Raw genomic sequence first — 261,872 nt, forward strand, 5'->3', positions numbered from 1 at the left:
AAATGTAGAGATGTTTTTAAACTTTATGCCAGCTACAACCGTTAGTACTATCGGTAGGTGCTACCAACAGTAACTCTCTGTGCAGTTCAGCTAACAACTGGGATTGCAAAGGTTTTAGTTGTTCTGGTCATAAATCGTGGCAAATGATAATTTAGGGCAACAAATAAAGCAAGGCTAGTTCACATCTCTTAAAATTATGTGGCATCTTACATTCAACTTCAAACTATGGGGATCCTACATCGACAGCGAGTATGAGTCATTCAAATTATTGCCCCTCGTTTGGAAAATCTGCTTCGAATTGTGTTTCCTTAAGAATTTAAGGCAACGAAAATGTTTTGTTTATCAGGTTTATTGAGTATATCGATGATAGCATTAAGTGCTTATAGTCTCATGATAAGGGAAAAAAAGCTGAGGAAAACGTTCCATGAACAATCATTTGAGGTCGAATGTTAATTGCTTGGCTTATTGTGCGTCAGTGAAGTCTTTTACCAGTATATGTATAAATTTGAAAATCGCCGGAGAATAACTAAATGGAGAGATTTATGTGAATTTTCTTTGACTCAGTAGTGGTGGTTGATTAAAGAATTCGATCCTGTTTGCGTAGTATTTTACTTTCGATAGCTTTTGTGAAAGCGTAGTCATCTCAGTGCATACCTTTTTCTTGCTTTCAGAGTAGGTTTTACGCAAAGACGTAAATTACGGTCTTTGCTGAATGAAATTATCATATGATTTGGTTCTATTCGAACCAAATTTTAATGGCGGCTTTTTTCATATTATATTTGCAATATATTGCGCAGTACATTAAAAGCGATGGAAAAGTCTAGAAAATTGTAACTTTCAGGGGTGTAGTAAATTCCACTGAGAGCAGGGCGCTGGGTTATATTCATATGCACGAGTAAGAATGAATTCAAGAGGGAATTTCGTTAGAATTAAAACCTTTTTTTAATCGCAAAATTAACAAAGATATTTTATCTTATCGTAAGATGTAATCTGCTGAGGTGAGCAGCAAGTATCATAACCTCTATAAAGATGGTGAAATCTCTTATGTGTTGTTCAAAGGCGTATCAGGCTAAACCTCCATGGAAAGGCTTGTTAAAGTCAAACTTGTTTGTTATTTTAAGAAATACGCTCCTTGAAAACTAAAACCATGGAAAGGACTTAAATGATGTTCTTGGTCAAAATACAAAGCTTAAGTCACTTTGCTTTAACATCTCCACACCATAATACGGGGAATGGCGACATCAAAACAAACACAGTTTATGAGATTTTGATCAATTTTTTCGCTACTGATTACATATTTGAGTAGCCTCTTAATTTTCCTTTGAAGCCAAGTTATATATGCTTTAAAACCATTAGTGCAGTTTGATGTAAAATTTTAAAACGTCTTACGTTTTAACATTTTAACTCCTATGGGATAATACAATCCAGTTAAAGTTGAAATGTACTTTTGGAAAAATTGATATACGATTTGTCTTCTCTTTGACATTTTGCTAATTTGATAAAATAATAGCTTCAAAATTTCTTTTGGAGAAAGTAATTTTTTTAGACAACATTAAGCGACTATCGCGCTCGATTTTAGGAAATCCATGAGCCCGAGTGAGCACTTTCCATAATCTTTAAAACACCAAGTGTAATGTGCTATATCCAAAACCAAGGGGTTATAAATGTTTGTAGAAATGAAAACGATAATGACGATGGTAAAGGATGGAATCAAAATACTGATCCTCCTAGAAAACGAGTTGTTAGTTTCTTTTTTATCCAAAGTTTTGTTTCAAAAATATTATTTGGGCCGGTTTTCATCTTTAAAGAAACCATTCCAATCATAAAACCTCGCCTAGACGCAAAATTCGCCTATAGTAAAGTTTTTTTTTTCGATGTCAATTTAAGTTGAGAAAATTATCTTTGTAATAAGGACACGAAACACTTCTTGCAATTCTTATAAAGAAACCCTGAACGTTTCTGTTGTGCAGTTTTTCATCTTTGACCGACAGGCTTGCTTGCGTTTTTTGGTGTAATCAGTAACTTCTTCCAATTTTTCATCGATGTTTACGTGGTTTAGGCAACCATACGATTTCTTAGTATCGTAGTATCATACTAGGAGTATTTAATATTTGAATCGGCCTTGCAGGATATTTTTTTAGGAAAACGCAAAGGAAGCTTATCGTATTTTTTGTGTTTTGTTTTGTTTTGTTTTATTTTTTTTTATTTTGGGCTCATTAACCAAAGACACGTACGAGGGGAACTGATGAAATAAAAATGCTTTATATTTAATGCCGAAAGCACAGTGCCAGAAAGAGATTTTGCCAGGTCTACTTCAGAAAACTTACTAGAAACATCGCCGAAAAATTTTTTCTTTTTCACAAGGAATGCTGCGTATTTTCAATTTCACACTTAATGCCAGAAAAATCTTATCATTATTAAACTGCCTTCCTAAATTTAAAGCCTATGTTTTGGTCTGTACGAATTAAACTGATTTTAGAACTCAATAGACATCGCGTGTGTGTTTACTTAAAGACATAGAGCTGACCCCATCACTGATCAAATTGACTAAAATTTTTAGGCTTAAATTTAGTGAAGTTTTGTCGTACTTCTAAACCGCACGTTTCAAACAATTACTTATGACTGAACTTGAGTGAAATTTGTGGTTTAGTCTGTCAAAATTCAAAGCCATTTTCGACTTAAGACTGCCTATTTTGCTCATAGAAATGGGACGTATGAAAGACAATAATAACAGAAGGTAATAAACAGTACAATTAATCTGCTAATTGCTACTTAGCACCGGGTTTATTAAAAGCAACACGAATAAAGGAATTACGAACGTGCCTGAAAATTAGTATTGCCTTATTATTGATCGGTCAAATTTAAAGAAAAGCCGTTTTATATTTCCATTCTTTCAGAAGTACAAAATTGCCGGCTCAGATCAAAGTTCATTTCGGCGGATATTCCTAATTCGCAATGTGTAATGAAGTTGAGGCGGAAAAGTTCTAATGAACTTCACTTAATTTGCCTGATATTCAGTGATGAGATTGAAATTTAAGCCGGTAGAAATGATTATCGAAGAAATAACCACCAGGAAAAAAGTAATTTTTGTTTTCGATTCATTTGTGTCAAGTTTGTGTATGCCGGTTACTTCATGAACTTTGGGTGTGCGGCATCGAAGGTGGCTAAATCAGACTGAATTAGAAAGCCGAATGAGCTGGCGACAAAATATTCAACCTTAAAACCAGTAAGCGAAATTGTTTTCTACAAATATGTTTTTATTCTTTCCCGCCTACTTATCTATTATCGCTTGTAAAATGCATGACTTGAGCGCACTTTTACCCAATACGGCCTCAGCGGGACACTAGCAAAATAGCTGTACCAAAATGCGTCGTGGTGCGAAAACACAATGGCCACGTTGGGTTAAATGCCCTATTTTTGCTGCGTCCATCAGAAAAGTGGTATGAACACTCAACCTTTTTGTGTAACTTTTCAAAGGTGCTTATTCTGACACAGAGAAGAGGCGTGTTTCATGTGTTCTCCTTTCTTTAAATCGATGATCAAACGTCCACGAAATTACAAAAGATGAACTAAAAAGGTGTCTCAACGAGTGGGATGTTTGTCACAACTCTTTACAAAAAAGTGCGAACTCTTTCAACTGATGATTTATTAAAAACCTGGGGAATATCAAGAAATTTGCAAGTGTTTCCTTAAGCCACACAACTGTACTTGTACAGAATGTCAAAAATTTCAATTTAGATCAAGATTTATGATTTAAAGTTTATTGTTTCTCTTCCCTTCGCTGGGAATGTACAATTTTGTCAGAACTCAGGTGGCTGCGTCGGAGATCCTATGAAGCTTTTTCGACTTAGAATTCTACACTACGCGCTACCTTGCCACCGCTGTGGTATATATAAATATATCTATATATATATATATCTTTATTTTAAGCTACGGAAAACAAATAAACATGGTTATTTATTTTTGCGGTTTGATTCAGTCGATGGGCTTCATCTCTAACAATGGCGTCTTCCTTACTCTTAATAATTCACGCTCTCATGAGTACTAGAATTCATGATACAGCCAGTTTTGCGACCGAACTTTAAAGCTTTCAGTTTTCAGTGATGTATGTCTACGGTTCTTTGCCCAAATGAGCGAGTTAAGAGAATTTCCAAAGAGAATTCGATAAAGCAAGAGTTCTCTCTAGGATCAACGCCAGTTTCGCAAGAGAGACTGAAAGTAAAGCTGTTTCCTATTTTCGCCTTCCGTTTATGTTAAAAGAAAAAAAAATTCTGGATGTGGTATTGATTTACATTTCCTCACCCAAACCCTAGAAATTCGTCAAGTGAAGTTGCAACCCGATTTTGGGATGTGTTGAAAAGCACGTTACGTAAACAATAATCAGAAACTTTACAAGATTTCTTAAACTGAACTTGTCATGTATCATTTACAGGGTGGCTTTTTCGTGATTCCCATTTCTCCTTTGTAAAATATAGTCTTCAATTGACCCGTTTGGTTGCCTTCTTTACGCTATAATTCCCCTTACGCAACAACTTCTCCGCAAATCTACACACGCTTGTTGTTTTAATGCTGCTTTTAACAACAATAGCTTAGTGCACAGTTTGAATTTGTTTTTCTATTTTTTTCCCTAATTTAGTTTTCCTGCTGCGTGTTTTCTTAACACCGCTGCTCTGTGGCTTTCAATGTCTTTAACTCTTTAAAAGTGTTTAGTATGCCATTTGCTTTCTTGATTTTTAATTATATTATTTTCTTCTGTACTGATCAACTTGCCAATTTTCACGCTCGACAAGCACATGGAACAAAAACTTATAGAGGTGAGATTCGTATTTTTTAGTTCATTTCATGACGTAATTTTTATTGTTCAGGTTTGGAAGAAAACTAGTGAAAGGAATCAATTTGGCGCACAAGTACTGGCAGCAAAACTGAGCCAACGCCCGTGTGCATCCAAAATATTTATTCGTTTTCAGTCACTGAAGCTGATTGTATTGAAGCTGTAAGGATAACAGTAGCTCTAATTGAGTTTTTGCTGTTAGTTACCCGCTTATTCGCCCTCAACAAAGGCAATTATCGGTTTTCCTGAACAGGTGATGCAACTGTGAGGAAAGTTTGTGACACTTCCGAACTTTGAGTCTTACAACAAAGCTTACAGCCAATTTGTTGTTGGAAAGAACAATGCTGAAGGCTTCAGATTAACCCCCTCCTAGCAATGAAAACTTTTAAATTTAGTTTTTTTTAGTTAATTGCTGTTTAATGACAAATGACAAATGACAAATACTTTTTAAAACTTGCTGTTTATATTTTTTGTCGACATACACGATATTGCTTACACACTGCAAGCTTTTTTCCCGTTTTTTTCTGTTATGCTTTGATTTTTTGAGGAACCTTTTATCATCGAAGATTATCAGTGTTAACATAATTATTGAGGGACTAAAAGGAACAATAACATCAATTGACATCAAATGCTTTATGAAGAAGCATAAAAAGAATTCAGACTTTGGACAGCCAAATAGACAGCCATTTTGTTCAAGATTTCAGATTTGATTTCCCTTAATGAATTAATCTCGTATACCTGTCAACAACCTAGATGAAATTTACTCTTTTAGATTTTCCGTGCATTTAGTGAGTACACGTCTCACCCATTCCATTTTTTTCTTTCTTCTCAGGTGGTGTCGTTAATTGACTGTTAAATAATCTCTATCTATCACAAATTGGCGTATCCCGCTGATCGGAAATCTTTGAGCTCTAAGTATTGTTATCATTAGAAAAATTACCTCGGCTTAAGAGAAAATTTAGTGCATCGACATATGGAGTAACAAAACTTATTCCAAAGAGTTCCTGGGAAAAGAGAACGGAATTATTAAACCCTGCTAAAGTTGTCAAAGATGTACCGAGCAATACTCCTCGATAGAGAATCTGGAGACAGAAAATACTTTTAAGTCAATAATAATAACGATAGTGATAATGATAAAGATAAGGTTAAAAATGATGATAATAGAAATGATAATGAAAGTAAAAGTGGTGTACAGAAAATGGTGATGATGATGATTATATAATTTTATATATTACATAAGGGATTACACTATTTTCAAAATAATAATTTTAATAATAATGATGAGATGTTATTATCATTATTAAGCATAAACAGAGGAGACGAACATCCTTTAGCATTTTCCGATTATGTTGTAAAACGCTACCGAACACTTACGTCACAGCAGAACGAAGACGACTTTCAATTTTATTGAATTTTAATCGTAACTTTTTGCACGTTAAGAACAAGTTTAAAAGATTTCCACTGCTTCAGTAGACCTAACAGAAGGCAATAGTAAATGAAATGCATTTGCACCTCAAGCCCAACTTCCAATACACATTCATGGTTGAACTAGTAGTCTTCGGCTCAGCCTTGCGAAGTGGACTTCACTCTAACTTGAAAAATTAATTATTACTTATTCATCAATTTCATGTCTCATCAGTATCGGCAAGTGTTCTATGGCCAAAGAAAGACAACCTGACTAAAAAATTAACGAATAAAAACATTTAAATGGGTCATGCAAATGTTCCATACAGATGATCAAACAAAGTATTTATATCAAACGCTACTAAAAGTGAATAATAAAAGTTTCGTCGACATAGCTCTCATTAAAATAGCTGAGGAAACTGAAATGCCCACTCAATGTTAAACTATGCAGAAAATTTATAGCAGCTTCTAAATACGAAGCATTTGATTGAAAGACTGACTTACATCTTTGTTGCTGTAACATGCGGTAGTTCAATATTGATTTGAGACTGGAGTAGCTAAATCGCACCATCTCCTGACATACAAAATTTGCAAATGAGGACAATTACAGAAGGTAGTTTGTCCGCTAAAGCTAGATCCAATGATTTGAGATTTTCAATACGAGCTATTTATTTCAGGTGCTTTCTTACTATTTGGACTATTTTTCACTATGAAGAATCTTTAATTTTCGTCGTCACATTGAAAAAGCGATAATTGTAATAATAGCTACCACGCTATTTTTAATAAAATCATTTTTTTAAAAACTGATACAACTCTATATATTCATTCTCTACCTCAATGAGAATATTCCAGTGCAACTATTCATGGTGTTCATGATAAGGTCGCGGCTGAAATGGCTTCGCTGGTCGCTTAGAAGCGGCATCTTTGGTAGGAGTGTCTGCACTGGAAGGATTGGCTATGATGTATTCACAGCCACCGAGACCAGGTTTGACGACACAATCAGCGTACTTCGATAGGTGTCTTTCCAAGTAGCTTAGTGGCGAGGATCCTTGGGAAAGAACCTGGTAATGGAAATCCTTCTCGCTGAATTTCTTTTTACCTTTCTCGATGGTATCCTTAGTGTCATTTCGTACCTGCCAAATCCTTAACTGGCCAATCATGTAAGCAGTTGCCTGGCCGGGGTCGCTCTGATAACGCGTCACGTCTTTGACAGCCTTGTCAGTTTTGTCCCAAGCATAATCAGCGAAGAGTTTCAGTGCTTCCCACCTCTTCATTCCTGAAATTTATTTGATTAAAACAATGTGAGACAGAAACTATCGTGCAACATTAGTGTACTGTATTTGTCTCATAGGTCAGAAGCAAAGTGCTCAATTTCCTTCTGCATTTGATCACGTTTGCATGTTTCTGTAGTTCGTTAGCTCCATAAGTATTTGTTAGTCAAGTTCCAACTTCTCTAACCATTTATTCGCCATATAATGGTTACTTTTGGTTAATTGCGATACACATACACTCAAAATGCGAAATCCTCAATGAAGACCTTGTTACAAAGGGTACCTTTCTGAACGTATTTTAGATCACTTCCAATTTCTAAAAACTCAAGGGCCCGAAATTTAGTGTTGCAAATTTCGATTCCTCGGAAGCCCCATCCTTGTAACTTTATTCCCGTTTGGCCGGCTACCTTGTGTCTAGAAATAATTTACGCGAGCCTAAGGCTAAGGATGAGGAAGAAGTTTCCCGGCTAAATTGTTATTCGCCCAAGGCTGTCAATAATCAGTTACCAGCATACCTTTGTAGTGAAGGCCAGTGTCCATCATCAGGCGCAAAGCCCGCCAAATCTGCCACTTGAGCATACCATACAACTGCAGCGGGTTGTTTTTGTACGTGTCTGTTTCTTCGGCGATGAGCGGATTCTCAGCGTATAATGCCCAGCCCTCCGTAAACGCGGTGTAGTAAGATGCACCATTCAACCAGCTTATCACGCCCTCACAGCTGTCTCCGAACAATTCTGTGAAACCCTGGACCTAAACAGAGAAGAGACAACGCTTCAATAAAATCAACAAAGAAAAGACCAAAACAAAATCACTTTAGAATCAATTTGTGTAGCGTTTTATAAAATTGGCAGTTCGTCACAAATTTATCCCCACAGGTAGACCTCATTGAAGAGAGGAGCAGAATAAATTACCTGGGTATGGTGTCCAGGCCTCGCCTCGTGAGCGCCCACGGATATGGCGTTGTATCTTGGTCCCATGTCTTTCAAATAGAACGGTAATCGGTACTGTGCATTTTTGGTGCAGTCTCTATTGCTGGATCTATAACTCTGGGAACCGGTGCCTGGGTTGAAATTCGCTACCAGCTTGACCGGACAGTTGGGTGTGCTCTGGTATTTACCAGTGAAATGAAACATATGATTGGTTTTCGGGGCAAGGTCACTCAAAACAGCTAAACAACACACAAAAGGTGAACAAATGTGTCAGTGAGATCTGATAAATTAATGTTTTGAGATATGATAATTTCACGAGACTTTAAACCTCTTGATAATTATTATTCCAGAAGAATTTTGAGTTTGATTGAAATCCTTCAGTTTAACTAAAATTACTTTTGTTTGTTCTCCTCTGTTACTCATTTTATCTTGGGCACTGAATCGACCTTCATAAAAAGACAAATAAAGTGAAGAATTGAAAATGATCATATTCCTTTGCGTGTGCATGAGGACAATTAGAAACGTTGTCAAACCAGATCAACGTTGATAATTTTGCTGCTTTGCGGTATGGTAGGTGGTACATTTATACAATTCACCTCTCGTGGAATGAATCAGAGATTAAAGCACCTGAAGCTAAATAATCGCTTTCGATCGATTCTTTTTTCCCCTAATTGTAGCGCATATTCTACACTAATGACATTTTGGTTCTCTTTACTTACTGTTAACATAGTCAAACCAGGTCAGCATGGCTTTGTATCTCTTAGGACAGTATATTTTAGCTTGTTCCATACTGGTGCACTTCTCGAATGCGTCCTTGTTACTCTCATTTTCGGGAATTTTCTCTTCATTGAAAAACATGCTTTGTTGTTCTAAACGTTTTTTAAACGCCACCACAGCCTGATTTTCGTCCTGCTGCCCTGTTAATTCCTTTGCTATTTGCACGGCTCGCGGATAAAGCTTATTCAACATTGTCTTTCCCAGATTGTAAACTTTATTAGGTGTCATCTCCATACTTGTAGTGAAGTAAGGTAAGATCATTTCATAGGCTTTCTTTCCATCCAGCGGGTCACCGTTAGGAAGTTTTCCAGTGGCTGGTATCCCAGTGTTAGTACCGTTTTTGTAGATATATGACAGAGGGAGCGTGGCGAGACCGCTGGAGATGTTACTGGGGACGCAGTATTGAGAATGTTCGAACTCCAAGTATTTCAGCAAGCTGTCCAGTGGTTTCCCCACATACTCCACAAGAGCTTCATGTATGTATGTCTTTACAGATTCTTTGTGTTCCTTTTCCCAAGCATTAGATACATCTTCTGGTAGATCAGCCAGCCATTTTGGATTGAGCATATCTTGAGTATATGATTCGTTTAGAACTCCTGTCAGAAGAAATATGTATATAAAAAGTCCTGCTAAATACAAACAGCGTTAATCAAAACAAGCGAACTAAAAGAAAGCTTAAACGATTGAATTGCAAAAAATTGACCCGTGAATTTCAAACAAACATTAATGTAAACCCAGGAATTCAGGAAGAGATGAAACCTTTTCAACGGCTCGATTTTAACAGGGACTGGTAAGACTCTCGGGAAAGGCCTGTCAGTTTGTCTAGGTTATTTACTGAACGTTTCTCATGATTTTAGGTGATTTTGGCATAGCTTTCAGTGTAAGTGTTGGGATGCTTTCGTGAGAGGAATTTCAACAGATACTAAAACGAGTAGTTTTTATTTATCACTTCCCCCACACTTCGATTTTATAGAATTGACAAATAATTCATCTGATCCATTTCCTGTGTTTGTGCATTTTGTTTTGATTGACTTTTTTAAGTCGCACATCTTCAGTAATACTTTTGTTGTCTAACGATTTAAAGTGAGATTTGTTGTTTTTTGTTGTCTATTTTTTTTAGGATTTATCTTCAACATCCACTCCGACTAAAGCTACTTTTTTGTTTGTTTGTTTTTTTTTTTTAGAAATGGAGCGTGACTTGTCCTATTAAGAAATATATTAAAACCTCAACTTTGATTAGTCGGCATAGTTCCCAGGGTACGATGTCATGAAAACTTGTGAGGAGATGTCACAAGGTTACTCCTGAAATTGAATCCTCCAAAATATTTCATTAATTCGTAAAGAAGTTCATTTCCTCACAATCACTGCCCCATGCCATCAGTCATACACTTCAGTTTTGAATTTGAGACCCTTGACAACATATCTCCCTGTATTGTATGTTGCGTAAGAGATCTTAGATCCAAGAATTGAAATACGTAAATCAAACTGAACCCCATAGAGATAGATTCAGCATCCAGCAGTATCTTTCTAAGTTAGAAATAACCAAAAAATACAAAACCTTACCCCGAGGGCCCTGTTGTGACACTTTTAGATAGGCGCGCTTAATGGAATACAGGCCGTCTTGACAATCCTCCACTGAACGAACAAACCCTGCTTTCACTCCATACTTAACATTTTCGATGTATTGCATCAAGGAATCGTTAAGCTTTTTTAGATGTTCGACGACAAATGTCAAGTCCTTCTTCGTCTTGGGTCTTACACCCCATTCCTTGTATGTGAAATGAGCCATGAGGTCGCCTCCTACGCCGCAGATTGGCTGCCAACAGAATTTATTTGGACCAAGCATCCAATCTCCGGCGTAGTAGTTCTCGTCGTAGGGCGCGCCGAAGTTGCTTTGGAGATAATGCTTCACTTGCGCGATTGCTTTGATTTCACGCGGCTTCATCTTAGCGCTGTCTGCCTTTTCGTCGAGCGCCTGAGCTTCTTCATAAAGTGCTCTGGCCGCATCTGTCCGTTTTCGAATGGCCTCCGGGTGCGCGTCGTACGGGCTGAAATCCTCGCGAATGGTTGTCGGCGTCGAATCAGGATCGTAAACCGCGTTGTTGGGATTCATCTTGTAATAGGTAGTTTTCACTTTAAGAAGGAATTTGTCCAACCCCACGCGCTTAGCTTCGTCGGAGTATTCGCAAGTCGACGGTTTTACCATAGGCGCTTTAGAAGAAGGCGACGCTTGAGTTGGACATTCCTTCCTAGCTTTGGAGGTTAAAACTCCACCAACCACGATAAGAATTAATCCCACAAAGCATAACACGACAGCAACGGCTATAGCGATATAAAGAGGCTTCTTAGAAGGTGGCTCTGTCTCCTTAAGAACATAGTAATTCTTTGGTTTCTCCATGTCTGCAAGGTAAACAGCTCGTAACCACTTGTGCGTAACGTGATCTTGGGATCTAAATAAATATTTCACCATAGGATGCACAGATCAATGTTAGAGATAGGTTTCAAAGAGACTGGACGCTTTTGGGGGCTAATGGAAAATGAAAACTCTGTCAATACCGAAAGATTAAAGATGATGGTTTTGATTTGCTTTTGCATGCTTCCTTCTAAATTCATTGAAGTTATTCTCGAGATAACTTTGTCTCAGGTTATTGAAATATCAGTTATAAATTCAAGTGCAGCAATTCAAGTCAGAAACCACATACATTTGCCACTATGACTAAATTTACAAACTAATTGCATTACCAATATGTACTTCCGGTGTCTTATCATACGACGCAAAACTTGTGGAACAACAACCACGTGTTCTTTCCGTCGCTCGCTACGTGAGCAAGGCACGGGAAGACTTTCTGAGACCGCAGTCGATTGAGGTGTAATAAGACCATTGCGCGATTTAGCGAACACATGTTTACACAACCTAGGTATTCACTGCATGTTTGGTTAGATAATTGGATCGATTTAATTCATCTAGATTTCGCCAATAAGAATGGCGGTGCGAATGACGATATCAAATAGAGTTAAAACGCCACTGTCATCTTCCTGTCATCTTCGAACCGTAATAAACATGCATTTGTCGTGAAAACACTATTGAACGCTTTTGACAGGTATCAATCTACGGTTTAATCTTGATACGTCGCAGGCGAGATGATTCTCCGCGATGATCGATATGCAGTGTTTTAAATCCGAGGCAGGCGCGTAAGATGGCCTATCTAAACTTCTGTCCAACTGCACTTCTGCAACTTCTGCATCAGAACACAGTTTGGTTCATTATTCAGTTTGGTTCATTAGCTGAACAACTTAGGTATTTCCTTAATATTTTCCTCTAATGAGCTTGAACCAATAACAATGGAGATTTTAAATTAGTTATCAGTGGAGTTAAACAATGTCAACAGAAAAATAAATATGTTAACACCAACGAAGTTCAAGTAGCATATGTATCATATATCAATCACCATTTGAGACCTTGGACGTTGCTGGAAGGATGGTATTCAACAAGAACAGAAATACGCTGGTAATTGTTACCGGTGTTATAACCTTGATAGGGTTGATTCTACTCATAGTTGGAATCGTCCTCATTGCGAAAGCTAAGGAAAAATCTAGCGAAGACTGCAATGCTAGCGTCTCTGGTGCAAGCAGCGGGGAAGACGCAAATCGTTGTAGTTATTCCGAGGAGGCCAAGAGAGCAGGTGTCGACAAATTCCTCCAGAAAGTTCAAGATACTTACTATGATCTTCATCCTCAAGATTTAATTTTCAAACCTGGGGGCGTTAAGAATGAAGAGCTTATGACGAAGTTTAAACCGTACAATCCAGAACCCAAAAACTTGAAGAAAATCACCGACAAAGCCCGACAACTTCTAAATGAACTGGATGATTTAGGTGTCAATACGCTTCGCTTGAAACCGCGTGAGAAAAAAGCTGTGGCACAACTCAAGCACTACCTTCAAAACAACTTCGGAAAGCCCTACGACTCAGATTATTATGCCGGAGATTTTCTTATGGGACCAAATTTGTTCTGCTGGCAAGAGATATGCAGCGTCGGCTCCTCGGACATTAGATATGGCCTGGGAAATTTCCACCCCAAGAATCTGGACGATGTGCGATTGTTTCTCAGTAAAATGGAGTTGGTGGCAGCGACTTTTTCGACATACGTCAACAACTTGCGATTGGGGATCAAAGCTGGTATGGTTCGCTCAGTTGAAGAATGTAAAGCCGGAATAGACGCATTCAAACGAAATTATTTGCAGGTATCGCTTCAAGGAGAGCAAGGTATGTGAAATGAATTTACAAAGTGGGAGGTGGCATTAACTGACATGTTCGGCCAGGCCCCGCCTCGCAGATTTTTAAGGTTCAAAATTCTATCTCGTTTATAGCCGTCATTTGGTAAATTGTTTTAGGTCATATTCAAAATTGCTTTTTTTCCTGTAAAAGATGTTGCTCCAATACATCCTTACATGCTCCATACTTGTTTCCACTTTGATTTTTTTTTGTCACGCAATGCTCGTTGGATGTTGCGTGAGGACACGGTCACGATCATCAGCAGAAACAACTTGTTTGACTGATTAGCCATTGCTTGAATTTTTGGGTGAATTTTGGTACTGATCACTCAAATCAAAGAACAGTGGAACAACAGCAACAGCAAAACAGTAAAAGGGAAGAAAGAAAGAAACAGTTCTTTAAAAGAACAAAGACGATGAGGTTGCCTTCCACATCTCGTAAAAATTAGATCAAATCTTGTCTGTAAAACCTTGTTTTCGTTATTGTCAGGAATTTTTGATGAAGATTACATGAAGCCAATCTTTTCTGCCAAGTTTCTGGCCGGTTTGAAACCCAGCCATTTAGAAGAGTGGGAAAAAGAAAATCAGAAGACTGTCAACGTCTCCATCCGGGAACACGCCTTGAAATATATTAGTAAATCTATCCTAGATGTGATCAAGTAAGGCTCTCCTAATTCGTAAAAATGAAATAGTCATGTCCTCGAGTAAAGCTTTAATAATCACATACGATATAGCTATTGTGCTGTGAATTCTCCTTTGGTTAACCTCAAACTATAGTGTCAGCGGTGAGAAACAACAGCTGGTTCATACTGAAAGATGAAAAGCATTCGATTGAGTAAAGCTTCGTTACCATATGAAGTGAACAAAATCAGTACTTAATGTAATTATATTGTTAATGGACTTGCGAGTAGAATTTTAAGGACCATTTGAGTCAGCAATCTGCGTTAGACCTTATTTTGTATTACAATTATACGCACCAGATTTCTAGAAACAGAGAACCTTCAGCACTGTGTTCTAAGTTCTATTTCAAGTGGCCTTGCGAAGCTTCCGCTCTCACATGTGTACGAAAATGGAAGCCAAACAGCGGAGAACACAACGAAACAGCTGCCAACCGGAGAAAAACTGGACGGGAAAAAAGCTTACGAATCGATATTACCATATTTCACGACGATCTCCAAAACACCCGACCAGGTTCACGAGCTTGGACACGAGATGGTTAAGAAACTTTACCCTGAGGTAGGGTCACGTTTTGGTATTTCTTAAATCTTGTGATGCAGTATAAGCTTCATCACTATGAAGATAAGGTTTTTAGTATTTAGTTAGTATGTTTACTTCTTTTTCTCCCTACTATCGACTCGGTAACTCGCTGTTAGCTTTACCAAAATTGAAAAATTGCTAATAATTAATTTTTTGGCAACAAACGTAGAAATTCTGGCGCGCTGATTGGTCGAGAACCATCGTCAATAAAGTTTAAACTGAATCGACCATAAAAATGACGTGACATGTAACGCACCGCTCATCAACAACTACCGCTATGTAGGAGGAAATGATTTTTCTTTTCTCTCCTAAGAGCAACTGCAGATTTCTGAAATACGGCCAGTGGTTAATTCCCGAAATTTGGTATCGGTATACTTAAGAAAATGTGTTAAGAAGGACTTGTCGAGGTGGATGAAAAATCTTAAGAAAAAGGAAGCAGGTTCTTGGTTCATAGAGTAGAAATAGAGTTACCTCGTAAAAACACTTGCCGTGAAGCCGTCGGCTGCGTCTCGTGGTTTTACTTTAATTTGAAACATTGTTGACGTCATTTCTATGATCAATAAGGTTATAGAGAATAGAAAACTGTGGTCGATTTGATAAATAAAAGACACTAAAGGCCCCTGACAAAGTAAGGAATTTTTGTGTATACTACATTTTTTATAGGTTCTTGAAATCGCTCGCGATGTGACAAAAGAAGCCGACAACGACACGGCGAAGGGACGCTTTATAAAGCGACTGAATAATTCGGACATGTATTTTGCTGAAAAGCCGATCCCTGCCAATGAGTCTGATGAAAACGCGCACAAGCTCTGCAGCTCTGTAGAAGGAGCAAGGAAGTATTGTCCAGTACGCTGGGAGGCTATGCAAAACTGGTTTGCAGAGGCTAGGAGGGTAATTTTTAGTGTATATCATTCTAAAATTTGCATGAGCTAGATGATATTCAGTTGAATTGTTTAGGACTTCTTGCCAACGAAACTCAAACAAGCTAAGAAGTAATAGCTGACCAAGAAATTTTTGTAAGACGCCTACCGTTGAAAGAAACTTTTCATCAACTAAAAAGGGTGTTGGCTTAGGAGGTATGTACTTTACTTGACTAAAAGCGCTACCAGTCGACCTCGCGTGCCTTTAAAGCAGAAAATTTTGTGGTTTTTACCAGTAGTGATTGAGATTCAGCCATTACTATTGTTGCAACACATGTTCATTTATTTTTCGGTCTTTTCCCGTCATCCGTCAATGCCAATTTTCCCTCAATTTTACTGAGATTCTTTCTGCAGCTACTAAACTATTACACGCGGCATCCAAGGGACAAAGGGTTTATTTTGAGTATAAAATGCTAATATCATCATGACTTCATTTATTCCAGGTGATGAGTATGCTGGACCCCCAGACAACCGACATGTTTCATTTTTCCGGCCTAAAGCATACCACACCAAACTGTCCTGTAGATATGGCGCCAACCTTCAACCCGTCGAAAGGAGCTCAGAGTTACATGCGAAGCACCAAAGACTGTAGCAGAAACTCGCTATACAACATTCCGTTTTTCATGGAAAGGCCTGGGCCTAAGTATTCTGAGTGGAGCGTAAATGCACATGAAGCGAGACCTGGGCACCACACACAGGTGACGTACAAATAAAGAAGTTCTTTTCGTGTTAACGCGGTTGAGATAGACGGAAGATTTGCGATGAAAGGTATTCAGACTAACAAGTGTCCCTCCACTCTCTCTCTCTCTCCCATATTTTATGCAAGGATGACACTGATAGCGTTGGGTCTCATCAAGGATAAATAATAATTTAACACGCCTACAGTTTCTCACAGTGAGTCAGAGGCTGTTGCTGAGTTATCTAAACCTCCTTCATCGTCTTCCTCTCCATGTTAGGTTCAAGGACTTGTCGAGCATTTTCGTGACAGCTGTGGAGGTGTGATTGGCTGGCTGGACAGCTCCACCTACTACACGGCCTTCACTGAGGGCTGGGCACTTTACGCTGAGAATCCACTGATTGCTAAAGAAACAAATGTATATGCCAACGAACCCTTTCAGAAGTATGGTATGTTAAAGTGGCAAGTAAGTGATACGTAATCCTTCTTGAAACTTCTATAATCCAGTGTCCATCCAGTGTGTGGCGGTGTGTCACATAACAGTTAAAAGCTAATACACTACTGGCTATTGAGTCAGTCACTGAGTAAATCCACCAGTTAGTGAGTCTTAAGTTAATCGTTTAAACAATCAATCATTGGTGCAATTGGCCGGGTTCTTTAAGCCGATCTGTCATTACTCAGCCGTTTCGACTCTGAGCCACACGGTCTAGTGTCAGTCAGTCGATTGGATAGTTCCAAATTAGTTTGATTAGACATGAAAATTATCCAGCTGCATGGATACTTGCATTTTTGGAGTCCTTTTTTTTTTGGCCTCTCTCTATTAAAGAAATCACATGAATTTTAAATACTAGTTATAACCATGAGAATCTGAGAATCAAACACAACCTAGCAAGTTATCAAAAAGTTGTTAAAGTATGCCTTATCAATCCATTATTGTCGTCTCCTTCTGCTTCAGGTTTGGCGTGCTCTCCGCCTTGTTGTGGACACGGGTTTGCATTACAAAGGTTTCTCACGAGCTGAAGCCCTAGGCTACTTTGCCAAGTACGCCTGGGACACTAGTGATACAGCAGAGAAAGAGATTACTAGGTACCAGAGTGATCCAGGACAAGCAACTGCCTACATGATTGGTCAGCTTAAAATCATGGAGCTGCGAGATTACGCCACCAAAGAACTTGGAGACGATTTCAACTTGAAAGACTTCCACTTCTATCTCTTAGCACAAGGATCTGCTCCACTGAGCTATCTGGAGGAAGGCATTCACGAATATGTTCGATGTGCTAAAGATAAGGACCAAGAAGGATGTATGGATGTACTGAACCCCGTGGCCCCCGAAGGAGAGCAAGTCGATGAGTTCGTGGGAGTGGTCGGGGAAGAAAGCTTCGAGCCAATTGAGAGACCCTTCCTAGAAGACTACATATAACCCAGCAACAAGCAGTTACAGAAGTACAGCAGTCACCATGACCATTTGGATGATAAGGAGAGTGATGATCAAAACGAAATTTACAGCAACGAAAAAGAAAAGACTGAAGGCAATGTTAATGATATGCATAGGATAACACTAGGTTAAAAGAAGCGGCAACAATATTAACTGAACACAAGAATTGAAGCAGATACGGCTGGCGTTTTGTGACTAAGCCTACAACTATAGATTAAACTGCGATGTATGGTTTTCAGATTCGTTCAACAACTGCTTGGGCTACAGCACTAATTTGTATGATTTTACCGAAAATAAAGAGAGTTCACTGCCATTATCATGTTGAGCTATGCACGGGTTACTTCCCCAAGCCCCGTCATCTGGTTTTTTTTTCCTCAGGATGCTACAGTTTGGCTGAGAGAGAAACTCCTGGTGGAGCTCTTTTTTCACGTTATTTCCATATTTTGTTTACATCGCGCACTTGACAAAATTCACACGTGCAAGCTCTTTGCTTATGGAAAAATAAGGAAAAACCAAAGGCGTAAGAAAGTCCTTGTTAGAAAAAAAAAAAGAAGAAGAAAAAAATACCCAAAGAAGAAAGAAAAAGTACCATTCTGTCAAGAAAAAAAAATTCCTTTGTGAAAGCGACTAGTACTAGCAGCGCTCAACGCTGGCCATTTTGCCGGGTTTTTCCTTTTCCTTCGGCAACTTTCCTTGTTATTGTGTCGTCCTCAACGCTTCACTGAGCGATTGAGATAAAAAAAAGTGTGCGCAATGGGTTAAATCTTGATCCATCGTCATCGACGCCATGAGGTCAAGTTGTCCCATTGGTTTGCGGTTTCAGGAAGCGAAGTAATCCCCAGGCGTGTCGCGAGTTGTTTGCGAACCTATATTAGCTAAAATCTTGCATTTGATTTTAGGGGGAATACAACCACATTGAGCGAATTTATAGGGTCTACAGATTTGACGGATTTCGTCAAATTTCGCCAAAACATTAATAATGACAAACGAAAGTGTGTCGGGAAATTTTGATATTGGAAATATCCCGTGGCGTCCATTCAAGCAACACGAATCGCATATTTGTGGCTACTCCAGCTTTAGATGCCGATATCTAGACAACCAATCAGAAAATCGAAAGAGCTAGATTCAATTTTGTTGACTGATGCCTTGTGAATAAGACTGCGCAGCCATTTTGCTCGTGCTGCAGCATCTGATACCCGATAAATTCAATAGAAGAACCCGCGGTCGTTTCACGCCTTCCCGGCTCCTGACACTTCCTTTAAAGAAAAGTCGCTTAAATTATATTTTTATAGTAAACTGCAGTTATTAAGCTTTCTTCTGATGTATAATTTGCTAGGATTTTAGTGAAATAGCGCGCGTACTTTTTTTCCCGAAGGACACCTGCGAAGGTGGGAAGTAACTTAAATTGCCTCCATTCATTTGCCTAAGTACTATAATTTACGTAAGATAAAGCTGGGAATTCCCTCGATATCTGAATTAATTGGGTAAACAAAACATACAAATGAATATGAAAGCATTCTTAATCCACAAAATAAAAAAAACATACCAACTAAAGAGGTGTATTGACTGTTCCTTGCCTTTACATTTTCTCGATCAAAGAGAGCGGCTTAAAAACTTCATCAGTCAACGTCACTTTGAGAAGATAGATTACTTAGCTGTGTTTTTGCACACGTCAGAAGTCGGTTGATGAACCGTATCAAGTGTCTGTCACGCAAGAGGTGTCTTTCACTCGATGTAAACACAAATACAAGATTCCATGGTTGTTAACTGGCTGGAATATAATGGCAAAGCTGAAAAGTCGTAATAATTTAAAGCTTATCGCTGGAGTTGTCGCTTTAGCTGGAGTCGTTCTTCTTATCATTGGAATTGTTTTGATCGCAAAAGCCAATAATGAGGAATGTACACGTAGCGAAGAACCTGAGACGGGTCGATGTGGTTATTCCTCAGAAGCGAAGCGAGCGGGCTTAGATAAATTTCTCCAAAAAGTTCAAGACACGTACTTCGAACTTCACCCTCAAGACTTGATTTTCAAACCCGGTGGTGTAAAACCAGACGAGTATTTAGCTGAGTTCAAACCGTACAATCCAGAACCCGGTAACTTGAAGCGAATCACGGACACTGCGCGACAACTGGTAAAACAACTGAAAGATTTGGGTGTTAACACGCTTTTCTTGAAGCCGCGTGAGAAAAAAGCTCTGGCGCAAGTCAAGCACTACCTCCAAAACAATTTTGGACAACCCTACGATTCAAATTACTACGCTGGCGATTTTCTTATGGGGCCGAATCTTTTTTGTTGGCAACCAATTTGCAACGTTGGGCACTACGATATCCGAATGGGTCTTGGAAATTTACACCCGCGAGACCTAACTCAATTTCGTGTGTTTCTTGATAAGACAAAGTTAGTGGCACACACTTTCTCGACATACGTCGAAAACTTGCGGATCGGTGTCAAGGCTGGTATGGTGCGCTCAAAAGAGGAATGCAGTGCTGGACTTAAATCATTCAAACGAAGGTATTTGCAAGTATCGCTGCAAGGCGTAAAAGGTATGTCATGTTTTTTAACTAAAGAGCAAAGGGTAAACTTAAAAAAACTGTGATGTCTTTTTATGAACCTACGTTCAGATATCTTGCACTCACGCTATGTCGCTTGCACGCAATATGTTCTTCGTAACACATTTGTGCTCCTTCGCGTGGAGAGACTTGAGACGAGTCGCGGAGAGGTTTGCTGGGAGTCTGGCACTTGCACTAAAAATGAGGCTTGGTTTCATTCGATGCATGACGCTGTCTTTGAACAAAACTTCTCCCCGTTTGATATGGTGTCATGATTCTTAACACTTTTCTGATATTATATTGGCTAATATATTGACACATTTAACTATCAAGATGTGAAAATATTGGCATAGCACCCTCGAATGCCCTCACTCCTTTCAGACCTCTCGCAGGCTAGTCACAAGGCCTCAAACTTTCCCGCGAGCGAACAAACACGCGTGTCGAAGCGCTAGTAATTGGGGCCTGAGGTGGGAAAGTGAGAGGGTGTGCAGCGAGCGTATCGAAAAAACAAAAAGTAGAAGCGTTTTCTGGCTGTAAGGGTGAACATAAATTTGAGAGCCATTGAGATGTAGATTTTTTTCCGAGATTATTTGCAATACGTCTGTTTTCTCCAGGGATTCACCACGAATACTTCATGAAGCCAATATTTTCTGAACACTTCGTATCTGACTTAAAACCATCCCACTTGGACGAGTGGAAAAAGGACAATGGGAAGACTGTAAACGAGTCCATTCGGGAATACGCCGAAGAATATATTGGTAGACCCATCCATGATGTAATCAGGTTGGTTTATTTCGTTTTTGCCTTTTTGATTTTTTGCATCTGTTCACTTTATTGGTATACTGGTATTGCGGCCGACAATCCTTACTCCACCCCACCGACCCCACTAAGGGGAGATGTGATATAAGGTGTTGATTATGAAAGGGGAAGGACCTTACAGGCGTTACACCATCAAATGTGAGAAGAACTAGCTACGTATTGCACCATGCTAAGAGAAGGGCACTAAGACTCTCGAACTGTCTTTTTCTTCTTTATTAAATTACTCGGTTCTCAATCTCTTAGACTCTCACACTTTGATTCTCTCTGCCGAGAGAATCAGACTTGTGCTGCTAAACACTCTCTTCAACCACGGAGTTCCCCCTCTACACTTCTCTACACTTCTCCACGCACTTCATAACAAAAGGAACAGTTCCACCAACGAAGTTTGTTCCAGACAAATAACAGCTTCAAGAATTAAAAACAAGAACTAATTATTTGTCTAAACAATTATGTTTCGCGCTCCACTCAAACCACCATAACTTTTGAAAACGCCTTGGGAAGAGTGTGGCTCTTGTTTGAAGGCCATGTAATAATCAGACAATGAAGGCCTTTTCAGAGATAAAGTAATCATAGAGATTTAATACACTCTATCCGTTCAAACCAAGATTCCTAGAAACAGAGAATCTCATGCACTGTGTGCCGAGCTCCATCTCCAGCGGTCTGGCAGAGCTTCCACTCTCATCTGTGTACGTAAATGGGAGTCGAACAGCGGTGAGCACAACCAAACAGCTTCCAACCGGGGAAACGTTGGACGGCAAGAAAGCTTACGAATCGATCCTACCTTATTTCACGACAACAAGCTTGTCACCGGACGAAATTCACCAACTTGGGAACGAAATGTTAGCGAAACTGTATCCAGAGGTAGCCCATTCTCAATCATCTTTTCCTTTTCGAAATTAAGATAACCTTTGACCATCTGTCATCCATATTTACACAATTATACTGATATTGAAGAGGAATTGGTAGGAAATGCACAGTATTTATCGACTTATTCCGGCACTTACTTGAACATTAAAATTCTTGTTGATGGATTGTTCCTTGAGAAAATTGCCGCAGAAATTTGGAGTTGAAGCTGAATGAAATCATCAGTTAATAAAGCTTGTTGTATTGAGCATTGTGTGTCATTGAAGGTGAGGCGCGCTTTCTTCGAACTATGGTTTGCTTTTTCCCAACAATTTGACATGTATAAAGAAAAATCCTTTGAAAGTTGGACTAGATAGGCTGGTTAGCTAGGTTGTAAGATGTTGTCGCTTGTAGGTAATAAATACGCGAAAGTAAAATACTTCTCATAGGTTCTCGAAATCGCACGCAGTGTGACGAACCAGGCCAATAATGACACTGCAAAGGACCTCTTCATCAAGCGCCTGAATGAATCAGACATGTACTTCACAGACAAACCAATCCCTGCCAACGAATCAGACGAAAATGCGTTTAACCTCTGCAGCTCTGAGGAAGGAGCGAAGAAGTATTGTCCAAAACGCTGGGAAGCCATGCAGAAGTGGATTGCGGAAGCTAGGAAGGTATGTGGCGATAGTAATGCATCTGTGATGTGATATAAACTGGTTGGCTAAACCATTTTAAGCCACCTTATGGTCCTTCTTTTCACTTGAGTTCCATTTACATTGTCATGATCTTGGGGAAAGAATTATTCAGCCTACTTTGATTTGATGTACTCCTTTTCCCATTTTTTCCTGCTTCAAACTTTCTCGTGTTCCACCTCGTTTAAATTGTGTTCAGCGTCCCCTTTCTCCTCCTTTCCACCTCCCATCTCCCCCTCTTCCACTTCCTCAAACTCTTCCTCCTTTTTCTCCTCCTCCTCTTCGTTTTCTTCTTTTCTCACCCCCTCCTCTCTCCCCTCAATCTCCCTTTCCTTTTCCCCATCTCTCATCTTCTTTCATCTTCTTCATTTTCCAAACTTCTGCCCATTCCACGTGAAACTGATCAAACTGATCAATCGCTTTGTTTTCTTGTTTTCTTCCAGGTGATGGGTATGTTGGATCCTCAGACAATAGACATGTTTTATTTTTCCGGCTCTAAATACACCACACCAAACTGTCCAGTGGACATGGCGCCAAACTTCAACCCGTCAAGCGGTGCACAGAGTTACTCGCGAAGTACAAAAGACTGTATCAGGAATTCTCGTTACAGAATTCCGTTTTTTCTCGATAGGCCTGGACCCTTGTATGAGGAATGGACCGTCAACGCGCATGAAGCGAGACCTGGACATCACACTCAGGTAGCAGACGTAGAGTATTCCAATTTAGGTTCCACAAAGATACACATGACTCAGATGGGTTTGACTTGAGCTATGTGAAAGTTAAAATGTTGTGTTCCGTGTCTTGTTTAAAGGTACATGCTTAAGGCTTAAGGTTAAAAGTTTCAATACCACTCAGGTTTAGACATTTCCTCAGCCATCTCCGCAGTCACCTCCTTTACCTCCTTAGACGAAAATCAAGAGGGACAGATATCCCTCCGACCAAGGTGTGATACACCGATTCTTAAAGGGTCACAGGTATAAACTACACAGGTAAAAAACTGAAGCCAACTAGCCCCATAGCAGCTAACAGTAATATATGTTTCCTTCTTTACTTAGGTCCAAGGCTTAATCGAGCATTTCCGAGACAGCTGTGGAGGTGTGATTAGTTGGCTAGACACTAATACCGGGTACACTGCCTTTTCAGAGGGTTGGGCATTATATGCTGAGAACCCACTGATTGCTCGCGACACAAACGTCTATGAAAAGGAACCTCTTCAGAAATACGGAATGCTCAAATGGCAGGTATGTGCGGGAAAAAAATTTGAACTGTCGATATTTGTTATTGCTGTTGTTTTTGGTTTTGTTTTCGTTTCTGTTTTCTGGTTGTTTTCTTCACTTACCCTTTGATTTTTCTGTTCTTTCATTCACTCGCCTGTTAATTTTGCTTGGAGTCTGTTTGTTTGTTTTTATTATGATTATTAATTGGGAATGACGGGAGAGACGAATTTGTTAGTTCAATTACGAAAAGCTTGATCAGCAGGGATTTGCTAAAGCAAAGGCATAGAAAAAACCAGGAAAGATTTATTACTCGACGTTTCGGGGTCATCGTGACTCCATTATCAAGAGACTAGTTTAAAAACATGCAAATAAGGAAAGGTACAAGAATAGCATAAATTAGAATGAACGGCTTAAACAAACACCTTGGCGCGGATGGAATCCGTTTGCACGTTCAATGTTGGCTTACGCATGCGAATATACAACATTTCATTAACATTAACTGGCCAGCGGTCTGGCCAGTTTCTAGACACCCTTAACTCTACCCATCCCTCCCTCCAGTTTACCATGGAAGTCGAACGGGAAGGATCCCTTCCCTTTCTAGGAACTGAACTGCTTAACCGTGCACCAAAGATTGAGACCAAGGTCTACACCAAAAGAACCAACACGGGTCTCCTTCTGCATTTCCAGAGTCATGTTGACATTAAGTACAAGCGCAGCCTAGTCAACACCATGGTGGATCGCGCTTATCGATTATCTTCTAACTGGTCTTTCTTCTCCGAGGAATGTGACCGCCTTAGAAGGGTTTTTCATAACTTGAAATACCCAAAGCCACTGGTTGAAACTACAATCAAGCGGTTCGTTGAGAGAAGGATTTCATCTGCAGAGCCCTGTCCATCACCAGACGTACCATCGGAGATTGTGAGATTATTGTTACCCTTCAAGGACCAATCGTCAGCTAATCATGTTAAACAACAACTGAACAGTCTAAGCTCGAAGTTAAGCGTGACTGTCCAACCAGTGTTCGTTAGCCCTAAGCTCGATCAACAGCTTAAGCAACACGAAATTAAGCCCCCTATTGTTAACCAACAATGTATCGTTTATGAATTTAAATGTAACCTGTGTGATGCAGGGTATGTGGGCTATACTCGTGGTCATTTACACGATCGCGTAGAAGGGCACACAAGGAAATCATCTTCTATCTACAAACACTACCACCTCCAACACAATAGTGAAATGCCTGAACGCTTGATCGAGCAATTTAACGTCATCGCGAAATGTAACGGCAAATTTGATTGCCTTGTTAATGAAATGTTGTATATTCGCATGCGTAAGCCAACATTGAACGTGCAAACGGATTCCATCCGCGCCAAGGTGCTTGTTTAAGCCGTTCATTCTAATTTATGCTATTCTTGTACCTTTCCTTATTTGCATGTTTTTAAACTAGTCTCTTGATAATGGAGTCACGATGACCCCGAAACGTCGAGTAATAAATTACGAAAAGAGACATAATTTTTATTGTTGCTACATCGTCCTCATTGCCAGTACCGTATTAAGTGGTCACCCTGTATCAAGCGGTCCGCAAGAGAATATCATATTTTCTTAACGGTCCATTTATCACGATCCCAAATTTGCTTCCCCTTGATTTTTTACCTATATTGAGCGGTCACCTCTCTTAAGCGGTCGTGGTCACCTTTGACTGAGTCCTAACGGCCTGTTTGTATTGTCCTCCACCTGTATTGAACGGTCTGTTACGGCGGAACCACTCCAATAACTAAGAATATTCTTTCAAGTGAAATTTAATCGAAACGTTTCCCTCACGAAATCGATGTTAATAGTATTTTTGAGCGAGTGCTGGTTCATTTAGTGGTCAAATATGGCATAAAATGGCGTTTTTTATCGTTTTTAATATTGCCCCTCCTCTGTAGAACCTGTGTTGAGCGGTCAACCTGTATCAAGCGGTCACCCACCATTTCCCGTTGGTAATTGCTTAACCTTTTAACCCCTAGGGGTGATTAGCATGTAATTTCTTCATACAAAATTACCCCTGAATCACACATTAAGGTCATGAGGATAGAGAAATGACCACCAGTCAAAGAGGCTCTTGATTGTGAAACAAATTCTCCTTGTCAGAACCTTGTGAAATGTTTAGAGAACAGTATGGAGAATATGCAAACTGATAATAGGGTGGAAAGGGTTATTGCAGGTTTGACTGTATTACATTGTTTCAGGTTTGGCGCGCTCTTCGCCTCATTGTAGACACAGGATTGCATTACAAAGGTTTCTCAAGAGCTCAGGCGCTTCGTTACTTCGCCGACTACGCGTGGGATACGAGTGACATAGCTCAGAAAGAAGTCACAAGATATCAGAGCGATCCTGGACAAGCAACTGCGTACATGATTGGTCAGCTTAAAATTCTGGAGCTGCGAAAATACGCCACTAAGGAACTCGGTGACGATTTCGACCTTAAAGACTTTCACTTCTATCTCTTAGCGCAAGGATCTGCTCCAATCAGCTTTCTGGAGGACAGTATTCATGAGTATGTTCGATGTGCAAAGGAAAAGGAACAAGAAGGTTGCGATGCTGTTCTAAACCCTGTTGTTCCGGAGGAAGAGCAAGTCACTGAATTTCTCGGGGTGGTTGGGCAAGAAAGCTTCGAGCCCATAGAAAAACCCCCACGAGAGGATTACATATAAACTTCCTTTCTATTCATAGTCGATAATAACGATAATAATTCTGTTGTGAAAAAGATGACAATGACTATGGCGTGCGTTGGCGGTGACATCGTAACAGAGACTGTTAACTTCTAGATGCATTGTATAGGCCTCGACCGGAAGGAACGACAACTTAGTAATAGTTGTCCATTTGCGTGAACTAGGTTATTACCCGGAGCTCAAATTTTGAACCTGATCTGTTCATGTTAGTTTACCATGGTTACGACTTAGCCCCAATATAACGTGAATATTTGCATGTGTCATTCCCTCATATATTTTTTTCCTTTTTCACGTTATGTTTGATGCAATATTTATGCTATATTCGCTTTGCTCAGGATAAATATATTGTAACTCCCTCATTAGGTGAATTTTTTGCCACCATAATATCCTTGATAGCGATTTGAATCTCTGAAAAAAAAACAATTCTTGGCCATACATAAAAGATGCTATAATTTTTTGGTCATCGTTAACAGCTTGAAATTTATGAAATGATAAATGCAAACAATTGTTTTTCTCACAATATCTTACGGGACCGTTTATCGTTGATGGCAACTTTCTGACTCAGTCCTATTCTGCAAATTTCAATCACAGCCTAACGAAAGCAAACAGTTTCGCAGAGGAGAAACTCAAACTGGCTGCATGTCGCCAGAAGAACTGAAGAGAACCTCTCATTCAATTTTTCTTCATTCTCTTTTCCTCTCTCTTGTTCAGATAGTAAACAACACGTTAACACGCATGCGACTTTTCGATCGGTCTAATATTTTTGTCCACACCGAACAAACGTAGTTTATTTGTTTCGAGGAACGAGAAATGAAATTGGATTATTTCAACAAGATACATTTCGTGTTTCCCAAAACAAAAGTCGAGCGAAATGAGCCAAACATGTATCTTCCGACGTTGTTACCGAAGATTGACAGTGCGGCTTCCCTAGCGATCTTCTTGATTTAAGCATGACCATTTATATTAAAGAAAGTTTCTAAAGGCAGTGTTTCGTTCGTTAGCCCTTCAGATTTGCTCTGACGAAGGGCTAACGGTTGAAACGTCAGCTCTAGAGTCTCTTTCCGGTGGCCATCGATAAAACCATCATACCCCTGCTAATCGCCGCCGCAGTAACACAGTTTCAGAAGAAACGTTCCCTCTTTACTTACACTAAATATTCTAGATTACCTCAACGAGTTCCTTTGATAGGAATATCCGGGCTGAGCCTCAAATCGCTAATTCAGCTTGTTAAAAGTTTTATGATGACGGTTGATTGACACTCAGCACGGCTCTGTTTCTTTGACAAGCGATCCCCTGCTTGTTTCGGCCCCACAAACTGCAGCTGTAGCTAATATCATAATTGATTTCTAGTCCTTTGAGTATTTGCGGCCTCACGGCAAGATCAGAGGAATCGCCAAAAATAGTAGTAGGAAATAGAGCTTCTTCTCTTGGCGTCGGTTAAAAAACAGATGAAGGTTGACGATAACGGTCTCTCATCGACGAGCTGATGTAGGAAATCGAAGATTGGCACCTTGCAGGTAGCGTTATAGCTATGATCAGCCTAGAAAAGCTTGGTTTCGAAGACGCTAGAGATGAAACGAAGCCAAAACGATTTAATCGTCATGGCTGAATGCATAGCATGCATAGTTTTCACTTGTAAATACACTATTGTAATAGCTTTCACGCACACCTTAAGCTGAATTTGTCGCCTTCGCCGAGTTAGACCTTGAGTGTAGGCACAAATGGATAGCTTATGTGAAATATTCCCTTCAATTAGTGGAGAAGAAGCGCCTTCTTCGCCTTATTTCTTTTGACAGGAGAAATATCTTTAAAGCGGGTATTCTTGAAAGTCTCACTTGGCAAAGAATCCCTTTTTCCTAGTGAATCACCCCATTTGGAATACACCCCACCACAACCTAGCATCAGAGGTCGTTGAGAGAGGTACATGTAACTAGCAGTTTATGGTCGCCATTTTGTAGCAAAATTCAAGAATGAATATTTATGTCAAAATCAACAAATTGATACCAAATTCAACGATTGAGGACCGCAGCTTTTCGGCTGATGCATTAACTTGACGGGTCAAAAGTCCGATTACATATATTTTAAATATTCTGTTAACTTTAACTGGTTTTTATGATGATTTTCCTTTTTGCTACGGCAAAGACATTTTCTTAAATCTGTCAAGAAAATATTGATGTATCCAAAAAAAAAAACCTAAAAATGGAAAAAAAAAATGTTATTATAAACTATTATTATAATTATTATTGTTGAAAGTGAAATGTGATCATCGCAGTAAATTTTCCAATTTAAGCAATTGGAAAGAAGAAGCCTGAAAAAAAAAATCAGGGCTTCAACGGGATTCGAACCCGTGACCTCCGCGAAATACCGGTGCGATGCTCTACCAACTGAGCTATGAAGCCACACATTGGGAGCGAGGTCAATTTATTGAATTCATATCTTCCCGTGCAGTGAAATGATGTGAAGTTTATATGAAATAATTCATTTTTGTACTGCGGTTGTAGATGAAAGTGAAATGTGATCATCGCAGTAAATTTTCCAATTTAAGCAATTGGAAAGAAGAAGCCTGAAAAAAAAAATCAGGGCTTCAACGGGATTCGAACCCGTGACCTCCGCGAAATACCGGTGCGATGCTCTACCAACTGAGCTATGATCACATTTCACTTTCATCTACAACCGCAGTACAAAAATGAATTATTTCATATAAACTTCACATCATTTCACTGCACGGGAAGATATGAAGTCAATAAATTGACCTCGCTCCCAATGTGTGGCTTCATAGCTCAGTTGGTAGAGCATCGCACCGGTATTTCGCGGAGGTCACGGGTTCGAATCCCGTTGAAGCCCTGATTTTTTTTTTTCAGGCTTCTTCTTTCCAATTGCTTAAATTGGAAAATTTACTGCGATGATCACATTTCACTTTCATCTACAACCGCAGTACAAAAATGAATTATTTCATATAAACTTCACATCATTTCACTGCACGGGAAGATATGAAGTCAATAAATTGACCTCGCTCCCAATGTGTGGCTTCATAGCTTAGTTGGTAGAGCATCGCACCGGTATTTCGCGGAGGTCACGGGTTCGAATCCCGTTGAAGCCCTGATTTTTTTCAGGCTTCTTCTTTCCAATTGCTTAAATTGGAAAATTTACTGCGATGATCACATTTCACTTTCATCTACAACCGCAGTACAAAAATGAATTATTTCATATAAACTTCACAATTATTATTGTTATAAACATCCAAGGAACATTGATATTGAATTTCACCTGGAACTTCTTTCAGGGACTCTTGATATGCTTCCAGATACGTCAGATTTTTTTTCTTCTATTTTTTATGTTTGAGATTAAAGGACAATAATATATACAAATCCCGCTTGATTGGCAGAGGGCAATCCTCTAGGGAGAGCACACGTCAACTGCACGCGTCTAAAATAAATCTACACATAGCTGCAAATAGGGTCGCTTTTGGACTTTAAAAGCTTAAGGCTAACGGTTTCTGAGGTAAATTCACTTTTATTCATTCTCCATTTGATTTAATCTTATTTTTCAGTTTACCTTGCATCGAATGTGCTGACCCGTGTTGCCCCAAGCCACCTCGGCCGCGCCTGTCATTCATTACCAACTGTTGACCTTCGATTGTTTTTATTGCTTGAACAATTATCTTTAGGCGCACAAGCGTAAACTATGGCTGAGAAGGCAGAGGATAGCAACGGCATGCTCATGGACGAGGTGGACCTGAAAGTAAGGTACCAGCATGAAAGATCTTGGCTTTCTGGAGGAAAGCTGGTGATTTTTGGGCTCATTGCATTGGGAGTTTGTCTCATCATAATCGGAGTCATTCTACTCGCGCTGGCACATTTTGCGAACCGCGAATGCAGTGGAAAGGGACCTGAGGTGCCTACAACAGGGCAACCTACTCAGCAAATACCTAAGCGATGCGAATTTTCAGTGGAAGCCCAGAGAGTTGGCCTCGATGAATTTTTGAAGAAAGTGAAGTCAACATACTTTCAGTTGCATCCGTTTAGTATTCCGTTCCATCCAGACATGAATACAGATTTGTTAGCAGGTTCCGAGAGGATCAAAAGAGACTATGAGGCGTACGATCCGACTCCATCTGTGATCAAAAATCGCACCGATATGTCTTGGGCTTTGCTTGAAGAAATTACGCGCAAAACCGAGCATGTCAAAATGAACGCCTTGTTGCCAAGAGAAAGGAAATCCTTGGCGCAAGTGAAGCACTACCTTCAACACACGTTCGGTCAACCATATGATGTAAACTATTACGCCGGGGATTGGATGATGGGACCGAATTTATTCTGCTGGCAACCTATTTGCTATCACGGGTACGACTTTTACAACGCCATAATTCACCATAGACCCACCAACGAGGCAGACGTGAAACTTATCAGATCTAAGCTAGCGACGCACCAGAGAGGAATTTTGCAGTACATCGACAACATGAAAATGGGAGTTCGGAAAGGCATGATTCGAAGCAGGGAGGAATGCGTCGCCGGCACAGATTCACTGAAAAGAAAATATTTGAATGTTTCCCTCTACAATGAGACAGGTAAGGAATTTATTGACATGTAAGATTGCAATTTTACAAACATTTAATTTGCGCATCAGTATCAAATTTCATGTTGGCGTGTGAAAATGTTGTTTCATTAACTTCACGAAACGACTCACGTATTTCACGATATTGCCAAAATCGTCAATATAAGTAATAAGTATTGCATTGTTTCGCGTTAAGTTGAAATCGTAATACTCTCTCAGCCACTAATACAAACTTTCCTTTCATAGCTGTGTTCGCTTTATTGATCATCAAAAGAACAAATTTGCATTTGCACACAAAGAAATTATGCAGAGTATTGTAAACAAATGGTATAACTCAGCTATAATTAAATGGTCGATTACACAATTCGTTTGAGCTGAGAGGTTGCGACAAAGCTTGAATTATCGATGTTCCAAAGGTGGCTTGCTCAACACTTTGTCCATCTTGTTGCACGACTCGCAATTTTAAGAAATGTATACTCTTGTTGCTGGGTCACGATGGCACGTCTACCCTAAGAGGCAAAAGTCAACACTTGATTTTCACTCAAATGACTTGTCCTGAAAATTAGAAGTTACCAAATGAACGTTAATTCAAGTTTTTCCTAGTTAGATGAATATAGATTGATCGCAATGATCAGGAAATTAAAAGTTATAGACCACACGTCGATTTGTCACGCGAGTATGGAATGGATCGCAAATCAAAGGTCAAAATTTTGCCATTTGATTTTGATAGTCGCTTTCGTGCAATTAACTATCTTGACGAGCTTGATTTCTTGATCCATAACATCTGTTCTCCCAAGATTGTTTGAGTTTGGCTTCAGGTCAGATATGGCATGTAGAGTTAAGCTGTTCGGTATGCGTGGAGGTTGATTAAGCATCGCTTGCTATGATAATCCTTGCCTTAGAACAACCTCGGATCATCCGTACGCTTGAATGCCCCCTGAAAGCTCACACACCATTAACGACATTTAGATTGTTATGTGGAAATTAAATGGAGGTGATGAATGATAAGACCAAGTCTTAGTACTTCAGGCTAAACGAACTATTGCCTTACAACATTTCCTCTTTGTAACCTGATAATTGTTTTTATTGAAAGAATTCGTCTATGAAACACCCACAGCGTAAAAGAAAATTACAAAGGTGCGGTATGTAGGTCAGAAAATGAAAGCGATCCTAAAACAAAGCCTTAGTCCCCAAGGTAGTCTGTTATTTTACCAGCGTTTGCTTTTATGAAAGGACTGTATGCATAATGAAAGACATGTTTGGGGTTATACAGAAATCTTGCCCAGAATTCTTCAACCATTGACAAGTCTAAAATTTGTCAATACATGCCCCCTGTCATTGCATCTGGCAGTAATTATATGAGAAGCTCTCATTACAACTGGCAAATTTCCTTATCATTTGTAATTTAGTCATTAACTAGCCGATTTTTACTTTTGATTAAGGATGAGCAAATCTTGATGTTAAAAAAAAAAAGTCAGACAAATATTCCATATTTGTGTCTATATTTCCCACACCTGTTGAAGACCTGTGAGGGATCATCAGAGTGTAACATTTGGATTTTGTCCTTTATTAGCATTTTGTAAATACGAGGATTGAAGTAGAAATGAGGCCTCAACCCTCTAACTCCCAGAAGTAATTAACATGTAACTTCTCCTTGTAAAATTTATACATTATCCAACAAACAGGTAATGAGAATACTCAAACTTATCAGGTAGAAGATGTTATTTTGATCTAACACCAAATTCTCCTAACTTATTTACAAAGAAATGTGAAGCCCCTAGAGGGGAGAATTAACAGTGAGATCTTGGGAGTTGAGGGGTAAAACAATAATTCCAAGTAAAATTTGTAAATCCAATATCTCTTTTGTTTGTTCAGTATGGTATTTAGAGTGCTGAGGATGAGGAAAAGTTTATTGTGAACTTAAATCTCTGCAAGGCCCACCTATACTCACAGAAATGCTTGCCTTCTTAGGTATTTGGAAAGAGTGGTTTGTTGAACCTGCCATTCATCCTGAGTTCTACAGCTTAATACCTGTGAAAGTGGACCAGGCTTGGAAGAAAGAGCATGGCAAGAATATTAATGAAACAATTAAAGACTATCTATTGACTTATCTTGGAAAACCCCTGCATCAGCTTATCTGGTACTTTTATTGTATGATCTTTATGGAGTAGGCTTTGTGGGTTTGGTAAGGGGACCTCTGATATAAGGGAACTCAGGTACATAAAATTGTAGATGGATATCCATAAAGGCCTATCTACAGGGGCAGCTTTTTGTACACTGCTTCTGTTCCAAGTATGAATTTTGAAGTGATAATTTTTGTAGAGAGAGTTTTTATTGGCAAATCTTAGAGTAAGGGTGAGAAACAGTAACATGAAAACTTGGTCCACATTTCACACCAGGTTTTGGATTTAAGCAAGGGCCACATAAGTAGGAAGGAAAGCACACAGATTCCAATAGTGTGGGCTTCTTGACTCTAAACAATTTATCAAATTGGCATGATTGAATCTGCTGTGACAGGCAAACATTCAAGATCATCTTTTGGTTTTCAAAATATCTCTTATCTTATCTCTCAGGTATTTAGAAAATGAATACATTCACTATTGTGTACCAAGTAATGTTTCGAGTGGATTAGGAAGACTGCCGCTGAGTCATGTTTGGTATGATGGTGTAGAAGACAAGAACAGGCCAACAGATCCAACTTTGCCAACCGGTGAAAGTCTGAATGGTCCCAAGGCATACAGCCTAATCATGCCATACTTCACCACTAATAATATGAATGCATCTGATGTTCATGACCTGGGAAAAAAGCAATTAGAAAAACTGTATCCATTGGTGAGTACAACCCTTTTGATTTTTAAATTGAATCTTCATGTGTTATTTTTGTGCTTTAATGACAGTCATGGAAATGTAAGAATTGTTAGAAAAATTGAGAGAGGAAAGAGGGCATACAGAGCAATCTGCAACCATCAATTTTGGGTCACTTGTGATGTTTTGTCAAATTTAATTCATTTAGCGTGGCTTTTTTTGTCTGTACTATTTGATATGAACTTTTAAGCTTGAATGTGATCTTTGTCATTGTAGTGTGCTTTTACTAAGTGCATCTGTCTCAGAAAAAGCACAAACTTTCAAAACAAAAGGAGTCAAGATCTGTCTGAGACAGGTATTTGATGATATCCTGAAACTATTCATTTTCCATGCCTTGAATGCATTTTTGTTGTTTTCCAGGTGGTAGAAATAGCCAAAGAAATGACAGGTACAAATGATAGTGATTTGGCTGTGAAACTCTTCAGAGAGAGGCTTAACTCCACTGAAAGCTTTTTTAATGATGCACCAATTCCAGCAAATGAGTCAAACAAAGAGGCGCATAAAAGATGCAGCAATCTTATTGGTGCAGAAAAGTATTGCCCTAAACGGTGGGCTGCGATGCAGTTATGGTTCAAGGAAGCCAGAAGGGTTGGTAAATTTTGAAAATGTTTATGTGAAGAGGGGACTTGAATGACTCAACCTTTGAGTGCATCATTGTACCTGGGATCTGTAGACACCAATCACTCATAAGAGTTCATTTTTGGGGAGGGTTGAAGAGTTGAACATGAGTTGGTAACAAAGACGATGGCCATCTTGGACTATGCCTAAAAGGTTTGATGGTTCAATGTGTAGCACCCAATGGGATGGGAGGTTCCCATTCATCCACCCACTTACCAACCTCCTTCCCTGTGCTACAGTGGAGCTACAAGTATTAATGTCTTACATGACTGTCTAAGGGTCAACATTGTGAACAAAGGTTCCTCTGTGGAAAAGACAAAAAATCAATTATTTAACTTCCTATGTTAGGTAATGAGCATGCTGGATCCAAAAACTGTGGATATGTTCTACTTTACTGGTCCTAAACATACCACACCCAACTGCCCTGTGGACCTCTTACCCGACCTCAACCCATCTAGTGGAGCACAAAGTTATGAAAATAGTGACCCGCAGTGTTCAAGGAATGCCATCTACAATATTCCATTTTTCTTGGAAAATCTGGGCCCAAGGTTCTCTGAATGGAGTGTGAATGCTCATGAGGCAAGGCCTGGACATCATACACAGGTCAGGAATGCAGATCATTTTTTTCCAGTAACAAGGCAGGATATCAATTAAGTGAAGGAATTTTGAATTAGAAGTTCTGTTTAGTTCTGAAAAATAAGATCAGGCCATTGAGTTTTTTCAGGATTGTAGGAGCTTATTTCAAGAAGATTGTGTGGTCAGAAGGATAGCTTTTGCCTAAAATTATTGGATTAAAACCCCTTCCAGCCCCTTTTCCTTCCAAGTACTGATTACTCCACCTTTTTATTCAAATAAAGCAAACTTGTTCCAATTTGACTGTTCTTACAGTGACTTGTAATTACACAGGATGTCATGATTCACCGACAGCCACTTTACTTGTACATTTGCATGTAAAAAAGTTTTATTATTTAATTTTGGTACTCTTCCTACCCCTGTGAGATGTCAATCCGTGAATCTGAGGCACCTACTTTAGGAAGATGGTAATGTGAAACTTTTTTCCTCCATTTTTGTTGATTTTTTTTCATTATCTTTTAGGTTCAGGGAACTATTGAGCATTTTCAAGATGGCTGTAGTGATGCCCTCACTTGGCTAGACACAGAGACATATTACACAGCCTTTACAGAGGGCTGGGCACTGTATGCTGAGAATCCGCTTATAGCTGAGGACACAGACACATATGATAATGAGCCTATGCAGAAGTTTGGCATGTTAAAGTGGCAGGTATGCTTGTGCTGCTGATGGAAGTGTTAAGTCTTGTTTCACTTGTCTTTACCTCATACGAAAGAAAGCAATAGGGAAGTGAAATGGATGAGAAAAAGAATTGAGGTGTCTCTCCCTTCACCGACCTGGACTTCTCAGCATCACTGTTTTTATTATGACATTCTTTTTCAGGCTCTTAATTAAACCTTGCAAGAGAATCTCAGACTCATTTCATATCACTCAATTAACATAGACTACAGCCTGTATGTATGGTATGGAGCAGTTTTCTTTTAAGTGCTCCGTCCTGGGATATGATTGGTATTAAAAACTCAAGTCACCTTCCTAGCCAATCAAATACAAACCAAATCATCGTTTTCTGTCTACCTTTTTTTCTTGCACTTTGTTTTCCACATGTTGTCTTCAACCAGATTTGGCGGGCCTTACGATTAATCGTAGACACCGGACTCCACTACTACCCTAACTTTACCAGAGAAGACGCACTTTGGTATTTCGACAAATTTGCTTGGGATAACACAGACTTGGCGGAAAAGGAGGTGAGTTTTTTTCATCGCGCTAAGCAAGAAGTAAGCTCGATTTTCTCGAATCTGGTCTTCAATCCTCCTGAGGTACTGTTGTTATTTTTCACCAATATTTGTCTATTTATTCGAGTCCTCCGAAGGACGTTTTGTTGCTAAGCAAGTGTCTCTATAGGTTCTATAACCATTACGATTCATTGGTTTGGCAAATAACCTACGGACCCGGACCCTCTCCTTCCCTCCAAGGTGAAACGGAAGTTGCCCCGCTTCGGTTTCACCTTTTAGGGGGTGGTTACGGCTACACGTAAGCTATTTAGCAAAGGGAGGGAGGCTACTGAAGAGCGCTACAGTCTTAACTCTTCATTGCTTGCCCACATGTTTAAAAAAGCACGTGCGTGGTCTTTAGAAGAAGGGTTCGGAGAGGGTATGAAAACATGGAATTAAAGTACTGAGTCGTGGTTATCGCATTTCACGAGTAGCCACCTCGAGGAAATGTTATCGCTTCTTTTAGAAGGCTTTTTAAAGCCATTTAAAAACAAAATAGTCATTTGATTATGGTAACTTTATAAAAACAGCCGCACAGGGTAAAAAAGGAAACACTTTTTAACAGAGGCTGGGGAATATTCATTTTCTTTCAGAATAATTGCTTTTCTTTCTTTGTTTTTTCCCGCAGGTGACTCGGTACCAGAGCGACCCCGGACAAGCCACGGCTTACATGATCGGTCAGCTTGATATTAAAAGTTCCAGAGACTTTGCTAAAGAAAAGTTGCAGGAAAATTTCTCTTTACGCGATTTTCATTACCAGGTGAAGATTGAATTGAGTGTCTTACATGTATGTAGTTACTTTTTTCTCAATGCGTGAGCGGGCAGTATTCCACAAATCCTACCGCTTCGGGCGGTATCCGAGACCTTACGCACAGTTTTTCCCTATACGGACCTTCCGGCTCGTGAATAACATATACATATATCTTTTACTGAAAGATGTCATTCATTCGTGAACTTCGCTTTTTAACTATGTTAGTATGTTAAAATGTACAGGAAATGTTGCTTTCTCTCTTTGAAAATTGGTCCTCAGAGGTATAGTTACTCCTTTTCTCAGTGATAGTACATGATTCCAAAAACAGGTGATCGGAATCGAACAATTCATCATCTGGAAGTTCTTATCTTAATGTTATACCAGTTTCTTTTGACTCACTTACCCCGAGATGTATAACTGCCAGTTAAATCCTCATACGGAGAAGAAATGGAAAATGCGTCATTAATTATTTTCTCACCCACAAACGTTAAGCATATAACTCCCGTGAGCAACCAAGACTGAATTTCTCCTTACAACATCGATAGAATATCAAGGTGATAAGTGATGAGAATAAACAAAAATATCAATTAGGGGATTATTAGTTGATCCAATATCAAAATTTTCCAAATCGCACCCAGAGAATTGTATGGCATCCTCGCTTTTCCTATTTTTTAGGTTCTAGCACAAGGGTCCTCACCACTCGCTTACCTCAAGGACCACATCGAGAGGTACGTTGATTGTGTGCAAGACAATGCAAAGGAAGGGTGTGCCGTCATCCTTAATGCGCCAAAGAAGGCTTCTGTTGCAAAGCGACGAGTAAAGGGTAGCCGCTGGCCAGTCATACCACGACCACATCAACACTACTTATAAACAATTTAATATTCACAACAAAGATGCTTTAATATCAGCGAATTATGAAATTTTTCATTTACATAAGTTTACATCACCTCCGAATTTTATGTTTTGTGTATTTATCGAAGTAGATTGAAGTCATGACGTCCTGATATTTAAAGCATACGTTTTCTGTCAAAATCACGGTGTTTTACTCTGATTTTATAGAGATGTTGCAATTTCATAACATATTGGTTCCTTGTGTAAGATTCGACATTTATCCTTAGTTGTCTCGTATTGGGTCAACTGCAGCCGCTTACAGAATGTTTATAGGGATACTTGACATTTCTGAGGTGTCTGAGCCTTTTAAGAAAGTGTTTGAGATCCTACAACCGAAATATTGACTTTCCAAATGTGCCCGCATTTGGAGAACACTAGATCCGCGGTAAGGCACATTAGTATTAATTAATTTGTTGTAAAAATACATTTTGCCCTTGACCATACAATAGCGAGTCGTATGCAATAATGCATTTTATAAATCGTTTTATGGAAAAAAAATTAATCTTACAATATAATAAGATTCCTTTAATCAGATTTGAAAACCGAATCCCTCACATTATTACATGCTTCTCCGTCGGTAAATATATGGGCTCATATAAGTCTGACGCGAAAATGTGCTCATAATTTTGCAAGTCGTACCAGAGAGTAAGGTTCCCATCCCCACTTTGCGTCATTTTTTGTACAAAGACTAACATTGTGTTGGAAATAAAGTCGGAAAAGTTGAGGAACATCGCTTGTTACCCCCAAGGACTGGTTGGGTTATATTTTATAGGTGACGCGACGCGTGTTTAAGTACACACGAACACAATTATTTTGTGGATTTTTAATCCCTAAAAGGTGCGTCTCATTTTTCCACTCCATGTTCATCATTGTAGATTGAAGTTGGTGTACAATTTGTTTTTACATCCTTTGTAGCTTTGAAATGTTTTTTTCTTTTTTTTGACGAAGGTCAAACTTGTCATACTTGGTATCTTTTCATTTGAAGAGAGCCGCCTAACATTTCTCTGACTTAAAACGCAAACCTCCTTTGCGATAAGCGTATTCGGTGATCAGCGTCTGCGAAATTAAGCCACAGCATAATATTGCGCAGTCTCAGCTCGAGCAAAGTTGTTCATTAGAACCGGCTTTGAATCTTTGACGATCCCTGTTTGGAGTTTATCCAGTAACAATTCTCTTCATTATTAATATAACACGTAACACAAAGTGACGGTACTGACAGGAGCCAATCACATCAATCGTTATCGCCTCACACACAAATATTACTGCGTCAAAATGACAACTTGCGAGCTCATTCTTTGTTCACATTGTAAACAAAACATAATGACAATGACTAGTTCTACGGATTTGTGAATAACTAACAGACTACATTAGGAAAGAGAGCGCGTATGGTTGTAACTATTTCATATTTTTCCGTCCCCTTTTTTCTGCTTTCCTTGCCACACCTTGCGTCCAAACCTCTTTAGTCCTTGATTGAAAAAGAAAAAAAAATGTTCGCCTTGCTGTTCCTGAGTCATATGTAAAGTTTTAGGAAAGCCTATCACCTCGACTTAAAAGTACTTTGTTTTTTACAATCAGACGTAATTTGACCTGTGGGTGTGAGTCATGCCCAGATTAAGCTACTCCATTTGTTATTGTAGTATATGTTTCTCTAGCCCTATCAAGTCGCTATCGCTCTTAGGGGGTATATATCAGACTTGTGGGGAGGACCTGTGACAGGTCGTACAAGGCGCAGAAAGGTTTCGAAGCATCTTGTGGTCAGAGCTCGTAGTAGCGTCCTAGCTGATTAATCATGGAGTTTTCCAAAAGCTCCGAAAAGATGGTCATTCCAGATTCGGAAATAAAGGTTTCAGGAGGGCGATCGAAAGAGAGAATGATCACAATGGCAATTTTTGGTATAGGTGTCATCTTGTTCATCGTGGGAATCGTACTCATTGCAGTTGCAACAGCCGACAAGAATGAGACCGAGAAATCTGCAGGCAATTCATCCACTGATAAACAAGGACAGACCGAGGAAACCACTGCACCCCCAACAGAGGCAACCATTGCAACAACAACAACAACAACAAAGACACCCCTTACAACAACGACCCAAGCTCCTTCAGGTCAATGTGATTTCTCTGAAGAGGCACAGCGAGTGGAGCTTGGCGAGTTCCTAAGTCGAGTGAAAGCTACATACTACAAACTTCATCCCTACGACGTTTATTGGAACCCTGATGCAACCCCGAGCGAGATCCGACAAGAATTTGTTGCCTACGATCCTACTCCGTCTGTGATTAAAAATCGAACCGACACTGCCCTGGAATTGCTAAAGGAAATCAGCGATACGAAAATCATTGCTGATGCGTTACAACCCCGAGAAAGGAAAGCACTGGCTCAGGTGAAGCACTATCTGCAGCATATATTCGGCCAACCTTATGACGTAAATTACTATGCAGGAGACTGGATGTTGGGACCGAATTTGTTTTGCTGGCAGGAAATCTGCTACCATGGATATGCTGTTCATAATGGCATAGGGCTGCACCACAAACCTTACAATGCATCCGACGTGGAGCTCATAGAAAAGAAGCTCAAAACTCACAAAGCAGGCATTTTGCAATACATCGAGAACATGAAGATGGGAGTACGGAAAGGAATGGTCAGAAGTATAGAAGAGTGTGAAGCTGGTATTAACACAATCAAAAGACAGTATTTGAATGTTTCACGATACAACGCAACAGGTAAGGAGATAGGAAGTGATAGCTTTTCAACGAGTTTCGTTGCGCAATATTTTCATCCATAACTATGTGACACAACCTCAAGAAACTAGAAGAGACCACTAGTAATTTAATCTTGAATTCAGACATGTGGCAGGCGTTGATAAAGGGTTCGCATTTAACAGACGGCCGTTTGTGTTCTTCACCAAAACACCCTTCTTCGAGGGGAGCGTCGGGATTCTCGGTTTAGCGGTTTTGGCTATTTTTTAGATCGGTGTTTCGTTTTTTAGGATTTGGGTTTCGGATTTCAGTAGAAAAAAAAAAAAAAGAAAAAGAAAAAAAAACACACATAATGGGATTCTGAGATTTGGTATCCGATATGATTTACAGTTTTTCCCATTTCGGTTCTGGTTTTTCCTCAATGTGAGTGCCAATTATGCGCTTCCACTGATCTCGAATAGTCGCGAAACCTCTGTAAGTTGCACTTGTCACTGATTGTATCGGATCGTAAGGGGTTTTGATAACTGGGATGTCAAAATTTATCGGTATGGACGGTTTTGCATGCGGTTTTGGTTTTGATCGAATTTTTTGCGGTTTTGGATGATTTTTTTTTCCCACTTTTTGCGGTTTCTAATAGAACCCAATGCCCCCTCCTATTCATTTTTGAGGCTAAAGTCAGGAAATGATGACTGAAAGATGTCATTAATTAACAACTGAATGTTTTACTACGAGTGATCCGTTTATACTGATGTTCTTAACAGCTGTAAGCGACTGAGCGGCGCAAATTCTCTTTGGGGATGAAATCTCTATCGTTTTCCATGGTCACGCAAATAAAGTTAAGATCAGCCAGCGATTTTTAAAAATTAGGATACTCTTCTCCACTGCAGGTATGGTCGAGGCGATCATGGCATGAATAAATATCTCGTTTTGTGGACAAGTTATCTGATAGCGGCCAGTACTTTACTTGCCATGAGATAATAGAAAGCCTATTACTTACGCGCGTTCAAATTCGTGTGATCAAATTCTGTTGTGCAAGCTTGCCCCACTTTTCATTGCGCAATCTATTGATACGTGTGTAGGGATTAAAACATAGCAGTTTCGCTTGGTAAAACATTCAAATTACGGCGTTGAAAATGTTTCCAAAGGATTGGTTGATATGTCAGCCGTGCCATCATCGAGATATGAAACACTTGGAGAGCTTAGAGAGCACTCGAGATGCTTGAATTTCTGTAGCTTCGTCTCGAGCAACTTTCATCCATCTTTCGTGCTCTCAAAACCTTAGCAGCGCTTCATTTATCGATAAAAGAAAGCGAAAGCTTGAGCCAGTTGCTCATTATTGCCCCTTTGGAACAGTGATTTTTCAAAGTTAATTTAGAAGTGCGGCGTTCTGTTACAAGCAAACCTTAAACCTGATCGAAAAAATAAATGTTTCGAGACACTCTCGATAGATGGACGACTCAAATAAAACAGATGTTTGTAATTGAATGACCTTTGATGTCAAAACAGCAATCAAAAAAAAAAAAAAGAAGAAATGTCGCCACCGTTTTTTAAAACATTTTAATATCAATGAAATTTCACTTCAAATCGATTGAAAACGTTTACAATGAGGCGAGCGCTTGGGGAATAAATTGAATTGCATGTATTCAACTTCAAGTCTTGCGCAACTGTCATCAGAAACGGTTTACATATGAATCAAAGTGACCATGAAAATGAAAAGGTCTAAAATTCAATCAGCTGGTCAGCGGAAAGATAATTACTTTTCTACGGTCGTGATTTAGTTCTGTTTAACTTTGTTTATCAATCACTAATTGTTACTGTAAAATTAACAATTTTGATTTAGATTTATCACATATCAACTATGCGGGTTATTTCGATTGATAAGCAATTGGAAGTGGATTTATCTCAAATGGTTTTGATCCGATGACCATTTGATATGTTGACTTAATAATGATAGTATTAATATTAATTTTTACTTTATAAATAGTGATAATTTAAATATCACGAAACGAAAAAGTCGAGAGAACTCCAGATGGGTAGAGCTTCTGTACTAATCTCAAATGTGAGAATCGTTCGGCATTTTTGTTTTCTTGGCGTTAAACAGGAAATCGAAAGCCTGCTCGGAGATTGAGGCTGGAGAGGACATGCTTTATCAGAACTTGTGCACAGAAGTCTCATCCGTTGCTATTTCACCGGAAATCACCCCCAGTATCCTCCCTGGGAACCCTAGTTTTCTCACGATTCCATACAAACTTGTTTAACCATTGCAGGCGTGCTTAAAGCATGGTTTGTGAAACCAATACTGGATCCTGATTTCTACAGTAACATCACAGAAAAGACTGAAACAGACTGGAAGGCGGCACACGGCGGAAAGAATGTCAGCGATAGTATAAAGGAATATCTGGTGAAATATGTGGGAGAGCCACTTGAACAGATGTTAAGGTATGAGAGTAAAACTTTCTGTGTTTTGTGAAACTATGTTTCGATTTTTTGCGACTTGTAAGATTATCTGAGTGACAGGCGTTCGACTGGAACTCGCGTTACTCACTTGTCGGTTTGCAAAACTCGTGCCCGTTTAATCTACGTAGGTTACTTGCAAGACTACCGAATATCAATGTGGTTAGAAAGAAAAACACTAAGATGTGATTATTAAACCAAGAAGATACAAAGCTGGCTTAGGAGGGATATGATTACTAAGACTAAAAATAAGGAACTAAAAAAATGTATATGTTTATACAACGCGAGCGTTTGTTAATTCTATTCCCATTAGGGGTTATCATTTAGCAACAAGAATCGATCCTTTCTCCGGTTGTTTTGTCCCTTCAAATTAATCATATTGTAAAGAGCCTTCGGTATATGGTCTCTTTAGAAGGAATGAAGAGTTACTATTTGTTAGGGAATCTCTTGCTTGAAAAATTGAAAAAAATAGAGGTGTTTACAATTTTACTACACCTGAGAAAACCAAAGGGAGAACCACAACAAATAAGGGTGGCGGTTTGAAGTATCAGTTATATTTTCTGTTTGCTGCTGATTTTTTTTCCTAATAATTTTGCTGCACTTTTCTTCTGTCCTTCAAATTAGATGAGATGATGTTTAATTATGTCAACTTTCAGGTACATTGAATATGAACACTTTCGTCATTGCGTTCCAAGCAACGTATCTAGCGGTTTAGCTGGTCTTCCGCTGAAGTATGTTTGGCTTGATGGCAAAGAGAACACGTCCCAGCCCACAGACCCACTCTTGCCCACAGGTGAAAAGTTGAATGGATCGTTCGCCTATTCCAAAATCATGTCGTACTTCACAACAAATGACATGACTCCGATGGAAGTTCATGAGCTTGGAAAGCGGCAGCTCGCTATTCTCTATCCTATGGTAAGGAACATTTCGGTTTCAGAAGTCTTAGAACCCTTATGTTTAGTTCACTAAGCATAAGGGTTTGGCTTTGCGCATTTCCCTCAGATCACTTTAAAGTAATTGCCTTTAAGTTGACCGGAGTAGCCGATGATCCTGGCTTGCCTTATCGCATGTCACTTTTGGTGGTTGCCTTGGAATAGAAACCAAACTCAAAAGAAACACTTTACAATCCAGGGAAATTTAGCATTATCAACTGCGTTGGCAACGTAAATTGGCCTCCGTAAAGATTTTAAAAGCTGACGTTTCTAGCGTTAGCCCTTCATCCATCCCTATGACGAAGGGCTGACGCTCGAAATGTCAGCTTTTAAACTCTCTGCGATGGCCAATTTAGGTTGTCAACGCAGTTGGTAATACTACTGCCCTGTTATACTCTCCCACCGATGCACCACACTTTCCTTAGAAACTTACCCCCTTTACTCGCTTTTCGATCCCTTTATCGTCAATATTTTCGTAACTTTAAGACTTGTTTCAACTGATCTGTTAGTAAAAAGCTATTAAAAACGTTAGGTGGTTAACTCTACGCTTTCCTGCCCCTCTGCCCCACCCTACACTTTCAGTGACTGTTAACATGATGTGCCGCTTTCGAACTGAACATCCCCAGTCCAGGTTCTTTTGAGCTGCATTTCATCGAGTCGGAAAAGCAACAGTCTATAAATGTCTTTCAGTCTTTTATGTCCAACCGTTTTCTACTGCAAAGAGAAACTACCTGCATCAAAATCAACTTGATAATCTTACCTATAAAAAAAATTGCAGGTTGTGTTACCTTTTGCTGAATCATTTACAGGTTGTCGATGTTGCAAAACTTGTTACCGGAAAGAACGATAATGACACAGCAGTAGCGATGTTCAGAAAAAAACTAAACTCATCTGAGAGTTATTTCAATCCGGAACCAATCCCTAAAAATGAGTCTGATAAAGAGGCACACAAGAAATGTAGCGATATTGAAGGAGCCAAAAAGTATTGTCCCAAGCGATGGGCTGCTCTAGAGCTGTGGATGGCGGAATCTAGGAAGGTGGGTTCATCCAATTTGTTACGTAAAATTACTAAGTCCATCTGCTGGGTCTTGGAAGCCAGGTGACTTCCACATGAAAAGCATGCGATAATTATTTTACGCAATTTTATCCTTCCCTAATGCGAGGTTTGAACAAAAATAAGTGCCTATTTCAGTGAAAGTTTTCGAGTATTTTTACTGTTGTTTTTGTTTGCTTCATTTAATTTTTGGTGGTTTTTCTGAGGAAATTTCAGGTAGAGGTAAAAACGATTAGTTTTGTTTTACCCGGTGTAGGTGATGAGTTTGCTGTCACCAAAGACGATTCCCTTATTCCACTTTACTGGGGACTATGCGACTACACCCATCTGCCCGGTTGATATGCAGCCCAATCTGAATCCGTCCAGTGGAGCTCAAAGCTATCAAAGTGCGGGTTCAGCCTGCACAAGGAGCGCCAAGTACAACCTTCCATTTTTCTTGGAAAATTTGGGTCCCAGGTTTTCTGAATGGAGCGTGAACGCACACGAGGCGAGGCCAGGACATCATACACAGGTTAGCCCTTCGTCAGAGCGATTGAAGGCTGACACTTGAAAATTCGGCATAGAAACTCTTTACATTAGCCAATTTGCACTATCGACTCAGGTGATAATACCGAATTGATCTTTTTATGCTCCTCCACCGACGCAGCAACACTGTTCCTTTAGAAACTTACCCCTTCACTAATTTGATACATTATTATCGGTTTTGTACCTTTCACTGAGTCGATGAATTAATTCTTGGCTATACATAGCGGCTTCTACGAATTGTTTCTCAGGTTCAGGGTAACGTGGAACACTTCCGTGACATTTGCGGCGGTGTTATTGGTTGGCTTGATAGTGTCACGTACTACACAGCGTTTACAGAAGGGTGGGCTTTGTACGCTGAAAACCCACTAATAGCTGAGGATACAGACACTTATAAGACAGAACCTATGCAGAAGTTTGGAATGCTGAAGTGGCAGGTAGGATTGGACGCAATGTGGTCTGCTGTTTCACGAAGAAACTGGTAAATAGTATGCTTGATAAGGTTTGATCGCTGTCCAGCGTTCTTCACAGCTTGGTGGTGTCACCACTGTTTTACATATAGTTCATGCCAGAGGATACATAAGGCGAATGCAGAGGTTTAATTTTAACTTTTGCACTTTTAATTCTGCCTCAAGGTATGGCGAGCACTTCGTTTGATTGTTGACACTGGTTTGCATTACGTTGGATTCTCGCGGGATAAGGCCCTGGAATACTTCAGTAAATATGCTTGGGACGATACAGACCTTGCAAAGAAAGAGGTAAAAAATTGAAGGGGGTCATTGGTTCATTAGCGCTAAGGAAATCCAAAATCTTTCTTCCTCCAGACTCCTACGTATGTAGTACAAGGCAATAACATAAAGGAAGTTGAGAGATGGTAAACCGCTAAGGAAGTAAAGAAATATTTGACTGGTCGCCAATACCAAAAGCTTATGATTCTTACTACTTTATTTATGTTTGAAACCGTGTGACCCTCGGCTTTAACTTTAGTTTATGATTGGCTGCAAAACTTTGTTGATTTAAGTCTTAACAATCAAACACACATCATTCTGACTCGTTCTGCCATGACAACTTGTGTTCATTACCCATGTTGTCTCCTTTCTGTCAACTACTTTCAGGTGACTCGGTATCAGAGCGACCCAGGACAAGCAACCGCTTACATGATTGGTCAGTTGCAGATCAAGAACGCTAGAAATTATGCCAAAACTGAATTGGGAGACAATTTCAGTTTGCGAGACTTCCACTATCAGGTAAATCTAATTGTGTAAGTTGGTCTAACAATACGTTTGCTTTAAAGACGTTCATAATGAACTTAGTATCGCCCCTAAAAGAACTTTCCTTGGCAATTAGAGCGAAAAGAAGAAAGTACGAGTGCGAAATTTCGAGGGAACAGCACATGAATGAGTCTTTCACTCAGCGAATTTAGATTTCTGGCAATAACAGCTTCGATGTGATGGTTTCAATGGCCAAAAATCACCAAAAGTTTCCCACGCCAGTTTGTGGTGCTGCACTGATTTTGACGGTTTTTCTCTAGGTTCTTGCTCAGGGGTCCTCTCCTCTAGCGTACCTATCTGATCACGTGAAAAAATATGTGGCGTGCGTCAAGGACAAAAAGAAAACAGGCTGTGATGTCATCCTGAAACCACCAAAGAAAGAGGAGGAAAAGGAGAAAGCAAAAGTAGGCCGCTGGGAAAAGATACCGAAACCCATTGTGCACCATATATAATGCATAAGTGAACAACAAAGAATGACAGAAGGATGCTTTTGTTATTTAAATAAGCCACGCACCTTAATGTGAGCTCTGCATCGCTAAAACGTTTACATAATAGATTCTGTTGATTTAGTTTGAATGACCATGAACAACTGTGTGTTTATTGTAGTGGACGGTGATGGTGAAGAATGAACTCCAGCCTGAACACATTTAACATGGCTTAAGTCCTCAGTTGTAATTATCTTTAGCGTGAGACGTTTCTTGTCTGTAGCATTTATTATACTACCCATTATATCGAAATGATTCCTCGTTTTTGTAAATTTAACAAGCGAGTTTTAGGTGATGTAGCATCTTCACGATTGTTTAGATACATTTTGCGAACTTGCAAAACAAAAGTTTGTCTGTATAGGCTTGATTAGAATTTAATTTTATCGTATTCTCCAACCATTAGGGCGAAATGAATTAATCCTCTGCATTTCAAAATAGTTAAAGGAAAAGGAATATTATGTTTTAGATTTGTTGATTTGTCTTTGTTTTAATGAAGTACCAACCCCTGCACCAACCCTCGCAGCTTAATCCCCCTTGTTGTGACATTAAAAATAGGTTATGCGATTAAAGCGCAAACATACAGTAAATCCACTTGTGAGAAACTGTTCTCCCTCTCAAAACCTCAAGTTCCTCTAGGTGACACTTGCCCCTTACCCCTTACAAATGAATGAAAACAAGTTTTCTTATCAACTTGCATTCACTTAAGACGCAGAATTGACTTTCAATTGAAGATTTTACTGTGGTATGTGACTTTCCAAAGAAACAAACTTTCCCTTGTGGTTATGGCTGAACGTTGAAACAATCTTGCTAATGTTAGAAATCGTACATCATAAAGAAGTTTATGTATATTTGCACTTTGTTTGCACGGCACGAGGCTTTAGAGTGAGTATACTAGCTACAGGTTAGGTTGTCTCACGTGATATAGTAGTTTCATTTTCTTTAATTCAGCCGCGTCAAGTCTGATCAGAGAAGAAAGAGGGCAAGGGGCTGTTGAGTACATGCACTTACTTAGTCTGGACGATATTTACTCCTGAGGTTATCTTAAAGTTCCGAAAAAAAAGTATAGTAGATTCGAAAAAGTACAAAGTGACCACATTGTGAGACAAACGATAATATTTTTTTCTTTTGAAGAGTCATTTACCACAGTGACTAACCACAGCCTATTTTATAATTTTGGTATATAGTTAACCTGTTATACTTCTTGCATCAGATAACACCAAAGCCATGATTCGAAGTAATGGGGAATCCAAACATTTTCACCATTTATTTTCCAGGAAGTGTTTCAAGTTCAGTCTTTTGCATTAAATCAGGCATTACCCAATTTTTACAATATTAAGTGGCGATTTCTGTATAAGAGCGGTCCAAGGCGTTTCGCATCGTACAAAAAGTTTCGCCTCAAACCTCGTCCATTAAACTATCCTTGGTAGTAAGTAAAAAAAACTACCTTAGTTTCTGGAAATACGTTTAAAAAAATTGAGAGTTCTCAATAATCAAAGTTGTAAAAGGCCCTTTTTTAACCTCTTGCGCCATCGAAATTTTCAAAAGTGGACAACACGCTGCATGCAGCAAGAAATCGTCGGACAGCTTTCTGGTATTGGCCAAAAACACTCTTTCTTTCTTTATTGGGTGATATTTCTCAAGTCCAGACCAAACCATCGAAAACTCCGCCGGGTTGATTTCTTCTAATAACATATTCGAAAGCATGGAAATGTAAAAACATCTTACACTTAATAGTTTCTTTCGCCATAGTGACTTCAGAATTTTGGTGATTTTGATTATGGCGAACCTCTGAATAAACACGTCAAAATTGAACTGCTTTCCAAACCCCGTATATATGACACAATTTAGGAATACAAACCATTTCTTGCTGCATGCAATGTGTTACGAGGAGCGAGCTTGTCAACTTTTGAAATTTACGATGTCGCAACAGATCAAAAAGGAGCTCTAGCATCTTTGATTATTGATAGCTCTCAAAATCTTTTTTAAACGTATTTCCAGAAACCAATGTAGTTTTATTTACTCACTACTAAAGATAGTTTAATAGACAAAGTTTGAGGCAAAACTTTTTTTTTCCATTCGAAACGCCTTGGACCGCAATTACAGAGATCGCCACTTAATCAGAGACCAACAATGTTATAAAGGTATCAAAAGTCCTGGTAAAACGATACCCCATCACCTTCGTCATGGCATAGTGGCAAAAAATGGAATCTCAGACTCCGGCTGGATCCTACGTTTCACGGTTACATCCGAGACGACGTTACTTTGTTAAGGGGACCTCGACAACGATACCTGCACTAACATCTTCTTGCACAGCGGGCATTCAAGAGCGTAAGCTGTCAATAGAGGTTCAGCCCCCACAAGCTGCTAAAACAGAAAAAAAATCACAAAAAAAAAATCACACACAGTAGTCTCTATTTCGCTCGGAAATATTGTGCCGCGACACGGTGTCGGTTCCCTTCGCACGCTCGTGGATGGAGAAATATCTCAGCACGTTTACGTGCCGGATGTAGGCAGTTGATTATGGCATGTTGTAATATGGCGGTGTTTCATCAGTTAGGTTCTCAAATCAATATTTAAAATTTAACAGTTGTTGAAATTCATGCGTTGTTACAGGAGTAAACTTCGAATAAAGTCGATCTGAGTTCGAAGTGTTTTTGTGATTTTTGTTTTGTTTTTCCTTTGAGGGCGATTAGTTACTTTTGAGTCAGAATTCTCTGCTCCTGTTCTTGTTCTTATCATCATATTAAATCATCATCATATTATAAAGTGTGTCACTCTCATCATAAACTTTTTTCCCAGAATCAACATCAAAGACAGAAGGTTTACACTATCATTGCATCCAGCATTTGATGAACTGTAAATGCGATCGTATGTCTAATAAATGAAGAACGATACTTACTCGATATCCCAGGACTTTAACTCTTAGCCACATGATCTTAAGAGATTTGAAGTGTGTAACGTTTTGAAAGACAATTGAGGCTCATATTAATTCAAAAGTGAAATATTGATCTAATTACTGCATTTATGGTGTGATACTATTTACGAACCCTGCACTCATCCCCGGTCTCTAAGGTAGTGGCTAATTCAATCGAGGGGCAACAGCCAATTGCAACCGTTTTTATAAATGGTTAATGGTCATTAATAAATCTCATGTATGGTTCAGCGCAAACGCTTTTTATCAAATACTGCGAGGTAGGTTCAGTTGAGGGATTCTATACAAAGATAAGCATCATGGAGATGAATAAAAGCTCAGAAACGGTGTTTTCCGACGAAAAAGATGTCAAATCTGCCGCAAGTGGTTTTTCGGCCGGTAGAATTGTGTCAATCGTCATCTTGGCCGTTGGTTTAATCTTCCTTCTTGCAGGAATTGTGCTCATTGTACTCGCAGTGAACAACGATAAGAAAACCACAGGGCAGCGAGATCAAAACAACTGCGAGTTTTCGAGAGAAGCCAATCGAGTTGGTCTTGGTGAGTTTCTTAGTCGTGTGAAGGCGACGTATTATAAACTTCATCCTTACGACGTGCACCGAGACCCAGAAGTAAAAACAGAAACGATCAAAGCGGAGTACTCTGCTTATGATCCAACACCATATATGATTAAAAAGCGGACGGATACTGCTCTGGCTTTGCTGAAAGAAATCAATGATAAAAAGATCAACGAAGACACGTTGAAACCCCGCGAGAGGAAGGCACTTGCTCAGGTAAAGCATTTTCTGCAGCACATATTCGGTCAGCCGTATGATGTTAATTACTACAATGGAGACTGGATGATGGGACCGAATTCGTTTTGCTGGCAGGAAATTTGCTTTCACGGGTACGCCGTTAATATGTCACTAGGTAAACATCACAAGCCTCACAATTCTTTTGATGTGGAGCTAATCGAAAGAAAACTGAAAACTCACAAAGCTGGCATTTTGCAATTCATCGAGAACATGAAGATGGGAGTACGCAAAGGAATGGTCAGAAGTGTAGAGGAGTGTGAAGCTGGTATTAACACAATCAAAAGATACTATTTGAATGTTTCTCTATACAACGCAACAGGTAAGGAAAAAATGTGAATGTTGCGTAACAGTTGATTAACCATAAGTATATTACACCGTCCCAAGGACATGGATAGGATAGGACCATCAGTAATTTAATCCTGAATTCAAAATTGCTGAAGGTTTGTTGAAGGGTTAGAATTTAACGGACTACACTGCTACGGCCCTTTAAAAATAATTTGGCTGAGCAATTGACAAAAGAAATTCTTTAAGTTCCACGAATTGCTCATCGAAGTGAGAAATACACGAGTTGTTTTCAAGGTACATGTATATATTTGAAACTTTGCGTGCGCTCTTAATAAATCCACTCTAAAACTATTCACGACGTTGTCAAGGATGCATTGCTTTTGAGATACAGTATTGCAATTACGTATAGGCTTCAAGGTTTTAAGTCGTGTGGCAATCCGATCAACAAAGATACCGCCATGAGTAAATAGATAAATAGACAAATAAACAGGAAAACTTTTTTTGGCCCCTGTTATAGACCTTGATCGACCAATAAAGTTTTATGGTCCATGCGGAACATTTTAAGGCTTCGGTGAATATTCTAATATTAAGTTAGAAGTGGCTGAAATATTAGTTTAGATGTTTGGCTTCCATACATCGAGTGTACAAGTTTCTAACTCTTTCAGATGAATTGATTATCCAAAAAAAGAGTAACCTTGAAATTAGTAAACTTAGTTGCTGAGCTCTGAAGCCAGTCCATACTTCCAACCAAAAGAGACATGGACACAGTTTGATCAATACTGTTTTGTTGTCCTTTTGTGTTGTGGGATTTAAAATGAAACTGATCATCCGCAGTACTTTCATTGCAGGTGTACTAAGAGCGTGGTTCGTTCAACCCCTGATGAATCCTGATTATTACAGCAACATCACAGAAAATACGGATAACAAATGGAAGGCGGCGCACGATGGAAAGAATGTCAAAGAAACTATCAAAGAATATCTGGTGACTTATTTAGGAGAACCGCTTGAACAAATGTTAAGGTACAGTATAATTATACTTAAAGAGCACAGTATGAGGTGCATCTTAATAAGCTCAAACTTGGTTCGAACGATTTCCTTTTAGGAATTTTTTTTCTTTTTCTTAATGCTTTTTGAACTCGACTGTGACTTTTTGCTGAGATCAGAGTTCCACAGCTTGTGGAACTGGATGTTCATCACGTTCATTAGGCACCTATATTCGGAAAATTATCCGGCTAACTTTCGATGGCCTTAGCAACTGATTTGTTTATTTAGCACGCGAGGAACAGAAATTATCCGTTACTTTACTGTAGTACACCCCATGAAGGTTATTAATGTTCTTCGAACGCGCTAACTGACGAGTTCGGAAGTGATTAGCAAGTACTTTTACTATTTGGCCCCGAGCACACAAGAAGGCAAAATCTCACGTGAGATTTAGAGTTTGATTTCCGACCATTTTCCAATATATTTCCAAGAATAAATTTTTTTTCTTTATGGTACATGCTAAAACAATACCTCGGTGTCGGTGAAAGTCATGATATTTATCTCGCCGCTCGGTAAATATCGACTACTATAACCTCTTCTCCTGCTTTCGCATTTTTCAAAGAACCTTCTAACATCGACCTTGTCTCAATGTACCAAGTATTATCCAGAGATTATCTGGGGAAGTCATCTTAGGGCTGATATACAAACCCACATAGAATATTGTTTACTACTTGCGATCGCCACAGCTGGAGGGCTTTCATCTAAATATAGTTTTCGTGTGAGCGCTTTCCAGACGGGTCCTTAACAGTCACCAAAGACAACTTAAAATACCGTTCAGCACTAGAATAGCTGGATAAGGATGTGATTTAAGCCGGGAGAAACGATATTTTGTGCAGTTAGTGCAGTTGTGACTGTGGTTGGATCTTGGTTTTATTACTTAACACCCTCCATTATGGCAGAGAAAGGTAGGACACACGAAACAATATAGCGCTACAGCGATCTTAAGATCTTTTCTTCAATTCATGAACCTTTTCGGTCTCAGAAGCTGATTCTGTCATATTATATTTATATTCTGACATTTTTACGCTTATTCCTTCAAAAGTCAAGGGAATCTATTTCTAAAGTTATCGACTGATATAACTCCCTTAAGTAGCAAAACCTATGATAATAACAGCTATCTACAGCTATCCGCCTACTGATCAGGATCACATTAGGGACAAAAATGTAAAACATCATAATGATTGTAATTTAGATACGTCGAGGAGGAACACATTCGTCATTGTGTTCCAAGCAACGTGTCTAGCGGTTTAGCTGGTCTTCCACTCAAGTATGTTTGGTTCGACGGCAAAGAGAACACCTCCCAGCCCACAGACCCATTCCTGCCCACTGGTGAACCGCTGAATGGATCGTTGGCGTATTCTAAGATCATGTCGTATTTCACAACAAATAACATGACAGTAATGGAAGTTCATGAGCTTGGTAAAAAGCAGCTTGATCTTCTCTATCCCATGGTGAGGTTATTTCCAGTTTTTGTCTAAACAAAGAATCGTTCTGTTAGTGATGTCATTTCTTTAAGACAATACCTCGTACCACCTCCGAATTTCTTCCTAGTTATTTCCTCTTTTGACTCATTCATAGGTTGTCGATGTTGCAAAACTTGTCACTGAGATCAACGATACCAGCACGGCTATATCGGAGTTCAGAGACATACTAACTTCATCTGATAGTTATTTCAATGCGGATCCATTTCCCAAAAACGAGTCTGATAAAGATGCACACAAGAAATGTAGCGATATTGAAGGAGCTAAGAAACATTGTCCCACGAGGTGGGCTACTTTGGAGCTCTGGATGGCTGAATCAAGGAAGGTATTGCATTTTCTTGATACTGATAATATAAGTATGCTAAATTACTTTATCTTCTGTTGGCCCCGATAAGGAAAACCCCTTAACATCCGGTACGGGATTGTTCTTGGAAGTGTTAATTTAGACCCTAAATGAGCCGATACTCCTTGGGGCAAGGCTCCATTTAGTGTGGTTTAAGAGGATGTCCAGCAAGTATTATTGATCTGTCGTGATATTCCTGTCAATCCGACTTCCCACCAAATACAAATTGGCATCGTTTTTTTTCGAAGTTCTCACCTCCCCCCCCCCCCAACCCTAACCCCCACCCCCCAACCCTAACCCCCACCCTTATTAAAAGATTTTTGGTAGCCAAAAAAATTTGACTGTTTGAACTTGAACACCTTTATCGGAGTAGTTTGAATTTAAACTTTTCCTCAGTCAAACGTAGCGGTCATCTGGCAATCTAGAAGTCTGCGTGATCTGTTCCCTACGCGAGAAATGCATTTTCCAAGTCTCATCTATTTAAAACAAAGACATTTCAGCAAATTGTTTTGATACGTTTCCTCAAGTCAATTCAGGTAGAAGTAAGAGCAAACTGTTCCCGATTTTGCCGGAATAGGTGATGAGTTTGCTTGCTCCGAAGACGATTCCTCTCTTCCACTTCACTGGGGATTATGCGACCACACCCAGCTGCCCAGTTGATATGCAGCCCGATCTGAATCCGTCCAGCGGAGCTCAAAGCTATCGACGTGCGGGTCCAAACTGCGCAAGAAGCGCCAAATACAACCTTCCATTTTTCTTGGAAAATATGGGTCCCAGGTTTTCTGAATGGAGCGTGAACGCACACGAGGCGACGCCAGGACATCATACACAGGTTTACGTGTTAACAAGCTTTATTATAATAAAGATTCGTAAGCAAATTTGCAAATTGTTTCGAGAGTCGATATCAGTCCACTCAGCTCGACATACCGGCTTATACTCCATCCACAGGTTCAGGGTAATGCAGAACACTTCCGCGACATTTGCGGTGGTGCTATTGGTTGGCTTGATAGTGTCACGTACTACACAGCGTTTACAGAGGGATGGGCGTTGTACGCTGAAAACCCGCTTATAGCCCAGGATACAGACGCTTATAAGACCGAACCGATGCAGAGGTTTGGAATGCTGAAGTGGCAGGTAGAGATTGATTAAGTTTAATTCATGGCAGCATCGCCGTTTCACAGACGGGTACATAAAAGTATGCAATCATCAACGGAGTTCAGACCCTTTTTCTGAATGATTACACTTCCCTCTACCTGTAGGTTTGGCGAGCAATACGGCTGATCGTAGACACTGGTTTACATTACGTTGGATTCTCAAGGAACGAGGCATTGGAATACTTCAGAAAATATGCGTGGGACGATACAGACCTTGCACAAAAAGAGGTGAAATAATTAAAAAAAAAAAAGAATTATTGTTACAAGTATAGCGTTTAAAAAGTTTTAAAGCAACTTTCCAAGCTCGTTTTGAAAAGGAGGCAAACATAACTCGGAAATGTGCCATTGGACAGGTCGTCATAATCCAACACATTTATCAATTTAACTATAACTGTTGATAGTCTCTTACTTTCTGTTATTAAATTACTTGTACTGCTGGTGACCTCAACAGGTTACTCGGTATCAGAGCAACCCAGGACAAGCGACTGCGTACATGATTGGTCAATTGGAGATTGAAAAAGCCAGAAAGTATACTAAAGATAATTTGGGGGAAAAGTTTAATCTGCGAGATTTCCATTACCAGGTTAGTAAATACGTCTCATACATTCGTTTTAAGGGATTTCATCCCTAAATGCCACTGCGGACGTCAATAGGCTATGAACGCATTGTTTGTTTTGAGGTTATGTGGACATTATTTTCATTATCTAACCAAATGCAATGTTACTAAGGGTGCTAAGGGTGTTGAGGAGCCAAATTATGGCTATAGCAATAGCAATGGTAAGGATATTTTGCCAGAAGATTACAATAACTGGCTTCGAACTAAATAAATATGTTGTTGTTTGACGATAAAGTCCTGATTTAGCGAATTACTCATCCGATTATCACAGTTTGGTCTGCTTTATTGAAACAAGGTCGTAATTGTCCGAATAGCTGAGAAATCATAAGTTAGATAAACAGCTGCCGTAATCGCCAGATGAATGGAGATTTCCTGCGGAACTACTTAGCGATATCCTTGTCACTTCCCGACAATGTAATAGACAGTCGCAGTTGACTGCCTAAATGCCACCCAGAGAGGTGCCAGTCAATGGCTGAGCTCCAAAATTGGACTAGAAAAAACGAGGAAAGCGAGAAAAGCTATGTGTAAAAGGAATAGCAATACTAGGTTTAAAAAATGGGAGCTGGACATATGTAAACTTTTTTCAGGTTCTCGCTCAGGGGTCCTCTCCGCTGGCCTACTTATCAGATCACATTGAAAAATATGTAGCGTGTGTTATGGGCAAGACGAAAGAAGGCTGTGACGTTATTCTGAGACCACCGAAGAAACGCAATGGAAAGAAAACAGGAGACGCGCCCCGTTGGCAAAACATACCGAAACCTATTTTACACTATATATGATGTGCACTTTTTGTTAGTGATTGCTCATTTTAGTGGCTGGCTCTTTTTTTCCGACTCTAACGAAAGGCCAAGCCTAATTAGGATCTTGTTAATTGTTAAAAATAGGCAGTTTAAGAAATTTTTTGAAGCACTTAAGAGAACCAGTGCTTGAATTTTAATGCTAGAAGACAGTGTTGCAGAAGATTTGTCTCACATGCGAAATACAAAACCTGCCGCATCCCGCATATTTGTGAGTATTCAATAAGAAAAAGACGATTCAAGAATATAGTGACTTATTGACCCTCAACCTATAATTAAAAGGTCAAAATAATCATATCAATAATAATAATATTAATAATAATAATAGTGATAACAATAGTAATAAAATTCATAGGGGCTAGCTCAAGAACTTCACTGTTCCTCAATCGGTCTATCCTCTGGCAAGGCTCCAATGACGATTAAACCATGCTTCTTTTATTTTTGCCTGTTTATCAGAAATCATTATCTTACTTCAATGCAATTTAATTTTTGTGAGACTTTTGTGACATCATGAAAACGAGGCATTCCGCGTCGTAGGATCTTCCGCCACTCCGCTATTCCGCCCGGTCATTTTGCGCTGGAATTTTCGCTTCTCAGATCGAGCGTTCGGAAATGGAGTGTTCAGCCTTGGGCTTTTCCCATGTACGTTGAAAACCTCGAAATTGACAACTCGCTAAAATGCGTTCGTTTCACCAAAGGAAGCGGTCAGATACCAAGTGATACGCTGTGGAAGTAAGGTGAGATATTTTTATTAAGAATTTGACGTATTGTTTTATTCCTTAGAGCGGTCGTAAATATTCCCATACAAACTCTTATAATTCCGCCATGACTATTACTGCGCAAGATGATCATCTTACAGCTGGAGCTTGGGCCGCCTGTGACACGATGGGCAGTTCAAACCTATTCAGATATTTCCGCAAAAAATTTCTTGATTTTAATAACGTACCGAAGACGCCACTCTAAAATTATATTGAAACTTTATCATCTTTTGTATAGTGTCTCGCCAAGAGCTGAAAATATTATACTTTGGATCTAGTGAGCTTAATTCGCTGATTCAAACGGTGAATACTCTCTCTTCAAAGTAAAATTTTTTTCCATCTAAGTTTTCATCATGTGCCGATCACACCTTTTAAGATATTTCCGCAAGGAAAAGCTTTGTTTGTTTTGACGCGCCATCCTGAAACGATTGTGAGATGTTTATCGTGTTCGGTAGTACTCAGCCGGAAACAAACAGTTAGTTACCATCACTCAGTCACAAATTAAAGCAATGTGACGACATATATATCCATGTAAATCATATATTTAATGAGATGTGGAAGACCCAGCATTTTCTTCTTTATTCATCGTAATTTTTTTACCCTTTTTATATCTTGAAAATGACAATTTGCGATCCAAATTAGCTGAACTTAGATGGGGCATGTGAATAGCAATTCGCAAAGGACGACGGTCATGCGGAAACTTTTTCACTTACTTCCGCCAATCGTTACTTTCGTCAGCCAAGTTTTACTTTTCGTCAGCCAATTTATTTGCGGCGAGGTAAGCGAATCATACAACGGCAACAAGCCCTTTGAATTTGGAGAATTTGGCGATTCCAGTCATTTTGGAGAGCAACTTCACAATCATGCAGCAGACCAAGAGTACGGAAATGATGGTGTCTGACGAGAAGAGCGTTACTTTTGGACGTCAGGGACCCTCGAGGGAGAGAATCATCACAATTATGATATTAGCTGTCGCGACGATCATTTTCATCGTTGGAATCGCGTTGATTGCTATTGCAGCAAAAGAAAAAGGAAAAGATGACGGAACATCAGACAAATCAGCGAAATGTGATTATTCAGAGGAAGCAAAACGAGTGGGGCTTGGTGAATTCCTCGATAAAGTCAAGTCATCATATTATAAACTCCATCCTTATGTAGTTTATGATGACCCAGATGTCACCCCTGAGAGAATCAAAAAAGAATACGTCGCCTATGATCCGACGCCCTCTCTGATCAAAACTCGAACGGACGCTTCCTTTAACTTGCTAAAGGAAATCAACAAGAAGGACATAAACAAAGCTGCATTGAAACCAAGAGAAAAGAAAGTTGTGGCCCAAGTGAAGCACTATCTTCAACACGTATTCGGTCAACCTTTTGATGTCAATTACTACGCTGGAGATTGGATGATGGGACCGAACAAACGCTGCTGGCAGGAAATCTGCAACATCGGAAGGGCAGTGCAAAACGGACTGGGTCGTTATTTTAAACCTAATGATGAATCGGATGTTGAGCTAATAGAGACGAAACTTATGACTTTTAACGCTAGCATTGTGCAGTACATCGAAAACATGAAGATGGGAATACGTAAAGGAATGGTAAGAAGTAAGGAAGCGTGCGAGGTTGGATTTAAAGCTTTAAGTTCCAAGTACATGAAGGTTTACCAAAAGAACGAAACAGGTATGCGAAGCTATCCAGATGTATGGATCCGTCTTGCTTTAGAAGACGTTATGTGTTATGCGTTCATGCACTTCGATTATTACGTAATCTTGACCTTCCCCTAAAATTTTAATAAATTATGTGATTTAACAAGAATATTGCAAAGCAGGACCTCTTCGTAACTTCTTCTTAACGATGCTTTACAGCGGAACGCAAAATTATTGACGGATCACAGTCAAAATTGGCTTATTTCATGAATGCTTATGCCGGCATACGGATAAATACATTTTTCCGATCCTATTTCAAAATTATAGGCTTAATGCTAAGAAGATAACGCCTGTGAATTAGCTGTTATTTCCTCTCCTTTAAACTTGTGGCAATATTTTATTCTATCAAAAACATTTATTCAAAAAACAAACGAATTGAATGAGTAATCGGAAGATAAAATGGCAAAAATGATGCTTAGATGTTAGGGTTTCCGATTCCAGTTCTGCTATTGCGAGGGAATACTTTTCCCTCTTTGGCATCTTAATTCAACTTCCGCTGATTACAGTTACTTTGTGCGACTATAGAAGTTTTTATTGTGAGCTCTTCCACAAATGAGCGTTTCATTTTTTTTCATCGTTCGAATCATATTTCAAGCTCTGAACTTAGGAAATATTCCACGTATTTTGGTACTGTCTGGGATTAGTTGAAAATTATGAAGACTAAAGATGTCATCAAATATCATAACCATTTTGCAGATTATCCTCATGAATGTATCTTTGTGGCCGGAAAGAATACCTTTCGTTTTTATCCCTTATAAGGCCAAAATCACATTTTAAGACCCCTTGACTAGTTAAAAAGATGTGATTTCGTAAGTGGCTGATGAAAAATAATCTCCCTAACCCTCTACAACATGGCGGACACACAAGTGCTGAGTGTCCCTGCTTCAAAAATACACTTGCACTTGAGGCAAACGATTGCGTGACTTCTCTGATTGCGGCCCACAATAAGAAGATGCAGTGCTTCATTAGTGAAAGTTAATAAAATAAACAAACAAAACAAAATGTCTAAAGGAATTCATCTTGAAAAGAACGTCAAGTTAGTGCTTCCAACACAAAAACAGTTATTCATAAATCTTTTATTAATTAAACATTATAAAAAGTGTAAATTGAATGAGTTTAATGTTACGATAGGTAGAATAAAGTTTGTCTTCACAGAAAAAAAAAATTAAAATGCCGTTTTTGTCCATTCAAAAAATTAGTTAGTTGAACTTTCCTCGTTAGTGATTAATAGATTAATCTGTAAACCACACGCAGATTCTTACCCATTTTTTTTCTTCCAGGTGTGCTACAAGAATCATTCGTTCAACCCCTGTTAAATCCTAATTTTTATAGTGGTATAACAACAGAAACAGATAGCGAGTGGGAGAAAGGCCACAATGGGAAAAAAGTCAGCGACTCTGTAAAAGGATATTTGGTGGATTACCTAGGGAAACCGCTGGTTCATTTATTGAGGTGAGGCAGTACGTGTTGCACTCTCTTCACCTGCACCCGAGACGCAGTCGAGTGCGTCATTGGATTTTCATGTGATGAAGAAGAAAAACGTTGAGAACGGTGACGCCATCCATGCGTTTGTCCTCCATTAAGAGGAGAACCAATCAAAATGCGAGAAATTAGGCTCATTATATATACTGCTATCCACGACGTTTGAAATTTTGTCGTAATATAAAAGAGAGTACGCTAAACTGAGCTTGACCTTCGTGTTACATTGTTAAGTCTGGAGCCCTTTTCAGGGCTTTTGCGACCAGTCTGTTGTTCAGTGGCACGCTACCTCTCCTTAACCATTACGTTTGTATCAAAAGAGCAAGAAATGAAAATATAATAACGCTTTACTGACGATAATGTATTGTACATCTTTAGATACATCAAGGATGAACACATTCGTCACTGCGTTCCAGGTAATGTATCCAGCGGTTGGGCTACTCTACCACTCAAACATGTTTGGCTTGATGGCAAAGAAAACAAGTTCTGGTCAACAAACCCATACCTGTCCGATGGTAAACAACTGAATGGATCGCAGGCTTACACCACAATATTGTCGTATTTTACAACAAACGACATGACCCCGACGGAAGTTACAGAGCTCGGGGAAAAACTTCTCGACCTTTATTATCCAATGGTGAGCCGTGAATTCTAGTTTGCGACAGCGAGTGTAATGACTGTATAGTACGTTGACAAATGGCGTCGGGCGGTCATGTCGGTTACCAAAACAATAAAACTGATGAACTGATGAACCAACTCAGTCCTATGAAATTTGAATTGTTTTCTTAAATGAACATTTTCTTGTTCCATAAAATATAATACGCTTCTCATTGCACTATTAAAAACATGGTACACGCAAAAGCTGATCCCAACAGTTTTAGTGCAGTCAGCCAATGTTAATGATCCTATTGGGTTTCGAAACATCCTCGAAAAATTCTACTTGAGGTCAGTTAGTTGGCGCCTTGTCCACTTTACAAATGGCACTTTGGGATGTCATACAACATCCCCCTCCCACTGTCCCAATGAATCTTTCCTCTGGGCCAGACGCTCTGGCTCAGAGGAAAGCTTCTTCGAAAAGGGGCCAAAGAATGGCAGCAAGTGCGATTAGTTGATATCGTGAAATAGCCCAGTAAGAGAGGGCCGTCATCCTCACTTAAATGGTTGAATAAATTTAACTTTTGACGCAACTGTTAAATCAAAATAACCTTTTCATTTCCGACCGCAGGTTTTAGAAGTTGCAAGGGAGGTAACTGGAAAAGCCAATAACGATACCGCGAAACAGGAGTTTAAGAAATTGTTAAATGATACTTCTAAGTTTGCATTTAACACGAAACCAATCCCTGAAAACGAGTCAGACGAAGAAGCAGAGCGGAAATGCAGTGATATTAAAGGGGCTGAAGAACATTGCCCTACGCGATTGGCTGCCGTGCAGGCATGGATGGATGAAATAAGAAAGGTAGGTTTCGATGGTTCGAAAAAGTTAATTGCTAGGCGCGCATGGGGTTATGAGCCCAAGGAGAACCAGAAACACGTCCTTATCAACATAATCCGGAGGAAAAAGGGAAATATAAAAATGAAGCTTATTGAATTTCCTTAAAACTAACCTCTTAGTTCACTCCTTTCTTAGTCTTAACGTCTCCATTTTCAGGTCATGAGTTTACTTGCACCAAAGACTGTTCCAATGTTCCATTTTACTGGAGATAAGGCAACCACTCCCACCTGTCCAATTGACGTCCAGCCCAACTTTGATCCAGCTATGACATTCCAGAGCTACCACAGCAGCGACTCTAATTGCACAGAAAGTGCAACATTCAAGATTCCATTTTTCAGCTTGTTCCCAACGTATGAAGAATGGAGTGTTGATGCCCATGAGGCCATGCCTGGACACCATTTGCAGGTTTAAGTTTTCTTCAGTTTCTACGTAAATCATTTGTTTTTTTAAGTATCTTTAGTTCGAAAACTATTCGTCTAATGAGGGCAATTTAGCTTCGATAAAGAAAATGCGCAGAACTTGTCACGGAAATATATGAAGCGATCTAAAGAATTGTATTTTGCAATTGCTGCATTGTGAAATTCGTTGGTCTTCAGTTTTGAGGAATTTTCTTTTGCCTCAATTTGCGAGCACAAATAAAATACACATGTACATTAACTTACATCCTCGACAAAAGTGGTTTGTCCGCTTGAATGATATTTGAGCCGAGCTCAGCTAAATTGAGATAAGTTTTTTTTAAAATTCTTTTTACAGGTACAGGGACACCTGGAGCATTTCCTTGATAGCTGTGGTGGTGCGATTGCCTGGCTTGATGGTCGCACCTCTTATACAGGCTTCAAGGAGGGATGGGCCTTGTACGCTGAGTATCCTCTGATTGGGCGAGATACAGACATGTACGACGACGAACCCATGCAGAAATACGGAATGTTGAAGTGGCTGGTAAGGATACATAAACCACAGCAGAGTAGACACATATACTGTTTTTGCTTTATAAGAACTCAGTCCTTCTGATATGGTTACGTGAGATATTTGAGTCTTTCAGTCGCTGCAATTGATTGTCACTGTCACACCGTAATTGTGAAATTTTTAATGTCGTTCTTATTTAAGGTGTGGCGATCTATCCGATTGATCGTGGATCCTGGTTTGAACTACTTTGGTATGAAAAGAGATAAGGTCCTCGACTATTTTAAAAACTATACTTGGGCAGAGTCACCTTTTGTCCTGAGTGAGGTAAAAAGAAACATTGTAAAAAGCAATGTTTGTCTGATCATAATTCATTTGTAATCTTTTTAAACCGCTTTCCCCACAAACTCAAAGACTGAAAGTGTTGTTTTTAACAGTTAACATATTGTTAAATTGAAGATTTCAATTCTTAATGTACACAACAGGCAGTCCGGTACGAAAGCATTCCTGGACAAGCCACTTCTTACATGGTAGGACAGGGGATAATTCTTGAGGCCAGACAATATGCAGAGAAAGAACTGGGAGATAAATTCGATCTGCGGGACTTTCATTACCAGGTAAGGATAGAGATTCGTTTTGTCATGTGTTAACTGCAATCAGAGTCAAGCACATGTAAAATAAAATGTGAAGATAAGGGACTAGTGGAATTCAGTGCATGACTCTGTCATAAAACCTTAACCAGTCAGTAACGTTATTTCCTCAAACTCCGGACATCTCGACATTACACAATTCTAGTAACTGTAAGGTTTTCCCCTTCCTTTGTGATAGAGTTTACGGCTGTCGTTTGTAATTTAAACCTTTACACCTTTTGTATTTATTTATATCTTCTTTATTCAGATTCTGTCACAAGGATCGTCACCTCTTGGTTACTTGACGGACCACGTGAAAGAATATGTGGCTTGTGTCAAGAATCAGGCCAGGGAAGGTTGTGACGTAATCATGAACCCCCCAAAGAAAAGTTAAGCAAAGAAAACAGTCAAGGCACAAGGTCTCTGGCCAAAGATGATTAACTTAAGCGGGTCATATATTACAGATGAGCTATCGGTGCAATTTATTGTTGTTCGCTGAGTAAATTTTAAAGCTTTCTAAAAAATTTGTCTTAATTTGCAAGAATTTCTTTCCCCATTATTCGAGCTCAATGAATACTGGGTTTGATTGAAATGCTTAAAAAAAAACTTTCAATACAGTATGATATGTAGTTAAATTGCCCTTTGCATTCGAAATTGTGGGTTTAAATCAATAAACAAACCTAATTAACGTGAATTTTTTTTGGCATTTTAACTCAATATGCTCGTCTTCCATCCATATCACGATCACCAACGGCTACCTCAACGCCTATGGAAGGGTTTTTTCGCCCGCGAGAAAGTTTGGGGCGGTAGAGAGAGACGTTGAGAGGTCATTATTATCGCCAGACGCCTCGAAGACATTTCACCGGCTCGCTACGTTCAACATCTCAAACTATCTTGTGGGTAAAAAGAACATTCGGATGACCTTGACAAATAGCCCGCGAATAATTGGCGACAGGCAGTCTTAAAAAGCCAGACTATACAACTACGAATGACTTAAAGATCAAAATAATGAGGTCGGAGCCAATTTGACTTACGATTCAATTTTGACTGAGTCCTAAGATTTCAGCCATGGCGACAAGAACCTTGGGTGAATGTTAAGAAATCCATTCGGCTTGTCATTCACTGCGTCATAAAATACCTTCAGCCCTCTGTTTACACCTCCCGATAATATTTCTCGGACTTGGAGGGGTCATATGTTACATCGGCTTGCCAACTGTTAGGCAAAACCATCAGCTTGCTTAATGGATAGGTGTTAAGGCAAGGTTTCCTATTGTTGTGAAGAACTATAGTTTGAGATTATCACTCGTACCCTTAGCCCGCTCGTTTTGGCTTGTTATCATATTATTAGCTTTTCTGTGTGGGGTACTTTATCATGAGTTATTTTAAAGTTTTTTTCCTTTGACTGATTATTCTGTAATCCTTGCGTGGGTCTTGTGCCCGAGGGTGTGCAAGATCGAACACATAGCTTAACGTTTGAGTTGTTTGCCGCTCCAGTAACAGTTTCCGCGGGTGAAAATGTTTGGGTTTGTCTCCTGACCTCGGCTAGGACCAACAACAGAGTTAATTCCTGTTTTGATTTTTGTGTTCAGAGATTGGCCTTATATTTGGTAAAAAATCACGTACTTTATTCTTTAAGTTGTTCTTTAAGTCTCCTTAAAAGAATTTGGTTTATTGTTTAAGTATAGGGGTTAAACTTCCAAGGTCTAGGAACTTTTTTCCCCGGCTAGGTCTCTCAGCTCATAACCCAAATATGCTTACCATCAACTGATAGAATACTTAGGGGCATGCTTTAGAAAAACACTTCAATAGAAGCAGAAGAGGCATTTTTATTTTCTAGCCGCGGAAAGCACAAATATGGAAAAAAAACTAGAAAAGCATAAAAAAAGAGTCTTGGTGTCTCTCCATAGCGCGAGTTTCTTTGAAGCTTATTTCCCGGACGATACGTCGTAACACTATGTACAGTCATTACTATAGATAAATACTTCACGTTTAACGCCACAAAATAAGTGCATATTTAATCTATTTACCAGATAGACGAATATTTAGATGTAAAGATGTGTATATGTGATTCGACTGAAAATAAATTACAAACATCCATGTACAAATATAACAACAACCGGAATAACGACATAGGTACATGAAATAGAAACGAACCTACAATTTGTGGCGTTACCAGGTCCGACAGTAAAACTACTGATAGAAACACGGCGCCAGCAAAAACTAACGAAACGACTGACTCAGTTGAAATCAATTAGCCACAAGAATTATCTAACAAGAACAACGCCTATACTGGCAAGAAGTAAAATGCTACTGGCTTTCCGCAATTCTTATCCAACCTCACTCAAAAACGCGAAACTTGATTGAATTGAAACAGAACATGAAAACAGTAGTTTAATCGAAAGAAAACCAATATAAATTCATTTCGCAGTTAGTTGACCATAAATTAGAAATGCAAAATCCAGTTGCTTCAATTGCCTTTCATATTATGCAAATTATCGTTTAAATTGTTTTAACTTTGTTCTCGTGTGATCTTCGAGACCCACACAATTACTGGTTCAGTCCAGGGAGTGGCTTGTTAACGCCACAGGCGACAGTGAATTTAATCTTCTCCTTCCCTGGTTCAGTTCAGACCTTGTTCAGAACTTGGCATCATGGAGCTGAATAAAAGTTCAGAAATGATCTTTTCGGACCAAAGAAGCATCAAATTCGAAGGAAAAGATTCTAAATTTAGAATCGTCTCATTAGTCTTACTGGCTGTCGGAGTAATCTTTCTCGTGGTGGGAATTGTGCTAACCGTAATTGCATTAAAAGAGAAGGATGAGAAAACGCACGATTCAAACATCGCAAAACGGGAGACTTCTCTGTCAGGTGGATGCGACGGTTCAGAGGAAGCTAAACGAATTGGCCTCGATGAATTCCTTAGTCGAGTTCAGGCAACATATTACGAACTTCATCCTTACGATGTGTTTCAAGACCCAGACGTAAAAACAGAGACAGTCAAGGCAGAATACGTTGCTTACGATCCAACACCAGCCGTCATTAAAACCCGCACGGATAAGTCTTTGGCTTTGCTGAAAGAAATCACTGACAAAAAGATCAATGAAGACGCGTTAAAGTCCCGAGAAAGGAAGGCAATTGCTCAAGTGAAGCATTATCTGCAGCATATATTCGGTCAGCCTTATGATGTGAATTATTACGCAGGAGACTGGATGTTGGGACCGAATTTGTTTTGCTGGCAGGCAATCTGCTACCATGGATATGGTGTTTATCAAGGCCTGGGATCATATCACAAACCTTTCAATGCATCGGACGTGGAGCTCATAGAAAAGAAACTCAAAACTCACAAAGCTGGTATTTTACAATACATCGAGAACATGAAGATAGGAGTTCGCCGAGGAATGGTCAGAAGTGTAGAAGAGTGCAAAGCTGGTATTGACTCCATCGAATTGGTATATTCTGGCATTTCTTTACACAACGCGACAGGTATGAAGTTCAAATATTTAGACAGTTTTTAATGAGTTCTTTTTAGCCTTTTTTTCAATGGACCTTGGATGAGACGAGAAGAGGTCATTTAGTGCATTAATAATAATAAACTTTATTCAAGTGTCGTGCAACTTGAACATTCATTAAGGACCTTGCATGAGATGATAAGAGGTCAATAAGTGAATTGAAGCAAATAATATTAAGGAAAAAACGCAAATAACATTTAGAAAAAAAAAGCTCTTCTTGGAACGCAAATCAATTAGGCAAATGCTTATTCCTTTCATTTCCTTCCTAGTTGAAGTTTCGCCGCGCGTGACGTGGCAAACTGATTGGAGAAAAGTGAGAGAGACGTGCATTTAGAGCGAACGGGGATGGATCAACAAATTGCTAATAAATACTTTATAGGATGCTTTTAAAAAAAAGAGAATACCTCATCCTCTTTTGAGTTTAACAGGCAAAACTGCAAACAAATCAAGAACATTAATTCAAAAAGCTTTACCCAAGCGTGGCACCCACTTAACTAAGAGTGAATTCGTTCATGCTAATGAGTTTATCACTAAATGCTAATGTGAAAAACCCTAACACATGGAACATTTCTTAACATTTATTCGAAAACGTCTCGACCGCTGAATTTTTCCCCGTGAAAATTTCCAAACAACCGATTCTGCAAAGGGTAATGATTTTCGTCGTGTGATTGTGAGTGTAAAGTCAGAAAAAGCAGCAAAAGGGCAAGTGTATTCAAAAGCACCTTTGTATGCATTTCCACGGATTTTACAACTTAACTCTCAGCGAAACAAGAGTCTCTAGGTCTCTCTATTTGAATTTTTCGTTTAATTTGCGTGACTATGATTGCCAACGTTAGAATTAGCTGGCCTACCCTTGTCGTTATGCGACGATGCACAGGAAGCATAACTCTCCCGAGGTTTGGTCGACTTTCAGATGATCTGGTGGAGTTTTCTCCTCCCGAGAAAACAGGATCAAAAAACGCCTTTGGATGAGGATCGAATGAAAATAAAAGAAAATAAATTAAAAGAGGACAGCCTTATGTGTGCGGCGCGATCGTGCTTGTGTTCAAAAAGCTCAAGACGTGGTTACTCTGTTCAGGAAAATGGCTCTTCATATAATTCGAAAAGAAAAGAAATGGAAAATTTTACTTGTGTGTTTCCGTGTGTCTTCGTATGTCACCCGTCCGTGGCCTTATGTATTTATATGTATCCGATTTGACTCTTGGTACTGGTGTAGTGTTTCAGCCATGATCCACTGAATATTCTAGTTGTTTTGAACAGTCCAATACATTCCAACGTGAATCACTTGTGCGTGCCCGACAGGTCACCAAAATATTACGCGCCTCGTGAACACAAAGGAAATAAGTTATATAAAGCCACTCTTTGTGACTTTTTCCGCCCAGTTCATAAGCTAACCAAGACGGCGACCGCACATAGGACGTGGCAAAACAAATTATCTTATGACCAGAACAATAGCTCAGCACGTGTGTTTTGATCAAATTGGAACTCTGGGTCTAAAAACCTGATTCATACCGCCACTCAGGGCTTGTTTACATGGAGGTGGGAGACCCCAGGTAAGTGAGGTAACCCGCCTAGCCGTGGTCGAAAAATAAAACGCGTTTACATGCAATCTTACAACCCCGGGGCGCTGGGGTGAGGTTTCTAGAGGTTGTTGTTGCACTTGCAATCAAGGAGTTTGAGCAGAAGCGTCCCACGCTCACATCTCGAGAAAGACGAAAGAGCAATTCTCGGACACATATATATTTATTCATGAAAGCGTCACCCGTTGTGTTGCGCGGTGTCAGGTTACGCGAGGAACTGTTGACTTAATGTTATACGGAATAGTTTGGGAAAACAAATATGGTCGATTTATGATGCTAAATATTCCGAAATGTGAACATTTTACTCTCCTTGTGTGTCCGTTGCGGTTTCGGGTGATTTCTGCCATGAGACGGCTAGGAAATGTATAAAGTTTTAAAACACGCATGTTTCGCTTTTGAGCTTATTGCCATTAACGCGGCCCCGGCTAGGCGGGTTACCCCACCTTGACACGTTTAGCTGGCAAATTGTCACCCCGGCTGGCAGGGTTACCCTACCTGGCAGACCGGGCAACCCACCTAAGCGGGTCACCCCACCTATCACGTAAACGTGATCAAGATAAAATAAGAAATTATATGGACAGGCGGGTTACCCCACTTGGGCGGGTTACCTCACCTACCTGGGGTCCCCCACCTCCACGTAAACAGGCCCTCAGTAGCAACGTGTACTGGACCAGATGCGAGAACATCGATTCCTGCTTTTCCAAAGTGACTGCTGTTCATGTCTCCATCATGAGTAATATCTTAATTGAGCCTCATTGTAGAGAAATAAATTCTGGGTTCCAATTTGCTTTTTGCAGGCGTGCTGAACGAGTGGTTCGTTCAACCCCTGCTGGATCCACTATATTACAGTAATATCACAGAAGAGACCGACAAGAAATGGAAGGCAGAACACAAAGGAAAGAATGTCAGCGAAACCGTCAAAGAATATCTGGTGAAATATCTTGGAGAGCCGCTCGAACAGATGTTGAGGTACTAAGCTTATGGGTAGATCTTCTCGTATAGTGATGCGAGTATCATGCATAGGTAGAACTAACATCAAACAATTCACAATTTTATACCAAGGACCAAAATTGTGGAATTCTCTGCCTCATTCGATAATTGAATCTTACAATGTAAGATCTTTCAAACGGTTACTTAATCCCATTTAATTAATTTGCAAAATAATCAATGAACTATATAGCAAGGCGATTAATATTAAGTGATAAAATTTTCTTTTAACTTTAAACTTGTTAAATTACGTTCCACTTTCTAGTTTGACTTAAACTCTAGTTTTAGGAGGGAGCCTTACTTATAAGTATTCATGGTTTGCTGAGACTTTTTCGCCTTTTCTTTTCTCTATTTTATATTTCCCGTCAATTATTTCTGTAAATTAGCTTTGTTCCCCTTTTAATATTTAATAAAGACAAATGATAAATAAATAGATAAATAGAAATAGATATGCCTACCCCATAAAACTTAAGCCTTACCTTAAAACCTACAACATATTTCAATAAAGCTCTTACTATGCTAGAAGTTTCCTTTACACTTTTAACGTGTCTTTTTAGCCCAGCATGTTAAAGTATGACCAATGCCTTATCGGTGCGTTGTATTGCTTGGTGACAATTCCCTTGGGAATGACGGGAGGCCTTACTCGTTATGCACTTTGGTATAATGTAGTACAAGTATTGTGTACGATAGAGTGCTCAACTGATTTTCATAAAACCTAGCATCGGGTTATCACAAAGTGCCAACGAGTACTAAAAGTAAAACAGAGTAAATTTTTTGATTTGCATTTGATTGGATGAATGAGATCGATCAGGGAACGCGGCAAAGCAAAACATTACTCTCCCGCATTTCCTCAGATACTCAGCTGGAAACTGTCTATAATCACTACAATAGCTGTAGTAGTCATGTAATGATCAGTGCACTCAGAAAATTTGACACACCTAAAATACTTTTTTATGTCTCAGATACATTGAGAAGGAACACTTTCGTCATTGCGTTCCAAGCAATGTATCCAGCGGTTTAGCTTCCCTACCCCTGAAATATGTGTGGATCGATGGTAAAGAAAACAAGTCCTGGCCAACAGAACCAAACCTACCCACTGGTGAACCGCTGAATGGATCGCTGGCCTATTCTAAAATCATGTCGTATTTCACAACAAACAAAATAACGCCAATGGAAGTTCATGAGCTTGGTAAAAAGCAGCTCGATATTCTCTATCCCATGGTTAGTTGTTTGTACGCTTAGCTCATTCTCTCTTTCCACTATTATCACAAGATAACCCTAGTACAATTTGCCATTTTATACTAACACGTAGAGTGAATGGAGGGGCAAGCACTTAGTATTCCGAACGAGTGTTCAATTCTCTGTTTTTGGAAGACAATATTATTACAAAAAAGTCGATTTTAAAACGTAAAGGATGTGTTCGTCCGTTCATTTATTTATCAATTCGTTCGTTATTTCGTTCCTTAGTTTTCTAAGTCACTTACCATTCTGTTCAATTTTTTTCTTTCAACGATTATCAAAATCGAAATTTATAGGTCGTTGACGTTGCAAAGGAAGTCACTGGAGAGAAGGACAACCAAACCGCTGTGACGAAGTTCAGAGAAAGACTGAACTCTTCTGAGTTTTATTTTAACTCAGAACAATTCCCGAAAAACGAGTCTGATAAAGAAGCACACAGAAAATGCAGCGATATTGAAGGAGCGAAGAAATATTGCCCTAAACGTTGGGCTGCCCTTCAGCTGTGGTTTGCTGAAGCAAGAAAGGTAAGTTTCTTTCCGAAACTATCAGCATAAAAACAGGTAGAAATAAATCATTCGGCAACAGGCGATTGATAGAAAATTTGTCGAAGTTCCTTCTTCTTAACTAGTCTGTAGTTAGCGTGTCACGCAAAAACACGGCAGTGTATTTTAATAGCACGTCATCAGTCATGTAAGACGGCAGTAATTAAGTCAGTCAGTTTCTCAGGCGGTTAACGTGTGTATCAAGTAATCAGTGGGGTCTGTCGTTTAGCCAGTTTGATTATAAGTCAAACATTCAGTCGTTCCGTCAGTCAGTAAGCTAGTCAGTCGCTAAGTTAGTAAGTCTTCAAGTCATTACGTCAATCAGTCTATAAGTCAGTCCGTCCGTCAGCCAGTGAATCGATCACTAAGTCAATCGGTCAGGCAGTAACCCCGGAGGTCAGTCACTTAATGAGTCTGTGCAGGCAAGTCGGTAAGTTGTTTAATGAGTCTGTCAGCCACTCACTCAATCAGTGAGTCAGTGAGTCAGTCAGTCATTCGGGCAGTAACCTAGTAAGTCAGTCACTGAAGAAGTCAGTGCAGGTAGTCAGTTCAATCAGTCAATCAAAAAAAAAATGTGTTTATATTTCCTACCATATTAAGGTGATGAGCTTCATAGAGCCCAAGACCATTCCACTGTTCTACTTCAACGGTGACAGAGCGACCACACCCACTTGTCCAGTTGATTTAATTCCGGATTTGAACCCATCCAGTGGAACTCAAAGTTATTACTCTAGTACTCCAGATTGCGAAAGAAGCGCAAAGTATAGGATTCCGTTTTTCCTGGAAAACTTTGGTCCACGGTACCATGAATGGAGCGTCAATGCACACGAGGCGAGGCCTGGTCACCACACACAGGTCAATGCAAGCTCCGTAGAATTGCAACTTTAGTCTGACTGTGTTTGTGTTAATCTTTGACCCTCCCTTCGACACCTCCGTATACAGGATGGAACTGTTCTTATTCACATCGCATTCATCTCAACCAAAAGAAAATCATTGAACAAGATGATGTATTCATCTGTTTCTTTGACTAATTGAAAAACGGTTACCTTTGTATATTTGAAATCGAACAGTTTGTTCACTGACTGGGTACACATAGGGTTCTCAAGACAATATACGCAGGAATTTAACTGCAATTTTTTAAAGGTAGAACTTTACATTTCAGTAGACAAAGATTTAAAGCTCACAAAAAAAAACATACTGAAAAATCGAAGAGAAAGCAAAGTGGGCGGAACGTGAATTTCTGAAACGTCTCAAATAGTATGACGGGAATCCTATTGTTTCATGGCCAAATTTTCAATTCGAATGGTAAACACCTGGTATGATGTAATGGGAGTAACGTCCATAATCTCTCTCTCCAAAGGTTCAGGGTCACATAGAACATTTCCAAGACAGTTGTGGCGGTGTTATAAGCTGGCTGGATAGCATCACCTACTACACAGCGTTTTCAGAGGGATGGGCGTTGTACGCTGAGAATCCGTTAATCGCTCAAGATACGGACACGTACGAGAACGAACCCCTCCAGAAGTATGGAATGCTTAAGTGGCAGGTAAGAAAGTATAGCCTTCTGATCAAGTAGAAACGTCTAGAAGCGAAGGAGGAGTTCACACTTTATGCTTCGACTTCAGCCACTCTATATTTCTGTCCCACTCAACCTCACTAGGATTTCAGTTGCTGTGGTCCATCATGATATATCTTTTTTTATAACATCCATTTTGAAATCATTAGTGATCCTTGAAATATTATTGGCTCTCGACAGTGCGATTTATTCACGCATCGCACATTTTTTGCTCTAAACCGCATCCTATTCACGCGCATGATCTCAGACCAAATTGCACTCCAGTCGGTTCAATAACCATTATTTATGTGGCTTCTGTTCTGCCCAATTTCACTGCATTTCTCAATTCTTTAAGGTGTGGAGAGCTCTTCGGCTGATTGTGGACACTGGTTTACATTACGTTGGATTGTCTCGCGATGATGCCCTGGAATATTTCAATAAATATGCATGGGACGATACAGACCTTGCAAAGAAAGAGGTACATTAATTTTCTTCCTACTGTTGTGAAGTATTTAGTTAGCTAATTAGCTTCGTTTATATTTATTCATATTTTGAATTCATTTAATCAAACTTTGAGTTCAAATTCTAAAGAGGTCAGGGCTTTTAGCTACCGTTACGTGTTCCCTGATTGTGACTGTCTTGTCTAACAACATTATTGGACACGCCTAGTTTGTAAACTGACCCTGCCTTGGATTCACACTAAAATTCTTGTTTTGGCTTCGAAGTTGAATCCAAACCAGGACATTTAAGTCCGAAGTTAGCGCGCTTGCTCAAAGACCAAATAGCCTTCCAAAGGGTAAAAGCATAGAGCAAGAGCGGCTGGGGTGCATCAATTAAGATGAACATCACATGTAAAAAGGCCCTCCTCCTACTCGCCACTGGCTGCCAACACTCCTATCCTTCCAAATCTATCTCACTTGAAAACAGTTATTCTCTTTTTTATCTTATTGACCCTTATATGACCTGGCTTATTAGGTGACTCGTTACCAGAGCGACCCAGGACAGGCGACCGCTTACATGATCGGTCAGTTGGAGATTGCACGGCTTAGGAACTATTGCAAAGATGCGCTGGGAGATAACTTCAGGTTGCCTGAATTTCATTATCAGGTAATTTCTCTGCCTTCTTCCTCTCTCCCACAACTCAAATAACCCTAACCCTAAGAAAATAAAATATTCGGCTTGCATTAAAGAAGGGGAAAATGCTGCACACTGCAAAGTGTGGCATCTTACCCAAGACGTTTCACTGCAAGATCGAGTGGTACTTCACTTGCTAAAAAGCATTTTAGGCATGCAAGGCGGAGGGATACTTAAGGGACAAGAACGGGACGAGGAGATGGTGGCTTATCGGGTGGGTTGCTAACCGCGAAAGTAACCTGGGTGTGCTTTCAAAAGGACTTACATCCTTATCCTTATGGTATCTTTTTCAGGTGTTGTCCCAGGGGTCATCTCCGCTAGCTTATTTATCTGATCACGTGAAAAAGTATGTGGCGTGCGTCAAGGATAAAGGAAAGGAAGGCTGTGACTTCATCCTTAATCCACCAAAGAAAAGCATGGACGAGTCAAAAGATACTAAAAAATCAGGACTCCACCGGGAAAAAATACTGAGACCCTTTCCGCATTATTTGTAATGTGCAATTGTATCCAAAGATTTTTTGAAATGATTTTGAGCCATAAACTAATTGACTGATTTTTAACTTTTGATCCTCCTGAACAGTCAGTTGGCACAGTTTTTGGTTTTGCGTCTCTGCCAGATTATTGAAATAAGCTGGGCACAGCAATTGAAACAAAAACATTTTGATCACAGCTCAGTTACAAAGCGGAAAAAACCCTCACGCAACAGTTCTTCGTAAATGCCTCTCAAAAGCTGCCTACTCTTAAAATGATTTCTGTAACCGATGTTCTTTATTTCTACAGAAAAATAAATAAACCGTGATACGAAAGACAGCCTATCAGTTTATATAAAATACCTTGGTGTCACGTCAATCAAGATAAGCAAATATTCATAACTCTTGAAGAGAAGTTAATGGATTGACTTTGCCTTGAGGTCGAGCACCTCTCAAATTTTCTTGACTTCCTTCCGTAGAAATTTATAATTGGGAAGTTATCAAATTGTTGGAGCATGAAATATAATCGAAACATCTAGAACTGATAAATTAAGTTGAAGCGAGCCAAGTGGCACACTAAAGCGACAGCCAAAAATGTAAATTATGTAAATATTTTTTTTGCGGGTACACAGCTGAAGGGTAAACATTGCTCTGCCCTGGCCCGCAACTGAATAGATGTTGTACTCGTTTCAGCTACCAAGGAGGTCAAGGTAAATAGAAATCATGGTCGCCGATATTGTATTCGAAGGGGGTAAGTCAAAGGGTAGGATATTCCTAATCCTATTCGCTGCAATCGCTGCTATCGTATTGATCGTAGGAATCGTCTTAATAGTTCTTGCAACTGAAAAGAAAGGGGAGACTGACAGTAAGGCTTCGTCCACATCGACGTCGTCCGCAGCATCATCCTACTGTGACTACTCTGAAGAAGCCAAACGGATCCGTCTAGAGGAGATAATTATGCGCGCAAAGAAGAAATATTATGAGAAACATCCTTTCATGCTGCCGCAAGACCCCGATGCCTCTCGAGAAGAAATCAAGAAGAAGTACACAGCATACAATCCAACGCCGGATTACATAAAAAGTGTTACTGATGCAGCGCGGAGTCTCTACAATGAGGTCAAGGAAATAAAAGTGGACTCTAAAAAGCTCAAGCCACGCGAAAGGAAAGCACTATCACAGCTCAAACATTATTTAAAGACTGTATTCGGTCAGCCTTTTGACATGAATTTCTACGCCGGAGATTGGATGATGGGTCCAACATTCTACTGCCATCCGAGGCAACAAGTCATCTGTAACTTGGGTGCGCATTTGCAAGGATTGTTTAGAAGTCTAAAACCAGAAAACTTGCAGGATATAGAACTTATAGAAGAGAAGCTAAAAACTCACAAGGAAGGAATTTTGAGATACATAGAAAATCTGAAAATGGGAAAGTTGCACGGCATGGTTTATAGTCAAGATGCTTGTGAAGCGGGAAGGAATGCACTCAGAAATAAATTCCTGAAGATCGCCTTGAAAAACGAAACAGGTTTGTTTTTATATTTTGATTTGTGATGGGGTATGGGAATTTTCTTTCTTACAAACTTAAAGTATCTTCAGGCGCCTTGATTTTATTGCTTGTACTTTCTGTTTCTTTTCATGACCAGTTTTTCAAAGATCGCCTTTCTGTCAAAGCGACTTAACAGACCAAGTGAAACTCTGAACTTAGATTTCTTTCCACCGCTATAGCAAGAAGAAATTCAATTTGATACCTGTTTCCGCCGATCAAGAGTATTGTTTACGTAAAACGGCAGCAGTTTGTTAACGTTTCTTGCTGAAATGGCCATGATAATTAGCTAGGGGTTAACTAACTAGCCAGAAAGTACGTTAGTGTAATCCTACCCCAAAAGTAGGATAACAACACGCGCCTCATTCCAAGGCAGAATGGAACATAATCTTGTATGACGCATGTATAAATGAGTTAAAACTATAGCAAGCCACATGATTTGCAATCAAGTAATCAGTCAACAAGGTGAAACATAACTCGGTTGCAGTGGTTATCTCTTTGTTTCTTAACTGATACTATCTAAACAAAAAAATTATTGACGTCGTATAACGCGTTTTAAAGAACGTCTTGTGTTTTTAAATTATTAAAACGTCAAGTCTTAAGAAAACAAAATTACTTTTGAGTAGCCGGCTTAGATGTGACAGAAACAGAACTTTTCGCGAAGATTCCGTTGATGGACTAAACTGAAGTAATTTTTTTAAAACGGAAAACCTTTAGGAAAAACCTGACGATCACGTTTTCTTGTTCTCGCACCTTTATTGTTGTGTAAATAATCCCACTGCTTGGGTTGCTTAAACTTAACCCTAAGCAATTACAAAGGTGATGCCTTATGCATTTAAAGAGAGGTTTAAAATCTTAAAAGCTTTCATACTTTTAGGTGAAAACATCGATCTGGTTTTTTTTGCTAACCGATATAACCGGACCAAATATTAGTCCTTCGCGTTGATTAGCTTAAATTATGAGGTCTCAAACAATAAAGATTCTTTATACAGATTTTACCAACGTAATAAAAGTAGATGACGTGAATAACAGTGATGGTAAAGCAAGCTTAAAACGGCAGAAATCGCCAAAAAATAAAACGGATACACAGGGTATGAGTAAGTTTTATTGATTTTACGAGAAAAATGTTCATATTTCGAAATATTTATCGTTTTAAATCGACCATACTTCGTTCCCTTTACTATTCCTTATGACGTGTTCAAATTTCCAACAGTTCCTCTCGTAACTTAACACCGAGTCACACAACGCGTGACGCGTTCATGAATTAATCGTTGGCTTTTTCTCGAGACGTGAGCTTGGGCCGCCTGTGACAAGACAAATGCGTAAACAATATTTAACATAACAACATTATACACAAAAAAACACAGGGTTTTGGATCACGTATTTATTAAAAAGAATATCCATACAACTACATTGAAAACAAACATAAGATTCACCTTTCTGATCGTGAAATTAATACCATTCGTACTGTTATCTTAGCTACGTTCCTTGCCATCAAGTGAATCCAACATGTCGTCTTTCTTCACAAGCAGTTTGCAGCCATTATAGATATGTTCTTTAGTCTCACGGTAGTAGTGTTGTTCAATAGATTGCATAGAGTATATGCAGTTTGGTTTCAGATTTCAGATTTTGCTTTTTTCAACAAGTGAACGTTTTTCAACTAAGACATTGGCATACTTAGCATACAAGGCATTCAAGGCTTTCATGGCTTTCAAGCGTTCGCGACTCAATCCGTTCCAAAATTACCGCTTAATAACATCTTTCAGTGTGGATTAGCCGCGATTAATACGACTTGTATATGCTTCTGTAAGTATTTTGCGCGTTGCGCCATAATTCTCCAGGAGATCGCAATCCAAATACGTTGAAATGCAAAACAACCGACCAAAGAGTTTTATAAGCAAAAATCTCGTGATTCGTCATGTGACCGGGCCCTGTCTGTGCATGACAACGTCAATCATCATCAAGATAACACGCGTGATCAGCATGTGAACACCTCATTGGATCACAGTTAGTTGTCATGGTGTTGAGGACCCAATGACCACTGAGTACTATTGCGCAATTTTTCCATTTTGTGGCGGAGGAAAAAAAAAAGACGACAAAAAAACAAAGGCATTTTATGACTGGGCTACCACAGGTATCCCAGTAATATGCTTTTGTCATACTAGAAGGTGAGCTCAAATCTAATCTTTGGGTGGTCAGGTAAATTTTTGATCGCGACATAATGAAATCCTTAAACCTCACCAGGCGATGAAGAATGATCGCTGGCTGAGCATAACTTAATTAACATTGCATGATTAAGCATTATTGAGCAACCTCTTGAAATAGTGAAATGGATCATTATATATATATCCGTTGAAATTCCACTGAGAGTCTGAGACCAGGACTAAGGATTTGTGAGAACAAGGGACTGTCGTAAGGATCCAAAAAGACCTCGAAGCAAAAACAGTCATCCTACTTGAAGGGCAAAAAACCGAAGCTAACCATGAAGAAGCGATTGGTCTCGGCGTTCTCTCCGATTGGTAGAGAGAAACGCGCAATTTTGTCGACCAATTGAGGAGCGAATTAAAACGAAAAAGATGAATTTTCGGATGTTTCACCTGTAAAATTCGTACCATTTTTAAATGAATTCTTTTTTTTTTTAATTTCCAGGTGTGTTGTATGAGAAATACGTCAGCCAAGCTCTTAATGATGATTATTATAGTAAAATCACGGACGAAATGAAAAGCCAATGGAAGAGTAACCACAATGGAATGACGGTGAATGAGTCCTTAAGTGAATACCTTGTGGAGTACATGGGAAAGCCAATGACGGAACTGTTGAGGTAAAGCAGAAGAACTTAGAATGATCACATAAACTTATGTTTTGACGACTCCACACAACCATATCTTTTGTTGCGTAAAACTAGCGCTAAAAAATGCTTTGGTGTTTATCAATGTGTTTTATGTATATGTGTTTCTAACATTTTAATGTTAGAATTATTTTCTAACACAAGTTGTTTAGTTAAAGATTTTTCTTTATTCTTCTCTTTCTTACATATACAACTTATTACCTCGGGACTAGCTCTGATCTCACGATGAAAGTATGGGTCACCGCCTATAAAAGTGACGCTTACTGAGCTGTCAATCTCTAACCTTCGTCATGTTTTTACACTTAACTAGCGAATCACGTTAAGCTACCTTCGAGATGTTTACGCTTTACAAAATGATTTTCTACATGTCGAGCGTGCTAAATCATACCTGTAAGATAAGACTGCCAAAAGGAATAAGAAATGATTAATTGGCTTATTATAATCTTTACTGAATGGCTTATGATAATACATTATTTCCATTCATTTTCAAGGTTTAAATAAGTCAAAAAAACACCTCTAATGAAAATTATTGCTAAGCTTGTAATTATCATACTGAGCTACTAAACAGTATGGATAAAGGGGAAAAGTTTCTGAAGAAACTGTGGTGCTGCGTGCATCAAGGGTATTAAAAGAATGGTCGTTTTTATCCACTGAGTCGATAATGTAAATTGGTTAACGTAGTCACTTTATACAGCTGAAGTAACTTTTTAATGATGGCTAATTAACATTATCAACGGGGATGATAAGAACAAATTATCTTAACGTAAAAGTCTCCCAGAAACATCCTCAGTGCTTGCTTTATAAGCCTGCAACCCAAAAACGAGCCAGTGACCCACATTTTTCGTTTTTCCAATCGGTACTAAATGAGGAGAGTTGTAGTGGTTTTTATGGATACTCTTCAATGTTGAAGATCAAACGATTTGATCCTAAACATTGAAAAGTATCTATATAAACCAGTACAACTTACATATGGTTTCGGGAGTATGCGTTACCTTCAAGTGTCTTATAGGTATCTTCAGTACGAGCATTACCGCTACTGCGTTCCAAGTAACGTGTCCAGTGGATTAGCCTCTCTACCTTTAGCTCACGTTTGGTACGATGGAAAGGAAAATACATCTTGGCCAACAAATCCAGAACTATCTAACGGTGACAGGTTGAACGGTTCTGAAGCATACGCTATGATCTTACCATATTTCACGACTAATGATATGACGCCGATGGATGTGCACAGGCTGGGATGGGAGCAGTTAAAAATGCTCTACCCGTTGGTATGTACTTGATATCAAGTTATGGACGAAAAAGACTCTTTGGGAGGGTTCTTCGAGAGTTTTTCTTACTTTATTTAGAATTACAGTAGGATTATTCTTGGATACAACTAATTGATCGAATTGACAAGCTGTACAGTTCTCAGCAAATCTTCCCTTCCCTTCTCTGTATACAGAGAAGAGTTTCACGATTGGCGATAAACATTTCGAATAATTGTAAATGACAGAAAAACAGAGTAACGTGACTTCTTTCTTAATTACTAGCCGAGCGTTAGGGCCGCACAGGGGAATATGAGCCCGAGGTCGTGGAAGTACGAACAAAAACGACCGTTCGCGGAAAAATATTTCCTAGAACAGTTAAGGCAAGCGAGGTTAGCAAGTACTTTATATATGACTCTCGGAAACATCTTGTTTATTCTGAACTTGCCGGCTTTCGTGACAAACAAAAGAATACACGGCGTATTGCCGTTTCCGTGGAAACAGTCCGATATACGTACATACTTGTATGTATATGGCAAAATACGATATACGATATGGGAAAATCCCGACCAACAAAGCAGCAGTTAGAGCGCTCGACCACCTTGCCTTATAATGAACGCTTTTATGACATGACAAAAGATATGCTAAGGCCAATGTTTGAATAGAGGTTAAATTTTTTATATAAGCGATCTATGAGATGGTATGGGTTTGGAACTCAGAACTAATAGAGCATCCTTAAAGAAATTTTAATAACTTTCCACTGGTTCTACATAGGCTACGGAGGCTGCCAAAAGTGCTACTGGAGAACAAAACGAAGCTACGGCTATCAAGAAATTCAAGGAACAACTCAACTCTACTGACGAATACTTCAATGATGAAGCTTTTCCTAAAAACGAATCTGACAGGGATGCACAAGTAAAATGCAGCAATATCGAAGATGCTAAGAAATATTGTCCGACCAGATGGAAAACCCTTGAAAAATGGTTTACGGAAGCCAGATCGGTATGAAGTGATGTGTACTTTTTGTCTTGTTTGTAGCAAAAATTGATGAACGGAAACTTTATGCAATCGGTCTAAACTTATTTCAAATCGTTTGTAGCAATAATTGATGAACGACAACGTTATGCAATCGGTCTAAAATTATTACAAACTGGTATCAACCTATCAGTAGCTGTTATTAACTGTAATTAAATTCTTCATTCCATCAACCCTATAACTTCACATCTATTATAATTTTCTGACATTGGATTTAGCCTTAGAGTTAAGATCCCATCTGCATTGGTTTTATTTGTGTTAAGTTTCCCATTTGAGGCAGTTTACTTGCTCTTACCTTTAACTCTCACAAGCTTTTTCCTCTGTTTAGATTGGTCTTTGTAATTACTTTTTCAGGTTATGAGTATGCTGTACCCTAAAATTACCGACATGTTTTACTTCGCCGGAGACAAACACTCAACACCCAACTGTCCTGTAGAACTAAGACCAGACCTGAACCCATCTAGCGGTATACAGAGCTACGACGGAAGTGATGCAATGTGCACAAAGCCTGCCCATTACAACATTCCTTTCTTCCTAGACAGACTGGGGCCAAGGTTTTCTGAGTGGAGTATCAACGCCCACGAGGCTCGTCCAGGTCACCATATCCAGGTGAAAATTTTGCAATTTTAAGTTGGTTGTTGTTTTATTTAATACAAACTTTTATATACACCTTTTTTTGGAACCAAATTAACTTACGTTGCGAAATTACTGGAGAGTTGAAAAGGCACAGAAAGGGAAAAGGCAAACTCTCAAGTTTTCGAACTCGAAGGTTACTTTAATACGTTTTTTTTAAACTCTTCGATAATTTTTTGATTACTTTGAGACGACTTAGTTCTGAAAGCCTGAAAGCACAATGTATCACTATTGTGTTCGATTCCTGAGCCAAGTTAATATTCGTTCTCCCATGATCCACATATCCTCCTTTCCCAAAATCAAACACCTCAAAATGCAGGTAATTTAGTGTTAACAACTGGGTTGAAAACGTAAATTAGCCACCGTAAAGAGTAAAAAAGCTGACGTTTCGAGCGTTAGCCCTTCGTCAGAGCGATTAGAGGAATTGTGGGTTGTGTATGGATTTATATGTAGAAAGTGGAGCTACGCCATTGGTGGGAATATGGTGACGAAAAAACAGGAATAAATTAGTTGAATGAAAAGCGCTCGTTGATTCCGTGGGGATTAAGGGTGCCGATTTGAAATATAAATTTTTGTACTAGTGTTTTACGGCTTTCCGAACTGCCTAGATGTAAGGAAAGGCCGCAAACTGCCATATGCTGTTTAGAATGATAAGGAAGATTAAAGTGTCTAGCGACTGGCTTGGATGCGTCCTTGTCATTTATTTCCACATCGCGAAGGTGTTCTCGGAATCGGTCACCCAGTCGTCTTCCTGTCTCGCCGATGTATAACTTATTGCAATAAGTGCAAGTTATGCAGTAAATAACATTGGCGGAGGTACACGTAAAGTGATCAATGATCTTAATGGATCTTTTGGGTCCCGATATTTTCTCTACGTTGTGAATGAAAGGACAAGTTTTGCATCGTGAGCGAGCGCATTTAAAAGTTCCAGATTGGTCATTGGTTTGAAATGAACTCCTGACTAAAAAGTTGCCTATGTTTTTGTCACGTTTGAATGAAATAAGTGGGGGTCGCGAAAAGATAGTGCCAGTCTCTGAATCGTTTTGGAGTAATTTAAATTTTTTAAGAATGATAGATTTAACTGCGTGGTTGTGAGGGTGAAATGTAAGAGTAAATGGAATGCGATCCGTGTCAAAATGCAATTTGACCTAAGAACAGTTTGCAAAGAGCTACCTCGCGGATGTACTATAATTAGATTTTTTTACAACAGTTTGGTTTACTTTTGAAATTCCTACAATTCGACTTTCCTCTAGACAGTTCAGATGTCACTTCGTATACAATTCATAATTCATATACAATTTTTACTGTGGTAGATCCAAGGGAATAGAGAGCACTTTGAAGACCCCTGTGGAGGTCCAATTGGTTGGTTAAGCTCCAAGACATACTACACGGCGTTTTTGGAGGGGTGGGGTCTATATGCTGAGAATCCATTGATATCAAACGATACTGATGTCTACGATGGAAGACCATTGAAAAAGTATGGCATGCTGAAATGGCAGGTTGGTCATGACGATAATCAAGCAAAGGATAAAATGATAGTTGAGGTTGAGATCACGCATGGATAAAAGCGCTTGTCTCTCACCGCTGTACCCTGGACTCGAGTCCCTGACCTCACGTCATATCTGGGTTAGGTTTCCTCTGTTCTCTTTGCCTTCCAGGAATTTTATTTCCTAGGTACTCCCGTTTTCCACCCTCTGGGAAAACCAGCACTAGAAAATCCCGTACATAGAAAGTCACCTCGTAGAAGTATCGATGCTAACGTTTCTGCGTTTTCAGATCTGGCGAGCAGTAAGAATGATCGTAGACACAGGACTTCACTACATAGGAATGAAAAGAGACGAAGCTATCAAGTTATTCGTCGATAACGCTTGGGATGACTCTGACTTTACTCGTAAAGAGGTGAGGAGAGTGTCTACGGCTCAAGGGTGTTTGGATGCAATAGTTTACAGTGCTCTTACAGCGTTCATTTGCTAGCTTGACTTCCACTTCCTCTCTTCCTTTTACTTTCTCTGCAACCCACTTAGGGGTTGATGCCATCCCGTGATGCAGATGGATACCCCGCTGAGTCCATACTTCCTACGTTGTCATAATTAGTAGTTAAGGCGAAGTGAAATCAGGGCTTGTCATAAATTACATAGCAGAATTCATAAGCTGGATGTGCAAGGACGTTACTTCGGGCACTAGACGGACATTTGGATACTTACTGAGGAAAATGCATGCTACAAACGATTCAGAGTGGCCGCGATCTAGTAATCACTGTGATATGCTCTTGCGAGAAAAAAAACACTAGTAGACTTTGATGTATTATTTCTTCTATGTAACAGGTAACACGTTATCAGAGCTGGCCAGGCCAGTCGACCGCGTACATGGTTGGCAGGATAGCCCTTCTAAAAAACAGAGATCATGCAAAAACTGCTTTGGGCAAAGACTTCGATCTCAAAGACTTCCACTATCAGGTGAATAACAAAATAAACATAATATGATACACATAATAGTAATTTGGATTTATCGTCGTTATATGAGGGAGAGAAAAAGTATCTTCAATCGATTTCTCTTTTCCAGTGGGTCGTGGTTGCAAAATGCCAGGGCTTTTTTGTCTATTTATTTACTTAATTATATTTTTCTTTTGTTGTTGTTTAGTCGCATATCCTAGATTATTCCATTTCTACGGCCACATTTTCTCTCTTATTGGTAAAGGGCCTAAACATTTGCACACCTCATTTCTTTACAGGACTAAAAAAAAATTGACAAATATCTGCTCGCACAGTCCAAATTAAATTCTTTTCTTTAACTTATTTCTCAGGTATTGAGTCAAGGCTCTTCACCACTCGCCTTTCTTGAAGAACACATCGAAAATTATGTCGAATGCGTCAAAGAACCCAAGAAGGAAGGCTGTTCTGAAATCCTTAACCCGCCCAAAAGGGGAAAGGCAAAGACTAACGATAACAAGTCTGCAAAGAATTTGCAGTCCTTTGAGGCCTACAGGCATTATGCTTGAAGAGAAGAATATTCCATGTCTTAGTACATTATAATACAAAGACTGAACGGAGAAACACGACACAAAAACTCGGCTTATTAGCCAAACAGTACATGCCACCGTCCTAAAGTGACGGCTCCTCATAAACAATTTATTGCAAGCGTTTTTTTTTTTTTTACTTTGTCTCCTTGATATACTGCCCTATAAGTTTTGCTGCACCAGTAACCACTGCTGCCATTGTTATTCAGTCATTACTGCCAATATATCTTCATTTTTCATAGAGGTACTGTTTTGTGGAGGAAATGTTAACCACCGCTTTGATTCATGGAAAAACGACCATGTTGTTCGCAGAGACTCTCCGCTTATAAATAAAGTAGAAGATAAATGAAAACACTTGACATCAATAATAAATTCCCTATCTTGATCACTAAAGTGGTGTTACAGCTTTTTGATTTTTCTTCTTATAAAATTCCTCAAAGACTATTATGACAGGAAGAAGACTATTATGACAGGAAGAAGACTATTATGACAGGAAGAAGACTATTATGACAGCAAGAGCCACAATCTTTCCTCTTTGTTTCTTTTTGTTATTCCTCGTGCTGGATGATACGCGAACGCGTTTCGACTTACAGAGCACGCGCTTAGAAAAAGGTCCGATTGTTACGTCACCTACAACAAGCAGATGAGAATTTCCCTTGCGTTCCGTTTAGTACATTTGCTAAGCTAGAAAACTTTGCAAGCGAAAAGTACCCGCAATGGCTTCAGTTATCAGCGAAAATTTTGTGGCAAGAGCAAGTTATCTATCTGATGAGAAGGAAAGACAGATCGACAAATTGCAATGACAATTTTATGAACTTAAAAAACAATGTGACAAGTACTTTGATGACTTGGACGATGTTGAAGATACGTGCAAGCAGGCCAAAGAGAATATGAAAACGGCCCGATTGGTACGTCACTCACAACAAGGAGAAGAAAATTTCCCTTGCGTTCCGATTAGTACAGCTTGCAAGTTAAAATTACCCGAAATGGCTTCGGTTGTTAGCGAGAGTGGATGAAATTCTCTACCCGATGACTCATTTACGAATAAGCTCCCCAGAGTTAAAAACTTTGATGTTTTTCATTTAACGCGAGATATGTGGTTGAACTGGTAAACGGAGTACTGACTGTGGATACAGATAACGAACGTAATTGACAACGTATAAAAGTCAGTTAGGATACATGCGCTATTTTAGAAATTGTATGAAAAAAGTTGGGAATCAAGAAAAAAATTCAAATGCACTGAATGATCCTTTGGGGTATTGCCAGTGAAAGCACTTACTAATGACCCCGACTTCTTTTCGAATGGATTTCCTTTGTAAACTCGAAGAATGGCCATGATGGCTAATTAGAAGTACTGAACATACTTAAATTTTGTACGCTCATGAAACATAACGTCTCCTTGGATACGGCCGGTTGAAAAAACTGGAATATTTTGAGGAAAGTTGGATCTCGGCATGGCTTTTTCGCTTCGATGTCACTTTAACGCCTAATGGCTGCAAGATGAGCTCGCATCCAAGAGATTTATCGTCTAACTTGCAGGCGACATATTGCTGGATATGACTCTCGAGGAAACTCATCGGCGCAGAGCCTTGGTTGAGAATCTAAAATTGAAAGCAGAGTTTGTGAGTTTTCGCCCATAAATGTAATACTGATTTTCTAGGTACCCTGATAAGAAAAACGTGCAATTTAACAATTACATACAGATATAAAATGGTGTAAGCCAGTCATATAACATCGATAGTCGTAAACGCAATAACAAAATGTATTTAGTTATAAACACTTCCATATTTTACCTGGTAATGAAAGTCCTTTAGGTCAAACTTTCCCTTGAACGTCATCTCTGCGTAGTCCTTTAACTTCTGAATCATCAGCTGACCAATCGTGTACGCGCTAGCCTGACCCAGGCCAGACTGGTATCGAGTTATTTCTTTGCGCGCAACATCGGACGTGTCCCAAGCATAATTGGCCGATAGAACCAGTCCTTCTCGGTGAGTCATAACCTTGCTATGGAGGCCTGCGTCCAGTACAAGACGGAGGGCCCGCCAAAGCTAAAGATAAGAAAGAAATAGAGCAGTGACAATACGAAACTGCAACAACGGCGGAAAAAGGTTTCAAGGCTGAGAGCACCGACAACTTGTATACATGCAGTAAAAACCTTTATATGCCTTGAGGATAATTACACTGACAAGTGATTTCTCAATTTTGTCTCCGACAACTATTTGATGTTGTACATTGCAGAGGTGTCTGTATTCATATTGCGGGAAAAAATTTGCGAGGTTAAAAACCATTAGCTGTTAGTAAAAGAAAAAAAGTCGACCTAGCTCTTTGGTGAGTGTCTGTGCTATTAAACTAGGCATAGTTTTAAGTGTGCAAACTGTGATCAGGCGTCCTTTATGTTAAGTATTAACGACAATCTATGCTTCCGATGAAAGCATGGATCCAAAAGGTAAAATTCCAAAAGGATACTGTCTTGTTTCCGGTGATAGACTCGTAAGATTTGCAAGAAGGATTCATTCCAATATGCCATGTTCTTCCGGTGAGATTCTTATTTTATCTTTCAAAATTCACATAGTATTTATTGTAAAAAGTGCTCCTTTATTGCTTTTCTCGTCTTGCGTCGTTAGTATGAAGCCATTTCTTTAATTTTTCTGTTGTAGACCATCAAAAACTTCGAGAAATGAGCCCAAGCCGATTTGGCCTCATCCGCGGCACATGTGCTATTTGTGATGATTGTGGTCTTGCTACTGGTGATCATAATTCCTTAGACAATGCCCCCAAAACAGTGCAAGGAAAAGATCTGAATTGCCAAATGGTTTATGTTGCCAGTGACAGTTTAGTTTCCAAATTTTAAGCTACATTTTTCTCAGAAGGGGATTTTTACGAAGTTTTTAGATGCCCCCCGAGACTTTTTCAGTTTGGTTTTATCTATTTTCTACCAAGTTTGGCTCAGTTACATATGAAAGGCTGCTCTACAAACCTAGGATGCTTTTTTCCTTTTGATGAATTCAGTTGATGTTATACCAGACTAAACTCTACACAAAAGTATGCTGTTACAATTTTTCAATGCTTTCAGTCAACTCTTGTACATCCACAACATGGCACAAATCTTGAGCGTTCTTTCGTCTTGCCATGTCGAAAGTTCTAGTAACGCCCATTTGTTCTTGTAAACCGTAAATTTCGGAACAGAATTGATAACACATTCCTTTTCCTTGTCGGACGTTTAGGGCATCCGATTCATGTCGTATAAAAAAATGAATGTGCTTAACACTAAATTAAGTTGCATAACTCCCAACTGACGCATTCCATCCAAACCGTTTTTATCACACAGCTATAGTTTAATTGGCAAAACGAAACAACAAGACTCAATAAATAATAATCAGTTCCTCGTTTAAGAAGCTAGACCAAAAACTCGTGCTTCGTGTTTCCTCGGGGTATCCAGACACTTCAAAACAATAAAAGTACAAGGCCTTCGGCCTCGTGTTTTCATCTGTTTCTCGGTGTCTGGATAACGTGATGAAACACTCGCACTCGTTTATGATATATTACATAACTTGAATGATAGACTCTTTTTCAACCTCATGTATATTTTCTTATTGAATTGTAGTAACTGATGTATGTTGATCACGTAAATGCGTGGGTTATCACTTTCCTGTTAACGTTTATCCATTGACGTCACAAAGAAGATCGCGGAATAATCTAAGAATAATCTAAGATCACACCAACATAATATACTGAATAATTTGAGAAAATAACAATATATCAAATTAACAATTGGTTCATACGTCAGCGTGCGTTCATCGAGATATGAAGCACGCGGGAAGTTTGGAGAGCACGAAAGATGCCTAAGAGTTGCTCGAGGTGTAGCTTGCTTCTTGAGTCAGCGACACTCAAAAATGTAAATTATGTAAATATTCTCTTCGTGGGTCGACAGGAAGAAGGAGGACACGTGTCAATGACGTGGCCAAAGTGACAGGGTATTCTGAAGTTGCTACAAAATAGAAATCATGGTCGGCTATACTGCATTGAAAGGGGGTAAGCCAAAGAGTAGGATATTCATTATTCTATTCGCTGCAATCGCTGCTATCACATCGATCGTAGGAATAGTGTCAATAGTTCTTGCAGTTAAAAAGAAAGGGGAGACTGACGATGGGGCTTCATCGACATTGACGTCGCCCGCAGCGTCATCCTTCTGTGACTACTCTGAAGAAGCCAAACGGATCCGTCTAGAGGAGATCATTTTGCGCGCGAAGAAGACATATTATGAGAAACATCCTTTCATGCTGCCGGAAAACCTCGATGCCTCTCGAGAGGAAATAAAGGAGAAGTACACAGCATACAATCCAACGTCGGATTACATTAAAAGTGTTACTGATGCAGCGCGGAGCTTCTACAATGAGGTCAAGGAGATAAAAGTGGACTTTAAAAAGCTCAAGCGGCGCGAAAGGAAAGCATTATCACAGCTCAAGCATTATTTGAAGACTGTGTTCGGTCAGCCTTTTGACATGAATTTCTACGCCGGAGATTGGATGATGGGTCCAACATTCTACTGCCATCCGAGGCAACAAGTCATCTGTAACTTGGGTGCGCATTTGCAAGGATTGCTGAGAAGCCTAAAACCAGAAAACTTGCAGGATATAGATCTTATAGAAGAGAAGCTGAAAACTCACAAGAAAGGAATTTTGAGATACATGGAAAATCTGAAAATGGGAAAGTTGCACGGCATGGTTTACAGTCAAGATGCTTGTGAAGCGGGAAGGAATGCACTGAGAAATAAGTTCCTGGAGATTGCTTTGAAAAACGAAAGAGGTTTGTTTATATATTTTTATTTGTGATGGGCTATGGGAATGTTCTTTCTTACAAACTAAAAGTATCTTCAAGCGCCTTGATTTTATTGCTTGTACTTTCTGTTTCTTTTCATTCTGCCAAAGATTGCACTTCTGTCAAAGTGACTTAACAGACCCAAGTGAAGCTGAACTTAGATTTGTTTCCACCACATATAGCAAGAAGAAATTCAATTTTATACTTGTTTCCCCCGATCAAGAGTATTGCTTACGTGAAACGGCAGCAGTTTCCTAATGTTTTCCTAATTAGTGTAATCCTACCTCAAAAGCAGGATTACAACACTTGCCTCATTCCAAGGCAGAATGGAACATAATTTTGTTTCCCCTTAACCAACACAGTTGAAACTATAACAAGCCACATGATTTGCAGTCACGTAATTAGTCAAAAAACTCGGCTGCAATGTTTATCTCTTTGTCTCCTAACAGACACTATCTAAACAAAAAAGCTGCTGAAGCTGACCATGAAGAAGCGATTGGTCTTAGCTTTCTCTCTGATTGGCAGAGAGAAACGAACGAGTTTTGTCGACTAATTAAGGAGCGAATTGAAACAAAAAAGATTAATTTTCGGATGTTTCGCTGGAAAAATTCGTACCTTTTTTAAATAATTTTTTTCTGAAATTTCCAGGTATGTTGTATAAGAAATACGACAGCCAAGCTCTTAAGGATGATTATTATGTTAAAATCTCGGACGAAATGAGAAGCCATTGAAAGAGTAACCACAATGGAATAACTTTTTTTTAAAATTAACTTATAAATTTTTTTAATTTTTTATTGTTATTATTCCTATTATTTAAAAATTTAAATTTAAAATTATTTTTAAAATTTTTTTAATAATTAATTTTTTAAATTCATTTTTTGCTTTTTTTCTAAAAAAAATTATTTTTTATTTTCGATAATTTTTTAATTTTTTTCACAATTTTTTTAATTTTTCAAACAATTTTTAGATATTTGTGTACGTAATTTTAATTAAGTTTTTTAATTAATTTTTTTTAATTTTTTAAATTATTTTTTAGAAAGTTTTTCTTAAACAATTTTTTTAGAAATTTTTTTCAACAACTTTTTAAAATCAATTTTCAGAAAATTGAACTAGTGAGCAGCACTCTGCGAACAGTAGTTGTAAAACCTCTTCATTCTCCGACGCGTCTCGTCTATGGTCTCAGCTTTCTCTCCGATTGGTAGAGAGAAACGCGCGAGTTTTGTCGACCAATAAAGGAGCGAATTTCAACAAAGTAGATCCAATTTCGGATGTTTCACTGCTAAAATTCGCACCGTTAATTTTAAATCAATTTTTTTCACTAAATTCCAGGTGTGTTGTATGAGAAATACGTCAGCCAAGCTTTTAAGGATGATTATTATGTTAAAATCACGGACGAAATGAAAAGCCAATGGAAGAGTAGCCATAATGGAATGACGGTGAATGAGTCCTTAAGTGAATACCTTGTGGAGTACATGGGAAAGCCAATGACGGAACTGTTAAGGTAAAGCAGAAGAACTTAGAATGATCACATAAACCTATGCTTTGACGACTCCACACAACCATACCTTTTGTTAGGCAAAACTAGCACTAAAAATGCTTTGGTGGTTCTCAATATGTGTTGATCATTTCAAGTATATAGGCTTGTAATTATCATACTGAGCAACCAAATGGTATGAATAAAGAGGCAAGTTTCTGAAGAAAATGTGGTGCTGCATGCATGAGAGGTACTAAAAGAAGGGTCGTTTTTATCAACTGAGTCGATTATGTAAATTGGCTAACGTAATGATTTTTACAGCTGAAGTAACTCTTTAATGATGGCCAATTAAACGAGGAGAGTTGTAGTGGTTTTCATAGATACTTTTTAATGTTGAAGATCAAACAGCTTGATCTTAAACATTGAAAACTATCTATAAAAACCACTACAATTTAACTATGATTTCGAAGCATGCCTTAGCTTTAAGTACAAAGTACTGTCCCATAGGTATCTTCAGTACGAGCATTACCGCTACTGCGTTCCAAGTAACGTGTCCAGTGGATTGGCCTCTCTACCTTTAGCTCACGTTTGGTACGATGGAAAGGAAAATACATCTTGGCCAACAAATCCAGAACTATCTAACGGTGACAGGTTGAACGGTTCTGAAGCATACGCTATGATCTTACCATATTTCACGACTAATGATATGACGCCGATGGATGTGCACAGGCTGGGATGGGAGCAGTTAAAAATGCTCTACCCGTTGGTATGTACTTGAAATCATGTTATGGACGAAAAAGACTCTTTGGGAGGGTTCTTCGAGAGTTTTTCTTACTTTATTTAGAATTACAGTAGGATTATTCTTGGATACAACTAATTGATCGAATTGACAAGCTGTACAGTTCTCAGCAAATCTTCCCTTCCCTTCTCTGTATACAGAGAAGAGTTTCACGATTGGCGATAAACATTTCGAATAATTGTAAATGACAGAAAAACAGAGTAACGTGACTTGTTTCTTAATTACTAGCCGAGCGCTAGGGCCGCACAGGGGAATATGAGCCCGAGGTCGTGGAAGTATGAACAACGACCGTTCGCGGAAAAATATTTCCTAGAACAGTTAAGGCAAGCGAGGTTAGCAAGTACTTTATATGTGGCTCTCGGAAACATCTTGTTTATTCTAAACTTGCCGGCTTTCGTGACAAACAAAAGAATACACGGCGTATTACCGTTTCCGTGGAAACGGTCCGATATACGTACATACTTGTATGTATATGGCAAAATACGATATACGATATGGGAAAATCCCGACCAAGAAAGCAGCAGTTAGAGCGCTCGACCACCTTGCCTTATAATAAACGCTTTTATGACATGAGACAAGATATGCTAAAGCCAATGTTTGAATAGAGGTTAAATTTTTTATGTAAGCGATCTATGAAATGGTACTGGTTTGGAACTAGAACAAAGCATCCTTAAAGAAATTTTAATAAATTTCCACTGGTTCTACATAGGCTAAGGAGGCTGCCAAAAGTGCTACTGGAGAACAAAACGAAGCTACGGCTATCAAGAAATTCAAGGAACAACTCAACTCTACTGACGAATACTTCAATGATGAAGCTTTTCCTAAAAACGAATCTGACGAGGATGCACACGCAAAATGCAGCAATATCGAAGGTGCTAAGAAATATTGTCCCACCAGATGGAAAACCCTTGAAAAATGGTTTACGGAAGCCAGATCGGTATGAAGTGATGTGTACTTTTTGTCTTGTTTGTAGCAAAAATTGATGAACGGAAACTTTATGCAATCGGTCTAAACTTATTTCAAATCGTTTGTACCAATAATTGATGAACGACAACGTTATGCAATCGGTCTAAAAATTATTGCAAACTGGTATCAACCTATCAGTAGCTGTTATTAACTGTAATTAAATTCTTCATTCTATCAACTCTATAACTTCACATCTATTATAATTTTCTGACATTGGATTTAACCTTAGAGTTAAGATCCCATCTGCATTGGTTTTATTTGTGTTAAGTTTCTCATTTGAGGCAGTTAACTTGCTCTTACCTTTAACTCTCGCAAGCTTTTTCCTCTGTTTAGATTGGTCTTTGTAATTACTTTTTCAGGTTATGAGTATGCTGTACCCTAAAATTACCGACATGTTTTACTTCGCTGGAGACAAACACTCAACACCCAACTGTCCTGTAGAACTAAGACCAGACCTGAACCCATCTAGCGGTATACAGAGCTACGACGGAAGTGATGCAATGTGCACAAAGCCTGCCCATTACAACATTCCTTTCTTCCTAGACAGGCTGGGGCCAAGGTTTTCTGAGTGGAGTATCAACGCCCACGAGGCTCGTCCAGGTCACCATATCCAGGTGAAAATTTTGCAATTTTAAGTTGGTTCTTGTTTTATATTTAATACATGCTTTTATATACACCTTTTTTAGAACCAAATTAACTTACGTTGCCAAATTACTGGAGAGTTGAAAAGGCACAGAAAGGGAAAGGCAAACTCACAAGTTTTCGAACTCGAAGGTTACTTTAATACGCATTTTTTAGACTCTTTGACAGTTTTTTGATTACTTTGAGACGACTTAGTTCTGAAAGCCTGAAAGCACAATGCATCACTATTGTGTTCGATTCCTGAGTCAAGTTAAGGTTAATATTCGTTCTCCCATGATCCTTATATCCTCCTTTCCCAAAATCTAACACCTCAAAATGTAATTTGACCTAAGAGCAGTTTGCAAAGAGCTACCTCGCGGATGTACTACAACTAGATCTTTTTACAAAGATCTAGGTTGTTTGGTTTATTTTTGAAATTCCTACAATTCGACTTTCCTCTAGACAGTTCTTATCATTTCAGATGTCACTTACAATTTTTACTGTGGTAGATCCAAGGTAATAGAGAGCACTTTGAAGACACCTGTGGAGGTCCAATTGGTTGGTTAAGCTCCAAGACATACTACACGGCGTTTTTGGAGGGATGGGGTCTATATGCTGAGAATCCATTAATATCAAACGATACTGATGTCTACGATGGAAGACCATTGAAAAAGTATGGCATGCTGAAATGGCAGGTTGGTAATGACGATAATCAAGGAAAGGATAAAATGATAGTTGAAGTTGAGATCGCGCATGTATAAAAGCGCTTGTCTCTCACCGCTGTACCCTGGACTCGAGTCCCTGACATATCTGGGTTAGGTTTGCTCTGTTCTCTTTGCCTTCCAGGAATTTTATTTCCTGGGTTCTCCCGTTTTCCACCCTCTGGGAAAACCAGCACTAGAAAATCCCGTAGATAGAAAGCCACCTCGTAGAAGTATCGATGCTAACGTTTCTGCGTTTTCAGATCTGGCGAGCAGTAAGAATGATCGTAGACACAGGACTCCACTACACAGGAATGAAAAGAGACGAAGCTATCAAGTTATTCGTCGATAACGCTTGGGATGACTCTGACTTCACTCGTAAAGAGGTGAGGAGAGTGTCTCCGGCTCAAGGGTGTTTGGATGCAATAGTTTACAGTGCTCTTACAGCGTTCATTTGCAAGCTTGACTTCTACTTCCTCTCTTCCTTTTACTTTCTCTGCAACCCACTCAGGGGTGGATGCCATCCCGTGATGCAGATGGATGCCCCGCTGAGTCCATACTTCCAACGTTGTCACAATTAGTAGCTGAGGCGAAGTGAAATCAGGGCTTGTCATAAATTACATAGCAGAATTCATAAGGTGGATGTGCAAGGACGTTACTTCGGGCACTAGACGGACATTTAGATACTTACTATGGAAACTGCATGCTACAAACGATTCAGAGTGGCCGCGATCTAGTAATCACTGTGATATGCTCTTGCGAGAAAAAAAAAACAATATTAGACTTTTATGATATTATTTCTTCTATGTAACAGGTAACACGTTATCAGAGCTGGCCAGGCCAGTCGACCGCGTACATGGTTGGCAGGATAGCCCTTCTAAAAAACAGAGATCATGCAAAAACTGCTTTGGGCAAAGACTTCGATCTCAAAGACTTCCACTATCAGGTGAATAACAAAATAAACATAATATGATACACATAACAATAATTTGGATTTATCGTCGTTATATGAGGGAGAGAAAAAGTATCTTCAATCGATTTCTCTTTTCCAGTGGGTCGTGGTTGCAAAATGCCAGGGCTTTTTTGTCTATTTATTTACTTATTTTTTGTTGTTGTTGTTGTTGTTTAGTCACATATCCTAGATTATTCCATTTCTACGGCTACATTTCTCTCTTATTGGTAAAGGGCCTAAACATTTGCACACCTCATCTCTTTACTGAACTAAAAAAAAATTGACAAATATCTGCTCCCACTGTCCAAATTAAATTCTTTTCTTTAACTTATTTCTCAGGTATTGAGTCAAGGTTCTTCACCACTCGCCTTTCTTGAAGAACACATTGAAAATTATGTCGAATGCGTCAAAGAACCCAAGAAGGAAGGCTGTTCTGAAATCCTTAACCCGCCCAAAAGGGGAAAGGCAAAGAGTAACGATGACAAGTCTGCAAAGAATTTCCAGTCCTTTGAGGCCTACAGGCATTATGCTTGAAAAGAAGAATATTCCATATCTTAGTACATTATAATACAAAGACTGAACGGAGAAACACGACACAAAAACTCGGCTTATTAGCCAAACAGTACATGCCATCGTCCTAAAGTGATGGCTCCTCATAAACAATTTATTGCAAGCGTTTTTTTTTTTTTCTCTGCTCCCTCGATATACTGCCCTATAAGTTCTGCTGCACCAGTAACCACTGCTGCCATTGTTTTTCAGTCATTACAGCCAATATATCTTCATTTTTCATAGAGGTACTGTTTTGTGGAGGAAATGTTAACCACCGCTTTGATTCACGGAAAAACGACTATGTTGTTCGCAGGGAATCTCCGCTTATAAATAAAGTAGAAGACAAATGAAAACACTTGACATCAATAATAAATTCCCTATCTTGATCACTAAAGTAGTGTTACAGCCTTTTGATTTTTCTTCTTATAAAATTCCTCAAAGACTATTATGACAGGAAGAGCCATGGTCTTTCCTCTTTGTTTCTTTCTGTTATTCCTTGTGCTGGATAATACGCGAACGCGTTTCGACTTACAGAGCACGCGCTTAGAAAAAGGTCCGATTGTTACGTCACTTACAACAAGCAGATGAGAATTTCCCTTGCGTTCCGTTTAGTACATTTGCTAAGCTAGAAAACTTTGCAAGCGAAAAGTACTCGCAATGGCTTCGGTTATCAGCGAAAGTTTTGTGGCAAGAGCAAGTTATCTATCTGATGAGAAGGAAAGACAGATCGACAAATTGCAAAGACAATTTTATGAACTTAAAAAACACTGTGACAAGTACTTTGATGACTTGGACGATGTTGAAAATATGTGCAAGCAGGCCAAGAAGAATATGAAAACGGTCCGATTGGTACGTCACTCACAACAAGCAGAAGAAAATTTCCTTTGCGTTCCGATTAGTACAGCTTTCAAGTTAAAATTATCCGAAATGGCTTCGGTTGTTAGCGAGAGTGGATGAAATTCTCTACCCGATGACTCATTGACGAATAAGCTCCTCAGAGTTAAAAACTTTGAGGTTTTTCGTTTAACGCGAGATAAATAGTTGAACTGGTAAACGGAGTAGTGACTGTGGATACAAATAACGAACGTAATTGACAACGTATAAAAGTCAGTTAGGAGAAATGTATGAAAAAAGTTGGAAATCAAGAAAAAAATTCAAATGCACTTAATGATCCTTTGGGGTATTGCCAGTGAAAGCACTTACTGATGACCCCGTATTCTTTTCGATTGGATTTCCTTTGAAAACTCGAAGAATGGCCATGATACTGAACATACTTAAATTTTGTAAGCTCATGAAACATAAAGTCTCCTTGGATGCGGCCGGTTGAAAAAACTGAAATATTTTGAGGAAAGTTGGATCTCGGCATGGCTTTTTCGCTTCGTTTTCACTTCAACGCCTAATGGCTGCAAGATGAGCTCGCATCCAAGAGATTTATCGTCTAACTTGCAGGCGACATATTGCTGGATATGACTCTCGAGGAAACTCATCGGCGCAGAGCCTTGGTTGAGAATCTAAAATTGAAAGCAGAGTTTGTGAGTTTTCGCCCATAAATGTAATACTGATTTTCTAGGCACCCAAATAAGAAAAAAGTACAATTTAACAGTTACAAACAGATATAAAATGGTGTAAGCAAGTCATATAACATCAATAGTCGTAAACGCAATAACAAAATGTACTTAGTTATAAACACTTCCATATTTTACCTGGTAATGAAAGTCCTTTAGGTCAAATTTTCCCTTGGACGTCATCTCTGCGTAGTCCTTTAACTTCCGAATCATCAGCTGACCAATCGTGTACGCGCTAGCCTGACCCAGGCCAGACTGGTATCGAGTTATTTCTTTGCGCGCAACATCGGACGTGTACCAAGCATAATTGGCCAATAGATCCAGTCCTTCTCGGCGAGTCATGCTCTTGCTATGGAGGCCTACGTCCAGTACAAGACGGAGGGCCCGCCAAAGCTAAAGATAAGAAAGAAATAGAGCAGTGACAATACGAAACTGCAACAACGGCGGAAAAAAGTTTCAAGGCTGAGAACACCGACAACTTGCATACATGCAGTAAAAACCTTTATATGCCTTGAGGATAATTACACTGACAAGTGATTGCTCAATTTTGTCTCCGAAAACTATTTGATGTTGTACATTGCAGTTATCAGTATTCATTTTTCGGGAAAAAATTTGCGAGGTTAAAAACCATTAGCTGTTAGTAAAAGAAAAAGAGTCGATCTAGCTCTTTGGTGAGTGTCTGTCCTATTAAACTAGGCATAGTTTTCAGTGTGCAAACTGTGATCAGGCGTCTTTTATGTTAAGTATTAACGACAATCTATGCTTCCGATGAAAGCATGGATCCAAAAGGTAAAATTCCAAAAGTATACTGTCTTGTTTATATCTTATACCTAGAAAATGATCTGTGAATACTTAAATAAGGCTACTTTTGTTAATTTACTAATGGCGGTTTTGTTTAGTGAATGTTTCTCCGCTGATTTTGCTTTCCAAATTTTAAGCTACATTTTTCTCAGAAGGGGATTTTTACGAAGTTTTTAGATGCCCCCCCCCCCCCCCCAGACTTTTTCAGTTTGGTTTTATCTATTTTCTACCAAATTTGGCTCAGTTACATATGGAAGGCTGCTCTAAAAACCTATCAAGGCTTTTTTCTTTTTGGTGAATTCAGTTGATGTTATACCAGATTAAACTCTATACAAAAGTATGCTGTTACTATGGCAAAAAAATTTGGTGAACACCGAAATCGCTCGATAGGTTTGTAGGAGAGTTTTTGTAGAGTTATTGTGCGAAATATTATGCTTACTGTATAACTAGAACAGAAAAGAAAGTGGGGGGGGGGGGAACATGAAAAAAGTGAAAAAAGCCTCAATGAAGAATTTGGTTAATATTCAACCATAAATTTGTTTATTATGGTATGCAAGCCATATGCCACATTAGGTTGTGGGTTAGTCTATTTGCATGCAAAGTTTTAAGAAGATACATTAAGTAGCTGGAGTTTCATGTGCTTCACAATCTTTGCACGGATGGGCTCAAAATGTAACCAGACTTCCCCCCACGATTTGCATATCGTATCCAGATCTTTAAGGATTTGGATAAAATATCTAAACGTCTACTGATTCTAGAAAAATCATGTGACACGAATAAATTAATTCTAACTAAATAACACCCTGCGCAAACAACAAATACATATTTCCTTCAAAGAATGTAACAGAGTACTTGGGTAATTCACAAATTATCGCAGTTCGTATACACTACCCAAGAGGGTAAAGAAGAGATGAAGGATTGACCCTCAGGTACACACTACCCAAGTGGGTATAGAAGAGATTAAAAATAACCCTCAGGTATATGCAAGAGATTAAAATAACCCTCAGGTATACACTACCCAAGAGGGTATGCAAAAGATTAAAGGTAATAATAGGTATACACTACCCAAGGGGGCACGAAAAATTGAATTCACACTAATTCATATCAGGAGACCGCTCTTTGTCTGGACTCTTTCTTTTGACTGAAAGTTCAGGCATCCACCATTAACTTATATAATTATTATCCTTTACTAGTTCCCGAATTTCTTTGTCAAGCTCGGCTATTTTTGACTGACATCATTGCAATTTCCCATGATATTTCGACTGGAGGCATTTCCCGCCCAAAGTGTACGGTGGAGGGCGATTTGATTTACCGCATCAACAACAAGATTATGTTTTGAGACCTCGCGAATCCATCCGCTGGATTTCTTCCTGTCTAATTATTCCGGCACAGAGACCACTTGACGATATAACATGCATGTTGTTTGGTTACCTGGCGTTGAACGAATTTTTAGTAGTTTAAGGCCTGGGTCAGGAGAGTAAATTGCCTTAAGAAAATAAACAGCTCTATCTCCGCAAATACACAGCCGGTTGCGCTGAAACTTTCGTGGACGATAGTTTTCCCTAAGAACTTTTACCTTATGGCAACAATACCGACAACGAAAGTCACATGTCGGGTCACGTGATCAAAACGCTACTCAATCAATTTTTATTGGAATTGGTAAGATTTAAACACACTCTTCACTGACCAATGAATGAAACAAATACTCAGTAAAAAATTCTAGCCATCTACGTTTGGAATTAATTTCCTTCGTTCCTTCAAAAAGAGAATTGAGATTTGTTAGAGCTGCGAAGAGAATTTTGTAAACTTAATGGAATTTTGTTTGTTACCAACTGTACTTGACACATCATTCCGAACGTGAAGACAAAGTTTATCAATGCCTTCTTCCATTTTTCAAAAAGACAATTGCGTGAAACGGAAGCTTCAGCACCGGCGGGTGCGTTATGATTACTCTCCTTTTAGGGCTATGAAAATGCCGCCATTTTGTTTCTTTTCGTCAATAATACATGAATACTACCTGACTATTACATTACACCGCTGATTACAAAGGTGCAAATCGAATATTGCGGTCAACATCGGCCATAGGACAATAATTGCAGCGAAAAGTGATACTGCTTAAATAACTGACTTAGTTTGTTATTTGGTGCTCTAGAACAGTATATTTGCGACTCTTGTAATTCGAGGAACGCTGAAATACTTCAATGATGATTAATAATTTGCGTTTGTTTGTAGTTGCTTTTGTTTTTTTGGCAATTTCCACTCGTGGAACGCATTGTTTGGCTTGTGGTTTCCTGTGGAGTCAAATATACGACAACTTTTACATAAAGAATCCCAAATGTTTCTCTTGCCTTGGCTGCCAAGTCAGTTTACCAACGGTCAGTCAGTTTTTCAAATTTCAGTTTGACATGCTGATTTGCTCATGTTGAGTTATGGGGGGCAATTTCCCTTGCCAAAAAATACGAAAAAATAACAAGATATGATAATGAGTCAGAAAAGGCATAAGCTGGCATCTGGAAGAGAGGTATTGGCTGTACAAGGAAAATTTCAAAGAATATCTTCACCAACATGTCAGCAAAAATGTTTCTTTTCTCTACAAACCTTTTGAAGGTTTCCAAATACTTACTGATAGAAAAAAGCAGCATCAACTACAAACAAAATTACCTATCATTGATAAGTTTTTTTCTAAAGAATTATAAGGCCATTGATCACCTAATTTCACAGTGGTCACCACTGAAAAATAGAGGAAGTAGCTAAAAACATTTACCATTGAAAGCTGGCAGCAAACTGCCCAGGTAAATCAATCCTGCGAAAAGACTTTTGTAAACTTAATGGCGTTTTGCATTTACACCCTGCACAGTGTTCATGCTTTATTTTAACAAATCCAGTAGAGAGTATCTTTTACAAGAAAAATACATGCTGTGTGGTGAACAAAAGGGAGCCATTTACAGATGTTAAAAATCAAACAAAAGAACTGGCTGGCAAAAAAATTTCCAAACAAACACAGAAGGAGGTGAAAAACTTTGGGACAGTGATCTACAAAGAATTTGACAAAGTATGCAAGGAGTGATTGGGAAAGTCCTTTGGTGAAGTAATATCCCTAGTTCCTGAGGCTGGGTTAACAAAGTAGGAATCAAAAAAATTATGTAGGCCTTCACCTGGCTCAGCACATATCATTTGCAAGGCAAAGAACAGTGGAATGCTCTAATATCATCAATGAAGCAAAGGAAAGGGTCACAATACACCAAAGTGACAAAAGAGGTTGTATGTTCTCACAACATTGGATGGGGACCTTTAGCAGCTGCTGCTGGATGTCACTGTCAAGGAGTACCATTCAACAGACAAGAGGCAAGTGTCCCACCAACCAATGCTGGGCAGGTTTTAAAAGAGTATTCAAAGTCTCAGGGAGTAGACACCAATGTATTTGAAAAACAAACAAGTAAGTTCTAGGTTGTTCTACACACCAGCAAATTAAATGTAGTGCCTGAAGAATCAACCACATCACACTGTTTTCTAACAGACACTTACAGAATACATGTACAGCCCTCTTATACTGGTGAAAAGATCATTAAAAAAACCATCCAACTCAGTTTCATAACCAAATTGAAAGTTATTCTTAATCAGTAATATAACTTGGAGTTACTGATCAAAAGGCAAAAAATAAGTATTTTCATTGCAGAAAATTCAGAAAGGTGAAAGTTAAACCACCTCAAAACATTGACCAGCTCCAGGTGCCATCTCTTGATAATTAGATGACACGTACATAGCCAATCCAGTCACATGTAAGAATTTCTTTGATGGTCATTCAGTCAGTTATGTTCAATAATATTTATCATACGATTTATACCTTCCAGCTTATTCTGATTCTTCATAAGACCCCACAACACTTCACCAGATTCCAGTGTTGTTGGATGTCAAAAGAATTTGCTGTAAACAAAAAAGTATAATAAACAATGTTGTTAAGTATGATTAAAAACAAATTTTTTTTGGTCATGGGCATATCACTAGCCTTTGGAATGTAACTCAAGCCTTTGTCATCAAAGGTTAAAAACCGACCACTCATTTTGACAAGTCTCTCAAGATCGATTCAGCCAAAGTCTATTTTTCACTGTACATGTAAGAACACAACTGAGTAACTATAGCTTTTATTTACCTCGTTAATTCAAAATGTACAAGCATTGTAGCTTAATTGATAAATTCTCTTTGTTAAAGCTCATAGGACTCACAAAAAAAAGTATAATAAACAATATTGTTAAGTATGATTAAAAACAAATTTTTTTTTGGTCATGGGCATAACACTAGCCTTTGGAATGTAACTCAAGCCTTTGTCATCAAAGGTTAAAAACTGACCACTCATTTTGACAAGTCTCTCGTGATTGATTCAGCCAAAGTCTATTTTTCACTGTACATGTAAGAACACAACTGAGTAAGTATAGCTTTTATTTACCTCATAAATTCAAAATGTACAAGCATTGTAGCTTAATTGATAAATTCTCTTTGTTGAAGCTCATAGGACTCACAAAAAAAAGTATAATAAACAATATTGTTAAGTATGATTAAAAACAAATTTTTTTTTGGTCATGGGCATAACACTAGCCTTTGGAATGTAACTCAAGCCTTTGTCATCAAAGGTTAAAAACTGACCACTCATTTTGACAAGTCTCTCGTGATTGATTCAGCCAAAGTCTATTTTTCACTGTACATGTAAGAACACAACTGAGTAAGTATAGCTTTTATTTACCTCATAAATTCAAAATGTACAAGCATTGTAGCTTAATTGATAAATTCTCTTTGTTGAAGCTCATAGGACTCACAAAAAAAAGTATAATAAACAATATTGTTAAGTATGATTAAAAACAAATTTTTTTTTGGTCATGGGCATAACACTAGCCTTTGGAATGTAACTCAAGCCTTTGTCATCAAAGGTTAAAAACTGACCACTCATTTTGACAAGTCTCTCGTGATTGATTCAGCCAAAGTCTATTTTTCACTGTACATGTAAGAACACAACTGAGTAAGTATAGCTTTTATTTACCTCATAAATTCAAAATGTACAAGCATTGTAGCTTAATTGATAAATTCTCTTTGTTGAAGCTCATAGGACTCACAAAAAAAAGTATAATAAACAATATTGTTAAGTATGATTAAAAACAAATTTTTTTTTGGTCATGGGCATAACACTAGCCTTTGGAATGTAACTCAAGCCTTTGTCATCAAAGGTTAAAAACCGACCACTCATTTTGACAAGTCTCTCGCGATCAATTCAGCCAAAATCTATTTTTCGCTGTACATGACTGTAAGAACACAACTGTGTAAGTATAGCTTTTATTTTCCTCATTAATTCGAAAAGTACAAGCATTGTAGCTTTATTGATAATTCTCTTTGTTGAAGCTCATAGGACTCACAGCAGTCTCATGTTGATGTTGCCTAGAAAAGTGTTGTGCTGCAGATCACTGTGAAATTTTGACTTGGGATTGAACATACCACTGTATTCAGATTTATAAAATAATTCAAATAGAACGCGCGCTCTGATTGGCCATAAAACCATTTTACATGAGCGTATGTAAACACGGTTTTCGTTCCTCTTTCATTAGTTATTTTATAAAAGAAATGTAAAATGGTTTCCGTGTTTACATAGCCTGATGATAAACTCGATAAGCTGGAAACCACTCCGCTTCGCGTCGTGGTTTCCTACGCTTATCTCGTGTTCTCCCAACCTCACGCGTGTTTACATCAGGCTATGTAAACACGGAAACCATTTTACATTTCTTCATTGATAAACAAATGTGATCTACTCTATGGGAAAGGTTACACATCGAGGTTAATAAATTTTTCGCTCATCCCACACTGATGAGAATGAAACTTTCCTAAGTATACTAAAAAAAATTTTATTCCTAGTTTAGTAAACCAAAAAAATGCATTTTCCTTGAACGCTCTTAATAAATGGTGTGCGCGTTAGTAAATTCGCAGCTACAGCAAATTAGAGCTAATTTCTGAAAAAAACAACACAAAAACAACGCACACCTCAACTGTAAATCTGACATCTGCAAAAAAACAGCGTCTTCTGAAAAATTTAGGCTAGAAATCGATCTTAACTTCCTCGAAAACGTGAACGTTCTAATCGTAGATCGGCCGCCATGTTACCGCTCTTCGATTGAATAGTATGAAACTCTGCTTGGGGTCTGGAACCAAGATAAAACCCTGGGCCCAAAAGAGGGTTAAACTAAACCTGTGGTTAGGGCTAACCGAGGGTTAAATTTCTTAACCACAAGTTTGTTAACACAGGGTTAAAATAGCGTTTCTCAAAGCGCGATTAAAGAGCCGGTTAGTTAACCTCGTGTTAGACGCGGCTAACCTGAGGTTAGCAACCCATAATATTCTTTTCGTAAATTGTTGCTATGGTGAGCAAGTTGCGAGCAAAGGAATGGCTTCCCCTGCGGTCTCACGCAAAGCCCGTAAACAAAATTTCAGCGCGTCCGAAATAGCCATCTTAACGGAAAAAGAAGAGGAAAACCTTTCCATTATGCAAAGTAATCTTACGAACAGCGTCACAAACCAAAAAAAAAAAGAAATATGGTGTAAAATCGCGGATGCTGTCAACGCCGTAAGGGTTGCTCGGAGGACGACTACCGAGGTCAGAGAAAAATGGAAAAATTTACACGCACAGGCCGAAAAAAGAGTTCACAGAACTGGCCAAAGAGCAGAAAATAACTGGAGGAGGTGAAGCTCCGAAGATGCCGTCGGTGGCAACTGCTAAAATCACTGACCTTTTCAAAGAAACCCCATCATTCACCGGCCTCGAGGGTTTCGAGTCGAAAGGTGAGAATTAACATCTACTGTTGTTTAAAACTTGAACTTCTTATTACCTTTAGAATGCATGTTATTTCATTATTTATAGGAAACAAGACAAATTTTCGGTTCATAATTTCCGCTACATGAACGACAGCTTCAGAAGTCACTTTCTTTATTAGCTTTGATTATCATATTTGTTACACTATTTGTCACGCAACCCACGGCGAGCACAAAAATAACAAATATTCCTAAAATTGCAGAAGCTTTGAGTAAAAGCTTTTAGACTTACCATTTCTTCAAGACTCCCTCAAAGCTTCCCAGAAAGAGACCTGTCTTGAACTGAACAGCCAGTACTTTCAGTGAATTTAGATCAGTCATTTCGGTCATGATTTACTTTGAACCTTTGAACTGATGACAAGTAATTTCAAACAAGAGGTCACTTTTTTTCACCGTAATATGTGGGGATGTTTTTTTAAGGCCCAGAAGCAAACCAGCCTACGGAAGTAGCTGCTCAATTGGAAACAATTGAGGTGAATAAAGACCTGTTTAAAGAACTCCAAGAAGCTGTGCAGCAAGATGAAGCCAACACCCACGAAATCGATGATGAAGTGGTCAATACACCGAAAGAAGAAAATCATCATAAAAAAAAGAGTAAAAGAAAGACAACACAAGACGACGTTCTTGAGGCCCAGTACAAAGCATTAATTTTAAAGCAGGAAAATCTTAAGCTAAAAAAGAGGAAATTGGAGTTGGAAGTGTTCCTTTTGGAACAAAGATCATGTTCGATCCCTACTGTGTCTATAAATTTAAGTCCATGAATGTATAAAATGGAGAATTTAAGCATGATTCAAGTTGTAAGTTATATTATGGACATGTGAGTAAAGTTGTAATCATATAAAATTTGTATAAAATGGAGAATGCCCTTGTTTTTTATAATCAAAGATATAATGTGTTATGGGCAAGTAAAAAAATTTATTTACTTTTTTATTATTTATGTCTGATTGTATAACATTTTATCAGGACAAGCACCCAGATTGAAATACAAAATAAAAGTATATTTATTCAACAACTTGTGTAAATAATTTTCTTAAATAATCATTTACTTTTATTTGATTTCAACCGATGTATCTTCCTTACAACTTTTGCCATTATGACAATATTAGGGCATCAGTGTCATAAAAATTTAAAGGCAATAAGCAAAATTTATTGAATGAAAGAGACTGCAACCTTTTTTTTTCTACTATTGCAGTATTACCTATGAACAATAGAGAAAGTCATATATATATATATATATATATATATATATATATATATATATATATATATGTACCAATAGCAGTGATCATTTGTGAAAGGTGAATGCAAAAAACATATAGGAGCCACTGAAATAAATTTCAGGTTATTTAGTACATTAAATCCTTTCTGGCTCGCTGGTATGTCTACTGATAACGTCAGCGTCTGAGAGTGTCCAAAAAAATCGATATTTGGCTGAGAATTAGTAAAGCTTCCAAAAAAAATATGAAATTCTAAGGACAATCTCTCAGCCAAGGACATTAACAGCCCACATACTAGCAAGCTAGAAAGGGGTTGCTTCTTTTTCAACACTCCCATCAATTTTCATCTTGCACAATCATACACAATACTCCAATGGTTTCACTCAGTTTAATTACCATTATAAACCATCAAATAGGGTGTTTATATTAGACCATGTGTAATATAATTATTCCTTTTCTATAAGATAAGACAGGTTTCCATCACCCCATGCAAGTTGGAAAGTAGTAAAATACAAAGTTCTAACAGCATAAAAAGTGTCTTGTGCAATTGATGGGGGGTCGGAGGGAAAAAGTGAAAATGTGTCAACATCTTTCACCATCCTAGAAATATTTCCATCAGCATTGGGGGGGGGGGGAGGGTGAAATGCAGTGAATTATACATTATTGCACATTGCCTTGATCAATATTCTGCAATAGCATATTAGTACAATTATACACAATACCAGTGAAGTAACAATTAATATACAAATAAAGAACCCACAATTTATTTGAAAAAGAACACAACAATAAGCAGACTGAAAATCCAGCTAAACCAAGATAAAGTGTTGTTATTCGAGGAAGTTTTGCAAAAAGTTGTGTTCAAATGCCTCACCCAATTTTTTTGTCAGCCACCCTGACTTTCTACACATTGACCAAGCTTTAAAACATAGACCTTTACTCTGAGCCATTTGCTTGCAAAACTGAACTATTTCCCTTAAATACCTCCATATTAAGTTTAGCTGGGTAATAACATGATTGCAATTGCATTTTGGTGTCAATAAGCATGAGTAGATTTTTCAAAGACACCAAAATTCCACATGCCTGTAGAGCGAGTGCAATTTGTGGTCTGAAATAAATACAAGTGTTTACTTACACCAAATTGCATTTGTAATTATGTTAAAGAGTAAATTTTTAATAACAACAAAATGGGCAAATGCAATTTGGAGTCTTTGAAAAAAATATTTTACAAAAATTTACAAGTGCCCATTTACACCAAATTACGATTGAAATCAACTCATCACCTATTAATAATTTACATGACAAAGGATCACAGAAAGTCAAGACAGCACACATGTTAAAAATGTCAAAAAGATATATATATATATATATATATATATCGCGGATCCGACGAAACAATTCGTTCTTTGCAAAAGCTTTCGGCCTGATTTCACATTAACTTCTCGTTAGCACATACCAGGACTTTTTGGGGTCGAGATTGGATCCCGTAACTATAGAAAGCTCAGCCGATCGATGGAAGACTTGAGCCTCCATGATAAGATCGCGCCAAGTGATTTCAAATTTCCAGATTTCTTGTGTTTTCGTTATTGAAATACGAGCATAGATGCAGTATTAATTATTCGGTGAACCTTTAACCTGATGATGTTTAATTAACCGCAGAGACACCTACCGACCGCAAACGTTGATGTAGAATGCATGCTGCGAGTTTTTTTCGGGGCCAAAGGTCTTCATGCGAGGCCGAATCGAGTAACAGATGTTTCATTTTTTTTCTTTTACTGAGTGGTATAAATAATAATGAACCATTATGCATGAAAGATAGCTGCGTTTTCGCGTTGTAAACCTGTTTAGTTACCTTTTGTTATGCAAAATTTGCCATGAGTTTGTCGCAGCATAAAAAGTCGCACAGCATGTGAAAACCAACTCGACATACCACATTACAATAGACAATTATAACTTTCATACGTTTCCTGGTCACGTCTGCATTGATTTATTGAAACAATGATATCTCATATGCTTGTAAATGTGAGAACATCACAGGAACGTTTTCAGGCTTCTCAAAATATGACAACGTTCAGCCTCAGCTCCAAACTTAGACTAGCGTGAGAGCAAGCCCTCGTTAAGAGCCCTTCAATACGAGCGTTTTTTCATCCACGAATAAGTTTTGGGACTTGAGTAACACTAGCAGGGTGTCACGCGCGTGGGAATTTCTCATGGCGTGAAAAGACAAAAGAAAGTTAGCAGAAGGAAGCCGTCAAGAAGAATTTAAAGAATTTCTTCGCGACCAGGTGTCCAAAACACCACCGTGCCCAAACTTAGACTAGCGTGGGAGCAAGCCCTCGTTTTAGGGTCGCCCGAAGCTGTGAGAGTATTCAGTCTCTGCCTCGACCCTATTAGCATGAATTCGGTTTTGGTCATGTTCAATGTAAGTTTGTTTGCTTGTAGCCAGTTGAAAACGTTTGCTAGGTCTTCATTTAGACAAAACTGAACATTCTCAAGATTACTGCCCGCATATGTAAGGTGCGTGTCGTCAGCGTACATTCTTGGTTTACAATTTGATAAGCAATTTGGAAGATCGTTAATATATAATAAGAACAATAATGGACCGAGGATGGTCCCTTGAGGGACGCCGCATGTCAGTGAGTAGCTATTGGAAAGCGACCCGTTCACAGAGCATTTTTGTGTGCGGTTTTCTAGATATGACTGAAACCATTTGAAAGATTTGCCATGTATACCATAATAGTTTAGTTTCGATAGAAGAATCTGATGATCAACAGTGTCAAAAGCTTTCTTCAAATCCAGAAAAATCACTCCATTGATTTTCCCATTATCAATATCATATGCCCAAGAATCTGTCGCTTCCAACAAAGCTGTTACAGTTGAATGATTAGCACGAAAACCTGACTGGTTTTGACACTTAAAAAATTAAATTATGTAAATATTCTTTCAGTAGACAATAGAGGCGTAAAAACAATGCTCTGCCCTGGCCACAACTTTATATTCTGCTGATTCATTAGATAGGAATAACGTTTATTGTGCTATGCCTCGATCTTCAAAGCCATCCGACACGAGTACATGAGGTGGACCAAAGTGGCAAGGTATTCAGGGGTTGCTTCTAAGTAGAAATCATGGCTGACTACACTGCATTGAGAGGGAATAGGTCAAAGAGTAGAATATTCCTTATCCTATTCACTGCAATCGCTGCTATCGCATTGATCGTAGGAATCGTGTTAATAGCGCTTGCAATTAAAAAGAAAGGGGAGACTGACAATGAGGCTTCATCGACATCGACGTCGCCCGCAGCATCATCCTTCTGTGACTACTCTGAAGAAGCCAAACGGATCCGTCTAGAGGAGATCATTATGCGCGCAAAGAAGACATATTATGAGAAACATCCTTTCATGCTGCCGGAAGACCCCGATGCCTCTCGAGAGGAAATCAAGAAGAAGTACACATCATATAATCCTACGCCGGATTACATCAAAAGTGTTACTGATGCAGCGTGGAGTCTCTACAATGAGGTCAAGGAAATAAAAGTGGACTCTAAAAAGCTCAGGCCACGCGAAAGGAAAGCACTAGCACAGCTGAAACATTATTTGAAGACTGTATTCGGTCAGCCTTTTGACATGAATTTCTACGCCGGAGATTGGATGATGGGTCCAACATTCTACTGCCATCCGAGGCAACAAGTCATCTGTAACTTGGGTGCGCATTTGCAAGGATTGCTGAGAAGTCTAAAACCAGAAAACTTGCAGGATATAGAACTTATAGAAGAGAAGCTGAAAACTCACAAGAAAGGAATTTTGAGATACATAGAAAATCTGAAAATGGGAAAGTTGCACGGTATGGTTCACAGTCAAGATGCTTGTGAAGCGGGAAGGAATGCACTGAGAAATAGGTTCCTGGAGATCGCTTTGAAAAACGAAACAGGTTTGTTTTATTTTTTGATTTATAATGAGGTATGGGAATGTTCTTTCTTACAAACTAAAAATATCTTCAGGCGCCTTGATTTTATTGCTTGCACTTTCTGTTTCTTTTCATTTCGCCAAAGATTGCACTTCTGTCAAAGTGACCCAAGTGAAGCTGAACTTAGATTTGTTTCCATCACTAACAAGGAGAAATTCATTTTGATACTTGTTTCCGCCGATCAAGAGTATTGTTTATGTAAAACAGCAGCAGTTTCTTGATGTTTCTGAAATGGCCATGAAATGGCCATGAAGGCCAGGCAATTAACTAACTAGTCAGAGTGTATATTAGTGTAATCCCACCTCAAAAGCAGAATAACAACACGTGCCTCATTCCAACGCAGAATGGAACATAATTCTGTAAGACGCATGTATAAATGAGTTCTAGTTTCCCCTCATCCAACAGAGTTGAAACTAAAGCAAGCTGCATAATTTTCAATCAAGTAATCAGTCAACAAAGTAAAACATAATTCGGTTGCAGTAGTTATCTCTTTGTTTCCTAACTGACAAAATCTAAACCGAAAAAGTTATTTATGTTCTTCTATGCGTTTTAAAGAACGTGCTTGTGTTTCAAATTATTAAAACGTCAAGTCTTAAGAAAACAGGACTGCTTTTATGTAGCCGAATTAGATGTGACAGAAACACAATTCAAGACTGTTAAATTTTGCGAAGATACCGTTGTTATACTAAACTGAAGTAATTTTTTTTGAAACAGAAAACCTTTAGGAAAAACCTGACGATCAAGTTTTCTTGTTATCGCACCTTCATTGTTGTGTAAACAATCCCACCGCTTGGATTGCTTAAAACAGATAAGACGTATTTCGTACGCCTTTTACAAAAGTGATGCCTTGTGCATTCAAAAAAAGGCTTAAAGACCAAAAAGGTTTCACATCTTTTAGGTGAAAACATCGATCTGACTTTTTTTGTTAACCGATATAGCCGGACCAAATATTCGTCCTTCGCGTTGTTCAACCAAAATCCATCTAGCGATGAAGAACGATCGCTCCATGAGCATAATTTAATTAACATTGGATGATCTTCCTCTTGAGCAACCTCTTGAAATAGTGAAATAGATCATTATATATATATATATATATATCTCCATTGAGATTCCATTGAGAGTCTGGAACCAGAACCAATGATTTGTCAGAACGAGGGGACTGTCGTAAGGATCCAAATAGACCTCGAAGCAAAAACAGTCGTCCTACTTGAAGCACGAAAACCGGAGCTGACCATGAAGAAGCGATTTGTCTTATCTTTCTTTCCGATTGGTAGAGAGAAACGCACGAGTTTCGTCGACCAATGAAGGTGCGAATTAAAACAAAAAAGATGCAATTTCGGATGTTTTAAAATTTGTACCGCTTTTTAAATCAATTTTTTTTCTCAAATTTCTAGGTGTGTTGTATGAGAAATGCATCAGCCAAGCTCTTAAAGATGATTATTATGTTAAAATCATGGACAAATTGAAGAGCAAATGGAAGAGTAACCACAATAAAATGACGTACTTTTTTAATTAATTTTTTAAAATATTTTTGATCACTTTTTTTAATTATTAGTTTTAGTTTTTTTAAATTAAATTTTTAAAGTGTATTTAAATTTTTTTAACCATTAATTTTAATTATTTTTTAAATTATTTTTAATCATTAATTTTTTCATTATTTTTTAAAATGTATTTAATCTTCTTAATTTTTTTTAAATTTTTCTGAATTTTTTGTTTCTTTACTAATTTTTACTCAGTTGTTTATTTTTAATTATTTTTAATAAATTTTAAAATGATTTTTAAACAATTTCTTCCTTTTTTTAAAATTTTTAAAATTGATGTGTTATTTTTTTATAATTTTTTACCGAATTTTCTCATTATTTTTTTAAATTATATTTTTTGTTAATAAATTTTTTAAACTTTTTAAATTATTCTATAAACAATTTTTCCAAACAGCTTTTTCAATAATTTTTTAAATCAATACTCCTTAAACTGAGCTAGCGAGTAGCGCTCTGCAAACAGTAGTTGTAAAACTTCTCTATTCTCCGACGCGTTTCGTCTAACTGTCATAGACTTCTCGAGGGAGTCTTACAAGTTAAAACTAAACGCCTGCATTTAAAGCCATAGTTAGCGGCTATACGGGGGCCAATATCTATCTATATCTATATATAACTGCATATATATATATATATATATATTATGAGGGGAAAAAAGGACGTAACTACGTTTCCCGACAAGCCTGTTTCGTGAATCGCTTCACTCTTCAGGGGTTTAATGAAAGAATATTCATGTGACTATCGTTTATATACTAGGGAAATTTGCATAATACGCGGTAAACTTAAAAACTTTAGAGTTCAGCTGTTGCGTAGCAACGCTTTGTTTCTGTGCCGGCATGAAGATACGAGTTCGTTACGCTTATTTAGTGATGAGAGGTCGGGTCGGTAAATTATAAGGAATTTTTCTTTTAGGCAGAGGTTGCATCTTTTACTGGAGCTGTTGTAGGGAGAGTTAGATGATAAGACGCGCCATGAGATAGAATAGTCAATGTTGTCGTTCTTGAGTGTCCAGATGTGTTTGCTAAGTTCGGTAGAGTTTTTGTGCTTGGCGTGGCGGAATGATGCGGTGTGATTTCTGTGTCTTGTTTTGAAGCTGGTTTCTGTGAGTCCGATGTATGTTTCAGAGGTGTTGTTGTCTTTCCGTGTGACGGTGGCTTGATAAACGACTGAGGATTGAAGGCAGTTACCATCGAGCGGGCAATTGTTCTTTTGTCGGCAGTTGCATGTTTTGTTGGTTTCCGTGTCGTCTTTGTTGTCTTTCGTGTAAGGTGAGAGGGACGAGTGTAAGATGCGCTTGTTGTGGTTGTCGATGACCTGTTTGGTGTTGTTCATGCAGATCATGATGATCAAAATCAGTTACAGCTGCATGAACAACACCAAACAGGTCATCGACAACCACAACAAGCGCATCTTACACTCGTCCCTCTCACCTTACACGAAAGACAACAAAGACGACACGGAAACCAACAAAACATGCAACTGCCGACAAAAGAACAATTGCCCGCTCGATGGTAACTGCCTTCAATCCTCAGTCGTTTATCAAGCCACCGTCACACGGAAAGACAACAACATCTCTGAAACATACATCGGACTCACAGAAACCAACTTCAAAACAAGACACAGAAATCACACCGCATCATTCCGCCACGCCAAGCACAAAAACTCTACCGAACTTAGCAAACACATCTGGACACTCAAGAACGACAACATTGACTATTCTATCTCATGGCGCGTCTTATCATCTAACTCTCCCTACAACAGCTCCAGTAAAAGATGCAACCTCTGCCTAAAAGAAAAATTCCTTATAATTTACCGACCCGACCTCTCATCACTAAATAAGCGTAACGAACTCGTATCTTCATGCCGGCACAGAAACAAAGCGTTGCTACGCAACAGCTGAACTCTAAAGTTTTTAAGTTTACCGCGTATTATGCAAATTTTCCTAGTATATAAACGATAGTCACATGAATATTCTTTCATTAAACCCCTGAAGAGTGAAGCGATTCACGAAACAGGCTTGTCGGGAAACGTAGTTACGTCCTTTTTTCCTCTCATAATATTTATATATATATATATATCTATATATCTATCTATCTATCTATCTATCTATCTATCTATCTATCTATCTATATATATATATATTGAAATTCCATTGAGGGCCTGAAACCAGAACCAATGATTTGTTAAAACGAGGGAATTGTCGTAAGGATCCAAAAAGACCTCGAAGTAAAAACTTTCATTCTACTTGAAGCGCGAAAAACGGAGCTGACTATGAAGAAGCGATTGGTTCCTGCTTTCTCTCCGATTGGTGGAGAGAAACGCGCGAGTTTTGTCGACCAATTAAGGAGCGAATTACAACAAATAAGATCCAATTTCGGACGTTTTACTGGTAAAATTCGTACCATTAATTTTAAAACAATTTGTTTTTCTCAAATTTCCAGGTGTGTTGTATGAGAAATACGTCAGCCAAGCTCTGAATGATGATTATTATAGTAAAATCACGGACGAAATGAAAAGCCAATGGAAGAGTAACCACAATGGAATGACGGTGAATGAGTCCTTAAGTGAATACCTTGTGGAGTACATGGGAAAGCCAATGACAGAACTGTTAAGGTAAAGCAGAAGAACTTAGAATGATCACACAAACCTATGTTTTGAGGACTCCACACAACCATACCTTTTTTTGGGTAAAACTAGCACTAAAAATGCTTTGGTGGTTCTCATTATGTGTTGATCATTCTAAGTAGTAAGCTTGTAATTATTATACTGAGCAACCAAACAGTATGAATAAAGGGGTAAGTTTCTGAAGAGAGTGCGGAGCTGCGTGCATGAAAGGTATTAAAAGAAGGGTCATTTTTATCCACTGAGTCGATAATGTAAATTGGCTAATGTAATGACTTTACACAGCTGAAGTAACTTTTTAATGTTGAAGATCAAACAGCTTGATCTTAAACATTGAAAAGTATCTATAAAAACCGCTACAATTCAACTATGGTTTCGAAGCATGCTTTACCACTAAGTACAAAGTACTTTCCCATAGGTATCTTCAGTATGAACATTACCGCTACTGCGTTCCAAGTAACGTGTCCAGTGGATTGGCCTCTCTACCTTTAGCTCACGTTTGGTACGATGGAAAGGAAAATACATCTTGGCCAACAAATCCAGAACTATCTAACGGTGACAGGTTGAACGGTTCTGAAGCATACGCTATGATCTTACCATATTTCACGACTAATGATATGACGCCGATGGATGTGCACAGGCTGGGATGGGAGCAGTTAAAAATGCTCTACCCGTTGGTATGTGTTTTGCAGATTTGAAATCAAGTTCTTGGCGAAAAAGACTCTTTAGGAGGGTTCTTTGAGAGTTTTTCTCACTTTTTTTTAGAGTTACAGTTAGGATTATTAGTGGAGACCATTAACTGATCGAATTGACAAGCTGCACCGTTCTCAGCAAATCTCCCCTTCCATTCTCTGTATACAGAGAAGAGTTTCACGATGGGTGATAAACATTTCGAATAATTGCAAATGACAGAAAAACCGAGTAATGTGATTAGTTTCTTACTATCTAAGCGTTAAGGCCGCACAGGGGAATATGGGCCCGAGGTCGTGGCAGCACGAACAAAAACGACCGTTCGCGGACAAATATTTCCTAGAACAGTTCAGGCAAGCGAGGTTAGCAAGTAGTTTATATATGGCTCTCGGAATCAACTTGTTTACTCTGAAGTTGCCAGCTTTCATGAAGAACAAGAAAATACACGGCGTATTGCCGTTTCCTTGGAAACGGTCCGATATGGCAAGATCTCGACCAATAAAGCAGCAGTTAGAGCGCTCGACCACCTTGCCATATGATGAAAGCTTTTATGCTATGAGGCAAGATATGCTAAAGCCAATGTTCTCTTGAATAGAGGTAAAATTTTGTGTGTAAATGATCTATGAAATGGTATGGGTTTGGAACTCAGAACTAAAAGAGCATCCTTAGAGAACTTTTAATAACTTACCACTGCTTCTACATAGGCTGTGGAGGCTGCCAAAAGTGCTACTGGAGAACATAACGAAACTACAGCGATCAAGAAATTCAAGGAACAACTCAACTCTACTGACGAATACTTCAATGATGAAGCTTTTCCTAAAAACGAATCTGACGAGGATGCACACGCAAAATGTAGCAATATCGAAGGTGCTAAGAAATATTGTCCGACCAGATGGAAAACCCTTGAAAAATGGTTTACGGAGGCCAGATCGGTATGAAGTGATTTGTACTTTTTGGCTTGTTTTTGATCCAAAAATGGATGAACAACAACGTTATGCAGTCGGTCTAAAATGATTATAAATTGGTACCAATCTGTTAGAAGCTGTTATTAACTGTCATTTAATTCTCCATTCCATCAACTCTATAACTTTACATCTATTACAATTGTCTGACAGTGGATTTAGCCCTAGAATTAAAATCCCATTTGCATTGGTTTTATTTCCGTCAGGTTTCTCATGTGAGGCAGTTTACTTGGTCTTACCTTTAACTTTCACAAGCTTTTTCTTTTTTTTAATGGTCTTTGTAATTTCCCTTTTCAACATGATTATTCTTTTGTTGATATAGGTTATGAGTATGCTGTACCCTAAAATTACCGACATGTTTTACTTCGCTGGAGACAAACACTCAACACCCAACTGTCCTATAGAACTAAGACCAGACCTGAACCCATCCAGTGGTATACAGAGCTACGACGGAAGTGATTCAATGTGCACAAAGCCTGCCCATTACAACATTCCTTTCTTCCTGGATAGACTGGGGCCAAGGTTTTCTGAGTGGAGTGTCAATGCCCATGAAGCTCGTCCAGGTCACCATATCCAGGTGACAATTTCTAAATTTACGTTTGTTGTTGTTGTTGTTTTTTTTTTTTCAAGATATGCTTTTGTGTCCTCTTTTGTTGGTAACCAAATTAGCTTACATGGTGAAATTACTAGAGAGTTGAAAAGGCACAGAAAGGGGAAGGGAAAGTCATAACTTTTCGAACTCGAAGGTTATTTTAATACGGGTATACTGCTGATTTACCATTTTTTTTAAAAACTTCACCAAAAATGAGGTACGCGTTTTTAAACGCTTTGATTATTTTTCAATTATTTTGAGACGACTTGGTTCTGAAAGCCTGAATGCACAATGCATGACCATTGGGTTCACTGTGACCTGAATTCGATTCTCGAGTCAAGTTGAGGTTAATATTCGTTCTCCCATGATCCTTATATCCTCCTTTCCCAAAATCTAACACCTCAAAATGCAATTTGACCTAGGAACAGTTTGCAAAGAGCTACCTCGCGGGTGTAGCACAACTAAATCTTTTTACAACATGTCGGGTTGTTTGGTTTACTTTTAAAATTCCTGCAATTCGACTTTCTTTCAGACAGTTCTTATCATTTTAGATGTCACTTACAATTTTTACTGTGGTAGATCCAAGGGAATAGAGAGCACTTTAAAGACACCTGTGGAGGTACAATCGGTTGGTTAAGCTCCAAGACATACTACACGGCGTTTTTGGAAGGATGGAGTCTATATGCTGAAAATCCATTAATATCAGACGATACTGATGTCTACGATGGAAGACCACTGAAAAAGTATGGCATGCTGAAATGGCAGGTTAGTAAGGACGATAATCAAGAAAATGATAAAATGATAGTTGAACTGGAGATCGCACATGGATGGAAGCGCTTGTCTCCCACCGCTGTACCCTGGACTCGAGTCCCTGACCTCACGTCATATCTGGGTTGGGTTTGTTCCGTTCTCTTTGCCTTCCAGGGATTTGTCCTGGGTTCTCCCGTTTTGCTCCCTCCGCGAAAACCAGCACTCGAAAATCCGGTAGAGAGAAAGTCACCTCGTAGAAGTATCGATGCTGACGTTTCTGCGTTTTCAGATCTGGCGAGCAGTAAGACTGATCGTAGACACAGGACTCCACTACACAGGAATGAAAAGAGACGAAGCTATCAAGTTATTCGTCGATAACGCTTGGGATGACTCTGACTTCACTCGTAAAGAGGTGAGGAGAGTGTTTTCGGCTCAAGGGTGTTAAGATGCAATAGTTTACAGTGTTCTTACAGCGTTCATTTGCTAGCTTGACTTCTACTTCCTCTCTTCGTTTTACTTCCTCTGCAACCTCCTCAGGGGTTGATGCCATCCCGTAATGCAGATGGATACCCCGCTGAGTCCATACTTCCTACGTTGTCATAATTAGTAGTTAAGGCGAAGTGAAATCAGGGCTTGTCATAAATTACATAGCAGAATTCATAAGCTGGATGTGCAAGGAAGTTACTTCGGGCAGTAGACGGACATTTAGATACTTACTGAGGAAAATGCATGCTACAAACGATTCAGAATGGCCGCGATCTAGTAATCAGGATGAGATAGTTTACAGTGCTCTTGCAGCGTTCATTTGCTAGCTTGACTTTTCTCTCCTCTATTCCTTGTACTTTCTCTGCAACCCACTCTGGGATCTCGTGATGCAAACGAATACTCCGCTGAGTCCATACTTCCTACGTTGGCATTATTAGTAGTTAAGGCGAAGTGAAGTCAGGGCTTGTCATAAATTCCATAGCAGAATTCATAAGGTCACGTTCCTTCATCGTCCCCCAACGAAGTGGATGCGCAAGGAAGTTACTTCGAGCACTAGACGGACATTGCAGAGCTGTTATTGTGTTTAACACTTACAATGCACATTGCCAAGAAAGATGAAACAGATTTAGATACTTATTAAGGAAACTGCATGCCACAAACGATTCAGAATGGCCGCGATCTAGTAATCACTGTGATATGCTCTTGCGAAAAAAAAAACACTAGTAGACTTTTATGATATTATTTCTTCTATGTAACAGGTAACACGTTATCAGAGCTGGCCAGGCCAGTCGACCTCGTACATGGTTGGCAGGATAGCCCTTCTAAAAAATAGAGATCATGCAAAAACTGCTTTGGGTAAAGACTTCGATCTCAAAGACTTCCACTACCAGGTGAATAACAAAATAGACATAATATGATACACATAATGATTTGGATTTGGATTTATCGTCGTTATACGAGGTAGAGAAAAAGTATCCTCAGTCAATTTATTTTTTTCAGTGAGTCGTGGTTGCAAAATGCTGGGGCTTTTTTTTCTTGTCTGTTTATTCATTTTTTTATTTCGTTTGTTTTATTTGTTTAGTCTGATATCCTACATTGTTCCATTTCTGCAGCCACATTTTCTCTTTTACTAGCAAAGGGCCTAAATATTTACGCACCTCATTTCGTTACAGAACTAAAAAAAATGACAAATATCTGCTCGCACAGTCCAAATTAAAAGCTTTTCTTTAACTTATTTCTCAGTTATTGAGTCAAGGTTCTTCACCACTCGCCTTTCTTGAAGAACACATCGAAAATTATGTCGAATGCGTCAAAGAACCCAAGAAGGAAGGCTGTTCTGAAATCCTTAACCCGCCCAAAAGAGGAAAGGCAAAGAGTAACGATGACAAGTCTGCAAAGAGTTTGGAGTCCTTTGAGGCCTACAGGCATTATGCTTGAAAAGAACAATATTCCATGTCTTAGTATATTGTAATACAAAGACTGGACGGAGAAATACGGCACAAAAAAAATCAGCTAATTAGTCAAACAGTACATGCCACATAAAGTGACAGCTCCTGATAAACAATTTGTTGCCAGCTTTTTTTTTTACACTTTGCTTCCTCGATATACTGCCCCCGCACGTTTTACTGCACCAATAATCACTGCTGCCATTGTTATTTAGTCATTACTGCCAATATATCTTCATTTTTCATAGAGGTATTATTTCGTGGAGGAAGTGTTAACCACTGCTTTTATTCACAGAAAAACGACCATGTTGTTCGCAGGGACTTTCCGCTTAGAAATAAAGTAGAAGACAAATAAAAACACTTGACATAAACAATAAATTCCCTATCCCGGTCATTAAACTGTTGTTCAGCCTTTGATTTTTCTTCTCATAAAATTTCTCAAAGATGTTATGACAGGAAGAGCCATAGGCTTTCCTAATGGTCCTTTTTGTTATTCCTCGTGCTGAAAAATGCGCGCACACGCCTCGACTTACTGAGCGCGCGCTTGAAAAACGGTCCGATTGTTACGTCATTTACAACAAGTAGAAGAAAACTTCGCTTATGTTCCGATTAGTACAGTTGCTAAGCTAGAAAAAAAGAGTGAACCTTTTAAGCGAAAAGCACTTGCAATGGCTTCGGTTATCAGCGAAAGTTTTGTGGCAAGAGCAAGTTATCTATCTGATGAGAAGGAAAGACAGATCAACAAATTGCAAAGACAATTTTATGAACTTAAAAAACAATGTCACAAGTAGTTTGATGACTTGGACGATGTTGAAGATATGTGCAAGCAGGCCAAGGAGAATACGAAAACGGTCCGATTGGTACGTCACTTACAACAAGTAGAGGAGAATTTCCCTTGCGTTTCGATTAGTACAGCTTGCAAGTTAAAAATACCCGAAATGGCTTCGATTGTTAGCGAGGATTTCGTTGCAAGAGCAAGTTATCTATTCAATGAGAAGGAAAGACCGATCAAAAAATTGCAAAGACAATTTTATGAACTTAAAAAGCAATGTGACAAGAGCTTTGATAACTTGGACGATATTGAAGATATGCGCAAACAGGCCAAGAAGAATATGACAAGATTCCAGTTGGAAGCCAAAGCGGAGAAGGAGATCGGGAAAAGAGATGCACAAATACACGTCAGGCTGTTCTCTGCTCTGACAAACATGAACGAAAAGATGAAGAAAGCGGAAGGAGAAGATTTGAAACTACCAAAAGCGAAAATACCTGAAGCGGCGAGAGGGGCTTACTATCTACAAGAAGAGGTCAAGTTTGTCAATTTGTTAAGATTGGATGCGCCTTGTTCTTAGACGCCGTCGGGGCGTAAGGACTGTTTAAGGTAACAGAGCCATACTTCGTCTGAAAAGTTAACAGCCTTTAAACGAACTTGTTTCTATTTAATTGCCATCTCATTTAAAAACACGGCAATCTTATTCTGAGCTTGAAATTAACTTTGATTATGGATATTGTTGTGTGTATCAACTCCAGTTTTGAGCTGACGTTTCCCGTATAGTTTTCAGGGATTTTTTTGTTTTTATTTAGTTATTTTATTTTCCGTCTATATGTTTGTAAAATAAATCATGAGTTTCTTGGTGAGGTATTTGGATGGAGACTTTTCGATCAAAAGTAACTTCTTGTCAGAACAAGTCTTACTTGAATGGTTTACCTTCACGAACAGATGAGAAAATTCGAAAAACCAGTAAGGATAGTTAAAGAAACCTGGTTAAGAGTCCTCAGAAAATTTTGCTCTCGTTTCATTTATGCATTGATTAGCATCGACTCCAAGTATCTGGCTTAGATTTCCTGCCTCACTTGCATAAACAATTTCACTTAAAAATATTCGCCATGCATTTTAATACTGACCTCCCGACCCGGATATTTCGAGTTAAAGTTTTGCCTCTTGCCGGTTGCCACATGTAACCTTGTTACGTCTCATCTAATTTCGTTTTTATTAATTCTTGAGGTTTCATGCCCATCACTGGCAACACCTACGAGGGTCAATAATAACAACAATAAAACGTAATAAAGACAGGTTGTTGGAAGTCAGTTGCCAGTCATAGAGGGCTTATTTTGATATTGCGCAAGGATTTTCTTTAGCTTGCAGATAATGTTGGCCTGCATACTAGTCCTTAACTGTTTAAGGCCCAAAAGTGCGAAAAAAGCTGCTTTTTTTATGGTTAGTTAACGACAGCTGAAGTGCAACAGTTTTGCTTGCGCTGTACTCAAAGAGAGAAAGGAGAACTGGTGACGAGTTATTGGAAGAACAAGATTAAAGGTCGATCTTGTAGCGAGAATTTTGTCAAAGACAACGTCGGCAGCCTAAAAGCAAATTAAAGCAGTTCACGTCGTCAACGCTACAGGGAAAGAAGGATGTCACCAAAACTCGAAAACATGCACTCGTTCATCCTTTATTCGATTACAAAGCTGTCAAAATTGTCATTTGTTTTAAAAGCCTGGTTTTTACAGTGATTACACTCTTATTTCCGAAATGTCATAAATATTCTGATCCTACTATTTAACAAGCGTTTTCACTCAATTTAAGCTGGCTACAGCACACGAGCAAGTTATTGAAAAAGAAGACTAAAACAGGCTACTGAAGCATTAATTTATTAATAGTCTAATGGGTTCGTTGCTTAAAGGCGACTTGATAAAACTTGAAACTCTTTCATAGGGTGTTTGTAAATATGAAGGATTTAAGTGGATGAAATGCTCTACGCGATGATTCATTTACCAAAAAGCTCCTCAGAGTTAAAAACTTTGATGTTTTTCATTGAACGCGAGATACATGGTTGAACTGTTAAAGGGAGTACTGACTGTGGATATAGCTAACGAACGTTATTGACAACGTATAAAAGTCAGTTAGAATACATGCACTATTTTAGAAATTGTGTGAAAAAAGTTAGGAATCAATAAAAAAATGTAAATGCACTTAATGATCCTTTGGGGTATTGCCAGTGAAAGCATTCACTTATGACCCGACTTTTCGATGGGATTTCTTTTCTAAACTCGGAGAATTGCTACGATTGCTAACTAGAAGTACTGGACATACTAAAATTTTGTAAGCTCATCAAACATAAAGCCTCCTTGGATACGGCCGGTTGAAAAAGTTGGAATATTCTGAGGAAAGTTGGTTCTCAGCATGGCTTTTTCGCTTCGTTTTCACTTCAACGCCTAATGGCTGCAAGACGAGCTCGCATCCGGGAGATTTATCGTCTAACTTGCAAGCGACATATTGCTGGATATGACTCTCGAGGAAACTCATCGGCGCAGAGCCCTGGTTGAGAATCTAAAATTGAAAACAAAGATTGTGAGTTTTCGCCCATAAATGCAATACTGATTTTCTTAGTACCCAAATAAGAAAAAAGTACAATTTAACAATTCCATACAAATATAGAATGGTATAAGCCAGTCATATAACATCAATAGTCGTGAACGCAATAAGAAATGCATCTAGTTATAAACACTTCCATATTTTACCTGGTAATGAAAGTCCTTTAGGTCAAACTTTTCCTTCAACTTCCTCTCTGCGTAGTCCCTTAACTGCTGAATCATCAGCTGACCAATCATGTACGCGCTAGCTTGACCCGGGCCAGACTGGTATCGAGTCATTTCTTTGCGCGCAATATCGGACGTATCCCAAGCGTAATTGGCCAATAGATCTAGTCCTTCTCGGCGAGTCATGCCCTTGCTATGGAGGCCTGCGTCCAGTACAAGACGGAGGGCCCGCCAGAGCTAAAGATAAAAAGGAAATATGGCAGTAACAATACGAAACTGCAACAACAGCGGAAAAAGTTTCAAGGCTAAGAGCACCAACAACTTTCATACATGCAGTAAAACTTTTAAATGCCTTGAGGATAATTACAGTGAAAGTGATTGCCCAATTTTGTCTCTGAGAACTATTTGATGTTGTACATTGGAAAGTTGTCTGTATTCATTTTGCGGGAAAACATTTGCGAGGTTAAAAACCATCAGCTTTTAAGTTAAAATAAAAAAGTCGATTTAGCTCTTTGGTGAGTGTCAGTCCTATTGAATTAGGCATAATTTTCAGTGTGCAAACGGTGATCAAGCGTCCTCTATGTTAAGTATTAACAAAAATCAACTTGCTCTCCATTTTAGTGCTCCATATCTCTGCCACGGCTTATTATCGTACGAATCAGTATCTTCAGCTATAAGCATCTCGGCATATAGTCCCCAGCCCTCCGAAAATGCAATTGACTGAGAGATCTGGTTCACCCAGCCTATCACACCGCCACACTTGTCCGCGAAATGTTCAACAAAACCTTGAGCCTAGGACAGGAATTGAAATTAACTGAAGATGTCGATAATGATTATTCATAAGGTAAATCAGCTTTCAAACCAAAAGATCTCGACAAAGTTTTAGTTGTTCCAGTTTCGTTGTTCTCCCTGGATGGGATATCAGCTCATCCTAGGGGTATTTTAACCCCCCGCCCCCTCCCTCAGGAATTTGTGACCGTTGGCCGGTAGTAATTTTCACGCCCTCTCCCCTGCGGTAGCAATTTTCGCGCCAGCATAATTTATAAACGAGCAATGCGAGAGGAAAGCGACCTGCTCAAGAATACAACACATAGACTCGAGCTGGTCGATTTTTTTTTCCATTCCCACAGCAGTGAACTGAAAACTATATACAAAATAGTCCATCTACTGTAAGGGACTACTGTTATTATACACCTACCTGAGTGTGGTGTCCAGGTCTCGCCTCGTGAGCATTGACACTCCACTCGCTGAAGACTGGACCCATGTTTTCGAGGAAAAACGGAACATTGTACCTACAAAATTTCAACTAGCCTAATGAGAAAGGTCAGCTGTGTTAATCAAAACAAAGGGGTCCCCAAAAGTTTTACTTTTTTGGCTATTTGATGATATTTCCTACGCCTCACCTGGAGTTCTTTGAACAAACTGCATCACTGAGTTCGTAGCTTTGCGCGGCAGAGGAAGGATTAAAGTCCGGAGCAAGCTGAACGGGGCAGCTTGGCGTGGTCTGCTTGGCACCAGTGAAATGAAACATGTTGACTGTTTTTGGCTCTAAGAAACTCATAGCCTTCGGAAAATGAAAATGAAGAAATAATTTTGTAAAAAGGGAATATGAAGAAAAACAAGAAAGAAAACTTCCATCAAGATATGTCACATTTTTTGAGATTTTGAGGCATTTGAGTGTTTTGTGTAACTTGGGATTTTTACACAAACGGAGTCGAAACTCGTTGAGACTACGAAACTGAAGAAGGAAAATACAACATGAAATAAGAAAAAAAAATAGGAACTGGAACAGGAAAGAACCCAGACAAGAAAATATCTCTTGAGATACGTGAAAGCCACTGCATTTGTCCAGATTTTGAGACCCTCGTCCGCTTGTAAATGCTACAATCACGGAGTCGGGGGAATCCCAAAAAATCGCCTTAGCCACTCTGCGGAAATTTAAAGCAAATCCTTTTAAAGATAAATCTGTCATTACGAGGGTCCAGATAAGAAAAAGAAACAGAAAAAGGTAAATTTTCAAGCTCCATGACTAAATAAACTTAATCATCAACCAAAAGTGACATTTACATTGCGCGCTCTAATACAGCTAAACGTTGCATTAATTACCTCCCTAGAAGCTTTGAACCAATTTTGTAGAGCCTCCCATCTCTTCGGGCAAAATTCCTTGGCACCTTCGATCGTACTGCAGCGTTCAACTGCCAACTGGTTGCTTTCATTCGCTGGTATTGGCTCTTTGTTGTAGTACATGTCTTGAGATGTAATTCTCTTTTTGAATTCCTTCACGACTATAGCATCTGGGTCTGCTTTTTTTCCGGTGAGGTTTCTCGCAAGAGCAAGGATCTACATAATGGCAAAAATATAAGCTGCAAGTTAAAATGGGGTGTTTGGAGAGCTCGGTGCGTTGAGCTGAATTGTGTTTGTACCAGACAAAAGATCAAGTACTAACTTTAAAACAGAGCCAGTCCTTCTAATTAAGGGCACACTTAATTTGAAGTCTCGCTTTGTTGTGTGTCCCGTACCTTCGTCTCTCATTCTTGTGACCTCTTCAAATGTATTTCTTCTTCCTAGTCTTATTTTAGCATTGTGATCATCGTGAAAGCGATTAAATAAATAAAATAAATAAATTAAGCGACCAGTAGTGATATAGTAGGATAAGCTAAGTAGCAAGTTACCCTGAAAAAGTTCGGAAGATCTAGTCCTAAATTACTTTCACTCTAACTTTTTCCAAATAGTTAGCGTTGTCAATGTAATCATTCCACGTGAATATTCTATCCAATCCCGTTAAATTTGGGGCGGCTTCTTCTTCTCCAGCAAAGACCTCGCCGAATACAATTCTGATGAAAGATTCCAACAGAAATTATAGATTCATCCTTTAGTACCTGAGGATAGGTTTGATTCAAGATCTCCCATCCCTTGTTGTACACCTCGTCAGGGGTCATATCAGTTGAGATAAAATAGGACAACATGCTGGCATAAGTCTGAGGCCCGCTGAGAATCTCCCCCGTGCTTAGGTTCCTCACGGTCGGCTGTGAGAAATCAGGTTTGCCGTCAATGTACACGTATTTCAAGGGGCGGTTAAAAAGACCGCTGGAAATGTTGCTTGGAACACAATGGCTCGTGTGCTCTTTTTCCAGATAACTGAAAGGAAACAATCCACGTAAGAGATGCAACGCCAGATATCTAAAGTTTGCAGTTTTTAACACCGATATTTTGTTTACCTATTCTTTCGAAAATGCGTTTTTCTTAAGTTAGGGATTACATTGTTGCATCGAGATAGAAACCGTGCATGCATTGGTCTACGCTCAAGCTCTCAGCAGATTATTGTGTTGTGTTTCTGACGTCTCTGTTATTGCTTATCATCTCTTTTCGGCGGATGACAGATACAGGTAGATGAAGGGGAAGTAGCAATCTTCTAAAGTTGGATGATGACAAAAGAGTGCCGCTGCCCCTCACGGTTGGGTTGGCTGGCGGCACAGCAAGTTACGGAAGGAATTCGTCTTTTTCCTGATAGCTTACAATTTCTGACACCTATTTATTCTTCCGGGTGGAGATAGGTATTGTTAGAGTTTTAAGCGTTTTGCCAAAGAACGCAACACAATAACTCATTTTAGGGCTTGAAAGTAGACCTTATGATCCGAAGTTCGGCGCTCGAACCCCTTAGCGACCATCAACATGTGAGTTTCTCCTTAAAATATCAATAAAAATATCAAGCAGACAAGTATGAGAATAACGATAATAATAATAGGAAAAGTTAGGGGATTATCAATTGATCCAAAACCATTCTCTCCCAAATAACATCATGAGAAGTGTATGACAGACAGTAAGGAGAATTTCTTAGGAGATCTTGGAGATGAAACAGATAATCTGGTGCTTCTCTCACTTTGACATGAAGAGGCATGTTTCAATGTGGATCCTAAATTTGAGAATTCACTGAGACTGTCTTTATCTATTTTGCATGTCTACTCAGCAATACCTAAATAATCCATTCATTGGTGCACCGACATTCTGGATCAAGAATTCCTCCATGGAGCTCTCCAAAGTCTTTCCTGTGCGTTTATTCCATTCGTCCCTCATTTCCTTCGTCAATCCTTCGTAGAAAGAAGGATCAAGCAGCTTTTGCACAAACGGTTCTTTTAACACTCCTGGAGGAAAAAAAATACATGAGTATGAGAATTTTTCCTTTTTTATCATTGGCTTGCATGTACCGCATGGCTTTTTCAAAAAGTACTTTCTTAATTTTCCATAATCTTATGTTTTATTTCGATTCAGTCTCTTATTTTTTATATACCCCTATGGGATTATTTAGACCCTGTTGATATCTCACAGGAGCATTTTAAAACACTACTCAAGACGAAAGGCTAACGTTCAAAACGTCAGCTTAAGAAACTCGTTATGGTGGCCAATTGTTGATGAAAGCAAATCAACTAATCGACAAATAGACCGCCTTTTGATCGAGTGTCGCAGGAACAAATCGATTTCATCACGACGGCCAATCAGCAGGAAGGATACTGAAATATCACATGGATACCAATGAGAACTAAAACTCAACACCAAAAACGAAAGCAACTGACTGAGTTACGAATGGTTTGATGCCTAATTCTGATTAGTTGAAAAGGTGAGTGAGGCCGATGTTATTGTCCAATCAAAGAGCGTTAAAAGGCAGCCGTCTGAATGCAATGTGTGATTGATGAAATTCAAAATCTGTTTTAAGATTATATTTCAACTTTAAGGAGACAATCTGCCTCTTCTAATCTTTAAAACAATTCTGGTGGGAAACTTTTCTGACATTGTTCTTAGACGCAAGTTTTGTTGTGAACGCAAATAAATGCTATTGCATACAAACCTTCATGGCGCAAGTTTATCCGAAAAACAGCTTTCTGAGAGTTTGACTCAGCAATTTTAGTTTACACAACAAGACGCCGGTTTTAGTGACGCTGATAAATAAAGCATGGCCATTATGATTATTGTCTTTTGTCTGATTAACTGCTGTAAACAATCCGTTTCTAACAAGTAATGATTTTGAATCCGAAGACTGTTGCAGTTCTTAATAAAAAAAATTTACAGTTTTCTTTCAGTCTCAAATCAAGCAGTGAGTCGTGCAGTGTAAATTTAATTGGCAGAACTTATCCATACCAGATTACAGAAAATTGTATAAATATCCCATGGCGAGCTTAGATAGTATTCCAGCACGCGTTTAGAGGGTCACGCCAATCTTCACCAACTACCGAGAGGGTTCTTAAATTGTTACAAATTGAAGCAAATAAACTGTGTGACTTTTTTAAGCCCTCAAGAGATGCCGATAGGCAGTTAAAAGTGTAATATGGAACGCTTGCCAATGAAACCGTCCCTTACTGCCTAAATATAAAGAGTCTAAAATCCGAATCTGGCTGAGTAGCTACATGGCAATTTTTTCAGTGGTTTGGTTTCTTTTCCTTCCGACATCGGACCTCAACCTAGCAGTTTAGTTCATTAATTTCAGTTCAGAATGATGATGAAGTTACGCATTATTCCTGATTAATGTTTATCCATGTATGCACTAAAAGAAGCCGCGAGACTTTTTTAAGTGATAATCTGCCGTGGGGAGAGATTGTTTGTAACTCGAAGCTATCATGTTTTCGAAATTATGCGAATTACGAGTTTTTTAATATTTAACAACACTGAAATAACAGAAGAAAACTAGTGAAACCAGCTGCACACTTTTAGAAACATACCTTCTCTCTCAGTGTAAATATGGCTGAAGTATTCCTTCAAGGAATCAATCCCCGCACGACACTCTTCAATTGAACCAACCATTCCGGCCTTTACTCCAAGCTTCACATTTTGGGTGTATCGACTAATCGATTTATTGTAAGACTCCAAAATATTCCGAATGACCTCCATATCGCTTAAATTTTTAGGTGCAAAATGCCGTAAACTACCGGAAATTTCTTCTCCTAGGACGCAGATCGGCTGCCAACAGAAGAAATTCGGACCCAACATCCAATCACCCGAGTAGTAATTTCCGTCGTAAGGATGTCCGAAGACGTGCCGAAGATAGAATTTTATTTGTGATATTGCTTTTCTCTCTCGTGGCTTCAGTTTGGCCGAGTCGATATTTGTCTTATTGATCTCCGTAAGCAGTCGCCAGGCTCCGTCTGTTCTTCGTTTGATCTCGGAAGGTGTCGGATCGTAGGGTTTGAAATCACGGCGGATTTCTTCGGGTGTCTTACCTGGATTGAAACGTAGCAAATTTGGGTTTAAGACGTAAGTTTCGAACTGAATTTTCTCGAGAAGTTTGTAAAGCGACACTCTCACAGCTTCCTCTGACGGCGCACACTCGTCTGAGTTTGCAGTTTGAGTTTGGTTTCTCTGCTGACTTTTATCCTGTTTTGCATCACATTCGCCCTTGTGTTTATCTTTGGCAAGCGAGATTAAAACGATTCCAATTATCAAGCACGTTATTCCAAGAAGAACGATAATAGCAACGATAAACCTCTGGCTGTTGCAGCAACGCTTACTTTCCACGTCGACATCTTGGTTATCAGAGTCACCTCGAATTGCAACAGTGGAAGGATTTTTAATCATGAAACTGTCCAGTTCTGTGCTATCGACTGAACAATAAGTCGCTGTAGATACCTCTGCCATGATTGCAGTTTCAAAATCAAGGCACGCAAAGCTAAGAGCTGGAAAGTGCAAACTCTTTGCTTTGCAGCAAGGATGAAGTCTCCCGCTCTGGCAGAATTGTACGTGGAGCGATCTAATTAAATAAACTACTCAAATATTCAAGCCACTTAGTTAGCGGCTAAATTAGGCCTTGTGGTACCCATCGGGGAACTTCACACATCTCGCGTGTGATTTGTAATAACTGATGACTTTACCAGCTGAGAGTTTTTCTCAAACGCGTCGGAGGTGAATGTAAAGTAACTAAAAGCAAAAAGGTCTTAAACAATCAGGAATTGAAAGATCAGAAATTTCTAATTTTCTTGACACTGTTGGAGGGAACGAATTTTGAGGAGCCGATAAGCAATAATGACGTTATTGTCTCGATGAAAATTTTGATCTAGCCGCCCTGCGTAGGCAGGTGTCTTATCTTTCCATTGTCTCCATAGCTTAGTTTTCTAATTGTTATTATGATTATTATTATTTAGAGCATGAAAAATCTCATAATGAGGCTAAGGATCAATCTAACCTTTGCTAATTCTGCGTTGAATTCTGAATGAAATGAATACGCAGATATTTTTTAGGAATTGCTTTTCAGAGTTGTCAAATATCGATTGCATGACTTCCTGATAAACAATAAAATAATGAATTTTTTTAGAGGAAAAAACCTTGTTTGAATCTCATTGGCATTTGAAAACAGACAAAGACTTTGTACGGCGTACGTCTTCGGTGTTATGAAGTAATTTTTTCCATCCGTCTCATCGACCAACTATATAATCTTGCAACATATGAATTAGCGTCTCTCGTTTCATTAATAAGAAAGTTTTTCATTTATTTGTTTTCGTCAGTGCAGTGAGTGGTGGGCTTTCCTTCAGTACGTAAAAGGAAATTTGTCGAATAAAATCGTTTATTTAAACTGAAGGCGTTTCTGACCAATTACGAAAAAATTGAATTCACCTGCCATCATCTGATGTCGTGCTGATCTAAGAATCTGAGCGGGATTCTATCTACAGTGGAATCAGAGACACCTAATCAACGCCGTAGATTAAAAATCAATGGGAGCAAATTATGAGTGGGTGTATAAATTAAATTAACCTTTCAGCTTTGCCTGTACGTAACAAACTTAAAAATGTCTATAAAAATATTGCATGTATATAATTTTTTCTTTATTCAGAGGCTGATAAAAATAACATTGGACATATCTCAAATCAAACCTTTTTCCCCAAACATCAGGTTTCTGTTTTAGTGGGTATTGCAAAAGATATGAATATTTGATGGCTTCAGCACAATTTTGTTTGACAATTGTATGATTTCCAGAACTAAACGAAACCACAAATGATAAAATGTCAGTCTCCGCTAACATAACCCCTAAAAACCTTTGCACTCTATTGTGAAATTTTTCTGTGCTGATAGCATTTGTGACCCCTGTGCATTAGGTGGTAGCTAACTCAAATGCTCGGTTCTAAAAAACATAAAATAATGGGAAATGAGTCAACAAACAAAGAAACAGTTTCTTCGCAACGGAAGTGAGAAATACACGCAAATGGTTTAAACTTGTTTTCCTTTCTCTAAAATACACCATTGTTAAAAATTTATCGGAAGCAATGATTCATGCGAAATGCATTTTTAAATAAATCGACAAAGAAGGATGCCGAACTAGAGATATGTTGGGCATCTCAGCTTTGACGCTGTTTCTAAAACTGAGGACTGGTAGTGAACATTCGAAAAACGCGTTTTCACCAGAGAATTTGCTCTTGGGCTCTTTCTCTATAAGTCACCCTTTAAATCCTAACATTAGTATGTATATTCTCCATACTGTTCTCTATACATTACTCAAGGTGTTGACAAGGAGAATTTGTATTACAATCAACGGCTTCTTCAGTTGATGATCATTCCTTTATTCTCGTGACCTTATTTGACTCAGCAGTGGTATTGTAAGAAGATATTAGATGCAGGTCACTCTTAGGGGTCAAAGGTTAGGTGGAGGGCCCTTGCAAACAACATGGTCGTTTTTCCGTAGGGTAAAAAAAACCTGAATGTTTTGAACGGCGCAAGTTTAACGCGTTCACGAGAGTGAACCAGGAAAACTAACTCAGACACATGAAGTCGAAGCTAATCAATGCATCACTAAAAAAAGACATCATTTTGCAAGGAATTTTGACTAGTTTTTTTAACTCTCTTTATTTCTTTTTAACTCTTCCCACTGTTCCGTGTGGTTAAAACTTTTCAAATAGGAGTTGTTCTGACATGAAGATACTTTTGATCGGAAAGTCTCCTTTCCAAGTACCTTACCAAGACAACCCCATCCACTTCAGTTTCAGAGTCAACAAACCACAATTCAATACCCGTGTACTGTGTAATAGGTACACATCATATGATATACAAACAATTTTTTAAATAGTTCGCAAACCAACACAAACATACAAACGATGAATAAAACAACTAAAAAGCAAATAAATAACAAAAATCTGGAGACACAAAAGCTAAAAATTGGAGTTTACTTACCAAAAAATATCCATAACTGCAGTTAATTTCAAGTTCCGTATAACGTTTCCATGCTTTTGAATGAGATGGTAACTGAATTGAAATAAGTTCTCTTGCAGGCTGTTCTAGTTTCAGAAGTATGGCTGCGTTACCTCACACAGTCCATACGCCACAACAGCGTCAAAGAAAAAAAGTGCACCCAATCTTAACAAACTGACAAACTTGACCTCTTCTTGTAGATTGTAAGGCCCTTCTCGCCGCTTCAGGCATTTTCGCCTTTGGTGGTTTCAAATCTTCTCCTTCTGCTTTCTTCATCTTTTCGTCCATGTTTGTCAGAGCTTAGAACAGCCTGACATGTATTTGTGCATCTCTTTTCACGATCTCCTTCTCCGCTTTGGCTTCCAACTGGAATCTTTTCATATTTCATATCTTCAACATCGCCTAAGTCATCAAAATATTTGTCACATTGTTTTTCAAGTTCATAAAATTGTCTTTGCAATTTGTTGATCGGTCTTTCCTTCTCATTGGATGGATAACTTGCTCTTACAATAAAACTTTCGCTAACAACCGAAGCCATTTCGGGTAATTCTAACTTGCAAGCTATACTGATCGGAACAAAAGCGAAATTTTCTTCTGCTTGTTGTAAGTGACGTAACAATCGGACCGTTTTCTGAGTGCGCGCTCAGTAAGTCGAAGCGCGTGCGCGCATTTTTTCAGCACAAGAAATAATAAAAAGAAAAAAAAGGAAAGACTGTGGCTCTTCCCGTCATAATATCTTTGAGATATTTATAAGGAGAAAAATCAAAAGGCTGCAAAACCATTTTAGTGATCGAGATAGGAAACTCATTTTTGATGTCATGTGTTTTGATTTGTTTTCTACTTAAAGCGGAGAGTCTTTGCGAACAACAGACTAAGATTTTAGTGAAGGAAAGTATTGAGGAAGAGGGCTCTTTACGGAAAAAAATTTGGAGTAACAAAAAAAAATTCCCTTTTACCATTTCCACCTCCAATTCCATTCATCCTGCAAAAATTTTTACTGTGCTTCTGCAATCCTTAGGCCAGCGCTAGCTCAAATGAACGCTCAGTATGTCGCATAAAATACCATGTAGCGTCCATAATATTTATGTAATGATTCTTAGGTAGACCAATTTATTAATTCGTTAAAAGCAGGAGAGGATCTTATTGACGTGAGAAGCGAATAATTTTATTTGACCAAACTGTTTACACAGCTGCAAGAGGACGTCTAAAAGATTGATTTTTGCCGTTGTTCGTTGGTTTTGTCTGATCATAAGATCGACCTTGTGATAATGAATCACGTTCAAGTCGCTTGACGATCTCGCTGCTGGCCGCATGACAGGAAGCGTGACGGCGGAAGAAAATCTCACCTTGCAGAGATAAAGGAGATGGACAATAAATATCACACAAAAAATAATCTAAAAATACGAGCAGAAAAGCTACAGTGTGCCAACTTTTATGTCAGTTTCCAAATAAGTAGGTACACAAATATTATAGCAGAAATCTCCTACACTAGACACAATTGAGGGGGTTGAAAATTCCTGACAGAGAGATTTTTTCGAAATTTTTGTGATAGTTATTCAATTGGCGAAGCTTTTACTACTTCTACAGCCCATATGGCCCATCCTAATAGCTTTTGCGTGCGTTCCATTTTTAGCAACAATTTGTCAGATTACGTCACCTTTTCAAATCACATGACAGTTTTCCACGTACACATGCGCAAGCAAATTTGCTAGTACCTCTTACTTCTGTGGAAATACTGTGACCTATATTGTCGGATTCAAGGGTTAAAATCGCTGTTTCTGCTCCCTGAACATAAGGGGAAGCTTGACTATGGCCGGTTTTGAGGAAAATCCCTTCGCTGGGGACTCAGAAAATCCATTCGCTGTAAGTATTCCTTCTGTGAATAAGATTGTTTTTGCTTCATAATGCAAGACAAACACACATTCAGACGACGGTAGTGATCTCGGAGATTTTTATGTTGGTTCTTTTAACGTGTCGGGAATTCTTTACATTTACAGGATCCATCGGTTGCTTCAGTTACGAATAATGCCTCCAAAGGACTGGAAGATTTCAATCCATTTGCGGACGCGAACACAGCTCAACCAACAGGAGCAAAGGTTGTTCATTTCCTCTAAGTGTTTCATTTTTGTTAAGAGCGCTTTCGTAACTTAGAAGTGTGGTATTTTTTTCCATAAGGGCCTTGAGTTCTAGAAATAACATAGGGTGATAGTTCTATGAACTCCCTTCGTTTTCTGAGAAAGAGCGTTGACTAATTGAAGTCACATTAAGACTGATTTGTTTTCATGTAGACTTGGATAGACATGATTGTACTTTATTTTTGTCGTGATGTACTTGGCCGTAGAATATACATCACGAACCCCAGCTCTTACCTTTATCAGCGCAGGATGTTGAGAAAAAATGTCTGATGTTCGAATCTTTAAGCTTACGAAAACCTCTTGTTTGTGAAAACCTCTTCGATAGAGACCTGTTTACCATTAATTTCCTCCTACAAAGTAGCTGATATAAGATCAAGTATCCTTGCTTATAGAAACCCGTCACTTAATTTTTTAGAGCTTGCATCGTTGGGTTCTCTTTGTTCTCCTTATTGTTAAACAATTTTTAAAAAAATTGCGTTGAGAAAGAAATAAGATCTTAAACTCAACGTGTTGATTTTGTATCTTCTGTGCACCAGAGCATATAGTTATGAACTCAGTGAAGGCTTCCGAAATAAATAATTGTTAGTCGTTTCACACAGGGATTTATCATATTCAAACGCAAGTGATACCAGCTTCTGAATAAAAATCCCCAATAGTTAATGGACAAAGCAGTAGTTTGCTTTAAATCCAGCTGAACAAGGAACAAATGTATTATTTGCAAGGATGTAGCAAAGTTGTAACAGAAAATTCTTAAGTAATGATATTGCGCTCAATTTATCATTTATGGGCTCTATTTTCTTTATTTCTGTTCTTCTATTAGCTCTCATTCAAGACATAGATGAAACCAGATACAGCCCAGTTCATGATCAGAAATACTAGTTGAATTATAGCTACAATAGATCACACATTAGGAGGTTATATCATGGGCTGTAAATAAAGCATTATGCTAATATGTGTAGCTTGATTGAAATAGTTGTCTTTGATTATTCCACACTCTTTTTGAGACTCGCGCTTATGTGGATATGCAATTGATTTGTTATTTGGTTTTATATTTGACTTTGTTTTTTTTGTTAATATTGAATCACAATACATTATTTTAAACTGAAATTAAGAATCCTGAATGATGTTGAAACCTAACATTCCTAGCAATATTTACAAACTGAAATAATTGCCTATTGTGCAGAAATGATATAGATAAAGAACATGTTTCAACATGGCATGTACATGTATATGAAGCAACAAATTTGCAAAGACTTTACAGATTAAGTTTGAAAACTTGAACCTGGGAAAAATAGTTCCATCAGTTCAAAAACTCTAAACATGTGATAAATTTGGCCTCCCATAGCAAATAGATTGTCGGGAAAAAAATAGAATTAAAACCAAGAAAACAGAAATAGCATTTTTAATGTAGTTGATAATTTTTGGTTCAACACTCAAAACTCCTTTTCTTGTACACTAAGGCAGATGAGGCAGAATGCAATCCTACTTGAGCCAGCTCTTGTATGCTGCTATAATATTTGTCTTTTCTGTCTTTGTGGTTCAAAGGTTTTTTTTCTCTCTAATTGTGCTGTTCGCTGATTTTTTTCTAGCCTTAGACAATACATACTCTAACTAGCTCTTGTATGCTGCTATAATATTATTTTTTTTGTCTCTGTGGGTCGAAGGTTTTTTCTTTCTAATTGTGCCGTTCACTGATTTTTTTCCAGCCAAAGACAACACCAGCTGTCCAACCCCCTCCTCCACCACCACCCACAGCTCCATCCCCTTCTTCCTCTCAGCCAGCTGTGCTTCCGACCAGAGAAGAACCTCCACCTTATGTGGTATGTGTAACATGTGCATTTATTTTACTTTAAAAGTAGAAATCAGAATAGCTTGTGAACCAGTTGTAGTTTGGGATGTTGTAACTGTCTCAAGTCCCACTCAAAAACATGCTCTGGTGGTGATTGAAGGGCAGAGTGAGCAATAAACATTTGGTACACAATGTTTACCTTGAAATGCAATGAAGTATATGTAAGTGAAGTTAGTGAAAGATGATGAATCAATTTTTATTTTTGACCCCACTATTTTCTACATGAATCTCACACAGATTGAAGAAGAAGCAGAAAATTTACGGAAAAGGCAGGAGGTATGGTGTCCTCATCAGTGTTGTATGTGTGCCTGTACAGTGTGTCGCTAGACAGTGTTCTCCAAGTTATGGCTGTTATGGTGCTCATTCTAGCTACTAAATTTTCAATTTCCAAATTGGTAGCTTGTGTTTGGTGTTTATATAGCAAGGTGGAAAAGTTTTTGGTACTGAGTGTTTAGGGTCTAAAGTTGAAGTTTGATAAATGTGAACAAGCATTTGAGTTTTTAGCTTTTAGATATTGTGTATACCTCCCAAAACAATTTCCAGCTGTATTGTTTCCATTTGTATTATCACGTTTTTTTCCACTTGCAGCTAAAATTTTACCTCTGGAAAATATTGTCTTAGTTTTTTCTGCAAATGGCACAGCTTTTTCTGGAACTACTCTGCCCATTGATGTAGAAATGTAGTTTGAAAGTTGAAATACTGAGATTTCATAATAAATGTATTCTTATGGTCAGGCCACAAATTAAATGCCAGTCCAATTTTTTATAGGATTTAGAACGTAAAGCAGCAGAACTTCAAAGGAAAGAACAAGAGTTACAACGAATGCAATTTGGAGGTAGAGGCTTTTAAAATATTTCAATTAAATAATCTTGAAGGGTACATGTACAGTGTACCTTCTTACTCTGTTGTGCACACTACTCAAAACATCTTAAACCCTTTTACTCCCAGAGGTGATTAACATGTAACTTCTCCCTATCCATTTATTATCCAGTTAACAGAATACTTAAACTTATCAGGTAGAGGTTGTACTTTTGGCCTAACACCAAACTCTTGTGACTTGCTTAAAAGAAAATGTGTAGAAGTAAGAGGGAAGAATTTGCAATCAGATTTGGGATTGAAAGGGTTAATTAACTTTTGGAGAATGTTGCTGTGCATTTTTTGAATGGGTTGTTTTATAAAGTATATAGAGAAGACAAACTACGCCAAACCATTTTTAGTTGTAGTGAAGAAAGTAACATGTTTTATTTTTTTTCAAAGGTTTAAATTTGGAGTGCCATATAGAAATGTAGTATTGTACTCTTTAACGTTAATGCCTTCTTTGTTTACAGTGTGTAAAATTAATTTTTTTTTCTGATAGCCACTTGGCTCCTTAATTCTTCAAAGTGGTAGCCAATTCAGAAAAAGTTGGTCATGATTTTCAAAGACAAACAAAACCTTTTGTCAGTGTTCTAGATAGACCCTCCAAAATTAAGTTAGGGAAAAGATCTTTCATGTGCTACAAAGTGGACACTAGGATGGAATGATTTACAACATTCAAGCTCACTTAAATCCAAGATGGTGTCTAGTTATTGGAAAACTTAACAAGGAAGTTTGCTGTGGATTTATCTTTTTAGTTCACTTTATCTCTTGGTAAGGTTATGATGAAACATTCTAGTTACCAATTTGACAACTAATTTTCAGGATTTGGTCACCAAAGTTAAAGATTTAGTTGCATTGGTGCCTGTATTAGGTGCAATTTCATGCCCTGATTGACCGATCAGGATAAAGATATTAAAATGCGTACCATTGTTGTCTTTTTTATTTGTTTTACAGGTTATAGGGAAAACAATTTCCCTCCTCTCCCCAAAAAATGTCCTTGTAGGCCATGTTTCTTTCAGGATATCAGCATTGATATTCCCATTGACTACCAGAAGACTTGTAGAATGGTTTACATCAGGTGGCAAGGTAAGTGCTTATCTTCAATGTTCAATGTTTATGGCAAATTAACCAAATTGTCTTATTATGGATCAACATACATTTTTCTGCAATAAGAAAGATTGTAAATTTTGAAATTTTGAGCTTGTTCATCAAATAGAATGAGAAGTGATACATACAGTTGTGACATCGGTAGAATGTTGAAAAATTTTAAGTAAATCCCTGTTAAGAATTTGAACCCCAGACTATCAGATTTTGTTGTAAAACACAGTATAATGGAGGTACAAAGGACCTCTTCTGACAAAATTATGAGCTCATTCACACATGTAAGTTCAAAGTTAGCAGGTGTGAGTTAGTTACCGAATATTGGTTTTAGCCAATGGTTTTTCATTCTGTTGTGATGGTGTGTATGTGTGATGTTGATGTCTTTTGTTCTGCTTTTCTTTCAGTGTACAGTTTTACGATGTTTTTCAACTTCCTTGCTGCATTTGCCATGCTTGTGAAAGGTGCTGAGCCAATACATGATGGCCAAACATTTGGAATATCAATACTCTACTTAGTGGCAAATGTTCCTTTTTCATTTCTTGGTTGGTACCGGCCATGCTATAATGCTCTGAAGTGAGTACAGCTCTAATGGGGAGATTAATAACATTTAAGTATAATTTAAGTTAGCAAAGTGATTGTCTGAATTTGGAGATCCAATGTTTGGAGTGTTAACTCCTAGAGTTGATGTAACTTCTGCCTATGATATCTATACATTATCCAGCAAACAAGGAATGAGAGTACTCACACTTATCAGGTAGAATTTATCTTGATCTAATACCAAATGATTGCAACTAATTTACAAGAAAATTTGTAGCATCTAGAGGGGAGAAATAACTGTCAGATCTTGGTGGGGGGAAGGGTTTAAATTACAAAGTAATGCACAGATGTGAGTTGTTTTGAAGCTTGAGTTTCAATTTTTGGGAATCAAGCTTCAAAACACGGGGAGAATTTTTTTGGGAAACAACTTACCGTCAGTAATTCTTAAAAGCAGATCAAAAGCAGATCAAAAGCAATGGACACAGCCCTTGATGTCTTTAGCTCTCCTTACTGTTGCAAGCTATGTTTTCATGGTTCTTAGCAGTTTAGTGCTAACTGTGTGTTTTGTTCTTCTTGCTTCTTTCAGGAACGACAGCTCCTTCAGCTATGTAATATTCTTTCTCATTTACTTTCTTCACATAGCTCTTAATATATTTTACACCCTTGGTATTCCTGGTGGTGGAACCTGGTAAGTTTCCTTTTTGGATGGACTCTTGATACATTTTATCATTACTGTAATTTGTAATGTTGCACTCCAGATTGGGTTTGGTATAGTCAGTAAAGGGGGACACTTTCTGCAAACTCAGGGTCTGTGGCCTTGGTTTCGTAGAGTTCATGTATATTAGTCCTTGTAATCCATTTACTTTGTAGCAATTCAAAACCTTTTCTGTTTCAAGAAGACTATATGTAGACTTTCAGTGATGTATCCCTAATCATGCTTGCAGAAAGGCAAAACAAAGAAAACCATGTCCAAGATTCCTAAATTTCTTTCAATTATTTTATTTCTGGAATGAACTCCTTTGTGGACAGGGCTGTTGATAAGTTTGAAAGTAGACTGCAAATTAGAAATAATAGTCAGGCAAGTTAATGTGAAAGCCATGTTGTTTTGTTAGTTCCACTAGGGTCATAGGAACCAATTCACACATTTAAATCCTAACTGTTAAATTATCTGTGGATTCAGTTTGGAACAAAACTGGGAAATTGCTGCGGTGCATATGTCTCCCATTGTATTTCAATAATTTCAAACAATTTTTCATCAGCACTTTTGACTAAGGGAGGTAAAAGAAACTGGCCAAAGATGGTAGACAAGCCAGCAGAATTGGCCAGCTACCACCTCATTGAAAGCTCTAAATGACTGAGCATATTCAGTCAAGTTGGCTGGATGCATCTGTGATATTAACTCAGGAGTATAATAATACAGGCCGTAGGTGACTCCAATTTTTCCTGTTTTAGCGGTTTTATCAACGCAACTCAAGTAGTTCACAACAGTGTACCTGTAGGAGCCATGATGTTCACAACAGGAGTATTGTTGTTAGTTGGTGTTATTGTAGATATTTTCCTCCTTATGAAGGTACAGTTTTGACAGATCTTATTGAATTTTTGACTTTCTCTCAAGCAACCCAGTGTCACACAGGGTTCTTGCCAAGTGTTTTTTGCTACAGGTAAAAACAGTAAGCACATTTCAACATACATGTATGAGGTATTTTCAAAGCTGTAACCACCAGCATCAGAAAAGTAAGATTTTCAATTGAGTGCTATATCAGTATTCTCCTTTTCGCAATTCCTAGGATCTCAAATCCCACGGCAAACTATTATTTTTGCTTCAGTGCCAGAGACCATGGAAACCCATCTATAACTATTTTTTGGTGCCATGAAAATTCATGGGAATCTCCTTTATATAACTTTGATTTCCATCAAAACTGGATTCTCAACTTTTGTGAAAAAACACATTGAAATGGAACATGTACACTTTTATAACCATTAAATTAACAACTGGTGAACATATGGGCCACCACCTTCAGTAAAATGTATCATACTATGCGAATGATACATGATGGTGCTGAGAGAAGATAGATAACTGATCTAGCTTCATATATAAGCAGAATTGCTCTACCACTAAAACTTCAGAGGGAGAAAAACACCTTTCACTTTAATTTTTGTCAGTGAGGTTAAATATGTTGATGGGAAACTATTTTTTGGTTCTGTTATTTTGATAACATGGTAACAAAGGGGTGAGGGAGTAATTATTGGTAAACACTTCTGAGAAATATCTGGTATTATTATCCAACTGCACAAAGTTGAGTGTAAATAAGGTATGAATAGATTAAAAATATGCTGCCAATAATGTACAGTTATTTGGACAGTTGGTTATTTTGCACTGCAAAAAAAAACCTGTTTAACAAGGCAGCTGCACACCCTATGCTTCTCTATCTGCTTTGCTTTTCCTACCTTATGAGACATGAGCAGAAAGACTTGTGGAAAAAAAAGCAGGTGGATAATAAATAACTTATTAGATGTTTTGGTGTGTAGTATTGCTGATTATTTTTACTTGTAGTTTGTATTTTGACGCACTCTATGGGCTCGTCAAAATATGGCACAACTCATGAAAATACTCAGTGATTCTACACACCAAAATGTCTAATAAGAGATATATATTAAAATGAAATGGCCACAAAAATGTGGTTACTGCATGTAGTGCTGTACTAGTAGTTGAGGCAGTTATGCACATTATGCTTGCATGTAGTGGTAACTTTGTTTATTTTGGTACAAAAATTTCTCAGGTCCATAGGATCTATCGTATGGCTGGTGCCAGTTTTGAGAAGGCACAGGGTGAGTTTGCAAGTGGTATGGCCTCCAATCCACATGTTCAGAGTGCAGCAACCAGTGTCGCAGCTGCTGGAGTGCGAAGTGTCATAACCAACCAGAAGTGAGCAGTACTGGAAGTGGAGAAAGGAGGAGTCAGGAAATCACAATTTACACATGTTAGAAGAAATGCATAATAACATGCTCTGTATGGATGTGTTTTGCCCATACATTGATGTTCTTGTATTTTCTTACCTCTTTACATTTGTAGTACAATTTTTTTTTCTGTAAGTACGAGGAATTATGGTGCCACTTTATTTGCTTTTGAAGGCATCATTTTTAGTTGTATCAGTAGGATTTAAACAAGCGATAAAAAAATGAATCCAATTTCCCATAATAAGTTAGTAGCTTTGTTTCAGTTTCCAGTATTCAGTGAGACCAAAATTGGTGAAACTTAAGTCCTTGTTTATAAAAGTTTTGTAGTCTTTTTTCAGTAAAGGGGTACTTTAAATCGTACCTTTAAGTAACCTTGTTAAAGATGACATGGAAGAAAGCAAAACTGAGAAGAGCCTGTGGGCAAGAAGTGCTGTTAGCTGGTATCAGCCCTGTGTAAGGCCATTGTAGTGAAGGGGAAAAAGGAATTGGGAGCTGTGAGAATAGGGGTGGGCAAGAAAGAAGATACGTTAGTTTTGTGTTCACTTTGTCTGCAGTATTTTGTAATGAAGGGGAAAGAGAGGCATTCCAGTGAAGGAGATGGAGACTGGGGAACAATTCTCACCCTCCTCATTCCCACCCCTCCACCAACTTGCAGCTTGAACCATGTGACCTTTTATCAGGCTTAATTTTAATTCTTGGTGTTAAACAAAGTCCTCTCTGTATCAAAATACTTTGTATGTAATAAAAATGAAATATCAGTAATCTAGATTCACAGAACACAATCATTTTGCCAATGAAAGATGGGAGAGGGCACTGATGAACTCATTAATGGCAGGAGTAACTGATATTCATTCATGTACATGCTAAGAAGCCTTCCTGGTCTTGTTGGTAGAGTCAAAAGTAAAGTTTTTACTCCAAAGGGGCTGATAAAGAGACACATAAAAGAAAGAGGTGTACTGCATCTTAAAATAAATCAAGCATGAGGAGAAATGCTCTTAAGATTAAATATTGGCCTCAAACTGTTACCATTGTGGTCTGGGTTTACATTTGTGGTAGTGGAATGAATCAGCTGATTAATAGAGGTAATAGAAGGTTGCAATAATACCCAGTTTGGGGTGGACTTGCCTTTTGTTTCCTAGTCTCATTTTGCATCCTACATCAGTGAACTGTTATATATGTAGTAACACTTTGCATTTCAAAGTTGATAGGTTTTCATTCATCTGACTTAAGTTCTTAGTAACTATTGAAAAGTGAATACAAGGAAAAAAGTTTGTTCTTTTTAAGTTTTTTTTTTCAATGGACTGCTACATGTAACAGGGAACTCTATAGTTTTGTTTTATGTTGAACACAAATTTCTCAATAAGAGCACAAACAGTGGGGTGTCTCATGCAAAGTCACTACATGGCAGTAATCTCTCTCCACTTCTCAAATCAGTAGTGTTATGACCAGTGCACTTGTAAATGCCAAGTTACATAATACAGCTGATAGACGTTAGTCAGAACAGAAATAAGTGTTTGGCTTCCATGTGCATTTACCCAGCTGCTGATAAAGCAACCCATTGAATTGTTATAATATAGAAAGTAGGGGTGGCATGGATTGTCATCTTTTGTGTATAAATTGTACACTCCGTTTATAGTTAAAGCTGATGTTTAAACAGATGTAAGTGATTAATTAAAAACAAGAGGTTCTTCTACAAGATTGTCCATTGCAATAACTGTTCCATTTTGAATAACTTTATTCCCACTGATTCCTATTCCTGCAATTAAACTTTGTCCATACAGACGACTCTCTTCTTTTCTCATCTGCTCCTACCATAGACATAAGTCTTAGAGGATAAAAGGGAAGATGATTATATTATTTTAACCACAGCTGTACAACCTGACAATTATCGTTAGTAGGTAACATACAAGTGAATAGTGCTTTTCATGCTAATTGCTGATTGGCTAGTTCAGAAGTGAATTGCATGTACTCTTTGCATTTGGTCAGTGAGACAAAATCACATGACAAGTTAAATTTCTGACTATGTTTTGGTGTATTGGATGAAATAAACTAATTTTTTTCAAGAAACATTACAGCTGCAACCCATGAATTAATTATCTTTCACAGTACTGTCAGAGGTTTGCCAGTGACTCTCTACAACTCAAAACCCTCACACAAAAATCCAGCTACACAAGGTAAAATTCACAAGTAAAAGGACTTTGGGGAGAAGAGGGCAAAAGAGGAGAGAGAAAGGGAGGGGAAATGAAAGGAAGATAGCTGAGGAGTGGAAAACTACCATCAGTCAACATTATGACATAAACAATTGTTACATTCAAAAGGAAAGCATACAAAACATGTCCAGTAGCATGAATGGAAAGCACAGCAGAATGTGTAACAGCAAAGACATGCTCAAAAATCAGATTGCATTTGTTGTATCTCCTTGTACTGAGAAGAACCTAGCTTATTCATCAACTGTGGCAATTGATCTACACATCCTCTGTCATCATAGTGAAGACAGTAGTCTAGTATATATCTGATGCACTTGGTGTTCCCTTCATCCTCCTGGTTGCGACAGCTTTCAAAGTGACATGGGCTCTTCTGATTTTTGTAATCAAAATCACAAGGGTTCAAATCTTTGTTTTCTGGCTTGTTCAGATCACTGATTTTCAGGCCTAATTCCTGCAAACAAAAATAAAAATAAAAAGCAGATTAAGATTATGGTAGAGTGGAATCAGACTAAGAATTACTCCAATAAACATAAAAAGACCTTGGCCAAGAATGTCTCCCTCCATACGCATGTACTGTTTATTAACCCCTTATATTAACACCCTAACATCAGAATGCATATTCTCCATACTGTTCTCTATACATTTCCTGTGGTGCTGACAATGAGAGTTTGTTTTACAATAAAGAGCTTCTTAAGTAAGTGATCATTTCCATTATTGTCATGACTTTGATGTTTGATTCAGGGGTGATATCATAAAGAGTTATTGGATGCTAGTTACTCTAATGGGTCAAAGGTTTAAAGAGTTGATTGAGTGGTTGTGTGTGACTCCTTTTCAACAACAAAACACGGTTCTGAACTGTCTTTTTGCTCTCTTCTCAAATGTACTTTTGTTTCCTGCAAAAAAATTCTACCAAATTTATTTAGCAAAATGGAAATGGTAATAATGTTTCTACTTGTTGAAATCAATTTCAAATTCATATGAAAGTGGACAATGAAAGGCATAACCAGTCAGAAAAAGGTCTGAATCCCATCTGACTATTCAGAACTGAAGTTGTGGAAAATTTGATTATGAAACTCTCAAGCACTTTCAAATTTGAACAACAGGAAAACTGAGAAATTTAGATTTTGCTTAGAACTTTACATGACCATAGAAGACCCCCTGAAATAAGCTGGCAGTGTCCCAGATGGAGAGAACATTGATACAACCTGTACATCTCACTCTAGAGTGATCTTCTCATGTTGTCCATACCTCTTCCAGGTAGCCTCCATCCCCCTGTGTCTGTGGTACATTCATTTTGTCACTTTCAAACTGATAATCGCTCATGAAAACCTGCTGGTCCTTGCATTTTACTCTTGGTGTGATATCACTCACATTCTGAACCCATAACTCATACTGGGCCAGGACATTTCCAAAGGAATACCTTTCTGTAAATGTTTCATATCTTCAATCAGTAAAGTAAGTGCTGTTTACTATTAAATAATTATTAATTAAACTGTCCAACTTCTTACTACAGGTACAATGATTAAGATAAACTTATGGCCAAGTTGTACTACATATGATTATTGTTGTAATAATCAGATTAACACCATTTGCATCAAATTGCTATTGATTGGGACTTAACCCTTTTTAAAATCCCACAAGTAATTAACAAGTAACTTCTCCCTCTAATATTCATAAATTATATCATCCAGCAAACAGGTAATGAGATTACTCAAACTTATCAGGCAGAAGTTATCTTGATCTACCACCAAACTTCTTGTAACTGATTTACTAGAAAATGTGTGGTACCTAAAGGAGGGAAAGTTAATGTTTATCAGACACAGGTAATAACAGGTTAGGAGACAACCAGAGCCTGCTTTGCACTATCTCACAAAGCCAGAATGGGGAGCACCTTTTACTGTCTGATAAATTTGTGTACAAAAACTCAAAGTCAATACTCAACACCCAGTTTACAGCCAATACCTTTGTCAAGACTTTCCACTGGCAGTGCCTCCCTTCCAGGTTTTTTAAATACTGGTTTGGATTTCCACCACAAGGCCACTGCTTGTTGACGTTCAGGTCTATAGCAATAAAAAAAGATGTAATTAAGGACATTATTCATCATTGATTTATCATTTAACCCTTTAACTCCCATGAGTGACCAAGAGAGAGTTTCTCCTCACTATACATCTATACAATATCATGCAGACAAGTGAATTGAGAATAAAGGAAAATATCAATTATGCGATTGCTGATTTATCCGATACCAAATTCTCCAAACTAACATAATGAGAATTGTTTGGAAAATAGTAAGGAGAATTACTAATGAGACCTTGGGAGTTAAAGGTTAACCCTTTACACACTAACAGATAAGTAAAGCCTTTATATAGGCCTGAGTGGCCTATGGGGCAGGTGCTTAACTCTGGTTTTCTTAGCATGAAGCGGCTAGGAGTATTGCTACTCCCCCCTGGATGGGATGCTAGTCCATCGCAGGGGTTACCCCCAGCACATTTGCTGGTACCCATTAATGTACACCTGGGTGAAGAGAAGCACTGTGAGAGTAAAGTGTCTTGCCTAAGAACACAACACAATGACCCCGGCCAGGGCTCGAACCCGCACCACCCGATCCAGAGTCGAACGCACTAACCATGAGGCCACCACCCCTCCACATACACTAACAGATAGTATCCATATTTTCCATACTTATCCCTATACATTTTCTTCAGTATTGAAGAAGAGAATTTGCTTAACAATTAATGCTTCATAGGTTCGTGATCATTTCCTTAATTGTCATGATCTTAACCCTTTACACCCTAACATCAGTATGCATATTCTCTATATTGCCTTTTACACATTTCTTTAAGTGCTGACAAGGAGAATTTGTTTACCAATCAAACGCTTTTTTCATTGGTGATCATTCCTTAATTCTCATAACCTTAATGTGTGACTCAGGGGTGCCATTGTAGGGAGAAATTTGATGCTAGTCACTCTTACGGTTTAAAGGGTTAATGAATGATTCAGCAGACTTTCACAGTAAGGAGAAATTAGAAGCTGGTCACTCTTTGGATTTAAAGTATTAGATCCATGATATGCAAAAATATACATGCTATAATTACCTTGATATAACTTGGTGCCACCACACCTGGGGGATGTAAACAATATCTCCTTCTTCAACATTGGCACGGTGATACCGGACTTTCATGACATTGGGAAATTTCTCTAAATCAACAGCTTGTGGATTGATGTCTGAGACACCCAGCACCCGTGACTCATCAGAGTACAGATGAGTGGAATAGACTGGAGACACCATGAGGACAGATTTATGCCCATGAATGACACACAGCAAGTTTTCATCTGTATCAATGTGTATCGATGACGATGTCCCTCCAGTGCTCATCCAGAAGTACGACACAAAAAAGAATGAGCTCATTTCTTCACAGCGTAAACACAGTGGAAGAATTACATCTTTTCGCATGTCTGGAAGAACTTCATCAACAAGGTAGCGATTTGAATGGTTGTATTGAGAGAGAAATTCACTCAGCTCCATATCAGGGGGGACATTCCATTTGTCATCATCCTTTGTTTCCATGTGAAACCTTTCTTGCCCATAAGTTGTATTCAAGTATTTATCTGTCCACTTTGTATATGCAGGCCAGTATTTCACAGCACCTAAATTGGAAGAACAACAATTTTCTTGTGAGAATTGAACAATTTGCTCTAAATAACTTAATTTCTCATGATTTGTGCTAGCATTAAAATGTACAGTATCTGAATGATATTTAGTGGTAACTCAGTGTTACTGTGGAATAATTAAATTCATAAAATATATTTGAAGTAAATCAAAGAATCACATTCATAGATAGAGAGGAATATAGACTGTCAGTTAAAATAGATTACCTTTAAACACAACTGGTTTATGCTTTATAACATAATTCATGTAGAAATCCTCGGGAGAAATCATGTAAGGAAGTTCTTCTACGACGAAGTCAGGAGGACGATGTGATCCAAATGGCTTCATATGACCACGCAGAAACATTTCCTCCTCTGTAAGATCATTCTTGAGAACATTACAACCTTCACCATACTGATTCCCACATGAATGAGTATCTGAATGGTGTGAAGAGTGCTCATGGCACAAAATTAAATTCACCATACAGAGAAACTCAATGAGAGTAAAAGTCACAAAAGATATTTGACTTGAAAATAACATGTTGTAAACCTGTGTAAAAAGAGAGTGAAGATGTGATGTTAAATAAGTTCTAGAACTGATCTTGATGTCTTCAAAGTTTTAAGCTGCAGAGATCTTAGAGCTTTGTCATGTGGCTCATGAATGAAAAATTGATATGTTGTTTCAAAAGGAACATCATGGTTTAGCAACCTCCTTTGAGTGGTAACACTTTCTTTTCCTTCCTTAATGACTTCATTGTCAATGCCTAAGCCACAGCTGCAGATAAGATACACTAATTATGTATGTAGTCACCCACACTGGATACCACGATCCTGACTAGGAATTCAAAGATACAACTTATCCACAAATTACGCTTTCTTGACTGTTATACACCAAGGAATGTTTTTTTTTTGCTCAATTAATCCACTTACAAATTGATTTGTTGATAACATTCTGATGAGCTTCACTAGCCTAGTTTATTATTATTATTTTGTTTACTTGGGCAGTACGATCTTGATGTCAATACGTCAATTTTCATCCAAGAGCATTAAATTCAAGTTGTAAGCGCAAAGTATTTTTCATTACAAAGTTGGCAAAACGTATTAATTATTACTTCAGTCTACACATTCTAATTTTCGTGGGTTACTCTCCTGTTAAAAATGGAAAAATTATGTTTAAAAGTTGTTCTAACTTTTCAGTCGGGAAAACTTACTCATGGAATTAGTCTGCGCTCAGAGTTTAGGCATTGAGAAGGTTAGCAAACAATATAGTCTTGAACAAGTTTATACAAGTTAATTTATCTCAATTAGCATTTAACAACTGATGCCTACCGGAAAGCGAACTCGCAAATAAACAACTAACTTTCAAAGTAGGTTTCTTTTCTCAGCTACCTCAGCTTTCATCACTTGGGATGGAAACTTTTTACTGCATTTCTGTTGTCTAAGTGAAACCCAGTCTGATCAGGCAATTCATATCAGAACAATAAAAAATTAACAAACAGGAAATCGATTACACCTGCACTGACAGCTGCACCAGATACAGTCACCTTCCAGGGGACTAGAGCTGAAGTGTAAGTGTTTTGAACAGCGGTAAGTCGCTTAAGAGCATGTGTTATAATAACCAATTCCCAGTCTCTTTCAGAATTTGCTCACTGATTTGGCGGTCATTTTACAGAGATTTTAAAACATCTTTATACTTCAAAACATGGCTTCTGCTTCCGATCCTAAACGACAACTTAAAATCAAGACTGGAGTAGTAAAGAGGTAAATTCTCGGATCTCGTTTTTCTGCACATTATCGTAATCTTATTTAAAAATGGTGTGTCTGTAGACACACTGTAAATTGCCATGTGTAAATAATAATTGTAAATTGTAAATTGCCATGTTCTGTTTGGTTTTATCGGAGAGCTTGTTTAGATACTCTAAACATGATTGCTACAGGTCAGGATGAAATCAGGGTAAAGTGAAATTTCTACTAAATACGAAATCATTCTTCTTATCTTGGACCTCTTCTTGCGGAAAGACGGTGACACCTTCGATGATACTTATGGACATCTTTCAACCTTACTGAACTATTTGTTTAGCAAGATTGAAAGATTCCTGACCAGCATATCCTTTCCTTTTTTCATGCAAGTTTATAATTAATGTGGTTTGTGAATGAAATCGTACTTTTTATTTTTATTTTCATTTTTTCTGATATTTCAATTATTCTGCATAATTATTTCATGAACATGAGAGGTGTTGGACCACCATAATATTGTTGAATGAAATTGAACGACAAATTCAGTCATATTTCTGCGTTGCCTAAAGGAACTGCCCGTTCATGTTCACTGTTTGTAACAGGCTGAAAGCATAAATTTATGGGTGGAGAGGATGGCTATGTGGGTAGGCTTGAGGCCATTATTGGAACTTGTTAGTGAAATGGGTCTGGGAAATGTTTTTATTTGTCAGGGAAAAGTTGGGAAATTCGGAAACCTACACTGTGGCAACCATGTTGAATATTTTGAAGTCACTCAAGAATAAGGAATCTTGTTATTTAGTTCCACTACCTATAGCTTCCTATAACCCAACTAAAGAAGCTCTTGATTGTTAAACAAATTCTCCTTGTTAGCATCTTAAGAAATGTATAGAGAACAATATGGAGAATATGCATAATGAAGTTAAGATGTGAGGGGTTAAAGGATTTTTCTTGGTTCTGTTTGAGTGGTTGTGCTTCAAGAGACCTTTTGGTGCAGGTGGAGAACAATACAATCAGTCCTGTGGAACTTAATAAACAACTGCTTAATTTAAGTGTCCCTTTGATAAAGGGAAAAATTTCTGGACTCTGGAAACCTGCAGCTTAATACAGGGTGACCACTGAATACAGTACTGCTTATTACAGGTTGGACTGTACATTCTTTGTCGAAAAGAAGTTTTTGGTTAAGAAATAATATTTTTTCCAGATTAGCCAAGGAAAAGCAGATGTATGAAAAAGAAGTTAAAGATCAGTCAGCCAAAGTTGAAAAAATGAAGGCAGATGAGAAAGATGAATATGATATAAAGAAACAGGTTTGTGCCTTGTTTCTGCAATGACCTCTTTCTTAATAATGCAAGGAAATATGGGGGGCAGGGGGGGGGGGAGGGGGGAGACAATTTCAAGCTTCAAACTGATCATTGGTCATTCTTGAGAGTAAAAGTAATAAACCTACAGATCTGATTATGGTTAGTTCTCTTTCTGCATTTCCCCCAAGGTTAGGGAAGAGAAGTTGTATTAATTTGATGTTATCGAATGGCAGATTGAAGTACTTGAGGAGTCCAAGACCATGATTCCAGACTGTAAAAGACGGCTCAAGACTGCTTATGATGATTTAACAAATCTCGTGGTAAGAAATAAGTTGCTCTTTATTTGAGGGTATGATCAATCACTGAGGGTGGTAATGTTATGCACTTATTGACTGATATTAGGGCCAGACGGAAAAATATTGGCTCAAGGTCATGACATAGGGGCCAAGTGTGGTGAGGTTTGTGCATCATGAATGAGGCCAAATATTTTCTGTCTGGTACAACCTAACTTATGTCAACAGTGTGGCACAATATATGTCAGCTGTCACCATGGTTTTCTATGTGATTGTGCAAGGCAATTACTAATTGCACAAGCCAGGTTGGATGGGTCATATGATAATGACTGGTAATGACTGTTATCAGTTGCTGTAATCAGGTGACACTGCAGTGGAATTTTGTTTTTGAAATTAGAAAACTCTCATCAGTCAAAATTGACTTTGTAAACTACCCTTTCGTAAAGGAATTTCTGTTTTTGTTTTTCTTAAATTTAGATAACCAGTTTCCCCTGCAAGTACATTCCCTTTCCATTCCTCTCCCTTTCAGTTTTGTCCTTGTTGTTTTTATCCCTCACCAAACTTCCAGAAGCTTTAGTCATCCCATAAAAACAAACTGGGAGGTGAAATTATCAAAATTGGGAAGACAGGAGGCTACCCACCCTTGATTAGGATTAGCATTTACATGTACACTGTACTCCATCATGTAGTCATTTCATTCCTTATGCTGGAAGGGATTGGTAAGCTGCAGAGGTTGAAAGACTTCTTCCCCATGTAATCTCTATGTCTATTTGTCTTTGTCAGTGGGTCTGTGGAAGAACAGGCTTGTCATTAGAAGTGGGTAGGCAACAGAAACCCATTGACTGTCTGACCATTTTGTGCTGGCTACTTTGTGAAATTGTGATCAAAGACAGAAAATTAGTCTTTGAACTGATTCTAACATCAGTGTCTGGCCAAAAAAAGTTACTTAAAGATGTTCCAGAATAGTGGAAATCACGTCTCAGAGAGAGTTGCAAGCACAATTCAATTTAGCTGTGTACTCAGTTTAGATTATACACCTATTACATTTTCTAATGACAACCCTGGAAAGGAGTGTTCATAAGCCTTGGCTGGATAGTTCAAGCTGGGTTAAGATAACCTGAGTTTAGGGTGAAATCTGATCTCAGTTCTAAAAGCACTGAAAGAAAATTCAGTAAAGCTTTTTTTTGTTTACAATTTTGTGATTACTGGTAGATGCTCTAAAAGGAGTAAAGTAAATTATTTCAAAAAGAGCTTTTGCACAAAGGAATAAAGAAAACCTGGATTAAAATTTAACCTTGTGTTGGGCTAATTGTTCTTTGAACAAGAGGGCCAAGATTTATTGAGAGAGGCTTGAAACACTGTATATACATAACTCTCCTTAACAAAATGATGACACATTTGGCTAATGACTCAGTTTCATTTCTGGTTTTGTCTACAGGCAGAAACAGAAGAAGAATTTGGTACGACAGAGGAATACAAAATGGCCAAGGAAATCTTGGAAAAAACTGTTCTAGAAGATTGAGAATTGATGTACTTAGTGGAACTTAATCATTCAGACAAACAAATAAAATAAACATGTGATTCCTTGGATGTTACATGTAACAAGGTGCATTCATTAGTTACACTTTTTATTCTTTATATTATTTGTGTGTGAAAAGATATAAATGAACCCTGTAGCTTGAGACCAATAATACGTTTAATTTTCCAAGACATCTTGATTAAACTTAAGAGAATGAAAAGTTTGACATAAAGAGGTGTGTGACATTTTGCTGTGAACAAATCTTGTTTTAAATGTTAGAAAAAAATGGAATTCTTTGTATTTTTTTCGTAACTTATTCACTTAAAACTTTTTTTTTTTTGAGCAAGCATGACTTAATAAATTGTGATCTTACTTGCATTGAGTAGTTTGATATCACAGTGTTCTTTTCCACTAGAAGTTCTCAGTTTCATTCTCGAATTCAATTAAGACCGAACTATTCGTGATCAAACACTAAAAGTGAACTCAGAAGCAATCACGTGCAATCAGGGGTACCATCCACAATGGGGAAAAATTTCTCAAAATTAGACTGTGCAATATCAAATCTCATGAAACTATCTGGAGTCGAATGGTATCATGAGATATCAGCACACCTCTCAGAAATCTGAAGAAAAAAAACTGAAATCATACAAAACCATTGGAATCAAACAGAACCATCTCAAATAAGACTACGACATTTGAGATCAGTCAGAGTCCAAAACTAGACAAAATCATTCAAACTCCCTTGAATGCAGCTCAACTCCTCTGGATCATCAGAAAACTTCCCCCCTCTTTTCAGCGACCTCCCTTGTGTTGCTACAGTCCTCTGACTTATTAACAAACTTCCAGGAGTTGTCCACGACCTCATCATCGTTGTGGGCGAATGCCCCCTGAGTTATTGGCGAACTCAGTTGAATTATCGGCGAACTCCTCCGAGTTCTTAGTGAAGTCATCAGAGTGAGTGAGCTTCCCTGAGTTGTTGAAATTTCGCGGAACTCAACTGATTCGTTGGTAAAGTCCCTGAAGTTATCGGCGAACCTTCCCTGAGTTGCTGGGGAACGCAAACTCGTTAGAACTAGTTGTGGGTGAACTCTTCGTGAGATGTCGTCAAAACCTCTCATGGCTGACAAAAAATTTCAACTGTGTCCGCATACTTCTGAGTTTCCTCGTTGGTAAACAGTTCAATATTCTCAGTGTCTTCATTTTACATGTCGATGAACTACTTTCAGTTGTCTGTGAACTTCCCCGTTTTGTCAGCACACTCCTTTGAGTTCTCGGCAAACTCATCATAGTTTTCAGTAAACCCCTGAGTAAGTGAATTTCCCTAAGTTGTCGGCAGAGTCCTCTGAATTGTAAACCAACTCCTCTGCGTTTTTAGCAATATCCTTTAGGCTGTCTGTAATGAAACTCCCAAAGAACTTTCGGCAAACTTATCTGTGTTGCTGGAAAACTCCAAAGAGATGTCAGGAAACTCTTATGACTTGTCGTGAAACTCATCTGAGTTGTCGGCGAACTCCGATGAGTTTTTTGAAAACTCCTCTGAGTTATGGGAGAACTCGATTTTGTTGTCAGCGAACCGCCTGGAAATCGCTGTAGGAGGAAAGCTCTAAGTTGTCAGAAAATTTACCAAAGTTTGTAATTGTGGGCGAACTCGTTTTAACTAGTGGCCGATTTTTGAATATGGACACTAGTGGCCGATTTTCGAGTTTGGACCCTAGTGTCCAATTTTTTAATTTGGACACTAGCGGCCAATTTTCGATTTTGGACACTATTGGCCAATTCTTTAATTTGGACACTGGTAGCTGATTTTCGATTTTAGACCCTCGTGGCCGAGTTTCGATTTTGGACACAAGTGGCCTATTTTTTAATTTGGATTCTAGGGGCCGATTTTTGATTTTGGACACTTGTGGTTGATTTTTGAATTTAGACACTCGTGGCCAGTTTTCGAGTTTGGACCCCAGCACTGATTTTTGAAATTAACCTTAGTGGCCAATTTGTGATTTCGGACTTTAGCGGCCAATTTTTTATTTTGGATACTAGTGGCCGATTTCTGATTTTGGACACTGGTGGCTAATTTTAGTTTGGACACTTGTGGTCGAATTTTGAATTTGGACACTGGTGGCCGATTTTTTTGCCTCTGAACCCTAGTGGCCAATTTTTGAAATTGGACACTGGTGGCCGATTTTTAATTTGAATACTAATGTCCAATTTACGATTTTGGAGTCCAGTATCTGATGTTTGATTTTGGACCCTAGTAGCTGATTTTTTAATTCGGATACTAGTGCCAATTTTTAATTTTGGACCCTAATGCCGAGTTTTGATTTTGGTCGATTTTAAAATTTGGACACTAGTGTCCAATTATTGATTTTGGACCCTAGTGGCCTACTTTTGATGATGGACCCCAGTATTTGGTTTTTTATTTTGGACATTCGTGTCTGATTTTGATTACTATTTAATCATTGATTTAATGTCAGTTATTCACTATATCTGGAATCTTTCTCTTGTGGAACAGAGCAGTCATAAATATGGGTGATGCAGCAGGTTTTCTGTTTTGCACTATACATGTGAATACAAATCTTCTAGAGCGCTACCTTCTTATGTCATTATCCAACCTCTAGTTATTTTTAAAGCTATAAATGTGTGCTATATCAATAGCCATATGCAAGTTCAGACTTCCTATTTTTGTCTGAGTTTTTGGCAAACTCATTTGAGGTATTCCTTAGTTTTCAGTAAATTAACTTGATTTGTTGGCAAACTCCTCTTGATTGTCAGGAAAATTTTCTTTTGTTTTTTGTTTTTGTAGTTGTTCTTGCAATAAAATGTGGCAGAGAATCCCTACTCAAAACCCCGTTCGCCACAGAGGTTGTAATAACTCTACCACTCATGGTCTCATGTAGGGGATGCTTTATTTACTAGAGATGCCAGTTTTTCTTCTCAAATATTTAAATGAATATTTATTCTTATTATTCATTAACTAAAGCAGATCTTGAAATGAGGATCACAAAGGTAATACACGACAGCCTTTGTCGCTCATTGACAGATGATATCCAGTAAGTACTCGACTGTTGGTAACAATATAATATAAATATAATATAAAAATAATAGAGTAAAACCACGGCGCCTTATTAGGTTATGGTATAATTACGAACTTGTATGGAGTTTTTTAACAATTAGCTACAAAAATATCAACTTTTCAAACAGGCACAGCTTAAATATTGTGACAACCCAGTCAAATACAACATAAATACAACGCAAAGATGCTCATCTCATTCATTACTTAATGTTTTATATTCTATGCCTAGAAAGGTATCCAAGCTTTGCGCAATTTTAGCAAAATTTGTTACAAAATTTTATAATACCGCGAAAAAAGATGTCCAATGAGATTTTAAATTATTTAATCGAGTTTCGTGTGCTGTCAGGATCCTAATAGAAAACGTCTTGCATCCTCCCATTTTGAAGGCGGGAATCTGTTGACAAGCGCAAAACGCTGGGAAACCTCACCATCTGTGGCAAAAAGAAGTTGGATTAGAGCGGAAGAGCTGGTACATGTTGAAAAATTTGGCCAAAACCTTTTTTTACCTTCGAATTAATTTCAAAATCTCATTTCCATTTTCATCATACTCATTTACCAATTATTCTTCGAACCATCGTTGGCTATTCTGCGCTCTTTTGTGGAACTACTACGATGTGAACCTTTTCATGCAGTTTTGTTCGTCGAAAAGTATGACTTTAACGTGTCGTGCCCCTGTTTATTTATTCCTTTTGTCTCCAAACAAAATTTATCACAACATAGGAAAATACTACAAACGCGGAAAAAAGCACGTAACAAGGTCGAGGCTGTTGTGTAGGAGAGTGATTCGCATACTTATACCTCCAGTTGCAACAGCTATGCTTCAATTAAGGCATTGATCAGAGGAAAATTGGCCCGTCTGTAGCACAAATGAGACATCGCTGCAACTGGTTCAATTTTCGTTAGTACGAATAAAAACACCAACTTACCTGAACGTCTTCCACTCTGAGAGGGTAAGAGATGATCATGGTGTAGATCCAATATTTGTTCCTACAAAAAAGACAAAGTGTGCTTTTATTTTGACAATATAAAGAAATTGGGTCAAAGGACCTTACTGACCTCTTCATGGACAAGTCATCGACGTATAATCTTTCCAGAACTACCCTTCCCTGAACGATTACACTAAACGACCGATGGATCCCCCCCCCCCCGTAACAGTATTTTTTTCTAAGTAACTGTATACAAATGATAACGATGACGATTATTAGGAACCACAGTTTATTCCTGTTCAGCTAAGAATCAATATTTATTCTTAATCAAGTGTTATATTTTCAACTTTTTAGAAATTTCTTCTGCAACATACCTCGATGTAGTTTTCTAGCAAGGCGCAACTAACTTCTTGTTCAATAATCTTTTTATTTTCTTCATTTTCAAAACAAGCAGCGATAAGCGTGGGAAATAAGACATTCCTGAGCCTGAAAAAAATTTGTATAAATGTTAAGAAGACAAATCTATTAAAAAACTAATCATCGACTCAAAACTGTTTGGCTTACGAGCTTAACTTTGAACTGTGGCGCGCAAATTGTTCCCAAGAGCGTCCAATGTCAGCCTTTAACTCGAAATACTGCGAGAAAAAGGCTTCGGTTTCCTTAGCACTGGATCACTGCCTAAGCCTTCCACAAAATGCCAGCGACTTACCTTGGATCGCTGAAATACTGAAATGGAAGCGAACACAGATGCTGCAATAAGGTGGGAGGTCGACCAGTTTGGACAAACACCTGAAAAGCAAAAGGCATTCACGTATTTAGTTCTTTCATCCTAAACCGCCACACATCACTATGGGAGATGCAGTGGGCTATAGGTTAGTGCGCTGTACTCCACGAGGAGAGGTCTGGGTCTAGACCTAGTTGGGTCGTTGTGTTGTGTTCTTTTCTCAAAATACAAAATAATAATAGAAATGCAAAGGATAACAACTGCGATGAAATTGAAACAAAAAAATTTGATTACCAACCTGATTATCGTTATTCAAAACGGTGAAGTAACCAACAACTAATATGACCTCGTGGAGAAGATCTTCATTTTTCCCTTCGCTGCAAACACTGATAGCAAACAATTACAAAAACATTACCAAAAACAAAACCTTTCAATTGAGTGATACGAAAACTCTTACACTAGGCGATTTTGTTGGGATGTTCGACTCACTTTCTACACAATAATCTCAGGCCATTTTGTCGAGATGTGCAAGTTTCTGTAGTGATTAGATCAATAATCTCAAGCCATTTTGTCGAGATGCGCAAGTTTCTGTAGTGATTAGATAACAACCATCAAGGACTCTATCGCTTTGAGCCTTAATCCTTTACACGCTAACATCAGTATGCATATTCTCCACACTGTTCTCTACACTTTTCCGAGGTGGTGACGAGGAGAATTTGTTTAATAATCAAGAGCTTCTTAATCTGATGATCGTTTACCTTCATTTATTTTTAATGGATGATTCAGGGGTAGGGAGAAATTAGATGCTAGTCACTGTTAGGGATCAAAGGATCAAATGGCCGCGAATAACATGATACAAGAAAGGAAAAGATTGGAATATGGAAGGAAGATGTTTTAAAATACATTTTTCTCGAGAGTGAAGCAGAAAAACATTTGAGTTCTCTCATGACATAAAGACCTTGCAATTGTCGTTCGCATGCCTCAGCGTCGAACTATAGAGAACTACTCGTGCTGAGCTGGCCAGTGTAATGGGGGCATATGTGATCATTAGCACAAACCTACCACAACAGATGACTTATAATGTGCCGAAACTCCAATGATACGCCTTCTGCTCCAAGAGATGCCTGTCAAATGTAAACAGCCAAACAGAGAGAGTCTTTTATAATAAGATCCTGAAGTCAGGAAAACGCATAAAACGAAGCCTCGATTGGATTGAATTCACTTTGCATCTGATTGGTCAAGAGGGTAGCGAAGTGTTTTTAGATCAATGAGAGTGCGATGTAAAGCGAAAGCAATAAGTTCCCACGTTATGCCAGACACTCCATTTAGAAATTGCTCAATTTATAGGTTGTTAAAAGCATTGTAGAGTTAAAACGTTCTATCTCAAATCGCCTTTGCATGGAACTGAATTAGTAGTCATTGTGCGAGTCATTTCGCTTCGCAACAATCCTAAGTTGTCTCCTTCAGAGAAACATTATTGGACTAATTTTTTTCAGCCAAGACACTTACCTGCAACACCTTCAAATCCACTGTCCCCATAAAATTCAACATGCCCAACGCCTCTATAACCAAATTTATTGTTGACTCAGGAAGTGTTGGACTCGACGAGGACTGTTGACTGCCATCATTCATCAAAATTGCATAAAGAAATGATACAATTTCTACAAAGAAACAAAGAAATTAAGAATGCCGATCAGTTGCAACGTAAGTAACTTTGAATAAAAGACCTTGCACGTAGCTTAATGATTTAAATCCACTTAACTTACCTAAAAGCTCGGTCTGTTGAAAAGTCACAACAAACTGTGTGAGGTCTTCTTTTCTTATTTCAAAAATGTTACTTGTCCTGCGCAAACAAAAGCGAAAAGGTCGTCTTAGAAGGAAGAGCGCTTTTCAATTGAGTGACGTAAAACCAAAACCTACGCAATCAGAGCAGCCAATTACAAGAAAGGAGAATTCTATAAGGAGCCAATGAGAACTTAGAGTAAAAACAAGCCAACTGCCCGAAGCGCGGGAAAACACGAGTGACAAAGTCGCAGTTGATTTTAGTTAAATATGATTGATTAAAAAAGCCACTAATAATAGAGAATAGAAAAAGGACTGAAAGAGTAAAATACCTCGCTAAAGAACACAAGAGTAACTCTTAAACATTCCAATTCAAAGCCCACTACTTAACAGTCCCTCATCCATATTGTATTGGTTACATAAAATGCATAGGTGCTCACCTACAACCCAGATATTGAGCAGTCCCAGATAAAAGCGCTAAACAAGCCTGAGCGTAATTCATAGCCTCAAGCTCGTCGTTAAGAGATCCGTGAATTGAACTAAAGAAACTTCTTATGTCATCTACAACTCCGCAGCATACCACATAGCTAGGGGAGACGGAACAAGATAAAGACATGATCAACAAGAAAACATACTCAGTAAGAATGAAGCTGTCTTAAGTTGTATTGCAGCTTTTAAAACTAACATTGGGCGACTGTGGCTGGTGATGGGGAGTATTAATATTTCAAAATTGGCACTTTAAAATTGAAACAGAAGTGAAATAAGTCAAGTATTTACCCAATTAAGTCTACCATCCTTTGAACAAGCGTTGCTACTTCCTTCTCTTCAGGTGACGCTGTAGCGAAGCACTGGAGTACTGTGGCGAGTGCCTTCAATAACGTTGTTGCCAAGGGGTCTGGTAATGAGTAGTTACGGGCATTATTTTCAGTCTCTTTGTCGGCTCCTTTCTTGGTGGTCCCTTGAGACGGAGAGACATTCTGTATACCGAGATAACAAGTTTCTTTAAAATCACAACCAAATAGATCTAAATGTCCTAAAATTGGTCGAATTAAACCACAGTAATTCACTAAAAATCACTTTTGAGGCAATGAACGAGAGAAAAAATTTCAAGTTCTAAAAATTCTTGAGACAATTTACAGGAAGGTGCATCAGTTAAGAAAACGAGAAACATAAACATTGATATCAAAGAGAAAAAAAGACCTTAATAAATATATCATAAGGTCTTCAAAGGGTGTAGTTTTTCTCATTTTCTTTTTTAAAAAATGCTTATTTAGAGGTAAACCCTCTACATCTAATTCTCCAAACAAATTCTCAATTTATTTCCTAGGGTGCTGACAAGGAGACTGTATAAAAATCAAGAGAATATTTGGTTGGTGATCATTACTTTTATTCTCATGACCTTTGTGTGTGATTCAGGAGTGACATTGTAAGGAGAAATAAGATGCTAATCACTAGTACGGGGTAAAGGGTTAGTGAACAATAGAAGCTTCTTTTCGGTTTACGTTGATCAATCTCACCTTCATCTGAAAGGCCAGAAGATCAACCAACGTGCTGAGTTTGTTTGTGTACACCATATAACGACAGTTGTCCAAACAGTCACCACAAGCAAGCGTTAACACATTGGCCACGCTACAAAGGGCTCTGACGAGAAAAAGAAGAAGCATCGATTTAGACAACTGAAAAGGGGAAAAAATTTGTTAACTGACGGTGACAAAAATCTGGAAATGCTTTCGTTTCGCTTTACCTACTCCTCTATCTTTTGGGTTGAGGAAACCTCGCCATCAAGTCAGTCAGTAAAAATTATAAATAGAAATTGATCCCGATCACAAGACTGCACTTACAGATTCATTAGAGCAACTTTCAATTGCTTGTCGAAAATAATGAACTTACTTGTTTGGAATAATCGATTTAATCGGAGGCTTGTCGCTGGCGATGTCTGGTACCAAAAGCAATCTGGTCAGGGCGGTTAGCCCACCAAGATTACAAAACGTCACTTGGTCGGCGGTTACCTGTAATAAGATTGTAAGGTTAACTGTTTGTAAGGTTCTTTTACAAGTTTTTCTTCCACCTAACTTTTCAAAATGGAAGCAACTAACCGTTGGATACAAAGAGGCCAACAAAAAAGTCTCGATAACACAAAACGAATTTTTGATCGTTTTTAAATTTCGTTTAAAGATTTCGTTGCCTAAAATACTTCTAATTTATTTCCCTACACACCCCTTAAGAAAATTATCAAAAAGATGTCTTGAGAACCTTAGATTCCAGGATCCTGCTCAATTCGCCCAATGATCTCTCCACTGACCCTACACGATTGGCTGGCCAGGGACCCGACCCTTGTGACTGCAACTGGCGATTGAGATCTTTGACAATTTTTTGAAGCCTGTGAACACAAACGAACATTGAGTTGCAGAGATGGATCATTAATAATTAGGATCCAAAAACGAGTAAGGAGTTGTGATTTAATTTTGTTAAGGAAAGTAGGGACAGGAGGAAAGTAGCAGGGAATAATTTGCTTTTTTTGGTTAATTTTAAGAATAACACTTCCAAACAGAGAACTACACACGTTGTGTTGTCCACTACTAGGACATTTACGTGCCGTGTTATCCAGGCTTAGAAGAGATCGCACGATCCGCGGAAAAAATAGAACAGAAATACTCAGCGTTCAAAGCTACGATGAAGCTTTCTTCTCTTTTACCTTGGTTTCTTCGAAGATTCCTGTCTTTGTGATGATACACTTGATAAATTACTTTCATACTCTCGTCCTCTGCAGAGAGAAAGAGTCATCAATAATATTTACCACAGACAAGCATAGCTTAGCACCGACATATCCCAAGAATTCTAACTGATTTCCAGAGACTCAAACCTATGTGATACCTCACCCTTGCACTCTTAGGAATGACCAAAATGGAATTTCCCTTTACAAGATCAATACATTTTCAAGGAGAGAGGTAATGGGGTAATGGGAAGAAAGATAGAAATCAACAAGAGAATATTGTCTGATTTAGCCCCAAATTCTCAAAGCGCACATGGTACTTAATCTAAAGCAGGCAGTGCGGAGGATTCGTAGTTAGATCTTGGAAGTAAACTGGTTAATAATATTCAATGGCTGGTGTTTAAAGCTGGAACTCACTTAGCCGCCATTCTTGTCCTGAGCTTTTTCGCTCTTTTCCTGAGAGCTTTCTGTCGTTCCTGGTCAGCCTTCTCCGTCTCGCCTGCCTTGTCAGAAGGCATTTCCTTGATGTACTGAAGCGAAATGGTGTCCTAGGAGTAGCAATCGAAATTGAACTGATTAATATCTTCTACAAAGAAGTAAGAGCGCAACTATCATGTACTCTTTCAAGAAGCGTTATCAAACCAAAAAAAAAAAAAAAAGTTAACACAACGACCAATCATATCACAAGAAAATATCACTAGGAGCCAATCAGAACTCACAGTTAAAACAAGCAAACTGCTTGAAGCGCGGGAAAAGGCAAGTGTCCAAGTTGAGATTGGTCTTTCGCTTTGCATCCGATTGGTTGAAACAGTGGCGCGAGTTTTTTTGGACCAATCGAGAAGCAAAGTGAAGACAAGCCGATACAAAACTGGATTATTTTCGCTCTTGTTTTGCCTCTGACTAGTTGAGAGGATGGCAATATGGATCACTTTTAACTATGACAAAGTACCTTGTCGTCTGGTGTTCCTTTAATTGCCGGAATTTCAGACAATGCTTGCTGGTGTTTTTTGCCTCGCAAATGGCTCAACAGGTAAACTTCTGACACGATCTGAAAATGTACAAATATGAATTAAATCATCATTATACCACAATACACCGTAACATCAGTGCGCATTTTCTCTACAATTTCATCTAGTCAAAACAGGGTCTCACCTCCACGTTACAAAGAGTACAGAACTTTTTCTTATCGTATGGCGTGACAGCAGGGACCTCGTCTTGTGTGGAATGGCGTGACACACCGGCGGCCTATAGAGGACGCGCAGGGCACAATAAGTTTAACGCACAGTTACCGATTGAAGAAAGTTTGCACACATTTTATCAACACAAATTCAAACAGCAATAACCTTTTCTTTTACTTGTTCCAGCACTTGCTCGTGTCTTCTAGTCGTTTCCGCTTGCTAAATATTTTGAGACGAAGAAAATCATTTTCATCAGACAGCGTAGAGTAATACTTTTGTATTACAGTACTTGGCCATACGAAATTAAACGGGCGTGTTTACCTTTAAATTTAAATTTAATGCCACTTAAATTCAAAATCACATATATTAAAAAGTGGGGGTTGGGAAAAGAAAAAAAATTCCCAGTTTTTTTCAACTTTTTTTAATGCGTTGTTAATACTTTTTAACTATATGTTACATGGAAATTTGTATACAGCCATAAATCTTAGTTGTTACTTATCTGATTAGCTGGTATTGTTAGTAAGTCAACAGATGAAGAGGCAACACAATTGGATACGCTGTTAATAAACCATTATTATCAATACAAGTTTGCAGTAGATATGCAAATCTTTTTTGGTTCCATGCACGAAAAGAAAGCCAGTATTTGAACGTACCTTCTGTTGGATTTTCAGTTGCAGTTGTTCAGTTGCCGTTTGCAGGGCTTCATTTCGGGCAGCAAGACGCATTTCTCTCTCTCTATCAACAACAACAACAACAACAACAACAAATTCTAATGTCAGTGAATTCAGAATCGTTTTTCGGAAAAATTTAGGTTTGCATCATCAATGTACATCGAGTTAGTGAGAGGTTCTCTAAATATAATTCAAAATCTACAACAGACAAAGCTGAATTGCACAAACCTGGCCTTTTCTTTGGCAGCTTCTTCTCTCGCCTTCTCTCTTTCGTGTTTCTCTCGTTTGTATTTGGCCTCCTAAATCGGTCATCGATAAAAAAAAATAAAAAAAAACCGATAGAAACAGATAAGGCGGGTGTATAAAATGTCGCGGCTATAGGGCTAGAATTTTCAAGATAAATCAACCGTAACTTAGTTTCTTTTTCTCTAATGTTCCGCCCTGTTTGTTCCCACGTACCTGCTCTAGCTTTTTCTGTTGCATCTCTTCAAGTCTTGCCAGTCTTTCAGCTTCTAACTGGCGGCGTCTCTCCTGCATTGGAACAAAACACGAATCAAACTCTTCCAATCGCCAAGAGAGTATTTCTCAATGAAATGCTCTTACCTGAGCGGCCGCCTCCTTGGCTTGTTGCTCTTCTTTTTTTCTCTGTCTTTCTTCCTAGATCATAAAAATAAAATTATTTACTTGTACATGAAATGACAACAAAGTTGTATGTCAACATTCTTCGGAGCGGAAAAGAGCAGGGAATTGGGTACTAATTGGAGCGCGGGACCTGGGCATAGTGCTTGGGTGGACAGCAAAACAAAGATGGCGGCCGCCTCGTGTAGGAAAAAAAACAACAATAACAACAACGACAAAAAAGCCAAAATCCCATGCCATAAAGAACGGATATTAACTACATTCGTATTCGTTCCTGAATAAAGAGGCAACGTGGTCGAGATCGAGTGGTGCGCAAGTCGAACTCGCTATCTGGAGATGCAGGATTCGAGTTCCGCCCTTGACACCAGATCTATCATTCTATCTCCTCGACCACGCTCATGGATCACTGACTGGTTTGCTTCCTGCTATTTGGGGTTATTTATCATGCTACCTACGACCTTGTTTGTGGCTAAGCGCATTTCCAATAAAATCATAATTACCTGAATGTCTTGTAACCTTGCTTCATGGCCCTGAGTTATCCAAACAGAGAAAATACTTTTAGTGACGAGTTACAAGAATCCCAACCTTTTTGCGATTCATGCGCATAATGAAACACGGAAAAATTGTTCACCTGGTGTCTTGTCAGAACCTCAATCTTTTTATTCTGCGCTTCTAAGGTGTTTATGAAGGCTATTTCATTAACCTGAGTACAAATACATCAAAATCAAGTGAGAAAAAGTATTATCTACAATGTCTCACAAATTAGCAACGTCAGAGGGAGAGTGTTACCTAAGCATCCCGTATCTTGCTCTACTCTGGCCTACACGAATCTTTTCTATCAGAGAAAGTCTAAATGTTTCCGGTTTCACCTCCACTAGGACTACCACTAGCAGCCTCAGCACTATTTTGCAGCTGTTTAATGTCGTTCGCTTAGTCACGACACTTGCAATACAGTAACTTGAGAAAATAACCTACTGCTTTAACGTCAATTTATTAAGATAGGAAAAACAGGACGATAAACTTAGAAGAAATGTGGTGGGGCTGATAACGGAGAAGGTTAAAACGTATTACAGGCGACGCACTCTAAACAAGTAATCTTTTGCGCACAAAAGATAGCTGGAATGATTCCAAGTTCCCCACAGTTCATTTGACTTACCTTAGCTTCTTCCTCTTGAGCTTTTCGTCTTTTTTCTTGCAGCACAGACAGTCTTTGCTGCTCTGCTCTTCTTTGCTTTCGATCCAGGTGCTGCTGACGCTGTTGTATCAACTCATCCTTTAGCTCACGTGCTTTTTGGACCTTAAATGCGTCACAAAATAAATAATAAAGTTTATAAACATTGGATGAAAAGATAAGGTTTTCACAACAGTACAGGGTTGCGACGCCCCGAAATTTGATTGCTTACTGTATCACGCAGCTTATGCGGCACAAAGTTTAGGGGTTTAGGAACTTTTTCCCATAAGCGGCTGCCGATGACATAGGCGGCTGTGCCCGGAAAAGGGGAAGTAACGTCCATTTCCCTTAAGCCATGGGGTCTAGGGGCATGGGAAATAGACGAAGGTAAGAGGTCATTTGAAGGCCAAATATTATTTTACTGAATTTTCGAAGAAAATTAAGGATTTTTCAACCGCACCTTACTAACATTTTTGAACTGATTTCATAACGTATATGTATTTATATTACCATACAATTACACCTTTTGTAATGTAAACATTATAATTAACTTACAGGACCCTTATAGTCACCAGTGTCATAACACTGACGGGATTATCCTGTTTAAATATTATTATTATTATTATTATTATTATTATTATTATTATTATTAGTATTAGTATTAGTATTAGTATTAGTATTAGTGGTAGTGGTAGTGGTAGTGGTAGTGGTAGTGGTAGTGGTAGTGGTAGTGGTAGTGGTAGTGGTAGTGGTAGTGGTAGTGGTAGTGGTAGTGGTAGTGGTAGTGGTAGTGGTAGTAGTAGTAGTAGTAGTAGTTTACCGGCTTCCAGCGTAACCCCTGCATAAAGCAAGAGGGGAAGGAAAAAAGGAAAAGGAAAAGCTTGGCCAGTTTAAAGTTATGTTAACCAATTCCTTGATCAATAATTCATATAATTATTCTATCCCACGATGACAAAGGACGATGTCAAAGAAGGCTAGACATTGATCCCGTCAAGGCTCTCGAAATACATTTAAACATCGTCATATACCTTTTCAGAAAGCATCTGAAGACTCTGCAACCTCTCGTCCAACATTCGCTCTCTTTGCTGTTGAGCTTTTAGCTGTTAACAAAACGGTGTGACAGAAGTCTTGAAAATATTTCTTCATAAGCAAAACGAGTAAGTTATCTCAAACGTGTCATGATTTTCTGGGTCAGTGACTCAGATTAAAGATTAACAAATGGACAGCGTGCAAATATCACACAATGATAACTTAGAGTCGTTTTTATGCATCAAAAATAAAAAAAAATTTAAAAAAATAACGTGTAGTGCACGCAGTTCACTTTTCTTCACCCTTCTTAACCTAAAGCATCTAACTTGTGACAACTAAGCGAATCTTACACTAACTTTTCAGCCCCCTTTCCCTGTTCTTTTGTGTTAGTAAATCATCATAAGATTAAAGAGTGTGCAGGACACATAAACAACACAATCACTTATATTATGGTTCATCACCTGCTTTTCTTCATGAATACGAATGACTTCTTCTAGTGGTCTGTGAAAAAGCAAAATCGATCATTAGAAATTGGGTTAAAATGAAAAAAAAGGACTGTTGAGCTCATGGGTGCACACTGATGTTTTAAACGCAGTATCAAAAACAATGAAAACGACAAAAGAAACAGAAACTCCATGTAATGTTATCGCCTCCATGAAGATGTCTTGTGTTTTGTTTTTTTTTTTTTTGTAATCAAAGATAGCTTTACTCTAGGCTATTTAGGATTATAAAGGGGGCAAGTTTCTAAAGAAACTGTGTTGCTGCGTCAGTGGGGAGAATTACAAGATGATGGTTTTATCAACTGAGCTGATAATGTGAATGTGCCACCATAGAGAGATTCTACAGCTGACGTCATTCGCTCTGACGAAGAACTAACGCTCGAAACGTCAGCTCTAGAAAGTCTAAGTTACTTTATTCACATTATCCAATTAGTTGATAAAACCAAATTATCATTTTGGATATAGTCAGATTTAACCTTTTTATCTGTGCGTTTTAAATGGCTATGGCTAATTCTGCAATGCACGTAAAGCAATTCTGATCCACAGCTGAGTTTTAGTCTTAACTGATCGTGCTATTGGGCAGCTAACCTTTTTCTTGATGGCGATGACAAACGTTGATGTAGATGAACAGCCCTACCGGGAGGTCTCTCGGCTTGCTCCACTAAGTCACCCCAGTTACTCTCCATATCACCAGAATGGTCAGCTGGAACACATAGCCAAGTGGCATTGTGAGGTACAGTATGTGTTATTACATTCAGTTTATACATATGTGACCTTCTCTAAAAATGTGGTTTGGAAGAATATTTTCAACAGATCCATTGTTAAGTTTGTACAAAACAAACTGCGTACCCTTCGAAAACGCCCTCATCATTCAATTAGCGCTTCGGTAAGTTATTCATAAACGTTCCCTCGAAGGGAAGTTTATTAATCATTATTTATCTCAGACATCCAAAGTTCTCCTTCGGTCTGACGTTCTTGAAATTAAGGCAGAATAACGAAGGATAGAACAGAGGTGGGTTGATTTTATTGATAAAAACCAACTCCTAAAAAATCAGGGAACTAAGTCCAGAGAAACAGACCTCAGCTTTCCTCTACAAATAACTTTTAAATGGAGAGATGAACATATTTCAACCAACACCTTGAGTGCACTTCTGTGTCTCGTATTAATTTTCTCCCAGCTTGTATTTATCACCTCAGACATGTAAGTGTTTAGACATTCTTTCTCCAAAACACATTTGGCTCAACGCAGTGTATCTAAGCATTTGCTACTTTAAAGTTAGGAAACGTGCTGAAAAGTCTAATCATTCCGGCCTGAAGCCACTTACCATCATACTTTGCCATCATCTCCTCCCAAGTCAACGGAGTTGCTGAGCTTCCCAGTGAAATCTAAGACAAAAAATAATAGTAAAATTAATTAGTGGTTAGAAAACAAACTATTAGGAAATATATGTACAATGTGCTCTTAATGATCTACATTCCCATTAGAGAGAAAGTGGAACCAACCAGAACGTTCTTCACATTGATACATGGCCTTTCAACACATTCAAGTTTTGTGAAAGGTCAGGCGTTTAGCGAGGTCACAAAGAACTACCCGACGGTTTGTACATGTCAACAACGAAGGAAAAATTTATTCTGCTTGCTGTCCACAGTTTGCATCAATCTTTGCTATCTGCAATGGTTCTCATACCTCTATTGAAACCAACCATTTTTACAATGTTTCCTTACGTTCCCAGGAAAATTAAAGCTACATGTATGCTTTAAAAAATGGACTTCAAATGTTGTATTGTCTCGTGTAGATTTTCTTTTGCCAACTTACACTGTCTCCATTTGTGGCACTGCTGCAGTTTAAAGGATCATCCTCCACTCCATTAACAGTCTCTGCATCGTCTTGCTCCATGTTAGAAACCTCAGTCCCACTTTCACCATGTATTTGTGTTACTAGTTCTTCCTCAGCTGCTATTTCCTTTGTCAAACTTTCCTCGTGTTCAATAACAGATGCTATTGTTTGATTGCGACACTCTTCTATTTGCCGTGACAAACTTTCTTCTTCTTCCATTGCTGCAGAAAGAGCTTTTTCGTGTTCAATGTCTGACAAAGTTTCCTGCTCCTCCTCACCATCGAAAAAAGCTGGTGGAGTTTCTTTGCCATTGGAAAGTTCTGTTAACTTTTCCACAGTTTCGACTGAGTTCAAATTATTTCCAGTGTAAACACCCTTCGTACTGACATGAATACCACCACTACTTCCATTACTGCATGTGCCGTTCTTCATTTTTCCTGTTTCTACATGATTCAATATTGTTTCTGTTTTACTATTTAATAATCTCTCATTACCACTTTTGTATTCTTTCTTTGCATGAGTGCTGTGCGTTTTTCTTCCACGACAAACAGTTTCCCACCCCTCCTCATCGTCATTTGCATCTAGAACGACACAATCCCCGGAATTCTTTGAAAAACCTCCCAAGAGAGGAGCAGCATTTTGATGTCCAGTTTCTCTTGTATCAGTTTGTTGAACAGCAGAAACAACACTTGCACTGGTTGTTGTTCCACGAACTTTATCAGCCCAGGATTGTGAAGGTACTGAGCTGCCTGAGTGATTGAGGGATGTGTTTAGTTTTGAAACAGATTGCGAACTAAATTCCCGAACAGGAGTGGTAGCGTTCTTCTCAAGTGACGTCTGCAACGGATTTGCACTCGAGAACAGTGTCTTACCAGGCGACGATTTCCTTACTTCCCATGCTAGAGATGTTGGTCTGTGAAAAACAAAATGCTTATTTGCACTCTTTTGTTTCTTGTGCTGACTATACAAAAGGCAACAAGCAAAACAAAGAAAAAAAATAGTTACTGCGCTAGAGAAACATTTACAAAATTATACCTGTCCTTGTAATCTGCTTTTTCAAATGCATCCTGCACATTTATTCTGTCAATCAAAGCACTAAAATCCCGACGACACTGATCCAGCATCATAATCACCTCCTGTTTACAAGAAACAAAAAATTCAGCAGTGATTTGGTAAGCCATTATATTTGTAAGGCATATGTATTGTTTGCTTGATTTTGCTTGATTGTACACTGCAGAGAGAGCCAGAAAAAAAAAGGTGAAGTTTCCAGATTAAAAATCATGCCCCTTTTAAGCCATGTTGACCCTTTTGCCTTTTTTTTACTTCCAAGTATCCTATTTCTCAATAGGGTACAGAGATAAAAGAAAAATACTCATTAGGGGAGGCCTTGGTGATTTAATTCAAAGAAATGTGTAACAGAGGATGACAAGAATTGATATTTTGATCTTGCAAATAAAGGCTTTAACCCTTTAACCCTCTAAGAGTTACTAACATCTAATTTCTCCTTACCATATCTCCCATGAATCAAAATTTAAGGTCAGGAGAATAAAGGAACTGATCACCTCTGAAAAAGGCTCTTGATTGTTAAACAAATTCTCATTTTCAGCACCTTAGTAAATGTTTAGAGAACAGTATGGAGAATATGCATACTGATGTTAGGGTGTAAAGGCTTAAAACAGAAGAAATAGACATCTAAGCAACTTCAAGCAATTTGTAAACACCAGAGAACAATTGAATTGTTGAGGCATGTACAGTACCTGACACTCCACAATGCTCTCATCAGCCTCACATGTGCCATAAATCTCATCCACAGCCCTTTTGAGGTTATCAAACAGGTAACTCCAGTAGCGAGCTCTTAAATCATTCTTCTTTCCTGAGAATGATCCTGAAAATTTTCTGCTTCCAGAGCGAGACCTCCCTGGAGATTTGGTTCCTCCTTTCTGAGCTGGAGATCCTTCTCTTTCAGACGAGCCAGATTTTTCAGGAGTTGAATGGCGCTTTCTGTTCACCATCCTGGGTTTAGACTTTTTTCCTTTTTCTAGTTTTAGGCACATAAAAGATATGATAATCAAAAGAAATAATACCAAGAATCTGATTCATATAAAGCAAAGAGTGAAAATCTCAAATATATTCGGAAACACATTGAAAAGGAAATTTCTCAAAAATTCATATTAAGAAAAATCTACCTCTATGCAGAAAAATATAATTCAAACATGCAAAACAGAAATACTATGTTGGTAAAAATATGCTAAGTAGAGTTCAACCAATTTTTTTTCAAACCAAGATTACAATTTAAATCTCTTGATAGCTACTCATCATGGTGGAGATTTTCACAACATCCAAAGTGAAAATACTTTTCAAACAATGCAATTAGTACTAACAGAATTACAGAATTTATCATTTAATTTGATAAGAAAACTACTTTTTTTCGGAATGACTAAGTGATTTAAATTAATCTTATCAAAGCTTGCATGGTCAATTTTAGTGCTATCTTAAATTTCCTCACAAACTAATGGCAAAAGCTGACAGACTATCACAAATAGGATCATTCAAATTGAGCATATTCTAAAATGTTTCTTAGTTTGCTCAATGATTATTCAATCTTCACCATAAAAAAATTAAGAATAATTGACATCTTGGTCATTTTCTAAGCAAAGTTAATTCAAGATTCTCAACACAAAGTTTTTCCGATCTAGATAATCCTGACATTTATTTAATTCATTTGCAGGATCAAAACTAAACCTAACATCCTCTAAAATGATATACTGTTTGTGGTAAAAGAAAAAAACATTTCACTTTGAAAAAATATGGTACAACATTATGAATGTGATAATCAGTCCTCAAAGGAAAAAAAATTTCTCACTCCCCTACTGGTGGATATAAAAATATGTACATCAAGTTTATCTTTTAGCTCAAATCAATTTTACCCTGTCATTGTCATTGCCAAAAAAATGTGATCGATACATATGCTTCAGATATCTGTAGGCAAAACTGAAATTTGAAAGAAAATTTTCAGAGTGGCTTCATTAAAAAATATTTAACTGAGATGAGATCTTCCACACACATCAATCAAACCTAAGAAAAGTCCTTTTATTTCAGGAATTCCTTTTGTTGCAATTTAGTTGAAAACCAAAACAATTCTCAATCAAAATTAGCTTCCTTATTCATTTTCAGTGTACAAAAATAAAAATATAGCACAACCCTTCTGTCCACTTTGAGTGCAGAGGGAACAGAGCAAACTTTTGTTTGCGTAACATAAGCTGTGAATAAAAAAAATACTTCTTCCTCATTTGCAAAAGTTTCAGACATAGAAGACAAATAACCAGACATTTACAATTGTCATGGTGGCAGTTTCATTTCGAACATTAATCTGCTCTTAAAGAAAATCATTGTTTGTAATATTTTTGAGGTAAAAACAAAATTTTTCACAGAAAATATTTCCATGATGAAAGATGCTACATGAAAAATCTACAATCCTGCAAAAGAAAAAAATGGAATTTAAAAAGCCAGCCATGTTATTTTGATAGTGTGTATGTACATGTACTACATATCATTTTTCATCATGGAGAGATTTTGCATAACACTTAACTTATTAATTTTTCATATTATTCTACATTTGGGGTTTGAATTTTAAAAGCAGTTCTACTCTGCCCTCAACATCAAATCCCTTCAGTTTAAATCTGATCAATAGTAGATTTAAAATTCATGAAAGCAGAGTGAGTTTATAAAATGTTCCAAACCCACCTTAAAATCACAAAAACACAAACCCCCTGCCTTGCCCGAGCTTATGGCTGAGGCTGTTGATCTATTTACAAGATTTGGAGTATTTCAATCTAGCATACCATTGATGAAACAATCAGCTTTCATAGCAGCCTGTAAATTTCCTCTTCTTGTTGTAATCCCCAAAATATTTTATCAGTTATTTTCTGAAATTCGATTCTTCCCACCATCATGCACAACACTTCATTTGATTTAAATTGAAGCAAAATTTAAAAGGATCTATTCTGTATACATTAAAATAATTTGACTGAAGAACACAATTAGGATCACAAAGCAAAGGGATGGTTATTAATGAGGGGGGGGGGGGGGTTTGCATATGATTATCCACAGCTAATGTGATCAAAATCGATTATTTATCATTTCCACAAAGCTGTCTTAGTGGACAGGATTTTAAAACATCATGTCATGAGTTACAAAAATAGAAAGAAAAAAAAAAAGAAAAGAAAAGAAAAAGATTGCGTTTCAGCTTTAAGCTAACATCACAGCAGGAGAAAACAAAAACAATATTTTCAGTTCATTCAGAAAGATGTGTGGGGTACAAACAAACAATCACTGTGATAATTTTTCAGAAATAATTTGCTGTGAACATGGGGAAAGGAAAAGGAAGGTGCTACAATAGGCCAATTTTCTTTCCTTTCTTCTTTTCTATTAATTGAATGTTTTTTTAATCTTTTCGTCTCAGCGATAAAAATATTACAAATTTAAATTTTACAAGATCAGTCTGTCAGTCATGTCTAAGTAGCCTTCTTGAACATAACTTCATAATATTTGAGCTAACCTCATGGTGTTATTAAAATGGTTATAATTTGCAAGATGTTTAAGGACAATTACATGCAGAAGGCAAAACAAAATTTTTAATTTAAAAAAATTTCTACATCTTTAACCCCTGTGGGTGACTAGCATTGAATTTCTCACCAAAGTATCACTGATGAATCAAACACTACATGTAGGCTTTGGAAAAATAAGGAAATTATCCCAAACTAGAAAAGCTCTTGATTTTTGACTAAATTCCCCTTGTTAGTGCCAAGGAAAAGGTTGGAAAATAAACATGCTGAATCTGGGGTATAATGGGTCAAAATTTGAAAAAGCTACAGTTGCTGTAATTACATGTGTAATGGTTAATATTGAAACAACTAAATCTCATTAATAAATATAAAAGTCTCACTGATCACATCAGTAGAGGGTTGTCAAAAAATTCTGAAGTTCAGGAAGTCTTACTGTTTTTCATAGAGAAGGCTAATTCTACTATCTGTTTCAGTAAAAGATAGGCATAAATATAAAGGTGGAAATTCTATGTGCAGAGAAAATCTTATTTGAAAGATGTTATTCAGTATATGATACAGGCATGCTTGGAGAAAAAGAACAGTGAGTGCTCCTAACAAGAGTCAAACCTACAACCTTTGGATGCTCTACCACTGACCTATAGCACTGACTTGTGCCTTGGCTGTTTAATTAGGTTCATGTTACAAACTTATGCACTGCTGGAATCAGAATAACAGTATGTGATGCTTATGCACAATGATGATGTAAATGTAGATGGTGAATTTGATGCCTGGTGTTTAAGTGAAAGAAGTTGTTATTCAGTGAATGACAGAGGCATACTTGGAGAAAAAGAACTCAGAGTTCTCCAAATAGGAGTTGAACCTACGACCTTGTGATTAATACTTTGGTTGCTCTACCACTGTGCTATAATCATAGTTCTTGCCACAAAAAAAGTTCCCTGAGACATTAGTTAAGCAAATTCAAATTTTTGCAATGAATACAGGGATAGAACGAGTTATTGTAGCAATTTGTTTGGATGTAGCACACATTGTGTGGAAGAGATATATCCGAGAGAATTGTTGTAAAACTTTGGAAATTTATTTCCTGGGACTTTATAGCTTGCAGATAATTGCTGCTGAAAATTTGTTGCAATCACCACCAGTAATATCTCATCAAATGTTTAAATGTTTGACTCATAAGAGTGACTGGCATCTAATTTCTCTTTACAATGTTAACTCTGAATACCAAAGTCATGAGAATATGGGAAATGATCTCCATCTAGAGAAGCTCTCACTTGTAAAAAAAATTCTCTTTGTCAACTCCTTAGGAAATGTATAGAGAACAGTATGGAGGATATGCATACTGATGCTAGGGTATTAAGAGCTAAAGGATCCCTTTAATCTATAAAATTATATAGAAACCATGTGTAACTCTTCTACTCCCAAGATCTCAGTGGTAATTCTCTTTACTATATGCTATTCATTTGTTAGGATGTCTGTACCGAGAATATAGCTTCAAATCACAAGACCTTTAGTTGATGTTTTTTGTTTATTCTCATCGCAAAGTGTATTGATATTGTTGGGAGAAATTAGTCTTTGGTCACTCCTGAAGAGGGTTCAAAGGGTCTGCCAAACATTTTGTCAAAAATGATTGTTCTGTAAATTTAGATTCAAATCATTTGATATCCCCTCATTAATGTTTTACTTCACTCTCTTCACCTGTCAGCATGAAAGTATATTCATTTGATATCATGAGGGGAAGGTTAAAATAATAAAATTATCCTACCTTCCTGATTAGGCTCTGTCACAGGTACTGACCATGTTACAAGGTTTCGAGCAATTCTCCCTTCCTGTTCAACCAGTTTACGTACATGGTCATGGCTGTTTGTGCGATTGACACTTTTCTGTTGATTACAGTAAATATATATGAATTATTGACCAAGTGTGAGGTCAAGATGGCTGGATATTTGGCCAAGTTCTGTGTGCCTTTTCATGGACCTCAACTTGTCTCAGTCCATAAAAATACAAGGGAAGAACCAGGTAATATACAGCTATCTTAACCCTTTAACTCCCAAGATCTCATTAGAAATTCTCCTTACTGTCTGCCATACCATTCATATAATGTTAGTTTGGAGAATTTGGAATTGGATCAATCAATATTCCCCTAATTGATAGTTTTCTTTATTCTCATTACTTGTCTGTTTGATATTGTACTGATAGTGTAAGGAGAAATTCTGTCTTGGTCACTAGTGGGACTCAAAGGGTTAACCAAATTGGGCAAATATATATTTTTTTTCACTGATTTCTTGATACTCAAATACAGAACTTTGCAAAGAACAAGGGAAACACCTTTTTTCCTCTGCTTACAAGTGATTATGATATGGATTCTTAACTACATTGTGTAAAGGTCTGGCCAATTGAATGAACTCTATCAATTAAAAAGGTGTTTCATAAGTTAAAACATGCAAAACTAAAATATTTTGGTTTTCTTTTCCACACAAATATATAAATTTTCTATTTGAACCATAGTTTCACATTACATGTATATCAAATTGCAGATTCTCAGATTAGCAATGTCCACATCAATGTCATACTAATCAACGTCATAATAATATCACTAACATTGTTTGGGAATTGAGCATCCTAACCTGGGATTAACCCTTTAACTCCCAAGATCTGATTGTTAAATTCTCCCTTTTAGCTGCTACACATATCCTTGTAAATTAGTTATGAGAATTTGGTCTAACAACAAGATAACAACTTCCAGCAGATAAGTTCAAATTAACTCTCATTACCTGTTTGCTGGATAATGTAAGGATATTATAGGGAGAAGTTTCATGTTGATCACTTCTGGGAGTTAAAGGGTTAACCCAAGATACAGCTGAAAAATACACAACTTTTACAAAAGACATAATTATAACACCAATAATACTACCAGCTCAGCAGAACCCAAACACATTCAAATCTTTCTTTTAAAATTTAATTAATCATATAGCATAAAACGTAAGGTAAAACAGCTCAACGAACGAAATCGATCTCTTACTGAATATATATCTTCCATATAAATAGATTTTCTAGAAATCAAGGAAATCGAGACTCTCTACTCTTAAGCTTATTCACTGAAACATAACATCCGTTTTCAATTTGGGTAAGATTACTATGTAATGTATTTCGGATGTGACTGAAAATTGCTGACGGTGTAAACAGAAATACAACCATGCCCGCACCTTTCCAAAATTGTTCTTCCTTCCCGACGAATTCTCTCGATATTGACTTTTATCGGAGCTATGCTGTCCACTGAGACTCTCGTTCGATCGCGAACTAGAAGAAGAAGTCCGAGGACTGGACCGTTTCCTTCGACCAGCGTTGTCTTGGGATGACATTTTGCGTCAGCGGATCCCAAATCTGCAGTACTACTCTTCTACAGTTGGTTACCCAAAAGTTCCCAAGACGCGTGATCAGGATCGTAATGTCATCCTAGGCTTACTAGAAGTCGAAGAATTATTCCTTTTAGATTGTTTTCAAAGAGCCTCACAGAACCCGCCATTTTATGCATTCAAGTAACTTGGAAACATTTTAAGAGAGCCTCGTTTTGGAAGATAACTCATTCCCAGCTTTTCCCGACTGTCACAACTGGTCCTTGCTTTATCGCGCGCAGCACGAGGATAAACTTCTCCACAATAAAGGCGCCGGGCTCCTGCTCGGGTTTCGTAGAGATATCTACCGAGTTTGTGCCGGCATTCAGCGCCGGGATCTTCCCCTCTGATCCCTTCGAGTGCCAGTGATTTCTCCGCAGGATTTCGGGACAAAGTAAAATATTTAATTGTTTGTGCGCGAGACTGAAACTGATGGCGTCAAATTACTATCAGTTGGTAATGAGAAATTTTTGAATAGTTTGATTGGGAAAAAAAGAATTTTTATTTCAAGTAATTCTCAATTATTTTTTTCTTTCTTCATGTATCATTCATCAAATTTCGTTCTCCCTTCCATACGTAAAGCCTTCCCTTTCTTGAAAACTTACATAGCGCATGTCTCTTGTTCGATTACTTTGTTGAACGACAGAACCGTGCAAAGAAAATCAGATAATACTGAGTAAAAGCAAAAACAAACGGTACCGTCTTCTGGAGATATCATGGTAATGTACTATGGTTCCTTCCATTAACTTACGCGTAGAATTGCGGAATCAAGGCCATTAATTAGGCGCGTTTGGTTTTAAAATAAAAACGCGTAGCGCGTGTTCGCCACATAAGACGCTGCCTAATTGAGTATTGCGTATTCAGCAAACTGACACTAACGGTCAAAAAGAGTGGCGCAGTTATCCATTTTATTTCAAATTCAGTTGAGATATGGAACCAGCTCAGGAACAGAAGCCAGTTCAATCAGCTGTGTATACAATAAAAGATGGACGAATTGAACTTGCAAGATTGCAGCAACAACTTACTCGACTTGAAGAGCGTTTTGAAAAGTATTTCTGCCGTTTAGACGAACTAGAGGAGTCTTGCCAACAAATACAGAAAGAATTTGAATCCGCTGAGCAGATGATTAAAGAGGAACACGAGTTTCTTCATAAACAGCTTACGAATAGAAAAACTGAAAAAGAAGCTGCTCCACAGTGTGTAAGAAGAAGTATCAGGATAGAAAGAAAAAAGATTTTGAGGCCTATTAAAGAGGAAAAGACTGACATGGCTTAGGCTTCTTCAAGACTTGCAACTAAAAGACGGACATTGTTTACACTAGAAATGATCAAGTGCGACAATTGTTCATATCGCAAGAGATCTGTTCAAGAGTAACTTTTAGTCCAGTTATGGATTAAATAAAGTTTTAGATGACGACCAGTGGCTATTTTTCCATGCGATATTTCAGAAGTTCAGAAAAACAGTGAATTTCCAATGAGTATCTGGGGTCTACATGGTTTGTTTTAAGTGGTGTCTTGTCATTTTCGCTTGTTACATAAATAACCCCAAATAACCCATGTGATGAAATTTTACTCCCTCTCAGCATAACCCTCGGCATTTTCTTCAAGTTTCCGTGACACAGTTCGCCAAAAACCATAAATACTCCGGAATGGAGACTGGCACTCTAAGAAAAGGGTCCCTTTCTTTCCCAATAGGCCTGCAGGATTCGAACCATACCATCTCGATCAAGAGTACAGTAGGTTCATCAGAAGGCCACAGCTTCTCTTCTGAGAAGGCGTTTTACATTGAGGAGCCGCAAGCTAGTGTTGTAACTTGCGACGGTTTAGCGAGTCGCCACGTTTGATTTTGTTATGAAAAAGACGCCTTTTGGTTGAAACAGTTTTTCTCCTGTACATTCGTTTGTCCCAAGGTTCTGGCCACTGTTTTTCGCGAAGAATTACTGGATGCAAACTCGCTTACTAACCTAAAAACACGTCTGCATATGGGTTCACTGCACGGCGCAAGCTCCTAAATAGATAGAATGAACTCCGTGATCGTCTACGTCCATTTGTTATTGTTCCACTGACTATTTGTAAAGAGAAAAGCTCTTCGCTTTTGACTGATTAGTGGTTCAGTAAACGGTCACTGTTTTTTAACCCGCCGAAAAAGCGTCATTTTTTGGCGTTTTTCAGTCGAGCGGAAACAAGAGAGAGGCAGGCGCGAGGTGAGCGCGAAAGGAGAAGGACGAAAAAAGGATTCGTGGGGAACTTGCATCTTTTCGTATTGGCACTCACATCGTGATTACTTCTGCCCACCTGAAAACGTAAAAAATGACGCTTGTTCCACAGGTAACATATTTGAGTTTATTTAGATGGGAGCCATAATTTATAAAGCTATAAGACCAAGTGAAGGTCAACGTAAGAGAATAGATTCCTCATATTTAACGCTTTACTTAGTATAGACATCCTGCACATCCCTTTCTATAGACAAGCAATCTTATATCGTATATCTGAATTACGCGAGCATCATTCGCAGCCGCTCTAAATTTTCCTTCCCCACCATACAAGCTACACGCTAGCCTCGGCAAACCTCTCCTCGACTTGTCTTAAATCTTCTCCCGACCTAATTATAACAAGGACCTCTTCGCATGCTAGGAACACGCCATATATATTCCGTAAGGTTCCCTAGAGACCAGATACCCTGAGTCGAAAGGCATCTTGAAAATGAGTACTCTTTGGAGACAATGCTGAATAACTTCCTCCAAACTTCTTTTTTTTTTTTGGTGTTATGTGAAAGTTCGTCAGATGCTGATGTTTTCCAGCTCTGTCACGTTTTGTAATAAGGTCTAAATGGGGAGCACTCTCTGAACGTGCTGCACTCCTGTCTGTAGCGAAGAGATATAGAAGTCGCCTTCATGACATCGCAAAAGCGCGCGCTATCGTAAAAAAATACATATGACTCAATTGTTTCGTAAGCTTACCATTACCGCACACCAAAGATATCATAACTCCGATCTTTTCCAACTAAGAGATTCTTACAAGTATCACAGTGATAGCAATGAAGTATGGTTACGAAAAAAGACCAGCCTTTGCAATCAATTTTTCGTTACGGGAGGGTGAAAGTTCAGCCGTAGCAAGACTCCAACGACAGTTCCATCTTCTTGAGCGCCAAATGGAGCAATACTTTCGCGACATGGACGAAGTAGAAAGATTGTGCAAACTAGCGAAAGAACAGCTAGATACCTCCAAGCGCAGGATTACAGAGAAATATGAGGGAGTAAGAGAGAATGCAGAGAGAGAACTACAGATTATTGTAGCGAGAAGAAAGAGGGAAGAGGAGAGAAAAGAACGAGAGCTTGCTAACGCCACAATTTCGCAAAGCATCAAGGAACCGAATGCTAAGCGTCAAACTAGCGGTATGATATATGAGTTCTTCAAACTTGCATGCAGCTTGCTGTTGGACATTTTGGTTGTGTATGCAGTGTTCAAAATTGCAAAGTACTTTTGGACGACATGGTTGTAATAACTTTGTTTCTTCTACATTGTCACTTTTAAGTGCCAACTAAAATGCAAGTTCTGTATTATCTCATATTGGGTGGTTGAAAGTCAAAGTGTTTGTCTTTTTAATTCTTTGTGCTTCAGATCACCAAATCAAAGTCATGGGTAGATATAACGAAGAGTTACCAACTGTATTAGTGTACTATCAAACGAGGTTGTATTCTAAATTAAAAAAGAATGATTTTTTTACTGAGTCAGTATTTGATACCATTGCGATCAAAAGTAAAGCAAGAGGAAACAATTGAAAATAAATAAATATAAGAGGCCCTCTTGGTTCGCGTTTCAAACAAAGTCAAATGAAATAAGCGCGAATTTGTAATCCACCAACCGTCGAATCTCTGTTATTGAGCCTGTGATTGAACATTTAAAAGAAAGCAAGAGAGAGACGATGGCACTTAACAAAATGCTCTTTTGAAACAACTTTCAATTAAGTGTCAATATCAATCCAGCGATTGCCGGTATTGGTTTTACTTTAGTAAAGAAAACATGCACCTCTTTCTAAACCAATCAGATGCAAGAACTGAAACGAATCGTGACTTTGTCAGTCGCGGGTTCCCGCGCTGAAGAGCGGCTGCCAACCTGATGGTTACACATAATTTTTGTTGGCTCCTTCTGATTCTGGTCTTCGTTTTGATTGGCCGTTGATTAACGCATTAGCTACTGTATTTTTCTCTAATCATTCTGAACAGCTGTAATCGGAAAGTGTTATCGTACAGTTGGCTGTAATCGGACACCTGTAATCGGACAGTTGTGGCAACCAATCATATTAAATCCACGCAGCCAAATCAACCAATCACAGAATTAATCACAATAACCACAGCAACAACCACTTATCCTGAAAAAAAAAACTGAGGAATTTCCAAAATGGAGAACGTTTTTTCTACTTTACGACCCGAGCAGATTCCTAGCCTGAACGATAAAGAACGATGATATTGTTTTGGGTGGTCAACTATTAACAAAGCCCAACCCAACCTCAAATCAGGGGACATGGACTCGTACCCTGGTCCCAAGCGTTCCCTCTGGAGGTTTTACCAATGTAAAGTTAGCGACTCGAGACGATTGTTTTACCATTTGTCAGCAGAGCTCCTTTCGATAGAGTTTATTTGAACTAAAACTAAAGCCACAGAAAAGGCCAGTAAGAGCGTGGGAAAACGTCACAAGAAGCCTATATATGGAGACTTGAAGAGAAAAAAAATCTAGCTGTATAAAGCGCGGGAAAACGTGGGTGAACAAGTCGTTGTTGGTTTTAGTTGTGTATCTGATTGGTTGAGAGAGTAATGTGGGTTTTTTTTTTGGACCAATCACAGAACGTAACTGCAAAACCAAAGTATATACTCCTGGATCGCTTTCGACACTCCAATGAAACTTTCTCAAATCATCTACTATTTAATTTCCATTCACATCTTCTCATTTCCTATTATTTTTTTTTAATCTTGGGAATGTTTCTTACAACTAATTATCGAACGATGCACCGTCTTTCTTGCGACGAGACTCGAGACACGTACGGTGTATCAACTTGAGATGATGGATTTCCTTGAAATGTTTTGCTATCAGTCATGTCACTTCTGTTAAATTTTTTTCTCCTAGGCCATTCGACATTTTTTGAGTTATAAGCAGTTATGTCACTGATGATTAGCAGTAGAAGTTAATAAAGGAGATTCTGAGGTTTTGAATATCTATAAATTATAAAAAAAAAAGCAGATCAATGTGACAACTTTTGAGATAAACTTTGTCTCCATTACTTAGTAAGCACAGGAGACAAAAACGGACACGCTTCTTTTTTTTTCGGCATAAACCATTAATTGAGGAAATTTGACAGGAGCATAGATGGAATATAAATAGGGGTAATATTTAAAATGCTATCAAGGGAATCAAAATCAGACGAGACTTGCAGACTTCGGTTGGAAGAAAAGTTCAGACTTTTTTTTCTGTTTGTTTCATTTTAATATTCTTTCCGGCTAAACAAGATTTTCCAAAATCGTGGACAATTTGGCTAGACAGATTAAATTTTTGTCGTTGGAATAGCAAGGATACCGTGGATAAAAAGTTTCAAAATTCAAGGGTAAGTAATTTAACCAAATCAAAAGTTCAAGAGACACCAGGGAAGGTTACATATCCCTGGTGAAGTGCCAGGCTACATAGCTTGATGCTACTACAACAGTCCTCCTCTTGGGCCTTTCATTGTCGTATCCAAATCAACTGCTTTTGTGTGGAAGACACATGGTAAATGTTGTGGTTTGTCCGAGGTGGATTCGTGTTCATAGCCTTATTTATTTTGGAAAATGATTCCCTTGGTACACGTGCGTGAATTATCGATCTAAAGAAGATTATTTCGCTGATCGTATAATCCTGAACCAATCAAAACACGCGAAACAAAGAAAAATCCCGATAAGTGAAATATCCTTATAAGTTTAGCCTTTGGTAGTATAAAATTATATATATATATATATCAAATGTTGGAGTCGTAAGTGTTGAAAATGCCCTATGTTCACTTTTTATCTTCTTTAACATCTTCAGAATTTTTAATCACAATATCTTAGGTGGTATGCAAATACTAAACCTACGTTAAACGAGTTAAACGGAATTAGATGCGAGTATCCTGTGATTATTAAAAAAATCAAGACATCTATCAGTCAAAGGTGAAGATTCTAGACTTCATATGTGGGTGGTAAAAATGTTATTATTCCTAATCATAACAGAATAAAACCAAATCAAATTTTGTTCTTATTAATAATCTTCACTGAGTCTGTCATTAACAGTAAATAAGCACAAGGCTAATAATTTTTTTTTTAACTGTCATTTGAGGGAATTTTATTTTCCGCAAAATTGTCAAAGTTGTAATTGTTCGCGGACCACTCCAAAAATGCGTTTATTATCAAAGGGTAACTCCTTGTGGTGTCGAACAGCCATTGTAATAAATCAAACTCTGGTTAATACCCCTGATCCTTGATGAACGGACAACCGCACCCATCAAAAGCACCAATTTCCTTATGTCAGATCATTTCATTCTAATCTGCTCCATTGGTGGTGTTTAAAAATGGTCTTCGTCGAGATCGTCACGTCCTGATGTTTTTTCATGATGATAGCTCTGGTTTATCGAGATAATCGACTCTCTCCCTCTAATCGAAATGTAAATACATGCTGTGATCTCGTAAATCTCTTTTGTCATGTCAACGCATTTACAGTTATCCAGATAGACGCCCTAACAGCGCGTCATTCTCAAGTGGGATGAAAATTCCTTTCTTTTTGCGCCTTCTTCAGTGTCTTGGTTTAGTTAGGGAAATATTTGCAGTTGTACAAACGCCTTCAATGGGAATACATGGTGACGAAATTCACGTGGGAAAAACCGCGGTCTAAGAGGCAAAGAATTCAGATAATGCGTTTGTTTGCAGAGCGCATTCCTGAAAAGTTTTCATGTGCCTTCATTGCACAATATTTTTAGTTACGTGTGCTCACGTGCACTGAGTTCATGGCCAACAATTGGCAAAGAATGATTAGAAAAATAGATCTTATTAAACGGGGTCATGAAAGGTTATTCGTTGCCACGAGGTTTGAAGCGCGGGGTTCTTTGCCTTCTCGAGGAGTTTACATAGAGAATCACGCCATCTTCAAAGCTTGTTTTTCCAAGTGGAGTTTTTCCCACGCAAAACAATGGCACACTTTTACAAACAGGAGAATGATCGGAAACGAAACACTGTGTCAGAACAATGTAGTCCTTACGCTTGTTATTTCAGTAAATAATTATTTGGCCGGGGCATCTAAATTCGGCACAAGGAATGTTATTGCAAACCAAGCCCACGGCGGCCTAGCCATTCCTTGGATACTTACGCCGACAAAATGTGGACATCGGCGGGAAATGTTTTTACAAACAGAACTACCACATCGCAAAGTGAAATTAGGTGCCGACAAAAGGCAAGACACGCGGTGTCTGGCGTTAAGGCAATTGAGATCCTTTGTTTAGATAAGGTCGATGGAGACGTGTGCTTTGTGCCCCTTTGTGAGGTTTATCGCGATCGATATCAAGAGAATATCGTTTGACAGTAGACAGAGCTAAACTGTGAATGCACACAAGCCAGGTCATTCCGCTTTGGAGTTTTAAGCAAGATTATTTCTTGTCGCGCTTGGAGGCCGGAAAAGGTCATTTGTCGCTCAGGCTGGGGTGCTAAAAGGCTCAGGTGTAAGCATCTTAAATCATTTAGCGAGTAAATGGCATTTTATTGAGTCTTGTTATCAGAATATAGCGATCTTGACGCGGACCGACAATGCAATCTTCATGTCATGATAGCGTGGTTATCAGTTTCAATGTTGATTGGAAAGAGTTCAAAAGTACAAGCAATTATTTCAGTCCTCCGGTTTTAATAAAAAAAAAAAAAAAGAATGAGAAAAATCGTAAATCTGGTATCATGTTAAAACAGACGTCCTGCGGGCTATCGGTAGGTAGAACTGGATCGATTTTCTACCGATATTTGAGAAAAGAATTACGACAAAACAATAGCGAATTATTTACGAGTAGAATTTCCAAGGCCATCGAAAGTATTGTGAATGTAGGCCGAGTTTTTTCAGTTTCTAGTTGTGGTTTTGGGAATTCGGTATGTTTTGCCTTTTCTTCTGAAGTTTTCGGTTTTCCTTGAGCTTTAGAAATGGATAACTTTCAGAATGAAATATTTCCTTTCTGGAATTTGGTTACATTCATCGATATTTGCGCTAGTTATGCAATACCTTCTCTTTTCAATGTTATCTCCAATGCCCTTGAAGCAACATTCAACCGTGTTTGAATATAACTTCTGTTTGATATGCTTCTGAATTCTGGGAGAATACCTACTTGTTGTATATCGTGACAAAACTAAACACGGTTGATAATCTTCGTTCCAACCATAAAACCGTCATAAAACGTAGTAATGAGTTAAGACGCTGAAAAACACCTTCTAAAAATCTAATCAAAATTTAAAAAAAAAGGGCAAGTCAAAAAAACATTCCTTGATTCTGGAGCACGGAATAGGTTTGAAACATTATTACCGACAGAACTAGCTACCAAACTGCCGGAAGGAAAATGGTTTTGGAAAACTGCTTTTATGACATCTCGAACTTAAGTTTCCATTTTCATATATGTTCGTGCCAATTCAATTGCACAGAAAAGCTTTGCTAAAACATTAAATCAGAAAAACCACAGATATCATAACAAGTGAAGAGCAGAAGAACGAAAGCTTTGCAGAGTTTAGTTAGTTCAATCTTTTGAAGTTCAAGTTTTTCCTTCCTGTGTACTATATGATGCCGACTGACATTTTTGCGCACTTTTGGTCTTTTTCTAAGAAAGAAAAATGACTAGCCGTTAGTCTTACAAATACATATACAAGTATATACAAATATATACATACATATATATATATATATATTTTTTTTTTACTTTTTCACGGTAAAGCTGGGTTTTAAGATATTCTTCCCCTCGAAGCATTCAGCTAGGCCGACTTTTCATCTTGAGGAACCGGCTTTAGGGTCGTTTGGAATGCTTTTATAGTTATGAGTTTATTTTGTTATTTTTCATTGGATCATTGGAAGGAAGAGTTGACAGTCGACATAAAACTATGCTGTTCACGGCTAATGGGAATATTTTTCCGGAGTTTTCTCTCAGTGCAAGCGAGGTGGTTCTAAAAGAGGGGAGGCCGGATGTTGTGGTACAAATGTGTCGTAATGATGAATCGAAACATGAGTTATGACCTTTCGCGAGGAAAGTTAATGATAACTTGTAATTTTGTGGGCCTGTTTAATCAGGCTCAAAGCCACAGTTATTCTTAAAAGGAACAAAGAACCCAAATAATTTATCGACCTGATGAATTGTGAAAAAACAAAATTCTATGTAACAGACTGCCGAACGACTAAAGCTATAACTGATACCCTCGTTAGCCTCACTTCGCAAGGCGAATAGATGGTGGCGCAGTAAAAATATGAGTTTTAACGAGACATCCCATTTTTTCATTAACTCTGCTAGTGTAAGCCCCGAGGCTAATTCTTTCTACAGTAAAAGTGTTTTAATGACTTATCCCGCCTCGCTCTTCTGATGTCAGAAGATTTTTAAGTACTGTGGTTAAAATTATATCTTCAGACAGATTTTAACTTGAAAATATGCCATCTCGTCAATCGCGTCTTTGCAATTCTTTGCAATAAATTGAGAGAGTTACTTTAAAAGTGTCCTTTCAAACATTATCGAAGGAAATTAAAAAAAATTGTCGTTGAGATTGGATGAATTTCAATATAACGTGACTTTTGCATATGTTGTAATTATTGCGTAAAATTGTTATTCAGTTCAAAAGTTTATCTCGAGCCTGCACGCGACCGTAATTTGCAAGTCATGAAAAGTCATTTCGAAATTTTGTCATTCAGACAATTATAAAATTCGCTATTTCCTTTTCCTCCTTCTTATATTCTAAACACTCCTGGATAGAGATAAAGCTTGTTAAGTAATTATTTTTTCTCGGGGCATTGCTCATTAAGATGCAAACAAGACTATCTAAGGTAATAGAATTTTCCACCTATGCGTCTTTAAAATTATAGAATTTGTGGCGTGTTTTCTTTCCTAGCGTTATCCTCATTTTAAAATTAAGTCCTCAAATAATTTTAACGATAAATGACATGCTTAATTCCCTAAAATTAACTAAAAAGTATTGCGTGTCGTCTCGCAGGAAACGCAATTTATCACATACAAGAATCATCTATTTATACTTTCATAGTCCACACCAGAAGAGCTATAAATTTTAACTTATAGAAAATGTCAGAACTCAGAAAAGCGAATATAACAAGTTGTTGTGTTGAGCAGCCACTTGATACTAAAAGAAATTTAGAATCCGCCCGAGTCAGTTGATCAGTCGCATATAATAGCCATCTATTTTAGGAAGAAGTTTCCTGAGGCAACGGAGTTTGCTACATCAAATAGCCTTAAAATGGCTAAAGAGAGGTCACTTACTTTTAAAAGCTACCCATTAAGGATTTAATTTGTCCATATAATGAAGAAAAAATTATGGCAAAGATCGACGAAAGAATACATCTAATATATCAGCGAGCGATGAAATTATAATCAGCCCTTCCAGATCCAACTCTGATGACGAAAGAGATATGAAATTGTGTACGCAGTATGTATTATTTTGTTAGATTTTTTTACACATCATCTCTTATCTGACGTCGGTATCATGAACCCTACAGTTCTTGTTTGCCTAGGTGAAAATCAAAAACACAGTACAATGTGGCGAGTAAAAGAGTCGAAAGTGTAGCAATTATTGATTTCGTAGACAGTGAAGGTCACCTGGGCCGTTCACCTTGTCTGCATATTAAGCACGCAAAACAAAAAGATCACGCAAAGTTTCTGCACGTGAAAAAAATCAGATTCGGGGCCAAACACTTGGCAACATTTCAAAGGCAAGTGCCTATTCCCGAACATAACTAACCAAACAGGAAGCACTTTCTAAAGGAGCACACAGCATCGACCACGGTAAAATCACATGTTGATCACAATGGCTGTCAGAAGCCATTACACTGCATAATAACTCAAAACAAAAAAGAAACCTATCAGAAAGTTCCATTCTTTCCCGTTTCTCTAGCCCGAGGCGATAAGGGGGCAAAGCACACGAAAGTTCTTGTGCAGGTGCTGGCTAGAATAGTTTTGTTATATCCCGAAGGAAAATAGGTTGACTCTGCGAACAATTTAGTCCGCGAGCAATTCGATAAACATCGACTTTTAAAGCGTTTCACTCCGCCTTTTCCTTTCAAAGTGATGAACGATGAAGATGTATACAAATATTCATCAATCCCCTTTCGTGGGCGATTTATCTCATTATCAGCAGTATCTAGAGAGGAAGGAAAGGGAAGAGGGGAATGACAAAACGAACCAAAAGACAAAACAAGGCGGGGTTCAAAGTGTCAAACTTGCAAAACAGCACCAGACATTTTCGGTCTTTAAGGCACCTCTGTGTCTAGAAAGATATTTTTTGTCAAAAAAAAATCTTAACATGAAACCCTTGTCACTGTAATTGTCTGCAACACTCAAACATTTATCATGCTAAATTGCCAGTACAGTACGCTGTAGATATGCTCGGCAACGCCGCGAAAATTTCACTTCGTAAAATCGGTGTTGGCTCATGCCATCAATCTTTTTCTTATATCATCGAAGGAAACCGTTCGGTGAATGCTCAAACCTTGTCTCATCTTGCAGCCGAAACAAAGACTTACCATATTTGTTTTCAAAACATTCAGCAGGACATGCACGGGTTAAAAGATCGTATCTTTACCGCAACACGCGCGTAAAAAGCCTTCGACTTCAGCAGCGCGCGTAGGGTAAGCCACCGTGTCGCTGATTGAATATTACATCGTGGTTCTACGTTCTTCACGACTGAAGTCTAGCGATGGATAATTTGGGAAAACAATTTAATACGCAAACACTGTATCCTGATGTACTTTTATCTTTATTGAGAACGTCTCTCTCTCATCCCGTGAAACGGATCCTATAGGATATATACACTGTCGACACAAGAGCATAATGTTATGCCCCTTGCCATAATTCATGCTGAACTTACGCTAAATAGAATGTTCGTTGCGGCTTGCGATAGAAGAAATAAATTAAGATTTTCGGAAGATGAGCGTGTGCCATTCGTTGGACGTCCACTCCTCATAAGTTCCTTAGGATAGAAAGTCTTTGGTCGAGGAGTCGAGGATTTCAATTTGCCCCTATTCCTTCATGCGTTCGCGATACCAAATGGGGCGCCTGCTCCGAAAACTGCACCTAACAAGAGAGAGGGTTAAAATAAGTTTGTGCGAAAGGGAATGTCAGCGTAGCCAATTCTGTCTACACAACGGGAACAAACAGATTACGAAGTGTTCAAATGAGACAAGACCGATAGGGTTTGATACAAGGGCATAGTCGAGCCAAGGGCACAAAGAGTTCGCCTTAGAATAAGTTGTGCTAGCTCTAGTTTTCTCGGCTGATTTTCAAAGAGAAAACGCAAATAAATTTTGCCATTCTGGTTGTTTTAGTAGTTACAAGCGTCACTGAGATTCTTGTGTAAAAAAATGCTACCATCGCACAGCGTAAAGACTTACGCATGTGTTCTTTGTTTTTCCTAAATGAACTCTTTTACCACATGCTGGGAAGTGGATGTTTATCACGATTAACTCAACAAATATCCCGCTGTTAGGAAAAAGGTCAAAAAACGTCTTTGTTATTGGTTGAATGTTTAAGTTTTCGACTTCTAAGCCTATGGCCGTCGATTCCACGACGCTCTGCCAGATTTAAAAAACTAATAGAAAGCTTCGAAGGTGACGAGCGCGGAAATTCTAAAAAATCCCGCTTTCTTCTGCCTCTAATCCAATATTGTGGTGTTTTCAGAACGTGGAATGTTGAGAATGAACAAGAATTGAGAAGAAATACCGTAAGGTGAATAACTGCTCAAGTTACACTTGATTTAGGGTCTTCATGAGTTCACGAAACTGCGAACTGGATTCATTAGCTTCGTATATTTGGAGAGTGTTCAAAAACAACAATGCCCTACCGGTGTCTTGTTCATTACGGTACAAATTCAGTCTTACAATTGGGAAATTTTGCGATACCTTCGTAAAGAATGGCTGCCAATAATTTGCTGGACCACCGGCGCTGGTGAAGTTTAAACGCCAATGATAATTGCCTACAGTTTTTCTTCTTTAAGCAGTGAGAAAAGTACACAAGGCTAAGTTTCCATTTCTTCCGAGAAGGCTTTGTTGTAAAAGGTGTGAGGCAATTAGTACAAATCACAATGCCATACAATGCTCGCAAATTTCACTTTGCCATAGCTGCATCTTCACACCACACGAAAGAAACCGACGTCCAGTAACAAAGATCACAAACCCAAAAACAAACTTAAGTAGAAATAAAAAAAACAACGTCAGGTTCCGTCACTTTTAGTAAAGCCCCGACCAAAACGAATTTTCTTCTTGCATTAGATTTTAACAATGCCGTTAGGTATAGGTGAAAGTCCTCTTGGAAGAGTTGACACTAGTGAGCACCTTGCTACAAAAAGAATTATTTTACCGACTACGAACGGACCGAGGGAGATTCTGAAAAATTGAATTGGCAATTCAGTATCCTAGTTGCTTTGATCGAAGACGATGAATTGAGTTATGCAAAATAGGCGAGCCTTCTATTCAGAAGGAGTGCAATTATCTTGTCATACACAAAAAAAACACAAGCTCGCCTCAATGTATGCACGCTTGGATGGATGAATTAATGGTCCCCTTGGGGTACAAAATCTCTCCTTTGGATATATTTTGAACACAAGGGTTTCCGTTTGAGATGAGTTAAACGCTTGCTTGCGTTAATAGATAGCGCTTTGCAAGCCGTATAATTGGACCATTTAAACTGTTCAAGATGTTATACTTGCACGCGGGTGGAACGAGAGTGGAAACTGTAAAAAAACACAAAGGACACCTTGACACAAATAAAGTTTAAAGTTAGATGATACATGCATGCTTAACTTAGCTTAGCTAGACATGCCAAGTACGCTTACCAGTTGTTGAAACGGACCTTGATCCATATCGTTGTGTAAAGCGAATTCATTGAGAGCCTTCCAAGGCTGATATCCGGGTAGATCGCTCAGTGAGACGTCAGCTGGCGGTCTTAGCGAAGGTGGAGTTAAATTCGTAGAATACGTCTGAACACCCGAAATAGCTGATGGCGGTAGGGAGCGGGAAATTGCATTCGGAGAGCTACCCGTCGGACTCTGTATATAGAGCGTATAAAGATACAATTTGATCACAAAACAGAGTTATAAAATTCGGGCCAATTATTATGACTTCGGCCTTGCTATGTTTGCCTTTACAAAACGTATACAGTAGAGCTCCAACCGAGAGTAATGGTAATTGCATTTTTAGCTAGAATCTGCGAGTGGCGTTTAGCAAACTACGAGTATGCGTTAAAAGGCGATAATCATTGAAGTCTCAAATCTTAGAGTTTCGAGCAACAGTTTTAGTTGTCACTGTGTACATGTGATAATAACACAACGTCATCAGATGCAAACCTCGCTAACGAAGTCCGTCAGCGAGCAAGAATGATTTTATAATAGGCCACACACTTCTTGTATATTCATATTCAAAAGGTTGACTCATTTAGAAATCGCCTTCGAACGTCGCTCTGCTCCTTAATCGAGATCACCTCGAAATAAGCAAACAATTTCCATGGCTGGTCACTAGTTTAACGAGGAAGTCGGGGAAATTCTTGTCAGGCTATGCTCTAAAATAACGCGGAGCCGTCGAGCCAGCTGTGAATGCTAACAATTTAAAATTAACACCTTCAACCTAATTCTTCCAATTATGTTAACAAGAAACATCCTCGATCGGCGAAGAATGAAAAAGATCCGAAATCAAGGCGCAAAGCGCTTTTTAGTGATAACAAAAAAACAGGAGAAAATGCCTTACGTTTGCTTGCCAAGCTCGATTAACCACCTGTGCGTAAATAGTATTTTTGTTTCCGTCTTTGCGCTGACAGAACTAAGTGTTAACGCTCGAATACAATGACAAGACTCGCTCGTACGCTCATTACAAACGGCTGAAAGAAAACTTAAAAATTGAAGACATTACCTGCCCGTCGTCTGAACCTGGTCCCTGATGTTGGTGATGCGAGGAAGTTTTGTTAAGCATCATAGATTTCTTCTTGTCCTTACAGCGTTTATTCTGAAACCACACTCGTATCACTCGAGGACTCAGCCCTGTCATCTCCACTAACTGTTCCTTCATCATCGCATCGGGTCGCGGATTCGCCGCGTAGCACGTCCGTAAAGTGTGCAACTGCTTTTCGTTCAACACGGTGCGAACCCTCGTCGTTTTTTCTGATTTCCCACGTCGCGTCGGTGAGCCATCCGGTTGGCCGTTTGAGTGCGCTATAAAGTTATTTATTACGGTAAGCGTAAGCTTGTGGTCCGTTCGAGGTCGAACCTAATATTTCGAGGGTCGAAACGGGGGTTCAAGGGGAATACTTAGCTGTGACAATATAGGGCTTTCAAGTCTATAAATGAATAGTGGTAAAATTCGTGAGCCACCACTTCTCACTCGCAATTATACTGACTGTCTCGTACAAACATCCTTCACTTAAGATTTTGTATTTTCCTGCGGAAATGTTTTTACTTCGGAGGAGGTAACATACACATCGACAGTTCTAGCTGAATTATCACGGCTTGACGTTAATTTTTGAGTTTAAAACTACATCCTAAACTGCCTAGTCTTAACAGTGCGCTGATGTTTAAAAAATGCATAGATGGCTCACTCAATTTGCCATCACGAAACTCTATAATCGGAAATGAATGTCACAAGTACTTATACGTGTTGAACTCTATAATTGAGAACCGAGGATATTGCCAACAAACATTCAATTTGGAATTAAGCCACTAGCGATGACTGAACGTGTTATAATATTCTTTTATGACTAAAGGCTTTGAGTTGTAATACTCTCTGGGAAGATCGCCGAAATCCAATTTGCAAGTTGCTTATCCACAGAGGGCCTCACATGAAGCGCCCGAAACCTAAAAACACACACAACACGACGCCATACGCCTGGTTCTTTCGGCCAAAATGATTTTGGGTAATTTAGAAGCTACCTTGGATACATGCAGAGTCAATCGTTGTTACTAATAGCGTTATCAACCCCAATTTGATTAGGTTGTGATATATACTCTGACAAGACCTACCGCATCGAAGAAGCAACACGGAGAGAAGAGACAGGCCGACTTACCTGATGATTGAGACGAAGATCTTTGTCCTCCGCGAGCATGAGCCGCTTGAGCTGTTGCCGTAGCTTTCTCCACAATTTCATTGTCTTCTTTACAAAATAACCCATCCTCCCGCAGAGCAAATTCGTCTCCTGGTACTAGCTGTCTACTGCAGGCGATGCAGCGAAAACAGTCTATGTGATAGATTTGATTCTTGGCCCTCATCACGAAATCATTTTTGGTCACCGACCGGGAGCACTTGGCGCACTTTGTGCCAAACAACCTGGAGAACAGAAAAGCAGAAGTATTCCACAATGGCTTTAAAGCAAATAATGCGCTTCGCAAGAACAACTTTCGCAAATAGATCTGTTTCGAATTCATTCGTATGCAGAGTGACCCGTCAGTGGCAGATTTGAAATTCTTCCCGCTCCTTTATTCGAACTCAGTCAAAATACTGAATATGCGTAAAAGCGCAGAAGGCTACGCAACGTACACACTCAAGATCGAAAGCGAAATTTAAGGAAACCACAAATCTAAATTGTACCTTTAGCCTCCTGCTTGTCGAGTTAGCAAACTTTCCCGCCTCGCTTGCCCACAATACGAAAGAGGCGGAGTCAGAAAATAACTTGTGTGAACTAAATTTCCTGAACTCCAGCCGCCCGTTAACCGTGTGAATTTCTTTATAATTAGCTTCCCTGATTCGACGCAACACAGAGCACAAACCGAAATATCTATGCATGATATAACACAGCGGGTGAAATCAGGGCAGGTAACTAGCCGCTGGCTTACGCCATGGCTTTGTGAAGACAATACGGTCATAAGGATCAAACAAGCACTCTGTCTTCGTAATTAACAACATTGATTCCTTCGCCTGAATAATATGCCGTCAATGTTTGTAATAAGCTGCTGTAATCCTACGATGAACACGGTTTGGTGGCTACGCCGGCGGCCAAAATTGGAAATGTATGTGTTGATCGCGATTTGATCGCACCCGGCAGGTCTGAGATCTTGATTTCGCAGCAGCAGACTACTCTGGCTTACCTAACATAATCACGTTTGCAGTACGTCTTTCCGTCGCGCACAAAACATGTACATGTCTCGTCCAGATACGTGTGGCAGTCCGCGCATTTGAGACAGCCTGCGTGCCACTCCAAGTCGGGTGCTACGCGGAGAATGTACTGGTCTTGAATCTGAGATCCGCAGCCGACACACATAGATATTCGACGCTTCTCTGCAAAAGAAACACAAAACAAAACTTAAGAGCTCCTTGGTCTAAAAGCGTGACAGGAAATACTTTGTGAGTCCAAGAGAGCCGCGGCGCTGGGAGAAGGTTTATTTTGACGAGCAGGGAAATAGCATCGGGTGAACCACGTACGTTGAAGTTCCTGATCGCTCATTCCCGAGGAAGCTTCAGAATACACTCTTGGTGATATCAACCAAAATGGGATTACTAACTGAGCGACACTGCCAGCTGACGAACCGAATACTTCAAAATTCCGATCTCTTTAGATGCGTTATGCGATTGGCGCAGCCGGATCGTACAGAGACACGTGACTTGAGCTGTCATTGTCCGGCATTTTATTGGCCGGAGGCTCTACCACCAATTTTACAAATTGGTACCCAGTTGTGAATGCCACACTTGTCATTGGTCGCTCACCTTTCACCACTTGTCAAACTTTGCGCGTTTTTTTAGATTTGAATCTGCGATAAACGCAGGTGTATGTTAAGAAACTAACCACAGATAAATTTTAGTATACTGTTCCGAACATATGGAACGAGCCAACGGCCGTAGCCTTGCTGATCGCAATATTGAAGAGCCTTGTTGACGATCAGAGATCAAGATTTCTGGTCCGTCGCAAGCAAATGCCTCGAAGTTGTTATTGAAAGTGACAGCTGACTTTTGTATTTCCCGTTTACTCACGCACGTGGAAAGTCACAAAACCAATATCTGTTACCGTTCTTCTTGAAGGACGCCCCGATATCTGTTTGGGTGCGTGTGAAATAAATTTAGTCGATAATTTCGCAATTGAATTGAATCAGGCACTGGCGTTGTCACTGAATCGCTGAATAGAAGTCGCCTTTGTAACAAGCAAACTGTTTATGTGCCGTCAAAAGCAGTGCCAACCGATCGAGGGCAATGTGAACACTTTGTTCAATTCTCTATGCTTGGCGGCGCAACAACAAGCAAATTTGAATCAAAACAAAAGGGTGGATTTGGGGTTGGATCTCATTGAACCTCAAACACTTCGATATAATTAGCAGAAATTTGTGAAAGGAACCAAACGAGATTTAGCACGTCCTAGTTAGGTGCTCCGCCTCGGCGGTCACCAATTGGCGAGATATTGTCGGGTTTGATATCTTTCTATCGCTTGCTGATAGGAACTCTCAACCCCCACAAAACCCAGACAAGCCGCGATGTTCAAAACTAGAGAGGTCTTGATATTGACACAAATTGGAATGAAAAATATTTACCCGAGAAATTTTCCCTTTGAATAGCAGAACAAAGTCGCTATTGAAAACATTTGTGCTCAACACAACGCGGAATAATACCTTTTGTTTTCCTAGTACAACTCCGGGATTTAAAAAACCATTCACCGTTGTCAAACATATCTCTTGATCGTCTGACGGCATTGTTGCAGCCAGCCCAACTAATTCATATATTAATTATCTGTCACATTCACTTGTCAAACACCTCATTTACGGAACTCTCGGTTCCAGACTTCCTACTCCAAGCAACTGCGCGAAATTAGCCTTAGCTAATGGAGCGTTACACCTAAGCTGGATTGTCCAACCCTAATCTGAACTGTCTCGTTTATAGGATTTCCGATCCGTCTTACACAAGGATTACTTATTTGGAGTGCGCCGAAAGGCAAGAGAGAGGGAGAGTTAACAGAATCGACACAACTAAATTGGATCAAAACACCTTGAAATATTTTACTCGCATTGTGGAATTCTTCCAAACCGCTGAATATCACTGATTGACATTTGCTTGCATGATCGAGAACAGAATGTCAAATCGCAAACGAGGGAAAAAAAATAGGGACAGACAAGACAAGCGTAACAGCAATTTAGCTAAGCTCAATTGCTACATGTAATGTGAGTGAACTCTCCATAAAAAAAGGTCGTTGCGAAGAATAATTTCTCGCACGGTCTTTGCAAGTCATCTTTCGTTGCCTTGGTTGAAATTTTTCCCAACCCCAGATTGTTTGCATAGAAACGGAACCCGAATAATAAGTTTATTGGTGATTCTGCTGTTGATATTAAGCAGTGGCGCCGCTCTGGTGGCGGTGAAAATGCTCGCATAAGATTTCCTTGCATGGAGTCAAATTTCTCTTTAGAGGTTGTTCCGGTCCAATTTCCGGAAATGTAATTCATAGCTAGGAAAAAAGAAAATGTAATTCTACGCAATTCGATTCCTATTTTCACCCTACCATAAAGTATATTGTTTGGTAGTTTTAGAAAGGAACTTGTTCTTAAAAAAGGAATTATCATCCAGGTTAGATAAGTCCAAAAAGGTACTTTTTTATAGCAACAGGAAAATATGTAATCGAAAATGAAAACCATAAAACAGGTGCAAATGGCTCCATAGTGTCGAAACAAACGTGTCGCTAAAGAATACGATGTGATCGAAAATTAAAATTGATTTTTTTTTATATTCTAACAGCTCATTAGGGTTAGAGAAATTCTTGAAGTAAGGTATCACTGTATTTCATCACTGTTTTCGTGCATGATTCCGGCAGCTTTTTGAACGCAGAGTTAAATTACAAAAAAACCCTAATCCTGTGTACTTTGTAATGATCTTGCATATTTCAAAATTAAGTCAGATCGTCAGAGTAACATTGCGGTTAAAGCAGTTGCCTGGTCATGGGGAAAAAAAAGAACACGGAGATGCGATTATGATATTTTCAAGTCAGGAAAATGAAAATATATTCGATGTAAAAGACCAGCTATGTGTAGTTGCATTTACATTTAGCGGAGAGTACCCAGTTTTCTTCATCTGACTTTGTTTAATGTAGATTACGCGAACAAAGGTCATTCGAATTTTAAAACAAGTTACAATAATCATTCAACTCTATTTGTTGAACATTCAAATTAGCTTCGACGAAAAAAAAAGAAAACCTGGCAAACATGGCGTTTTTTATTTTACACATTTAAAGCGAGCCTAGCGTAAATGCTGTGCTAAAAATATTGAACGATTGCTTGTCTATAGTGGTAATTTAGAAGCACAAAGCTGGTTGTCGCCTCGATGAAAGTAAGGTGTGTAAGTCATAGATCAGCGTTACATGCGATTTAAAATGGAGAAAGGGGCAAAAATACAAGGCAATTAGAAGCAATATTCAACAACTAAGAAAGCAGCCGCTTCGCGTCTTAAATATAAATGTACACAACATTGTGTAAACTTCAACAATATCACATTGTAAGGATCAAAAAGTATTCTGTCTACTTTGGCAAAGAATTTCCTAATGAGGATGTCTTTCAATGTCGAATTTCGTAACCTCCGGCACAGTTTTGACCTCAATTCTCGAGCTGGATATGGGCAATTTACGAGATTGTCTGGTTACGAAAGTGTAGACATCCCGTCGACATCTTCAGCGAAAAGTAACACATGTATTTTCAGCAAAATGACATTTAAGGAAGGTTTTCTCCAAAAGAACTTCCAGATATGTTTGTTAATATTTTTAGGCTTTGTTATATCTCAGCTGGCGGTATTAAAAGAAAAACAATCACCGTGTCAAAATGGCGGGAAAATATGTGATCAAGGGGAATGGCGATATTACTGTCAAAAATGGATAACGAAATTTACACAATGTGGCAAATTAAGAAGAAATCGTGTGGTTTGGTTGCCACGAGGACTGAAAAAAAAAAAAGAAAAAAACGTTTGTCGCACAAACCACTCCGTTTACCGTGTTTCCGTTTTTTGCCGTGGGTAATTCCTAATATTAAGAGGGAAATTATACACAAAAGCTAAAACATCTGCTGCCCGAGAGCAAATGGACGCAAGAAACATTTGTGGCCGCAATTAGCGACAAGGCGATTTCTTTATACGTTCAGACTTTTTGCTGGTAATAAGAAACCGAAGCACGAAAAATTCGAAGAATTCTGACCTATATTTATAAGAACCACTCCTTGTAAATTAATTTGAGAGGTTTTGAGATAAAAAATAATATTTATGAAAATATGAATTCAAATAATGAGAGAACCTCCGTTTACGCCAAATAGCCCGTGGGAATTTTCTCTTTAGGCAGCGCTTGAAGTGAGAAAAACAAACAACTTCCATTGTGACCAAGACATCGTTCGGTAATTATTCTGTTCCGCTGTCCTTTTTTTGTCTTGATCCTCACAAAAGAAGTCAAAAGAAAGTATATTTACTTTATATTTGCTCTTTACATTTAAGAATAATCCACGGCCACATTTTTTAATAACTGCATATTCAGAATTTTGAGTTAGTAGCGAAGGAAAATGTTCAGAGGAAACGTAACCCAAACCTAAAATAAAAATTTATGCCTTCAAGGAACAGCTTGGCACCACAATTAACGCAATCTTTCCGAAAAAGATCGTATCTGAAAAAGTATGTAAAATTCATTGTGCAGATTTTATATCTTTATGTGGGTTAAGTGTAGTTTATCAGAAGAATATTTGAAGGTCACAAAAGAATATATTTTCTTTCTGTAAAATACTCACTATATTGTAATATTTCAATTCTCCGCAAATAAAGAGGTAATTCTTTTCACTCGAGCGAGTGACTTGAAATCATGTTCGTACGTAAAACACTTTTGAGCGGAATTATCAATCATGGAAATCATATGATTTCAAAGACTTTTTCCTCATCAGAGGAAATGTTTCCTTTCTTTCTTCATAAAAGCCTGAAGCAGCTAGACAATGAGATTGTTTGCTTTTCGGAATCACGAAATACGTTCTCGATACTTTTCAAAATCTCTTGAGCTTTGCAATCTTTATGTCGTCAACTGACATCTGGTGCTCTCTTAAGTCCGGCAAAGAGATAATCCAACCTTTATTTACGAGGTAGCAACGTTTACAAATCTAGGGAAATTGTAAAATAATTAACACAGCATGGAGTTAAACAAAAACAAATCTATCCAAGTTGAGTGAGTTCTTCACATCGCTTAAAGTTTATTTTGGGACTAAAGAGTGTTTTGGAAGAGTGTTCAATTCATTGGGCAGATTCTCTAGTCATATTGCATCAAATCAGAGATTTTGGCCATCTTTGGCTTTCTCTGACCTTTACAAAGCGAGAGAAGCCCATAAATTGAAGTTAGCAAAGAAGAGATACGAATGATCTCGCAGATAATGATAAGAACTACACATATTTTATCATTGATACCTATAAATGTTTCATGAATTCAGATGTGGCAAATCCCCTGGATATTGCGGACGAATCGAACTCAATCTTGACTGCACCTGTACCGGTTACAAGTTATCAGGATTTGCAAATTTTTCTTAGGATAAAAATGAAGATTCGAAGTAACATATTGGTTCGCACCATCATTTATCTAAAAGCAAAAACAGGGAAATAAGGAAAATGAATCCACAAAAATCAATTTACTTCTTAATATCGCCTATGTACTGAGTACAACAGTTGAGGCAAAATAGACGCAAAGGGTCTTGCATTAGTTAATAGAAACGTTCCAAAATAACGAACTCATATACTGTCCATAAATTACTTCAGCCAAGAAATACTTTTCAGTATTTTGTGTAGTTTGTGTCGTATTTAACTAAAATATATCAGTGAAGATAAATAATGGCCACATGTGTATGAAAAATCATGCAAAGCAATTCATTTCTCCTCCTCATTTAATTTCCGTAAGGCAAAATACTTATTTATGGAGTTCCATTCCCGACTGACTCAAATACTTTATATCAAATAACGTTGATGCAATATTTATTGATGTACAATCAGTGAAGTGAGTGTAGATAATGGAAATATCTGTCTGCAATGAATTTATCAACCGCAGATTCCACCGTCGCAGGTAGTTATTTAATTCAGGTCTAGACATCACATTTTCTAAATCTAAATTTCCTTCTACGAAATTTTGGTGGAATCAAACAGGGCTGTTCCAATTACTATCTAATGGTAAATTCAAGAATAAGCATTCGAAACGCGTGTGCTACATATGTAAGATACGCATGGACGTCTAGCCTTGCTGTCGGTCGAGTTCTCAGTAGCGTGTTTTGTAGGGTAATCGCCGCGAAATCAGCTTTCGAATCTTCCGGGATTTATTTTTGTGTCCCACGCTCGAAATAAATTTTTTAACATCTTTCTTCAAAATGTGATCGCATGTAAGGAACAAAATAGCAACTAATCTTAATGTACATGTAGGTCGGATGTAAAAATTTTACACCTCTAAATAGGCGAGATAAACGGATGATCAAACATCTGATTTGTTGTCAAATATATCGAGCAGTATTCTCCAACGGATTCAGATGGTCTACATTTGCCAACAACTAACCAAGAATTTTGGGCCAACTTGAGTTAAAAGAGGTTTGCGAAAACATTTTAATTCAAATTTTCATGTTTTCTACGCGCGTTAGGTTCGGCTGAATTTAAAACCTAAGAACTAGGCAGTTCCAATTTGGATACAATCATCTCCGCGGGCCTTCAAGGAAAAATTGAATTATCAAGAGGATACAAAGGTCATTTTTTGTGGATAGTGATGAGTGTCCTGTGTTTGGCGAACAACTTAGACAACCAAAGCAAATAAGTAAACAACAACTGAAGTTCACCTCAAAAGGACGGTAATGACCAGCTGATGAAAGTAAAGTAGAAGGATACTTGTAGGAAAAGGAGAAGTGGAGACGACTGGTCATCATAGGAAATGCGGAGAAGAGGAAGAAAAGAGAGAGGTGAAAAGTAGGAAAAGAGAAAATGGAAATTAATTTCGGAAAGAGAAGTAAAACAGAATAGAAAAGAGATTTAAAGAAGAGACAAGGAACTAAAAGAAAGAGAGGGAAAGTTAGTACATTTGAGAAAGGCTTGATGCCCCTTTACACTGTCAAGTCACTATCAGGCGGCTATATCAAAACGTATAAATGTTTCTAAATCTTTGTTCAAGTTGCAATTTAAAACACATGACTTATAGTTACGAATATTTTGTGTGCAACTTAAGAAAACAAAGTCCAGGTTAATTCCGGCATTGACAGATTGTTTGATCAAGGTGATACGGATCTTTTTCGTTTCAAACCTACTAGGTATTTGTGACACCACTAAACGCGAGAAAGCCATTTTCTCATGAGTGCTCTATGAAAATCAGGTCGATTCTCGATAAGGAAAACACATTTCAATATACCATCCCTTCATTATTTGGTCTTGCAGTAGGAATTATGCTAAAAGTTGTCAACACATAGGTAAAATCAAGAACGACAATATTAGTGTGGAAGCTTCATTCGCGGAAAAATCATTGTTGCCAGTATTTTACAATTCTTGTTTCAGAATAGAGCGATCACTGAATTGTGCAAACCATAAACAAAGAGACAGGACAACATATACTTTTTGTTGAGGGAGGGAAAAGGAATACCTTTTCTAAACGTCCATAACTTTCCACGACAAAAGAGTTAAAAAAAAGGATCACTTAACCTCGTTAAAATGTCGTGAGGTCAGAGCTCGAATATTTCTTATAAGAAATATTGATAAGAATAATTGCACTCGTTTTAAACTATGCAGGAAAACACGAAAACCGACAAAGTTCAAGTTAAAAAGTTTGGTCAAGTCTAAGTCAGGTAATGATAAGTTTCTTTAGAGCCCTGATAACCACAACATTTCTTGGAGAACAAAGCTCAGTCCTAGACTGTGTAAAATGCTTATTTAGCCAAAGCCCTCTAAGGTGTCAGACAAAAACAAAGGATAAGTTAACAGCTAAGTCGGGTTACCCGCCCTTCAATAAACTAAGTATCGTTTTGGTATCATTTTAACTGACACACGCACAGTCGGGAACTGATTTGGTGCAGAACTTAGACCGCACAAAATTGGAAAGTTATGTAATTGGGCCAATTATCTTAAGTCTATCTAGACTTCTGCTATCATTCATGAGTAGAAATGTAGTGCATCGTCCCATTGGATGACTGTTTATCGAGAGCATCGTCTTAGAGCTTCAAAAGCTAAGATAATTTAACGCGCCTTGATAGCGAAGGAGTCGGATAGTGCCAAAGATAGAAGTTGCTTATATAACTCTAAAGAGGTCACTTGAGTCGTCTGATATGTTCGAAAAAGTAAAAATAATGACAGAAAGAAATACTTGCCTTCTTGAGAGGAAAGATCTTCAACATCAGCGTTTAACATTGCGCTACGCTTTGCAAGTAAGAGGCTGACGGTTGTCAAACAAAAACGTATAAATACAGTCCGAAAAAGTGAGTCACATATGGTGTTCTTCGCGTACCACGAGTGTGACATTGATACTTTTATATTGGGTTGTAATATAGGATGTTTTCTTACACAAGAATGATTCAGTCGCTGAATATATTCGGAAAAACCTCTCCAAGATGGGGTGGCAAAAACACGGGCCACACCTTTCTAGAATCAGCACAAGGAGAACGTGATTTCCTTTTGAGTTGTGCGTAGAAACGTTCCTACAGATATGATCCGCTTTTTGAAAGCTCTTGCGACATGTTTGAGGAGTGGTCTTGAACCCATAGGCGAGGTCAATATCACAAGTTTAATTTGGAACCACAAGTATTTTGATATCAGACCCGGGGAACGTTGTGGTTAATTCTTTCAACTTCTATGGACAGCACTGGAATTCTAGAGGTGGCATTAACACAATATTCCTGTCACGTTTCCTCAATCAGTGATATTACGGAAAGGAAAATGGTTTTTTTAAAAGCCGTAGATTCAGGCTACTTCTTGGCTTCTCATAACTAATAATCAACCATTGTATATTGCGAAATCACTCTTACGAAAGACTCAAATCTTTCACACTTCAAAAGTGTCAAAGGCTAAATTCTCGAGAGACAAACTCTCAGACTAAATTTAGCGCAGACCGTTCCAAATTGATTACACCTGAAACAGTGCTAGCAATACAAAACACTTCAAGTTGCACAACCATGATTGAATATGTGCCGCTGTTGCTCAGAATTCTAGGAATGTGAGTGTGCAGATAGATTCATTTAAAGTGAGGTATGGAACGAGAAGTAAACAGCTAACAGACCTCTTAGCAGATTTTATCCTTCTTGCTAAGTCGTTCGAATCCAAGGTGGCGGCTCATTCTTTAAAATTTATCCACATTTTTCGAATTTTTTATTGTTTTTTTTTTTCTTTGATATTGTACCTGTAAACATGGATAGTAGAGTAAAAAAGATGACGACTTTAAAAAAGGGGGGTACAGTAGTATGATTGTAGCCAAAGACAACTAAAAAATGAAAAAACCAACACGCATGATGTGGACTCCTCTTGCATGACAAGCATAGTCTTTTGGGGTATACATAACAGTTGTACACCGACGGCTGTAATTTCAAAACTGAAAAGGTCAGAAATGTTTAATCGTAATTTATATAGTGACTTATCATGGTTTAAAAACTTAGAATAGGACTTACATGTGTTTTTTTCGTCTGAATGCTTTATCACACTTCTCTGAGGAGCAGACCCTGCACTTTTATGGGTAGTTTAATTGTTGCTGCGTTTAGCTTGATAAAATGTAGCTTAACCGTGTTATAACTGATTGTGGTGGGTTGCACTGGAGGGTTAAAAGTCTCTATCAAATTACTGAGCAATTGCGTTTCGTTCTTGTCTCTCACGTTTCCTTCTTCCTTGTCTAAGGTGATCTGATTTGCAATGGTAAATGATCCCAAAATGTTGAATTTACTCATTCTTGTCACCAATTGCTTAAAACAGGTAGAGTGCCAGACACTCTATGTTCCTCAAGTTGATTTTGCTTTTGAAATTAATCGTTTCTTTTTGGAAAGGGAACACTTTTGAAAATTTGCAACAGTTTTATTCCTCAGCACTCTGGTTGTGAACGTGTCAATTTGTATATTTAATTAAACCTGGATCCAAACCTGGGATGGTCACAAATGAAGCTTAACCCAAGACAAAAACGTTGTTTTTCATTAACTTTACGAAGGAAAGTTTTTCTTACACGAACGCTGTGATATCATGCCTAACTGATGCAAGATCGTGGATGGCAAAATGTTTGCTTACTTTGTATTAGACGGTGAAACGAGACAATTTGAAATGAGAAATGAAAAAGGTTGTATGAAAAATTCATGACATTTTGCATTGTTTTCCTCGACTGAAGGTGATTTTAATAAACTAAGCAAAAGGCTTTAGAGGAAATTTAATTACAGGTCAAGTTTATATGTAAAATTATCATGAACGTCGAGTTATTTCTGTAAAGGTTTATTAAACTCTTTATGGAAATGATTTCTTATAACAGTTTGAAAGTACCTCGAGGGGAAAAGCTCAGGTAACTAATATAAATGTCAATTCTTTTATTTGTGTCTTTTTTCGGAAAAGTAGCATTCAAAACTCGTATATGATTTATTTTTAATAAAAGTTGTCTCTCCCGTTTTTTAATGAAGCGAACGTCTATAAACTCGAGGACTGTTATCACCCCCAAACACAATACCAGAATACTTTTATTGCTTTTTTTGTGGAGATAAGACAAAGAATATTCGGAAATAAAGTCAGGAAATGCCCGACTGAGCGACGCCAGTCTAGGACACAGACGAACACAATCTCACCATTGTCACTGTTGCAAACGATCAAAGAGAGAGAAACACACATTCTTTTAATATACCAAAATCATAAGTCAGCAATTCAAGAGATTTTAATAAAACGTCTGTTAATAAATAGCGTGTGTGAAACAAATCAAATTTTATCTTTCTGTCTTGGCGTACATACTTAAAATAAACATCCTTTTTAATTTCTTGTATTCAATGTATTGCGTGGCTACAGATAAAGATACAGCGTAAATATAACAGTGATTTTTTTGTTTGAGAACCAATATCAAGAATCTGTCTCGAGTTTAGGAAACTTAAATATTTCAGTTGAATCAAATGGCATGTAATGTTATCGCAAATATTGATACTAAAAAGTTTTGAAAAACTCCTTAAAGCTTGGGACATTTTATTTTGTTCTGACGGACTTGCATACCATACAAAACACCAATTTATTCGACATTTTAGCATGGTGGTGTGATCTGAGCATAAACCGAGTATGAAGGCGAGACTAGCCTAATTAAAAATTTGACATTCTTCCAAAAATATCTCTGTGAGAAAGGATACTGTTTCTGTTTCTTAAAACTTGCATGTGCACAAATCTGAATGGCCTTTGCAATAAATCAACACAAAATTAAGTCAATGCCAGTTTAACTTCGTTATATAAGGGGAAACTTGTTTTGCTGTCAAATGTTTAATTTACAAACCACATTGCTAGTAGTCAAAGCGGGCAACACGCTTCAAAAATACGAGCTCACTAAATTAAGTTTGCTTGAGAGGTATTCGGCTCTTTTGAACTTACAAGGCGCGGGAAAAACATGATACCGTGTTTGAACGTGTAATAACATTTTTCAGAAAGCGTTACGAAAACAAAGGGATTAGAGTCACAAACCTGCGAAGCCAGTAATGACATTAATTAATTTTCATTCTTTTTTAACATAAAGAATGCTTGCGTTGTGGTAAATGTTTAAATTCTGGGAGCATTAAAGGCAGACTAGAGCCTACGACGGGCTATTGTCGCCAAATTTACAGCATTGTAATGAACACAATTGTAGATTCAGATGTACTTAGATCGTAGACAGACGGGCGGCTTCTAAAACGGATTTTATCATGTAGAGCTAGAAATGTTTAATTGAATCATGAAAGATTTAGCAGGTCTAAATGAAAGGGGAAAGTGTAGCAACACTAGGCGAGCAAAAATCCCAATTATAGGTTAAATGAACTTACTTATTTCTTTTGTTTGCTTTGTTCACTACTTATACACAAAATGAAACTGTGGTTGGCGTCATTTAATTCCAAGAAAATTTTGGACAAACAAAAAAGGAGGGAAGTTTTAATACCTAGTGTAGCTTCTTTTCGCGGCAAAAGAAATGTTTTTTAAGTCAGAAATGTTTTGCAAGACTGATCAATCCTGCTTCAAAAACTCGGTCGAATGAGTGGAAAAATGAGGGTTATTTTCTTTGCATACAAGTATGGATATAAACAGCATCATCAAAACAGAACGTTTTGGACTTAAGCTTCGATTGAAGCACTCTAAAATCCCGCGCGTGAATAGCACTCAAACCTACGTCCTTGCATGTCATAAATAAAGTTCCAGATTGTTACAAGCTCTCCTGTAGAAACGGAGAATTGCGTGCTTCTAATGGAAAGACTGATACTTTTTGTAAGGAATTGATGATACCTACAGCGGGGTAAATGACTCGATGACAGTTTTCCCCCACGCATCACCTACATTTTTAGAAAACTTGTTAATAGTGCGCACTAGGAACGGAAGTAAGCTTGAAATTAGGGAGAAGCGCAATATAACAAAAAGAAAATTTATTAGAAGAAACAAGGAAAGCTAAGGAGTCAGTTAGTCAGCACAATCTAACTCCTTAACGAGAAGAGTCAGTTACCTGGAGTGAAAAAATATGCGATGGCAACTGATTTACGCGAATTTGTATTTGTAGCTATGGATCTCAAAGGCTGGATGTTATATTACTTTTGAGCTTCGAAAGCGTACTGAATCAATATTGAATTCCGCAAACGTGACTTTCTGCCAAAATGTGAAGGACAAATTAAATTGGGCACGTTCACTAAGCGGAACCCAGGAAGAAAATACACTATCCTAGTTTGGTATTTTTCAGTTTCAATCAATGTAATTTCCTGAATACTTCATAACAAATATCATTTCAAATAATGTCAGGATACTGAGGGATGGGTTTATTAAAAACAGCCATTATCAGTCTTACTGAAGTCATTGTTATTCCGTGTAAAGAAACTAAAAAGTATGCCTGGAGCTATTAATCGTGGCACGAGCGTTATGCTTTTTTAATTTTCCATTTACAGAGACTTTTGTTGACATGTATGCTTCTACGGAATCGATTCGGAAATGTTACTAGCTTTGTGATCATAAAACAGCGCAAAAAAAATCCTTCCTCGAAAGTATTCTGTTTTCTACTAGAAAATGGTCGTCTTTGACAATAGGCGGATTAAATCAGCTGGAAAGTAAGTAATGCTAAAAATGGTGCATTAAAAATTCATTAGCCGTAAGCTGTACAGTACATTAACCATACTCTCTTGTTACAAACCACAAATTGGTCGACCTAAAGCAAAAAGATTCACAAGACTCCCTGGATAAAGCAGTGTCTTAGCCATGTGCTGCGATTGAAGTAATATTCAAACTCGCCATCTGTTTTCCAAAAAACAACTAAGGCAAGAAAATTATGTAATTTCCTCGCCGCACAGTTTTTTACTTAAATTCCTGTTTCAAATAAGTAGCGTAAGCATTGTAATCTCTTTTCTTTCAAGAAAGAAAAATCAGACTGACGTAAACCTCCGCTCCATGAATTAATGGGGTTTTCAGGGGTGTAGGAACGAGGGGTTACAAAACCCAGCATGTAAAGAATTTATCCATCAGAAATCAGAGAAATATATATACTAAGGCGTTTGGTTTTTTTTTTTACTGGACCAAACCATCAAGCTTTCCCAGTTCTTTTCAAAACTCGTCATCCCGCTGTATGGCGTATCATTTAAAGCCCATGGAGCAGAAAGCAAAACTACCAAAGTGCGAAATTTAACTAACGCGGGTGGATCTCTGACAACAAGGCAGAGATAAATGGAGGGAAATAAACCAATATCTATCTGCATCGTTTCTAAATGACAACCGGACAACGGAGCTTAGAATTTGGGCGGAAAAAGGAAGGGCAGCTTTCATTTGCATGAAGTAGATTAAAACCAAACTCGTAACGAGTATCTCGCCGCATCTTGATGGAGAAATAAATGAACCAAAATTCATTCGGCGTTCCGTTTAATTTGAAAGTCGTTTTCGACGAAGAAGATGAAGATATGAGCGGTTGCGCACTTTTGAAAAGGGATCTCAATCATCAGTAATGATCCAAAAAGCATGTTCTTTGATGTGTAAGCGTCAAACGTAGTGAAGACAGTAAAAAGAGTTTCCAAATAATCGTAAGTCTGAAGAATCGGTTACGGGGTATCTAAGAGACTTTCTAAATTGTTGGATTAAAAAGTCGCCTTTATCTACTGGAAAGAAGTAAAAATATGGAGTAAAAATGTAGCCGAACTGTAGCAATTAGGGCACAATAAATTCCCCTTTCCAGAGGAGGGTTGATGTTTTAAAGGCTTGAAGTTTGGCTAAGATAAACCACTCTACCACTGAAATCGGTGACTTTCCGATTAATAAAGTTTGAGTAACTTGCAAAGTCAGGTAACCTCCTTGGTTCTCTTTCGCGACCAGCAACTACTGTTAGTTCAAACACCTTAATTCGTCGTACTTTGCTTAAGTAGAGCTAGAAATTTGGCAAATTCTTAATCAGTGCTTCGCACATCGCTCACTCAAGCTTTGTCAACAATGAGGTTGGCCGCAAACCCAGGTAAAAGTTTGTGACGTGGCCGAAATTGTTCGAGTTTGATGATCAAAGAGTTTACGAAGAAGAGTTACTCTGCAAAGCAGAGGGTCTTGATATTTCGATATCTCGACAAAACAAGCAACTGAACATGACACAAAAAAACTTCAAACCAAGCATGTACACAAATAAAACCATAATGTACCTTTAGTGTTGATGGTCTCCATGTCCAATGCAAACTGGCCCTTCATGTAACACGTCAAAATTTTAAATCAATGAAGTTAAAGCAGAAGCCTGGGGTTTTTACTGAACCAAAGACCGCCCGCTGTGCCAGCTAACTAGGAGAGAAAAGAAGATGTTATTAAATTCCAAACAACACAATATTACAAAGCCAACATTTCGAGCGAACAGGCCTCACCAAAGCCAGTTTAAAATCTACGAGCTTATCTTTAAGCGCAGTTTGTATGAAGGCTATTGAAAGGGAGGGACTTCGAATAAATGTCGAGAAAACTTAGAAATGTTTGCCTTTAAACTTGATTATTTTGAATCGTAATTTCCCTTTGATGTACCTAGTACGGTGTGTTGTTTTGTATACAACAGAAGAACAGCCAAATATATCTCGAAAACAAATGAAAAGCACAATACAGGTAAACTGGATAAGAACTCACACACTTTGCAAGACGATTGCAGAGAAACAACCCTATTAGTATTCCGCAGAAAATTAAGCCTAGAAAGACTGATTTCCCAGTTATACATTAGCAAGTTATTGTCATGAAACAATTTAATGTGAACGTCACAAATGTGATTTGAGTTTTTTTCTTGTTTTATCAATATCTGCCTTTAGGCATGCAGATGTTGGGTCAGAACATAAAAACATCTGTCAAACTTGCATAAAGGATTTAAAATCGCTCACTCGACAGGTTGGCTGAAGATAACTGCACTACTAAGTCACAGAAACATCTCAGTCACAGTTGTCGGTTAAAAACGATTGAAACATTACATTTAGAAGTGGGTTATGGGTCGAGAGTGAAAAAGGAAGTTTAATTTCTCCGTGACTCACCCTAACCTACCAAAGTGACAACGTTTGATTTCAAAAGAGCGTTCTACCCAAATCGAAATGTGGTCGAGGCGTGTTTTTTGAAACAAGAAGCTTTCTCCGAGTGAAAAGCAACGATGACACAATGCAATTTGACTAACAGAGAAATTAAATATCGCTTTGTTGTTAGACTCTACAAATACAACAAAATCACAAATACATCGAACAAAATGAAGTAAATTACAAATTAACACGAGGGCGACAAATGGAACCGAAATTAATGGCGCGATAGAGATTTACAAAATCCTTGCAAGAAAGAAAGCTGTTTTTCTCCACGCGTTCGCTATTGGTTCCCACCTAAATCTTGACTTGGACGAGGTACGCCGCAATTCACGAATTCATTACACTAAGTTGATAATGGACGTGTATATATTTTTGGATAATCTTCTCTCGAATTTGCTTAATAATAGCTTTTATCCCTTAATCTATTTGCATTTGATGAAGTCGCTTTTTCCCTAGTCGATATTTTCACTTATTTCGTGTCGTGGGATTGGAGGATTTGCGAGCGACGAAGAGCCGTAACTGCTAAGAAAACCTTTAAAAAGCTGAGAAGGTTTGAAGTTACAAAAAGTGAAAATTGATTTTAAATGTTCGATGTTGAAATGTTTCTGCCTTACTGTGTTGTTTCCCTTGACCAATATACCTTTCATATAAATATTGCTTGCTACTGGCAAGAAATCGAACGACAAACAAAGAACTCGCTTTGATTTTTTGAAAGGATTAATTACCACCCAAGCCACGTACAAAGATGAAAAACCGATTTCTACAAATCTCCAACTTGCGTTAATCCAATGCGAAATGGCAGCGCCCGTTTTTAACTTCGCACACAATAGAAAAGTAAACGCTTAAATTAAAAAGGCTGGAAACATGGAAAATTATCTTTGAAAATAAAAGCGAACTCTGACTATGCATGTTCCTTTTATGGCCAAATCCGAACTACATGTTCCACACCTCATAATATCTTGTTTGTGTTATATTCAATCTATAAACATGACGGTCATTCACCAAACACATGCAAATTAGCGAGAGGGTGTTTTTGACACAAAAGATGTCACACCGCTAAGGCCGATTTAAACACAATTCACAGTTATCCCGAGAAGGTAAACACAAAAATAATATCTTCCAACCCCTAAGTGCGACTTCAGTGTTAAAGAATACTCACTCACTGTTTGGTCTCTCTTTCAGTTGATGGCTTGGCACACAAATTTAGGGGATCTCTCCTCGAGCCGTATTGTGATTAGACTTGAGCCTCAAGGACGTATTCGGCCAAACATCACTGAACACTCATTAACACGAAAGTTGAATATCTATTTTGCCAGAGTTACCCGCGGGATTTTGAAGTCGGAAGATTAGAACACCACCGAAAAATTTCACGCTATGAGGAAAAAGTAAACTGTCCGGACCATTCACTGAAAACCGCGTGAATAACAACCGAAGGTTTTTTGTTTCAAAGTCGGTCTATGCAAAGAAAGACATTATATTCGTTCAGATCGGACTTCGCCACCAGTTGTTTTGCTCCGCCTACAAGAAGCGATTCCTTGCTCTTATATACATTAAAGAATAAAAAAGATGATAGGGAACTACTGTGACTATTCTGTCTGAAATACCACCTGTTATTGCTCGCGAAAGAAAGAGCTCACATTTCACCTTGGTTGAATCATAAAGCGCGCACACGCCAAATAGACCGGCTCTTTAATCTGTTTGCTATATATTGGCTTGTGCCGATGATATTTCTCACAGGAGAAATCACTGGAAAATACGATTGTGCTTGTATCTAAGGACATCAGAATCGTTATGATCCCCTGAGGGCGACCGAAAAGTCTCTATGGCATCAATATTAGGTCTATTCCTGAAACGGAAAGAAGCAACCGGTTTTTGCCATGTGATGACAATGTTTTATTACCGGTAAATGGCGTTCCTCGTGTTTTACACTTTGTGATCTTAACTTAAAGAAAGTAAAAAAACATTCGCTTGGAATTGGACCGCCGCCTTCACCACGCCGCAGAAACCCAGACACTCACGCTACTTTCACGCCGATGTTTACCCCAGAATTTAATAAATAAACACCGCATGTGGTAGAGGACTTCAACTGTGCAAGCGATTAGAAGGAATGTTTAACCTAGCGAAGTAAAATGAGTTTCACTTAATTGTTATCAACGCGGAGCGGAAAAAACCGACCGAAAGAAAATCCATCGCGTTGAACAAAAATCATATTTCGTTAACGAAGAGGTTGCCAGTCCTCAAGAAACCTTTGCTATTCAATAGGCAAACGGTAAATTATAAATATATGTGTAGTCCTGTTACAACAAAAGGTAAAAAGTTAGTTGAATGGAAAATAGAATTCGCTCCAGTTAAATGCATTCAAGTCGTTAACTTTACTTAGCTTTCAAAATTTACGACCCACTTAGGAGCTCAATAACCTTGAAATGTAATTTTTTCACCTTTAAAGGAGTGATCGAGCGACCGCCAAAGGATGAATAATTCATAGTCTGAAAGCAAACGGGAAGGAAAACGCTCTCTCTTTCTCTATCTTAACTCGACAAAAATTACTCCGCTTTCCAGAACAGTTGGCTTTGAGCCTCTGAGAAGATAACATATATCATTAAATTTGATGAGAGCGAACGAGAGTAAGCTTGATGCAAAACCTGGTAATAGATCTGTTTACAGGCTTAAAATGTTGCGAAAATCTAAAGGACATCTGCCAACTGTAGCAGAAACTTGGATGATGTTGTTTCAAGCGCTGAAACGCGATAGTTGGTAAAAGTAATTTTGAGTTCCGTCGTTTCGCATTTCTCGCGCTTATTATATCGAAATTGTAGGGAAGATTCTACGCTTTAAGAAAGACGAACTTGGTTTAGCGCAAGTAAAATCTAAAAAAAATGGTGCGGACTGCATAAAATACGGTGTATTTATCAGCTGTGAAAAGGAGAAGGAAAAGGAACGCTGATGTAATAAATTGAGGGAAAGAAAGAACCATTGTGCGGAAGTTTTAACGAGAATTATATTATAAGTTGAATTAAGGAAAAAGAGTGAAGGTGACAGTATTTTGAATGGCGCTACGGCTCTACTGGCAAGCGATTTTGTTTTGGTTTGATGCTCATCAATAAGATCTTATCAAAAAAAAAAGTCGCACATTTCTATCGGACTGCATCAATGACGTGTGGTAATTGTGGCAAAACGCGCCCAACTGAGTGAGTCTAAACTCGCAGGGCTAATGCAAGTGAACCTCTGTAAAACCATTACGAAGCAATTTCTTGAAGCCTTGAGACATTCTCGTGAGAGAAAAAATGTAAAGTTTACAACTTCAACAGAACGGTAAATTTTTCGTAGCTTTTCACTTGATTCTTTCCTTCCGATACTACGGAATTGCAGTTGTAAGATATATAATTTATATTTTGGAATATTATTATTCGTAAGTAATAATCTATATTGTTCAAACTCTTAGGGTGCTGTACACATGAGATCTATTTATACACGCGCTAGATCAAAATAAAAGAGGTAAACAAACAAATTCCTTTTCTGATAATGGAAGGTTGAATAAGTCTTAAATTGAAATTGAAAAGCTGATCAAATTTGAATGTCAGAAAGAGATGAAATGTTTGACAGTGAACTTTAGATTGTATTTGTGATCAACGTCAAACAAATCATTTGCCTTCCCAACACTTAACTAAGAACTAGCAAGTCATGTCTTTTCAATGACAATAGAACCTGACTCAGTTTTAGGAGGACAAGGTGAAAATTTTGAAATGATAAGTATATATCAGTTAGCGAGAAAAAACTGGGATATTTTCCGCGAGTTTCGCTTTGTTCTTAGCTGTGCGGTTTTTTCATTCACGCACACAAAGTTGGAAGAGCGAATTTACAATGAAAACTGTCAACTTTAGGACGAGTTGTCACAGATAATTTTACAGCTGGTTGATCAAAATTGGCTAACAGTGAGATAGGACATAACGAACAAACAACACGGCCACCCGACGACTCTCAGTAGAAGATTAGGACCACCAGAATATAAATATCCTCTTCATTAAGAAAAAAAAATATTGTGATCCTCAAAAGTTCACTCCAAAGAGGAGAGAAATGGCGAAGACACAGCAAGTTTCTCCAAATGGAATAATAAATGATATCCTATTTCGATGATTATCAGTATGTGCGGGGTTTGACGTTGTTTTTAGATCAATTTTTAAATTTTCAGTCTGAAAACGCAAAGGATTATTATGATTATTTTTTTTGTATCCGTCATAAAAGAGTAAACGTGAAAAGACTCTCAAGCTAAATTCTACCACAATCGTCAGAAGCCTCAAAGGAGCGAGTCCTTTCCTTTGACTTTCGAAAGTTCATTGAGAATTGAGAATTTTTAAAGAAAAGGAATTGTAAAGAGGTTACTTGTCAACGTGCATGGTAGTAAAAGCAGGTAATTTAAAGCACGTTTCAATTCTTTCACAATACTTCAAACTACCGTTATAAGTTGAGAGAGAATTTTGAAATTTCGTCTATGGAGTACTTAAGAGGTTGCCGGTGTGTACCCGGATCGTAAGCCTTTATCACTTTAGCAAGAATCTATCTGGTAAATCACAAGAAAGAAAAGGCTTACAAAACTAAAGAAATATTACGACAACAACTTTCACAGAATGACAAAGAATTCTGGCCATACAGCTCAAGCCCAAATGAAAAAGCTTCTTCAAGCCATCGCACACTGAGGTGAACACATTAAAATAACACGAGAGAGAAATTTACCTTTCAGTGGAGTCTCTGTGCACTTTCAATTTTTTTGAAATGTTGTGAGGTTCAGGCAGATTCAACCTGTGGAGTGAGCGAAATAACAAGAACAATTACCACGAAGCATTCAAATCATGCTATGTAAACTGCATGTTTAATCAATCAAAAATGGACCTTGTAAGAAAAAATGGACCGTTTCTCTGCATTCGGGTCTGCCTTGTTCCATAACAATTTCAAGGCGTTGGAAGTAAATTGAAGTACCTTTTTTAACTAATAAACGGTAGGTAATTCAGTTTCAAGACGAACTTTCTTTTCAAGCAAAGCAACGTAAATGACTCTGAAAGGTAGTATAGATGCTGTTTTAATTCCAGTTTCTAGAATTCTAACTTTGGTCAAAAGCCCATGAAGCAACTGGGGTAAACACTTATTCCAAGCGCATGTAAAACTGGGAAATGAGGTGGGTTTTGCCATGTTGAACCGTTAAAATATTAGTATGCTAACTAAGGCAGCTACAGCAACGACATATGACAAAAAAATAATGGAAATCAAAAGAAAATCAAGAATGTTTTCAATTCCGACAGAGATTGGAAAGCGGTTGAGTGCGTCGAACACTGAAGTATATCTGAGTAAGAGAGACACGTCAAAGAAAAATTATTGTATAATACCGGAGCACTTTCCATTCCAACCCAACGATACCCTACATTGCGTCATTACGTGATACCTCGTTCAAGAAAGTAGCAGTTGAATTTAACCCCGACGGGTTGAAAGAGGACTATCCAATTATCTTTAATAAATCATTCACTTCTCAGAACTTCGAAGTTTAGAGTCATCTTTGAGTATCACTTTAAAAATGTTCTTAGACCGCTTACTTAGAAAATAACTACGAGTCTGCTCTCTGCAGACTTTATCAATCCACCGCCTCTTCAACCGAGGCCTCATCCTGGCAGCATTTCTAGAAAAATTCCAACTTTTATATGATGAAAGAGAAGACTTTTTGTGTGTCGAGGGGCAATAAGAAAATATTGTACTTAGTTGGAAAAACTGACACTAACCTAGTTTTTCTGGCGTTGGAAGCAAGAGAGAGTTTCGCGCAAAGAAAACTGGAGCGTAACCGCACTAACTTTTAAAATTACACACACAATTTGCACTTATAGCGACTGAAAACCTTATCTTATGGGAATCCTCACTGAAATCTTAGCAAAACTAAACGTTTGCTAACCAAAACTTATTCGATGTAGTTTAAATTGAGGGCTGCAAGGAAAATTTATAAAAATATGTATTTTTAGTACTGATACGTCTAGACCGTGTTATATGACCCTGGATAAATAGAAAACCTTTTCAATTTTAATGTCGGACGATAAATGCTTGAAAAAAAAATAATGATAATGAAACTGACATTTGACTGTATCCAATTTGTAAAACGATAAATTGAAAGAAGATCAAAACTTGTTTACGTCTAAAAATGAAAAGACTTAACTAGGTTACGAACTTAAGTTCTACATTAGTTGTTATCCGTGCACGAAGAGCGGTTTGAGTATGTAGGAATAAGGAATTTTTAAAAGCAAAATAAGTTGGAGATTTTCAGACTGGAAAATAACAGTTTCAAAAAAGTTTTTTCGACATTTCTCACCTTCAATAGGGGATTCCAAAGAAGAAATTTAATTTGCTTTAATTTACGTGCAAAAGGTCTTGCTAGAAGCAGGTGCTAAATAAAGGTCTGCCAAGTTTTGACAGTTGCGCTGTTGGAACAGGTCATGTAAAGTGTAGGACATGAATGAATGCCACGTGGCTGGCCTTGTAAGGTAAATAAACGGTTGTACCAAAGGGAACGACTGAGCCTCACCCAAAAGGAATCGAGTAGATAGGGTTCAGTCTTTTGTACTAATAACACGAGGAAGGAGTGGGGCCAAGTGACAAATTATTAGAATGCACTACTACGATTCAGATCGCAGACCCTTGGATTTTGCGTACCGAAGCATCACCACAGAGAACTCGTTGGACAGTTACGCCATGCATTCGAAATTCATTTATTGGCGTTCATTGACTCTTAAGGACCTACGACACTTTTTTTTAACACTGTTTCTAAAACGTTGTGTATTTCCAGAAGGTGAAAAATCATTCAATACGACCAAAACATACAAAACCAACAATCTTGTCCAATTTTGGGCCAAATCTGTCATACGGTAGGATAAAATGTCGATAATAAAGTTAGAAGATCGTTCGTTTGAGATACACCCAAGATCCGGTTAGCGTAGCACAAGAGATTTTCGCTACGAGTCATACTTCTATGAGAAATTATATTGACTGGTCCAGACTTTTATTGATTAGTTGAACTCGGTTTTTTTCGCGATCTAACAGGCAAAGCCTCATTTTTCCTATGCAATATCTTATTTTACTCAAGTAATCAAGAAAGCGGCATTTATTGTGACTTTCTGAACTATGCTATATCATAATTTTATCCAAAAAAATTGACTGTCCACTCACCGACTTTCCGCGGTGACGAATTCCGTTAAATATTTTACTGGTCCGTCAAATGTCATATTGGGATACTTCAACCCGATTTCATATTGCTTCGCCCAAATAAACAGCTCCAGAATGTAGTTTGTAGCCCAACAACCCAGGGTAACATACCTGGTTACAATTCCATTTCAGTTTATTGGAAGAGAACGCGAGTTCTCACAGATAGGAACCATTAGGAGAATTTCAGATTTAGTACCATATCAATGATTCATGAATCGTGTTTTTGACTGTGACTATTCTACAACAACATTTGTTTTAGATTGCATACACGAATAGCAGAGGAAATATATTGAAATTGGAATTATTTACGTGAATCTGGAAAAAATGTTTTAACCTCCTTTTCGTGGAGGCTATAAAAAACTTTTTAAATGAGACAAAAAAAAATCAGAATTTGCCTTGCCTTTCCTTTCACCCAAATTTGATCGCCCTTTCCCAACTGATGAATTCTGCAAATGTTTTTTACTCTTTTTTTCTGTTTTTTTTTCTTTTTTGCTGCAAGAGCATATCAGAGGAAAAAGGAGTTTTCGTATGGATCATATCTTTTGCTCGTGAACAGCCCAAATGACCTTGGTTTTACTGTGTTCTGCGAACATTCATGGATCACAAAGAACGAAATACAAAGAACATCCTTAAGACAATATCATTAGCTTACAATTTGAAACAAAGGATGCTAATGCCAAGAAGATTACAGCAGAAAGTAATAAGTCTTAGAAAATAGTTCTTAACATAGCACATTCAAACACAAAGTCAAATAGATCAGGATTAACCCTAAGAATATAAGCCATTTTAATAACTTATCCATGTCTTCTGAGTTAAGTGATCATAGTACTGATCTCACTTCAACTAAAGGGGCAAAATGTTCGGGGCAAACTTGACGGAATGAAATGACGAGTACATTTTTTCGAAAGGGCATTATGTTTTTTTTTCTGTCCTAATGTCAAGCCTTTTCAAAAGATACCCGGTGGGAAATGCTTTCTTCAAAATCAGGCGAGAAAGAATTAAATCAACTTAAACAATTAAACAAACAACAATCTCAAAACTCTCAAAATTATCAGAATGAGCTTCATCGGAATTAGTCCTATAGCATTCGCAAGTTTTTTTCTATAAAAATACTCTTCTTATCTTAAACTTGCATTTACAACAAATAGCTTATGGAGGATTGTTTTAATCCAGACAAACAGAACGGTTTTTTCAAAGATGTGTAATGCCTTGTCGAGCTCGGCCTCAGATAGAAACTTTGAGATGCGAGGACTAGGAGGAAGAACGAAGCTTAAGAATGCGCATTGGTCATCCATCGTTGTCTTCAATTCTTGGGATTCACAAGAAACTTGAAACTTTTGAAAAAATAAATGCACCACGAAAAAATTGTATGTATTAAGCTGAAATGTTCTGATACAATTAGTTAAAAGTTTAAAAAATTTTTCCACACCTACATACAGATTCTAAGGTAACCATATTAAAGTAATAAAAGTTGGTAAGTTAAGCCATTTTTCATTACGAGGACATTAAAATTCTTTGGATGAAGCATCACTCCTAATTAATCTTTCTCACTTACTTGATACTTAATGTTTTTCCAGTCGATCGAACAAGGCGTACTGCTATAAACTTTCAGTTTGGAAACCAATCTTGTTGACAGTGATGGCGCGATAAATGGCTTATTGACCACAGGTAATCGAACGACGTTGAGAAAAACGCTTAAAAGCTGCTCAGACAACGAAATTGCCGTTAAATGGCAGATACATGTACAAAAACAAAAACACATCCGATAAGGAAGTGTTTTTTGAGTGGTCACCAGCTACTCAACTTGGGGACTTTTAAATGGGTTCGGAAGCCCACCGAAGGGGGAATGTCAAAGATTGGTTGATCGTGCACGTCCTGATACGCCAATAGGCGAAGAGTAAACTGTCAGTAAATAAGCGCGCAGGTTGAACGCCCTCTCCAATTGAGACAACAGGAAGGAAAGTCCCGGCTTTTCAATACACTAACCCGGCTAAAAACAGTTACTTCAGGAAAAAGCAGAATGCTTTGTTTATTTTGAAGTGAAATTGTTTGAGTATCGAGAACAAACACACGCCAGGCAACAGCACAGTTGTGATCCGCAGATGTGAAATTTCAAACGTGCCGACCTTTAATGCTTTTCAGTGGGTAAATAACTTCAAAAGGCCGTGCAATAAGTGACAGCCATTTCTGGTTGGCGGGCCGTTAAATACCCTTTTAGTAGGAAATGCCCTCTGTCATATCTGGCGATAGAGGACACAGCATGTCCTCAAGTGGACAATTTCTTGCCGCTTTAATTTTCTTTTTCCTGATAAGAAACAGAGCTTAATAACTTAAGCGATAAGGAGAATAAAAATGAAAGAAGACTTGGGTGTGTTTGTAATTCAATAGAGATAGAGACAGAAGAGCCAAGATAGGGTAGGAAAACAGCCTTTTGCACCGAATGAAGGAAAGCAACGGAAGAATAAAACTCGAATCGGAGCCTTGAATGAAAAAGAAAAGTAAATAAAAGATTTATACTGGTGTTGCTATTCTTTTCAAGTCGCGAGAGCAGAACTCTCTGAATAAAGCAAATTTTCTCCTTTGTTTCCACAAACAAAATAGCCTTTTACTCACGAAGAATAAAGTCAAAACAGACCTCTTCTTGTTACAAACAGAAAACAAATATTCTCGCTCGCCAGGAGCGTAAAGATGATATTTCATTTCTTTTAAACTCGGAGCAGCTGCGTTTTAAGTTTGTTACTTGCGCATTCCAAAAAACTCAGTGAGCCTTGACCGACACGGCAAGATACTTGAACACGGGTCGTTTGATTCGCGACGTCTGTTATAGTAACACAGCAGGTTAAATCTACAACCTGTAAAGAATACAAACTAAACTCCGAGGATGTATATTTTACATGGCATCCAGAATATACTTGATGCCTTTTAGTTCGCATTAAGGACGAGGAATAGCACTCGACTCTGGGGAGCTCTTTAGTGCCCCAGATGTTTGCATTTAACGAAGATGAAATTCAGTGGGCTCTTAACTTAAAAGCGTACATGCCAAAATAAAAGAAAAGAGAAATTACAAGTATGGTAAACCTATTCTTTTCAAAATAAATTTTATTTTTGGTCGTTTCATTCCTTAATTTAACGTATCTCTTTCTCTCCTTAAAAATGTAACCAAATCTGAATAGCATTTCGTTGCATTCGTTGCACGCCTCTAATTTTACAAGAACTATTTTACCTTTTTTTTTGGCGGAATGCGCTTTCAGCTTTCATATGTTAATAATTATCAAAAGCTCAGCGCTAAGTAAAAGTTTGTATGAGCTGGCTACGCGCACCACAGCGCGAGATGAAAGGTAAAAACAGAATGGAGGAAACTCACAACCTTTGCTTTGAAAATATTAAATGATGTTGCCAGAAACCAGACGAAAGCTGCATTAAGGAAAGATAAGCATACATGTAAGTTTGTATGTCATAACAAATGGCATAGAAATTAGTCGCAAGTTTTTTATGTACTATGGTACATTAAGAGTTTATTACATTTTTATAATGGGAAACATATGTTCGATGTACCTACACACAGTTTGGTCTTAGCTTAGATTCATAGTTTAATTGCAGAAAAAGAATCAAAGATAAAATGAAAGGAAAAAAAATGAGTATGAATTGATCTTATGATGTTCAGTGCGGGAACTTGGGAAAATCTCAAGCTCTGACAAATGAATATTCCACCTCTATGTACATACAATGCGGGTGGCTGTCTTTTGTAAAGCTAACTGTTTCTGCCATTTGGATATTTTTACGATATGTGGAAACTGCAGAATTACATCCGCGCCTTAACAATACGTCTTACATCAAATCACAAAAGAAAGTCGCCAATGGCAGCAAAAACCCATGTGCACAACGATACAGATATCGAGACCGGAAGATCATCTTTGTAAGCAGTTCTTTTTATTTTATTTTATTTTTATTTTTTATTTTTTTTAATGTATGAAAAGAGAGAACCTCACGTACCTATTTAAGCAAACGAACCCCTCGGAGAATAACTGCTGGGAACTTTAAGAAGTTCTTGTTTTGTTAGCTCTTCCTCTTTTCAGGTACATTTGTTATTAAAAACTGTCTGAGGCGGGAGACACAATTTTACAGATATACCGCTGAACCGATAAATTTAAAAGCTTTCTTGAAACGTGATCGAAAACGATCAATAATTAAACGCGAAAAAACCAAAGCGTTGGAGTATAAAATAACGATGATTGAAAAATGACTTTGCACGGCTACGTTTGTGGCTCTTTCAGCCGTTCTATTCTTGTTTGCCAACGAGTAGGTGTAAGAATAGATTAATTAACATTCGTATATTTCTTTTTTTTTCAGTTTACTTTACATCATTGGCAGCGAAAATACAAGTCTCAAGAACAAACAAAAAAACTTCTGTATGATATAATCGAGGTTTTTCTTCCTCTGGTTACGGGCAAGATCGGCTCGGCAACATTTTCTCTAATTGCAAGAGATTTCATATTTCCTCTTGTAATTACTTTCTCACAAAATCTCGAAAGAACCAATTCATTTATGTGGGGTATGCGTGCTCAGAAGCCTATTGCTTTTGCCTTTGTGAACCTGAGGGATGCCCCCTTTTTTCTTAAAGTTCTGTATAATTTATAATTTTTCCGAAATGTCACGGAAATGACAACTGCCACGATCGTTCGATGCTGTTTTTCATGACCTCCGTTTGAAAAGATAAAACAAATAGTACACTGACAAAAAATTACTTAGCGGTCACTAAAATTGCCTCCGCTGTAGGATAAGCAAACAAAATTTTACGCTATATCAGTAATAAGTGTCGAGCCTTTAATCGACAAGAAATCTCTATTTCCTTGGGAACTTTTCGCAAGCAACACGATCAAAATCTGGAAATCGTCTTACGAAAGAAAAAAATAATGAAAACAAAACAAATGAATGAGCTTGGCCAGAAGGTTGTTCCTTAAGTCGAAAATTCAAATGTACCTTGTGCTCGCGAACTTTCGAGAAAAGGCACTCCACGAGGAACACCAGAGAAAAAAAATTCAGTTTCACTTTGAATTGAAAGAAATATTCTCCCTTTGTTAAACTTTCAATGGAATTTGCCTTTATTCATCGTAATAATGGAAATAAAACAGTCACGTACGAAAATGAATTTGAAATTAAAATGTCCTTTCTCAAGTACATGACAAAGATAAGAATTGTAAGTTCAAGAATTTTTGTTTGTTTGCCAATGGAAAAATGGATAGCACCGTCAGGTCCTCACTATTTTCAATGAAGAATAAGTAACCTTTTAATTTTTAACAAAATTAAATGGGTGTAAGGGCGTGAAATAGCAAAAAGACACAACAGAAATGAGTCACACGATGTGAATCAAAGAGAGTCTTGAGTCCTGCTGTTTCAGTCAGCAAACAGCGAATTTTATGATCAATCACTCGCACAATGAGCAAGTGGATGTGTCGATTATGAAGGACGATAAATCAGGAAAAATAGAAAAATATCGTCACGTTTGTTCCTCGCTGAAACAACAGTTTTGCCAATTTATCGCTTACCTGTGAATTAAGTTCAACGGCCACTACTCTCTGAGGATAGAGGAATTCTGTCGATGGTTACGGAAGCCTCGAAATTACTTTAAAGTTTTTCTCCAGATCCCTCCAAATTTCAAAATTCAAATCTTGGATGTAATAGTTGAGAGTCACGTAATGGTGCAAGTTCGACAAAATTGAAAAGCAGCGAATTTTCCCCCTCGATCTTAAGGAACTCTTGCGCTTATCCTTCCGGACGAGAATGATTTTTGGTTACAAAGGGACTATATCTCTGATCTCTTTGATTTCAGCCATTGATATCTCGTAACAAAGAGCATAATATATTTGTCTGAAGGTGGCTAATTTGTCTTCTCTTTCTGGGATGGAATAGGCACAATTCTCTCACTGGGTGCAGGTATCAGGAAGGTGGCACCAATGAAATACAAAAGGGGATTCAACCATCCAAACAACTGGCCATGAAAAGAAATCATTTTCCACGCAAACATTTACTTAGGTGCAGCGAAAGAGCCTTTTGAAAGTGGAAAATCTCCAAACGACTGTGTTTGACCATATGTTATTCAAGGAAGAGTCAACGAGTGAACAGAACTCTTTCGAAAACTGATAATAGAACTCGATAGAGAGACAGAGAAATAGATTGTTTGCTCGAAAACGCGTGGTTAAATTCACATTGGTCGGTGAGAAGATAGCGTTTTTATTCAAATCTGAAGCAATGGCAGTTTGTTTCGATAAAACTCTTAAATGCTATGTAATGAATCTGAAACCAGTAGGGTAGAATAAAATAGCTATAAAATCAAAGGAAAGCTGTCGCTCATATCTTTTCAGTTGGCAAATCACAGTAGCTACCCACGAAATCAAGGCCGGCTTTTAAGACGATTCCGTTGCAGTAACAATTACACACTGTACCTTAATACTCAACTCTAGTTTTCGTTGCCGCTTGTATTGAGATCAAGGAAATCAGAAACAAGCCGAAGTGATTGATACGAGCTTGAAGCAAAGTAAATACCGCGGGTTATCCACCGGTAATGCAATCTTTATTTTAGAATGATTTTCGAGGGGAAAATATCAGATGGCTCCTTTTTCTAAGTATGAACTTCTTGAACGTCAAAAGAAATTAAAAGCTGAGAGAGTTAGCTACTTCGAAAAACGAGTTTAATATGTTCATGCTTCCAAATCTTAAATGGATGTTAGCTAAGAACGTGAGGAATTAATGAAAGAACTGTCACCATTTTCCCCTGTTCGAAATATTTTTTTTTTCTCTCTTTCTTTGTGATGCGAATACAGAAACAACAGATATAGAAATAGTAAAACTAATTATATAATGTCCTGTGATGATTTAGCTGTTACTTTTTCAAAATTAAGGATGAGAACCTTAAAACTTCAAAATGTAACAAAGTCATTGGTCTAAAGAGATCGAAGATCGGAAATTGAAAAAGTCCACTGCGTAATTTTTATAATGCGAATGACTTCCACCTTTGCAAGAGTGTAAAAACTAGATTGGATAAAAAATAAACGAAGAAAAGAACTAAAAATTACGTAGGGAAGGAAGTTTAAACTGATGAATAGACCACCAGTTCACAACAGCAGGAAGCCGATTAGAAGAGTCTTTTGCTCGATTCTTGTTTCACTGAATGACAGATTTGTCGGCCAGATTTTTCTTTTTTTTTGGCTGCTTTGGATTCTAACTGTCAAAATCTATTAAATGGAAGCTATTTGTCACTGTAGTGCTAGTAAAACTAGGAAGCACTATAAAATTAGGAACCAGCGAGTGAACGGAACAATCATTTTGAATACTAATCCTAAAACTGGTGAGAGTCATAAGGAGTCATGAAAATGACCAAAAGAAGTTTCCCCACGTTCGATAAAATCTCTGCTGCGTCTGAGTCTCCCTGAAATTGAATCCTGAAGAGAAACCGCAGTTCTTAGATGCGTCTTCGCTCTAAAATGTGTACAAGTAAGAAGCGATAAAAATCTAACGCACGTATTTGTCGACGAAAAATTTTCCTCACCCCTCTAACAAGAGCAGTCGCCGGAGAAATTGCGTCCTCAACAAAATCGGACAGCACAATACCACAAACATATTTGACTACATAAAATTAGCTGAAAAATTCTCATATTTGCGGAAAACTTTTCGGAGATTTTAAATCCAGTTTGGCACACAAAACTGAATGAGGAAGAAGAACGGAATAATATCCAGGGTAACTTCTACGGATCAGAACTTACTGGTGTAGCTCTTTCTTTCCCTGAAAAGACCAAAGCATACACAGAAAGAAGAGATAGTATGGTGCAGTTATTTGACGGTTCTCAATCTATGGGGAAACGCCAGCCCCTTCTCTCGAATTCGTACTGGGCTACGTTCGTTTGCGCTCTCAAATATGCAGCAAAGGAATTGTCGACGTGAGTATAATGCTTCAATTTTACTTCCGAAATACTACTCATTGTTTTATAAACGTCGAGGTGTTTCATTTCAGGTATTAGTTGCTTTTATCATTAGTTGTTTTAGGAGTCTCCAGACGATTTTAGTCGGTACCTTTTTGCATCCTTCTGGATGGAGCTTAAAACGAAACGGGAGGCTCATGAAATTCGTTGCTCGGACGCGCTAAAAAAAAAACTCGTTACACATCTGTAGATCTATAAATTTCTACACTTTCATTATTTTTAAAATGTTCTTCAAACTAAAAAGTCAGTTTTATTCCATTAGGACGTTTCCTGAGACAATTAAAGAAATCTGCCATTGCTTCATTCAGAAAGAGCCAAAATAACGTATGTTGCCTTCCCAATAACAACATCTTACAACGAACAAATACCTAGTGAAGAGACCGACTTCGTTTTCTACTTAGTTTTCGCCCCCGTAGCCTTCATTTCGTTTTAATTACAACGTTTCAATTTATCGTTACTAAATCGAAAAATGTCGTATTTATAATGATGGTAAGAAGACATATAACGTCGTATTTTATCTGCGAAGGCAGAGGATATGCCAAGTAGAAAATTTCAACGAACGGGCATAAGAAGAAATCGGTTCCGGGCAAGAAAAAAAACAAATTGAAAGAACATAAAAAAAAAAAAAAACATTATGAAAAGACAGGTTCTTAACCTTCGTGTTTGAACGATGTGAAATTGTCTCTACTGATGGTTGTGATTAAAACGACAGGTCAGAAATAAAGGAAATTTAATTTACCAGCTGAATACAAGATTAACTAGAAATACACAGGACTGACATGAGTAGGATCTGTAGTGTTCTTTTAAAGTAAATGGTGACAGTGAAAGGGGCGCTGAAATGGACCACCTGTTTGGGAATCGAAAGCTGTCAGGGGAGGCTATTTTGTTGATGGTCTTTTCTGGCGGACAAGTTGATTTTGTCGATGTTGTGGGGGTAGTCATTTGAGTGTAAGGCACAATAGACACTGCCCAGAACACCATCTTGAAACAAAAAAGCTTGAAATAATCAACGCAGTTCTCAAAACCAAAGAGCAAAAAACAAATTAGAGCCGTTTTCTATAAATGCACTAAATTCTTTATAAGTTGTAGGTTATTAAGCGATGTACTCTGAAAATGTTCGGCCTAAGTATACTATTTGAATAATCAGTTGAACAGTTCGCTTTGAATTGAAAGAGTATTCTCCAATAAATGCTCCCAAGAAAATGGTTTGGAATTTGTTTTAAGAAGACACGCCATTGAGAGCCATTTCCAATCTAATATTTATGAAAATGTCCTTCGTATGTTAAAACAATAAAGACAGGTCGAAGTGTGACATAAAAGGAAGACAGCAATTGTTGTTCATATGAACACAAAATTGCTATAAGAAATCGCCTTTAATAACACAGATAGAAAGTATAATATCTAAAACACATTGAATTCAAATGGACAAAGAAAAAAATGGCGTCATTTGTAGAGAGAACTTATCCACGCAAAGCCCAAACAAATCTGACAACAAAGGTGTGACTTCCATCGCGATTCGATTTGAAAACATAACGACTTTAGGGATATGAAGGCTTTTACTTTTTGAACATCTTCTTTAAATTGCCGTCTTTGAAAAGATAAATACCAATTTCTCTTTTCTATCATGATCTGTCAGCCTATACCTCACCATATGTGTTAAGTTGAGCCGAAAATTGGAATATCAAACGGCACTCAACGAACACCGTCGCAGAGGAGATAGGTCTCAGAGAATCGTAAGTTGTCAACAACGCGCCAAGAAACGTAATTAGTCAACTAGAGAGAAGGTTGTTTTTAAAACGTGTCGAGTGAATCTAGCTTGAATTATGTTTTAAGATTCAACACAGATCCAGAGAGATCCTTTTTGACGTGATACATAAAAATACATGGGGTCTTTTCTTGTTAGAATTGTGGAAAAGTGTCAAGGCCATCAGAAATATCCGTTTAGCAAAATGATAGTATCGTGGTGTAGAAACAACGACTCAAGCGTAACTAAGGTATTGCTGGCAGATTAAATTTTTTTCCTGAAGGAGGAAGTATGTTGACAAGAAAGGGATAGTTTCTAAAAAAGGCACTAAAAGGAAATTTTTCTTCTCAAGATTGGCTTTAGAACCACGCTAAAATTGTCATACTAAGAATACTTTTCTCTCCGAAAATTCCACACTTGTTGAGGTAAAGTTTATTTCTTAATTAAGACCAGTGTTCTTATGTGGGAAGGCTTTCTCTACGGAAAGGCATGCTTCGTTTCTACAGCACCGTACGAAAGTAATTGAACAACTGTTAGCTCATACATGCAGGTGCGGGTCATCTTGACAAATACTAACACGGTGTTTTCACTTGCCCCGAATTCAAAACTCGCTCCTCTCCTGTTAAAAAAGGTCACTTTGTCCTCCAGGAAAGGACAGCGGTTGCACTGAAGTCCAATCACAACTGCAGTCGAGCCTATTTAGCAGTTTGTTCCGTGATTTTAGCCCTGTCTAAGAAATTATGTAAAGTAAACGAAACCCGATCGTACGGAACGGGCGTGCGGTTTGTGAATATGTCAAACGCTTTTTCCCCGATGCGCCATTGAATGCTAATAATAACCTCAGGCCATCCAATTCGATTGACATACAAATATTTAGTAACTGTGTGGTCATTTAATATCTTAAAAGCAGAAGAAAACGGCAACATCAAAAAGAAACATTCCGAATTAGTTCAAAGACAACAGCAAGTGAAATCCATGATTTCGCTAGAGAAAATTTCCAGTTTTGCCGTCTTGAATATCAACAAAATAGACAGTTGGTTTTGAGTTGAAGGAAAAACTGTCATCTTTCTCTCTTCTAGCGTTACGACAGGTGCCGAAAGATGCGTTAAAGTCGACGTCGTTTTTTCTAATCTGCGTTAGTAGCGCCGAAAAATCGCCCAAACTAAGAAGTCGATCTGTGGCCAAAAATTATCAGAAATTCACTGAAGAAAAAAAAAACAACAACTACTACAACAAAGAATACGAAAATGATTAAGCCAATTAGACAAAGCAGGGGTCAAACAGAACGACGAAAGACATAAAAGTTCCCGAAAGTGTCTACATGCACAATAAAAATGTCAGCTACCTGTTCAGAGAAACGCATAGTTACCTCTCCCTGTGAGCACGGACTCGTGCCGACATCGAACAGTTTCGAAAATTAATTTTTATTTTTTGTAGACATTGCATGATTTCATTCCATGAATAATCTTTAACGTCGAAAGATAATTTTCTATTCGAGATTGTAAGTGACCACAATAACAACGTTGAAAAGAACAAGTGGAAGATAAAGTAGACAAGGGAACGGATATCTCGCACGAAAATTACGACGCATAGACATCTTCGACACGATTTGTTTGGTGCATTCTTTGAAGACACATACAAATTAACATCATTCACAGGAAAGCCATTGCCTCTTAAGGAAAAGCAAATGCCACAACACGGAATAAAACTATGTGGACTGATAATTAGGCGCGCGACAAAAGGATTCCGATTTTAAATTTCAAAGCTTAGTGTGAAATTTTTATAAATGTACTTGAATAAGCCGCGTACGATGGTCAGAAAGAAGCAATAAAAGCAAATGTTGTTTCAACAAGGGAACATGTTTTCCATCAAGTTTCATGTTACTCTTGCAGACTAAGAACTTGATGTGAAGACATTGTAGAAACCAGTTTTTATTTTTATGTCGGCACTCCTGAATTGGAATCTTAATTGGCTAAGATATATTGCATTAAAACGTGGACCAATAGACTTAGTATGGGAAAGCCTTTTTCCACGTGCAGAAGAGAACTCTCGAGATTCAAGAGTCTCACAAAGACACACAAAGAGCTTTGGATAACTGCCATGGAAGAAGTAGAAAAAGAGGAACTCTCTCAGAAAGAATGTCTCCTACCTTGAGCTGTTATGGTAAAGGTGGGTGATAAATTGTCTCTGTGATGGTTCGTAGTCCTAAACGCACTTTGCAGAAAACGTGAATTGCCTCCTTTAGAGTTCGTGCTTCTGTAAAGAAAATGGGAAAATCGCGCCAGTAAGATAAGTATCTGATTTAAATATTACCATGACATGTGCCATATTTGGCTCATTACGAAACCCTTCAAAAAAATTCGAGTGATAGAAAGCTTTTCAATGTCTCAGGCAGAAGTTTTGTCGGAAAGGCAACCGAATATTAAAGCTTTATCTTTTTTTGGTGCTTTTTTGACGAGCTGCTGTGACTCACAGTTTCAACAAAACGAAGTCGAAACGCCAAAAGAGAGTTCGTGCTTCAAGTTCATTTGTAGCTCTCAAAATGCGGTTAAAATGGCTCCAAGATGTCTAAGTAAATATAGCTGGCCAAATTAGCAGCTGACAAAGCAAAAGCAGCATTAAAACTTTTAAGCGCAACAAAAGACTGCTTCCTCAAACAATTGAGACTAGACACATTTGGTTAGTTCCTGTCACACAGAAAAGTCAACTTTCTCTTTAAAACTTATGGGATGTGTATTTTTCTTTTATGTTTCAACAAGGGGCAACTTGAAATTTCAAGAAGGCTGCCAAAGAAACTGATTGCCGTGAAGCAAAAAGACGGTCGCGACAAGTCCAAGACGCGTCGACTGTTGCTAAAGGACCTGATTTACGTTATTTTTTCAAAACAACAAATCGAACCATGTGTGTTGAAAACACGATTGAAGTTTACCAAAAGAAGCCGTGAACAGGAAATTCTCGGTCAACTGCAAACACAGTTTACAGAGTCGAGGTGTAAAGACCACGCGGTCTTTTGTTGCGTACCTTTTGTCCGAAAACACTAAAACAATAGCACGCCGCCAACTAGAGGTACACGCTCCTTTCACGTTTTCGATTACTCTTTAATTTTGTTATGAAAACAAAATGCACGCTTCTTGTCGCGAACAAATATCTCATTCACGCGGACAAAGCAGAATTTACACTTTTCAAAGATTATTATTTTGCACAATTAGCGAGCTAATTTCGCTGCAATCGCATGAGGAAGTCAGTGGTGAATTATTCCCTAATCATGTCTGTAAAATTTGCGCTGATTTTCTTAGCAGAAGACATTCTTAGTGAAAAAGTGATCAAGATTGCTGTCAACTTTGTAGGTAGTCCTATAAATGAGAACTTTGCAGCTGATGTCAACAGAGATCAATTCGTTGTTCCTTTGATAAAACGCTCTGAACTGCAAAGATAAACTTCCCGATTTACTTTACAAGCCCAGCCTTAAATGGCTTCCTACAAGCGTATTACGTTTCGTTAATAAATGTGTCAGTAAAGGCATTGTTATTCTCTTCCCCTGCAAAATCCTAAGTGAGCAAGTGTGGAAATAAGTACACACTGTAATTCCTTGCTATGAAAACAAACAAACAAAAAGAAGAAGCGATCTTGTGTTGACCAAGAATGACTTTCGGACCGGCCAATGAAATTCCCTTCTCTTAGCTATACAGATCTCGACGTTTGCACAAGGTAAGTTTATTAATCGGACATTTTCACTTTCAAAACATAATACATAGACGCCTCAGAATAGTCATTGTAGGCCTCAAAAGGGACAACTGAGTACATATCACGGTTCGCTGTGTTACCATTTTGTTCACAGCGGTACAATTTGTATTGTCTGTCTGAAGTATGTTATGGGAAACACATAAAACATAGTTTTATTAGAGTGAATTGAATGCAGTTGCAACATAATTTAATGTGTTGTGTTCTAGCACTGAGTATCAAAAGGAGTTTGAAATGTAGCCGACCAGTAACTTGGAAAGTACCATAGTAATTAGCCACCTCATTTGCCCACACCGATGACAACAAAAACACAATTGTGAGCGACGAAAGAACAGAAAAAATTTCGTTCAATAAAGGCTGTTTGCAAAACTGAGCAATCAATTCATCGTTTTAGAACGACACCAAAAAGTACTTTGTCTCTTGGCATGGAAACAGAAAACTAACCACTGATGAACGTGTTATAGAAGAATATAGTGTAAAAGAACACGAAAATAAACATAACCTGATAACAATTGAATATAGTGGTGGATGATAGTAAAATGCTCAAGCTGGTGTGATCCATCATACAATGAACAATTTCGCCACTGAACTAAGAGATTAAGAAAAATATTAAAAACTATTCGTCATTTGTCTGAGCAATGACAACAAGCTTAACTAAAAGATTATCATGGAACATAAGCCGATTTAAACAAAATTACGAGCTCAACAGATCCATTCATGCTAATCCGTAGAAACCGATTGAGAAAGCAAACAAACGATCAACAAAGATCTAAGTTACACAACCCATGGCGTCTTAGTGGTTCACATGAATTTTTTCTTTCTATAGGGTTCTGTGTTTCGGATTCATACATGATGCGTTAATGCGGATAAATTAAAAAAAAAATTACATTGTGAGTGAGAATCCTTTTCATCGTCATAAAGCCACACAAAAAGGCGAAATTACAAGAAAGCAATTTGAAAATGAACAGTTCTTGTTTCTCGTTTGGTGAGAATTCCCATCACTTAATTGAAATGACAAAGCTTTCCTCTCCTGTAAGTCACAGAGGTATTAGCGAATCGTCTGTCTTGCAGATATCTAGCGTTGTTTACTCGCGAAAATGTGGGAGATCATTTGCAATCAACTGGCCGCAGATGAGTGAATTTGGTTCAGGGATGAAAAAAAAAGGGGCAGTTCCCTTGAAATAAGCAAAGTGGATTGTCGAAAGCAAGTAAGAAAAAGGTGCGATCTTAAGCCCAACAATATCACAGAATGACATTCGTAATGTAGCTTAAAGAAGAGAGAGGTGTTTGCAACACGTGTTTTAAAAAAACGATTGGTGAGGAAATTTATGTGAATAAACAAACTTGGTGAGTAGGCGACCAGAAGTCGGTTAGAATTTCCTCCCAAACCACTCAGCAAAATAACAAAACAATGCCTTTCCTCGTTAGGGCAACATCATAGTTCGGTGAGAGCGTTTCTAAGCACGCATGGAAAAGAAATATTACGCTTCAAATGTACAGATTATCAATATAAGACATTTTCAGTTTACCACGAAACTGAAAATTGGATGCAAAGCCTTCGTACGTGAAGTAAATGTGAGTGTTTGTTTTAACATATCGTCTCAACTGACTGAAATGCACTGCCTTTTTTCTTTCCTTTCATTTTTGCTTGTGTGAATATATCTTCTTCAAATAATATCTGCTTGTGATACCACTCAGTTTTACTATCTTACAGAGTTTCACATGCTACGAGTCAATTCGCAAGTGTGACAAAATCAGGGAGGACTATTTTAGTCTTGGTAAATACAAAAACCTATTTTAATGCAAATGCAGCCTCTTTTATGGATTATTTTCAATGATAGCTCGGTGTCATTCGGAGCCTTAATCGTAACTTCGGTGGTTATAGAGTATTTGTTATGCTTTCCATGTTCAGGGCTGGTAGGTGTAGCTGCAAAACGATGCGGCTCTCAGGTTTGCGTGATTTTTGGCAATCCCTAATGAGTGAACTACTAAGCTGTTCCACGATAAACGCCCCAACAGCTAACAGCTGTGAACAACTGTCTTGTTGGGTGGACTTTTCATAATGACCTCGGAGAAGAAAGAGGGTCATTCTTAAATCCACAATATTCAGTGATTCTTTAAGGTGATTACAATTATGTATTATATTTAGAACTTGTTCATTGAGAAGGATATTTTGTCAGTTCAGGAAAGATTGATCGGTATAAATATTAAAGGCATCGAAAGCCGCCACCACCCCACGCAACAAGCCAGTTGTAAAACTAGCCACGAATTTGTTGCCGTGGAAGTTTGCCGTAAAGTGGGCGACCTTTAGTTAGCAGTAGTAGTTAATTGTCTTACAAGCTCATTGAAAAGAAGAAATAAATAATTCACTTTACATGATGTAGATAGAAGAAATGCCTCTCTGCTCGTAAGAACAATGAATAGGAAATCTTTCTTTGAAAGAGCTAAATGAAAACGAGATTGCTACAAGGCCATGACAGAGGCTCTTCCCGTTAACGTGATGGTGTAAACTTCCGTACCATGCCAACTATTTATTGGAGCTTGAAATTTCCATTGAGAGGAAGGTTCTATTGTAAATCAAATATAAATTTCGTATTTTTCAGTTCTCACTAATAAATCATAAAGATTTGGAAGAGCGAGGATTTGACAAATTCGTACACTTGTTATTACAAAAGAATACAAATGTGATAAAAGAAATTTGAAACAAAGAAATGCATAACCATTTGTCTCTTTTGACGAATACTGATCTAAAATACACAATCTTAGTCACCAAGTTCAGTACAAAGCCTTGTTATTTCCGAAGGTTTGTGCAATCGAGCATTCTCAACGGTACACTAACCAACTTCATTCAAATGTCTTTACCAAACGAAAACATTTGAATTTCAACTTGATAATGAAAAGAACGCTTTTACACAGAACTGTTGATCTATTTTTCACTTTAAAATATTTTCTTTTGGCATTCATCAATATAAATTGAGATTTTACTCTGGTCCTAAATATTTAAGACCGAGATACCACCAGGCACTGGTATGCACTCCTTTTTTTCAGCCTGAGGGAATGCGATTTTTTTCTTACTTAACACCTTCTCTCCAAAGTTACTCTCTAAAATTCTCATTTGGGCTATAGACAAAATCCGTGCTAATAATTGATTTCATTCGCATGACGGAAGAACCCTCTCTAACCCCTCGCCACCGCTTTCCAAGTCCCTCCCACTTCCCACAAGGTATAAATTGAACTGTATCAGTGGAACCAAAATCGCGTTGATATAACTCTGATAGGCTCTGATCACCGGTAGCACAGGACGGTATCTCTCAATGGCGTTACCCACAATCATTACTGTCCAGCTGTAAGTACATGTTTCTATCTAGGAATCTTACCTCCGCTGTTGTGAGTATGAGTCAAGTCTCGTGCCAAACTTCCGCCACAAACGAGTTGTTGTTTCCTCCAGTTGAGAAGTACACTAACAAAAGTACCTCTGCAAGTCAATTTGAGTTTCGACGAACGTGGACAAGAGTAATAAAAGCGCAAATAGCAAACCACTCCCGAGAGTAGAAACGCGGAAAAAAAGAAAAACAAAAAAGAACATTTCTTTCTTGCGCTCCTGACCGTTTCCAACGGAACTCCGCCTCTCCTCCACGCTCGCCTCGCACTCGCCTGCGCTTGCCAAAATTTCACAAGAAAATAACAACTTTCCTTAAGGCCATCAGGAGTTTGCCTGCCTGATACGCAAAGGTCCACCAAAGACAAGTCCTCAATGTTGTTTGTGCCTTAGACGTTCTTAACTTTCAGGCTTCTGATAGATTTGCTGTGTTTATCCAAACATTATATCCCGGTAACTCACACAGTAATCTCACACGCATCAATGCGGGCATCTCTGAATGACGTTTTAAGTCAAACTCGGCTGCAGCGAAATTATAGGGATGAAGTCTCGGAAAACTCTCGGCTTTAAGTAAAATACGACAGGACTTAACTCGCTCCAAGAATATTCCATCATAATGTTGTATAGCGTTTTCAAGAATCACCGAAATTCCTGTGTTGATACTGACCCGTCGCAGTTTTGCGTGGCTTTCTTGTCGAGCCTTCTTTCAATTTCGTCAGTCGAAATAACATTTCGTCGCTGCAGTTCATCATGAAAATTGAAGAAACCAAAATTTTTAACGTCTTAGCTCTTCCTATCACCTGCTCCTGAGTACCTGGCAAGCGACCACAGATTCAACTTGAAGACGCAGCAATCACAAACGGTAAATTGTGCCGATGACTGGCGCGAAAATTGAGCACGGGTTTTACAGTCAATCGTATTTCCGGTTTCCGGTTAAAACATCGAATGAAGAATAAATAAGTATCTCAAATCATTTACTTCTCATTCTCATTTTCGAATGAGCTTTAGGATTTAGAGGAATATTAATCGGAAAATATTGATTACATATAAATTTAGAAGTGTTGATTACGGACTTCAGTCGCTCTTCACTGAAAAATGCTGCGTCACGAAAAGGTCACGTTTAGCGTGTGCGTTGTCAAACGCACAAGATAAACATTTTGTATGGGAAAGCTCTCAAATCTCTTCACTAGAGTTGTCTCCTTTTATTGACTGAAAATATCGAGGAGTTTAATAATTATTTAAGAAGAGATACACCCGCGGGTATTGCGCCGTGAATAAAGATAATGATCAATTCACGATTAAATCATTTGACTGAGCTTGAAATACAATCCCCGGAGGAGTCGCATTCGTCGCGAGGGTGGGAAAATTTTCGGAATGGGCGGTCTGTTTGCCCATTCTATGAAAACTGTTTTCGATAAACGTGGAATATCTTTCGTACGCGGTTTATCAGCTTTAGAAATGTTACGAGTTCAAATACTTGTTGGTTCCAATTTTGATTTTAAACATTGTTACCACTCGAAGCGTAGCCTCCTTGTAGTTGCTAATGACCTTCATATTGACTCATGCCATGCTATGTTTGTTATAATCACTACTAGGTTTATTCTGTAAAGTAAACAGTCTCACCATCTAGTTAGACTAGCTTTTGCTAATTTACGAGAAAGTGCTGGTTTGTTCGTAAAATGTATGTAAAAAGTCTCGATGAAATCTGTTAGTCTGTCGATCTGACTCCAAAGCATCAGCACTGCTCATTTAATCTTTATTGAACATTTATAATGAATGAATGACATAAACGCTAAGATTTGGCCCTGACTAGAATCGGATAGAACCCCCTCCAACAGCAATTTGTCGACGGATTTCCCCGGCAGTTCGTCAGTACCCATCTGGTTTTCAGTGTCACGCCATTCAAAATAGATCAAAATAAAAAATAAAAACCGTTCAATCGATTTAGTCTAGAATCTGGAAATAGAAAGAAGCTAGATATGTAAAGACTCTCGCCAAGATTCATGTCACAGCAATTTTTCTTACGGAAGATATGAGGAGAAACGTTTTTCCCAAATTTATAGAGATTTGTATGGAGCCGCCATGCTGGTGCCCACCTAGATGGGCACCAACATGGCGGCCGGAAACCAGCAGAAACATCTGTCACTGAGTTTTGCTACAAAAGCGTGAATTTATCTCTCTAAGAACTCATAAACGTAACAATAATACTTTATTCTAATACAAGAACTGTTCAGATAGCTGAATTTCCCTAAATAAGTCACCTTTTAAACCAACATAACAGCTCTCTCGCTCGTCATGTAAAGGCCACGTCACGCAAAAGCTTAGAAATTCAAGAGTAGTCTATCACTAAACCAAGAACCCATTTGGAGTGAAAATTTGTCTGAATATTAGTTTTTAGCTGCTCTAATACATCATGAAAGTAAAATCTCAGGAGGATCAATAGTTCTGAAGTCTGAAATTTAGTGACGTCACGTGAAAACCAGCAATACTTCGGGGTGGAGAGACACTGTGAGGGTATATCGCCCTGCCCAAGAACACAAACCAGATCTCGAGCCCAGACCTCTTTACGCGGCGTCCAGCCAGCTAACCTCAAGCACAACTGTCGATTATGATATACTCACCCCGAACTCCTTCTCTTTTGGAATAAATGGTTAGTTTACGATTTGTTGGATTAGTTAATTTTCCGTTTTCTATTAAGACATAACCGTTATCGGATAATTTAGGTTTCAAACTTCTACAGGGGTACGAATAAGACCAGGTTGAGACAGCTTACAACAAAGAGATGGTGACTTCTGTCGTTTTGAGGGCTTATAAAGAAAGATGTGGTCTCCACGTGTCCTCAAATACAAACAGCAGAAAACTATTCGGCACTTATAATAGCACTTCTAAACAGTCTAGTTCATCCTAATACCTCAGTCGTTATAATGTCTTCTACACATAGGAAAGTAGAGATAGAAAGTAGTAGAAAACGGACGCCATGTCGTGTTCCTGCAACTTTTCACTGCCGAGAAGTCTGGTAATCACAATTCCCAGGAGTCGCCGGGAAAACACCAGATTGCTTAGGTTTTCTGTTGAAAAGCTGTCGCCACTTCAGTCCGAACCGGTTGCAGTTGAACCGGTTGCAGTTGAAACCAAAGTGTCATATATTCTCGTATTTCAAAACTCACAAAAATCATTTTGTTCATCAACCTGCCAGGCGTTTTTCATGTCATTAAACCACGTTGATTTTTTTGTCCTTTCCTGAGAGGTTTGTTGTAATGTTCCAGTTGTATCATTTTCGTTTCCTTCCACAGAGTGTATTCGTCGTGAAAGTCTATAATTTTTGACACGATCCGCGACCTTGGAAAGCGGTGCCATTTCTAAATCCATTTTAGACAATACTGAGACTAACGGAAACAGCAAAAGGTATTTGCGAATAGTTTTCGCCCACATTCGGCTTTTGGTCGCGTATATAATTGGCTTAACTGCACAGTGACACCACATTATCCACTTAGCAGCTGTTTTGACATCATCCGGAAAACGACCAACCTGCAAACCGTCCAATAGCATCATAAAGCACGCTGGGAAAACTTGAAGTAGACTTGTTCCGATCACAGTTTTTGATGTAGATGCTGACTTTGCGTAAACGTTGATCGCCATTTTCTGAGCGTTCGAGAGCGACACGGGGGAGACTCTGTGTTTGTTTAAATGGATTACCCTGTTAATGTGGTAATAACTGTAAAATATGAAAAACAACGGCAGGACTGCGAAAACTGTTATCACAAAAATCACAGAAAATAATTGCGCACCAAGAACAGGGTGAGAATAACGTTTTGCGCACACGTAGAAACCATGAAAATACTCCACTCGCACGTGATTGGTTAGTAAGGGAAGCCATGGGAATGATCCAAGAAAACTGACTATCCAAGCAACCGAAGTTAGTTTTATGGCGTCCTTTAGATTAATTGCACGGTACGAGGGTTTTACAATCACTAGATACCTGTCAAATGCAATAATAACCAGCTGCAGGACAGTTATCTGCGTGAAGTACAAGTTGAAGAATCCGTTCGCAGTGCAAAACTCAACCCCAAAGATCCACCCGTCGCATCCAACAGATACCAGGGCGAAAGGAATAACTAGAACGCTTGTGCCTAGATCCACAACACTCTGGCTCACAATCAAAACGTTGGTTGCTGTTCTCATCCGAATATCAGCATAGACTGCGTGAATAACGATGGAATTTCCTGCAACTGATGCCAGCATTACAAAAGTTAATGGCATTATTTTAAAGACTTTAGAAACTGTCGACGAGGTCACTGCCTTAGCTGAGGCATGGAAGAGGGTTTCCTCTTCTGAATGGTTCGTTTCCGTAGTATTGAAGAGATCCATGTTCTTTGGTCGGGAGAAATAAATTGAGAACAACCTCCTTGGGCTCTGTCTTCTGGATGTGCCTTTTCTTTACCATGCCCACATTCTTGCGGTCTTAAGCTCACTGATGTCTGGAAGGCAAAATATTCCACTATTTAGTACTACTATATAAATACCACTATATATATATCTATTATGGACTGGTATCTGTATTTATCTTGGAGATAATTGGAGTCTGAGGCGATTATTCCCTGAGGCTTTGAGGAATTATTCTTTTGGGCAAACAAGGCGAATCACACGAATTAAATGTAGCACACGGGACAGAAACCAGATTGCCAAAAGAATTGCAATCACTTGTCACGATAATTCTCTTGGTGTAATGCAAACCAAAGAATTTGTGAGTAAAATAAAACCATTATTGTGGTAAAACTAATCTTTTTCCTGTTCTCATCAAGGGAGTATGACAAAAATCTGTGTGGGAGGTCAAAGTGAAACTTCAGACAGAAAATTAAGATCCCAAGTTTACTTTTGTATGAAAATAGGATTATTTTTGGCGTCCTCTTTTTTACGCTTCAAATTTTAGGTTGTAAAAATAGAAATCTGTCCGGTTATACCATAGTCAAGACTTCACACCTTGCAACTGACTAATGCATCAGATGTCCGCGAAATCTCTTTGAAGTTAGTATTTGATCGTAAATAAATTTATGATCTGACAATTTGCTTTCATTGGTAATTCTGTCATCCTACTCATGCACGAGAGGGGTTGCGCATTTCTGAGGGATCTCGTGTAGTGATGAATCAAAATCATTACGAGGAATAAATTATATCTTCCCCTTCTGGGCCCAGTTGTAGTAAAGTTCTAATAGCGTTATCCAACGGATAAATCGCTTATCTAGTGGATATTATTATCCGACCTTCGAACAACCGGGGCGGTCATTTGTTTTCTTCTCGATCGTTCGTGTGCCCGTTTGCATCTACCTGTTTGTTGACGTTTTATATACCCTCTATCACAATTCATTGCTATTTTGCTAGCCAAATTAAACTGCAACCATGGAATAGATCATCAGTCGCAGATATGGGACGCCGGCTGTGGTGCGCGGTAAAATGCGGCCCTCTCAGAAGAAAATCAAAACAAAAGAGCCGCGACTTCTCAAAGGAAGAAAACTAATGGACTACGAGTACAATTGCGCTGAACCTACGGAAAGTGCTGTGTGCTTTCTTATCTTTGTTCTCAAAATCTTGAAAAAGGCCTCAAAGATGATAAAAAAGCGGTGCATTTATGCAGTAGTTTACACGAGTTTTAAATATATTCTGTAAACCAATTGCAATTAATTTTCTCGGTTGAGCGCAGAAACCGTCATGCTCCTAATGGCAACGAAAAAACATCGCCGGCATCATTGATAGTGCTAATGTACAGGATAAATGATCATGTAATAAAAATAACTGAAAACGGGCACATGATTCAATACTGAAGACTTATCATCGTTTTCAGAGTCCTATTACTGTTATGATGAAATATAAGTAATTGTTTGTGACGCGAATTTGATTGAAAATTCAAAGCAACAAAGCAGGTTCTCGGATTCGAATGTAACCACATACATTGTAAGTTTTAGCTGAGTTGAAGCGCAATCTAAGATATTTTACAACGAAAATAAATACCATTCTTTAAATGTCTTCTTTTTCATCAGTGTTACATTTTTCCTAAAAGTTATTTTCTTTAGTTTGACTTGAATTCTGCTTACAATTGATAACCCGCAGTTTGACAGATCGACGATTTTACAGAGTGTAACTGCCATTTCATCACAGCAGTATTTAAAATAGCTTCACAAGAACAACCGTCTTAACTTACCTTGAAAGTGTTCTTTTCCACACACAACGCTCTCGACTTACACTTTCTAGTGTAAATGAAATATTTTCTTGATTTTTTTTAAAGCTTTTTTGAAGCGTAGGCAACAAGAAAACGATGGAAAATGGTTGAGAAGTCACCAATGGCTTTGTGCACTTTGCGTCTTCTGTATACGCAAAGGTTTGGTTACGTCAGTTATGCAATCTTTGAGTTATGTAATCATGCAGATAAACGGGCGCGGTGGGAGCCCACACAATTTGATCCAGAGTCCAGCAAGCTAACCAAAAGGGTTATGCGTGTCAGATTTCAGGCGAATGAAAAACGATAGGCCTAGAATTACCGCAGTTTTAACTGCGTATTCAAAGAAATCTAACATTGCTTTGCTTTGCTTTTACTTTACATCATTCTGTGATTATTTAAAATAACTAACGCCACAGACCAGGGGAGGTACCAAGTATAACTAAAATAGTCTACCTGTTCTTGTTTGAAGCTTCAGGCGGACCAGCCCTTCCTTGTAAGTCGCAAATTTTGCAGTTAATCAAGCACTGACCAAATTAGTGGCTGACCGACTCTAAAAAATCCTGCTAATTTCCAATTTTTTTTTTAGTTTGACATGGCTGCCATGACCCTTTTTTAAAGCTAACCCTTTGAGTTTGTATAGGTAAAAGAAAGGATTTTTCTTTTCAGGATAGTGTTAATTTTTCTGGATTGTAGAGTGAGTTTGCGCCTTTCGTCCAAAATCCCTCTTTTAGTCAATTAGACCTTTTCAGAACTGATTAAGTGAAAGTAGACCCTGTGTTTAGCGGAATTCTAAAGCAAAACACCATTTTTCTCTGTTTAGTCTACTGCAAGGCTCCAACCTCTATATTGCGTTCAAAAGGGTCTGCTTCACAAGCCGAAAATGAAGAAATTCAGTTTTTCCTGTTATGGCGTTTTGATATTGCGCCCCTATTGTTCACAATAATGCTTTTCAATTTAAAACCACAAAGCATTTCCTTAGCTTCGTCTATCGTCTTCACTTAATCACCGGAAACGCAAACGGAAACGACAACATCGAACGCATTTTTCAACATTTTCAAAAGCCTCCATTTTCACTTGTTCATACAAAAAACGGAATAACTTATAAATAAAATTGATAAAGAAAAGCAACAAAAAAAACGAAAAACAACAAAAATAACAATCTAAAAAAAAGAGAAATGGTGCATTTTCAAAGACTTTACTTTTCAAACTGTTGTCGAAAGGATCCGTTTTCACGAGCGTTTCAGAGTTGATGGTAGGCAAAAACGCATCAAAAACCATGCCTTTCCGAATAAATCCGTGCGGATGGAACCTAAAGTAAACATGCATTATTCGGGATCCTCGATTGTTCCATGTTTATCCACCAGTAACAGAGGATCGAAACACCATAATTGTTTGGAACATCCTCGCTTGGAGCAACTGTATTTGAGGTCTGATTGATTATCTTAATAAGCAGTTAAAAGGACTGACGTCAACACTACCTCCGGGGCTAAGATCCGCTAATTGAACGCCATCATTCGCTTTTTAGCAAAACATTTGTTTCTAACAATATGCTTCCAACAGATAACAGCCTTATGAAAATAACTAATGAATAAATGCGTCAGATGCATAAAGCAGAAAATGGTGTGCAAAGCCCAGGAAGGAAAACGAGCTGAAACTGATTTAAAATCGTAACACCACCTGCTACTGAAAGAGGCTAGCGCTGCACACAAAATAAAATAGGCCAAAAGATAAAGACATGAATACGATCATGTATCTAACAGGTTCAACAACTGTGACTGACTGTATGCCTAAATAAATAAACGAATGAGTAAATAAATAAGTTCGGATATTACAAGAGGTTCCACGAGCAGTTTACTTAGCCTTTTTAAAGTGGTCTCAATGAGGTGATGGCTTTGAAGGCCCACGGTTGACTTCCTTCCTTTCTTATTAAAAGAAACATTAATTTTTAAGGTTAGCTTTTTTTCAAGACTACGTTAAACTGCGTCGATTTTACGCCTACCTCTTAAATCTTTTGGCTTTTCTATAGCTAACGATTACCCCATGGAGATTCTCTAGAGTGTGCCGTTCCCATGTCGGCAAATCGTGTGAAACTTTAGTAATTGATATTTCTTTAAAATGAAAAATGTCCCCTTACACCGGAACAATTTTTCGCATTCAGGGGAAACAAAGCATATTTTTTTCTACTCTCTAGGGGACTTAACGCTAAAGTTCAGCGAAAAGCTTGTGATGATCGATCAAAAAAATAAGGAGCTGTGAAAGTTAAAATTTCCTCTTGGGTAAATCTCACCGTTACACCTTAAACAAGACAATCCTTGTGCCATGATGATACTAAATGTGACGTATGGGCTTAATGGAACATGAAAAGCTAAAAAAAAAAAAAAGCGTTTAAATTTGCCACCGACGTGTTGTGCGCACGTGTCCTATACTGAACGATGTATTTCAGTTGATACGCGACTTCTGTTTGTTTTTCGAACCTTGATAGCGCTACCTATAAATATTTGTTTCTAGCAGTAAATTATAAATGTTAATTACATTTGAAAAACAAGTAAAATTTGAATAGATTTTTTGTTATTTCCGTTTTTAGCAATTTCAACTGTATTTACATTGACGTCAATAAATGCTAAATGTTAGTTAAGTAAAAGTACGTCCAATCAATGTACTGTTTAAATGCTACTGTAGGCCAAGAAAAATAAAACAAGAAGAAAAATTTATCGTAAACGCTTCTTACTACAAAATTATGTCTTTTGTTTTTACTATATTTATGTGAGAATTTTAAGATAAGGGTACTGAAAGAAAGTGTTTGCTAATTTTTTTTTTAACGAAGTGAGTCTCGTAAAAGGCTTGATCAAAGGAGATGCTGAAAAATGTAAAATTCAACGGATAAAAATATTTTTATGTGGATACTCATACAACATTTTTTGGAATTCTATTATCTCTAAGTAGCTAACCTCCCTTTTATGATTCGATCTAAGCTATATTCGAAAGTGTACTTTCTGGAATATATTTTTTAGGGTAATGATAATTCGAGGCATTATCACGGTATAAGGTGTTAGCGTTCTAGAAATTACGTCATTTTTGCGGCAAAAAAATTGACAAATACACTTTTCCAGGTATTGATAATTCAAAACGTTAGTGCAGTATGAGGTATAAGCCCTATGGAAATTACATTATTTTTGTAGAACCTGAATTGAAAACTGATCCTAACTGACTTTTTTTGGGATCGTTTTAGATAAAAAAGAAATTAAAGGATATTTTTTTTATGAAAGTGCATGTGAACGCGAAAGGTTTATAGTAATGAGCTTGTTTCATTAAAAAAAAAAGTGCTAAAAATAATCCTGATAACTGAGATAGGAATCGAGTTATTGAAATTCGGCGCGGCACATAACAATGGCCTACCCCAGTAGAGTATTAGCGACGCAAAAATGTTTTGATAAAATATAGCTAAGTAAAATATATAGTTCATAGCTGATTCGTGCTTAAAGTTTGATTTAAGTCCAAAATAAAAAAAACCACGGTAACTGTTGAATTGCCCTTTATAGGGAACAAATTTGTTCGATTCGACATCACAGCTGGAACCGATCTGATCAAGAAAGCGAACGAAGCTAGCTACATACGTCGCATAAAGCGCAGAAAGTCACATACCCCAGTTTAAATTGTCATTGAGGGTTTGTGGTGGAGAAGTTTGTGTCAACGAATAGAAGAGCTATAAAATTAAAACCGAGCTAGTTTTATTGTATAATGTTAGAGAAACTTCTTGATAATGTAACCTATAAACAAGCGTACTCGCTTTCGTCAATACTCGTCACTCTACAAATGTGTGATCGGGTCATGGAGAGAAATACGCAAGAACGTGAAAAAGACAAATACACGTACCTTCTTCTAGTTCCACAGTTAAAATTTCGAACACGTATGACCTCCTTATTGCGGGTGCATTCATCCCAATCATCTACATCAGGCGCACAAATTTTCACGCCACTGCAGCAGCTGAACGGAGATTGGTTCTCATTTGGGCAGGAGAATGATAAAAAATAAAATTCGACAAATCAAAGACACGGTTGATATCAACAATGCTGTGTGTTTAGTATGGAAACCTGCGGCTTAAACTGATACCAGCATGATAGCCACCTTATTAGCGACGGAAAATTCTGAAAAGAAATGATTATTTTTTCGTAAACGCGACTTCGTCATATACCCCCCGTAGATGTTCTATTATTTTGCAACGGAACCTTCATATATTTTTCGTCCTTTGTTATAAATCAAAACAACACTAGGTGGTTTTCAAAATTCATAATTCCCTTTTGTATTAGGTCGCCAGTTATGTCTTGTTTTACGGCTCATCCCCGATAAAACTGAACAGAATCGGCATGGGTCAGATACCCTGTTTATCGATTTTATGTCAATTTTATTTGTATGATATTTAAAAAGAATAACAGTTTCATTCCCCAACAAAAACTTCTCAAAGTTATAAATATAATTTAATCATGTAAACGCGCTTGAGGAATATTTAATAAAAAAACCCGACTTCCTCTCAGCTGGGAATTATCGCAACGATCGACCTTCCAATAATTGTTGGAGTTAAGGAAAGTCCAGCGATCATTATGTTGTAATCATATGGAAAAACAGTCCAATGATAGCGATGACCAAATGCTGATACCTAAACGAGTCCAGCACGTGATCGCTATGATCAACTTATTCTTTTTTAAGTCAGTGTACAATTCTAGGTATCATTCACTTTTTTCTCACCCCGCTTGTCGGAAGAATTTGAATTATGGGACTAGGCATTGATAACGTAAATATGTATCGGAAGTTGATGCATATAACTATATTGCGCCAAAATGAGACGAGTATGTCAAGCTAAGGAGTAAAAGACGAGACATGGCCAACTACTTTTACTCGAGAAACTGTTTTCTGTAGGTTTTACATGCATACAATGTGTTTCAACCAAGATTTTTACTTGTTTTTTTTTTTATTTTTTTATTTGATGCACCAAAATGACCTTTAAAGGCTCCTCGCATAATATGGCGAGAGACGCGATTCCTTAAATCAGGGGTGGATCTTTTACCAGAATGTTGGTCTTAAGCTGTGTACATGCGTTGTGGAAGAAATTTTATAAAAAGCAATGCTTTATAGCAATAAGTTGCAGGAGTACTGAAATGAAGTCGGATCAAGATTATATACATATGAACGATGAAATGACTTGTTTTACCAATTCAGTAACACACTAATCTAATTTAGGCAAAGCAGAACATTTCTTTGCTAATACAAGCTTTAAAACTTTGTTTCGCTGATCTGTGAAAGGAAAAAAAAAAAGCAAAATTAACGCATGAGTTATGATAGCACTCTTTCGTTTATCATCATCATCATTATCGTCGTCGTCGTCGTTATCAAGGTGGCGATGACTATTACTATTACTGTATAAATGCTATCATTACTATCCTCATAATCGTCATTCATCATTGTAAGCTTATCAATTAAATGATACAGATAGCGATAGACGGACGATGAGATTTTATAGGCTAGTAGCGGTAGCTGTTCTTTCGTTAATCTGCGATCAATCATTGCTTACAAAAATTCTCATGAAAAGAAATAGAATAGATGAAACATTTACAAGACAGAGGTAAATCAGTTAAAAGCAAGACTGAGATTTTCGTATTCGTCTCTTTCTTACCCAGCTTCAGTTTTGAGATTTGACAATCTGAGTTGTACCCTGTGAAGGTGTTTCCCGGAAAAGAAGAAAAACTTGCTGTACAAATGTTTTACAACTTGTCTTACGCATTCCAAAGGTGAGCCGGGTTTTAGGAAATGTCAGCTTAATTTTTATGAGCATGTTACCTCTGTGTCTTTTGGTGCAAAGCAGAAAACTAACTTACATTGTGAGGCGGGCTGGCATGTAGTCTGTTCTCTTCCCCAATGAACTCAGGGCTGGTATGTAGTCTGTTCTCTTCCCCAATGATCTCACGTGTAGGCTTATTTTCGTTAGTTCTACCTCCGCTCTTTTTATTCTTGATGACGTACTGCATGAATAAACAATTAATAAAGTAAATGAAGAAATAGATGAATTCCTGAATTGATATTTGCTTGACAAAAATATTTTTAAGTGTACCTGGTTATAAATCTACGGGCTACATATATCGAGGAGGCGAGAATGATCTATCTTTGAGCTGTAGCGATATATTGTTTGGCTTATATAAGCGATATATCACGGCTGTTACAACAGATCCCGCGATGTATCGCTGATATATCGTCCCAACTGAAATATCGCTTAGATATCGCCAGTATATCGCGATAATCAGCGACTGTCGTTTGCATTATTTTTGCGCAGAATTGTTTAAAGAGATAAAGGAGGTAAAGGAGAAAGAACTTAAAGAGAATGAGTAAAGGAAAGACGAAAAAATATGGAGGAGAGAGATAAAAGGGAAGGAGGAGATGAAGGAAGAAGTCGAGAAGAATATTTGAGCTATGAAGGAGGAGACGAAGATAAATAAAAGGCAATAAAAAGACGTAGAGAAGGAGGGCATGGAGAACTGAGAGGAGGTGCAAGAGGGGAAGGGGAGGGAAGCGGAGGGAAGCGGAGGGAAGAGGAAGGAGGAGGATGGCGGAGGAGGAGGATGGAGGAGGAGGAGGAGAAGAAAAAGGAGGATAAGTAGGCGAAGGAAGCAGAGGAGCAGGGTGAAGAGAAGAATATTTAATGAGAGAGGAAATAGGAGAAGACAAGGAGTAGGAACAGATGATGTATAAAGTTATTTCTCACCACAATTACTGCTATTGAAACAATGATGGCCAAAATCCCACAGGCAATTCCAATGGCGATGTAAGTTCTTTCCAGTTCTGTGAACCCGGTTGGCTTAGGTGGGGCATCTTCACCCTTGGTCTCCACTTTTTCGATCTGTTAATAACGTGATATAAAGAAATGATAAAAGCCCGTATAAGTAGTTATCCTGGAAAGGCAATAGCAACAACAGCACTTTTTACCAAATAACTTAGTCAATGACCCTCTCAGGATCTTGATGAAACAAAAAAAGTCTTAAAAAGTCTGAATCACCCTCCTTTGGCTCGTGATTAAAGGCTTTTCCAGTCTTCTCTCGACATCACAATTGGGTTAGTAAGCGGGTAAATTGACAGAAAGAGCAGTCTTTTTTTTCATTTTCCTTATATTAAAACAGTAAGAATAATAACTTACCTTTCTCTGAAATAGCGGTCCAGCAAGTATTCCAAGATTATTATCAGTCAAATAACGAAGAGTTTCGTACGCTTTTATGGTTGCATTTTTATTGACTTCATCGTAGGCCCCGCCTGGCTTAATGATGTAAAACTTTGGTGACGCTTTGTCGACGTTGTTCTTCGGGGGACAGTTTTCGTCAAAATTGTTTATGTATATCTGCGAGACGTTGAGATGATGCCCGTGATCATCCAGCACCAAATCGGCCATTTTTGTTTTGAAATATGTTTCTAAAAGACAAAACTCAGACCACGTGTATTTGAGATCCATTTGGATGTACACTGTAGGTAATGGCTTGGGAGCTCCTGCAAGGAAGAAGCATTAAAAAAACTGAAAAACACCGACGTCATCTACAGCAGCGGTGTAGTGGCAACAACGATAACAATAAGGAATTTTGACAAGAGAAAATAATTGAATAAGTTCCCTTACTTTCTCTCGATTTCGACTAATTTTATGAGAAGCTTAGTCAATATTTTTGTCATTACGGCAAAGTTTAATTTTACGTAAAAAACATAGATATCATAACTGACACTAAAAAAATCACTAAATGGATCCCACAAAAGTACACGTTTAAATCGCAGAGAAACGAGGATGACCCGGTTTATGATGGATTAATTCAGATCGCAAATAACATCGATGAAAATTTAATGAAGTTTTTCCACAAAGCGCACTGAACCATGAAGTGAAACGGTTGGGGCGATAAATCAGTTTGGATCAGCTCTTCCAGGACAATCCAAAAAAATATTTTAATGTTGTCATTTCCTACTGTTTTATGTACCTAAATATTTCTTTTGCTTACCTTTTATAAGGGGTGGTGCGAGCACCAAAATACCGAACACCAAGATGAGATAAGTCATTTCTAATTGAAGCCTGTAATAACAATTATATTAATTTTAAAAAAATGAAAATAACACTTAAAATAACGATGACAATTATAGCACTGTTGCTATCAGTAATAAAGTAATGAATGGATTAAAAACACCTAAATAGAAACAAAAGGATCAATTAATGGTAATGTTAACCATGAAAGAAAGAAAAAAGCAATGTAATTTGTATTCGTATTGTTTTTAACCATTATTCTCATACAGTGACCATGCCGATAATGTACGGTATAGACCATAAATGAGACTTCTTAGCTGCACTCGTTATCTTCAGAAAGCATACTCCTTTGGAATCGTTACAATGTATGAAGTGTACACTGTAGTTGTCAAAGATACAGGATTGATTAATTCAACAGGCAGCGGGTATTCCACTAGCTATGCATTGCAGCAATAGTAAAAGAATGGCTGGTGGCGACACAGGCCTCTACGCTCATGCATTATAGATATTGAAATTTTAATTGAAGACTGTGCAGACAACAACAGTCATTTTGGTGACAATGACACTTCAGGTACTGATTATCATACAAATGAACCATGGAAACCAAAATATTTCAGGATGACTTCACAACTAAAGTATTACAACAAAGCTCTGATTTTGAAATCTGACAAACTGTACATATAACGTGTGAAAGAGCTACATTGATCTCGGCAGTACAACCTTGATTAATTCGAAATAAAACGTTGAAGAAACAGAAATTCAATATGGCTCAATGTAAATTATATTCTCTTACTAAGCCGAGTTATTTAAATCTGTAGTAAATGAACAAAATCCCAAATTTGGTAATTGATTTCTCGGTACAGTTATTAGTCAGGGTTTGGTTTGTCTGATGATGGAATATCGGTCAAGGTTAATCACAATTTTTCCCGTCACTGTTATCGGTGGGTTAAAAAAAGCTTGTATTTAATGCTTAAAGAAACAGTGGCTAATTCCAAAATACTCCTAGATAAAACTCTATACTTGAGAACTTTGTTGGATTGCATATATCCCGCTAGTTGAGATCGAGTTTGACGAAAATAAGCATTGTTTTGCCGCCCGTCATTAGTATGGACAAATACAACTTCTCTCATAACCTTACATTTATAAGATGTGATGTCCCAACTAATCAGTGCAGAATGCACTTGAGGACAGAATCCTTCAAACAAACAAAGTTAATAGCTTTGAACTTTGCAGGACATGTCTTTCTGACTGAAAAGATTGTGGTTTTAATCGAATTTTGTGGGCGTAGTTGCAACTAATTACTTGATCGAAATATTTGACAAACCTCTGAAGTTCAGTCGATCTATCGGGCCACTTTCTACCTCAGGCAAAACTTCACTCGGCGGGCAGCTGGGTGTATGAAGGATTTTAACCGTGGGAAGATGAGAGCTCCTTTTCAATGCGCACGTAAATTAATTCATATTCTCCAGATCACAATGGCAAGGTCAGAGATTACACCAATTGTTATGCAAAATTTACGCTCCAAATAGACAAACGCCAAAAGGCAATTTCAATTAATTCATTCCGTGGCCTTTTCAAAGCGTTTTTGCCCTCATATGGATTTTACGATATCAAATCGATAACAATTAACAGTACAGTGCTTATTAACCATTTCAACCCGGTAAGGAAAGAATAAATGAACATTCTAGATCTTTTCTTATACCATAGCAAAACAATAATGTTCCATCAAGTCACGCTTCTGAGCACTGTCCTAGGCAAACTGTCACCAACCATGTGTGTTACGTGCACGTTAATATCTTCGTGATTATTCTTTCATCAGCTGAAATATATGTTTGTCTGAGGGACTTCTTTTCAAGAGCAGAAACCGCAAAGGCGCGATTACAATGAGCATTTTTAAAAGGAAATGCTCATTAGTTCGAAACGTATGACTGCGTTCTTAAACCTAGATTTATAATTAATACAAGCAGATAGTTTCACCAGCTCCAGAGGTCTTTTTTTAGTCCATTTCAAATCGACTTTCCTGACATAGCTCAATGTGTTACACTTTTCCCCTCCTTCCCCTCCCTAAATAAATAGTTTTGAGTGGCCTTGACACAGGCCGGGGCAAATTTTAAATTTGCTACTAAATGTGAAGTCAACCAAAAATTCATGAACGTCAGGCGCTACTGAAGGGATGGTATGTACTATTGATATGCTTCGCTGTTGGTTTTTTTTTTTTAAATTTTTGTCACTGTTTACTGATCAATTTGGTTACTTGTTCTTCTTTTTCTTTGCAAGCAAATGGGTGCAATAAGATGAACTGTGGGCATAAAGCTCCAACAAAGCTCCTTTTAATTCGCGTCCCTCATTTCGCAAGCGCCTCTTATTTAGCCAGCGGCTATTATTTCGCTCTATGAGCAATAAATACCAAGAAAAATGTATGTAGATACATACATACATCTTTTTCTTTGCAAGCAAATGGGTGCAATAAGATGAACTGTGGGCATAAAGCTCCAACAAAGCTCCTTTTAATTCGCGTTCCTCATTTCGCAAGCGCCTCTTATTTAGCCAGCGGCTATTATTTCGCTCTATGAGCAATAAATACAAAGAAAAATGTATGTAGATAGGCTATTGAAAGCTGAACCAGTTATGGATTTCAATATACAAAAGCACTCACAAAGACTGTTTACAGAGATATTAATATTTCACTGATATCAAAATTTCAACGATGTTTAAATGACACCGAATTGCATTCCAATTTTTTTTATTCTCAGGTTGAGATAGTTGTAAGCAACAAAATAATAATAATAATAATAATAATGATAATAATAACAATGATATGTTAAACAGAACACAAAACGAAGCAAAGAAACAAAAAGGGAACCAAAATAATCGACTAAGCTCAAAGAGAAAAGGAAAGATAAAAAACAAAAACAAAAACAAAAAAGCAAAAATACAACAAAACAACCAATCAGATGAACACAGCTCAAAATAAAAATAAATTCAAAAAAAAAAAAGGAAATAAAAATGATTTAATTATCCCCCTAAATATTGCGTTGGGCAACTTTTTATGTTGCCATTAGAAAGCATCTCGAGCCCTAATAAAGGAAAACAATTCTTGTATGTCCCAATGAAATTTACGTAAATCTTTTCGTTCTTACTTTTCAGTTCTAAATCGCTCTTGGGTTCAACTATGCGACAGAAGGACCTTCGATTGCTCCCTAATTTGACAACAGAAAAGAATACTGATTTTTACCTAAACCTGTCGATTGTACGAAGGTAAATTTCTCTTGATAATTATATTTCTTCAAAATCATTAAAAAATGGGCCTAACAGATGTAACCTCTGTGATTTACTGGTAAGTTACGACTCGTACAAAGATGACAACAGCTTCAAGCAAAGCCCCATATTGCCTTGCTCGCAGAAGCGGTACGAATCAGTTAGATGTTCCATTGTCATTTAAAATATTCGTGTTTAAAGAATAACACCAGCTAAAAATAACGTGCCTTCATTCAACAAAGAGTAGAGAGTGTTTTGTTAAAGGACTACGTCATATAACTTGTTAAATACACTAAGTAAACTTTGTGACAGTTTTAAGCTCGGAGAAATTAAAATAAAAAAAATTCTCGACCGCAAAGCAACTTTAAAAGGTTAGTTTGGTCATTTAAAGATAGCACAATACTGCAGTTTCAGTTGAAAACGTGACAGTGTATCGAAGAGCTCATCTGGTAAGAGAAGCAACTGTAGAAAAAGCTTCAAGGATTGAGCATGTTCATGAGCAGCGAACGGAGCTTTAATAGCAATTGCATCCTTTTTGTAGGTAGCATTGCCAATAAGCCCGTGACAAGCAGCTTTCCTGATCATGATACTGTGGAGTAAATACCCGTAATCCTTGCTGAAAAACTTATATGCGTTTACCCGCTTCCAACAAAGTTGATTTTTTAAAATTGCTTTCGCAGTATTAGTGGCGGTACTGTTTACGTAAAACATCCATACTTATTTACAAAAAAAAATTGCCTTCTTGTACCCAAGTAATGAACAAATGTCTTCTCGTCCCCAGATAAGAATTAAATAACATTTTACAATAAATATTAAACATTTAAGATAAATTGTCACTCTCATACTATACCTCGCCTTTATACCTTTGGCCTTAATCCATTACATGTTTATCACGTATCCTTCAGTTGACTCTCGGGGCCGAGTGAGAGGGGCTGGAACGAGCATGAAAATTTTTCTTCCCATGACAGAGAGGTTTACTTAATCACGTCCTGATAATTTATGATACAAATTAAAAAGTCGATAAAAGTCATCCAGAACTCAAAAACGTCATCTCAGCGCTTCCTTATGCTTTTTTTGTTTAGTTTTGTTTTTGCCACTAAGAAAGGCACAGAAAAAAAGCCCCCCTCGCATTGAAAAAAATTCATCAAAAACCCAACAAAACAATTTAACAAAGAAAATATTGAGCAACATATTTAAAGTTTCTTTTAAATAGTTTATTAAAAAACTTTTAAAAGAAATAAAATATTTACTGTTGTATACCTCCTCGTTTCACATTAATGTGGAAACACATACTGCCATAATTTTTTGAGAAGCATCAGATTATGATGGTAATGGTTAAAGGCATCTCAGAATGTTTTAATTTTGCAAAGACGCCAGACACTTTTGTCCAGTTGTTTTGAATGTGCTTTCCTCAAAAAATGTGTTCCTTTCATTGACAGGGAATGATCCTTTAAACAGAATCAATTTCACTAATTAGGAAATTGTCAATCAGAATACAATTTCGAATGTTTTTGTTATCGGTGAGGAAGTTTATCGGGTAAAATTTTGTAAGACTAACTTAACTACACCCAAGGGCCATATAGATGTTCGTTTGCTGCTTCCTCTAAGCAAAGCGAAATTGCAAAAGCTATATAATTAACAGCCTAAAAAATAATACCTTTTGGAAGTTTATAGCTGAGTCAATATTGTGTGATCGAAAGTCTTACAACCCCACACACTGAATAAGCGAATAATTCAGGATAATTTTGTACCTGATTTTAAATTGGATTGAAGGTGTTGTAGTGACATTACAATGTTCTACCTAGTAAAATTATATCTTAAAAAGCTAAGTTTTTCGCGGGTTGACACAGTTATCGAAATTCTGGATCCACATGAGATCTAGACTGCTTTAGTCTGCTAGCAGTTTGAATCATGTTTTCTTTTTGATTCTTTACTTGAAACCATGCTCGGGATCAGAAGCTCTGTTTGGAATCTCCGTCACATCCTTTTTAAGAAATAAAACCGGTTCGAAAATTCATCTTTCGCCAAGTAAGAAGCAAACCACTTAAAAAAATAGGAAAAAAACTGTAAACAAGGTTTAAATGTGTGACAAACGCGTAAACGAACGCGTTACCAGCTAGGTACACCGTATGCTCAGCACTTGCAATTCCTCTGGACGTTTGATAGCAGTGGCTGATAGAAGTATATGACATCAGCCTGTCAGTAGCAGTATATCTAATTTGAGCTAAGCCCCAAATACTAGCAGACCCATCCAAGACATGACAAAACCTGCTCATGCGAAGGAACGTTTTTCTGAAATAATTAAATACATTCGCTACTAAGATAATATACTTAAAAATATATTGCGTTCCTTGAAGATAGTATTTGAAGAGAAAGACGATCATCAAAACGTCCTCAACTGACTATTTATCACAACTTATCTCTTGGCTAACTCCTTTTCCTTAAAAAATAGCCATGAGAATGTCTTCAAAATTTGGTTTCCTGAAAAATGAAAGACAATTCGTCGTAAGAACACATTGTCGTCGTCATTACCGCTATCGTCATTAATATTATCGTTAGGTTGGTGTCACAGTTACTGATGTAGGCGATTTTGATTTAGTATACGTATCCTCTATACTTCTCCATTTGTCTGTTTCTTTGTTTAATGCTCATGTTTCCATCAGTCAATTCTTCTACAAAGACTAAAAAATAGGACTGGACACTATAGATTTTGGCTTCTAAGGTTTGTGGAGACGAAATTCCCTTGACTTCTGATTTCACGCGAGGGGAAGAAGGCTGTTGTAACCGGACGCAACAAAATGAGACAATTAGACCCAAGAGAATGTCGTGATTTTCAAAATTTTCCAAAAGTTAAATCAAATGAAATAGTTGAATGAACAAAGCAGTGAGGTGAAACTCAAGAGGGATATCGTGAAATGTTCGAGCTTTTTTTCTAAAAAATTAGAGTCCTTAAACTTTTTATTCTGAATAAGCTGATATTTTTAAGACAAAACGGAGGATATAGATAGATATATGTTATAAGTGAAGAAGCCTTTAACGAGAAAGACGGATGACAGATAGCACAAACGTTTGTCTCTAGGATACGGCAACAAAATGGTTCACTGCTGGCAAAATATCTGCACTTTTATCTAAAGCCAATAAAGCAACCTGATGTTTAGATGTTTTTCCTTATTTACCTCGTCTTTCTCTTTCTTGTTATCAGGCTCCTCATCCGTTCCTTCAAAGGCCAAATTAATAGCACTCTGGGTGGGATCTTCATCTTTATGATCTGATTGGCCAAAGTCAGGTTTGGTTTCTTCGTCGTCTTCTCCTGAAGCCGGTTTGTCCGGTTTGTCGCCCTCTTCTTTTGCCGGCTCAGTTGGATTTTCGGCTGGCAGGGATTCAGTTTCGGTCTGCTTGGGAGATTCCCCTGGAGTAATCTAAAGAGCAGGAGACGCAGTGGGTCAACGGTCGACATGCTGAAGTCTGGATCGAGAGGTCCGGCTTCGAATCATAGCCGGGTCGTTGTGTTATTTCCTTGAATAAGACACTTCACTCTAACAGTACCGCTCTCTACCAAGGCGTATAAATGGGTACAAGAAAAGTGTCAGAAAAGGCTAACGAAAAGCTCGGGGGAACCTGCGATGTACTGGCACCCTATATCCAAGCGAAACTTGGATACAAACATGCTATAAAGCCCGAGATTAGCTCTTGCAACACGGATCTCTAGGCTCGAATGCAGCCTTTGCCCTACCTACCTATCGAAAGAGCTGGAAATAAACACCTGTAGCATGTGGTTCCAAACGAGTGTTACAAGACATTACCAATTTACATTAGTTGCGCAGGTTAACGAAATGTTACCTCTCTTCAGAACTTAAAACATCAAACCCTTTAAGCTGTTCGCAAATTTGGCCATTTACTTTTCACACATATTCTTTGATTGTTATAAGAGTGATATACCGACTCACCATAATAGTCACCGGAGAGGTAGAGGTGTCCTCCCTCTGTGTAACTCAGAATTTGGTGTTTTTAATCGTATACAACACGAAAGTTTGGAAGAAAGTATAAAGGAAGGAAATGTAACTGTATCCCCTAATTCGGTGTAATTATTAGAATCGTCGATATAAAAGATACCCGAAGTTACAGCGTAGACTATTGACTGGAAAGATCAAAAGGCGCAAGAGAGGCCCATCATGTGACTGGGTAGATCAAAAGACGCAAGAGAGGGCCATTTTGTAAGCATATATAACGTGCATTTTCGGTCCTTACCGATTTTCTGACGAGCTCATCAGAGAGGAAGCTAATGAAGAATTTTAAAATAGATCTCGCAAAATCAAACTTCTAAAACATGTCAACAAGACGTCCAACTTGAAAACGTAAAACCAAATGAAACATAACAACCAAACATCAGACAACATTAAAAGCCACAACTACCTCAGGTGCATCTGGGGATTTGCTCTGCTCTTTTATGCCTCCTTCTGATGATTCGATTAACTCTACCTCTGTTGATGAGTTAATGGGCTGTCCCAACGGTTCGTCGGGTGATTTTATTGATTCCTCTTTTGTTTCCTCTGGTGGCTTGGTAGGCTCTTCTTGGGAATCATTGTTGCGCTCTGGATGGACCTGCGGTACCTCCACGGACGGCATGTCATCGGACGGCATGTCATCGGACGGCGCTAAAAACATTTTTTCAGAAGTAGGGAAATAAAAATCAGGAGTCAGTGTGCCAATTACTATAACATAGCGTCTCTTCAGAAAATAGTGTCAAGGGTTCCTGCAACGTTGTAGATAAATATAAGTTGTAAGTATGGTGATCAAAGTCGTTTGAACTTACCTCCATAAACTTTTTGACCACCTTCGTAATACGTGATCGCTGAAAAGAGTGGCGTTTTCTCCAGAGTTTGAGGTTCATTATGCACCACCACCTCTTCAGGCTCGTCATTTCCTTTTGAGTCTGCTTCTTGTTGAGCGGCCCTGTCACAACCCCCGCCTTCAGCTTCCTCTTTACAGGCTACTTCATTGCTGAAAACCATTTGTCCATCTTTTTTTGGACGACCTGCCTTTTTTATCTGCGTGCATCCGATCTGTTGAATTCGCAAAGTGATTTAAATACTTAGTTTTGAGTCCCACTGTCGTTAATACACAAACAATAGAAAGTTTCCCTGCCGCAACCTGAAATGGGAATTAAGTTATCAACAGATACACCTAGCTGTAACAAAGATGGACTCGATGCAGAAGGAGGGAGACATTCTTGCCCTCAATTCTGCTCTGACTGGGTTGCGGCCTCTTCCATGTACTACCATGAGAAGTCATTGGATGGAGTTTGCCGAGACGTGGAAAAGATATCATTCCCTTAAACAAACTGTTGCAAGCTTATTCATTCAGGTTTACTGACACATATCGAAGGAAATTTTTGTTAGTGATAACGCTTCCTAGATGTTTATTTTAAGAAGGTATCGAAAATGAACGTTTTGAGGTGCCTCAAGTAATCTTTGTTACAGACTCATACTTATGTCATAAACTTACCATACAAAAATACAGGATGCCTAAAAACGCAATCACAGCCAAACAAACCCCAATAGCAATACCGAGGTGTTCTCTTTCCGTCATTCCTTCTTCCGTTTGAGGTTCACCTCCTATAATTAGCTCAACTTTGGTGACCTTAAAAGGGAAAGAAAAAGAAGGTGAAAGACAGTAAGCTTTTAACTACCTCTCAAGGGAATCGGTTTCTCTGTGGTCCCAGCCTTCACGTCTTTATTTCTCGGTTATAAATTCTCGTTCATCGTAGCAAATGGAGGATAGGAAGGATTACTTACTGTTTGTCCCAGAATTTGGTCAACGATTGACGTTTGGACTGCATTGTGCGACTGTTCATCGGTCGAGATGACGTTGGCAAGTTACACTGAGGAACAACAAGAAATTAAAGCACCGATAACTGATTTTGGAATCCCAGTCGATTACACAAAAATCTGTTATTGGTGCTTTTGGCTGCCTACTGTTCTGTTCGTTGTTCCTCAGTGAAACTTGCCAACGTCATGATCGAATAATGAATACTTGTTCAATAAAGTCCAAACTTCAAATCGATGAACAAATGCTGGGACAAACGATAATCCTACTTACCTAGCTTGCGTAGTATCTTGCCACATTTCAGCGTAAGGCGTAACCACAGGACTTTATCACCAATATTCATTCAAGTGAACTTACTATTTGAGAGCTTACGATGATAAGGTAACCTGTTACGCACTTTCTCCCTGTAAATTTCTACCTATGACTCTATGAGGCGTTAATTTCGCTTAGTTTTACTATTACAAGCCTTTAACAACCCATCCACAACAAGAAAACGTGTCTCTCTCTGAGCATCAAGTTTGACTGTTAATGTACACATACATGCAGCATTGTTTCATATACCTTTACAGCACCGCTCGAAAGTGAGTTGACATGCAGTTCCTATTGAAGTGATCCTTGATTATCAAGAATCGAGAGTAGAAGATCGCGTATAATCAAGTACCAAGTAGCTAATAAAATTTCGCATTATGTGCCTAAGCTCACATGTTCTGCCTCTTAAACCACTCACCTGCTTTATGAAAACGTCATGTAGAAGTACCATTAAGTGGTTTACCCAATAATCATACAAAATTTCATAAGCCTTTCTTGTCAAATTTGTGTTAGTTTCGTCTTGTGCCATTCTTACGGGATCCACTGTGCTGTTGTTAGTTATGTATAATTCTACAATGGCTTCTTCGTCATAAGACAACTTGACGTTGCAATTTTGATCTCTGTTGATTAGTATTATCCTATCCGTCGGGACGTGGTAATACTCTGTGTCTTTGTAGCCTTTGTACTCAAGAAGATGGTGAGAAAGACGCTCTTTAAACAGGGTAAGCAAAGGACATAAGTCTCCCCAAGTCCTTTTGAAGGTTACTGCCGTTATCATAGGGTACACGATCCGGGGAGGCATTGGTGTTCCTATTGGAATCAAGGAACTTTTTGAAGGTGGAGGGTTGAATGAGCTTGAAGGTGACGAGTGCACTGAGTACACTGCTGCTGATCCTGCACTTGTTGCTGGCGTCATCATTGCTGTTGGTGTTTTGGTTGATGCATTTGATGTAAGTATTGGGGATGCTCTTGTACTGAGAGGAGACGCTGATAAGCTTTCTGGTGCTGATGCTTCTGTATTGAGAGGAGATGCTGATAAGCTTGTTGGTGCTGATGCTTCTGTATTGCGAGGAGATGCTGAGAAACTTCCTGGTGATGATGCTTCTGTATTGAGAAGAGATGCTGAGAAGCTTGCTGATGCCGTTGCTATTGTAGTTAGAGGAGGTGAGGTTAAGCTTGTTGAAGCTGGTACCGTTGCAGTACCAAATGCAGATGAAGTTGCTGAATTTTGCGGAGATGCAGTTGTGAATACCGCAATGGTTGTTGTGCCTGCAGGTATGAGAAAAAGATCATAAAGAGATAACATCATTAATATGATAATGAAAATGTAGATGAATACAGGGGCAGACTTGTGTCTAAAACTTGCCTCAGTTTTCCGCTGAGGCATTTTCTACTTATCATTTTGAACTTTGTTGTATTTCGCCTGTCAGTTATTATTATAACAACTAGTTATAGCACCTAATGCAGATGGAGTTGATGAATTGAGCAGAGTTGTGGATACCGCAGTGGTTGATGTGCCTGCAAGTATGAGAAAAAGATCATAAAGAGATAACATCATTAATATGATAATGAAAATGTAGATGAAGAGGGGCAGACTTGTGTCTAAAACTTGCCTTAGTTTTCGGCTGAGGCATTTTCTACTTATCATTTTGAACTTTGTTATATTTCGCCTATCAGTTATTATTATAACAACTAGTTAGTTGTCATTTTAATCCCATACGAACCCTCCAAAAATACATAATGGATTCATATGAATGAGAATTATTGTTTAAAACTTATAATATCGATGTTATGCATTATTTTACAATATATCAATTTGAGATCTTAAGGTAACGTCTCAGTTGACTCTTCAAAGGTTATCCAGGCAATCATTTCGGATAGTAGCCCCAGAAAATGTGTTACATTCAACCCAGTCACATACCTAAGACAGGTGTCTGCATCAGAAATACTGAAAAGAGAAAGAAATTCACTCCAACGCTTTTCCAAGCATCCATCGTGGAATTCCCTCGCAAAGCCGACAAAACGAACCTGCGAGTAATAAAAAATGCAAAATATTAAATAGGCTTACTGCATAGTGGAAAAAATAATAGACAAATAAGTGAATGAATGAATGAAGGAATGAATAGACCTTAGTAGGATCGAACGTACGTAAGAACGTAAGAATGTAGATATCGACGAGCGTACGTAGGACAGTTCGAACTGACGAACCTATAAACGGGAAGGCGTTCGAACCTACGAACGTTGGAGCGAACGAACGAACCCTTTTTCAATCATCCAAAGTTAGTTAGCCTGCGAGGGTTCGTCAGAATCTGGGGTAAATTCTCTTGTAGAGAATTTTATCAAAGGCAGGCACTTGCCCTCGGAAAAAGGCGAGTTTAGGCTCACGGGTTGCGAAGGATCCTTATCAGAACCAAACTTTACAGATTTAATCCACCTTGACATGATAAGTTGCTTTGAGTTGTTTTTATTCGAAGAAATGCAGTCAAAAATAGAAGTAAACAAGGCAAGAAAAAAAATCAACAAAAAATGTTATTAATAATAGTAAAAAACATTACAGCCTTTGAAGGAAAAAAATTAAGATTGCAAGACATTTTCGAATTGATTAGTTCGTTAGTGTCGCCTTGTAACACCTTGACACATAATCACCGAATAAGCGAGGTCACGCCATTCCAGACAATTTCCGTAATGATCAGTTGGTAACAAAACGAACGGTATAAAACTGGAGAAGAAGTGCTTATGATGTACACAGCAGAGACCAGAATTCAGGATGAAAAGGCAAAAGGTTTGTTCAGGTTGTGAACTTGGAGTCCTCCGATTTAGATGATAAACTTTTACATTCTCTTCACTGTTAACAGTGCGTTTGGCAAGGTTTAAAATCATTCCTCCATCTGTAATGCTATATTTAGTCACTTTCCCATCCATATATTGTTTTTCGTGTGATTTGTGGGGCTACTAATCGTTTGTAGGATGGCAGATTATTTATCATCTGTAGGAATCATTTCGGGCATTCAAGGAAGTCTAAATTTTTCAATTTTTGGTGTTCTTTCTTATTAAATTCAATTTCAGAGTTAGAAGATCACGAATTAGTTATCAAAAATCAATATTCTCTTTCCCTGCTGAACATCTAGGCCCCTTGTTCGAAACTTTTCGCTAGTTCTCCTTCAGGTCAAACGCAATCGAAAACATCTAGTCAGACAACGTAAACTGTTTCTCAGCGGTGAAATATGATAAATATTCCTTTGGTCAAGGGTCACGTCATAGAATGCCGAAGTTGGAAAAGCAACAAATAACAACTCCGAGTTAATTGATGTCTACTCTTGCCTAGAAAATGTTGTGATTACGTCAACGGACGAAGATGATCCTAAATTCAAAGAGAGAATTAATCAATATAATTGCGTAAATAGTTTATAGACGTTCTTGAAAGTTGACAGAGTAATACATGACGCAGCATGCTAGGCAGCTATTAAGGACTTGCTAAATTGCGCGAGTATTGTGCGACAGGAGAAAACCATTCAAGTCGCCTTTACCCACCAGTATTAGTAGAAAAAAAAAGAACGTTGAAGAGGTAAGCTCATACATGATGCAAATTCCATTGATAGCGCGATCACAAACATTAAATGCAGACTTCCCACATAGAAACCTGGTTGATTTCCTGTTACAACACCCAGTTGTTGATGTTAAAGCGTTTTGGACGAGTGAACATTTCGCTTTGTTTTCGTACGTGGGCTTGCGTCGGCGAACAAAAATCGCTTACTTGGTAAAAATGAACTGCACTAACTTGGTTTCACCTACCTTCTGTCTTCGCAGTAGATTCCAAGGACCTTTTTCTCGCAAACAATCACGGAATTTGCGGCACGGCGCCGTGTATCACGCGAACGTAAAAAGCTTTGGTTCCAGACCCCACTTAATAATCATGCGGAAACTCGATACGGCAACTTCGGAAATTGCTCCTATAATCCTTTCGTCACTGCACAAAGTTCACCTGGACGAAAGAGACATGAATTCAAAGAAAATCGCGGGAAAAATGTTCAAGTAAGCCGCTTTCCACACGCACGTCTTTGTAATTGAGGGAAGTTATTTTTATCTTGTTTTAATTATTTTAATGATGTCGTCATTAAAGGCATTTTTTTGAAGTTAGGATCACAAGTAACGCAACAACAGAAGGTTTGGCTGCAATATCCCCAGTTTGTCTATACATCTACATTTTAATCTTTATGGATGTCAACAAGCTGTGCTTGTTATTTATGAATCAACTATTGTGTTAAGAGTATTCAGATATTGAAGAGGATATGAGTGAACGTCATATTGCCTACGATACAGGATATAAAGGAAATATTAGCTCAATCGCCTCACCAGGACAGAAAAATTACTGAGATAGGCTCTTTGCTACTTTCCTCCGAAACTTACGGATAATTGGGACTAATTGTGACTAAATGCCTTTATCTTTAAAATTCATAGTAAAATAATAAAGAAAGTCTTCACTTTAACGTTGACGATGGTTTCGTGACTCTTCGACACTGGGATAAATTAATTTGATCTGTTCTCTTCTGGATTTCCGGTAGATTATTCAGTACCGTGACGAATGCATCAAAGATCGAAAGTGGAACTTCTGCCTGAAATTTGGTT

At 38.2% G+C, this 261,872-nt stretch overlaps 21 protein-coding genes, 6 long non-coding RNA genes and 1 pseudogene across 75 annotated transcripts; 19 read left to right on the forward strand and 9 right to left on the reverse strand.

Moving 5' to 3' along the window:
* Positions 1 to 3,089: 3,089 nt before the first annotated feature.
* On the forward strand, positions 3,090 to 6,631 carry LOC149046471 (uncharacterized). The gene is made up of 3 exons (XR_016185748.1): positions 3,090 to 3,226; positions 4,791 to 4,814; positions 5,664 to 6,631. It is a non-coding gene; the product is annotated as an uncharacterized LOC149046471 (long non-coding RNA).
* Positions 6,223 to 27,933, reverse strand: LOC113665255 (uncharacterized). Of its 6 annotated transcripts, none has more exons than XM_089203452.1 (6): positions 27,776 to 27,933; positions 10,776 to 11,612; positions 9,155 to 9,808; positions 8,418 to 8,674; positions 8,022 to 8,256; positions 6,223 to 7,511 (listed from the first exon to the last, which is right to left on the reverse strand). In XM_089203452.1, the coding sequence occupies exons 2-6, from the start codon at positions 11,608 to 11,610 to the stop codon at positions 7,093 to 7,095; spliced, it is 2,400 nt and encodes a 799-aa protein (XP_089059578.1). In that variant the 5' UTR covers positions 11,611 to 11,612; positions 27,776 to 27,933; the 3' UTR covers positions 6,223 to 7,092. The 6 variants fall into 6 exon arrangements, with proteins under 6 accessions (XP_089059578.1, XP_089059579.1, XP_027036732.2 ...); XM_089203453.1 differs by lacking the exon at positions 27,776 to 27,933 and adding an exon at positions 19,320 to 19,902; XM_027180931.2 differs by lacking the exon at positions 27,776 to 27,933 and adding an exon at positions 19,320 to 19,404 and having other exon boundaries at positions 10,776 to 11,662.
* On the forward strand, positions 12,660 to 18,086 carry LOC149046472 (uncharacterized). Its single transcript, XM_089203458.1, has 7 exons — positions 12,660 to 13,477; positions 13,976 to 14,144; positions 14,466 to 14,721; positions 15,406 to 15,633; positions 16,106 to 16,360; positions 16,619 to 16,804; positions 17,294 to 18,086. The coding sequence occupies exons 1-7, from the start codon at positions 12,691 to 12,693 to the stop codon at positions 17,756 to 17,758; spliced, it is 2,346 nt and encodes a 781-aa protein (XP_089059584.1). The 5' UTR covers positions 12,660 to 12,690; the 3' UTR covers positions 17,759 to 18,086.
* On the forward strand, positions 19,468 to 27,050 carry LOC113665251 (uncharacterized). Its single transcript, XM_027180925.2, has 7 exons — positions 19,468 to 20,317; positions 20,938 to 21,106; positions 21,748 to 22,003; positions 22,435 to 22,662; positions 23,124 to 23,378; positions 23,736 to 23,921; positions 26,126 to 27,050. Exons 1-7 carry the CDS (start codon positions 19,555 to 19,557, stop codon positions 26,588 to 26,590), a joined length of 2,322 nt encoding a protein of 773 aa, XP_027036726.2. The 5' UTR covers positions 19,468 to 19,554; the 3' UTR covers positions 26,591 to 27,050.
* Positions 27,934 to 27,956: 23 nt separating the features above from the next.
* On the forward strand, positions 27,957 to 38,856 carry LOC113665250 (uncharacterized). The gene is made up of 10 exons (XM_027180924.2): positions 27,957 to 28,125; positions 30,159 to 31,175; positions 33,134 to 33,302; positions 33,736 to 33,994; positions 34,388 to 34,615; positions 34,994 to 35,248; positions 35,741 to 35,926; positions 36,334 to 36,459; positions 37,115 to 37,246; positions 37,913 to 38,856. The coding sequence occupies exons 2-10, from the start codon at positions 30,293 to 30,295 to the stop codon at positions 38,105 to 38,107; spliced, it is 2,433 nt and encodes an 810-aa protein (XP_027036725.2). The 5' UTR covers positions 27,957 to 28,125; positions 30,159 to 30,292; the 3' UTR covers positions 38,108 to 38,856.
* Positions 38,857 to 39,765: 909 nt separating this feature from the next.
* On the forward strand, positions 39,766 to 48,004 carry LOC149046473 (uncharacterized). Its single transcript, XM_089203450.1, has 9 exons — positions 39,766 to 40,845; positions 43,089 to 43,260; positions 43,932 to 44,190; positions 45,017 to 45,244; positions 45,518 to 45,772; positions 46,035 to 46,220; positions 46,419 to 46,541; positions 46,899 to 47,030; positions 47,315 to 48,004. The coding sequence occupies exons 1-9, from the start codon at positions 39,918 to 39,920 to the stop codon at positions 47,504 to 47,506; spliced, it is 2,475 nt and encodes an 824-aa protein (XP_089059576.1). The 5' UTR covers positions 39,766 to 39,917; the 3' UTR covers positions 47,507 to 48,004.
* A 2,590-nt stretch (positions 48,005 to 50,594) lies between these two features.
* On the forward strand, positions 50,595 to 57,417 carry LOC113665256 (uncharacterized). The gene is made up of 9 exons (XM_027180932.2): positions 50,595 to 51,581; positions 52,396 to 52,567; positions 53,781 to 54,039; positions 54,167 to 54,394; positions 54,990 to 55,244; positions 55,361 to 55,546; positions 55,672 to 55,794; positions 56,018 to 56,149; positions 56,770 to 57,417. The coding sequence occupies exons 1-9, from the start codon at positions 50,690 to 50,692 to the stop codon at positions 56,959 to 56,961; spliced, it is 2,439 nt and encodes an 812-aa protein (XP_027036733.2). The 5' UTR covers positions 50,595 to 50,689; the 3' UTR covers positions 56,962 to 57,417.
* A 962-nt stretch (positions 57,418 to 58,379) lies between these two features.
* Positions 58,380 to 64,637, forward strand: LOC113665258 (uncharacterized). The gene is made up of 9 exons (XM_027180934.2): positions 58,380 to 59,414; positions 60,721 to 60,892; positions 61,298 to 61,556; positions 62,145 to 62,375; positions 62,568 to 62,816; positions 63,165 to 63,350; positions 63,519 to 63,641; positions 63,800 to 63,931; positions 64,212 to 64,637. Exons 1-9 carry the CDS (start codon positions 58,601 to 58,603, stop codon positions 64,335 to 64,337), a joined length of 2,292 nt encoding a protein of 763 aa, XP_027036735.2. The 5' UTR covers positions 58,380 to 58,600; the 3' UTR covers positions 64,338 to 64,637.
* Positions 64,638 to 65,937: 1,300 nt separating this feature from the next.
* On the forward strand, positions 65,938 to 75,295 carry LOC113665257 (uncharacterized). Its single transcript, XM_027180933.2, has 9 exons — positions 65,938 to 67,426; positions 69,830 to 70,001; positions 70,982 to 71,240; positions 71,555 to 71,782; positions 72,401 to 72,655; positions 73,161 to 73,346; positions 73,711 to 73,833; positions 74,331 to 74,462; positions 74,783 to 75,295. The coding sequence occupies exons 1-9, from the start codon at positions 66,595 to 66,597 to the stop codon at positions 74,981 to 74,983; spliced, it is 2,388 nt and encodes a 795-aa protein (XP_027036734.2). The 5' UTR covers positions 65,938 to 66,594; the 3' UTR covers positions 74,984 to 75,295.
* Positions 75,296 to 75,429: 134 nt separating this feature from the next.
* Positions 75,430 to 85,671, forward strand: LOC113665259 (uncharacterized). The gene is made up of 9 exons (XM_089203457.1): positions 75,430 to 76,484; positions 79,152 to 79,323; positions 80,360 to 80,618; positions 81,369 to 81,596; positions 81,984 to 82,238; positions 83,576 to 83,761; positions 84,039 to 84,161; positions 84,587 to 84,718; positions 85,066 to 85,671. Exons 1-9 carry the CDS (start codon positions 75,683 to 75,685, stop codon positions 85,258 to 85,260), a joined length of 2,352 nt encoding a protein of 783 aa, XP_089059583.1. The 5' UTR covers positions 75,430 to 75,682; the 3' UTR covers positions 85,261 to 85,671.
* An 848-nt stretch (positions 85,672 to 86,519) lies between these two features.
* On the reverse strand, positions 86,520 to 104,683 carry LOC113665262 (uncharacterized). Its single transcript, XM_089203460.1, has 5 exons — positions 104,546 to 104,683; positions 102,369 to 102,448; positions 97,862 to 98,116; positions 87,072 to 87,326; positions 86,520 to 86,879 (listed from the first exon to the last, which is right to left on the reverse strand). The coding sequence occupies exons 3-5, from the start codon at positions 98,063 to 98,065 to the stop codon at positions 86,658 to 86,660; spliced, it is 681 nt and encodes a 226-aa protein (XP_089059586.1). The 5' UTR covers positions 98,066 to 98,116; positions 102,369 to 102,448; positions 104,546 to 104,683; the 3' UTR covers positions 86,520 to 86,657.
* LOC149046474 (uncharacterized) lies at positions 89,061 to 96,552 on the forward strand. Its single transcript, XM_089203456.1, has 9 exons — positions 89,061 to 90,084; positions 91,426 to 91,597; positions 92,078 to 92,336; positions 93,079 to 93,306; positions 93,695 to 93,949; positions 94,466 to 94,651; positions 94,921 to 95,043; positions 95,472 to 95,603; positions 95,949 to 96,552. The coding sequence occupies exons 1-9, from the start codon at positions 89,283 to 89,285 to the stop codon at positions 96,141 to 96,143; spliced, it is 2,352 nt and encodes a 783-aa protein (XP_089059582.1). The 5' UTR covers positions 89,061 to 89,282; the 3' UTR covers positions 96,144 to 96,552.
* A 215-nt stretch (positions 104,684 to 104,898) lies between the features above and the next one.
* Positions 104,899 to 106,267, forward strand: LOC149046475 (uncharacterized; annotated as a pseudogene). The gene is made up of 2 exons (XR_016185747.1): positions 104,899 to 105,340; positions 105,791 to 106,267. The product of XR_016185747.1 is annotated as an uncharacterized LOC149046475 (transcript).
* Positions 106,268 to 109,532: 3,265 nt separating this feature from the next.
* Positions 109,533 to 120,028, forward strand: LOC149046476 (uncharacterized). The gene is made up of 9 exons (XM_089203455.1): positions 109,533 to 110,511; positions 114,524 to 114,695; positions 115,123 to 115,381; positions 116,099 to 116,326; positions 116,679 to 116,933; positions 117,528 to 117,713; positions 117,988 to 118,110; positions 118,943 to 119,074; positions 119,427 to 120,028. The coding sequence occupies exons 1-9, from the start codon at positions 109,710 to 109,712 to the stop codon at positions 119,619 to 119,621; spliced, it is 2,352 nt and encodes a 783-aa protein (XP_089059581.1). The 5' UTR covers positions 109,533 to 109,709; the 3' UTR covers positions 119,622 to 120,028.
* A 2,032-nt stretch (positions 120,029 to 122,060) lies between these two features.
* On the reverse strand, positions 122,061 to 130,460 carry LOC113665253 (uncharacterized). The gene is made up of 9 exons (XM_027180927.2): positions 128,875 to 130,460; positions 127,137 to 127,305; positions 126,043 to 126,301; positions 125,270 to 125,503; positions 124,567 to 124,727; positions 124,362 to 124,455; positions 123,773 to 123,955; positions 123,146 to 123,400; positions 122,061 to 122,954 (listed from the first exon to the last, which is right to left on the reverse strand). Exons 1-9 carry the CDS (start codon positions 129,785 to 129,787, stop codon positions 122,736 to 122,738), a joined length of 2,487 nt encoding a protein of 828 aa, XP_027036728.2. The 5' UTR covers positions 129,788 to 130,460; the 3' UTR covers positions 122,061 to 122,735.
* A 3,537-nt stretch (positions 130,461 to 133,997) lies between these two features.
* Positions 133,998 to 143,459, forward strand: LOC113665267 (secretory carrier-associated membrane protein 1). 2 transcript variants are annotated; one of them, XM_027180943.2, is made up of 10 exons: positions 133,998 to 134,188; positions 134,323 to 134,421; positions 136,167 to 136,280; positions 136,547 to 136,585; positions 137,078 to 137,144; positions 138,122 to 138,253; positions 138,673 to 138,841; positions 139,392 to 139,493; positions 140,258 to 140,375; positions 141,586 to 143,459. In XM_027180943.2, the coding sequence occupies exons 1-10, from the start codon at positions 134,135 to 134,137 to the stop codon at positions 141,733 to 141,735; spliced, it is 1,044 nt and encodes a 347-aa protein (XP_027036744.2). In that variant the 5' UTR covers positions 133,998 to 134,134; the 3' UTR covers positions 141,736 to 143,459. The 2 variants fall into 2 exon arrangements, with proteins under 2 accessions (XP_027036744.2, XP_089059588.1); XM_089203462.1 differs by lacking the exons at positions 140,258 to 140,375; positions 141,586 to 143,459 and adding an exon at positions 140,421 to 140,687.
* A 21-nt stretch (positions 143,460 to 143,480) lies between these two features.
* On the reverse strand, positions 143,481 to 149,160 carry LOC113665265 (bifunctional peptidase and (3S)-lysyl hydroxylase JMJD7). Its single transcript, XM_089203461.1, has 5 exons — positions 147,847 to 149,160; positions 147,066 to 147,618; positions 145,933 to 146,030; positions 145,219 to 145,394; positions 143,481 to 144,421 (listed from the first exon to the last, which is right to left on the reverse strand). Exons 1-5 carry the CDS (start codon positions 148,157 to 148,159, stop codon positions 144,152 to 144,154), a joined length of 1,410 nt encoding a protein of 469 aa, XP_089059587.1. The 5' UTR covers positions 148,160 to 149,160; the 3' UTR covers positions 143,481 to 144,151.
* Positions 149,161 to 149,222: 62 nt separating this feature from the next.
* LOC113665266 (tubulin-specific chaperone A) lies at positions 149,223 to 152,859 on the forward strand. The gene is made up of 4 exons (XM_027180942.2): positions 149,223 to 149,379; positions 150,557 to 150,662; positions 150,890 to 150,976; positions 152,388 to 152,859. The coding sequence occupies exons 1-4, from the start codon at positions 149,321 to 149,323 to the stop codon at positions 152,469 to 152,471; spliced, it is 336 nt and encodes a 111-aa protein (XP_027036743.1). The 5' UTR covers positions 149,223 to 149,320; the 3' UTR covers positions 152,472 to 152,859.
* Positions 152,860 to 155,390: 2,531 nt separating this feature from the next.
* Positions 155,391 to 176,843, reverse strand: LOC113665264 (S phase cyclin A-associated protein in the endoplasmic reticulum). 3 transcript variants are annotated; one of them, XM_027180936.2, is made up of 34 exons: positions 176,477 to 176,843; positions 175,036 to 175,153; positions 170,466 to 170,746; positions 169,744 to 169,844; positions 168,688 to 169,621; positions 168,197 to 168,257; positions 167,460 to 167,574; positions 166,833 to 166,872; positions 166,371 to 166,442; positions 165,328 to 165,468; positions 164,803 to 164,874; positions 164,672 to 164,701; positions 164,136 to 164,189; positions 163,992 to 164,063; positions 163,761 to 163,831; positions 163,515 to 163,596; positions 163,027 to 163,080; positions 162,836 to 162,928; positions 162,633 to 162,731; positions 162,101 to 162,231; positions 161,666 to 161,734; positions 161,224 to 161,350; positions 160,861 to 160,979; positions 160,488 to 160,611; positions 159,748 to 159,947; positions 159,411 to 159,557; positions 158,955 to 159,031; positions 158,698 to 158,849; positions 158,251 to 158,312; positions 157,487 to 157,574; positions 157,174 to 157,253; positions 156,839 to 156,950; positions 156,465 to 156,525; positions 155,391 to 155,969 (listed from the first exon to the last, which is right to left on the reverse strand). In XM_027180936.2, exons 1-34 carry the CDS (start codon positions 176,630 to 176,632, stop codon positions 155,881 to 155,883), a joined length of 4,284 nt encoding a protein of 1,427 aa, XP_027036737.2. In that variant the 5' UTR covers positions 176,633 to 176,843; the 3' UTR covers positions 155,391 to 155,880. The 3 variants fall into 3 exon arrangements, with proteins under 3 accessions (XP_027036737.2, XP_027036738.2, XP_089059589.1); XM_027180937.2 differs by lacking the exons at positions 175,036 to 175,153; positions 176,477 to 176,843 and adding an exon at positions 172,551 to 172,744; XM_089203463.1 differs by lacking the exons at positions 175,036 to 175,153; positions 176,477 to 176,843 and adding an exon at positions 172,453 to 172,733.
* Positions 176,844 to 184,052: 7,209 nt separating this feature from the next.
* LOC149046477 (uncharacterized) lies at positions 184,053 to 186,430 on the forward strand. Its single transcript, XR_016185752.1, has 2 exons — positions 184,053 to 184,378; positions 185,758 to 186,430. It is a non-coding gene; the product is annotated as an uncharacterized LOC149046477 (long non-coding RNA).
* A 2,202-nt stretch (positions 186,431 to 188,632) lies between these two features.
* On the reverse strand, positions 188,633 to 234,418 carry LOC113665233 (insulin gene enhancer protein ISL-1). 36 transcript variants are annotated; one of them, XM_089203471.1, is made up of 9 exons: positions 233,600 to 234,418; positions 228,631 to 228,737; positions 214,260 to 214,325; positions 208,635 to 208,763; positions 193,959 to 194,148; positions 192,941 to 193,200; positions 191,794 to 192,092; positions 190,725 to 190,937; positions 188,633 to 188,968 (listed from the first exon to the last, which is right to left on the reverse strand). In XM_089203471.1, exons 4-9 carry the CDS (start codon positions 208,678 to 208,680, stop codon positions 188,903 to 188,905), a joined length of 1,074 nt encoding a protein of 357 aa, XP_089059597.1. In that variant the 5' UTR covers positions 208,681 to 208,763; positions 214,260 to 214,325; positions 228,631 to 228,737; positions 233,600 to 234,418; the 3' UTR covers positions 188,633 to 188,902. The 36 variants fall into 36 exon arrangements, with proteins under 36 accessions (XP_089059597.1, XP_089059620.1, XP_089059595.1 ...); XM_089203494.1 differs by having other exon boundaries at positions 190,742 to 190,937; positions 208,635 to 208,767; XM_089203469.1 differs by having other exon boundaries at positions 208,635 to 208,767.
* LOC149046478 (uncharacterized) lies at positions 191,981 to 194,953 on the forward strand. Its single transcript, XR_016185753.1, has 2 exons — positions 191,981 to 192,112; positions 192,868 to 194,953. It is a non-coding gene; the product is annotated as an uncharacterized LOC149046478 (long non-coding RNA).
* LOC149046479 (uncharacterized) lies at positions 210,485 to 211,105 on the forward strand. Its single transcript, XR_016185750.1, has 2 exons — positions 210,485 to 210,625; positions 210,711 to 211,105. It is a non-coding gene; the product is annotated as an uncharacterized LOC149046479 (long non-coding RNA).
* Positions 224,078 to 229,999, forward strand: LOC149046480 (uncharacterized). The gene is made up of 3 exons (XR_016185749.1): positions 224,078 to 224,695; positions 228,374 to 228,650; positions 229,241 to 229,999. It is a non-coding gene; the product is annotated as an uncharacterized LOC149046480 (long non-coding RNA).
* On the forward strand, positions 230,046 to 246,272 carry LOC113665235 (uncharacterized). Its single transcript, XR_016185751.1, has 3 exons — positions 230,046 to 230,189; positions 245,488 to 245,598; positions 246,138 to 246,272. It is a non-coding gene; the product is annotated as an uncharacterized LOC113665235 (long non-coding RNA).
* LOC113665223 (G protein-coupled receptor 135) lies at positions 236,087 to 243,971 on the reverse strand. 2 transcript variants are annotated; one of them, XM_089203467.1, is made up of 3 exons: positions 243,689 to 243,821; positions 237,581 to 238,079; positions 236,622 to 237,274 (listed from the first exon to the last, which is right to left on the reverse strand). In XM_089203467.1, the coding sequence occupies exons 2-3, from the start codon at positions 237,967 to 237,969 to the stop codon at positions 236,758 to 236,760; spliced, it is 906 nt and encodes a 301-aa protein (XP_089059593.1). In that variant the 5' UTR covers positions 237,970 to 238,079; positions 243,689 to 243,821; the 3' UTR covers positions 236,622 to 236,757. The 2 variants fall into 2 exon arrangements, with proteins under 2 accessions (XP_027036689.2, XP_089059593.1); XM_027180888.2 differs by having other exon boundaries at positions 236,087 to 238,079; positions 243,689 to 243,971.
* Positions 244,197 to 252,038, reverse strand: LOC113665298 (uncharacterized). 2 transcript variants are annotated; one of them, XM_027180971.2, is made up of 6 exons: positions 251,962 to 252,038; positions 247,834 to 247,904; positions 246,996 to 247,339; positions 246,567 to 246,701; positions 245,686 to 245,829; positions 244,197 to 245,104 (listed from the first exon to the last, which is right to left on the reverse strand). In XM_027180971.2, exons 2-6 carry the CDS (start codon positions 247,889 to 247,891, stop codon positions 245,084 to 245,086), a joined length of 702 nt encoding a protein of 233 aa, XP_027036772.2. In that variant the 5' UTR covers positions 247,892 to 247,904; positions 251,962 to 252,038; the 3' UTR covers positions 244,197 to 245,083. The 2 variants fall into 2 exon arrangements, with proteins under 2 accessions (XP_027036772.2, XP_027036771.2); XM_027180970.2 differs by lacking the exon at positions 251,962 to 252,038 and adding an exon at positions 249,178 to 249,614.
* Positions 252,039 to 252,303: 265 nt separating this feature from the next.
* LOC113665270 (uncharacterized) lies at positions 252,304 to 261,347 on the reverse strand. 3 transcript variants are annotated; one of them, XM_089203465.1, is made up of 9 exons: positions 261,039 to 261,333; positions 259,168 to 259,274; positions 258,705 to 258,764; positions 257,665 to 258,515; positions 256,617 to 256,751; positions 255,925 to 256,174; positions 255,525 to 255,766; positions 254,288 to 254,530; positions 252,304 to 253,592 (listed from the first exon to the last, which is right to left on the reverse strand). In XM_089203465.1, exons 2-9 carry the CDS (start codon positions 259,238 to 259,240, stop codon positions 253,578 to 253,580), a joined length of 1,869 nt encoding a protein of 622 aa, XP_089059591.1. In that variant the 5' UTR covers positions 259,241 to 259,274; positions 261,039 to 261,333; the 3' UTR covers positions 252,304 to 253,577. The 3 variants fall into 3 exon arrangements, with proteins under 3 accessions (XP_089059591.1, XP_027036747.2, XP_089059592.1); XM_027180946.2 differs by lacking the exon at positions 258,705 to 258,764 and having other exon boundaries at positions 257,665 to 258,467; positions 261,039 to 261,347; XM_089203466.1 differs by lacking the exon at positions 258,705 to 258,764 and having other exon boundaries at positions 261,039 to 261,342.
* Positions 261,348 to 261,872: the final 525 nt, after the last annotated feature.

Source organism: Pocillopora damicornis, chromosome 4, assembly GCF_964200805.1.
Source record: "Pocillopora damicornis chromosome 4, jaPocDami1.2, whole genome shotgun sequence".
NCBI lineage: Eukaryota > Metazoa > Cnidaria > Anthozoa > Scleractinia > Pocilloporidae > Pocillopora > Pocillopora damicornis.

What these genes read in the sequence shown, in the direction of transcription:
- LOC113665255 (XM_027180929.2), bottom strand. Translation starts at nt 11,682, where the DNA reads ATGGTGAAATATTTATTTAGATCCCAAGATCACGTTACGCACAAGTGG. An exon ending in CTGGTTTGACTATGTTAACA is followed by an intron (nt 8,675 to 9,154) that starts GTAAGTAAAGAG and finishes TGTGTTGTTTAG; the next exon opens with CTGTTTTGAGTGACCTTGCC. An exon ending in GGCCTGGACACCATACCCAG is followed by an intron (nt 8,257 to 8,417) that starts GTAATTTATTCT and finishes TTCTCTGTTTAG; the next exon opens with GTCCAGGGTTTCACAGAATT.
- LOC149046472 (XM_089203458.1), top strand. Translation starts at nt 12,691, where the DNA reads ATGGTATTCAACAAGAACAGAAATACGCTGGTAATTGTTACCGGTGTT. An exon ending in TTAAGAAACTTTACCCTGAG is followed by an intron (nt 14,722 to 15,405) that starts GTAGGGTCACGT and finishes CATTTTTTATAG; the next exon opens with GTTCTTGAAATCGCTCGCGA. An exon ending in ATGGTATGTTAAAGTGGCAA is followed by an intron (nt 16,805 to 17,293) that starts GTAAGTGATACG and finishes CTTCTGCTTCAG; the next exon opens with GTTTGGCGTGCTCTCCGCCT.
- LOC113665251 (XM_027180925.2), top strand. Translation starts at nt 19,555, where the DNA reads ATGGCAAAGCTGAAAAGTCGTAATAATTTAAAGCTTATCGCTGGAGTT. An exon ending in CCCATCCATGATGTAATCAG is followed by an intron (nt 21,107 to 21,747) that starts GTTGGTTTATTT and finishes GTTCAAACCAAG; the next exon opens with ATTCCTAGAAACAGAGAATC. An exon ending in GACCTGGACATCACACTCAG is followed by an intron (nt 23,379 to 23,735) that starts GTAGCAGACGTA and finishes TTCTTTACTTAG; the next exon opens with GTCCAAGGCTTAATCGAGCA.
- LOC113665250 (XM_027180924.2), top strand. Translation starts at nt 30,293, where the DNA reads ATGGCTGAGAAGGCAGAGGATAGCAACGGCATGCTCATGGACGAGGTG. An exon ending in CCCCTGCATCAGCTTATCTG is followed by an intron (nt 33,303 to 33,735) that starts GTACTTTTATTG and finishes CTTATCTCTCAG; the next exon opens with GTATTTAGAAAATGAATACA. An exon ending in TTGGCATGTTAAAGTGGCAG is followed by an intron (nt 35,927 to 36,333) that starts GTATGCTTGTGC and finishes GTCTTCAACCAG; the next exon opens with ATTTGGCGGGCCTTACGATT.
- LOC149046473 (XM_089203450.1), top strand. Translation starts at nt 39,918, where the DNA reads ATGGAGTTTTCCAAAAGCTCCGAAAAGATGGTCATTCCAGATTCGGAA. An exon ending in TCGCTATTCTCTATCCTATG is followed by an intron (nt 44,191 to 45,016) that starts GTAAGGAACATT and finishes AATCATTTACAG; the next exon opens with GTTGTCGATGTTGCAAAACT. An exon ending in CAGACCTTGCAAAGAAAGAG is followed by an intron (nt 46,542 to 46,898) that starts GTAAAAAATTGA and finishes AACTACTTTCAG; the next exon opens with GTGACTCGGTATCAGAGCGA.
- LOC113665256 (XM_027180932.2), top strand. Translation starts at nt 50,690, where the DNA reads ATGTATGGTTCAGCGCAAACGCTTTTTATCAAATACTGCGAGGTAGGT. An exon ending in CGCCAGGACATCATACACAG is followed by an intron (nt 55,245 to 55,360) that starts GTTTACGTGTTA and finishes CTCCATCCACAG; the next exon opens with GTTCAGGGTAATGCAGAACA. An exon ending in TTGGAATGCTGAAGTGGCAG is followed by an intron (nt 55,547 to 55,671) that starts GTAGAGATTGAT and finishes CTCTACCTGTAG; the next exon opens with GTTTGGCGAGCAATACGGCT.
- LOC113665258 (XM_027180934.2), top strand. Translation starts at nt 58,601, where the DNA reads ATGCAGCAGACCAAGAGTACGGAAATGATGGTGTCTGACGAGAAGAGC. An exon ending in TTACCAAAAGAACGAAACAG is followed by an intron (nt 59,415 to 60,720) that starts GTATGCGAAGCT and finishes TTTTTCTTCCAG; the next exon opens with GTGTGCTACAAGAATCATTC. An exon ending in TGCCTGGACACCATTTGCAG is followed by an intron (nt 62,817 to 63,164) that starts GTTTAAGTTTTC and finishes TTCTTTTTACAG; the next exon opens with GTACAGGGACACCTGGAGCA.
- LOC113665257 (XM_027180933.2), top strand. Translation starts at nt 66,595, where the DNA reads ATGGAGCTGAATAAAAGTTCAGAAATGATCTTTTCGGACCAAAGAAGC. An exon ending in ATGGAATGCTTAAGTGGCAG is followed by an intron (nt 73,347 to 73,710) that starts GTAAGAAAGTAT and finishes CAATTCTTTAAG; the next exon opens with GTGTGGAGAGCTCTTCGGCT. An exon ending in CAGACCTTGCAAAGAAAGAG is followed by an intron (nt 73,834 to 74,330) that starts GTACATTAATTT and finishes CTGGCTTATTAG; the next exon opens with GTGACTCGTTACCAGAGCGA.
- LOC113665259 (XM_089203457.1), top strand. Translation starts at nt 75,683, where the DNA reads ATGGTCGCCGATATTGTATTCGAAGGGGGTAAGTCAAAGGGTAGGATA. An exon ending in CCAATGACGGAACTGTTGAG is followed by an intron (nt 79,324 to 80,359) that starts GTAAAGCAGAAG and finishes AGTGTCTTATAG; the next exon opens with GTATCTTCAGTACGAGCATT. An exon ending in GTCCAGGTCACCATATCCAG is followed by an intron (nt 82,239 to 83,575) that starts GTGAAAATTTTG and finishes TTACTGTGGTAG; the next exon opens with ATCCAAGGGAATAGAGAGCA.
- LOC149046474 (XM_089203456.1), top strand. Translation starts at nt 89,283, where the DNA reads ATGGTCGGCTATACTGCATTGAAAGGGGGTAAGCCAAAGAGTAGGATA. An exon ending in TAAAAATGCTCTACCCGTTG is followed by an intron (nt 92,337 to 93,078) that starts GTATGTACTTGA and finishes GGTTCTACATAG; the next exon opens with GCTAAGGAGGCTGCCAAAAG. An exon ending in TCAAAGACTTCCACTATCAG is followed by an intron (nt 95,604 to 95,948) that starts GTGAATAACAAA and finishes CTTATTTCTCAG; the next exon opens with GTATTGAGTCAAGGTTCTTC.
- LOC113665262 (XM_089203460.1), bottom strand. Translation starts at nt 98,065, where the DNA reads ATGACTCGCCGAGAAGGACTGGATCTATTGGCCAATTATGCTTGGTAC. An exon ending in TAAAGGACTTTCATTACCAG is followed by an intron (nt 87,327 to 97,861) that starts GTAAAATATGGA and finishes TCTTATCTTTAG; the next exon opens with CTTTGGCGGGCCCTCCGTCT. An exon ending in TAAAGGACTTTCATTACCAG is followed by an intron (nt 86,880 to 87,071) that starts GTAAAATATGGA and finishes TTTCAATTTTAG; the next exon opens with ATTCTCAACCAAGGCTCTGC.
- LOC149046476 (XM_089203455.1), top strand. Translation starts at nt 109,710, where the DNA reads ATGGCTGACTACACTGCATTGAGAGGGAATAGGTCAAAGAGTAGAATA. An exon ending in CGCTTTGAAAAACGAAACAG is followed by an intron (nt 110,512 to 114,523) that starts GTTTGTTTTATT and finishes TCAAATTTCCAG; the next exon opens with GTGTGTTGTATGAGAAATAC. An exon ending in CTGACTTCACTCGTAAAGAG is followed by an intron (nt 118,111 to 118,942) that starts GTGAGGAGAGTG and finishes TCTATGTAACAG; the next exon opens with GTAACACGTTATCAGAGCTG.
- LOC113665253 (XM_027180927.2), bottom strand. Translation starts at nt 129,787, where the DNA reads ATGGCAGAGGTATCTACAGCGACTTATTGTTCAGTCGATAGCACAGAA. An exon ending in CCAATGAATGGATTATTTAG is followed by an intron (nt 126,302 to 127,136) that starts GTATTGCTGAGT and finishes GTTTCCTTTCAG; the next exon opens with TTATCTGGAAAAAGAGCACA. An exon ending in GGTTCAAAGCTTCTAGGGAG is followed by an intron (nt 124,728 to 125,269) that starts GTAATTAATGCA and finishes CATTTTCCGAAG; the next exon opens with GCTATGAGTTTCTTAGAGCC.
- LOC113665267 (XM_027180943.2), top strand. Translation starts at nt 134,135, where the DNA reads ATGGCCGGTTTTGAGGAAAATCCCTTCGCTGGGGACTCAGAAAATCCA. An exon ending in ATTTACGGAAAAGGCAGGAG is followed by an intron (nt 136,586 to 137,077) that starts GTATGGTGTCCT and finishes AATTTTTTATAG; the next exon opens with GATTTAGAACGTAAAGCAGC. An exon ending in ATATTTTCCTCCTTATGAAG is followed by an intron (nt 140,376 to 141,585) that starts GTACAGTTTTGA and finishes AAAATTTCTCAG; the next exon opens with GTCCATAGGATCTATCGTAT.
- LOC113665265 (XM_089203461.1), bottom strand. Translation starts at nt 148,159, where the DNA reads ATGTTATTTTCAAGTCAAATATCTTTTGTGACTTTTACTCTCATTGAG. An exon ending in AGTGGAAAGTCTTGACAAAG is followed by an intron (nt 145,395 to 145,932) that starts GTATTGGCTGTA and finishes AAACATTTACAG; the next exon opens with AAAGGTATTCCTTTGGAAAT. An exon ending in ATGGAGGCTACCTGGAAGAG is followed by an intron (nt 144,422 to 145,218) that starts GTATGGACAACA and finishes TTTTGTTTGCAG; the next exon opens with GAATTAGGCCTGAAAATCAG.
- LOC113665266 (XM_027180942.2), top strand. Translation starts at nt 149,321, where the DNA reads ATGGCTTCTGCTTCCGATCCTAAACGACAACTTAAAATCAAGACTGGA. An exon ending in AATATGATATAAAGAAACAG is followed by an intron (nt 150,663 to 150,889) that starts GTTTGTGCCTTG and finishes ATCGAATGGCAG; the next exon opens with ATTGAAGTACTTGAGGAGTC. An exon ending in ATGATTTAACAAATCTCGTG is followed by an intron (nt 150,977 to 152,387) that starts GTAAGAAATAAG and finishes TTTTGTCTACAG; the next exon opens with GCAGAAACAGAAGAAGAATT.
- LOC113665264 (XM_027180936.2), bottom strand. Translation starts at nt 176,632, where the DNA reads ATGTCATCCCAAGACAACGCTGGTCGAAGGAAACGGTCCAGTCCTCGG. An exon ending in GGAAGAACAATTTTGGAAAG is followed by an intron (nt 175,154 to 176,476) that starts GTGCGGGCATGG and finishes TGTAATCAACAG; the next exon opens with AAAAGTGTCAATCGCACAAA. An exon ending in CAGTATTTCAGCGATCCAAG is followed by an intron (nt 156,951 to 157,173) that starts GTAAGTCGCTGG and finishes AATTTTTTTCAG; the next exon opens with GCTCAGGAATGTCTTATTTC.
- LOC113665233 (XM_089203480.1), bottom strand. Translation starts at nt 202,323, where the DNA reads ATGTCACACTCGTGGTACGCGAAGAACACCATATGTGACTCACTTTTT. An exon ending in AGATCTTTCCTCTCAAGAAG is followed by an intron (nt 194,149 to 202,172) that starts GCAAGTATTTCT and finishes TTTCTTTTGCAG; the next exon opens with AGAAGCGTCGAATATCTATG. An exon ending in TGCAAACGTGATTATGTTAG is followed by an intron (nt 193,201 to 193,958) that starts GTAAGCCAGAGT and finishes TCTGTTCTCCAG; the next exon opens with GTTGTTTGGCACAAAGTGCG.
- LOC113665223 (XM_027180888.2), bottom strand. Translation starts at nt 237,969, where the DNA reads ATGGATCTCTTCAATACTACGGAAACGAACCATTCAGAAGAGGAAACC.
- LOC113665298 (XM_027180971.2), bottom strand. Translation starts at nt 247,891, where the DNA reads ATGACTTATCTCATCTTGGTGTTCGGTATTTTGGTGCTCGCACCACCC. An exon ending in CGCACCACCCCTTATAAAAG is followed by an intron (nt 247,340 to 247,833) that starts GTAAGCAAAAGA and finishes TCTTCCTTGCAG; the next exon opens with GAGCTCCCAAGCCATTACCT. An exon ending in GACCGCTATTTCAGAGAAAG is followed by an intron (nt 246,702 to 246,995) that starts GTAAGTTATTAT and finishes CGTTATTAACAG; the next exon opens with ATCGAAAAAGTGGAGACCAA.
- LOC113665270 (XM_089203465.1), bottom strand. Translation starts at nt 259,240, where the DNA reads ATGGATGCTTGGAAAAGCGTTGGAGTGAATTTCTTTCTCTTTTCAGTA. An exon ending in GATGCAGACACCTGTCTTAG is followed by an intron (nt 258,765 to 259,167) that starts GTATGTGACTGG and finishes TCATACTTGCAG; the next exon opens with GCACATCAACCACTGCGGTA. An exon ending in AATCCCCAGATGCACCTGAG is followed by an intron (nt 254,531 to 255,524) that starts GTAGTTGTGGCT and finishes CCTGCTCTTTAG; the next exon opens with ATTACTCCAGGGGAATCTCC.